Below are 288,358 nucleotides of genomic sequence, written 5' to 3'. Positions count from 1 at the left end.
AAATAGCAAAAATATAGAGTAGGGTTAATAATACGAAAAAAAAAAGGTGCAAAAAGTATTCTTAGCGTTAAATATGTACAGTTACGATGAAGTAAGTAAACAAAATGATACGATTATCTAGGCATAGGATAAGACAGATATAAAATAATTTATAGAATATATAGACATAGAATATATAGACTAAGATAAAACTAAGATTAAGTACTTAAGTTTAGATATATTTTTTATACAATTTCAAATTTTTTATTGGTAGTTGTAAATATTAAACTTTTGTACTGGAATGTGTTTATAAAGATCGCTGTAATGAGCTGTTTCTGGACCAAATTGGTTGGAAACTAATAAATAAATATATTAAAAGTTATATTTTAATAACCAAAAATTCTGTGCTGTACTATAATAGACCTTGGCAAAGCAAACTAGTGCCCTTTGTCATGTCTGTAAATTTATTCCTGTTAGGAGGTTTATAATATGACTACCGCCAAAATGTGTCTGAATAGCTGATTTCTCTTATGCATGACATTTATTACAAAATAAGAGATTTGTGACAGGATGTGAAAAGGAATAGCAAGTCGCCAACCCTTAAGAAAAATTCTGATGTAATATGCAATAGTTTTTATGCAATAAATGCTTTGAATTTCATTAGTTTCTTGTAATACTTGGCAATTTCAGTAAATCGCTGCTTGCGATTACAGGTATACTATTTAAAACGCAAATCAGAACAGCATTAATTGAATGTCATTTAATCAGTGTTGCTCTACGCGCCTTTTGCACGGTCACGTCACTGGCCCGGACGTCAACTCCCCAACTATCTTGATCGTGTCGGAGCACTTTCTTTTTTTTGGACTTCTCGGCTCCAGTACTTCGGCTGCAACGATGAAATGCCCAGACGACACATCCACTACCAGCACGACCGAGTCTGAGACTGTTTGCTTTCTCGTGCTGCATAGCTTTTTTGCAACAATATGAGACACTATACATTAGTTACATCCATGGTTTTTAAAATGATGAGTATTGAGAAAAGAAAATAAAAAAGAAAAAATTATTTTTCATATACAACGGCCCTGAGGCTCCACACGGCGCAACGCTCGTCGTAGCTCGTGCTGCACATTATCACCTCGGGCGCCGCGTATGGTATATCGTGAATCAGGACGTGTGCTTGCGCTGGCAGGCGTTCTTTAACTGTGCAGACCCGAATTCGATTTTCTGCTCGAAATTAAACAAATGTACCAAGTAACAGGAGGCTATAGAAATGTACCAAGTGAATAACCTATGGCATCTACAATTACCATAATAATAATGGATACACATAATAACAATAATAATAATAAGCGGGTGCGAGCAGCTCACTCACGGCTTTGACATACGCTCAACAGTTTCTGCCAATACTGGATATTAGGCATTATTTTAATGTCAAAGTCGATCTGTGTTTTACGATCCTGGCAGCACTGTCACACCAAGTAGGTTTCGTCGCCAAGCAGCTCGTTGTTCTCGAGCTCGTACTTTACGAAGAAACTCGACTCCTCGTAATGCATATAAGCTTCGAGGGCTAAGCGCCGGGGGTTCATGGATCACTGTGGCGACATCGGAGATTGGTTTGCAAGCCGAGGGTTTATCTCGTCCGGCATCATATTCTGAATGGTGACTGGTGACACGTAAGTGTATCCCTGTGGGAAAAAACTAATATTATTAGTTATTTGTTTAATCGTGTAATGCTTTAAATTAAATAACAAGTGAGGATAACACACCCTTTATGTATTCTGGAGGACTTTGCCCTCATACTCAACGAAGTTGATCTTGTTTAGTTCCTCCTAAAAATTACTCGTGTTAAGCTCGTGGCTGATTTTGGGGACCTTGGGCAGTGAGACTTCGCGCCACGCCAGCGCCTTTAAGTCAAAGTCAAAGCGACCAAACAACTTGTTTTCATTCGACCTCCATAGCGTCCTTGGGATCACTTCCCAGCTGCGAGCGTGGATTTTTATTAAGCAAGCTCTGATGAAGTTGCTGAAGTTTTGGCTCATTGAGTCCAGATAAGAGGGCTTGGATCTAAGGATGAGCTATGATATTGTCAAGCTGTCGGGTTTTTTTCTCTGCTCCAGGAAAAACGGTGGGATGTCGGTCATCAGCTCATAGATGAGGATTCTGATCCCCACCAATCCACTGCTTGTTACTAGTTTCGCAAGCATATGGAAGATCCAGAAGAGTTTGTTATAGGCACGTGTATATATATATCCCTATATTATATAGTTATTTATGTGGGGCATTCCACATATCTCCCCACAGCCCTCCCCCCCCACATATAAGCTGAAATTCGACCGTTTTCATGATTAATTTGACATTTTATAACTTTTTCCTTAGATCCCCACAGCCCCCCACACCATTTTTCTTGCCCCCCCCCCTCCACAGCCTCCCTCACCATTTTTCTTGTCCCCCCACAGACCCCCACAGACCCACCACGCTATTTTTTTTGTCTCCCAAAGCCTTTCCACACCATGTTTCTTGTCCCATGACAACTTTTTCTAATGAGTTTAAATTACTTCTACAAACAATAAATTTTAATTTTACTTAGTTTTAAAAATATTTATTTTTATCTACTTTTCCACACCACCAAGGAGGCAAATAGATGTACTTAATACACATAAATGCAACATAAAATTTATGTTCTATTATGTAATAATGTTAATAAATAATTTATTAAAAATTGCAATATAATAATCATCAAATTGTTAAAAGTCATTGATAAGTATAAAGTTCTTGGTGCATTCAACTTTCTTGTGTTACTATTATTTTAAAACAAAATAACATTTGTTCATTCTTATACGTACATATACGACATGATATAACTACACACACACACACACACACACACACACACACACATATATATATATATATATATATATGTATATATACATATATTTTTTTTTTAACACTCTTGTATAAGATTTAGTTAAAGAAGCTTAAAATATTAAAAATATGCACTCGGAGGAAAAAAAAAACGCGCACAGGGTCTTGTTTACGTAGACTGAGGTGAGAAAGAAAAAATTGTGAGTTGAAGTGCATTGGCTATAATTTAAAGGGGGTGTGTGTGCGCCTGACTAAAATTTTCTACAAGTAGAAGCGTGGCTTCATCTAACTTTGCAATTGGTGGGCTTTCATGGTTATTGATGGGCGTGTCATTATTGTATTAATGATGATGTGCAAAATTTCATTAATTTGTTCTACTCTTGTTAATGCTGAAAAGTTCTCACGCACGTCATGGTTTATGTGATAAAACAATGATGTTGCTGTGCATGCAGAGGACTAATAAGCAGTTTGAGACGAAAAAAAAACCTTATGGTTTTGAATCAAATGCAAGTGCATCTAAGAATAGACAAAATTTAATGTTAGAAAATTGATAAGATATGTAACAAAGAATATCTCATTGTTAACAAGAAATTCAATTCCAGGCATTCAGGATTTTTTTAACTGCCTCTTATTTTTCGAAAAATGTAACATTCAAATGACTTTTTTGGTTTTTCCTCAACTTTTGCTGTATCCTACGTACAATTCGTAACAACGAAAAAAATTAGTTTTTAAACATTTTCTATTCTATTTTAAGAGAAAGGAAGACGTGGAATTATTATTTTCAATGGACAAAAAACAATATTAAAATATATTTAGAATTAATACCATCTGAATTCCATAACAACAGAGGACTAACGATCAAAAATAGGAAGAGAAAATTTTGTTTGAAAGACAACAAATTATTAGTTTTTGTTTCCTGTTAAAAGTTACGTGCTTACCACTATTTGCGCTATTTTTATTTTATAAATCTTCAAGACTAATAAATGCGAGAAAAAAAGATTTAGTTAGCTTTTTACAAAAGTCGTAACATTTTTAGGGATATTTAAGAGTATCATTTACAAAAAAAAGGAACAGGAGCCCCCTTCGGCCTGCGCATCTTGGTCACCTTTTATCATGCACCCCTACTTGCTTCTCACAAACTCCGTATTTTGTAAATTACTTTTGTAATATTTCACTAACTTACGATTATCGAAATTACATTATAACATTACTTTAAAGTTAAATTACTAAATCTTACATTAGTAATTCATTCGTAGGTAATTTCTATTAGTATTTTTGCTTTTTTCAAAAATGTTTGTTTTGATATAATTGAAGTTTCGTTTATCACTGAAAAAAAAAATGGCCAGTATAGCTTGGCTGCACGGCTACTGTAGCCTGTTGTCCCAAGCAGCTACTTTCAGGCTAGGTTAGCCCGGGAGCCAAGCAGAATCTGCTTGGCAGCATACGCCAACATGCCGAAGTACACAGTGCTCATTTAGTGACCAGTCACATTTGCCTCGGCTGCCAAGCAGATTCTGCTTGGGTCGACAGGCTACAGTAGCCGTGCAGCCAAGCTATACTGGCCGTTCTTTTTTCAGTCATATGAAAAGCCTTATGTTAGAAGTAATGTATTCTAAATAGTGAAAAAATTGGTACAATTTCAGCATATTTTTTAGATTATCAAGGAAATTCAATATAATTTTTATTTCTGTATGTTATCACTTGTTCTACATCTTCTTAATTGCAGCTTATTGCAGCTTACAGTATAACCACATACTATAGAACAAGGCATGTGTGCATACCAATGCACAGGTATATCCTAAGATATAATATAAATAAGCAATTAGTATAAGATGTCTTTTACCGTGTTATGCAGAACTGCAATTATGAGTAAAAAACAACGATGATTCAGAAGAAGGGGAGGGTGGCTAAATCTTTCATAGTAAAATCGTCTTATAATATATGATAATAAGTATAAATAATGAAATGAATCCAAGTCGTCCATGTAAGTTGTTTGTTCGTTTGTATTTGATGGCTATGGGTACAAACTAGACTCTGGAACGCCACAATTCAGGCTGTTTTTATGGTTATTTACGAGGCGATTTTAACTACGATAGGGTCGCTCACCCTCCCCCATCGAGACACCGATGATTCTTACTGTTCTGACGGCACGATATTCATGACACCTCGAACCCAGGCGAGGTTGTTCTTCACTATGAGCACGGCACGGTAAGCATTACACCAGCTGCCTATAGGAGCTGTCACTGCAAATATTAGGACATGTGAAAAAAAACCACAGAGGTAAGTATCTGCGATGAAGTGACAGAACAGGATCTCGAACCCGAGCCCTCCAGGCGGAAAGCAAGCGCTTTACCACTAAGTCACTGAAAGCTCTCGTACGTAAATAAGTAAGTATGTATGTACTCACAGCCAATAAACAAAAACAGACAATGTATTGCAATGTTGGGATAGGATACTTATTTGGCAGTAAGTTTAAAATATATATCAAAGTTTCAATACCTCGAATACATCAAGATCCTATTATCCTAATCATAATTTTTGTGCGCCTTGAACGTAAAAACATTAATTTCAGCATCTAAAGTAAAATTAGTTAGAAATACATTTGTTATGGGCAATAAATTAAATAATTTTTAGTAAAAGTGTTAGTTATTACTTGTACCGTTCCAACGGTCTTCATAGTTGGTAAACACGCATTAGATTTTTATGATAAGCCAGCAGCGGTGGCGCCCCCATCTCGGCTTTGCTCGACACTCACTAAATGAAATGAAGTAGTGCGTTAACATGTACTGCGAAATGTTTTTAGTTAAAAATTCTTACGTGTATTCTTGACACTTCAAAAAAAAAAAATTCTTATTAAAAATATTCTTGTTCATCTTTTCATGCAGTTTATTTAGTCAAACAATAAGCCGTAAAAAGTAAAAAAAAAAAAATTTTGTTGAAAAGTACCGTGCGTTCCTTACGCAATAAAATAATTATTGGCCCTGAAAAGCTGTTGATTTGTACTTTCTTACGTTGTAATCAATCAATAGGGCTATTTGTTTAATGTGTAAAGATTTTAAACTGCCAAAAAATATATCATTAAAACAAAGTGTTTTCCAAACTCACAACTTTATTATCAGAGTATCAAATTCCTGGAGCTTAGTCTCTTCATTTTTTATCGCCACAATAAATACAACACACATATTCTACCTATTTAAAAATCTGAAAGATTTAAGTTATTGCTGGAAAGATTGTAATACAAAGCTGGTCTCTTACTTAATGGATTCTCAATACAACGATTTTGATGCTGCTGTTTCAATCTTGATGGATTGAAGTTTTCATTCCAATTCATCGTTTTGTGACTATAGGCATGGCATGATAAAAACTTTTGAGAGCCTTAGAAGCTTTTTTTTGTCAACTTTGTTAAGTTGTAATGTATTTGTTGGCAAGGTAATTCGACGTCCAATGGCCTTAAAAAGGACTGGTAAGCTTCTTAAGTAAACTCTTTCTTGGCTGAAGCAATAGCTTTACGTGAAATTGTTGACCATTATAAATTTAATGGTGATATATTATTAACTAGGAGAACTCCAATAGTGTAAAAAACCATTAACTTCTGCACTTACCAAGTTTGTTCACATTTGTTTGATTTGTTTCAATATTATTGACTTGTCAAGAATCATATTATTTTTTCCTTTTATTTTTGCACATACACGATTTACCAAGTTATGTTTTATTATAACACTATCGATTATATATATTGGAACAATGACGTCACATGCAATGCTCGTACAGGCACGTATGAATGTATTGGATCAGTACTAACGATGTCAGTTGGCTCTTAGACTTTTTCGAAGTATTGAGGCGCTAATTAAAATTGGATTAAAATTGCCAAGTTTACGCAAATGTATTTTAAAATAGTCTCTTTATGACAACCCTAATTATAAAGCGTATTACACTTGTAAACATGAGCCCGAGGACACAAGCAGTCCATCCGATACTTCCTGCACCTGCATGAAAAGGTATGATCTTTTATAAATGCGATTAATTTTTTTATTTTGTTTAGTTAGTTAAAATGTTGTGATATGCTTTTTTTTTAAAGAAAGCCAATGTGGAGCCGCTGAGTTACACGCAATTTACCTCAAGTGAAATTATTGTAAAAGTGAGTAGTGATTGTATTTTTCCATTTAATCATCACAAGTTATCGAAGTATGGTTGAATAAGTGTCATCCAAGTTTAATAATTAATTATGTCAAGTATACTAAAAAATCGCCAAATTAATAATGACTTGAAATTTTGGAACTTAAAAAAATTGCATTTTATTATTAAACATTATAATTTTTATAGGTTATTGGTCGGTACATTATAGTTAAGACAAAACAGGAAAAACAGTACGAGAGTGAAACTGGTCCTTCAAGCTTGTATAAGAAGTTAAATAATGTTTTTAACTCGTGCGATTTGGAAAAGGCCGAGGCATTGCTTGGTTTAGACAAAGTCTTAACTTTGTATGCTCCTCGAAAGGATAAAAAAGCAGTTGATAAAGAAAGTCCTAGCAACATTAAAGAAAGTGGCAAATCACTTATTAACGTAGAAAAGGAAATTTAAAAAATAAAAATTTATAAATGAGTGTTAAAAAATCATATGATTTACTGAAAATTAAAACAAAATTTTTTCAATCATGTGAAGTGTCTTTAGAAATTTTAATCGTCATTAAATGTACGTCACTTCCAACTGATATAAATTACTTATTAATTTATAAATTATCGTATGCTGTTGGTTTCAAACTGAGATAGATGTTTAATGCTATTCTAATGATAAGATTAACTTCATTGTATGAAAATCGCTCAATTTGTTTTATGTTAACCTATGCAAAACATTAAAGTAGTTAAATTCTATGCTTTAAATGAGTTGGTATTGAAAAAAATTTGTACAAGTTAAAATTTAAAAAATAATAAGTTTTTGTCAACCAGAAAAGCTTAAGACCTTCAACATTTATTTAATAGTATATTACGCCACTAGGGCGGAAAGCGCTTCTTCCCGCCCGCGGGCGCACTTTCCGCCCGTCGAGTACTTTCGGCCCAAGGGCGGAAAGAATATTCTCGCTCGAGGGCCGAAAGTACTTGAAGGGCGGAAAGTGCGCTTAAGGGCGGGAAGGCCTCCACCCAATCGCGTATCCTATTTTTCTCCTTAAGGGCGCAAAGTGAGAACGTATTTTGTCTGGTTAATGATCACTTTAATAGAAATTTAACTACAGGATTAAAAATAAAAAATATTTATTCAACGTCTATCTAATGTACACATAGCTCACTTTTTTAGATAAATGATGAGATAAATAATGTTTAGTATTCTAATACTTATAAGTTTTGTGAAAATAACTGATACTTACATCAAATTAGTGTTGAAAAACAAGAACAGTGCAAGTTAAGATTTTGTAAATAAAGGAATGCGCGCGCGGTCTGTATCAAGAGAACGGAGCAATTTCATTAGTACTGCAGTAGTGGCGCTGTAGCAAGAAATGGTTTTTTATAATGGAATGAGTTGATTAACAGCGGTAAATTTAAATGAATTCTAAGATATTGCAACCTCTGTTAAAAAATAACGGAGGTGTTCCGAATAGTGCATTGACTAGAATAGTTGAGTACGAACAAAAACTTAAAGCTGGTATGCTAGAATACTAAAGCCCTAAATGTAATACTCCCTTATTGCAATATTAGATTTTTTTTTAAAGAAATTATGTACAAAGTATACTTATAATAGAATTTCATAAAATAATCAAGTCTTGTTTTGAAGATGTATAAAGAAAGATATTTAATAGATGTCGCATATAACATATTGATAATGTACAGCACCAACTACATAATTTACTAATTTTTCTTATTTGCGGGTGGAAATGTACTTTCCGCCCTAGGGTAGGAATGTACTTTCCGCCCTAGGGCAGGAGGTTCCACTTTCCGCCCGTGAAACAGGCACTGAAAGTACTTTCGGCCCTCACTTTCCGCCCGAAAGGAGGAAAAATAATTAGGTTATGACATTCTAATGGGCAGCAACCTTTTGTTGCTTAAATGTGTAAGTTACTGTATTAATAAATGAAATAATAATTAAGAGTACAGGAATACTTTTATGCAACAGCACAAATTTTAAGACAAATGCAACATGATACAAATATTAATACATAGAGAGTAGTATTTGCTGATAGTATTAAAAGACTCTCAAAATCATTTTTGAACATGCATTGCCCATTATCATATCACTATTGCACACTTAACAGAAAATACTGGTGTGAAATGGTAGTTTTCCTACGAGTTTGAAAAGTCTCTGTTTGCGAACCGAGAGGTTTGCGGCCCGAGCCGAAGGCGAGGGACGTAACGAGGTTCGTAAAGGAGACTTTTCGAACGAGTTCCGGAAAACTGCTTTTTCGCCCAAGGAAGTACCAGCCTCCTAAAACCACCCGAGGGCGGAAAAGTACTTTACTTCAATGCAGATTGCTAATTTAAAGCTTCCTATGAGTAAATAACATTCAAATAAACAGTGTTAGACAAATTTTCATCACCAATTTGTACTCACAATAATAAAATTTTACTAACTCAAGGGAAAATTTGTTTGTTTGTTTGTTGTACGGCTTGTTTGGAGAACATAAATATTACTATCATTTTTTTTTTTTTTTTTTTTTTTTTTTAAATAACTTGGTTTCGCAATGAAAAATTTGAAAGATTAAAAACTTGTGAGGTGATAAGTTTAAGCTGTGTGATTGTTATTTCTACTAAATCTTCACTAATGTTTTTTATTTATTAGTTTAATAATTGTCTTTTACATAATTTGGGCTGACTGTTCATAATTTGTTACTGTTAGTTTGAAAACGAGCTAGAAACTGTTTTTTATGATAGTTAATAAAACTCCCGGTGCAACTTTCACTTTTGGCAGTCACCTTATACTTTTAGTTTAGTCAATGTTTAATGTATGAAGAAGGACTTTAGTCATATTTTTACATACTTTCGACACAACAAGGACTTATTGTATTTAATGTGAGGTTTGCATGAAGTTCCTGACTAAAGTCAATTTTATTTAGTTTGATTTTTTTAATGTTTGAGTACTAAACAGTATTATAATACGAGTGTCACATAAAATGTATATTGGGCAAAAAAACTCTATCGTTTTTATGTTTAGATTTCAGTACTTTTCAAGGCTACAGATGCATTTGGAAGATTACTATTCATTGCCAGCGTATAAAGGCTTCAGCCATTCCTTACAGTAAAATATTAACTTAATAACACATCAAACTTACCTAACCTTTTTGTTTTGTTACAAGATATTTTTAAGGGGATATCATAACATTTCAGGAAAAACTATTTTTTTTAATTTTTGTATTAAAAAACTTAATTATACTAGATATTGCTTATATTAGAAAGTACTGGATAGAAACGAAGTCCATACAAGATAGCTACGGTGATCTACAATAGATTTACTAAATTTCTACTTTAAGTAACTGTTAGCAGTACGGATGTATGGGTATGTGATCAGGCAATACAATGTTCAACACTATAAGTATGGTAAAATTAGTTTTTCGGCCCAAAAAAATCTGACAAACTCGAAAAAAAAGTAGTAATGGTTTAGAAACATAGTAAGAAATTGACATAGAATTTAATATATAAAATTGTCAGCAAAAGCCCCAAAAAATCGGCAAAAATAGCCAAAACATATTTTTCACGTCTAGAATGCAACCGAAAAATCGTACAAAAAAAGTAATCTGTAAGAATGATGCGCAATTTGAATACGAATAAAATAAGCTGCATTGAGTTTCAATTGTTTTGGCCATTTTTTCGCAAATCTCAAACAACTGCCATTTTGAGTCATTTTTTAAAAACTTAATAACTCACGTTCTGTATAATTTTAAGAGCTGAAATTTTAAGACAAGGTAGATATGATAACTCTTAATATACACACCGAGTTTTAGCTAGATTAGTTGCAAGCTTTCCGCGAAGCGCAGCAAAAACTGAAAAATGGTCCTTAGAAAAAATGTCTATAAATAGTTGTTAGCCAACATAGGTACATTTTCCAAACGTATCTCTCTTTATTTCTGTGTACTCTAAAAGTACCTAAAACGCCGTTTCTTTTTATCGATTAAAAGTATCTTACATATAGATCGCAAAAACGGTCTTTTTGCTCCCTGGCTAGTAGAATCGGTGGCTTGGCAAGACACCGCTGGAGGCCACGCCCACTTCACCCGATGTATGCTCCAGAGGTTTTGAGCGAGCGCGTTCAGAAAAAAGATGCATTAGTAAAAAGTATTGATATCTCGGTAACCAAATGAGATAAATGGATGATTTCTTTTTTTTTGGGGGGGAGGGGGCTTTGCTCGTAAAAACATTATGATTGCGCATATTTATTACTTCCTGCAAATAAAAAGAGGACCTATTAAATTGAAATTAATAGATTTCTATGATCCACCGTTTCTATTTTTCTTTTTTTGAACATGCCAATGTTGTTGCATATTGTTCAGAACAATTAAATATTACGTAAGTTACTAATCTTATTATTAGCACTAATAAAAGATGTAAGATATTGTGTAGGGTATTTTTCACGGTACGTATAGACTTAAGGTATCAAAAACTACTAATAACTAATTCATTACAGTTTTTATGAAAAAAGAGCTAACAACTTTGAGCGTCACATTTTTAAAACTTTTGCAACTTCCAAAGTTGTATTGTACAAGGATAAATAAAATATAAGTCTGGTGATTAATTTGAGAAGGGTGATCTTTAAATATGCAAGTCATTAAAATATTTGTTTGCCATAATTTTATAGATGTATCGTTATTGAAAAAAATCGAAGTATGATCTACTTTGTCCCAGATTATTTTCTAAGGTAAAAGCACTTGATGTGAAAAGGTAGAGGGTCAAAAGCTTTAAAATGAGAAATTTTATTTGATAATAATTTTCAGTAACATGATAACCAAGTTATTAATATAATTACTACTTTTTTCTTACACCTCCGCCGAAAGTTCGTTCCATCTGACCCGATTTTGAGCTAGAAAAAGCCTCATATCAGTCCTGCCATATATGCGCAGAACGAAGTGCGCAGATATATATAGTTATATATTCAGCACCGAGAAGCAGCAGTAGTTATACAATACATATATATATATATATATATATATATATACGGCTAACGGAGTTATAACATTTATAGTTTATACAACACAGAAAATCATTGGATATTTATTTACATAAATTATTGGATGTATATATATATATATTTTTTTTTGCACAATTTACATGTATATATAAATTTATTAATTTCACATGAACAGAGTACACAACACAAAATTAAAACTACCAAATTAATGTTTTTTGATCAGTTACTTTCACTTTAATGATTTATTTAGTATATAAATGTAGTATATACATGTCATATTACAAAAATAAACTATGAAATCTTTTATTTAATCGAACTATGCTTATCACAATTATAATAGTTATTGATAATAATCTGATTTATTTTGCACTTACGGATATAAACATTAGGATTTTTAAAATGATCTTTATAGGATCCATGATTCGAATTTAAACGGATTTCTCTTCCTCTCGTTTTGCCAGCAGGACCAACCTGCACAAATCCTCGGCCCAATTTGATTCTATATAATATACTACAGTCTCGGCGAGCGTATATATATAGATATACCTATACATATGTACACTCATCTACGTGCATTTAAGTGGTATTGTTCGAGCGACCGATCGATCAATAATAATGCATAATGCACTAAATCTTTGACTGGATCTTTAAACCATCATTTTTAACAAAACTAAAACCGTGGTGACGAACTTTCGGCGGAGGTGTAAGGAAAAAAAGTATACGTACCACGGCCAAAAAGTGGGGCTACATCTGACCGCGCATTACCGGCCTCGCCTTTGGCTCGGCCGATAATATAGCACGGTCAGTAATAGCCCCACTTTCTGGCCTAGGTACGTAATATACTATTTCCAACCTACAAAAATCATTTAAATAATTTAAAAAATATTTCTTTTGTTTGTAATAAGTAAGTAGCTCTTTTATTGTTGATAAGAAAATATTATTATTAACTAATTAAATTTCACCCCCAGGGTTATTTTGTTTAAGGGCTCAAGAGTATAGGGTTATGGGGTTTAAGCACTTGGGGGAAGGAGTCAGAAGCTTAAGAGATCAAGAGCAGAAGATTATGCTTGTTAGAATTTTTTTTAAATTTAATTATTAATAATTTTTTTCAACATAACAATACCATTTTATTGATTTAAAAGTTATTCATCTACAACATAGTAAGAATAAAAACGTCTCAGATCGCAGGCAATTGACACCAGAGGCAGAGCCGAGGGCAATAAGCATGCGATCTGAGGGATTCATTGTTTCCTTCTGTTCCAGATAGATCAAGCTTATATTTTTTAAGTGAAATATATGAAAATTTTTTTATTATGTATGTGTAGTAAAGTAAGAAAAATGTATTCGAATGAAAATGACGAGCGTTTCCATGTAAAAAAGATGTTATTGATTTTGGTTTGAAAAACGTTGAGATTGGCCTATCCTTCAAATTCGATAAGTTTCCAAAGATGTTTTTTTTTTACGCAAAGCTGATTTTGTCAGCTACATTTTGGTGCTGAAACCCAGAACTTATAGTTTTATCAGGAATTCACGTAAGAGAGATCATGGGTAATAAAAAAGCAAGCAGCTCCAGAAAACACTTGAAGAACACAGCACTGCAGCTACAATAACAGCACTGGCTGCAGCAGTGACCGTGACAGCGGATGCAACAGCATCGTCGGTGCAGAGGACGAGCCACCACCACCAACTCCTACGTGATCTCGTGCGTCAGTTCATAGTAACTAGACTAGACATGTCCTTTAAATAATTCTAAGAGATTTTTAGAGTATACTTTGAGTAACAAACACTACCCACTGCACAAGGGTAATCCTTTATCACTATGTATGCATACATGCCTTGCTATAATCTGAAATATGTTGAACTTGTATTAATGTTTTTACAATTTCTATACGTCACTTTTAACATTAGGGTCTATTAAATTAAATACCACAAAAGTAAGTTAGGAAGTATCGAGTTTGTGATAAGCAAAAAGGGATCTGCGATAAAAGTGACCAAGATGCACAGGACAAGGGGACTTTCTATCCTCTTCTTTCCAGATGATACTCCCGAATATCCTTAAAAATGTTATGACTTTTGGTTGAAGCTTATAACATTTTTGTCAGTATTAAATATTAAAAAAATCAAAAACAATACAAATAAAGGCTAGCATGTGACTTTTAACAACAAACAAAAACGAATAATTTTTTGTTCTTCGAGCAAAATTTTTTCTTTCTATTCTTTATTCTTAGTCCTCCGTTGTTATGTAATTCAGATGGTATTAATTATTAACGTATTTTAATTCGTTTTTTGCCCGTTGTAAGTCATAATACCACGTCTTCCTTTTTTTGGAAATAGAACAGAAAATATTTTAAAAATAATTTTGTCTTGTCATTACAAGTTTTACGTAGAATACAGCAAAAATTAAGAAAAAACACCGAAAAGTTATTTGAATGTTACAATTTTCGAAAAATAAGAGACAGTTAAAAAAAATTCTGAAAGCTTTGGCTTGAAATTTATGTTAACAATGAGATATTTTTCGTTACATATCTTATCAGTTTTTTCATTTAAGTTTTTGTCTAACCTTAGATGTACTTGTATTAAATTCAAAACCATAAAGGTTTTTTGGTAAACTGCTTGTTGGTCATCTCCATACAGTGACATCGTTTTTATGACATAATCCTTCATGAGCGTCAGGATTTTTTAGTAGCAACAAAAGTAGAACAAACTTATGAAATCTTGAACTTCGTCATCACAGTCATGGCACGCCCATTAATCACCATAGAAGCCCAACAATTGCAAAGCTGGACGAGGCCACGCATCTACTCGTAGCAAATACGAGCCCCATACACACACTTTATAAACATTATTGGCCAGGTGCAAGTGATGGTAGGGGATAGATGAGTCGACGCCAGCGTGCGTAGTGACGAAAACAGGAAACGTGGGGTACCAAATTACTGTCATTTTTGCTCAGTTTAGGAAAGAATAACAGTATTTCGTAAAATTTACAGATGTTATCGTCACGTATGCTAAAATGGTATTAATATTACGAAACTGCAGTTACACAAATGTAAAAAATTGAGCTATGCGGTGCCAAGAACGTTTGTGAAATGTTTGAATGTAACAATATACTAATAAAGCCTCGTTAGTTTTCGATCCAGAGCACACTCTCAGAAGCATATAGTAAAAAGAAAGATAATTATGCGGAATAAGACATGATCATTATGATTTCTATTATTTAAACGTTTATGAATTATAGGTGTAAGAAAGTGAAGTGTTGTTGAGTGTAACAGTAGCGCAAAGGCAGATGGAGTTAAATTACATAAATTTCGATGATTATCCAATTGTAAATATAGGTAATTTTTATGTGCATTGCAACTTAGACAATTTTCAAAATAATCTAAATTGAACGTACATGCAGGTTAACTTTGTAGGGAGCTGAGATAACCGAGGTCTGCCTCATTACGACGGCACTTGTCAAATTGCTAACTCCATCACTTTGAAATTCATGTAACATCGCACACATGACTACTTTCAACCAACTGTTTACCTTTTTTTAAGGCTTCCGAGTTAAAACAAAAACGAGTCAAGTGTGTTATATTCCCAAAGCCTGTTTTTATGACAACATTTATTATCAGATGAAAAAATACACTAATTTTTCTCTAATTAATTAATTATTCCTAAAAGTGTGCATCGGTGTATGCTGTTGACATGCAATGTTGGTACCAACGGTTGCACGATTTTGACACCAAGGGTGGTGCTGCATGACACGTACCTGGCCAAAAGCCAATCTACCTAAGCTCAAGCTTTTTTCTCCTTCCTTCTGCTCTACGTAAACAAATTCGTGCGTGCCTTCTTTCCCCTACGACCACAGATTTTAAACATTTTAAACTAAACACCTTATTTAAGAAAGTTCAAACTAATTTTAAGTTTTAATTTATGTATGGTACTAATTTCCTTAACACAAGACTTATACCCCATCTACTTTCATAACATTCCAGCTAGTATTGATTAACAAAATAAAAAGAAGTTGGGCAATTCAATACTTCAATACTTACAATTCTAAATTTATTTCAGTAAACCGAATAAAACTGTCTTAGAGATAAAAATTATGGTTATTCACTATTTAAAAAATGCAGAGAAAACGTGTTATTATTGTACACTTTTTTTTTGTTTTTTTTTGATTTCCAAGTGTTTATGTAAATCAGTTGTTACGTGGGTATTGTTTTTGGCCATGTACTAAATATACTGTATACTATTCATGCATCATCACCCTTCATGAGCGTAATTATGAAAAAAAGATAATCCCATACGCCAATTACCTGGATGTTCCTGATGAAATTGAATTCGCCAGACGTACATGTAATTGTCCAATATCGACAATCGATAGTTATTTTCACGATTATGTACTATTTCCAGGATGGTAAATAAGCATGGTACGACAAGGGCCAGGAAAATCAAGTAAGCCCAAATAGACTTGTTTAATACCTGTTACAAAAAAAAAAAAAAAAAATATTTCACAACAAATAAAATGAAACAACAAAAGATTACGACGATTAAACTTTGTTTACTTCAAAATATGCATTCCATAAAACTTCTGCATCGGAAATTTTGAATACCAACACATGTCTATGCTCGATAGTTGTGACTGTGACGTCAAAATTTTTAAGAGTTTTCTCAAGCGATCCTAAGCTATGAATAATATCGGAAGTCTCCAATGAGCCATTATAGTTTCTTAAAACTATATGCATGTATGATGCTGCCTCTTCGATTAGTTCAGCATGTTCTCGATTAATCTTTGCAACTTGTCCGAGCTGCAAACGATTTCATAAAAAAAGCTGTTTATTTGGATGCAAAAATATTTTCAAGACAAAAATTATTAATTAGACACACTTGTTACCTTAAAAGTGACTGTAAGTAAAACACCAGTTAGATTTTTTCTTCTCTGAATTAAGTTTTGATCGTTCTTGACTACTGATCCATTTTCCTCTCTCCACTCGAGGAATGGTAGTGTCAGCAATGCAGTCGTCGGTTCTACAGCATACCATTCTCTTATAATCGGATCATCACCACACTTAATAAGCACCTGACTTGCGAAGTTAATATTTAAATAATTCTTTTTTGGACTGTGACAGACATTCTGTGTATCCTGAGTCATATCTGACGAGAATAACAAAAGCCACACGTGAAAAGATAAGTCGTTCTGTTTTGCAAAGTCTACAAACTTTTCAAAGTCATAGTTGGTATTGACAAAAACAGCAAATAATGTTTGTAGGTAGGCTTTTATCTTAGGAAATTTTTCTGGTAAATCTAATAAGTTTACTGCAACGAAGTAGTGTGAAATATGAGATAAATCCCTTGTCATTATCATGACGGAGTGCTCATCTGTTAAATTGCAAACAAGACTATTAATTGATAAAAACAACAAATTTATGGATTAAGGCTATTAATTACTCACGTTTGAAGCTATTGTAAATGATTGCAGTATTACTGATGCTATAGAACTCTTTCGAGCCAGTTATTAATGTAACGTGACTTTTTTTACTGCTTGTGAAATAATTTTCCAAAACAAATGAAAAAACGAATAAAATTGCAAGTAAACAGGATATCTTCATTCTTCTAGCCTACAAAAAAAGAATTAGAAACCATTAGGATTTTATGACACAACTGCAAAGAGGATTATAATACATGCTTCATAAAAGTGAGTAAAAATGAAAATAGTACTTACGTATGAATCTGTTAAAATCACTTTTCGGTAAAATGTGCCTTTATAATGATTATAATGCGTTCACAAAACTCCTGTTTGTTTTACGGCCTAAAATAAAAAAAAGATAAAAATCATTAATAAAAATAAAATAATAGTTTTCGTAAGGGCTAGTACATGTTATCAGGGCCCAGATGGACTCCTTGTGCTTAACCTGATTAGATGATCACCAGGTGCCAACTCTTTTTTATTTACTGAGGTCACAGTGTAAGTACAGAAGTAAAAGTATCACGCAAAAATAAAAAAAAATTTTGTTTTTAGAAAATATGTATCACTTTGCGTCTTATTTTTTGTAATAAAAAAATTATATTCAGAAGTACTAAATAAATGTAGGTCTCATTGTAAATTATATTGCAGAGCAGGCGAAAAAATAGTTTTTACAGCTGGTAAAAAATCAAGTTAAAGTCATGATTTGAATTTCATGTAACGTATTTAGCATTCAACTATTTTTTGGCATGTACCCACCAACGGTTTGTATTTCTTGTACTTTTGCAACATCACTTACACTGTTTATATTAGGTGAAAGACAAACTTCTAAGCAAGCGTACGCACCTCAGCTGTCAAGTAAACTACTACCACTTGTGTGTCTTTGGCCGGCCTTACTTTCGGCTTAGAGGAGGCAAATTCGGTAGCGTCATCCTAGATACTTTCTCAGTCAGTTTTTTCTTAGAATCATGTTCATAAGACCTTACAGAATGAGAATATTTATGCTTCTAGCGTGCAACTTGGTCACAATTTTTTCAACCAGTTTGTTTACAAAAAAATTTTAGCAGCGTTAGTTTTTTTTATCTAAAAGCGATATTTTCATATTCTTTGGCACATTTGAAACAAATCTAATGGGTTGTACGTAGAAAAACCCCACGGCTTCCAATTAAAAAATTCTCAACGTTTTGAAAAAAGAATTTTTTTTAATTATGAGAGCTTTGGCAAAGTATGAAAACAACATTTTCACAATGGACACCATGTAAGGTGGTAACTTGCATAAATATATTTATTCTTTTCTTTTTCTATAATAAAAAATTCTTACCATGGGCCCAAAGTGCCACTGCCGCTTTGCGCCCTTGTAATCGCTTTGGGCCCACTGGCAGAAACGTTTTTTGCGTCCTTTGGGCCTAAAGTACTTCTCTGCTCTAGGGCCCAAAGTGATGTACTGGGCGCAAAGTGGGCCCACGGGCGCAAAATTGCACTTTGAGCCCTCGGTAAGAAAAACATTATACGCGACACGGACACCTACTGACGCAAGTGACGTAATGTACCATTTTACGTAATGATAGTTTGTAGCTTTTCACCGCTCATCGAGTGTGGACTTGATTAATTTTGCCTAGTGAGCCACTTGCATAGTTTTATTATACGTAGCCTGATATCGCTTTTATTAATATTGATATGTGTGTATATATACATGATGAAGACTTACTTTGGAGATTGAATTTTACTAAATTGTAACAACATGGCACATGATAAATAAATATTTGAATAAAAAGAAAGAGATATATGAATATCCACAATTTAAGAAGGAAAGAAAAATAAGGTTAACCAATTTAATGTACCTCATAACCTCTAAACGCACATAGTCCCTCTCATTTTTATTTTTCTAAACAAGTAAAGAACCGAATAGCTGCCTTATTATTGGGCCTTTAAACCTCTAGCGTTATTCGACATCCCTAACAAAAACTAATCGCATCTGTGGCCCCTTTCGCACACTAGCCTCATTCACGGGGTGCTATCAAAAACTGGCCTTATTTACTGAGTGCTGTCGAAAACGATCCTTATTCATAGACCACTATCAAAAACTAGCTTTCTTCACTGAGCATTTTTAAATCGTAGCGCTATCAGAATGCAAAAAACAGTAGTTTTTTTAAAGTAGTTAAATCCTTTTTCACAACTGCTTTAAGGTAGTTGTTTCCTAAATCAAAAGTATTTAAAACGGTATAAAATTTTTAGCAAAACTAATATAGGCGTTGAGGGATATGTGTAAAAAATTTGAGACCGATTTAAAACGTTGTTATTGAAATATCCTTATCAAAAAATCACCTTTTTAACATTTGAGCAATGGTGCAAACACTACATAGCCCCATTATTTGAAAAAGTGTAAGTAACCCCATATTTATATATAATTTAAAAAACTACTGAAAACTACCTAAGACAGCAAAGAAACACATACATTCTTTTTCGAGTTTTTTACCACATAGTTTTAAAGTAATAATAATAAAAAAGTGCTTTTCGTTTGATTTTGAAAGATAACCAAGTATTGCGTATAGGGCAACATCACGTTGTCACATGAGTACAAGTAGATAGATGTGTATGTTTATGTACGTATAAGTGTACGCAAAGGCATTCACATTTCTCTCTGATATTTCGAATACAGGATGATATTTGAACATAACCTTAGTATTATACATCTATATATACGATTGATCAATATATTGGGAAACAACTACCTTAAAAAATTTTTTATTCCATAGTTTTAATAATTTTTTTTGTTTTTTTCTTTGCTACAATGTAATCTTTTTAGAAAAATTATTGTTGAGTACTGTTTCAGACACAAGTTTATAAAAATTTTATAAATAAACATTATGTTAAATAAGTTTGGACTCAATTTCAACAATAACCTTCAAAGAAGATCTCACAAAAGACGTAAACAAAAATTAAAATCTCATTATAAATCGCAATCTAATACCTATTGTATCCCAGATATATTTAACATTTCTAAAATTTTCAAATCTTGTACGCGTTTAATTTAAAAAAATTTTTCTTTAATTAAACTAAAATGGATGAGTCATGCTTTAAATTTCAGTAATCTTATCAAAATACGAGACTACAAAATCGTATTCATAGCAATCATTTGAAGATTAAACAAACCATTTCAATTCTCATCTTTTAACGTAGCAGTAGTTAAAGTAGTAGTATTACATTCTAGTATATTCATGGCTTATACGACTGAAACGACAGAAGTAACTTGAGATTTAAATCTTACTTAAATAACAGCTTAAAGGGGTTGGGTTGCTAAGTGCCGTAATACTGACGAGTTGTAGCCCAGACCGCAAATGTAAGGAGGCCCTCGTATAAGAAACGTCTTTTCTATAGATACGGTACTGCTGACACACGCAGTCATATCTTGTCTCTGTGATTAAAATACATATGTGTCATAGCAATGCGGTGACAGTGTCTTACAATGCCACTTCAATTGCTGTCGAGGAGTTTCCAGCAGCTATCGAACAAATGTGCCACGAAATTTTCAATTGGTTCACCAATAGTTCAAAAAGAAAAGCCGAGTACAGCCCGAATAGAAATTGAGTTACGGTATATAGACGATTAAAGCATTAACCATCTATCTGGGTTTAAAACCAACAGCATACTATAACTTATCAATCAATTGATAATTTATATCATCTAAAAGTGACTGCATTTAGTGGCAATTAAAATTTCTAAGGACACTTCATATAATTTAAAAAATTCGTTTCAAATTTTCAGTAAATCTAACGATTTATTCACATTTTTTTATTAATTCTCTTTTTGAATTTCCTTTTCTACATTGATAAGTAATCTTCCACTTTCTTCGATGTTGCAAGAACTTTCTTCATCAACTGATTTTTTGTCCTTTCGAGGAGCATACAAAGTTAAGACTTTAACTAAACCAAGCAATGCCTCGACCTTTTCCAAATCGTATAAGTCAGAGACATTATGAAACGTCTTATACAAGCTTAAGGGACCATTTTCACCCTCATGATATTCTTTCTGTTCTGCCTTAACTATAATGTCTCGACCATTAACCTACAAAACTGATAAAGTTTATTTAAGAAATGCAATGTTTTTGGGTTATGAAATCTAATTAATTTGAAGATTTTTTAGATATACTTGACATAATTAATTATTAAACTTGGGCGACACTTATTCACTCATTTTTGAATAACCTCGTGCTAATCCAATGGAAAAGTAAAATCAGCTCTCACCCTTACAGTTATTTCACTTGAGGTGAATTGTGTGCAATCCAGGAAGTATCGAACGGACTGCTTTCGTCTGCAGGAAAAACCGTTGCTGGCGTAAACCCATAATTATCATCTTTCTGTTCCTGGCTATGGCTAGACATTATTTAAATATATCCACATAGGTTTGTCTATTTCAATCCCATTTTAATTAGTGTCTCAATGGTTCGAAAATGTCTCAAAAGCAACTGACGTCGTTTGCACTGATCCAATACGTTCGTACGTGATTGTACGTGCATTGCGTGTGACGTCATCGTTGGCGAATTTTCGTAACTCTGCTTTTTGTTGGATGAAAGTTTGCACTTGAGGACGTATTATTTACTTCTGCATATATACAGTTGACAAAACTACAGATACAAATACAATCATTGATTTTTATTGTATTTTCTTCTTTAACAATTTTTCCTTTGTGATTAAGGTAATTTTTTTGAGTTAAAAACGTTCATCACAGTTAGTGAGGGGAAAGTTCAGAGAGGTAGGAGGAGCGCAAATGTATTCAGCAAAGCTGGAAATTATTTTTTTAATATGGATGTCCCTACTTACGTACACGCTTTTACGCATACTTGACTCTTTCTTTCTTATGTTATCAAAAAAAAAAAACAACAAACTAGGGGGGATAAATGGGTCATGGGACCCACGGTAAGAACGAAGTTCTTTGAACATGACGAGTATAAAAACACAATTTCTCAGGTAACAAGGGGGTCGCCAGACCCATTAAAAGAACAAAGCTCTATAAACGTTAATACTGCATCCATGTAGTTCACTAAACAAATACTTGAAAAACGAATAAAAAAAAAAAATAAAAAAAATAGTTCAGTACTCACGATGGTTGCACTTCGTGAGTACTGTATTTATGCACAACGTTCTCATTTTTTTTTTTTTTTTTTTTTTTTTAGAATTGTAAAAGAAAAAAAAATTCAAACGGAAAGAAAAATTACTGTGGGGAAATAAAATTAAAATTTGTTAAAAAATTAATTGCTTGGGAGTGTGAGGGGGAATAGTGGGTAAAGGTGTGCAGAAGAGTAACACGGCACGGTTGACAAATGTACATATATAGTTAGGAGAGGGGAAGTGTGTAGAGAACACTTGGTGAGGGGCGACGGGGTGAGGGAAAAAACTTGAGAGGAAAAGATTTCTGATTCAAAAAAAAAAAAATCTGTCGGTTTTAAAATTCCAGCCCCCCGAGTAACGCGACATAAAGAACTTCGTTCTAAAAAAAAAAAATTTATAAATCAATTTTGAACATAAAACAGGTTTATCTAAAAATAATCTTTCATACAAACAAAAATTTGGAGTTTCATACAGATCTCATAAATGCAATTCTAAGTTGTTTTTCCACAAGGTTACAAGTTAAATTGCAAATGTTTTAAATTAAACATTTAAAAAAGGATACAGTCAAACGATCTGCAATTTTTCTTGGATATTTTTTACGTTATTTCAGTATACTTTTGATGCTTGAATGATATCTGTCAAAAAAACGTATGTGTGACTAACATCCTGAAGGAACGTTCACTGGCATGGGCATGTACTACTATTTTTTTAAAGAAAGCGGTATACCTGTAGTATACTACAGGGTGGATTGTATCAATTTTCTAGATACAATTTGATTTATGGTATTACGCATTTGGTATTGCAGTCTGGAGAAGGAATAATTGTGTGAGCGTACGTGACAGAAGTGAGCGTGACGTTAGAGATGTAATCAGCGTATAGGCGGTAAGAAGTTGTTTTGGAATCATCGGAAGATTTGATGAAGCTACGTAGTCTTATACTAGCCATCCTACGAAGCGTTTGTATTGCATTGAGTTATAATTTATTGCTTATAATTGTTCAGTTACAAAATATTAAAATATTTATTGAAACCACAGCCAATAAATGTATATATATATGTATATATATATATATATATATAGTCATTTCACTGATAATTTCACCATCTTCGTTCACAATACATGCGGTTTTGTAGTAGGTATAATTATATTCATTTATATTATCTGCCATATGATTTTATGGAAGTATAACTTCTTACTTAAGTATCCAAGCACCCATTGTCCACTGGTTTTTTCTTTAAATAGTTTTAAGTTTTAACTAATGTACAGTGCTGATTTTTCTAATATCTAAAAAAAAACGTATCTACTTTCATCAAATTTCAGCAAGTAATAATCACCAAGATGAAAAGAAATTTGGTAATTGAATACTTCCTATTTCAGAGAGCCATTGTCATCAAAAGTCATGGTGTAGATTTGTAGGATTAAAACGATGAAAAATCTATAAAATCTATAGAAATTTTTTTTTCTAGTGCTCTGTGTTCTGTTGAAATTTTAAAGTAAGTCGGATTGAAGTTTTTAGATAATTTAATAAAACTTTTGAAATAATTCAAAAAATTAACGCACATTTTAGAAAAATGCAGTAGGCTTTTTAGTGAAGTTTTCAAATCGTTCTAATAGTTCAAAAATTTATCATGTTTTCCAGTATACCTACATCATAATAAAATGGTTTAAAAATTTTTTAATTTTTTTTACAATTGTTAAAGCCCTAAGTTGATTGTAAAATATATAAGTTATGATTTGACGCATACAATTGAATAAATAAATATAATTTTTAAACGTTATTTAAAATTTAACTATTAATTGCAAGACTAAACAGGTTATGATATATTCAAAGGTAGCACACTACTGTCACGTGCTCCTTTCAATGGTCCAATCATTGTTTGAGGAAAAGGTAATGCAATATCCCCATTTATTTTATTATTTTTCTTTATACTTTGATGGTATCATAAAATATATAAAATGTTTGAACTAATTTAACCTTAAGGTAGTCATTATTAAGTCATGCATAGTTTCCTAATAAACTTAAACCACATCTATATATAAAAATATCCTAATTTTTTTTTACAAATATCACTTAAAAATAAAAAAAATGTACACTATAAGTATTCATAAGCAAAATTTTTAACTGTGTTTGAGAATTTCTCGAGTTAACCATTTTTTCAAAAATGATACTTTCAAGATCATATATCTACTCTTTTCATAACGAATCGTAAAAAAAGCTAGGAGGATTTATTTCAAGCAAAAATTATTTATGAGAATCCTTTGTGAATGTTGCTAAAGATTTTTTGTACGATGGATCACATTTTTTTTCACTCGCTTAAGTACATATTTTTCAATTAAGCTCATGATCACACGAAAACTTGAAAACATTTTACCTGAAGGAAATAATCCTTAACATTTATTTACGGAATACTCACAAACTCCAAAATACAAAATTTTTTACTGTAACTTTTGTCATACATATATGTATACGTATTTTTTTATTCAAAAACAAATTTTTTAAACTGAATTGAGTTTTTATTTTCTCCATTGATCAATTTACACGTTTACTGTAAGATTCAATGCAGGTAATTCAAAACATAAATTTGAGAAAAAATAAATAAACAGTACTTTCCAATGATTTTAATAAAGAACATTGTTTTTAAATATTTAGTTAAAACTTAAATTATTTCGTCTGATTTTTATACTTGATATTTATGAATAAAATGGTCAGCAAAAATTATAAAAACAATTCAAATAACCATTGATTGTTCGTCATCCAAGTTTTTATCTGATATAACATGACAACTCATACTTCAAATAATAAATATCATTAAAACGTCAGTAGAAATTCCTACAAATTTAACCATTATTTAAAAATAAATTAATGACAAAGATATAACTTCAACGTAAAATAAAATTCAATGATCATTTTAATAAAAAAATCTTTTTCGACGTGCTAAAAAATGACTAATTGTAATTAAAAAATAGTTAATTAAAAAATCCTGGGTATCAACAACGAAAAATAAGAAAAATTTTATAAATTTATTGTACTTATCAGCAAAAAATGTAGTAAATAGTGAAAAAAAGGATTTTTTCATTTATCCAACAAATGGATTTATACACTTTAAAGAAAGAGAGAGAAAAAAAAACCTTATATTTTTGCTCATGTTACTATATAGAATAAAGATACAAGACAAAAAATTAAGAAAATTATTATTACACCCATATTTCCTTATGCTCTACGATCAACAGATACAGATTAGAGTACCTACGTTTCGATAAGACCCATCTGTTTTCCAACGATTGTCGCATCACTTATAGATTTAATCTAAAGGAAAAAATTAGGTGTCCTCCAATACGTATATGTATGCTGCATACGAGGGGCATGACTGTCTAATTTGTCTTCCTTTATCCTCCAATTCACAGCTCGGCTTATACGTTTCGTGTTTGACGTATAATTACCCACACAAGCACATCTCTATTATGTACTATATCTGGCCCTTCGTCAAACCCATGTACGTCTTACGTATTTGGGGAAATGTGGCATGAGATGGCTACTTTTTGGTGCGTATGAATTCTACCATACCCTCGTAGAAACGATGCGACCCATCTGTCTTCCACCCATTGTCGCATCACTAATAGATTTAATCTAAAGGGAGAAATAAGTGTCCACTACATGTGTACCCCATACGGTACTCCAAAACGTATGTACACCGAATACGAGGTGCATGACTGTCCAATTTGTCTTCTTTTACCCTCCAATTTACAGCTCAGCTTATACTATTTGAGTTTGATATATAATTACCCACACAAGTACATCTCTATTATGGACTGTTTCCAGCAATTGATCGAACGTATGTGCATTTAACGTGCTTGGAGAAAAGCAGCACGAAACAGCTAATTTTTGGTGCATATGGATTTTTCCATACCCTCTCGCTGAAACAATTTTTTTTTAACGGCTGGAAAACTTTTCATTTGGGAAAAAACTAATTATTAATTCTTGAGATGCTTTTATTAACGACTTTTTATTGTAAATATAAATCTATACTATGATCTTATGAATCAGAAATAAATTAGGTCATGATAAAATTTTTATATTTTTTTAGCTATTTTTAACTGATAAAGTATTCGGTAGCTTTTTCTGAAAAGTGACCGGTTTTTTAGTAAAACATTTAACGTTTCTCCCATGCATATCCATTGCAAATCATCACAGCGTGTTAACAGTTGTACTTAAACTTTTTTCTTTTTTCTTCTATAGCTTGAAATATTTTTCAAACCTTTTACTTTACAATACTACGTTTATGTATAATAAAAATTATTACTATAAGGTATTGTTATTAACATAGTTTATGCTTTTTAAGTTATTATGATAAATACATGCTGTGAGGGTCTAATTCATATAGTAAGTAATTATTTGCTTATCACCAATTTGAGTTCAAGATACTATTCCTAAAACACTCGCTACCCGGTTGGCTAGAATGTAAATACGTAAGATAGATGAGACAAGCGCCTATAACGCGACTATACAAAACACTTATATGTATGCCGAAACAAACAATGATTGTGAATCGCGTCGAAATGTGCAAGTCATTCGAGCCGCCTAATCAAAGCCGCCGACGCCGCTGCGAATCTGGAGGGTATAAAAGGCCCATGCAAGCCCATGTTAATCACTTTTGCCATCAGCAACGAGTCCGGCGCTTTGACTAGGGAGCTCTGCTCTTCAAAGCACTGTTATAATATTATCGCAATAAACAGCGAATTTATATATATATATATATTTGATTATCATTTCTTATATTACAATATTCATTTTAAATAAGGCACTGGCTATAAGGGCGACGAAGAGGCTATTACAGTCTCCTAGTTTTCCCCTTACACCAGTTACTCCTCTTTTGTGTTCCTCGGGTAAGGAGCGGATCTCCGGGGCAATACGAACCGGAGCTATCCTCTAGGTAAAGAAGCTAATGAACTGGCGGACCTTCAGGGCAATACGAACTGAAGCAATCCCGGTTCCTAGGCGACTTACCGCACCCAACAGGAACTCAATAGAGTCCTATAAATTCTTATTAACTAATATATAAGATCCTCGGACGTGTGCACCACGGGTCAGGGGCATTGCGAATCTGACTACGTCCCTGCACGCATCCACTGAAGTATCTCGTGATACAAGTTGGGGGCAATACGAATCCAACATTGTACCCACGAGTACCCATGGTCCTCTATCCTTATTAAAAGCATATCCACTAATACTAACTTACATGAATATATCACGTCACATAAAAAAGAAAACCATCAAATAACACTTGAATTTATACTTAAAATATCTTTATATAATTACGAACCTTACAAATGGCGCTCGACGTGGTTAGTACGTAATATATTCATAAAAAAAAAAAAAAAAAAAAAAAAAAAAAAAAAAAAAAAAAAAAAATTTTTTTTTTTTTTGAGAGTTTGAAAAAAAAAAAAAAAAAAAAAAAAAAAAAAAAAATGTCAAGAAGAGCCACCATTTTTATAACAAAAATGGAGGAGAATAGCCAAGATGAAAATGATGAGAAACAAAAATTAGAATTAGAATGGAAAAAAATAATTGTAGAAGAACTGCAATCGGTAGAAGAAACACAAAATGAAAACATAAGCGAAATGGAAACTCTCAAAAAGGAAAACGAATCTTTACAAGTACAAATGAAAAGAATAAATGAAAATATAAAAAAAATCTTAGAAGAAAACAGAGACATACAAGAGCGTATTACAACCATAGAAAAAGAAAACGACCAATTGATTGATACAACATATAATTTGAAAACAAAATACGATGAAATCATACAAACTATCATTGTTACAGACGATCTTAAAGCTCTAAAAAAAACATGTTTTGATCAAATGAGTGAAAGCGCGAAAAGAATAGATGTTAAAATTAAATCTCTTGAACAAAAAATAAGAAATAAAATAAATATAAATCCATATATTGAATCTATCCCTAAATCATCAAATATTCCATTACCTAAATTTAAAGGTTACGACAGCGAAAGACCAATGAAATTTTTATCAAACTTAGAAAAATACCTTAAATTTCTACAACCGGACGATTATGAAATAAAAAATATTTTTTCGCAATGTTTAGAAGAATCGGCTCAAAATTGGTGGTACCTTCAGGAAGACTCGACGGATAATTTCGAATGTTTCTCAGAAAAATTCAAAAATCGGTACTGGAACAACAACACTCAAAAAAGAATAACTCGGAAAATAGAATCGGGAAAATATAATAATCAAGGAAAATTAAAACGCGTTGATTACGCAACAAACATTCTCGGCTTTGCAAAAGATTTAAAAATAAATTTTGCAAATTCCGATTTTATTAATTTGATAGCTAACCACTTTGACAATAATCTAAAATTAATCATAATAGCTCGAAACTTAAATAACATTGATGATTTGTTGAAAATCATATTAGACTATGACAATGAAGAAAACCAACTATACATTGAAAAAAATCCAACTAATAAAAATCAATACTCTCGCAACACAGCCACAAATAATACCCCTCCTAATACAAATAACCAAAACAGAAACACCACATCCTATAACAATCCTAATAGACCACATCAAAAATACCTTCAAAATAATGCCAATTGTAGAAACATTACAACTCATAATAGTCCAACAAGTGAAGAAAAGAATTCAATTGTCCATGAAAACCAAGAAGAGATTAAACTTAATCCTTTATTAGAATACGAAGAAACTAATTATGATATCAATTCAAAAACAAGATATTTCACAAATTCGGGAAACGAGCGATAGTTGCATTTAAAAATTCGGATTTTCTTAACAGTAAAAAAGATAAAGAAAAATTAAATGCAACTAAAATCAATTCAATATTAGAAGACACTAGAAAAGAACTAATACATGATATAGAAATAAAAGATAATATCCCTCAAATTTTAAAATGTCCAGAAATAACTATCGAATTAAAAGGAATCAAAACTAAAGCATTAATTGATACAGGGAGTGAAATAACTTGTTTATCTGAAGAATTTTATCGAAAACATATAAATACATTAAAATTCGTACCAACATTACCAATCACGGGAAAGTTCGTAAAAGGATTTATGGGAGAACGTTCTACACGACTAAAAACACAAGTTTTAATAAATACTAAAATAGGTAAACTAGAAGTAGAACTGATTTTTATCATAATACCAAAGTTAGTAAAAGATTGCATATTTGGATATGACTCATTAAAACAAATAAACTTAATATTAGATACTACTAAACAAGAAATAAATATAAGGAACAATCATTTATATGATGTAATACAATATGAAGATATAATACTCACAAATGAAGATTATGAGTCCATAAGAATAGAAGAAAAAAACGAACTTTTAAAATCAAAAAATTCTTTTTCTTTAGAAAATATACCTTTATTTACTGAGGATATTGAATATATAAACGATATCTCCAAAGAGGAGGTCGTAAACAAATTAAAAAGTTATAAAAATCTTAATGATCGACAAATGGATCAATTATTTAATTTAATATGGAAATATAAAAATATATTTGAAAAAAAACCAGGATTATTAACAAATTATGAACACAAACTGGTACTAAAAGATGAAAATCCGTTCTACTCAAAACCATATCCAATACCCTTAAAGTATAGAGAACAAGTAAAAAAAGAAATAGATAAGATGTTAAAATTTAACATAATAAGACGATCTACAAGTCCTTATATAAACCCTATTGCTATTACTATTAAAAAAGATGGAACAATAAGAATGTGCTTAGACGCTCGAAAATTAAACGAAAAATTAGTAGACGACTATGAAGCTCCACCAGGTATTGAAGAATTATTTCCAAGGTGTAAAGATGTAGAAATCATTTCAAATTTAGATTTCACAAGTAGCTATTGGCAAATCCCACTATGTGAAAAAAGTAGAAAATACACAGCTTTTATATGTGACAATAAAGTATATGAATTTAACGTGGTTGCTTTTGGCATTAAAACAAGCAGTGCCGCCCTATTAAGAGGCCTTCATCAAGTAATTCATAATTTGGAAGATTTTATTATAGCTTTTGTGGATGACTTGGCAATAATATCGAAAAATTTCCAAACCCATTTACAACACTTAGAAACTATTTTCAAAAGATTAGATAAATACAATTTAAAATTAAAATTTGAAAAATCCAACTTTGCTCAACAACAAGTATCTTTTTTAGGACATATATTAAGTAATAAAGGTTTAAAGCCAGACCCAGATAAAATAACTACAATAAAAAATTTCACACCACCAAAAAATATAAAACAATTACAAGCTTTCCTAGGTTTCATTAACTTTTATACTAAATTCGTGAAAAATTACTCCATGCATGCCTTTCCACTAGTAAACTTATTAAAAAAGAAAGTACCCTTTAAATGGGAAGAAAGTCACCAAAAAGCGTTTAATAAAATCAAGGAAATATTTAATACTGAAATAATTCTAAAATTCCCACGAATTCATGAACCCTACATATTAACTACGGACGCAAGTGATTTTGCCATAGCAGCTGTGCTTTCACAATTAAACAATAATAATGAAGAAGAAATCATAACTTGTATTAGTAGAACACTCAAAGGCAGTGAATTAAACTACAGTACAACTGAAAAAGAAATGCTAGCTATAGTTTGGTCCATACAAAGATTAAACATATATCTAAAAGGGGCCTCAAAAATTATTGTGAAAACTGATCATCAAGCACTTTCATTTTTAAAAACATGTAAATTTAAAAACTCTAGGTTACAAAGATGGGTGTTGGCATTGCAAGATTACAACCTACAGCCGGAATACCTTCCGGGTAATCAAAATTCGGTAGCTGACTATTTAAGCAGATATATTCATCCACATGATAAATCACCCACTGAGGTAATTGTTGCTTCACTGCTAGCAGACAAACTTAGTAAAGAATTAATAACATATCTCAAAAATTTAGCTGAACTTCAAAAACAAGACAAATACATTGAAAGTTTGAAAAATCATAAAAAATTTGGGACAGTATTTAAGTTGAATCAAGACAAATTATTATGTAAAATTCATGACGAAAATGAAAAAATAATAATTCCTCAAATCATAGTAGACATGCTAATAAAAGAAACACACATAGTATATGGTCATATGGGACCTAAAAAAATTATTAAAATATTAAAAGAAAATTTTTACATACCGAAACTAAAAGTACAGGCATACACATTATTACGAAAATGTATAATATGTCAAAAAAGTAAATATATGACTTATAAATTAAAGGAAAAAGCACAAGCAATCTTAGCTAACAAACCAAATGAAATCCTTGCTATTGATTTTTATGGACCATTACCAAGATCTGTAGGTGGAGTTCGTTACTTGCTTACTACTATGGATGTATTTTCGAAATTCGTTATTATGTACCCTGTAAAAAAAGCTAATACGAATATAGTAATAAATAAACTTTTTGATGACTATTTTAAAAAATATGGAAAACCTACAAAAATTATTACGGATCATGGTAGTCAATTTACAAACAAAAAATGGATAAAAAAATTAAAAGATCACAACATAACACCGGTATTTTCTTCAATAAGACACCCACAATCAAATCCAGTAGAAAGAATTCATAGAGAACTAGGTCGATTTTTTAGAACATTATTACAACAATGTAAACACACTAAATGGGCATCTTTCGTAGAAATCGTTCAAAATATTATGAACGAATCATACCATGACACCACCATGTTCACACCAATAGAACTTCACTTAAACAAAAAGCCTACTAGGATGTGGGAAAAATATTTTACAATAAAAAAAAATAACAATTTCGATATAAACACGAAAATACACTTAGCTAGAAACATTATGCATAAAAAGCTAAGAAAACGCATGAATAACAAAAACATAAACACAAAACATAAAACTTTTAATATAAATGATTTAGTGCTAGTAAAAGCTCTAAACGTATCAAGCAATGAAAACAAACAAATTGCCAAGTTTTTTGAAATATATGAAGGACCTTTTAAAGTAAAAGAAATATTGGGAACAGACACTTACTTATTGTGCAACAAAGACAATAATCGGGAACGAGGAAAATTTCATATATCAAACCTTAAGCCGTTCCACACTTAGAAAACACACATGAAAAAAAAAAAAAAAAAAAAAAAAAAAAAAAAAAAAAAAAAAAAAAATATGTGAATGTAGTCAGAGTTAACAGTTCGTACATTCACATAGAACAATTACATAACAATTTACTAAATATGTGAGAGTGGTCAGAGTTAACAGTTCGCACGTTCACATAAACACAAAAATATAATATCAATAACCATGGCTGTTTTCTGGTTGAATAACGGTAGACAAAACCATTGAAATAAATACATAATATTTAAAATCCTTATTGTTGTCTGAAATTGCGCAAAGAATAAGTAAAAATAGAAAGAAAGAGCACAGCAAGTTCAGTTGCTTCTGTAACGCCAAACCTTTAAGATGTGCGACCAGGGAACACAGTCAGAAAATTACCTGGGTATGTGCCATGCCTCCACGTTGGTAAATGAGGCACTATTAAAGAAATCGACATTAGCGATGCATTGGAGCAAGGTGCGAGGACAATGCCAAAAAATTATAATAGCACGATCAAGAGACATTAATGGCCAACAGGGCCAGATCTACAAGGAGTATCAAAGAGGAATTACCACGCAGACAGTCCCAAAGAAAACCAAATCGCAAAGGACTCAAACACCGAAAAGCGTACATATAGAGCTCCAAAAGATGAGCAAGAGAGCGCTGGAATTAAAAAAAATGCTAAACGAACCAGCAATAGAATATGATCCTGAGGATCCATCATTTAAAAAACCAACAACAACAGGAAGGATACACATGTTTAAAAATGATGAAGAAGTAGCCAAGATCATTGAAGTGATGCATATAATCAAACCGATGATCATGAAGCCTATCAACTGTGAGGATGAAGATATAATATAAATAGATATCTTTAGTTTATAGTAAAACATATAAATCATTTTTTTTTTATTAACTATATCATAAGAGACTTAAAAGTAATTTTTATACAATATTGTTATTGGCTAAACGTAGCCATACTCTTTATCTTTAAACAAAAATCTACCATGGCTTGTATAAATAGTAGCATGGATGGAATAATGATTTATTATGCTTATATATATTGTTAGGGGTTAAGCGCAACCACTTAGTTTTATAAATTTGTTTTGAGAACGAACTCCACCACATCTTGAATGCAAATTGGCTGGGGGAGATATGTGAGGGTCTAATTCATATAGTAAGTAATTATTTGCTTATCACCAATTTGAGTTCAAGATACTATTCCTAAAACACTCGCTACCCGGTTGGCTAGAATGTAAATACGTAAGATAGATGAGACAAGCGCCTATAACGCGACTATACAAAACACTTATATGTATGCCGAAACAAACAATGATTGTGAATCGCGTCGAAATGTGCAAGTCATTCGAGCCGCCTAATCAAAGCCGCCGACGCCGCTGCGAATCTGGAGGGTATAAAAGGCCCATGCAAGCCCATGTTAATCACTTTTGCCATCAGCAACGAGTCCGGCGCTTTGACTAGGGAGCTCTGCTCTTCAAAGCACTGTTATAATATTATCGCAATAAACAGCGAATTTATATATATATATATATTTGATTATCATTTCTTATATTACAATATTCATTTTAAATAAGGCACTGGCTATAAGGGCGACGAAGAGGCTATTACAGTCTCCTAGTTTTCCCCTTACACCAGTTACTCCTCTTTTGTGTTCCTCGGGTAAGGAGCGGATCTCCGGGGCAATACGAACCGGAGCTATCCTCTAGGTAAAGAAGCTAATGAACTGGCGGACCTTCAGGGCAATACGAACTGAAGCAATCCCGGTTCCTAGGCGACTTACCGCACCCAACAGGAACTCAATAGAGTCCTATAAATTCTTATTAACTAATATATAAGATCCTCGGACGTGTGCACCACGGGTCAGGGGCATTGCGAATCTGACTACGTCCCTGCACGCATCCACTGAAGTATCTCGTGATACAAGTTGGGGGCAATACGAATCCAACATTGTACCCACGAGTACCCATGGTCCTCTATCCTTATTAAAAGCATATCCACTAATACTAACTTACATGAATATATCACGTCACATAAAAAAGAAAACCATCAAATAACACTTGAATTTATACTTAAAATATCTTTATATAATTACGAACCTTACAATGCACAACTATTGTTTATAAAATATTATGCGAGTGATATGGCTTATTATTCCAATACGCAACTTACCATAAGATTCATGCTTGAAACCAGTTTGATTTTTTAATACTACTTAATGGATGAAAATAATAATCATCACTGTTATTATCACAATTGCTTGAAACCATTTAAGTACTGATATATATATGTATGTATATATAGATGTATTATACATATAGAAACGATCACAATTGTTATTTGTTTGGACGAACTGTTATAGTGATTGTAAGAGTCGCCATTTAATGTGTGTCGATACTTCCTAACGCCGTTGGTGTAACCCTCACTCATCAACCATTGTTTGGATTATTTAAAAATACTAACAACTGCTTGTATATAGGGATGCTCACGATACTTAAATGAATTCTGAATTACTTTGTATTTAATTGAGCGCAGTGACATCAGTTTCTTATTCCAGTTTTCGACACAATATTTTTGCTTTTAAGATTTGGTACATCTCATTGTCTTAGCTCTCACGCTTTTTTCACTTGCATTGCTGTTTTTTTTTTTTTTTTTTTTTTTTTTACTGTCAAATGTTAATAAGTTGGATTAGTTATTTAGAAGTAGTTAGCAGAGTGGCAGAAAATTTCATTTGTTACAATTCTTCCGTCTCTTATTTTCCTTATTATAGTGACTTCCCGGCCCACTTTTGTCGTTTAACCAGAAAAGACATCTCAATTACTTAAAGAGTATTGCTAATGTACTAGTAGTATAAATAAGCAATATATTAGAATGACAATGGAACTACATTGCCAAAGTATTGTAGGTACATTGGTAATGTGAACTTTTCCATCTTTCGCCATTATATTGCCAATAATAACCAGTGTATTATTTGTTGGCCTATTAAAAACATGCTGGAAATCTATTGGTAATATAGTGATGAATATGACTATTATAAAGTTGAAATAGGTATAAGCAAAAATTCATTTGTATATGTCGATAGTGATTCATTTAAATTCTAACGTATTGTTAGGGTCTGTTAAATAATCACGATAATTATTACGCACATGGTAACATACATTAATTAAATTTCTTACGTCAACTAATTAACCGAAGCGTTACGCCATTTTCAATATCTTTTATATAAAACTTCATAACATAGTACAAACTTTTCAAAGAATCAAAGATGGGACTTAGAAATATGTTTGGCAGATGTTTTTTTCGCCAAACGAAAGTGCAACTAAGTAATAGAATATTTTCGAGTTCGAATCGCTCTTTATAAGGAAGTTCTAAAATAACTAAGAAAAAAACTTCAAACATTTAGTTTTAATGATTTGAAAATGTGCACCCCGTCGGTGCACCACATAAACGAAATAAATATATTAAACGCAACAATTTTTGTGAAAAATCTCTGTGTATACTTCCTTCATAAATATCTTAAAAAATAGTTGACTTTTCATAAGCTGCTTTTTATTGTTTTTTAAAATTCATCATATTATGACATCCACGGTACTTAAGCATTCTAATTGAAACGTCAAAGGAATTTCTATAGAGTAATTCTTTTTACGCTTACATGATAGTCGTAGATACCTATTGCATCTATATATTCTTCATCATAAGAAATCTCATAATTGTTTACATACATACAATGTCCATCTAAAGGAAACAATTATTCTTCCAACTTAAACTTGTTGTAGATCTCGAAGAAATGTAATTTTTTTACCATTTAAATGCAAATGTAAATTCAGCTACCTTAGGGTGTAAAATAGACACGAAAAAAAAAAAAAAAAAAAAAAAAAAAAAAAATAGTTTGTAGCATGTACTCGAAAAAAATTAGAAATTCCTGTTAAGTACATCAAATAATAAATGTGCAGTCAAGCTGTTGAGCTAATTGAGAAAATCATGGATATGAGTAACTAAAAATAACGGAAATCATATAAAACGGTCACATTGATTTGCAAAAACATAATCAATAGTGAAAAATAGATTTTTTTAAATTTTATCCTCACCAAATGCTTGAAAAAGGCTTATATCTCTATGTGAAAAACAAAGGTAACACATGGAATGAGGAGACAACAAATAAAAAATTCTTATTCCACCCATATTTTTTTCTGATCTACGATCAACAGATATAGATAATAGAAGAATACCTACGTTTTGATGGGACCCATCTGTTTTACACCCATTGTCGCATCACTAATAGATTTAATCTAAAGGGAAAAATAAGTGTCCACTACATGTGTACTCCATACGGTACTCCAAAACGTATGTACACCGAATACGAGGTGCATGACTGTCCAATTTGTCTTCCGTTACTTTCCGATTTCCAGCTCAGCTTATACTATTTGAGTTTAATATATAATTACCCACACAAGCAGATCTCTATTATGGACTATATCTGGCCATTGATCAAACCCATGCACGTTTTACGTATTTGGGGAAAAGTAGCATGAGACGGCTACTTTTTGGTGCGTATGGATTCTACCATACCCTCGCCGAAAAAACTTTTTTTTTAACGGCTGGAAAACTGCTTGTACAAAACAAAACAGATAATTGATTCTTGGGACGCTTCAGTTAACAACTCTTCTTATATATAGAAATTCATACTATTTATACTATCTGATCTGATATATATAAATTTATATTATCTGATAAATCAGAAAGAAATTAGGTCATGATAAACTTGTCATATTTTTTAGCTATTTTAACTGATAAAGTATTCGGTAATTTTTTCAGAAAAAATTACCGGTTTTTTAGTGAAATATTAAATATTACTCACATGTATATTCGTTGCAAAATATTACAGTGTATATAATAGTTACAATCAAACTTTGTTTTTCCTGTATCTCAAAATATTTTTCAAACCACTCACTAAGCGACCCGCGTCAGCACGAAATTCACTTGCGAACGTACTTATTTGAATAGGTATACCTACTGCGCAGCGGCAACACGTAGCTATGCTCATGGGGGCATTGGAGCGTGGGGTCCGAAATAACGACAGTTCACTTCAATTTTGCAGTAAAGCTATGAATGTTTATTTCAGCGACGTGTATAAAATATAGAAATCTTTACTAAAAACAACTTATTTAATATTTTTTTATCACTAGAAAATGATGCGTTTTCAGTTGCATGAGATACTTCAATTAGTACTTTTTGTTGAATAGCTTTAAAACTTCTAGTGTCAAAGAATAAAGTATGAAACTGCCTCGTGATTTTTCTGGAAAATAGTCTAAATACGATTACGATATATTTTGACACGCAGGTAAGCTATTTATTCGGAATACCAGAGTTTTTATTCAATTTTTGTAATATTGTGATCGTTATTCCTGATTTTGGTGTAACTATCCATTACAAGAGTTTATTGGCACAATGTGTATCATTCTAGGCTCAACGCTAGATGCAACGCATGCGATTATTCACGCAACCTCTTAGGGAATGCCTGTTAAGTTGGTTTCATCAAAAATTCTAATTGTCAAAACAAAAGTCAAAAGATCATTGCGAAGTTCACTTTGTCTCATTTCGTGATAAGTTTTATCTTCACTAGTAGTCAAGGTAAACTCCGTCACATTGAGCGGTATGGGTGAGTAGAGTTGATCTGATTGCACCAAAGTCACCGGCAAAACCATACCCTCATTCTCTTTGCTTATTGGTATTTTCGTATCAACCAACAGTTTTGTCGGTCTGACGATTTTTTGTTTGGGTGTAAATAACTTACTACAGCTTTCGATCTTCTCATTTAAACAAGCGACTACTCCGCAAGTTTGGGCTTTTCCAGAACCCCGACCATTAAATGATACCATATCGTTATAAGAAACCAATCGATATCTAAAAAAAAAGTACGTGCTTTATAGGAGATCCGATTTTAATAACAGTTTGTGAAAATGTGTTATTGGCTTCATTTATTAAAGAATTATAACAAAATTTCACTTGCATACCTGTAGAAGACGCTCCCCGGTTCTACCGCGTTCTCGTCAAAATTGACCATCACCTTAAACTCGCAGCACATCCCTTTGTTACACAGAGTTCGGTTGTAGGTGTCGTTGGTGGCAGGCTCAATCAGTTCCGACGTGTAATCGGAAAGGTTCATGGGTATATAAACGTATTTGCCAGTGGGTTTGGCTTCAGAGTTGTGCGACGTAGAGATTTCCGTTTCATTGAACTCGTAAATGTAGAGATTTTTTTGACTGATGTTAAGCTGTCGTTTTCCCCTAATTTTTTTTGGAATGTCTGCTACTATAAGTTGGTTCTTTGGTAGGTCAGTCGATGTTACGTGCACGTGTCCTTGCTTTCCAATGAAAATTCCACTCCCTTAAACAAACGATAAGTACAGTTGGACAAATATCATAACGATGATCAACTTATGCGTATACGCATTGTGATTATAATCACAAGTACTTTAGCGAAAAGATGTCAAATCTTTATTAAGAGTTTTACTTTATTCTGAATAAGCCACACTGATGATAAAAACTCTGTCAATCTTAATTCATGTTCATTCGAATACAAACACAAAATACTTATTTGAATACAATAAATATTTAGATAAATTTATTAAATATTGCGTTATAAATAAACCATTTCTTGGATTTATTAGATTTGATTTGATTTATTTTATCTTATTATTATTAGATTTGAATAAATATTTATTTCACTGAAATAAACATTTTTTATTTGTATTCAACTCAACTTTTATAGAAATGGACAAAATTTTTTTTTCCAGTGCATGTAATATTTATATAGTAAGTATAAGCAACATTGTCTTTCAAGAAAATCATTTATGAGTCATTTATAATAATAGAAATACCCAAAGAAAAATTTGTTACCTCCACTTCCGGTGATCGGATTATTATGCCCGGAAGCAAGAAAATTAGTGTCAGTAGCGTAGGCCCATGCAGCCTGAAATTCGTTACTAAATGCATAAGGTAAAGTAGAAAACCAACGCATTGAATAAACTATATCAGTGATGCCATAATCTTGCACGAGATTGACAGCCGGAGATTTGAACGCTATGTCAAAGCAGATGAAATGACCAAATTTCACGCCAAAGTCAGTATCGAAGAATGCGAATTCGGGCTTCTCTGGTCTGTTGATCTCGGGTTCCACAAATAGGTTGTACTTTCGGTATCTCGAGATGATCTTGCCGTTACGATCGAATACTACATTGGTGTTGTAGATCAAAAGGCCATCAGCAGGGCAATTTCTATCTTGGGATTGGCAATCAACTTTTTCTCGATGGTTTATTACCACGTACATCCCGTTCTTCTGGGCAGCGCACGACAACTTTTCTAATGTCTGTAAGACAGTGAATGATATACAGGTGCATGCGTAGTTTAAATAGAGTTTCTGATAACTGAGATTTTTTTTTAGATCAACTAGATAACTTCAGCTTGTTCCAATTATGTTTACAGTACATTTAGCCAAAATTCTCTAGTTATTAAGCTCAAAACTCGCAAGTTTTCCAGTTTTATGAATTTTTTTTTAAACAACAATAACTTTACAAGAGAACATTCCTTCAGATCATTTGAATACATTTATGATAGATAAAAGTCGAAAGTTACCTTAAATCATGTAAAATTTAGTTAACGGTCTTTAATAGTATCATACAAACTAAAAAAAAGAGAAAAAGAGCAAAAAATTTCTTTTTGTTTTATTAATACCGTTTTTTACAATAAATTGTTACAGTTCCCATTAAAAACAGGAGAAACTCCAAATTTAATAACATCGAGGGTAAAGCTAAGGCTCCTGTTATATGAAAGTCCAAGTAGATATTTCATCCAGATCAATATCTAAAATTTTGTCATTGTTGTTAGCAGCGAAATTTAAAGGAATTCTTTGCTTTTTTTATAATTTCGGCTATTTCCAAATTCAGTTGGAGACTTTTAAAATGTAGGGTAATGCTGACATGAAATATTTTCACTGACCCATAATATAATGCAGAGTTATAGAGAGCTCGTATCTATAAGGATCTCAACACGATTGTAATACAAAAGTTAATCAATGATGACTCAGGTATGATCATAATACTAAGTGCTAGTTGCAAGTTATTATAATCTCTGAACTTTTCTTGGGAGAAATATTACAGACTTTTTTTCAAACCTCCCCAGGTTTTTCTCCTCGTCTAATTGTAGACATGACAAGTAATTAAAATGTTTGTGATATATAAACATACCCTTGCATATTTTTTCTCTTGATTTTGGCATGGAACGATGTTGTCTTTCGGGTCCGGAATATAAGATGTGGCTTCGCTTCGGGCTACCGACTCGTTTTTAGATGACGAGAGCGCTAGACTTGATTCAGGAAAAACTATAATATTGGCTGACTTTGGATAAAAACGAACAAAGAATAAATGTCTATGCTTTCTTTCTGTGGAGTCATAAGAATTAATACTGAATGTAAACTTACATTTTCGCGAGCTTTTTCAATGAATTTCAAATAATTGTCAGCGTTCACGTCTCCTGGTTTTTGGCCGTTTCTATCTTCAGTCACAGGTGTGTACTGTACAACTGCAGCTCTGTAAAAAGCTGATTGGGACCCAATCGAAAACTATACAAAACATAACGTTAATTACTTGTTTGAATAAGTTGTAGATTGTGTGTTTAATATGCAAATGATAAGTCAGTAACCTGATTGGTAAAAAAAGGACACAAAAGCAATACTCCAATTCTCCAAATTAGAGTCATCGTGGTTTTTGGTTTGTCTAGCTAGAGTAGAAAGAAAAAAAAATATTATTAAAACTGTTTAATCTTTTTTCTCTTCTATAAGCTATAAATACGTTGTACGATAATCCATAGAATATTTATTATTATAAAGAGTCCAAGAAGTCCCAGAAGTATCCGTATAAATTTAATAAGTGCTAAAATCATTTTACATTCACAACAGCAAAATAATCTGTAGCCAATCACTGCGGGAGATACAATTACTATACGGATGTTCAAATAAACCATAATTTTTTCCATTCTACATATTTTCCACTATTGTCTTCAGATGAGGAGACAGTTTCTTCGTTGAGTAAGGACTTACTAAATATCCAGCGAATGCAATTCTTACGCGTGAGCTTATGTTGCAATTTCACAGATAGAAAAAAAAAGACGAACATCGTATTCCCACCTAATATACAGAAAAAACGTTTCTTACAAGGGGAATAAATGAACACCCGCATGTACAAAGTACAGCACCCTCGACTTCGCGTCTTTTACATGTGTGTGCGGAAGTTTTATTTCACGGTCGTGATAAATTCTACTATTTTTAGCAATTTTCTAAATTAAAAAAATTTGTTATGTAATTAAGTGATTTGGACTGCAGACTCATTACCAGTGGTTCACGAGTCGTCACGAAATTAAGCATAGATTTTTGTTAATTTTAAATTTTTTTCTCTTTTATCTCTAAGGCACTACAGTAAGCGTATAATTTAGTAAATGCCTGGCGCCCTTGAACGAAGCACGAAAAAATTTTAAAGCCGAAAACTACAAAATTTTAAGTACGAAAAATATGAGATACCAATAACAAGGACAATAATATCTCTTATTAAGAAGTTCCTTTGAGCAACCTTCTAATTAAATACAATGTTTTTTGATTGTTGAGGAAATAAGAACACAAAAATTTTGGTCCTTGTAAGATTTGTCATAAATGTTTTCAAAGTGCGAATACTTCAAATTTTAAATAAGAAGACGTAATTTTTTTTTAATGGAACAATTTTTAACACATATTAAAAATAACACTAAAAAAATCAACGTTAGCTGTGATTGTTGTGACTAATTAGAAATAAACATAAGAAAAACGGATTATTATGATTTTCGTTAACGTTATTAAAGATTATGTCCCCTGTACAGTGGGATGAGATTATCAAAAAGTGGACAAAAATCTTGATTTAAGCAATTTTACTATACGTATAAGTTTTTGGGCTTAAATTAATCTTGATGTGATTTCTCAAAATACAGAATACCTATTTTTTCAGAGATGGATATTGGGTGATTACGTAAGAGAAGAAGGGTTAACATTTTATGAGTTTGACCTCATATGCGGAATCAGTGACTCAAAAAAACACAAAAGTAACATGTCACTTCATTAATACTTTAAATTCGGGTTAATTTATCTTTGGGGGTAACAAATAAGGGATATAGCATATGGTATTTGTGATTTTGAGCTCATATCCAAAATTCGTAGTCCAAAAAACTATGAAAATGACACGTAAATTCATTATTATGTTACATTTCCATAAATTTATCTATGAGATAGCAAATAAGGGATGAAGAAGATGGTATTCTGTGATTTTGACCTCATTTTAGAAATCGGTGATCTGAATAATCATGAAAACGACACATAACTTCGTCACGTGATAGTTGCCTAAATTTAGCGATGAGGTGAATAAGGAATGAAGGAGGTGTAATTTTGTCGTTATATTCAGAATAAGTGACCCAGACAACAAAAAAAATGACTTTGAAATTGTTTTTGATATTTAGTAATTATTAATACCACTAACACACATAAAATTTTAATAAAAGTATCAACATTTACCACGTGATGACGTGACGTCATTAATCTTTTTGAAAATGTCGGTACCCTATCTTTTAGGAAATCACGTCAGGATTAGTTTTAACCTAAAAATTTCTACATAGATGTAAAGTTAAATCAAATCAAAATTTTTTCCACTGTTTGATAATTTCAGTCTACTGTACCCCGTGTGGAAGATTATATTGGAAAATCAGAAATTTGTGTCCCTTTTTCTGGAGCAGATGTCGCTTCATTGGAACATATATATAATTTAAATAGGTTTTGGGTATTTCATAGGGACATAAAATGTTTCAAGTTATATGTTCTATTATGATCCGTCCGGATCAACTTTGTTCAGTGTTTTTTTTTTCTTTAACAATAATAAGACAAAATTAATTATTATTTTTATCGTTATAAGTAGTTTATATAAGAAATGTTATAGTTAATTTTTTTTAACGGCAAAAAAGGTCAAGAACTTGTTTACTACCTGTTATGTATTATCCAAGTTTATGTACACGTTCCACATGAAGGGGGCATGATTTTTAAACAGTTTGAAAGGGGCACTTTTATCTTATACAATAAAGTTTTAAAAGTTGTATCTTACTAAATTTTTACTTTGTGTAATTAGTAACCATTGTAATTTATAGTAAACATATTTTAAAAAAAATTAATTACAGTAGTAATTTTATGTGTATAATTGATTATCTTTACTTGTCATTTCTTTTTTAAATAATTAAAACATAAATGTCGTGTTTGTATTAGGTTAAAATAAATGATAAAAACAATAACCTTGTTCCTATTTTACTATCTACTTCACGTCTAAATTAATATTATAGTTTATCCCTGAGGACCAATAAAAAATTGCTAGAAAATTAAAGGCAAGAATGGAACTTTAGCTTGAAGTCTCTAATTTAAACGACCCACAGGTAAAATGAAGCATGCCAACAGAACAACTATGTAATAATGTTTATATATATTATATATATAACCTTATTGATGTGCTTTGAAAAAAAGACCTTAAAATCAAAAGTTTTATAAATTTTTTCATGTATTTTATATCCATCGAAGCATGCAATCATGCGTACAAACGGCTGAGCTCTTTGTATTATACTATTTTCCTGGTATGAAACCGTAAAAAAAGTATAAACTAATAGTCTCATAATTTTCCTGAGCAAACGCTCCTTGAAAGTTCATTGCATATTAACTGTAATACTTTTGTTAAACACATGAGTAAAATAGTCAAGATCGAAGTCAAGATAACTAACAACTTAAATTCAATGACAGCAACAAGCAAGTATATCTTATAAGAAATTTTCTTCATGAGGCTAATTTAAAATCGATTTTTCTATTTTGAAAACTGTCAAATTGTCCATATTTTTCAGAATCGATAAGTTTAAATACCCTTTACTAATCATATTTTTATATCGATTGCACACGTATGTTACTTCCTCTATTCCATTGAAGTCATTAGCCGTCCTTATTGCGTAAAGCTGAGAAATTTCCAAAAGTTAATTGTCGTTAATGGTAGTTTTTGTGTAATAGATTCAAAGCAAAGAAATTTCGCTCGAAGGGTTGGGTTTTTGTATATTTTTGTCCTAAAGTCTGAACAAAATTTTTCCCTCCAGACCCAAGAGTGCAAAGACCATGCAACCATGGTAAAATATAGTAATTCTCTTCATACAAATGAAAACTACTGTTACATTTTCATTCCATGCATCAAGTCACGATTAAAACTTTGAAAAAAAGCACTTGGAATTGCAGTAATTTTTATTTCTCAGTTTTCCTTTTTTAAATGTTTTAGGTAGACTTTTATTCCAATAGTAGTAAATAGTTCAAATTTAAAAGTCATTGTCAAGAGTGACAATAGTATTATTTTATTGTACATGAGTTAACTAGGAAACGCTTAACTGTGCTGCCTTCAGTTAAAATTTTACAGAATATCATATCTAAATACGTTAAAATATTCATATCATGCTGTCTCAAGAAAAAATGTATCTGTTTAAAGTCAATACCTGGTGCATTAGCAAGCAACTAATGATCGCTCTTCAATCGCCGTGAAGTACATTTTACCGTTTCAATTGTTCGGCAAGACCAATGTTTTAGAGCACCTTATGTTTTTGTCAGAGAAAAAAGTATAACCCTTTCAAATCATCTTTTTTAGATTTAAAACAAATTTTAAACCAAGTATAATTGTGATCTAAGTAAGTCACATGGTGTATAAGCGTAATCAAGTTTTTCGGCTAACTCAACAAATTGTTATCCAAATGGGCTCAAATTTTATAGTCAAAGATTCAGCAAATTTTGTCAGCATTTTTACTACAGCACTCTAATAATAAAAAAATAGATTTTTTGGCTCTAAGTCTTGACACATACAAGTTTGTGTTCAACGACAAAATTGTAGATCACAACAAAATACAGCTTATTTGTATTACACACTTTTTGGCTGTCACGCGATGTAAATAAGGATACTTGAGAAAAGAATTTTGAGTAATTAATTAGTTGCTTCAAACATTTTTTAATAAGTAAATTTATTTAATATAGTTCTTCAAAAAACTCTTTTACTAACACCAATAAATACAATGATTTCTCAAATATGGTACTTAACATTAAAAAAACAGTTGAAATATTGAAAATTATTAATGAGTGAAAATACAACTCTGGTTTTAATGAAGTCTGTAGAAGTATAAATGTAGTTTTTAGTGCAAACTGATGACGTGCCTCAGATTATTTATCAAACAATTGAAAATTTTTGTAAAAGTTGTGGATGACTGTTATAAATCCCTAAAACTGTATTAAGCAGTGTTTTCGTTCACTAAGATTCAAAATTAACAATGTAATTTATAGTAAACACAGTATTAATGTTAGTTATAACGATAAAAAATTACCTCGCAAACGTGCTGATATTGACCCAGCTTACACTTTACCTGCTGCTTTTACAATAATAAAGTATCCAATTTTGTTCAAGAACTTACAGCACTTTATCGAAATATTATGGCAACTAGTAAAACAGAGCCGATATGTGGGAGTCACTGAAGAAAGACTCCAGCCAATCCGGACTCAGAACCCTTGTTTGACGGCTGAGATTGGCTGGTAGCTATCTTCTCCCTAGCGCCCTCTGTCCTGAGCTCTTGCCAAGTTAGAACTGTTGGAAGCATAGAGATATTACTAATAGAGTCAGTAGAATGAGAGAGCAAATGAAGTGATCCTCCATGTATAGATATACTTCCAAAGTTTTCATGCATGTAGGTGGGGTGATGGAAGATCTCTTCATTCTCTGTTTTTCTCTTCCAACGAGACATTTACACTTATGCGTTAGGTACTCACTCCCCTACTCTGTTAGTAATATCTTTATGGTTGGAAGTCACCCAGAGTTGGCCGCGATAGGGGAAAGTTTGAGTGTCTTAACACATCCCGATAGGAAATCGTACCTTGGCTGTAACGGGGACCTAGCTAGTAGTGCATTATGCCTAGCTACGATGATTACGATGATGTTTCAAACACTTCTTATCTTTAAATACATTATACTTTAAAACGTTTCAATGACTACGATGAAATACTGAAAATCAGGATAATACAAATACTAGACTCAATTGTGAGAATTAAGATACCTTCTGAGTATTGTTCATTAATTTCCAGAAAAACTTATTTATTACCTTTATAATTTAAAGTATTCAAAATTATACCCTGAAAGAACACGTTTCGAAAAAATAAGAGAGTTCTGTTTTTTCGCAAAAACGGTAGGAATCAGAATGCATATGACTCATGTTACAAATTGTGTTAAAAACAAAAAAATTTTCTAGTTAAATAATGACCAACCGTATTAAACTGATTACTATTAAAAACATCAAGTTAAAATTGTAATGCATGAATAATATCAATATCAATGCATGAATTTGAAAAGTCTTTTGCGAGTACTGGTACTCCAGAACACGATCCATTTCGGTTCATTCAAAAACTTTATGCTAGTACTGTGCTGAATAGTTAATAAATATTATTTTTAAACTTAGTTATCAAAATTTTTGGAAAAATAAACGTTACGCGCATATTTTAGAGATAAATAAATACTTAACAATCTATTAAAACTATTTTTATTCGCTACAAACTCTTACTTTCTTTCAATAATTTTTTGAATTTTTGTGCTGTATTACTTTATTATCTCATTATATCATAAATAATATAAATCGCAATTATTTCATTACCCTATTATTCATACCATTCATAATCATTTCGCAGAAAGTTCCATACTTATATTCGTCAAGTAGACTGTCACGAATTAGATGTTGAAAAGGTTTTTATAATTTACTCTCATCTATATTGGGTCGAATAAGTTAGATATTTTGTAGAATAGTTCTACGGCCTACGATATTATCAAACAGTATACGTTAATTTTAACTTATTTATTCAAGAAAGTTTAAAAATCTTTCTACAATTTTGACAAAAAGGTACGGATCGTGTGATAGTATTTGAGTTTTAATAAAGTTTTTTTTTGATTTCAAGAGAAGTTATGATAAAGTCTAGTATGTTATGATGGTATAGGAATCATGACACCTATAGTAATAAAGATTTTTAAAAAATCGAAAAGTTGTAAAATCAATATGAATGATTGAATTAATTTATATTCAACGAGTTTCTATATACATACTCCATAACAGTTCTTTATAAGAAATATACGTATACCTCATGGTATTTTGCAATACATTAGAGCAGTTTGTAAATTTATCTTGAAATGTTATTAGTTTCAGTTAAGAAAACTTTCCAGAAATAAGCATAAATTGAATCATACTTACCTTACGGAAGTCAAGAGTCAGGATCAATTACTATTGTCATCAACAGTCATTTTTTAACTGAAGAAAGCTCTGTTTATGTTTAACTCGCTGATACTGAGGTATATTGGCTGAAAAGTATTCTGACCTTTATTATCTTCCATTACATAATTTTTTTGTGTCCATATAGTATAAATCTGATGCTTGAAATAATTTAAAATATCGTATAAATTTAAAAGATTAAGTGTTTTTATTTTTACATAATGAAATTAAGTAAAACCACATTTTGAAGCTCCTTAATAAAAACTTCCTGTTCCCACCCTTTTAGCGTAGTAACATGCCAAAATTAATTTTCTTACAATTTCTGAAAAATTTTGAGTACTTATGTTTTCAAAGGTGATATCTTTAAAGTGTCTTTACCAACTCATGAAAAATAATTTTTATCATTTGCAACGACATCAAATTTATAGTTGAACATACATTGCTATGAGGATGTACATACAAGGTTTTAGAGGTGGTTCTTAACCATAGCATTTTTAAAAAGTAATAAATCAAATTGGACTATGTAACAGTTCATCAGTATAATAACTGTGAGAGTGAAAAATATAGAGCTGCTTTCAAAGATGAGACCAATTAATTTTACGGTTTTGGAAATTAACTTGTCTACTATTGTAAATTATGACCCTTTCAATAATTAAGTAGATAGATTCTGATGAGTTTAGTTGGTGTGGTTATAAATTTTTAAAAGTAAAGAGCGTTGTTAAGATAAGGAGCTGACTAAACTCTGTTGTGACTTCGTCATAATTTATTACAATATGTATGTATGAACAAGGTATGCTAAACAGCCGTTTTTTTCTGCATTACAAGAAAATGAGAAGATATATTACTTCATTAAAGTATTGTTTCGTTCGACGATATACTGTCGGTCGGCCCCCCCTCCTAATCGTCTCGGTGCTTCATTACGCCGCTGCCGCTGGCATCGACGGCCTGTGCCGGGACCAGCTCAGTTCGTATCAGCTGGCCAGCTACAAGCCTCTACCAGCCAAGTCACACCAGCAGCAGCCAGCAAGCCGCTTGAGACAGCTAGTCCACCAACAATATCAGCAGAGCATAGTACGCAGACAGCACGCTATTCATTGTCGCCGGGTCCGCTTCCCTTGTACACAAAAAATAAAGAGATTCTCAAACAAGTATTATTTTCTATGGCATTATGTGACCATCAATTATTTATTTTTATAAATGACACGAAGGTGTGGATGAATTCTTCAAAATATTTTATTTATTAATATTATACAATATCAGTTAGAATAAGAAATTGCATTTTTTTATTTTTACAACGTAAAAACAAAAATAGTGAAGGTATTATTAATTATTCATATTTTTGAAAATCTGACAAAATAAATTTATAGTTAGTCATACGTCTAAAAGTCTTTGTTATACAATTTAACAATTTCCTATTTTTTACATCGTTAAACTTCGAGTCCTGCAGGAACCACATTGAGTAGCAAAATCTTCAATAATTATTTTAATTTTTGAAATAAAACGACGATTCATATGAGTATACAACTTTATGCTAACTTCCTGAAATCAATAGTAATATATTATTTATTTTATGGATTTCTCACGTGCACATAACAACTAATATTTCATACATCGTAGCTTAATAGAAAGCAAAAGTCGATATTTCCTCTAATATCGTGCGTACAATATTTTCCCTTACTTCTCTGAAAACATTTCGTTCATTCTACAATTTGCTTATCGAAAAACACTCCCACATGAATATTGCATGCACTCATGATTAGAAAATAATGTATTAAATATTTAAAAGTATTATATCAATTAAGAAATAAGAAATTCTGGGATAAGTTTACTCATGTGAAATGTTCTGTAAAAATACACATCTCAATTTCAATATTCTTACTCTTTCGTGCCATTTAGTATTTTTAATGCATTCATAATATTCAAAAAATACAAGATAATGATTACAGTAACAATCAATAAGAATTAATTTGTTATTTAAAAAAACTGTAAATTGATGACTAAGGAACAGTTTATAGTTTGCTTGTACCAGAAATACAAAGAAAATCACTTTTCTGTTATCATAAATCACATCAATTGAAAAGCAGGTATATAAATGTACATTCATAAGTTTTATTTCGTAGATACGCTCATTGTTTACGGGTATTTATTCAACAGTTTGAGTGTACTTTTGAAAACATCGATATCCGTTATACATGAGTCCAGGTACTTTTTTTCTTTACAGTCCTCGCAAGTTAGAAACTCTAAAAGATATTGTTTTATATCTTTATTTTCATCATCACAATTTTCTAAAAATAATTATAACAATTTTATATCTTTTAAAAATGATTAAGTTACGAAAAATATTAGAACACAGAGACACATACCCATACTCTTTCCGTCATCTAATGTATCAGCAGCTCCAACTACGTGAACACTAAGCTTCCTAAAATTATTTCCTGTACGTGAATGATCTGTAAACCAAAGCATCAATTCGCTTTTTTTGATGGAATTAATTGCACTAATTTCCTTGTCCAGTCTGTCAAAAATATACTTGTTGTGAGTTATTTCAGACCAATTTCTGGAGATCTCTTCTCCAATATTGATATCTATACATTTCTTGGAATCAACAAGCGACTTCTTATAACAATCGAACTCTACTTCAGACATATTTTTAAGAGTCTCAATCATGACCTGAACAAAATTTTCTATTCTTTCATCAATGTGATCTGTGGAAAATTTGTTTGCTTGAGTGCAAACTGTTATTGAAAAACCAATAACATCGTACGTATCTCTCATTGCGCAAAATACACTGTAGCCTAACTGCTCTTGAGTTCTAAGAATATTGAAAAGAGGCTCTTCTATGATCAACTGATTTCAAAATATTTTATTAATTAATGAAATCGTTAAATTTTTTCCTAGGTACAGAACTAATTTTTCCTAATAGAATTAAAAGAAATTCATAATCGACTTACCATTAGAAGCTCAATTATTACAGACAGATGGATAGAACCAATACCAGATTGATAATAATTGGTGACAATCGAATTTACATCCTTTGGTAAGAAATTTCTCACTTTACAACAATTTTCGCCGATTGGTACCTCATAAACCGAAATTGTGGGATATCCTTTAGAATCCAGTTTACTGAAATTTAATAATTCAGTGCATTCAAAAATGCATTTTAATAGATCCTCTTGAGTAATGTTTGCTTGAGCAAGGCACTGAATATACAAGTTGTCCGTTAGGTGCTCAGAAAACTGGAGATACTGTTCAAAATCTATTTCACAAAGTGCGTTATATTTATCTATTGCTGTTGAACAACCGTTAGTGAAAATAGATAATCGGACATTGCTAAAATACAGTTTTAATATTTATTAACAAATTTCACAAAATAATTTGTAAATTGTGTTTTGTAATGAACTATTAAAAAAATAGTGGTCTTGATATTCTTATTAATTTAAAGTGAGTAGTTCAGTGTTTCCACATTTTAAATTTTGAACGATGTAAATGTAAGGTATTCTTAATTTTAACTTTTATGAGAATAAAAGTGAAGAGACACCACTATATACAAACATTATATTTATTATACCTCATTTTTAATATGAAACTCTCTAACTATCTGTCAATATTTTTCAAATTCTAATGAGGGAATTCTTTATTGAATATCATGGGCAGTTAGATATTTATTTAAATAAAAAGTGCTTACTCGCACAGTCCATCGGGCTCGATGAAAGTGTTAAAATTTTCTTTACGCTGCTCATTCTTCATAGTATCAAATAATTTTTCCGTAGTTAGTTTGCAACAGGTGACCATATTTTCGAATATTGTTTTCAACAGCAGCTGTAAATAAATTTAATTGTTTGCTATAAAATATGCAAATTCTAGCCCATCTAATCATTTACTGACCGGCAACTTCTGATTAAAACCGGAAACATGGATAATAAAACCTTCATCGTGGGAAAAAATATTATAATTTAACCAAGCAGCTGATGCAGGGTACAAATATGGTACAACCAAGTGGTTTAACACGGATAGATATATGTCCAGCATGACAGAGCTGATTGTATTAGAAAATTGTAAATACATAAAAAAAAGGATAATCAGAGAAACGTAAGCCTGGTATATGTTATAACTTACGATTTCGGACTTTCTGTTGCAAAAGGAGTCTTAAACAAGAGGTAAATATAACACGATGGGAGACGAAATTTCGGGTCCATTCTGTACCAGACTTCAATTTTTTCATCATGATGAATTTTTGTGGGGTAACTTGGTACATCAGTTGGCAAATCTATCAAATGAAAGTCATCTGTAATGAATTCGTTGGGTTCAGGTAAATAAAATTCTATAAACGGTTCAATGTCAGTCCAACAAGAAATCCATTCTTCTGGAATTTTTTCACAGGAATACTTCGTCTGAAACCAAGGCTCCACTTTGTCGAACGTATTTTCATTGAATTTCTGGTCTACAATCATAATATTAACATTCTCTGGACTCAATGCTTCGATACATTGTTTCAAAGATTCGGGGTCAAAGTTGGAATACAAAATTCCACCACTTATATAGTCTGTTGACGGATATTGATGCATGGCTTGACACAAATATTTGACGTACATTGTAGGGTCGGGTTCACTCATAAATCTAAAAGCATTTTTCGAAGCATATAATAATGATGCGATTAATTTAAAATCTGTGATATTAAAAATAATTTAGTTAATGTAAATATTATCATTTAATACACCTATGAATGCTTATGTGGTTTCAATTTTTATCAATATATTTCTACACGAATGGTCTTTTTATGTATCTGTTGTAGAAGTTACATTTAAACATTAATTAAATTATATAAATACCTGAAATTTATGTCATGTACTTGTTTAATCTCGTCAAATATTCTCTTATTAGGTTCCACTTGACGTAAAAGATTGATGTACGAAAATACAGCTTCCAATACTTCTTTTAAGTGCTCACAACCATCATCAGTTAATATTAAAGTTATACTGAACAGAGCATACATTGAATTGTGCTCCAAGTCGCTTTCGCTGTTACCACTTAAAATGTAAATGCACCACAATTTTTTGCGAAGATAGTTTAACAGTGATCCCTCCCCTTCATGCCCAATAATCCATGCAAAAATTTGATGTGGTTTACTTTTGTACAAATGATGTAATGGATGCATTACCCACGTCATTTGAACCTTAGAAAATAATAACACCTGTTGTTGGTTTCTTACTACAAAAAAACTACATTGATTTGGATTTGTATAATTACGTGGCGAGTATCATGAATTGGCTTAATTTTGTAAATTTTACAAAAATCCATCTTATCGAAAGAATCGTTTTCTTTGAATTCGGAAAAATCATCAGCTAGCAAATGATTGACGGGCAACATAGAAAAGCAATCGATGACATATTTTTCCAATTTCTCCAACGATAATCCAGCCTACACATACAACACAATAATTTATGTGAAGTTTAAAGCAGTAAAAGTATTTGAATAGTTTTCTAATTCTATTAAAAAAAAAATAATAATAAACAAACTTTAACAGCCAAAGTCATTCGGTGAGCACTGTAATGTCTATCTTTAAACTTATGTAGTTCTGAATACAATACTTCTTCTTCTACATTATCTCGCAGCGTTGTTAGATTCCCCCAAGAAAATTTCATTGCAGGGTGATTATTTTTTGCACAGCTGCACAACAATTGGTTTTTTCTGCAAGAATCTGACACTAAGGCCATCTGAAATTCTGAAAAAAGTCAACAAAACACGAAAGATTATATCAAAGACATAATCCTAACTCCTCACATGGATGACTTGATAACTAACCACTCTCAATGGCTTCTCTTTCTCGAGCGATGGAATTTTTTTTCATGAGAGGGCTTATGAAAAATTGAGCAAAACGGTCCATGGCAGGAAGCAAATACTTTTCTTGTATTTCGAAATAAAATATTGTTTGCTCACAGTTTGTGGAAGCATTATCCATTCCACCTCTTTTTGTTACGAATTGGTTAAAGTCGTTTTCCTATCAAAACAGGGAGTTTTATTTTATACAGTTGTGTACGTACTCTGTTGAGTATAAATTACCTGGGGATATTTTTCGGAACCCATGAATACCATATGCTCAAGGAAATGAGCCATACCCTGTATTTCAAAAGGATCACTAAAACTTCCTACATTTACGGATAAGGCACATGCTGCCTACGATTTTTTTTTTTTTTTTTTTTTGACAATCATTATTTAAAGTAAAGTATATCAAACTGAAATTTTTGAAAAGCAAAAATAATATTACCATTTTTTTTTCTTTTTTGTAGGTTCTACCTTTGGCCCTTTTATTTTCATCTGTGCAATCATCGCTCTTACTTTCATCATCATCTTTCTCCTCTTTTTTTTCATCCTGTGAGTCATCGTCACTGTACTCTTCTCTACTTTGATTATTAAAAGCACAAGCTTTAAAACACAATCATGACTTTTAATAGTTTTATGTACAATATTTATGTATTACAAATGAAATTCAAAATTACCTGCGTCGTCTTTAGATTTATAGTCTGAAACTAATAATGCTGTCAAACCATTTGATAACTTTATAGCTCTAAAATATTGATACAATTTTAATTAGTTCTTTAATTAGTTATTTTCAACTTATTATTTGCTCTTCATTAATCGTTTAACTCAGAGTCAAGATGTTGTTTCAAAACAAATACTAGCATATGGGATAATTTCTTTTAAACACAATTGCTCTTCAGAAGAGCTCAATTGTAAGAGCTTAAAATGTAACCAAAATCGACTAATAAACTTAATATTCAAACTTCTAACCCAAATGCATTTGGCTGAGTATCTTTAAGTGGATATATATATATATTCGTGGGGTTTCACCCCCTGACGCGCTTCGCGTGCCAACTCCCCGATACTCCATTTCAAAAATAAATTGTATGATTGAAGTAAACAGTTTATTTTAAGGCTTAAATTATGACTCATGTGAATTCATACTTAAGAAAATAACGTGCATTGCATATGAATATTTTATATTACAACATACTACATAAAGCATTATATTTATTGTGAGAGATAAATTGATATAACTTAAGTATCCATTCGTTGATCCGTATACTCGATCTATCTCAGATATGTACACTAAGTATGGATACGAAATGTATCCATTAGTTATGCATCAAAAATATAATTTTAGCATTATTATTGACTTAATATATAGTATCATAATAATGTCAAAATTAAGCAGAAACTAAGGAAAATCATGAAAAAAGTTATTATAATTTTTAAAAAAGTTTCAAGACAATACAAACATCAAAATCTTTCAAAAATAACAAAAATTTGTTGTGTCTCAAATAGTAAAATAAGATTAAAAAATAGCAGTTCAGAAAAAAAATTATGTTAGATTTTGGAACTGCGCTTAAAGCGAATACACAAAAAATAAGAACTTATCAATACAAGCTGCATATTTTGTTCAGCAAAATTTTGACAAAGTAGAAGATAAAAATTTAATTGTTGTAAACATGAAATAAAATTTTTACTCACTTTTAGTCTGTATGATAATAAATTAGTGCAGTGATTGCCAATCGTTAGTGATTTTACGTATTTTGTTCAATATAACAATAATCTTTTCTCTTTTGGATCATTTAGTGCGAACCTCGTGAGTGCAGAAAGGCTATTCATAATTTAAAAAGTCAAGGTCAAGTTTGTCACATGACATCTAAATCTATCGTAAACAATTCTGATAATAATTCTCACAGTCAATTATATATATTTAGATATATATATATATATATATATATGTACACATGATGATGACTTCACTTCTGTAGAAAAACGTTTAAAATGAAATGTTTTAAGTTATCCAAGCAACATATTAAAATACTAACACAAATAATGAAGCGAAATAACAATAATGGTAATGATCATAAAATGTTGAGGATTTAATATTGCCAAGGTCTCATAGATCATATAATGCGTAATGCATCAAATAATTAAAAAATTTGAAAAATAGTAAAGTAGGGAATATTTTCATTTTACCTTTAACATTTATTCGTGGTGCAAAGTATATGCAAAAAAGTTACCAAAATGCAATAGCAATAGCGGAAATTCAGAAAACCTGATTTATTCATTACTAGTATGTATAACCCAAAATGGAAACAAATGAAGAAAGTTTTGAAAAATTTTTCTAAAGGTACCACTCCTAATGATGTACCGAATATTACTTTCAGATTATGTCATAATAAGACTAAAATCCATATGAGATGATGTAAGCAAGCAAAATATTTTCAGAAAAGTTATTTCATACACTCACATAACTGAATTATAAAGAGAGGCCTACAAGGCTCATAGTATTGTTACATTGCATCCTAACGATAAATCATTCACTAATACAGACATTGACAACTGTACTTCGGCAGAAATTTCACTTGACTCATACATGAACATTCAAAAAGAGTATCTATCACAAATCATACTTTCGTATGGAATATGTCATTATTAATAAAAATAGTCAAATAATTATTAACACCAGTGTAAATTTCTAGAATCAACACAAATGTATGACCTTAATAAAGTAATCACTTAAATGATAATTTGACTGTGTACTAATTGGTATTTTTTCATATAGTCATAAATTATGATTAATAATTTAGTAGTAACATAATATAAGATGTATGGATTTTATATATATACACAACAGAATTAAAAAACAAATCAAGTAGTTACATCTAATTAAGCTGAAATTTGTTCAAAATTGTATATTTCCACAGGGCAACCTTATTACTTAAATTCAAAGAGTTTTCATTAAAAGTAAGGAATTCTCAGTACTATCACTACTACTTTCGCTACTAAGCTTTGAAGAAAAACATTTATTAAAAAATCAAGTTTTCGAAGATTTTTCCTCATACAGTTATCATTTGTACCGTATCTTTTTGTCATTAAATAATATTCAAGAACAATAATAAACTTTACAAATACTGGGATGCTCATTGGCATTGCTAAGGTATTTTCCGTGCTTATACCAAGTTTGGAACGATAACGACCATAACTATTGGAGAAGTATAGGGTTTTTGTTTGTTTATTTTTAGAAATTGATCAGATTGTAAAATTGAGAATAAAAATTAAATAACAATTCTGATGCTTTACAAGATAGTTTTTTTCATCGAATCAAGGACTTTCAAAAATGTTTACCTTAATCACAAACTCAGATTCCGTTTTGACTGTTGAGTGGATTTTTCAATCCAGATTCTCAGTTAAAAACGAGGTATCAACTAAATAATTTATAGATTTTGAGATTAATTGATGAACAAAAAACTTGTTTCGAGGTTATGAACTTCTTTATAATATATTTTCAGATAAGTTAACAGCTATGGCTCTGCAATAAACGCAGCTGATGTATACATAATTGTATACTGGTACGTAGGATTCTCACTCAACTTAAAAAATAATTTTCAAACATACTGAATCGAATAAGTGGTGCTCAATTAATAACATAATATAAAAATAACCTGTAATTATTTTTATCGTTTTCCGATTTGACAGGAGATTCAAGGTATTCTACTTCGATTCCAAATGCTTTTTTTTCGCCGTTCGTCATGGCAACAGTTGATTCACCAAGATGATTGATTGACTTGACAGTTTTTTCCGATGCAGAAGTCTCTTTGATTTCAACATTTTGACAACAAAAAAATGAATGCATACAGAAATATTTAGTATTGGTCAATAATTATGAAAAATTTTTTTTTTTAATACACACTTTTTACGTAAATTTTCTGAAAAAATCACTTTCATAAAATCACTTGAAAAATCTACGTTGGACGTCTTATTCGTTTATTTGAAAAATCTGTTGAATTCGTCAGCAAACGCCATTTATACTAAAAAATCGGTAAAATTAATCTCATCACAGATTTTTCAACAAACAGTTATTAATATTTCAGGAGTACTTGATTAATTTATCATTAAAATTAAGATTTGCACTAATTTTTTCAGTTATTAGACCATAGTTCTTAAAGACCTAATTTTAACAACTTTTTTAGTGAAAATGTACGACCAATCAATAAATTTTACTAATTCAGTTGAAGAGAGTAGGTATCTATAAGTTTATATCATTTATGAATTTTATACAACGCTAATGTTTTATCTATTGCACAATTATTTATGTATGAAAGTATTTCAAATGACTATTTTAAATTTTTGACCTTTAACGAATCTGGAGTTCCATTACATTTTTTCATCAGTTGTTTTCAACAATGAGTAACTTTTCCTCTAATTTTTCAAAAAGTAACGTTATTTTACGAACCATTTATCGTGGAACTCTGGTCATACTAGTACTTACTTTAAACCACGCAATCCTCTGTTACCTATGGCAACACAATGTGGTCAACATTGGTAATTGGAGTAGCCTTCATATACAATTCGCAATGTGTGCCACAAGAAGATACGGATCTTTGTCACCGTGTTAGAAGTGACCCTCACTGAGAGCTTTTTTCCATATCGTTTTTAATATATTGATCTGAGAACTATAAATTTCCAGATTAGGTAGTAATTTCCGGATTAGGTATTTTATTTTTTGTTTAGAAACATATTTTACGAGTAATTACTAATTTTTGTCGAATCCAATGGCAAATAACGTATTTTTAGAAAGCTTATAAAATTTTTCAGATCAAAATTTTAAATTATTTATAAAGTTGTCTGCTTGTGACAAATTAACTTTTTTTCCCCAAGTTTTGAGCTGTACAATCATGATTCAGTATTCAGTTCAAATTTATCCCTAGATTATTACTAATGCTTTTGTTGTTTCATGCGAAAGCGAGAATCAGAGGCTAGGCAATCAGATGGGTGCCGCATAATACATGAAGTTAAAAGGTCGAAGTAAAGATTGTAAAAGTTAAAACTAAAAAATGTAGATTACATGAAGACTGTAGTTATTACTGTTCAATCAACGCGAGGTCTCGGATGCTATAGTCATTTAACAAAGAAGGAATAAAATTCCAAATAGTAAAATAGCTACGGAACCGAAATGGAAATGACGTGAAAGGTGGATATGATTAGATTTATGCCGTCGTAAGGTATAGTACAAAACACAAAGGATACAAAATTTTAAAAAAATGCTTACTTAGATTTACCGCAAAAGAAAAAAATTTTTTTAAATACCTTATTTCATAAATATTAAATTACCTGTTATAATACAAATCTGAGTGCAGTGCGTAAAGCAATGTGTGGCTTGTAATTTATTGTTTATTTAATAAAGCTTTCGAGCAAAAGTCTTACCATTGGTATCAATGGTGTAAGAATGGGCAAAAATAAATGCTTAATAACAGAAATTTATTTTCACTTTTTCGAGGAAAACCGATTATTACAAGCTTATTGTTCGAGATCGGCTTAGTAAATGTCCTTATAGAAAAGGCAGTATCAAAAAATTTCTTAATCAATGTCCAAATACTTTTTTTAATATCCTAACTGAATCACCACCAATATACTCAACGTACGATGCTTACCCCTTTACCTCCTAAAGCTTACGTCAGAGTAAGAGAAGGAGAGAGAGAGAGATTGTTATTAGTTGGCATTAGATGAATCGGCTTCCTATCTTTATGATTAATTGCTTTTACTTGCTGTAATTCATTTTTTTTGCTCATCATAGAACAATTCAACATTAATTTTAGTACAACCCATTGCAGTCTAAGAAAGAAAAGGCAAAAAATCAGATAATGTATTGTTTGCTTGACATCTGATTTTACGTCTTTCTCATCCAATTCTCAATGAATCTCACCAAGTCTGGACTTGAATTATTCTTATAAATGTCAAGAATATGCGTCAATTCCTCTTTTTTCTTATGATACGAAAACAATGAAAAAAATGTTTTTGGCCTGTTATGGAAATAAATTCAAATTTTACAACAAAATATGTAGTACAAAAGTTGTAGAGCTTATTTTGAAATGAAACTTTTTTCTCCATAAAGTGCCTTCATAACAATTTAATCGTCTGAATTCGTTTCAAAATTTCCGAAAAATCGTTTTACTCTATTTCGATTTTTTACATCACATTTTTAGACAAAATGTTCAATACAAAAGCTTCGCTTATACGTAATCTTCCGAACAACTTTCCGAGTCATTCCGATGCGTATGTAAGCTGATGTCATCACCACTCCGTTGAAGAAACAGAAGTATGTGTACTACTCGAGAAACGACGAACAGTCAAATTTCTTCGTAATTCAATAGGAAAACCAGAAACTCTCATGATCTGAGAGAGGGGATTCGATAAATAGAAACGTTATCATTGTGATGTAATTCAAAGAATAAAAGGAAATTCCATCGACGTCACTGATGCAACTCTCTTGAAATGAATATTAATAGCCAAGCTGTTACGTCCTAATACATAAATCATGAGATACTATTTCAAACGTATAACTAGACTTAATCAAAAATTTTAAAAGTATCAATTTTTTTTCAGTTACTTAAATTTTTATATATTTTAGGATTTTTGTAATACGAGTACGTAAAACTTTTAATTTAAGCATATGAATAAAACATTTAAATACTGCCTACCCATAGAAACTTCATGAAATTTTTATTAGTTAATAAATTCGAGAAGTTTCTGTAAAAGCGTAGTTCAACGGTGGCTCATTCGCGTTATCGTATAAGTACACAGTGATGTAACGTATACCACGCGTCCCTACTGCCAAGCACAGCCGTCCAGGCTCGTATACGCAATTTATCGCTCCCTTGACAACAAAGCAAATTTTTATGAACCTTTTCAGTAATAAAATACATCTATTCTGATTTGATGATGTATGGATTTTAAAAAATTAATATGAATTCAATCTTGCTTCGGAATCAACAAATATCTAGATATTTAATCATCTTCACTGCCCTCACACGAATATGTACTCGTGTATCCAACTTAATTAATTACCAAAATCCACGTATAATAATTGAAGCGTACATGAAGAAAAAAAAATATATAATAAACGGAGTAGTGATCCGTATAGTGGTCCATCAAATGAAAAAAAAATTATCTGAAGCAACGCAAAAGTGCCTGTAAGCAAAAACGACGATGGTGGATTACTACGACTCACGTCTTTGAATTTACAAAAAATGAAATCAAAGTGTTTCGAAAGAGGGTTGAGTACATGAAAATCAATAGAGAAAAAACAGGTAGTTACGCCCCTGGCTGTGTACAAAAGGAACCATCCCTGCCCAGAGAGGACGTAGAGCAATGCACACGGTACCACAGTAGCTTGTTCCAGGCGAGATACACACGCCACCAGCACTTTTTGCACACGAACGTATATCCCAGCCGTGGATAAATTCGGATGCTCAACGCTGGTACTGGCAGAATCGGCTCCAGTAGAGCAACGGAGGAATCTTATTTACCTACAAAGCATCCAATTTTCTGGGACTACAATGGCTGATTGTGAGTAACATATTATACTTTAATTGCTTTAAAAAATTTTTTTTGCGTCATTAATGTGTTATTTAAAATTAAAAAATTTTCTTGATTTAAAAATTATTTCAAAGTGTTTTTATTACACTTTTTGATTAAAATAATAATTTTTTCTTATTTTCATTACACACTTTTTTAAATTATATGTTGGAACTGATTGCATGAAAATTCTGTGATAGTTTCATCGCGATACCATATTGGAAAGCTCAACAGTTTTAAAGTTTCAATTCGTTTCAATGATTGTGCATACATATTCTCTTGCATTGATTCTGTCCACACAATTACAAACTATTCGTACTTTTAAACTTTGGCGCTTGTTCTGCACGCGATACTAAAATAAATATACGTACGTATGTTGCGAGCGGACGCACACATATCTACGCTTCGGGGAATACCATGATTATTATGATACTGCATTCAATGATTGGAATTTCCGACGTTCTTGGAGCAATACAATAGCCTTTTACTAGCTATTCTTGAATAAATTAACGTTAGTACCGTAATTCAAACCAGTTTTGTTGATTATTTGCAAAGAAAACGATTCATCTATATTACAACAATACTATTTATGCACTCAATTATCTTCAATTATTTTAAATTTGTTTTTAATACTTTGAGTCTTTTATTGACATCATACTTGACAATTTTTTAAATCTTAAATAATATTTTACGCTCTCTGTCGTGAGTGATATTCGTACAACAAATACTTCAAAAATGATGAAATAAGATGATAGATAAGAATTTGAACGTTTGAATGACACTTTTGTAATTTCAAGATCATATTATAGGAAGACAAGAAGATATTTTATGCTTCGTGTGTTATGTGCAAGATACATCGTTATCTCACGTAACGTTAACATCTATGATAATTTTATGACTGACAATAAAAGTATAGCGGAAACTCATATAATCACGAATACTAAATATATTTTGCTTACGGCAAAGAACGGAAATAGTTTTTTACACCTGTTATATAAATATTTTTCAAGATAAAAGTTTTTTAATTTTTGTTTTTCTAGACAAGACAAGCTGCTGCTCAACCACTGAGAAGTGTGACTGCACTGCACAGCAACAAGACTGCAAATGCTGCAATTCATGCCACGGTATAGCATATGAAATTTTCCTATTTCCAGTTTATCCCAATAATAAAGGAAAAAGTTTACAAGAGATAAGTGGACAAAATATTCGTTTTTTGCATTACAGATAAGACTCAAGCATGCAAATGTGGAGGCGATTGCAAGTGCTGCGACAGTTGTAGTAAGTCCGAGGCTGGATCAGCTTCAAAAAAAGCTTGCAACTGCACCGAAACTTGCAAGTGCTGCGCAGCTTGCAAAGGTAATACTGACGACTGAATTTTAATATTTTTGGTACCCTCCATCGATCCGTGAGTTCATGACTTATACATATGCTTTTTCAGATAAATCGGCCACCTGCAAGTGTGGTATTGACTGCAAGTGCTGTGGCGATTGCAAGTCCAAGGCCGGTGATTCGGAGAGGGCCAGCTGCTGCTGCGCCAAATCCGGAGATTGCAAGTGCTGCCCTGCTTGTGGAGGTGTGTATTAGTGAATTAAAAATCGTTTCAGCGTATGAAATGTCACTACAAAGATTAACGTATGACTTTTTTTTTTTTCGTCCAGATAAATCTACTGTCTGCAAGTGTGGGTCTGACTGCGAGTGCTGTAGCTGTTGCAGTCAATCAAAGTCCACCGCTCCAAAGAAATCTGACTGCTGCTCAAAATCTGTGAAATCTAAGTAATGAGCAGCATCTGGATTTTTCTGAGTGCAGCTTCCAAAACATCTGTTGTCGGCAGAAGCACGTTTTAAATTATTCTTAGCTAAGTCATGGGATGTAGGATATTGATAATAGAGCTTAATTTAATCCTTATAAAAGGCTTACTCTTGTAGTTGGTATATATCAGACAATAAAAAATAATTTTTCATGAAAAAACGTCTTTCAAGTTCTTTGAAGCATTTGATTCAACACTTTATGTATCATTGAAAAATTTTAAGTCAAAATACTTCAAACTTCTATCTGCTCCAGAAATTTTAAGCTCCTTTACCAGAGATTTAATTTTACAGTGAGTCGGTTCATACGAAAAGCCATTACACTGTAATCAGAAATGATACACTATATTTCCAAATATACTCGTTATTCAGTCACAAAACTAAAAGAAATCACAAGTTTTTCATCGGTATTAAAAATTTTTATTAAATTCAAGCTACCCGATGTATGACATGGAGGGCAATAACTGATTGCTTTCTCATAGAGGAAGCTTTGTGATAAACGAAAAATTACTTGTTGAGATAAACGTGATATAAATACGTTTTCTATAGTTCAGAAATAAAATAGAGTTCTCTGATAAACGTATCTGTAATTTCTATAAATTATGTAGCACAGAAAATTAAATGTTCAAGAAAATTAAAATATGCAAAGGAATTAAATGTAGCACATAGAATATAACAGGTACTGCAATTGCAATGTGGGCTTAACCGAATATGATTCTTAAATTGATACGTTTAGGAAAGAAATTTATGTTACGCTTCCGTATTAAGACAACTTTATGTAACAGTACTGCTTTGCTTCTCTATGAACGGCTTTTATTATTTTTTTTTACTTTGCCCTTTCGAGATCAATGTGCTCTACTTGGCATAATTCTAAATTCCAAATTACTTTTCAGTGCTTTCAAAACTTCGGATCAGAAAAAACTTCTAAATTCGCGTAAAGATATATCTCAGCTTAACTTCGACCTTACTGGAAGTTCCAGTACTCTGGCTTGCTCGTCCAGCATATCTAAGGCGTAGCAGCACAGCTTCAGTGCTCACTTGATCTGATTACCAATCCTTAAATTAATCAAATACGTACTTTTTTTTCTACAATATTTAAAAAATCCTCCAAATCATAATACTTTTTCCGTGACTTATGATATCTACTGTTACTTTTCAGTCACGATACAAGTTAATATATTTTACATTGACTTAAGAAAATAAAGACATCATGAAATGCTTCGGCCACAGACATTTCTTAAACTTTAGTCAGCAAAGATATCTCAACATTTCAATCAACTTCATCTCGTGTCATAGTAATAAGTGAAAAAAAGTAATAGTATGTTGTAGATAAAGTGAAGTTAACTAAGAAAGAAATTATTTATGTGGAGTATGTGGGTCGTAACAATAAGAAAATTAAAACTAAATTTAAAACAAAGATCTAAATCTATGCAGCCTCTCAAGTCTTGAATAATATAAACAAAGAAATACATAAAATACTATTGTACAAACGAAATCAATCTATCCATAAAAAATACTTTTTAAAATTAAAATTTTGACCAGTGGGATTTTAAAGTTTTGAACCTCTTGTTGAATCTCATGGGATTTTGCTAAAAACATTTTTTTTTTAACAATTCATGACTTGTGATTAGTCAGTTGAGTACTCAATAATTTACTCTAATAAAAACCAAATTTTGTGTTTCTTTAATAAAACTCTTTATACGGCGAATCTAACTCCATACCATAATGTGCTAATGGAAACGGTTCTATTTTACAATTAATTACTATTCTATTTTCGTTTGGTAGTGTATTGGGAAAAACGTATTCGAGAAAAAAAATTGACAGAAGATCCGAAAAAAACGAGAGTAACGAAGTTTATCAGACAAATAGCACGTTTTGTCTGGGCAGGTAGTAACCTATAAGGTACATCTGATAAGCTAAATAACCTTGCCTGGCTAGTATAAAAGGAATTTTAACTTTGTAATGATGATAATGCAGTAATCTCTCTAAAATAGTTCGTCCTTTATAAAGTATACAAATGTCTTGTAGAAAATACTGGTTCTATAAATCACCAAATAAAAAAAAAACTGAACTGAATTAAAATAAAACTGTTTGCATTAGATCCAATGTTTCATGCTGACAAATTTGGTACTAAGCTTCAGCGTTCGCGATTCTACCTAAAATCTAATCGTAGTCAGTAGGTAGTGATGTTAATTATGCATATGTATAGGTATCAATTATAAAACTGTCAATAAATAACAAGTAAATCAAGAAATAAGAGAATTACTTGTATTACATTTTAGCTATTATGTAGTGTATTATGTATATAGGCATAATAAGCCACCCTTGTAAAAGAGGTTGAGAAAGTCTGCATTTATTTGTCAACCGCCGTATATTCACAGACGTACTACCCTCAATCATCTGCATGAAAATATTTGAAAAAGATTGAATCATCAAGAATTATTTTATTACAATCTTAATAGTCTTATTTACTTCAACGTAATACATAAGATTATAGTACAAAATAAAAGAAACGAAAACACTAATATCAATTGTAGTATGAGCGTATTACATAAGTAGTTAAAACAATTGCGTCATTCGGGCCATCCTAAGTACAAATCCCTTTGGAAGCTGCAATTGAAAGCACGTATTAATAACGTATATGATGAAAATCTCTGATGTTAAATGCTTGTAGGAAAACGCACACATACCTTTACAAGCAGGGCAGCACTTGCAATTCCCGGATTTGGTGCAGCAGCAGCTGGACTTCCCCGAATGACCGGCCTTGGACTTGCAATCGCCGCAGCACTTGCAGTCAAACCCACAGTTACAAGCAGTGGATTTTCCTGGAAATAAGTATTTAAAAATCAATTCTGCGTTTAATGAAAATTCCCGGCATCAAGCTCGTTCACATTAATCCTCACGAACCTCCACAATCGGGGCAGCACTTGCAATTCCCGGATTTGGTGCAGCAGCAGCTAGACTTCCCCGAATCACTGGCCTTGGACTTGCAATCGCCGCAGCACTTGCAGTCAGACCCACACTTGCAAGCAGCGGATTTTTCTAGAAATAAATATTTAAAAATCAATTATTCGTTTAACAAAAATTTCTGACTTCAAGCTTTTCCAGATTAATATTCATGAACCTCCACAAGCGGGGCAGCACTCGCAATCCCCGGATTTGGTGCAGCAACAGCTGGATTTCCCCGAATGACCGGCCTTGGACTTGCAATCGCCGCAGCACTTGCAGTCAAACCCACAGTTACAAGCAGTGGATTTTCCTGGAAATAAGTATTTAAAAATCAATTATTCGTTTAATAAAAATTTCTGACTTCAAGCCTTTCCAGATTAATATTCATGAACCTCCACAAGCGGGGCAGCACTCGCAATCCCCGGATTTGGTGCAGCAACAGCTGGATTTCCCCGAATGACCGGCCTTGGACTTGCAATCGCCGCAGCACTTGCAGTCAGACCCACACTTGCAAGCAGTGGACTTATCTAGTTAAAAAAAAATTACCCATATAATGAATACAAAAAGTAAGGAAATAAATTAAAATGTGAGTTGCACTTTTTTTGTATGTCTATGATTTATCGATCAAAAGGTTTTAAGGGCAAGTATAAGAGAAAGTAAAGTAGATAATTCCTACAATTCACTATGCATATGTTATTATGTATGTACCGTGGGATGAATCGCAGCATTTGCAGTCTTGTTGTTTTGCAGTGCAGTCACTTTTTTTTTTGGTAGTCAAACAGCAACCACAGCTCTCTTTTTCTGAAATATAAGAAGATTATAATGTTTTCTTATGTGAATGATCTGTTTTATAATAGTATTGAAAGTACATAATGACTAATTATGTTGAATTTTATACATAACTGATATTATATATCGACTAACTATTGATGCAAGAACATAAATTTTTTAGTACAACCGTATTTTTAATTCTGCAATACTACATCCATGTACTTTCTGAATAATTAAGAACTGCGCTAAAATTTCATCGAATTTTAAATATTACTGTACATATAAATCTACAATAGGGTTTTATTTTTAGCTCTTAGATGAGTCTAAATCATTCTATCTTTTTTATATTCAACGAACATTTCGAATCCTATGTCAAATTTTTTAATATATTTTCCTACTTTGGGCGTTTCTCTACCATTGAACCTTTACTACACCCTTAATACGAAGAGTAGAGTTTGCATCTAACCAAGGCAAGAATAAAGAGTTCCTGGGGCTCGGTGTTTGTTCTGGTGACTTGCTCGCAGCGAATACTTAATTGCTACAGACTTAATTAATGTATAGAATTGAATGTAATTTTTATTTGGCAACATTTAGTTAACATAGGTGCCATAATACGGATTAATGTATGGCAGTGTTACACATAAGTAATGTTCTTTGCTCTCGAAAGGTGGCCCATCTAGTAGTAACCATCCAAAATTAACATGACTTATAAGTAACACAAAAAATCTATAAGACAGGCAGCCACTAGCCATGAGCTAGTTCAACCTCTTTGCCATAAAAATTTACTTATTTCTTTCTTAAAACGAAAAATGTCACGTATGACTTAAACCTTTTATTTGATACGTGATTGTCTTAGGATGATTCTAAGTAAGGAAATTCAAAAGTATAATTTGGAAGAAATCTTGTATTTCGTATGTTGAATAAAAATTAAAAATATCTGTTTAATTAAATTAAGACACTGAAATTTAATCATTACGTTTCGATTAAATAATTGTTAGAAGTATATATCATTAAAAGTTGACGTTGTCGCGCTGAGCGCCTTGTGACGTAATATACTATTTTATTTAACTCGAAAATTTCTTCTATTTAAGTAACTGCTTAAGTTTCTTTGATGTAATATATTTGTTTATTATGAAGTTGAACAACGTGCGTTATGAACAAATAAACCGTATAATACCATCCTGCTACTGTGAGTTTGTAAAATAGCATAACATCAAATCATTATACCGTTTGAAGAACATTCCTTGTATTTAAGTCACAGTCATTAACTATTAACAAATGTAGATTTAAATTGTGTACTCAATCGTTACCAGTTAGTGAATCAAGTATTAACATTTACAAAAAAAATTGATTATGACATCAAATACATGTTCATTAACTATAACCAACGGCATCTAAACTGTCAGCGAATACTTATTTCACGTAAATTCAAAGTCGTGAATCATAGTTAATGGACCATTCATCAACTACAAGAAATTCTTTCTATTAATGTAGCATTCCCTGGATTAGTAAGTATGCGTAGATAGATACGTTATGTGGGTACAACTTATTATTTTAGTACCGTGTGCAAAACAACCGCTTGATTCGAAAGTTAGTAATTTTACAAAAATTAAAATGAGAAAAAAAAAAAAAAATGTTTAAATTTTTTTTTTCAGCTATACCACTATTATAGTGATTAGCGTATAATTAAAATCGAAAACTGTATATTTTATGTGTACCAAAGTAATAAATGAATTACTCTGACATTCATTGAGAATAAAATATTCAGTCTGTAAGTACGAAAAAATTCTTCTTTAACGCTGAATATTTCAATGAATACACAATTTAAAAATTTAAAAAAAGTAAAACTCACTGTCAGCCATGGTATAGTTGGTAATCGGCGGAATTCTGACTCCTTGTAGGTAAGTAAGATTCCTCCGTTGCTCTACTGGAGCCGATTCTGCCAGTACCAGCGTTGAGCATCCGAATTTATCCACAGCTGGGATATACGTTCGTGTGCAAAAAGTGCTGGCAGTGCTCTCAGATGTGACTGGCAAACTTGCGGGAAATTCAAATTGGCTATATGGAGCAAGACGCAAAACCCCAGATAACTCGACAACATTTCATACACCATAACTTAATAAATTAATCCTAAGCTATTTAACCCAATAACCCAACGCGCCTAAAAGCAGTATCACAAGCTTTATTCATTAATAAATTACATTAAACAATAACGCAAGCACCAATCCCCACACAACCCGGAGCGCTTACTGGCCGCTTTGTTTATTAATTGAATAAATAAAATAACACAAGCGCCAATCACCACACAACCCGGGGCGCTTACTGGCCGCTTTGTATTTTAAAATAATAAATAAAATAACACAGGCGCCAATCACCACACAACCCGGGGCGCTTACTGGCCGCTTTGTTTTTTAAAATAATAAATAAAATAACACAAGCGCCAATCACCACACAACCCGGGGCGCTTACTGGCCGCTTTGTTTTTTAAAATAATAAATAAAATAACACAAGCGCCAATCACCACACAACCCGGGGCGCTTACTGGCCGCTTTGTTTTTTAAAATAATAAATAAAATAACACAAGCGCCAATCACCACACAACCCGGGGCGCTTACTGGCCGCTTTGTTTTTTAAAATAATAAATAAAATAACACAAGCGCCAATCACCACACAACCCGGGGCGCTTACTGGCCGCTTTGTTTATTAATTGAATAAATAAAATAACACAAGCGCCAATCCCCACACAACCCGGGGCGCTTACTGGCCGCTTTGTTTTTAATATAATAAATAAAATAACACAAGCGCCAATCACCACACAACCCGGGGCGCTTACTGGCCGCTTTGTTTATTAATTGAATAAATAAAATAACACAAGCGCCAATCCCCACACAACCCGGGGCGCTTACTGGCCGCTTTGTTTTTTAAAATAATAAATAAAATAACACAAGCGCCAATCACCACACAACCCGGGGCGCTTACTGGCCGCTTTGTTTATTAATTGAATAAATAAAATAACACAAGCGCCAATCCCCACACAACCCGGGGCGCTTACTGGCCGCTTTGTTTTTAATATAATAAATAAAATAACACAAGCGCCAATCACCACACAACCCGGGGCGCTTACTGGCCGCTTTGTTTTTTAATATAATAAATAAAATAACACAAGCGCCAATCACCACACAACCCGGGGCGCTTACTGGCCGCTTTGTTTTCTAATATGATAAATAAAATAACACAAGCGCCAATCACCACACAACCCGGGGCGCTTACTGGCCGCTTTGTTTTTTCAAATAATAAATAAAATAACACAAGCGCCAATCACCACACAACCCGGGGCGCTTACTGGCCGCTTTGTTTATTAATTGAATAAATAAAATAACACAAGCGCCAATCCCCACACAACCCGGGGCGCTTACTGGCCGCTTTGTTTTTAATATAATAAATAAAATAACACAAGCGCCAATCACCACACAACCCGGGGCGCTTACTGGCCGCTTTGTTTATTAATTGAATAAATAAAATAACACAAGCGCCAATCCCCACACAACCCGGGGCGCTTACTGGCCGCTTTGTTTTTAATATAATAAATAAAATAACACAAGCGCCAATCACCACACAACCCGGGGCGCTTACTGGCCGCTTTGTTTATTAATTTAATAAATAAAATAACACAAGCGCCAATCCCCACACAACCCGGGGCGCTTACTGGCCGCTTTGTTTTTTAATATGATAAATAAACTAACACAAGCGCCAATCACCACACAACCCGGGGCGCTTACTGCCCGCTTTGTTTTTTAATATGATAAATAAAATAACACAAGCGCCAATCACCACACAACCCGAAGCGCTTACTGGCCACTTTGTTTATTAATTGAATAAATAAAATAACACAAGCGCCAATCCCCACACAACCCGGGGCGCTTACTGGCTGCTTTGTTTTTTAATATGATAAATAAAATAACACAAGCGCCAATCACCACACAACCCGGGGCGCTTACTGGCCGCTTTGTTTTTAATATAATAAATAAAATAACACAAGCGCCAATCACCACACAACCCGGAGCGCTTACTGGCCGCTTTGTTTTTTAATATAATAAGTAAAATAACACAAGCGCCAATCACCACACAACCCGGGGCGCTTACTGGTTGCATTATTTGTTTGAAGAAAGCATCAAATGATAAAAAAAGTTTTACGCAACTAGAAAGTGCTCTTTATAGTTTGGTGATGGGCATTCGTGTTATGACTTTATAAATTTTATTAATTTTCAAAATCATCATCTAGCGCTCTGGAATGTGTGGTAATTGGCACTTGCGTTAATTATTTTTTTAATTAATAAACAGAGTGGCAAGTAAGCGGCCCGGGTTGTGTGGTGATTGGCGCTTGTGTTATTTTATTTATCATATTAAAAAACAAAGTGGCCAGTAAGTGCTCCGGGTTGTGTGGTGATTGGCGCTTGTGTTATTTTATTTATCATTTTAAAAAACAAAGCGGCCAGTAAGCGCCCCGGGTTGTGTGGTGATTGGCGCTTGTGTTATTTTATTTATCATATTAAAAAACAAAGCGGCCAGTAAGCGCCCCGGGTTGTATGGTGATTGGCGCTTGTGTTATTTTATTTATCATATTAAAAAACAAAGCGGCCAGTAAGCGCCCCGGGTTGTGTGGTGATTGGCGCTTGTGTTATTTTATTTATTATATTAAAAACAAAGCGGCCAGTAAGTGCTCCGGGTTGTGTGGTGATTGGCGCTTGTGTTATTTTATTTATCATTTTAAAAAACAAAGCGGCCAGTAAGCGCCCCGGGTTGTGTGGTGATTGGCGCTTGTGTTATTTTATTTATCATATTAAAAAACAAAGCGGCCAGTAAGCGCCCCGGGTTGTGTGGGGATTGGCGCTTGTGTTATTTTATTTATTCAATTAATAAACAAAGCGGCCAGTAAGCGCCCCGGGTTGTGTGGTGATTGGCGCTTGTGTTATTTTATTTATTATATTAAAAACAAAGCGGCCAGTAAGCGCCCCGGGTTGTGTGGGGATTGGCGCTTGTGTTATTTTATTTATTCAATTAATAAACAAAGCGGCCAGTAAGCGCCCCGGGTTGTGTGGTGATTGGCGCCTGTGTTATTTTATTTATTATATTAAAAAACAAAGCGGCCAGTAAGCGCCCTGGGTTGTGTGGTGATTGGCGCTTGTGTTATTTTATTTATCATATTAAAAAACAAAGAGGCCAGTAAGTGCTCCGGGTTGTGTGGTGATTGGCGCTTGTGTTATTTTATTTATTATTTTAAAAAACAAAGCGGCCAGTAAGCGCCCCGGGTTGTGTGGTGATTGGCGCTTGTGTTATTTTATTTATTCAATTAATAAACAAAGCGGCCAGTAAGCGCCCCGGGTTGTGTGGTGATTGGCGCCTGTGTTATTTTATTTATTATATTAAAAAACAAAGCGGCCAGTAAGCGCCCCGGGTTGTGTGGTGATTGGCGCTTGTGTTATTTTATTTATCATATTAAAAAACAAAGAGGCCAGTAAGTGCTCCGGGTTGTGTGGTGATTGGCGCTTGTGTTATTTTATTTATTATTTTAAAAAACAAAGCGGCCAGTAAGCGCCCCGGGTTGTGTGGTGATTGGCGCTTGTGTTATTTTATTTATCATTTTAAAAAACAAAGCGGCCAGTAAGCGCCCTGGGTTGTGTGGGGATTGGCGCTTGTGTTATTTTATTTATTCAATTAATAAACAAAGCGGCCAGTAAGCGCTCCGGGTTGTGTGGGGATTGGTGCTTGCGTTATTGTTTAATGTAATTTATTAATGAATAAAGCTTGTGATACTGCTTTTAGGCGCGTTGGGTTATTGGGTTAAATAGCTTAGGATTAATTTATCAAGTTATGGTGTATGAAATGTTGTCGAGTTATCTGGGGTTTTGCGTCTTGCTCCATATAGCCAATTTGAATTTCCCGCAAGTTTGCCAGTCACATCTGAGAGCACTGAGTGCTGGTGGCGTGTGCTTCTTGCATTACGATAGCTATAAGCTATAAGTACATTCTGTAGTACCGTGTGCAACTCTCTCTCTCTCTCTGTAGGGATACAGTTCCTTTTGTACATAGTCAGGAACGTAATAACTATCTGTTTTTCTTGTGCTTTAAGGGAGACAAAAAAACTTTTATTTTTTTTCCTGAATATATCTATCAACACTGCTTTGGAAAATTTTGTTAATTTTATTTATTCAAAAACAATTTATAATTTTTAGGATATTTTCTTGTAAAGTTGTAATTCTTAAAACAATTTGCGTGACTCTATGGATGTAAATTTCGTTACTTTAAATAATTGTTAACGATCAGATAAAACATTAAATAATCTTCTTGTTTTAGTCAACCGATACAGTGACTGTCTTATTAATCTACACATCAAAAATAATGAAAATAATTTTATAATAAATTAGATGGACATGTATTATTAGCTGTTGGCAAAACACTAGGCCAAATCAATGTTAAAAAATATATGTATTTTAATTTAAGGCCAAACTTGTATTTATCATTAATGATCAATAAAAATCATAAAGTTGATTTAAACGCAGTTTATATTCTGATACATGAGGCAAATATTTTTGGTTATTGTCAAGGGAGCCTCAAATCATGTGGACGAGCCTAAAACACGGCATTAAGCCTTAGAGCCGTGTGGTACATTTCATGTTGTATCATAACGCAATCGAAGAATGCGTCAACTTTTAACTACGCCTTTCTAGAACTTTCTGGAATACTTAAGTATAAGATGAATTTAACGTTTATCGTTGAATTCGCTGTACATGACAACAAGAAAAGTTCAAATCTTTTGAAATAGTAGAAAATTTCATTTTCAGTAGTAGAAAAATGGTAATCTTATAATCGTGTCCTCTTAGATTTTAACAAAATTTTTTAGTATCCCGCATCCTTATATTCTGCCTAAATTATGTACCGTACAAAATATGCGTAAACAACGTTGATAGGTTTTTTTATATTTTGAATAACATGATAACATCACAATGATAAAATTTCTTTCCTGCCAATTTCTTCTCATCAAAGATAAGAATCATTTCTGTTTTTCTGCCGTTATAAACAACGAGGCTCTTCTTCCCTGATAATGAATATTTTCGTTGTGACGCATTTATAAACAATTATTAATAGTTTAAAAAATGTGCTGATTGTTACACACAATCTGAGTTATTGCGGTAATATTATGTAATTTATCGATTTTTGAAAAAATGACTGTTTTTTTTTTCATTTTTCCAAACATCTCCTTTCCAGTGCATTTTTGGCCTTATGTGTGAATTTTTTTTTTTCATCCCCTTTTATATTTGTCAAAAAAATTGATACAGTATTGACATAGTATTAACACACGTGAGCTTGTTTATTAATAAATTGCTTTCAACGAAAAAAAAAAACTGAATTTATCTTATTAAATATGTCAGAAAAAAAAGAAATGGCTCAAAATGTTTAAAAAGTATTATTTACAATAATATATAAAACGGCTGTAAACTTAAGCGGGATCGGTTTTTAATTTAACGAATAATTATTTAACGATCATTTTTTTTCTCTCTTAACTAAAAAATGCACCAAAATTTACACTCTATCCACACACAATGCAGTGGACTACCTATTTTTTTAATAAAAAAAAATGGCTTAGGTGATTCAAATAATCTATTGAAATCGATGGTAAAAAAAAAAAATATTTTTCCAACATGTTTTTGTATCTACAATTCCATTAGGTTGTCCAGAGTCATTAGGAATAATTTTAAGCACGTTTCTTTAATGGCAAAGTTGAAGAAATGATTAAATAATACAAATGGTTTGAAGTTTTACTTAGGCTTTTGGGACCTGGAAGCTATTATCTGCCAAAAGAGCTAAAATAGAATTTGTTCAAACATTTAGTTTAATCTCGATTATTGTGATGTTGAATACTTTTTGCTAATTTCTGTTTTCATCGTATTCAATGGTAGAAAAATTTTTCATCTTATATTGGTGTCAGTGTGATTGTAGACTTAAATAGTAGAAATTGATAATTGTGAATATAAATTTAAATTAACATTTTACATTTCTTTTAATCAATCTACTTCATAGCCGATTTTTGCGTTTATTTCAACTGGCATCTCCAATAGTGATTTTCCTCAGTATGAGTATATCTATTTTATTAACGAATTCATTAAATATTTTTGCTTGTTTTTTTTTTCTTCTTGTTCTAAAGTATTCGAAAAATTAAATAAAAATGTCTGATAAAATCGATAAATTTACATCAAGACAAACGTATATAATAGTCAATTGAAGTGAATAAGAAAATTATTAAAGTTGATTGGCTTACCCTTTTTTCTACTTTGGAATCTAAGGTGGTGCTCATCAACTTTCTAACGTAAAAAAAAAGGGTAAGTGCACTTACGCTGTCTGCCTGGCACGATTTCCACGTACTTATCCTTTTTTTTATCGTTGACGAAAATTATTAGCAATTTTTCAAATTTTCATTCAATTATTACTAAATCCATTTTAAATTATTATATTATTACTACATCAATTATTATTAAATGCTATTGGATACAGAATTGTCTGACGAATCGATTGGTACAAATAACTCATTTTCGACAAAATTATCACTTACACCTTTTCTTCCGTTGGACGACAGCATCACGATCACTCAATCGGGCCACAGAAAACGAAATTTTGTCCTACAGAACTTTTGCTTGTTACGCAGAACCTCTAAATTTATTTGCTTAATTTATGTATGGAAAACTGGATATCTTATTAAATTTTAAGCACCCCAAATCTAATGTAAAGTGGGCACATCATTTTTAAAATCATTCGAAAATCCCAGCGTCAAATTATTTAATTAAGTATATGGGTAATGAAAGATTAAGGCAGTTACCGGTAAGTAATCGGAATCTGTCGAGACCTATGATTAGAAGTATTATTTTTCTTAATCGTCAAATCATTCGTTTTCGTGGTTTGGGATTTGCTAGGGATACTTGCATGAGCAAAATGGTACATAACTTATCCACTGATTATTGTGGTGAAAAAATTGTATACCAAATAATGAACTGTAATAATTTTATGTCATATTTAATGAAACGATGGACATTATGTTGGTCAACTATTATACTATATAATTTTGTAAAATTTGTCGCTTTTATTGATAAAGTTAGTGATTTCGGTATATATAAAGAAATTTTAATAAAAAATTAGGAGACTGGAGCGCATTTTGGGTCAATTGTTGTAAATACGTTGAAAAACTTACACTTAAACCCAAATTTTTATAGTGGTATGTATATTACAACTGACTTAACCTAGTTCTATTTTGTCCCCAAAGCACGTAGTATATCTTTTTTTTTTTTATATGGAATATGCGTTAACATAAAAAAATTGTACGTTAAAGTGAGTCGTATGGAAGAAAACAACACAATAGTAAAAATATTTAATTATTTATAATCAATTTTGTATAAGTAAAAAATATTTCGATTACAAGCGGTCGTTAAAGGATTCCTTTTACGAGGTCAATAATTTATAAAAATAAATTTCAGTTTTATTTTACATACTTTACGGTAAATTGTGAAAAAAATTTTATGACTTTCGTTGATAACTTTAAAAAAAGAGCTAATATGTCAATTAAAATTCCTAAGTAAATGTAATGAAATTTTAAACTTTGATTCTAATGACAGTGAACATGTAAAAATAAAATACTTGATATTTGAGGCATACTGTCAAATGTTTATTCTTGATCTCAAAATTATGTATAACGTTTCGGTTGTATATTAACAACTCTTTTTGAGCAAGAAAACTTTGTACATACTTTTGATCAAGTACAAACTTTTCGATAGTAAACCATGATCAATATCAAGTGTTTTATCATAATGCAATGTTTTTCTACATTTTCCGTTCAAAGCGATTTACTAACTGCGTGCAAGTCATACATATTGAAAAGGTGAGCCGATGCCATTTTTAAACCGAAACATACTTTCATGAAAAAGTCCGGCACCTGCAATGACATCAATAATGATCGCTTTAACCAATTGTACTCCAAGATATTTGACATGGTGAGTCCTGCAAACCAAATACAGCACGGAGCTTGCAGCGAATAAAAAAAATAAAATCGATGATTTGCACCAACTTAATTCTGGTACACTGTGACACTTATTTGAAACAAGTTATTTTATTTTTGTTAAAAAAAAAATCTCGAAAAAATTAAGTCTAGGTAACTATTTATTTACAACTTCAGTTACATAGTTTAAATGTTTACTTTATTTATACAGCGTTTTGATATAATCCCATGATGTGTAATTATCACTGATCAAAAATTTATTCGACAATAAACTATTCCTCATGGATTTCATAAAATGCGTGATATAAGATATTGCAGACCCTCAAATTTAAACGAAGAGTAAGTAAGTAGTTGTGATGCCTAATGACTTAGTTAATTGTACAAAATTTGAGCTATGTCGGAAACAACAGCAACTACATTCAGACCAGCTGTTTTTGAACGTCTGATACGTTCAAGAAAATTATCTCTTACTTTTTTGTTAAAAGATTGACTATGAATCAAATTGTATAACACTGGTTGTTTTCATGGGCTTTTAATCCTTCCTCACACATATATACCAGCCATAGCACTACCAGCAGGCTTAAATCTATTTTTACACCCTACATCTACTACTAGCAAAACGATATTTGCATATTTCTGTTAGCCTTTGGTTGAAAGTGATTTAAATTTAAGTAAACATTTGTGAATTCTATAAAGTATTTTTGGTCTCTTTTTATGTTACATACATCTCAGCCTTTATAAATTCTGCTGTTTGTCTAGAGACTGTATTATCACTCAACATATTTATCCAAGCGTTCTTTAATACGAAAGATTTCAAACCAGTAACACTAGTACGTTTTCTCGAGTTTTCGTGTGATTCTCTTTAATCTTTTCCTCGTGGCATTCAATTATTTCCTTAGTCTGATCTTTCTAGGAGTATTAATTGACAAATGACTGGAGGTCTGAGTGGCAACTGATTTTGTTTTTTTGGCCATCGCATTGGATTCTTTGAGATATATATATATGGATCTAAAACAAAAGAGAATTTTTATATACTTAATAAAAAGTCAAGAACAAAAAAGGATTTATTTCGGTATTTTAACATTAATTATTAATAAAGACAGAGTTGTGGTAATGGAACTGTGAGTGATTTTATTTCGTTATTTGTACAAATTACCTTTAGACGTTTCCAGCAAGGGATCAACCTGTTTTGGCTCAAAGTTTGATTGACTTTGGAGAGAAACATTTTCTTGTCCTTTCTAGCTAATGTTGTTAAGAGAAGGCAGAGATAAATATACTGGGATCATTTGAAGAAATATCGGGTGAACTACAATTATCTGCAATTCAAAAAAAGATTTAAGTTGAAGACAAATGTATGACTCCCAGAAAAAAAAATACAAAAATAACACCTTTTTGTACTGCAGACTGCTGGACTGGATTGACTTGCACAGCAACAAACAACGGCTTGTTTGGTGCTTGGGGACAAGCATGAGGCCGGAGCCTATTTTTTAGATCATTTAAAAAATGATAATTTGGGAAATGATTTTGACAAACCCTGTAATTTTTTTACAACTCATCCGGGGTTTTGGTACTTAAATCAGGACGACTGCAGGACTCGATCCATGAAGCACATCTATTACGAAAAATTAAATATATTTTTCTATTTCAGTAATAACTTCCAACAAATTTACCTTTGAGCATCTCGTGGAAATCTAAAAAAACTCGTGTTCGTGTATTGACTTCAGATGTTTTTACAATTAAAATAAGCACAACTATGTCCTCCTCCCTTTCTTTAGCCCATACTTACAACATCATCACTATTCACAAGAAATTTTAGGTCTAATTACTAACATCAAGTATACTCATTAAGTCTAATTACAAACAGTTGTTATTTGTTCATTTAAAAATTGTATACACACAAAATACGTTATACCTAACGTGACCATACGTCCTGTTTTGAACGGGACTATCTCGTTTTTGTGGGTACCGTCCCGGTGTCCCGGACGAAGACTTCGGGACGCTGAATTGTCCCGTTTTCACCATCGATGCTTTCGAAATGGCATAACTTACTAGCTCTGGTTTCGTAGACCGCGTCAAATGCGATGAGTGCGAAAGAGGAGAGAATTCTTTTGATGTTTAAAGACAAATTTAAACTATTATTGTCTTCTCTAGATTTCATTTTCCCTAAATTCAAACTTTTGACTTATATTTATACTGTTTTGAGTTCATAGATATTTATAGTATCGGCCTAAACTTTCTTTATCATGTCAACACGCAGACTTATACTTATGTATCTTTTGTTTTTTAAATATGATATAAACTTATTAAATTTATCGTACATCTTTTCTCTAGATTCTTTAAAGTTAATAAATAAAATATCTCCGTGTGTGGCAAGTGCTCGGTTCGATCAAACAGGAGATTGACAGTGTTTGTGGTATATTTTAAAAATGCCGAAGCGCAAGTGCACTTTTAATAATTATTTACAAGCAAAATACCCTTTTATAAAGCAACGAAGTGATCCCTCGGATGTTAGTTGCGAAAAATGTCGTACGGACTTTAGTGTTTCTCATGGCGGGGCTAGTGATATAGAACAGCATTTAAGATCGGAAAAACATAAAAATGCTGATCGTGCAGCTGCTTCCAGTTCGTCTATGTTAAATTTTTTTATGAAATCAGATGCACCAACTTCAAATGATTTGGATATTGCTGCGGCAGAAGGCGTCTGGGCCTATCACACGATACGAGAAAATCACAGTTTTCGTTCCAATGATTGTGCATCAAAGTTAATTCAAAAATGTTTTGAGCAAAAATTTGGTTGCAAACGCACAAAAACAAAAGCCATTGTTGTAAATGTTTTAGCATTTGCAGGGATAGAAGAATTAAAAAGCGATCTTGATAAATCTCACTTTATAACAATTTCAACCGATGCTTCTAACCACGGCAGCAAGAAGATTTTTCCTGTCTTAGTACGTTATTTTATACCATATGAAGAGGTACAAGTAAAAATTTTAGATCTCCATGATCAGCCCGGTAAAAGTTTGGATATTATTGTTGATTACTTGCTTCGAGTGTTGACAGACAATAAATTATCTATAAAAGTCGTGGCATTTTGTGGTGATAACACTAACTGTAATTTTGGTGGAGCAGCTAGGCGAGGAGTCAATAACGTATTTGCAAAATTAAAATTATCGTTTGAAAAACCGTTAATAGGAATAGGGTGCGGAGCCCATATAATTCACAACGCCATAAAATCAGATGCAGATAATTTACCTATAGACTTTGAATGTATAATTGTAAAAATTTATTCACTTTTTTATATTTACACAGTACGAGTAGAAGCACTGAAGGAGTTTTGCTGTGAAACAGATACTGAATATCAAAAAATGCTGGGTTATAGCAAGACCAGATGGCTTGCTCTTATGCCTGCCCTTGAAAGAATTTTAAAAATGCATCAGCCACTGAAAAACTATTTTTTGAGCATCGAAAAGTGTCCGAAAATATTAAAAACATTTTTCGAAGATCCCAGCTCAGAACTGTGGCTGTATTTTTTGCACGTTCAGTCAGCAAGCTTCCATCGATTTGTGTTAAATATCGAAGGCCAGAATATTTCAGCAGTTAAAGCTGCAAGTGAGATTAATATTCTAAAAGAAACTTTGATTCAAAAACAAAAAACTCAGTTCGTACTTTACTAAAAAAGGATGGTATTGGTATTGACGAAGAATCAGTCAAGATTATAGCCGTAGAGTTTTACAAAACGAGCTATGAATATATAAATCAATGGACTGCATCTTATAAAGAATTGGATACCTCTAGTTGGGCAAATTTAAAAAAAGAACTCGTGTGGGAAGACGTCCAAAAGTCAAAAGATGTTTTGATTCAAAAGGAACACATTAATAGTAATTAGGATCAAGTATTATTCGATGTATTCACATTAATATCTAACTACGTAACATCCCCAAAAGTAAGCAATTGGAATGATTTGAATGTTTCGACTAAATGTCGTTGGGTAGAAATATTAAAATACTTTCGCACTCACCAACCAAGTCATGGAAACTTTAGTATTTTAATAGAATATATTATGTGTCTGCCTGGAACAAATGCACCAGTAGAACGAGTTTTTTCTTTAATGAAAAAATTGTGGACATCTGAAAAAACTCAGCTTCAAGCGTCTGTTCTTGAAGCCATGTTTACAACAAAAGTAAATTTTAAAAAGACTTGTCAAGAATTTTATTGTTATTTAAAATCATCACCATCTTTATTAAAAAAAATGTGTTTGTCATAAAAATATAAAAGTATTTAGTTTGGTTCCTTATTCGATAAAATTGTTTGATATTATATTATTAGCTGTTATTATATATTATTTTAATAAACCTTGAAATTAGCCCCCTCAGAATAAAAAAACCTTTTTTTCATACTTCCCCTCCCTCCCACTCTTATCTCTTTATATGTATGAGTATGTGTGTGCGCACTACATATATTATATATATATAATGTCCCGTTTTAAGTAAAAAAAATGTGGTCACATTAGTTATACCACACTTACATTGATAAATAAAGTATACCTACTCTCCTACTAACACAATATAAATAAAATAGAACAAGTTAAAAAGGCCTACGCAGTCAAGTTGACATAAGGTGCACAGTGCACAGTGCACAAGAATAACATTGGTTGGTATGCCTATATGTATAATGCACAGCGCGTTGTGCACTGTGCAGGTTGTGCTTTACGTCTTTACATATATAGATATACCAACCAATGTTATTATAGTGCACTGTGCCTGTGCATATGCTTGTGTTTTTCACTGCGTAGGCCCTAAAAGTCCTGTTTCATTTGCACGCGTGTTGCCGCCCGGCATGTATTAGGGCCTTTACACACAAATCCGATACTTAAGAGAAAAGAACAAGGAAATAATGGAGCTATTCACATAGACATTTTTTGCTTATTTCATTGTGAACGTTCATGGGTGTTTTCCGCAATCGTCACCAGCAAGTAATTTAAGGTTGCGCTCTACGCTACCATCAGGTCAGTAAGTCAACTACCTTGAGTTAACTGGCGCTCTGTTCCGTAATCTGGCCAGTTAAAATAGCAGACGACAGTCAACAGCGACGAAATCTTCACTTTTTTCTCGACTTTCACATCGTCTGCTGTTTAAACTGCGCAGTTAATAGTTGACTTACTGACCTGACAGTAACGTAGAGCGCAAATTTAAATTACTTGCTGGTGACGACGATTGCGGAAAACACCCCAAGCGGCGTTACCACCACGACCTACGTAACTTTACAGCCTCTGATTTTATCATTCTAGTAAAGAGAGCACGGTGTAAGATGTACGTGAAGTTATGTGTAGTAATTAAAGAAATTACTACTAAGTAATGCCATATGGTCGATTTTATTAAACCATATGAATATCTCTATTTTTAGAGGTCGACTTTTGAGTAAAAAATAGATTGTAAACTTGCCGCAAACAGAAAAAACCACGTCAACTTTTTATTATTTATCTATAAGATTAGTTGCGGCTGGTTTATAATTATTAAAGTGACTTTGCTGTAAATAGCAATAGTTAATTGAATCAGCGCCATCTAGCGGTCTTAATTTTTTGGCCGAGAGTGGCTCCTAAAATTCTCAATCAGAGCATTCAGGATTAGAGCCATTTAGTCAATTATAAACCAGCCGCAACTCATGATGAAGCTATAAAATGAAAAAATAACATTTTTTTTCGGCGGCAAGTTAACAATTCATCTTATGCTTGCAAATTTATCTTCAAAAGTACAAACACATAGGAGGTCAATTTTTTGGTAGAAAATGAATTGTTAACTTGCCGCCTAAAACACATGTATTGTTATTTTTTCATTTTATAGCTTTATCATGAGTTGCGGCTGGTTTATAATTGACTAAATGGCTCTAATCCTGAATGCTCTGATTGAGAATTTTAGGAGCCACTCTCGGCCAAAAAATTAAGACCGCTAGATGGCGCTGATTCAATTAACTATTGCTATTTACAGCAAAGTCACTTTAATAATTATAAACCAGCCGCAACTAATCTTATAGATAAATAATAAAAAGTTGACGTGGTTTTTTCTGTTTGCGGCAAGTTTACAATCTATTTTTTACTCAAAAGTCGACCTCTAAAAATAGAGATATTCATATGGTTTAATAAAATCGACCATATGGCATTACTTAGTAGTAATTTCTTTAATTACTACACATAACTTCACGTACATCTTACACCGTGCTCTCTTTACCAGAATGATAAAATCAGAGGCTGTAAAGTTACGTAGGTCGTGGTGGTAACGCCGCTTGGGGTGTTTTCCGCAATCGTCGTCACCAGCAAGTAATTTAAATTTGCGCTCTACGTTACTATCAGGTCAGTAAGTCAACTACCTTGAATTAAACTGGCGCTATATATTCCGTAATCTGGCCATGGCCTTAACTGCAATTGTAAAATTTTTAAATTATTAGCATTAGAATTATCTGCATCAAAGCTACTTAATTGAATGCTTTTTCACTATTCCTAATAGAAAAATTGATATTATTGGAAGATTTTCGTAAAAAATAAACATCATTTTTTTCATTCTTTCATACTTGCGCGGCGCAGTTAAAACAGCAGACGATGTGAAAGTCGAGAAAAAAGTGAAGATTTCATCGCTGTTGACTGTCATCTGCTATTTTAACTGGCCAGATTACGGAACAGACCGCCAGTTAATTCAAGGTAGTTGACTTACCGACCTGATGGTAGCGTAGAACGCAACCTTAAATTACTTGCTGGTGACGATTGCGGAAAACAGCCCATGGGTGTAATCCTCAATCGCCGCCAGCAGTTACATATGTACGACGTGACAACGTTGCGTGGTTGGGGGCGCTACTGTTGATTTACTGGTGATGTGATCCGCAATCTCACCAGCAGTAAAGCAGACGACGTCGGTCTTCTTGCTCTTTTTCGTGACATTTTCTCATATATATATGTAAACAAAGCAAAGCAGATGATAGAATGTCGGAAAATGTCACGAAAAAGAGCAAGTAGACCGACGTCGTCTGCTTTACTGCTGGTGAGATTGCGGATCACATCACCAGTAAATCGACAGTAGCGCCCCCAACCACGCAACGTTGTCACGTCGTACATATGTACCCAGCAAACACTAAGTTCTTAAAGACATCTTTTACGATGTCTTTTACAAGATTTCTTTCAGAAACTTCGTAAAGTCATCTGAAAGATTTCTTATAGCCACTTTCTTAAGTCATCTTTTAAAAAGACATCTTCTAAGATGTCTTTAACAAGATTTCTTTAAGAAACTCTGTGAAGTCATCTAAAAGATTTCTTATAGCAACTTCCTGAAGTCATCGTTTAAAAAGACTTTTTTTAAGATGTCTTTTACAAGATTTCTTTAAGAAACTCTGTAAAGTCATCTAAAAGATTTCTTATAGCAACTTCCTGAAGTCATCGTTTACAAAGACTTCTTTTAAGATGTCTTTTACAAGATTTCTTTAAGAAATTTTGTAAAGTCATCTGAAAGATTGCTTATGGCAACCCACTAAAGTCATCGTTTATAAAGAAATCTTGCAAATTTCTTGAACAAGAAATTTGAATCCATATATATAACGTAATACATGTGTGCATATAAAAGAGATGTCATAAAATAGTATCTGCAGCATTTGTTGTCAATCCATTTTAAAGTCAATCCGTATCGGTACCCAGTGGAAAAATATCTTTTAACATCAACCAAAGTAAGAGTATTGAACCATATATTAATTTGTAGCACTTTTTGTTTTCATTAAGCTACCTATGTCCAAAGTACATTAATATAAGTTCGATAGGTTATGTTTAGCATGGTTGTCAATAAACGGGTTATTTTTGTCTTTTTTTTAAGTGAACAAGCTATGAAATTTTGTTATTTCAATTCTAATCATTATGCAAAAAAACCGTTTTATTCTTGATCAAACAAGCAAAAAAAAAAAGAGACGTTGAGCTGTCAGATTCAATGAAACTTTGAGTAAAATTATTAAAGATTCTAATGCAAAAAAAAATTGGTATTGAGCCAATAATTTCAGATTCTTACAATGTTGAACACTATGCGAACATCAATGTATGCTTATAGATATCTCTAATATGACAATTCAAAAGCCTATTCTTTTACAGATTAAAAAAATTAGTAACATCGGTGGTCATGACATGCCAAAAGAAGTGACAATAATAACGGAAAAATTATTACAGATCCACTTAGAGCAAACCAATGTCACATGGTCTTTCAACTTCCCAAAAATAATTGAAGATAAACAAGTTCCAGACATCCTGTAAGAAAATTACAAGTTCCATCAATTGATTGATAATATATTATATTTATTGATTATTATAATTTTTGAAAAATAAAAACAAGTGTTTGATTCGCAAATCAATGAAGTAAGTAGTAAAAAGACAGAGGTCACATTAAATTCAAGCTTATTAAATCTTATAACTTTATTATGTTGTCAGTATTCAAGTGCAGTTTGTGAAATATAAAGTATTAAAGTTATAAAAGATAATAAGCTTAAGTTTAATTTGGCCTTGGTCTTTTATTGCTTCATATACTATTTCTATACGCCTCTCAAAAGATATCTAAAAGCCTTCTTTGAGAATTTTCTGAAAGATATCGTAAAGACGTCTTTTAAGATTTCCTAAATAAGACTTTAAGATGGACATTAGAAATCTGCAAGATGTCTTTAGGTTTTCTTTTGGAAATTCTTGAAGAAATCTTTCATTTTAACAAGACGTCTTGTAGACATCTTTAAGGGGGCTCCAGCGGGAGGAGTTAGGAGGTCACAGGTAGCTTAATTGATAGATAAAAACACGCTGATTCCAACGGTATCCTGATTTACCCCTCTAACCCTGGAAAATTTTGAGATATTTGCTCTCAAAGTTCGTACATTATACATAGCCTCTCATAGAGCAACGTGAAAAACATCGGTATTTTCTAACAGTAATTGAGGAGTTACATGTGAGGACTGTAACTGTTTTATAGAAAAACATCTCAGCTTTCAGATGGTACCTTCAAAAATATAGGTAACCCTGGAAATATTTGAGATATTTTGTAAAGTATTGATCAAGTCATTGAATTAGCAGGGTCATGACGGTATGCCATCTTGTTGTTTGTAAGGCGCGTGCTTTTGAATATTTCAGAATTACACTGCAAGTACTTACATAAGTTTCATGTTTTTTTTTTTTTTTTTTTTTTTTTTTTTTATATTATAGTGCTCTACGTCCGGCTCCTTTTTAATAAGGGCACTACTATGGGCACTTAGCACTTGGGAGAAGGAAGGGAAGAAGGATGGGAGGCCTCCCATCACTGGGAGGGGGGTAGGGGGAATTAGGCAAATTTGCTGCGAGAAGGTCGCCTAAACCCTCCTCGAGGAGCATTGCGTGGTGAAAAAGCACATGTGAAAGACACAGAGGTACTTTGCCCGTAAAAGTCGCACTGGCCGGGAATTGAACCACGGTCTCCCGCGTGCCAATCCACGACCTAGCCGACCGAGCCACCGCGCGCTCATAAGTTTCATGTCATTTGTAACTCTTTTTTAATCGTGTTCTCCTATGGATTACTTACACATATTTTTTTTTTAAATAAAATAGAACATTGAAAAATTTTAACTGCAATTACTTTTTATTTCATCAAAAATTGCGTGAATAATTTTTTTTTTTGAAATAACTCTTACTTTATTATTTACACTCATAGATAATAATGAGGTGATGCCATTTGTAGGATCTTTTTTATATGCATCTACTAATACTTCTATTGATATCGATTCTTTGGCCATTTTATAAATTATCTTATCATTAATAATACATTTTAGTACAATTAATTTTTGTTTGTTATCATCAATTACTTTTTTATTTCTTTTTTGCTGTTGCAAAATCATTTCAGCATCCTGAAAGTCTTGATGACTCTTACAGTGATGTGTGATTTCTTTCATTTTTTATAACACAAAAAAACTAATTCTAAATAAAACGCTCTGTACGTGACAGAAGCTGCTGTTTGTTTACCATAGGTACGGACACATCATATATATAGATGATGGTGCTCGCTTATATATACACGTATATATAGATATATACTCACAGAAGTGATACCAACTAACCGAATAGTTTTCGGGTTGGTACCAGTGCTCGCTGGAGCCCCCTTAAGATTTCTTTGTGTTTGCTGGGTAACTGCTGGCGGCGATTGCGGATTACACCCCATATTGAAAAGGGGGTTCCACTGTTCCGCTAAACTCAAATTGAGTGAACAGACTGAACAGACCTATACTGTGTTCTCTGTCAGTCTTAGAGAATATATACAGCCAAGAGTAGTTTTTTAAATCTTATTATTAAAGTGTGAAATCTTATAAAATAAATTTATTTATAAAAAAACATAAAAATTATAAACAAACGAAACGTAATAAAACAAGTATTATGAAAATGTATACCTGAAAAAAAAAAAAAAAAACCATAGGTCAGATTCGAAGCCCAGAGCGCAAAAGCTAATCGCTCAAACTTGACCGCTCAGCTATCGAAGACAAACATTCCGACTGAGTCATTAGCCATACATGAACTGTTTAACCAGGTATAAGGGCTTTAATTAAAATTGGAAATTTTTATTTAAATTTTGTTGTTTTAATTATGTTGTAATGGAAGATTATTGTTTTAGTGTGTATTGCTCAGAATTCCGCTTTGGCCTTCTATACTTAAAGAGGATATATTCTATATTCTCTGGTAATGTATAAGTTTTTTTTGATCAGATCTTAGGTTACATATATCTGCTCTGTTCCCCCACGACCGCCACTCGTGGATACGGCTATACCTATATATACGGAAGGGGGCCAACCAATCAGAGGCGTGTAAGAGAGAGAAAGGTTGTACTGCTATTTGTCTTTTGTCTCTCTCATCTCGTCTCGCGGCCGGAGCACACAATGCTTCCTCCATGTATGAATTCTCTAAGGCGGGGATCTGGGATCCGGGGTTAAGGGGTCTGACCGGGGCATTCGATATCTCGCTTAAGTAAGCAGTTTTTTCGATAATCCCTAAACTACGCATGCGCATTATCGTTATTTTTGGTTTTTTTATAGGGATTATCGAAAAAAACTGCTTACTTAAGCGATATATCGAATGCCCCGATCAGACCCAAGCGTAGGTCATTCGATATCTCGCAAAAGTAAGCATTTTTGTCGATTATCGGCGATAATTCGATCTTATGTGACAACTTACCGACCATCGTCTTTGATGTATAAAAGTTGTAAACTGTTATTTTGCAAATTATATTACGAACACAATATATTGTAACAATGGTTTCTGACTCAAATGTCGATGAATAATTATTTTCTTAGTTAAACATATTATTTAGAGATTTTTAAAACCAAAGTAAATTTAAACTTCACCGGGGTCCTCTGTGTATGGTATTTCTCTCTAGCAAAGGGAGTACATTAGATTAAAGGGAGTACATTATTTGTTCAAAGGAAATTGAAAATATTGGAGTTGCTTATGTATGAAGTAATAGACAAACCAATCTCTTGAATATTAGCTCTTTTTGACTTTCCTCTTATTGATGTTGACACATTGCCTGATCAATAGTTTTTAGAAAAAAATAGAAAATGGACTTAGAATAAATTTGTAGGAAAAAATTGTTCAAGTACTTTGCTAAATAAGAAATTAACAAGTAAATTAAATTTTACTTAATTAAAAAAATATTTTAAAAAATGAACAAGAAAAAATAAAAAAATAAATAAATAAAAGGATGGGAAGTTTTAGTGAGCAAATAAACTGTAGGAATTTATTTTGTTAAAAATTTATTGAACGTAAGTCTCACTGTGAAATCCAAGTTACAATTTTGAATTGATTTATTTATACATTTTATTTTCACAAACAGAGATTCACTTGCATTTTATTACCTAAACATAAAAAGCATAACTAATATGTTTTCAATATAATCATAGTAATCTATTATTCTAAGAACAAGCCACCTTATAATGACAAATAAAAAAAACTAATGAAAACACCAAAATTAAGAAAAGAATGTATCACTAGAAATGTTTCAAAAAGTTATAATAAAATATCTGAAAAGTTTTAGATTTAATTTTTAGACAGTAAATTACAAATTGTTTGTTTTTATAATTGGGGCTAGTTCTAATTACATTATTAAAATCACGCTTAAATAAAAAAAAAAAAATCTATTTAGATAAGAAGTTATAGATATATCTCACATTATATACACGATGGTCATGATTGAATTATGTATAAAATTACATACTAAAGGCTTAAATTTGCTAAAATCAATTCAAATTTATTTTCATTTTTTTATTTGAACTTTACATCTCCTTAAAGCTCAAGATTGTCTGTATAAAACTTTTTTCAATCAATCGACGAATTTCTTTTTTTCAATTAAGGACAATGAAGTATGCTGTTTATTTTTTTATAGAACTGATTCCTTAACTATAAATGCCTTAGTAAGGTCCTATCGAAATTGACACATTTTGTACATATCTGGCCTAAGTTAATTCCGTATAGACATAAGCCATGTTGAATCCTAATATGTACGTTTTGGAGTAACTTTGCTGAGTAAAGAACTGTAAGGTCCTTCCGTACAAGGTTCAAGTTGTATTACCTCATTAAAAATACTTCTCAATCCTTCGATGCTGTCTACATTTCCTGACATGATTAGTTTATTTTTAACGAAAACTTTTACTTGTAAGTCAGAGTATATAACAATCTAAAAAGTAATACATACATGTATTTACTTACATACGTTCTTATGTAAAAAATTTTAACAAACTTTTCTAAATTAACCGTACCTGTTTAGTAAAATAAGGGATGTCGTCTCGATTTAATAACTTTCCAGGTTCATGAAAAATTATGAGATCTGGATCTGTTTGTTTAGAACATAACCATTTAGAGTTTACTTTCAAAGGCAAGTCCCCTTTAAATAATTTCACGAAAACTTTATGCTTAGAAACGTTGGAAAGATCATGTGGTATGCTTCCATTTATGCTAGCCTCATGATTTGGTGATGCAGCACCATTTTCTAAAATTACTGTAAGAAGTATTGAAAAAATACTACTCTATTTCTGTGCATATTTTACAAAATATACATACCATTGCTTTCACTTGTAGCTTTCATAACTCCTTCCGTTGTATCATCTGTTATGTCTGTTCTCAAATTGTTACAATTTTCTTTTTCAGAACTTAATGCGGTGTTATTTGAATCCAAACACTCAGCTGAGCTCACATCACTAATACGAATATTAGTTTCTTCACTGGAATTTGTATCATTTTCCAAGTGTTTGAATTGAAAGTCATCATCATCATCAATAACACTGAGTGACTTATCTGCTCTCACTAAAAATAATTTTACATTAAAATAACATGCTGTAACATGAATGATGTAACTAACTGATATAATAACAATAAACTGCTGCATAGTAAGTTATACAATGTAAAATCTGTTACATTATACCTGGTTTATTTTTTCCATTAATAGAAGCAACTGTTACCGTTGTTAGAGCTTTATATTTATTGGGTGTAATAATTTTATCACCAAATATCGAAGGAATAACATTTTTATTTAAAGTTCTTCTGCTTAATTTCCTCTGAAAATGGCATTTTGCAAATTTAGCAGAAATAACGTGTTTTTAATAAACTAAATATTATGTACAAGTTACTGTGGAATAAGGGATTAAATGGTTACTTTACTTGAAAAATAACTTTTCCAGTTACGTCTTTGATGATAGTTTCATCATGAATGTCTTTCTCGGTGAAATGTTTATCACAAATATAACTACTTTTTCGTAGAGCAACATCACAAGCCTTCAAAATAACTTTTCTCCACGATATAAACAGATTTTCGTCATATTTTGGTACACGAAATAATGTTGGGCCACCTTCACAGTCTTTCACACAACACTTTTTGCCCATTTTGATTAATTTATTTTCAATTTAAAATAAATTAATCAATACAAATGTCAATGTCATTTCACAATCACATTTATTTCTTTTGATTTTCCCTTTTAATTTACTTTCAAAGCATAGAAGTGTTTACTTGCTCGGTTTTCGACTCCTACGCGACACCAGAGAATCTCTGGCGACACTCGGTAGTTCTGAACGTCCTGGGGACCGTACCATGTAACTATTTTTCTGTACATCAGTCTATGTTATAACCATAGAGGTATAAGAACGACTGTGTTCACTGAGATTTCTCGTAAACGCTGTGAAATACTGTTGGCACGTATCATCGTTTTTTGTGAATCTTACGTATCTCGTATTTTCATTCGTTTGCACTATAAAATATAAAAAATTATGGGCTATTACGAATAAAATTCATAAAAATTCAATCACAAAAATTTATTTAAAAATACAAAATTATACGTTAACTTGAACACATACTTGAACAAAAAAATTCATATATAATCTTTCTGTTTTATGATCGACTAAACTCATGAATAACTATTCGGGCTCACTATACTTCACTAACTACGTCATTGCGTGTACGAGAAATCTCAGTGAACACAGTCGTTGGCACGAAAAATCCAAGTGAACATAGACGAGCGCGCAGTAGTAGGGTGCATGCATGAGGAATCTCAGTGAACACAGACGAGCGCGCAGTAGTAGGGTGCATGCACGAGAAATCTCAGTGTACGCTGGACATTCACTCTATTTCGTGAGGACAGCACGCCATCTGTAGGTGTACGAATTTCGTTTACTGTATACTTACAGAAAACCAACTCTCTGTGTGGGACAAGAAAGTGGATGACAAATAATACCCAATAACCCACACACACGAATTTCATCAACGTCCGCAATGGAAAGAGGACTGCGAATTGCGGATTGCGGATCCCTAAGACCCGGGACCTTTTCAATATTGAACGTTCACAATATAATAAGCAAAAAATGTCTATGTGAATAGCTCCATAAGTAGGAACATCACATATTGCAGGTTATGTTTCAAACTGTCCGTATTATGAAAACCAGATTTGTAATAATATATTTTTCAATACAGTAATGTTTGAAATTGTTGACTATTTTTGGTAATTTGATACGGTAGTATTATAGAGATTTTTCAGTATATTTTATTTTTATTATTAGAATTTTCATGATTATTTAATCTTGAGTTTTGATAATTCGAAGTGGTAAGCGACTAGTAGCGCTGCCCTGAGGGTTCGATTTGGAACTATATGCTTCCCCAAAGTATGCGTTCGAATCGTCGCGGTAGCGCCGGTAGCAACGACGTAGAAAATGAGTTTCTTTATTTCCTTAACCGATTTAATGGATTATGTGGGTCAAGCTTCACGCAAATACGTGTAAGGTGAAAATGTGGCCAACTCCAACCACATTTTTTACTGTGCTATCGAGGCACAATCGTCCAAAGAAGTAAAATTAGTATGTTTGTGTTTGAAGTCCACTAAAATATGATTTAAAAAATTAAAACTTATCAGTACTACCGTGACGATTTGAACGCATACTTTGGGGAAACATATAGTTCCAAATCGAACCCTCAGGGCGGCACTACTAGTCGCTTAAAACTTCGAATAGGGACATGTTTCGCGAATAGGTACTTTTACCTTACCTTACACCATAGCACCATAACATAACTGATCATGTACGGCGGTGTATGGGCCATGGGCACCGTACATCTCACGACGCATACAGGTTCCGAATTCGACTATTGAATGATTTGACATCACGTTATTTATACATATATATATATATATATCATAGTGCTCTACGTCCGGCTCCTTTTAACAAGGGAACTACTATGGGCACTTAGCACTTGGGAGAAGGAAGGGAAGAGGGATGGGAGGCCTCCCATTACTGGGAGGGGGGTAGGGGGAAATTAGGCAATCATGCTGCGAGGAGGTCGCCTTAATCCTCCTCGAGGAGCATTGCGTGGTGAAAAAGCACATGTGAAAAACTACAATGGAGCTATTCACATAGACATTTTTTGCTTATTTCATTGTGAACGTTCATATTGAAAAGAGGGTTCCACTGTTCCGCTAAACTCAAAGTGAGTGAACAGACTGAACAGACCTATGCTGTGTTCTCTGTCAGTCAACATAGTTGCGACCATAGGCTTGGTTGCCTGATGGAAAAAGAGGTATAGGTCTGTTCAGTCTGTTCACTAAATTTGAGTTTAGCGGAACAGTGGAACCCCCTTTTCAATATGAACGCTCACAATGAAATAAGCAAAAAATGTCTATGTAAATAGCTCCCTTATGTATCGAGAGAGATCGAAGAGCGTATTTCTCGCACACGCGCGTCACTTAAAAAAAAAAAAAAATAGAAATTTTTATTTTACACCATGATCAGAAGTGTGGTAAGTTGGTAACTACTTTACTGTGCAAATTGAATACCGAATTACCGAGTTCGAGATTGATCGTCACGACACCGGTGGGTGTGTTCCAGTAACGCCACCCAACAACCAACAATCCATGTAATCGCACCCTAAACAGTAAACAAACTGCCTGGATGCCCTGGATCATGAAAAGGGGCAACGTGACAAGACCCTGATCGCATCTTAACCTCAAAATTTCTGTAACAATATGTAACTTGTGTAAACTTGCAAATTTGGGTATACCGTATATATTTTTTAATCAAATTTTACGACTACGCTAGAGTTAGTGGTAGGGTAGCTTTATCAGGGCCTGATGTGGGACTGATTTGAGTTCTTAAAGGTACCACGGCATTAGGTTTAATTAGGTTTTATTAGTTTCAGAGCAGATTTCAGGTACTGTTCAGATTTATCTAATACACACACATTACTCAACAATATACATGCTGATATTGCTGACACTCATGTGATTGATGTGATTTTGCTTGATTTCAGAATTCAAGTATCCAAGGATTCATCAAGGGGTCATTTTTTTACATTATAAAATACTGGGCCAACAATTAATTATTCATTCAAAATGTCAAACACCATTAGAAAAATGTAAACACTTTTTGGAAACAGTTGGCCAAGTCTCTTGAGATATAAACTTATGTGTTCAGAACATTAACGTGCAGTTAATGAGTAAACAAGAATTGATATCGCAACAACGTAAACTAAATCTCAGTTCATTACGTGTTATTTACTTACATTGAACAGTATCGTTAATGAATATACATTTTTTAGATGGAAAGGAAATTCTACATTGTTCAAGTCACAAATTTCAGTGATTTGAAACGACCATTTATAGTTCCTGGTACTTTTATGTTGAAGGATAAAACAGGAGCGCATTACGTTTGCTACATGGCTCCTCCTTACTCGAAAGATAGTGCAGAAACTCTACGAGAGATTGTTCGCAATTATTCCAGCCCTGCATCTAGTTGGCCAATATACAGATGCCAAGTGTTAAGTACAAAAGGTAACTCATTTTCACAATCCCCTTTCAAGTTAAATAACCGTTTTCAATTTTAGCGACGTACGACGAAGCTTTACTTGAGTTGGACAAGATTAAAAGTGAAGATGTGGATAATGTTCATTATATCGAAAATACTAAAGTGCGTCGAAAGAGATTAGTAACAGGCTTTTTAAAACATGACACATCAAACATAGATGAAACTGAATCTCAATCCATATATGATATGTTATCCATTCCAGAGCTGCCAATATCAGCTACCAATAGTAAGTTGTAACTTTTGCTGCTATAAGACCGTAATTGACGTTCATACTTTGTTAATAGCACCTTCTGACCATTATAATTTTTAAATGGCAATTAAATAATGTTGAGCTGTTATGCTATAAATATATAGAAATTTCTTACTTTCAATTACAGAAAATCAGGAAAGAGAGTATAGTTACAACAAACAAGGTGACAATCGCATTAAAAAAGTAAAAATTTATAAAGAAATATCAATTCAGACTGAAAGTAGAGAAACTCCAAATTGTCCCCTCACGAAAGAAGTTTTAGAAGGTATAAAATTCATACCTATAAATTAAAAGTACTCTTTTTGTGATGAGTTTACGTACCAATCAAAATATTTACATTTTAGAAGTTTTAAAAAAAAATTTTGAAGAATTGAAAAATTATATTGACAGAAAGATAAGTCGTGAAATGGAAATTTTATATTTAAAAATCAAAGATAAAATGCTCAACATTGAAAAGAGACCTATATTAAATACCACGAATTTCATCACCTTTGATAGTTTCTCAAACAAATATTCTCAGCATGAATTTCCTTTAAAAACTGTGAATGAATACGATGACTTTTCAAAAGACTTGGAAAATGACGAAAGCAGTTTTAAAAGCGACTTAGTAAGTTTATTTGCTATTTTTTTTATATTTGCACAGTAATTAAAAATGATATTTATTTTAAAATGATATTGCAGAAACAATATTTCTTGTCCACCATTAATTTTACCCTTGACGTAACTGACAACTTGAAGATCATTTTGAAAAAACTTTTATCAAAAGATGTCCTCAAAGATTTTACACCCCAAGTACAAAAAAGTGGCAAATCAGTTTTCAAGGAAACAAAACTTTACTGTTTACTTGAAGGTAAAGTAGTTTTACTTAACGCAACTTATTATTTTTGATAGCTTTACTAGTTGCAGCTTTTTTTTCTTTTCAGAATCACTCATAGAAATTTTTAATGAAAACTTAACAAAGGATAAACACATAAATCAAAAAATCATATTGAAGTCTATAGGTACTATTTTTAATAATGCCAAAGACTGGGATGGGGGTCGAGCAGCTCGAGGGAAAAAAGATAAAGAAAAATCCAGTCAGGAACTTTTACTAAATGTGACAGAATAACAAGAGAATAGAGTGAAAAGTAAAATTATAAATGAAGGGTGAACGTGCTAAGTTAAAACAAAAAAAATGAACTAAGATTAGAGAGTGAATAGTTCATGAACCTACTTTAAGAGAGTTTAGGATTATACATCATTTGATATCACCACAATTTGGTCATCGTACCAAAGGAAGATATCCATTTTTACTTGATTGGCACTGAATGAGAGCAATATGTACATAAATGAGAATATTTTCTGCTGCCAATTCTCAAAAGTCTATCCAAGAATACTATTCTATGGAAGATCATGACAAGTAATGTGAAATGTCAAATATAAGTGCCCCCCCCCCTCTTGTGGTACAAGTAGGGTGTGTTTTGTGCTACTGTGTAACATCTGCAAATCATATTGTTAATGAACAATGTATAGAAAAGTTTTCCAAAGTACTTGTTACTCGTGTATGTTTTACAAAAAAGAATTGGAAATCGAAATTGCCAATGAATAGTGAGGGACCCCCTTAGTGAGGATCTCGCCTCTTACATATTTATTTAGTTACTCACAGTCACAACTAATTATCATTATAAGATATTTTTTATTACCTAGAGACAGCAAACTTGAAAATTTCAAACTTATGGAACAAGGTTTGTATGAAAGAATTTAAGCTTTAGTAATAAACCCTAAAATTTGTGACTGCAGAAGAGAATAACTGTTTTAACTTACACTTTTATGATACACTTTTTTTTCAAAACATTAATGTGTTCAAGTTTTTCTTGATTTCCAAGTGTTAGGTAGCCTAATGCAAAAACTATTGTTTCAATTACATAGAGGCAAACTACGCATAAACGTGCGAAAAATGATTGAAATGAGTTGTTAATAATCGTATTTTTTACTGTATATATGAAAAATATTAGATTTCTGGAATATTGAGCACTTTTATGCTGAGCAATTTTTCGTGTGTAAAAACAAGAATCGTAAGTGGTATTGTGTAAAGAAAAATTTAATTAAAAATTTTTGTCAATTTTTTCTACTGTTACTCCCAAATTATGTAATCCACTGGTATTGTAAATCATGATAGTAAACATAAAGGAGATAACGTATTTATGTAAAATCACAAATTTATTATAAATTGAAAATAGATCAATAAACTTTGATAAGAAAATTAATTTTTTTGTACCATCTTTCTTTAATAACATTAATTTAAATAGTGCTGTTACACAATAACTAAAAAAAAAGAAATCAGAATCATGAATATTAAAAAGATGTAATTGCTGATTATAATAGAGCAATGAATTTCATGCATGGTTAGAAGTACAATACATTTTATTTTAGTAAGGATTCTCAATGGTTGGTTTATTTAACTTTCCATTTATTCATTTTTATTTTACTAGCATCCTCATGTAGGACTTTTATACAAAATATTAATACAAAGTATAGGGATAGAGCTTAGTAACAATTATACAGTAATATATATTTATACAACATTTGAATACTGCAGTGAATTCAAATTTTTTACTGTCAAAAGAGTAAAATAATTTATATTGACAAATTTAACAAATAAAAAGGATAATGCAAACAATATAAACTTATAAGATAGTTTTGTAATTTTACGTTTTGGACGATAAATTGAAATAACGTTATTTAGTAGTATTGTCTAATAGAAATTGGATTAACTAATCCTCAGCGAATTCATCATCAATTCCGGAGCTTTGACGTCCCAAACGACTAGAAGGCCGTCGAGACTACTCGTACTAAACCTGGTCTTTGACAGTTTCCTGATGCAGGTAATGGTATTCTGGTGTATGCTATCCAGTGCACTGTCGTTGATCTCTGTCCTGGCTTGCCTATCCAACGATTGAAACTTTCTCATGGCAGTGAGACCGGCCGCCTCCTTCTTCTGGGTATTGTCGAGCTTAACTGCAAAGCTCAGCTTTCCAGACTCATCGAGCTTGTAGACCATGGGCATGCAGTCGTGGCCAGCAGCGACTATGTGACTGCTGTCGAGCCAGACGCACTGCAGGAAGGGCAGGTACTCGGTGAGCAGCCTCACAACCACGTTGGCCCTCAACGAGTCCGCAACGCAAATCGACGAGTTGTGGCCCACCCAGCAGAGCTTCGTCCCGTTGGGACAGAAGGCGACATCGTGGACCCAGCCACCCCCGTTCACCGAGTTGGAGAACTCGGCCAGAAGTGTTCCCAGACTCGAGCTGGCGCCCCAGGAGCTGTCGGAGTTGTCCTGGTCGATGTCCCGGACGTAGGCACTGAAGACCCGAGTCTTGTAGTCGGTCGATCCGGCGGCCAGGATCTTGTTGTCGGGGTGCCAGTCGATCGAGGTGACGGTGGAGCGCAGGGGCCTCTTTATGTGCTTGGACACCCACCAGTTGTTCTGGGAAGCGAAGTAGCAGACCGATATGATCCGGTCGCCAGAGCCAACGGCGAGCTTGTCCTCGTTGGGGGACCACTTGACGCAGGTTGCGGCTCTGTTGGTGCGCAGCAGGACCCAGGAAGGCGTCCACTTGCCGTCGTCGTTTTGCGTCCAGACGTACGCGTTCTTGTCAGCGGCGCAGGTGACTATACGGTTGGTCTTTGGAGCCCAATCGATCCCCATTATCCGCTGGTCGTGCTCCTGCAGGATTTCGGTGAGCTTCCAGCCCCCGCTGGATGCGCCCTGCTTGAATACGTGGACCTCATTGTTGTTGGGGCAAACGGCTATTTCCCTGCGGTTGTCGTTCCACACGTGACAGGTGACCGCCTCCAGGCCGAGGTTGTACACGTCAGTCATGTTTTTGGCTCGCGATGGTCGCCGCCCCCCGGGGACAACGGACGGATCTACAGAGCTCTAGGTGCACGTACTTGTGCTTTCTTTTATACGGGAGCTCCAAACAAAGCACGCACTATTTTTTTTCTGGCAGAGGATCCTGGATAATTATAATATACTTCTTATGAAATATTTTTCGGAGACGACGGAGATTCAGCGAACTTTGCAATTTTGCATGACGGATGATTGCGATGACGCACCGAGGTGCCAACTGTGAGGTTAGATTAGATCCAAATGAATTGACTCGATCCTTTATTTATTTATTCCTTCCTCATACATGATTCACTGTAGGTCCTGTACTTAGAACCTATGACGTAGTGATAGTAGTGATCTCAATATTACTGCGGATATATTTATACTTATTAGAGTGCTTATACTTAAGCCACAGACATCTCTGATAGATAAATCATCATATAATTATATCAGAGAATGTAGAATGTATATCTGTATATATGCGTATTTTATATTTCTCTGATAAATATACCTAAGAATTGAATCTTAATTACCATGTATATTTTATTCGAATAAAGTTATGATTATGACTCATAATAATTATGATTATAGTAATATCAGTAACAATAATAAAAATAAAAATAATAATAATAATAATATTAAGAATATAAAATGAGCTAACGGATAAGGCTGAATTAAGGTAACGAAAATACTGTAGTGTATTTTTTTTCTGTCTCTTCTAGTCGTAATTTGGTATCTTTTAGGCAACAACGTGATGTTCACATCAAATCTGCAATCAATTTTAACGCAATAATGACCGACAGTTTTTTTCTAAAAATAAACTGATTAGATATATTTAGCACATGACCATTTCAAATTCTACAATTTTATTGCGCTTATTTATAGTTCAAGTTTGTAGCTGGAGAGCGCGCGTCGGTCCACATACTGTCGGTATGGTAGTGCTACATCTTTTCTTCTTTCTGAAGTTGACGTGCTAAGTGTAGGTAGACAATTTTGCGATACTCTGTTTTTAATCCTTTTGTATCTCACAATTTTGATTATTATACTCAAAATTGGCTTTACAAGAAGTTTGCTCATGCGTTGATTGTGTTAACGGCAGTCGTCGTTTTCTTTTTTTTTTTTTTTTTACAGTGCAAGTGTTTGATTCTTCGTTTGTTGTGTTGCAGGTTCGACTCCCGTCGCAATCTACGCTCCGAATACACGATGGTGAGTTACTCTGTTGTTTATTTTGTATAATGTATGAAATGGTATTTTTTATGTATTGCCTCCATGTGAGCATATAAAACTTGTACTTATCGTTCCAAATTGTTTTTGTTCAATACGTAACTTCTGTACATAACCTCAAATCTAATGTTGATCGGTTCATTACCCACTTTCTTACTCTTGGAAGATAAATTAATGTTTTTATTCTATTGTCCCACATGTATACTTAGATGTAATTATTTGTAAACGTAGAAAAGTGGTTTAAATTCTAACGAGTGGATCATGTTGTGTTTTTCAGCCCAGAGAAATCAAGGAAATCAAGGACTTCCTCTTGAAGGCCCGGAGGAAAGATGCCAAATGTAAGCATGTGTATTTTTCTTTCTTAATGTGCTTTTGACATATATTTATCGTTTGTAAATTTTATTTACTAATCAAATATACTACGAAAATCCACAAAACAATTGCAACTTATTGTTCAATCTTACAACAATATTTCTTGTATGACTATGATTCACAGTTGCTTTTGTAACTGAAATTGATTTTAAGACCATTAAATATCTGTTAAACCATTCGACATTCGTTTATTATAGCTAACAAACTATTTATACTATTTTAACCGGTTTACGACTGTCATTTTTACAAGCAATGTAGTGTTGACTATTTTTTAAGCTACATTAGTTGATTTTACATTTTAGTTTTGTAATGTTTCAATTTCTTCCATATTACAGCGGTCAAAATAAAGAAAAATGCCGATAACGTAAAGTTCAAAGTTAGGTGCTCAAGGTTTTTGTACACACTTGTAATAACAGACAAGGAAAAGGCAGAGAAACTGAAGCAGTCCTTACCACCAGGTGAATAATATTTATAGATTAAACTTTTTTTTGTTTTTGTTTTCAATGGTGTACTTATAACTTGTCTTTCATTTCAGGTCTTCAAGTTAAAGAAGTTAAGAGGAGTGAGCGTACGAATAAGTAAATGAATAAAATATTTATATTGTGAATAACTTGCTTTTTTATTTAAACTCTCCATATGTTTTGACCAAGTAATTATCCACTTAATTTCATAGGCATGATTTTTCTAGTAATTATTGTCAGCATTTTTTTTTCTAACGAATCTTTGAGTTGGGGAAACTAGTTTCAAGCAGTCAAGTTATCAAATGGTCATGAATTTGTTTTTAGTAAATAATATTCGATTTAATAAAAATTTAGTACCTTAACTACAACAACATGAGGTTAAGTACACTTGATTCAGGTTTTTATTCATGACTTGAGACTAGTGCCAAATAACTAGTCACAATTCCTAGTCTAGAATATAAAAGGAAATTAATTTTGAAATATAGTGAAGCTACAGTGGACAATGGCTAGTATTTATTTCACGTAGCTTTTTTCGTTTCAACATAAGTTTGAAGTAGGGATGGAACCAAAAACTGATGAGAAAATTTTTTTTAACAAGTACAACATTAGCACTCGTAAAAATTTAAATTATTACACATTGAGTGAGATTCTTTACCATCAAAATATTTAAAGATTTCATGCTTTTTTGATACATGATTGATGAAAGCCATTTCCCATCGTACATATTTATATTCCCAGTGTAACTAGTATATTCGAGTTTTTGCACCATCTTTTCTCATTTGACAACACTGTTGGAACAACGTTTATTATTTTTTCTGTTAGTGGTGTAAATTAGCTTTAGGTAAGAACGTAATTCTTTGAAGAACTCATTTGCTCTTAATTATAGGTAAATTGTAGGTGCTGGTACCTGCCGATCAAATCGATCGGTACTCTTCGTTTTAATAAAAAAATTAATAATAAAACAGTTGGATGGATAGTACAGTAACTACGTCAATAACGTTTTGTAAAATACTTTTTATTCATAAATATGCAAATGACTTATACGAATAATATTACATGAGGGGTATTTCACAAACAGTGTACGTATAAGCTATCTTGAAGGAAATTCATTGTTTAAAAATCTTTACAAGTGATCAGTGCCTATACTTTCACGAACATCGACACATCATCAGCTGGGTTTGCACAATGCACGCAGTACTTAGGTATTTAAAAATAACCAACGTAAACGGAAAAAAATCTGACGTATACTTTATCTTGGATAAAATATATATTTTCGGGGGTACTGGATCATCCTTAAATAATATATTTACAGCAGTTCAAATATGTATATTTAGCTAACAAGAAGTTTACAGTGTTTGCCTTTATAAATATATTTTACATGCAGTCTCGCGGTGCAGGTATTTACTTACAAAAAAACATATTCGTGATCATCTCAAAACGTGGGAAAGAAAAAAATCTACGTAAAACGTAAATGCCATTAAACAGGCATACATAATCCGGTTTTTAAAAACTTTTATAATTTTCTTGCTCTTGCGTGTGTTACACTAATTAAAACAATGTACAGAGCTGAATATTACGTCTTGCGTTTGCTAATTTTTTTATATGTATATGTACTGTTTCAATGAAAAATGGGTCGGTGACAAATACTTATTATCGATAACCGCGTGATAGTTATTTTACATTGCGATTTCTTTCGTGAATCGAAATCGAAGAGATCCTTGATGAGGAGTTTTCACGCATCCCAACAAACACTAACACACACAGTCACATTGTGCAGTTGAAACATAGTATAACGTGGCTTAACTGCTCGTAAAGTCTACCGCTTGTCTTTAATTCATACCGCTATAGCCTTTCGAGTTATCGGTTAAAAACGTTTGTACAGTCATTACATGTGTGTATAATCGTTTAATTCTATAGCAATGTAATAAACATAAGAACACACGGTACTCTCACACGCGCGGTTGATGTGTATAAACAAATTAGACGACGCTACAAGCGCTTAAAAATCTAAACGCATACAAAAACAGCAGAAACAACACTTTGAAGTCACTGCACTGACTCTCCTTTCGAGTTAAAAAAAATAACAAAAAAAGTCTCAACGAAATACCGCAACTTTACACAAGTATACTTATAGTTGCTACATGATAACTTACTTAAAGTAAAACACTCGGTTGTCACACCCCTATATCGTAACATACGAACTTTCAAACCAAAGAACAATTCAGTTCAGGAAACGTCGTCGCTCTATACACCAATAGTAATTGGGGAGTGTACTTGCAAAGATCGGTATTTTTTTTTATTTCAACTTTGTAATATAACGTATTATGCGCGCAACGACATTGTTCTTCAATCGAAATTTCCATGACTAAGTTTGAAACTTCAATTGAACCGGAGCAGTCAAAAAGTACATGCATGTATATATATGTAGGTACACACGCGAGTCACTCGTCCCCGTTACACAGCGAGAGTCTCTCACGTGTCCAATGAACGCCGATCGCTCCTTTGGATTCACCGAAGAAAAAAACGAAGCACCGACACGTAAAAAAATATATGTACACAAAAGGGTCGGAACTCGCACGCGTTCCCGAGACGAGGCTCCACACACTTACGCAACGATGGGAGAGGAAACAAAGAAAAAAAAAGAAAAAAACATCCCTTACACGCGTCGACAGTCTCTTATATCACAGTGACGGAGCCGTCCGCGCCCCCGGCAGTCTTTTTGATGTCGATCTGCTCGTCGCTGCAGACATTCGTCGTCGCCGTGGTTACTGACTGCTGCTGGTGCTGATTGTCGAGGACTAGAGTGACACTGTTGGCGCAAGACTTGGGCACGAGCAGCGAGTCCTGGCCGATTGGCGCCGCCGCCTCCACGAGGTTCACCACCGACGCCGCCGCCTCCCCGCTGCGACCTGTCGTCCAACAATATAGCCGCTCTCGAGTCATACTCATCTCTCTTGTACATACAATGCACGAGCCAACAAAATAATAATTGTATACGTACAGTGACCGGTGTCGTGGTGGTGGAAGCTGCGGCGCAAGGTGTGCTGGGTGCGCGTGGTGCCGCGGCGGATGCTGCTCCTCAATAGGTTGGCCACTTCAGCGGCGGTGAGGTTCGAGGAGGAGGAGGAGGACGAGGGAGGGTTGTGGTGGTGGGGCCTGCGGTCGACCGTGTAGTGGCCTCGGTGGATGACGTGGGCCTCGCGGCCGATCGTCGAGACGCCGGGCCGGCAGCTGGTGGTTCGGCATATCGTGCTGCTGGACCTGTGGTGTTGGTGGGCGAGTCGCGAGCTGGGCTCGGCGAAACTCGGGGGCAGGGTGTGCCTCGTGTCCGCCACGTCGGGTCGCACCTGGAAATCAAGAGATAGTGAGATGGGGGAAGATGGTCAAAGTTTAATTAGCTTGCGATGGGTGCACATAATTTGCGAGTTGGAGGGAATCAGAGCTGCTTTGGAGGTATAATAGCAGCAGTGCACCTTATTGCTTATTCTATTTTTTATAGTGACCCCAATCAGTTCTGAATACAGTTACAATACGTTTTTCGTCCCATTGCCCCATGGTTCGTTGGCTTAAAAATAAAAATAATTTGTATGACTTAATGATGGAAAGAGCAAAAAATACAAACTATCAGAGGGGAAAAATAAAGTTGTGTCTTATTGAGGCACTTGAAAAGAAAAGCAGTAACAAGGAATTTTTTCCATTAAAAAAAAAAAAATTGATTCAAGTAACTTGACGTGTGGCCGTTACACCAAGGAAAGTGTTTAGACTACTTCTTAAATAAATATAGGCTGAAAAAAGAGGAGAGAAAACAAAATCGTATACGTCATGTAACATTGTGCTGGAGAATATCTACTCGCTCTCGGTAAAACTTTACCCAATATTGTCGGGAACAAATGATCGGGTGATCATGTTATACGGAAATTAATTTCGTTTCCGGAGAGATTTTAGTTACAATGAAAAATAAATGCAATCACAACAGTATAAAACCGCAGTCTTGGCAATTTCAAAACGGGTGGTGGGGATGTTAAACTCTCCGATCGAAAGAAAAAGCAAGTGGCCTTCCACGAGGCTTAGAACAGAAGTTGGTGCAACATACCGTTGTCACTCTTATCGGAAAAGGCATTGATTTTCTAGTCAGTGTGACCCAATTTGGCATATGGAACCAACAACGAACTCGAGTGTCGAAACTTATTTTTCGTACCGAGGGCTCAAAATGCCATTTTTCGCCCGTAGACACTTTGGACCCTGGGCCAGGAATAGCTGTTCAAATTGCGTGTGTACTACCAACCGAGGAGAACCCGAGGATTACTAACCCGAGATCAGAGCATTCTTTACTTCCGCTTGTGGTGTGTAAATAGCTATTACTTGTCCGCCTATGTGGGCACCCAAGTCGTGAGGTGAAAAAATTGTACGATAACTTTATTGAGGCCGACGGGCCTGGGATCCTCGTGAAGACCGCCATCGAGAATCAAACCTATTTAGCTGCTGGTTACCCTGTATCGTACGTATGGGGTAAGAGTTTTCCAACCCCAACTCTATCGTCTTAGTGTCTTTAGCATTAACGTTTTTCATTGCATCTCAAAGACAGTGGGATCGACAGTTCCGTGATCCTCGTAAGGACTTCACCACGAGGAGTTTAACATATACTTAATCATAAGTTTCGAATTTAATAAGCAAATAGTCATTTTGGATTAGAATTTAGGAACGAAACCTTTTTCGGAAAGAATTTCACTGTAAAGGGGAGAGAGAGACTTTTATTCCCAAAAAGTCCAAAATGGCACTTTTGGTATAACTTAAGTAACAAAGTACATAAAACACCGCGACGCACCTCAGCCACGTGAACGGCCACGTCCCCGGACGACACGCTCTGGTTCATCTCGACGAGAACGGCCGCGTAGTCGGGCGGCGGGGGCTGCTGCTGGAGGGTGGGCCGCTGCCTGGGGCCGCTCCCACCCTCGCCCAGGACGTTGGCTATCCGCCTGACGCTCCGCCGGAAGCTCTGCCGGAGCATCTTGGCGATGCGGGCGCCGGTGGCGGTGGTGTAGCTCGGCGGCGGCGTGTACTTGGGCGGCGGGTCCTCGAACGGTAGTTCCGTGGTGCTCGACACGAGCCCGTTACCCTGGAGCCCCGGCACCCCGGCTGCCCCGCCCACCTGGGTCTGGATGCCGTGTTGCGCGTCGTCGGGGTCGAGCGGCGGACGGTACAGCAGCTGGATGCGCTGCGGGGAAAATTTAGGATGATGGAAAATATACCAGAGGTACAGCTATTCACTTAATAAACGAAATGCGTGCAGATCTATGTACGTTGCAGTGGTGCTTTTCTACAATCATTACATTCTACGTCTACTTAATTAAGTATTCATTGGTCCTCACGCCAAATGGTGAATCGTGTGTTTGGGTGAATTTTACGTAAAATCCGTCATAGGTGTGTCAATACCCGAAATAAGAAGCATTGTTTTTTTTTCTTTTTCATTTCCAACAAAGAACATTTTGCCTTTATGGTTTCACTAAAATCTGATGTATCGTTTTTTGCTACATAGATTCATTATAAGTGGTAAACACTAGTGTTGCTTAAAGAAAATACAAAAAAAATGGTACATCATGTTTTTTGAAAGAAGATTTCGAAACAATGCTTAACAAACAAACAAACCGTCCGAATCACGTGCAGTCAACTAGCTTGTTGATAAAAGCATGGCGGAAAGTTTATCGTGTTTTACAACATTAAGCAATCAGGATTGAGAAAAAACTAATGTGCGACGAGTGAACATATACAAGTAATTAATTATGTTACAAGGAGCACTTACACCATTGCAATGATTGCAGTGACTTACATTCACCTCCACCTGATCGTTCTGATTTTTTTTTTTTTTTTTCACAAAAAAAGGACATGTTACAGTTAGTACTGTTAATTTTGTTATAACCACATCATTATATGAAAAACAAAGATAATTTTAAGATTTCTTAACAATTTTGTTCTTCCTACGGTTAGTATTTGAATTGTCAACGTTTCAACATCTACGCAGTAATCAAAGGATGTATCGCTACCTACGCCGGAAGAAACGAAAACCGATTCACTTACGTCGAATATGTCGGGTGGTCCGGTGTTCAAGTAGCGGCAGGTCTGTATGAGCGCCACGACTGGTATTATCAGCAAAGGTATCAGCTGTATCGAAGCGCCGAGTTGACGCGCCCAAATGGCCCAGTAGTCCTTGCTGGTCCGCCGATACGTGAACAGGTCTCGGTAGCCGGCGCTCTTGAAGATCGTTATGCTAAGTATCTGGAATTCCGCAGAACAATTTAATAAAATTAATAAAGTCATTGGCAAAATTCATTCATTTTCAATGGTTTCTCTCAAGAACGACTTTTCTAGAGCAGGTGATCCTAATCTTCGACCAACAGACTCAAGCCACTTTCTTTTTTCATTTCTCAGAATGTTTTTACTTACCCAATAGTGTATTAATACTAATAATAATATTTTAGTCAAAATTTTGCGGAATTATCCCTATAGCCGCATTTCAAGTTCAATGGCCCCCTTCCATTGGACCGATGGAAGCTCTTTTTTTTTAAATCAATTTTTTTCACCCTTTGGCTGGGTATAATTGTACGGCATTGCTGGATGTTGTAGAGCAACTCTCGATTAACAAAAACACGTTTGAAAAGTTGGTCTACGTTGGCCCAAAACTTTTTTTATGGCCATTTTTCGGAAGGACCTTTTTTCAGTTTTTTTAAAGTTTCTAAAATAGTATGACATCGATTTTGCTAAAATTTTGTATGAGTATTGAGGTCTATAAAATACTAAAACTACTAGATCGATCGAAGCTTAGCAGATTCGTATTTTTATTACGCGTTTTTTATTTTATTACACTTAATTTGTCAAATGCATAGTTTTTCCGTAAATTGCAAAAAAGTGACTTTGACGAATTTTACCATTTTTTAAAACCATCTTGCCCTATTGAGATCGGCGTTCAAACTTAGTATGTTATTTGTATAGTTATTATCTCACGAAAAAAATTTTAAAAGTGAAGTTCGCAATTTCAGGTACCGGATTTTCTAACTTTACCTACAAAACGAACCTCGTGGTATTTTTTAACCAATCACGCCAATAATAAGAAAGCTTTGGTCACGTGACGATCAGTCATTCGTAAAAGATATGAGTTTTTTCGCATCTCTGATAAATACTTTTTTTCGAAAAGAGTTCAGCGAACTAACGAGAAACGCGATAAAAATGAAAGAAAGTGGAACAAGTGAAATAAAAAAAAATATGGAAGATGCGTGATTATCTATTAAGTTATCTCCGTTAATTTGTCGATTAGTCCACGTGTGATGTAATGGTTAATTTTTTTTTATCGAGTCTGATCCCCATCGCTCGCACACTAGCTTCCGAAGCGAGTAAAAACCCGATTTTAAAAAACCGTTTTTGAGATATCAAATTCAATCTAATACATTTTATGATAATACGATTGTAGATAAACTCTAAGTGACCGCATACAAGGGCTCTAGAACCGTTTAAGTGATGTTAAAGTCATTTCTACAGTACCACAATTTTGCAAAAAATAAATATTTTTCCACGAAGCTTCATACATATGATTAAACTCCATTATTTAAGTCTCGAAACAACATGCCACGCCAATTACAATTTCTATAATGTTAAGTAAATGCTAAAAAGCAGTATTCCACGATTAATTTTTTTCAATTATTATTGATTCATTTTAATCATTCAAAGCTCACTAAGTATTTTCATGATAATTACTATTTTTTTTTTTTTTTTTTTTTCCAAGTGATATGACTTGTAACAAACTCCGTATTACATACGTGGAAAAGAAGTTTTCGACGTGTCTGTTTTTGTTTTTTTATTCACATTTTGATACGAAAAACAATTTCCTCCTGTTCCTGCCAAAAATGCCTGAAGCAGGAAATGGTACATTATGTCACTAAAGTACAAATTTAATATCTCAAGCAGAATGTTTTTGTGATTAAGTAACGAAAAAAAAATTACTAATAATAATATTTTATAAAGTTCAGGTTTGAGACTAAAATGAAGTTTAATGAGTGTTATTAGTTACTATATATTAATCGAAACATCAAAAAAAGTATAAACTAAAAAGAACTTTTATGGTTAATTATCACTATTTAATACTTGACTTTGAAGATCCATGAAAAACTCATAGCTATGAATAACTGTTAACAATGGATTATTTTTATTGTTATATATTTTATATCAGATAAAAAAAAATAATTATAATAATTTTTATGGTCATGGTTGTACCGTTCGATTTCGCGAACAAAAAAAAAAGAAAAAGCTAATAACGATATTTTATAGATTAGTCCAGATTTGAGAATGTAATAAAGTTTAATGAGTCTTGTTATTTTTTATATTATTGTTTTCTTTTTTTCGTCATAAATGTCATTATAGAAACATCGAAAAAAGTAGTAACTAGAAAGAACTATTGTGATTACTTATCCGAATAACGCCAAGAAAAACAAATATTTACCATGAGCGAGATGGGCAGTATGACGTTCCAGGTGAAGGACAGCAAGGGAGCGGCCCAGTACCGCAAGCACCTGCCGGTGGGCGGGAAGAGCTCGGTAACGACGGCATCGCCCGTATGTGGTCTGCCACGGACCGCGAACACTGCGCCCACCTGCACCAGGTACAACAGCATGATCCACCAGGCGCCGCCGACCGTGTAATCCAGATAGTACACCACGTAAATCCCCAGCTGCGTTTATTTCATTTATTCAATCTTTTTTTTTTTTTTTTTTTTTTTGTTTTTTTCATCTCCATCTCTCCGCTCAATTGGTTGAAAATGTATACATGCGTGTAGGTGGTTTTGTTTGGGTTTCTTGCTACTTTCTTGTGGTTTGACAATTAAAGCAGCTGGTACGAAATTATGATATGGTAATTTTATCTGTGTATACATTATATCGTGAGAAAACATTGCTGTTCGATGATGCTAAATCGTGAATAAATTGGATGATGCAAACCATCAATGATTTTTGATGGTTCTACATGTTCGCGATTAGATTAATGTGGACGATGATTATTTGTTTTCAGGTTCAATCTATTATCACTTTTGATAACATTTTCTTTTCCAATGTGTATCAGCAACATTTTCATGGCAAGTATCCTAATTGCGCTCTAATTGTTGTTTTTCATCGTAAATTCAATTTGACGTAACATATTAACCAGAAACATTTTTTATTAGTAAATAAGATAATCCAACTTTCATGCAAAAGATGTTTTCAAAGACATAGAAGACTACTTCTTATCTACGTGGATTTTTGGTACATACTTCAGTCACTGACATGGCCGTACTTGTTCACGTTAAACACGTATTGCCCCGTAGTTGTAAAGAATCAACTGTTGCCAAACATTTTATGCATCTCGAGAAAGAAGTCCTTTCGCCAGTGAGTCGATTAAAACTTTTCAAGCCAAGGACCCCGCTCTACCGTTCACACGACCCAAACCAGCAAACAAACACCGTGAGCCACCCCTCATTGTCCCCGAATCAACTTGAAACGAGATCACCAGTGACATCGTCGAAAGGACCAGCCGTGATGGCTATTTTCTCCGCCCAACCACCGGCAACACACCTACGAGCACCTCAGACCAGCGAAACAACGGGGCTGGCAAACTCCCGCTCCTCGACCCGAATGTCCAGAAACACGACATCCTCCAACGTGTAACCGGGGTGTTTCTCCAGGAGCGCGTGTGGTATGAACATGTGGACATCCGAGCAGCCGTTCAGGTCCTCCTCGAACCTCCCTCGTCTGACCGACCTCACCGACTCCAGGAAATCGTTGGCCGAGTCCACCTGGTCCTTCAACGCCACCCTGGCCTCCATGACGCACGGCCAACTGAGCAGCGGGTCCCACTTTCCATCGACGATCCTCAGGCAGCCCATCGCGCACCGACTACTCCTCCCTCCCTGGTTCAGGTAAAGATCCATCCTCAGCGAGTACCCAAACTCCCTGTCCAGGAACACCGGACTCCGGAGCGCGAGGTCGCCGTTGGCCCTCGCCTCGTCCAACTTCTCCCTGAACCGCTCGATACGCCAGACGAACCTCCCTCCCACAGAGGACCCCCCGCAGCCGCAGTCCCCACCACATCGAGCCAAAACCTCTGGCCCGGAACGCTTGACACCACCCAGCTCCTTGGCCAGGGCGTCCACCCTGTCGAAGAGCGCGTCGCACCTGGCGAGCAGCTCCTCGGACGACCGGCAGCGCATCTCGAGCTCGAGCCTCATGTCATTGACGTTCCTCTCCTGGAGCTGCCACAGCCGGTACAAAGTCGCGCTCTCGGCGGAAAAGTCGGCGTGCACCTCCTCGAGGGCCGCGCAGTAGCGCTCCCTCTCCGCGGTGACCCTGTACTGCTCGGCAACGGCTTCCTCGAGACGGGTCAACCTGGCGCCGAGCGAGCCCAGGGTCGCCCGGTTGTCGTGGAGCTCCTCGAGGATGTCCCGGCGCAGCGCCGTGTTGGTCACCTGGAGGCTCGAGATGAGGGTGTCCCGCAGGCGCTTGACCTCCAGCTCGCCCTCGTGGACGTAGCCCCGGAGGAGGGTGAGCGCCGAGACGACCTTGTTCTTCCAGGCGGACTCGCGGAGGGTGTTGATGCGCTCCTCCACGGAGGCGTTGGTCTTGAGGTGGGTTGTTTTGCCGCGGAGGCAGTGGACCCGGTGGCGCTGGAGGTCGGTCCGGGCCACGTAGGCGCCGCAGTGCTCCGGGCACTCCTCGAGGACGGCGACGCACTGGGCGACGTGCTTCGGGAGGTCCCGCGGGCTCATGGCCTCGTTGCAGAAGTAGCAGGCCGAGGTTGCTGATGGTGCTCCCTCGTCGCTCGGCCTTGGGGCGGCTCGACGCTCCGGGTGGCTCATGCTTGGGTTTTTTTTACGCGACGCGACCGCGCGACCTGCCGAGCCGGAGGCGATTGGTTGGCTTCCACCTGAGCGTCGGACCGGGTTTCACGCGTCTGGCCGAGTGATAAAAGGCGGCGACGATATCGGGGGCCGCGAGATAAGGCGAGGCGCTGTTTGTTCTTTGACGCGCTCGCTCCTCTCGATGTCGCAATTTGATCGTACATGTGTGGGATGAGTACAGCCTTATCGGTGACCTTTTTCTTTTTCTTTTTTTTTGACTTTTCGTGTTTACCAATGGGGATCGTGTGCAAGGGAACACCTTACGTTGTTGTTGTTGTTGTTGGTTTTCACGGATTTTTCTTCCGCAACAAGTTTGAATTCCCAAGCTGGAGATAAGAGCATCTCGAGTTACTTTTTGTAGCCGCTCTTATACATCCTCTATCTATGTGGGTCAAGTTTAATTTGCCATCGGTGTGTACCTGCGGCTATGTACGGATGATTTCCCAAAGTGTCGGTGCATACATTCGAGAGTATTGTTGGTGCTTGGGTGTTTTTGAGCAGAGAATATGGCGTTTATTGGTGATGGGCGCTACTTACCTCCGTTGTCATTGGGAGGCCCAAAACGTAGGCGCAAGCACAGCTGAAGAAGGTAATGGTCGTTTCCCAGAGCTTCATCATCTTAGTGTTTATAGCCATTATTCCAGTTATAACGCAATGCCAGATTGCCAACTGAAAGGAAAAAATCAACATCGTGGTTGGTTTAATTTTTTTGTCATGAAAAATAAATAAATATATGGGCACGTTTTGAAAAACCTTTTTGGCTCACTCTTTTTACACCCAGACATTGTGGACAAATTTTTCTCTCAACATCTTTTATGCTTGTTTTGCTCAATGACTCATTAATAATTTTTGTGATTGCACACGAAAAAATCATACAGCTAGAGTGATTCGTTATTTCCACCAGTCATTTGGAGTCAATGTTCATCTTCGCTCTGCCGTACCATAGAGTGCCTTTATTCGCTTCTACATGCAATATTTTTAATACGTCCAATCTAAATATTTGGTACTTCAACCCGTGCGATGTAAAGTGAAATACTGGACATCAAGACGCGTCGTAAGAAAGATAAGTCAAAATGGACTAGGCAAAGAAGAATTTTCAAGAGATAACATGATATCTTTGTAAACAGGTTTCGTAACTCGATTTCATCAAAAATTTTTGCCACTCTAAATGTCTTTTTTTAACAAGAAAAATTACAGTCCAAAGCTTGGTTCAAGTTTAGTGGGGCAGGAAAAATATAACAGATCCCCCTCCTAGGTGAACTTAATAGCCGAAAATAAAATTGACTACAAGGTAGGATGGGGCAATCGGAGTGGCTGGGTAATCAGGGCTTTTCTTAATATCTTTTTGTAAATTCATCCAATTGTAACAAAAAAATATTTACTTTACGGTTCTACACGTGTGGGTACTATAATATGCAGTAGACTATCATGTCACGCTACGAGTGTGGGATCCTATTGTAAAACACGTTTAATTACAAACATTGAAACCATGTGACAATAAAATTAATGTTACATTTTTGCAAAACTGTATCTTTTTAAATTAGCAAAAATACCAAACAATTTTCCATAATATCACGTGAAAAAAAAAAAGACATAATCAATGCTTGTGCTACAATAGGAGCAATCAATAACAGCAACCTCCAATATTTTATACTCTTGTTGTAAAATGTAAAGACGTATTTAAACAACATGTATGCACTGTAATAGGGACCCAGTTTACCGTCGTGTTTCATGATATTTTCTCATTCATCGTATCAACAAATGGTCTAAAAAATATATCAACATCTAAATCGAAATGAAAAATTTTTGTACTATTTGAAAGAATTTAGAGCGGCTCTTGATACCTTAACTTAATGGAATTTTTATTTAAAATAACAGTAAATTAATTTTTGTAAAAAATATTGTCTCAAATCGTGCCATCATAGGCCACTTCACCTTTCTGTTCCTTATTTACACATTTTTGATTTATCTTTGAAATCTGTAGAGTACTTATATGGATATTAAAACTTAAAACTCTACTTAACTGTAGATCATCGAACCAAAAAATACAGCTATCAGGTAAAAGTACTGATACCGGAACGCTCTTTTTATTTAGTTCTGTCGGAATGGTGGAACAGTCAATAACTAATGAACTTTTAAAAATTTTGTTATGAAAAAATTTATTTCAGACGGTAAAAGTGGTGTGTTATTATATCAGCAAAATTTATAATATATTTTCAATTGCATTACAATAAAATAATGACATTAGGTACAACGTTACGTAGTAAGTTTTTATTAATTTAAAATTATTTCTTGTGAAGATAAAATTAACCAAATTAATGTATGATAAGTAGGAAACAAAATTTATAAGTAACAATAACATTTTTACCGAAAATCGTTCCGGCAACGGTACCTTCACCTTATGAGCTACCTAAAAAATGATCACAATCCGAGCTTCCAGCAAAAAGAATATGATTTGGAATTTCCCACAAAATAGTGTAGCCCCGGTTGGATGGTGCTTATATTTCAAAGACTTTTTTTCCTACCGAGGACATAATAAACGTCCAAATGTCACGAAAAACGCCTCGAGGTAAAAAAAACGCATTTCATGGCATTTTCATAAAAAAGTGCGCTGTTGGGCACATTATTAAAAACTGCACAATCTTAATAATAAATTTTCCAAATCAAATAGTTTAATTATCTTCATCAGTTCATTCGCACATTTCAAGTATAAATTTACATATAAACATACATTTCTATGTATAATAGCAAGTCAATCATTTTTACCCAGTTGTGCGTGAACTGTGCTGTTACAGAGTAAGGCATTAAAAATAATATATAGCGTCTGACGTGGTAATTTTTTTCGTAAGAATCGTACATTTTTTTGTAAGGTACACACTACACATCGCCTACACATTTTCTAAATTTGGTGTGATCAAATGTACACTGTCCATAAATAAAATTATAAATCTGAATTCGATATTCTCAGGATTTTCAACCATTAAATTGTTCTTTGATCCGGATTCCATGAAAGATAAGTAAACTTACATGACCTGATTCCACGTGACTATATGACTTTATGTAAAAAAAAAAAAAAAAATTAAGAAATAGTATATTACGTATGAGTTTGCAAGGGCTTCGATTTACGAATCGAGAGGTTTACGGCGTAACGAGGTTCGTAAAGAAGCCTTTTCAAACGAGTTTCGTATACTATTTTTCCGCCTGAGAACCCAAAATCAAGCGGCGAAGATGCTACTTTGAGGTTAGAAGGCGGAAAAATCTTAATTCAGCGCCAAGTCTTCAATCGACGACAAATCCTTTATTCAATTCGTCTTACGGATTGGATAAAGATATAACATAATAATGTAATAATGATTAAACAGAGTCAAAGATTTTGAAGGCTTTCTATTAATTATGCAAGTTTTGAGGATGAAAAACACCCAACGAATCATTGGTAACCTCGAGGGTAACCTTGAGCGCGGTTAAGTAGCGTGTACCCACCCAGCCCAATGTAAATCAGCCTTTAGCCTCACCTGTTGCGCGATGCCAAAGAGGATGAGTATGAAGTAGAAGAGCACGGCGAAAAAGGGCGAGACCAGGTCGGGCCCCAGAACGGCCAGGGTCGCGGGCACGAGTTCGGTGGCGAGCCTCAGGGCCTGGTATCCGGACTCGTGGCTGAGATCGCTGCCGGGCCGCGTCACCCGCTGGCCCACCAGGAAGGACGCATGCGCCATGAAGCGCTCGGGCGTGCTGCTGTAGGCCACCGGCGCCGGCTGGTTCACCGACCGCAGGAAATTACAGGCCGGCATTCGCTCTGAAAATATATAGCAATGATCACTGCCGAGATAACCCCACCATCTTGTTATCCTTACTCCCCTGTACCACCCAACCCACACGCAATATGTGGATGATCCATGTTTATATTTTATCTATTTTTTCACTTTATTCTCTTTTTGCTCCGTAGAAGTATATAGACTTCAATTGCATTACATTAACGAACGTCTCCACGCACTACATATCCAAGACGTTGCGGAAACCTCGCCCGTTATTATTCCAGTCTGCATAATATGTTCAACTGTGCTTTATTTCCTAGAAAGCATTGCAATAGATGCATGCGTTTACAACAAAACTGTATACGCACTTACGTCGTATATAAAAGCACACCTAGTACATAGTATTCTGTTAACCGTCTTTATCTTCTATCAGATTGGAATACGAATCACCATCTAGCCAAATTATTCGTGATTTGGTTCACGTACTCGACTGATTATTAAAACCGCCGTCTTTGAATTGGCGGTGAATTTTAGATAAATCCTTTTTACGGCTATTTTTTGTTGGTTGATGATTTGAATAATCATTTTAACATAATGGTGTGCTTTTGATGTTGTGTTTATGATGATAGGTATGATATATATTAAGTGGTGAAGGTGGTTTTTTTACTGATGGAATCATTGTTGATTGAACTACCCTTCACTCTTCCTTAAAATGTCAGAGAATTAAGTAAGGCTTACAAACAAAGAGCCGAAAAAAAGGCTGTCAAAAGTTCAGGTGGTATAACATGAACTGAAAACAAAAACCATACGATTCTGAATCGCGCGACAACGCGATAAAAAATTTTGATTGAGAAGCAGACATATACGTTGTCGTTGCTTATGTGCACATACGTGTATTGGCATTATCATACTCCGATTACAACATTCTTGTATGATGTATGAGCGATCACATGAAAATTTTAGTGAGGAATTCACTATAATTTAACCAACTTTGATCCGAAAAAATTTCACATGCTGAATTCCATGTATAATTGACCTTTTTTGCCTCGATCTTAATCCTTGACACTATTTTGACCTGTTACACCCGTAAAAGTTGTAGATCAAGAAATAAGGGGTCAGGAATAATCCATATAACTGGATATGATAAAAATATTAGCAATAATAATAATAATGTTATGAGTGATTATGACATACCTACTTAGTTGTATGAGTGAAATAACACGTTTTGTTCTCTTTGACATTTGCTGCGCAAGCGCAGTGCATGTTAGTTAAAAGTCCTGCAGGTACTTTTTTGGTTATGTACATCATCATGTATAAAATTATAATCACTGAATATTTAAACCCTGGTCAAATATAACCGTATAAATTCCTTTTTTACTTATCTACAACTTTTACCAATAATGTTAGTCAGAATTATGCTTTGGCTTTAAGATTTTAGTGAAATGAGTAATACGGTTTTTGTCTACGTTATATACAGAGCTATTTATGACTTTCCAAAAGCACACCAGGTGAAATCACCAGAGGTCACTAGTAGACATTTACAAAGCGAAATAGAGTTTACGAAAAATTTATTGCTTTTTTTTAGTGTTCTTAAAGTTTTCTTAAAATTATATCAGAAAATTTTCATGCAGTAATATTTATACTGGTCATATTTCAGAATCTTTTCGACTTGAAGAATTTATTAGGTTTCGTGAATAAATTTTAATGATCCACGGTTTAAAATTTATACTATTTTTTACCGATGCATCGGTAGCATCGTAATGGCACAAAGTGCAATTTTGGGCTCGTGGGCACACTTTACGCCCAGTAAGTAACTTTGGGCGCAAAGCGACAGTTGCACTTTGTGCCCATGGTAATTCTACCAGGTACGAACTCTATTTTTTCTACTTGAGGGCGCAGTAAACGCCCAAAGGTTTAATAAAAGTGGGAAAAAAATTTAGGCTTTTTATTTTACCAAAGTTGTGCCCTACCATTCTTTCAATAGACTAAAAAATATTTAAATTGTTTGTTAAAATATATACAAACTTACTTACCAAACGAACTCGTGACGTAATAGTAGCCATGATTCCTGAGAATCTGCACGCAGGTGTTGGCGAGAAAAGCCGCCAGAAGCAAAACCATCAAAGTCAACACGATCACGAGACTCGTATCCCTCTGCAGCATGTGCTTGTGCTTGTTGTGCGCAGCTACCTGAAAAACGATTTACGATTTCTCGTTATCACTACGCTCATCGTCGATCCCCTTAAATCAGATTTCTCAACAACCACTCCCAAAACCGCGTCAACTGAACGCTAACGCGCGTCTCACCTGCATGGCAGCCGCGCCGAGTAGACCCCAGGTGAGAAAAACCTCGGACGCGGCAGCAGCCCACGAGCGCCCGTTGACAAAAAACTCGTTCCAAGCCGTGGCCGGGAACAACTGGTTGATGGAGCCCGTGGGCGTGACACCCAGTAAGTTGACGCACAGCAACAGCATACTGAACACCGGCAGGGCCGTGAACACGTACACGACCTTGCCGTAAGACCTCAGACCTTGTGGAGGGAACGGAATTTAATTATTTTTCAGCGCAATGTTGTCAAACGAGTGCACCTGTGTAACACAACATACCTTTGCTGAGCGAGACAAAGACGACCATCCAGACGACGGCAAGGTTGAAGGCCACTTGGAACTTGAGGGTGACGACGCCGGGGTCGGGGTCGTTGAGGTGGAGCCGTTGCAGGACGACGCCATTGAAGTAGTCGGGTACCGTCTCCGGGAGCTTGCCGTAGCCACCGACGGTGCTACCGGGAGTACCGCCACCGCTGCCACTGTGGTTGTGGGCCGTGTTGCCAGTGGCCCCGGAGCCGTTGCTCGACGCCGACGCCCTCGCGTCCTCGCGGTACAGCGGGAACGGCTCCGACCAACGGTACTTGTCCAGCTTCGTTATGAACGAGTCCCTGGAAATTTACACCACGATGCACCTTTCGTTTCGACTTTTGTTGCTTCGTTGAATACCGAGGAATTTTATTCATGGGTCACTGTAAACTGTTTAGTCGTCGATGGTTGATTTGAGTATTGCCCTGCTCACGACAATCAGGTGAGATCTCATGCCAAAAACTCACCCGAGATCTCATAAAAAGTATCCTTACTCAAAAAAAAATTAAAAATCCGTTTACGGTATTCAAAGCGGTTCCGTTGGGGATACCATTTGGATGGTACATCGAAAAACACATCTTTACAAATATTGTATGTCAATTTTTAAAAATTAAATATATTTTTTTAATTCTCAGGTGGGATCTCATCTGAAGTTTCGTTTGAAAAGGCACCTGATATCTCACCGAAGAATTTAAAAAATTTGTTTATTTTTAAAAATTGACATAAAATATTTGTAAAGATGTGTTTTTCGATGTACCATCCAAATTTTATTATCGACGGGGGCCGGCTATAAATACTGTAAAATTGATTTTTAATTTTTTTTTTTTTTTTATAAGTAAGGACACTTCCTAAGAAATCTCAGCTGAGATTGGCAAGTGAGTTTTTGGCATGAGACCTCACATGATGGTCGTAGACAAGGTAATAATGAACACATATGAAGAATTGTAAGCGTGAAGAGCAGCCGTGGAATAAAACTTTTTAAAAAGTAATGTTTCATGTAGAATGACAGAATATTATAATATTCCTTGAGGGCAAACGTTATCCATGTTATGTAGTGGTATTTTGGACGAGGTATATAGTGTGATTTCCAGTATTTTTTCAGGCTGAATTCAGTTGCTACGTTTTTATATTTTTATGTTTGTATTTTGTAATGTGATTATCAAAAATGATGACGTTTATTTTATTGAGGACTATAAAAACGAACTCAGTGGAAGTCTTAAGAATTTTAAGTTTTTCATTCGATTTACATTTTCCACTTTCTATTTTATCAATTAGTGTTAATTTACCACAGAATTCTCTAGAGGTTCAAACAATGCTACTAACATGAATCTTTTTTTTTATTTTCTTCGATAAATAACTCGTAAATAAGTAATAATTTAGTCACATTAACTGACAAGGCAAGTCAAGGTTTTTTTTACTCGCAAAAAAATTCTCCTAAATTTGCATGATGTTAGGCGTAAAGTCTGCACAGCCAATATTTATTATGTGTAGTGTAAAAAATAAGATCTGACTCAATCATTCCGACTGAAAATTAAGATTTAGCAATCCAAAGTACTTATTAGTTTACCAAAACAAAAAACTTTTTCAGTGAGGCTGCTATGACTTTAAAAAATGTTTCTTGAGAGAAATTTTAGATGCATAGATTAAAATATGCAAACAAGCCAGTTTTAACATGGAATCATTCTTATAGCACGAAATGATTTGATCCCGGATATGATGACCAATTTTTACATTTTTTTTTTCTTCCAATATTCGCTTCAGAACTACATTTTTGCATTTTATAAGAAATAAACATTAATTAGAATAATAAATAATTCACAATCATTAAGTAATTAACTGTCCATATTTTTGATCATCAACTAGATCTATAGAAATTAAACAATGAGCCATTATTTGTCAGATTTCTAGTTTTATGTGGAAAAAAAAACCTGCCAACAAGTTGATGTGTTTTTAATATTTTACAGGAACTCGTGTCAAATGGACTTGAATGTTCTCAAACACGTTAATTTTGTATCAAATTGTCAGGAAAGTTCGAAACGTTTACCTGAAGTAGACGAGCATCCAAGAGATCCCGACTATGCTGTAAATCCCGATGAAAGCTTGGGCGACGAGCAGAGCGATGCCCACGCCCTGGAAAAGGGGCGATATCTTCCACATGTCGACGACGCCCGCGGACAGCCTCTGGCCAAGGCAGACCTGCAGCGTCAGCAGGGGTATGCCTATTACCAGCGACAGGATCAGGAACTGCGTGATGAAGTTGGCTACGAACGTTTGCAATCCCCTTAGCTCGTGTTTTTCATTTTCAAGGGTGACTATCACAGGATGGAAAAAAAATAGAATACCCACCTCCAAACTGGATGCTGAGTATGGCGAATCGGCTGATGTTGAAGAGCCCGAGTGTGCAGCCGAGGCACGCAAACGCCGAGCTGAGGGCGTGCGGCCACTTGCCCAGCGAATTCTCGTCCTCGTCGTCGTCCTCGGCCCTCTCCTCATCCCTCTCGACATCTCTTTGGCCGCACAGTCTGGAATCAAACAATGTCGAGTTTGCGTTACTTACAACAATGCCCTTTTTTGTTGTACTCAATTTTTCATACTTTTTACAGCTCTTTTCGTTTACTGTATATACTTTCGTCTCAAAATATAATATACATTTTTCTTCACGATCTATTACTACACAGTACATATAAATATTTTGTCAACAACCACGACAATTGCCTACATTCTCTCGTTGATTACGTCACTTGGATTCTACTGTTTAAAAATTCACTAATTGGAATAGGCCACGGTTAATCAGTAAAGATGTAAATTTAATTTTCCAGGTCTACGAACATGTTTTTTCACCAATTCAGTTTAAGAAAATGTGTATTCCTGTTAGTTTAACACAGTAAAGTTGTTGAAATTCATCTAACAATTGAGTAAGCGATTGGAATTTCTCAAATTACTGAAGAAGTAATACACCGCTTCTGATGAATTTTATCAAAAGTAATTTTTACAACACATAAGTAAGTTCTAGTTAATTCAATTTGTTCTAAGAATGTCAAATAAAATTTTTAATGTATGAAGTCTGTTAAGGACCTCAATTTATTGTGAGTGACTTTGCAATGCTAAAGGAAAGGTAGCGTTTCCACAATTTGTAAATATTATTAAATACATGAAAATACTACCAAATTACAATACTCTATGCCTCTTTTTTATTTGTATTGGTAATTTCGTTGTTTTATCTGATTTTTTTGCTAGCTAAAATTTCCTTACTGATTTTAGTAAAGTCAATATTTCTTTTTTAATTTTTCCGAAACTTTTTCAATACCTACTGTCCATTTACGATATGTTTAGCATTTCCTTCTCTCAAATTTTACGAGTAGCTTTATTCAATTTTTTCTCATTTTTATTAAGTCTTTCTTTTTCTCTGCTTCTTTTCTTCAACTTTGTTTTAGCGTGGACAGCTCAGCGTGTCCATATTTAGCAACCCACCGTTTTTTTTACAGGCATAAGAATTTTTTTTGAAAAAAAAGACGCACACAGGATTTTTAAAATGTACCAGGACGAGGTATTTTTTATTTTTTTTTTTAATCAATAAAACACTTGATGTTTGTGCAAAGCATTAAAATCGTGGGTAAGTACTTAATAACCCCGTTTAACTATAAGCAACGCGCAATATATAATTTTACCCCTGCTGATTACGCCTCGATCCTCCTTACTCATTTTAACCAGCTAACATCATCATTTTGCTCATCACCCGCAAGCGTGCACCTACAATTATCCGCGTGATACAACCTCAGTACCTATATCTTCTAAACGGCAACTCAAAATGTAAAAAACGTGTTTGTTTCTCTTTGTTTTTTTTTTTATGCTCTGGCGCTGCACATAAAAAGCCCAACGACGGAAGAGATTGCCCGACGGATAATCGCGTTTATTAATAACTATGATACGGAAGCTCGAGTACTTCGTGCCGGTGTAATCGCGCGCAACACATATAAGCGTGTGCTTATCGTAGGAGCACAGCTCCGGCATCGCTAGATTGCCGCAAAAAGACGTCAACGCGAGTACAGGACACTCTCCGCGATGATGCGTGAGCGCTCCAACGCGCCGCTCGAGTGGAGCTTGTCGATGCTTAATTGCTCGCGAAGAATAATAGGCTCGGGGTATCCTGTTTGCGCGGCTGAAAATATTGAAAAACAACTAAGTAGCGGACGATTAGAGTAACGTTGGAATGGGCTGTTTGCGACGTGGCTGTACCAAGTGCGGGGAAAAAAGGATTTGCGACAAAGTAAGCCTATAGTCTCGGTGACGGAGTTTGGGGCCAAAGAAACTGACTTTGTTTCTCGAGAAAAATAAAAACGTAGCGTCTCTTACTTACATGATTACAATGTTAGTCCGAGAAGTTGCACTAGCTCTTATTTCTAGAGGCAAAAAAGATAAGTTGTCGGGTGATAAGTGATGAACCGTGAATGATGCACAGACCGCGGAAAGGTCTTGACGATTAATTGAAAAAATAAAACTCGGGTGGGTTTGATAAAAGAATTGATGAATGTTTTTGCGATCAAGTATAATTCTATTTAAAATTAGCTAATCTTTGAAAAAAACATGTAAAAACATTCGAGATTATTTTAATAAATGTTGACAGTTTTTACAATTGCATCATTACAAATATTTGTATTCTGCAACATTGAGAAATCGCAATACTATACATTTTTCATTAAACCGTGTTAAATCAAAGTATTTGTAACATTGTTCATAAATATTTATTTTTCAAGTAATACATGTTAAAAAAATTTAATCAATATTTTTATAGATTCGTCATATTAAATTAAATTGTTTGTAGTTATTTCGTAAAATATAAATACATTAATTACTAATTAATCAATATATAATTTACTAAAAACATACTATTTTTTATATTTTATTCATAATGTTGTGATAAAATTTTTTGTTTTTAAAATAAAATACTCTTATTTTTAGGCACGACTGATACTCAGCAGTGCTCTATATAGTTTTACCAGAGCAAAAAGCATAAGTATCCTTGAAACTTATTGTTTTTGCGTTTAAAAAAATTTAACTAACTCATTCAGTTTTTGTTGGATTGGGCTGAAATTTGACCGAAAGCTTCGTCTTTTATGTCTATAACGTGATGTTTTGACATCGGCAAGGTTTCCTGCTTTAGAAAAAAATGGCAGTCGTTTTAAGATGGTACTTGCAGTGAAAAAAAAAAAAAAAAAAAAAAAAACAGTTTTCGGCTATAAATTTGTTACGTGATATTTTTGAGGTTTGCTATGAAAGAAAAAATTGTAGATATGATTGAATTACAACTTTTTTGTACCGAACATTTTCGTCCAAGATATAACGTTCTGTGAGACAAAAACTGCTCAAAAAATGAAAAAAGTATAGTTTTTCGCTGTATAACTTATTTGTTTTACATTTTGGATTTAAAAAATTAAATTTAAAAGTTGTAAATCTTATAAAAATACAACTTTTTGTATAAAAAATGTTGACCTAGGATGTCACCCACACGTTTTATGAGCTAAAAAGTGCGCAAAAATCGCAAAAATTTAGTTTTTCCCCATCCAACTTTTTGTTTTGCATTTAAGAAAAGATATTAAATGTTAGAGTTGTAGATCTCGTCAAAATACAAGTTTTTTGTATTTAACGTGAGTTATGATGTCAAATTGGCGCTCTGAAACGAAAAAAATGTCGAAAAATCTTAAAATTATCTTTGTCCACATCTAACTCACTCATTTTACATTGTAGATAAAAAAGTTAATGTAAAACTCATAGATGTTTAAAAAATGTAACTTTTCTGTATCCAACACTTTGTTAGATAAAATGAACACTATAAATCGCAAAAAATGATAAAGTAATAGCTTATCCAGAAAACATACGATTGACGCACGAAGCAAAGCTGACGGCGATAATCATTGTATTTTAAGTTGTAATCATTGTAACAGTAATATATGTATATACTCTATCATATCAGTCGTGCCTTATAAGCAACAACTTCGTTTTTGTATAAATTTAGCCACTTATTTATTTTTGAAACAAATATTGAACTTTTATCCTTCGAATTTTTTACCTAAACTATTTTATTACTATGAAAATTCAGTTTAAATACGCTCTTAAACAATTAGTTCTAATAAAGTAATCGATAAATTATCCTACCTATATATTTAATTCGAATGAGGTAATCAAAGAATGAAATGAGTCTACATCTCAAATGAACGTCATTATCTGTGCTCGCGTACATGTCACCAGAATATGCTGAGCTCGCCATAAGGTATAACATAGCAAAATCGGACGCACCAAGACCAGTGTACCGTTAATGAAATTTGTCAATTAAAAAGGTACAAACAGGCCTCAAACCGCCCCGCTGAACACGAAACTAGTACACGTTACAATCATACGGAACATTTTTCTCTTGACTTTCAGCCGCGACTTCTCTCCCAAGCCTCGCTCGCTGCATCCGCGGACACGTCGCGCGCTAATCTCTCGTTCCCGTTTCTTCTCCCGTCATGTACCTGTTCGAAATGCCCCACGCCATGCATACCGGAGCCACTGGCTCGTTTGTATGCGCGGGAAATAATCGACTGTTGCGCTCGACAATTGTGCGTACACTGTTTTTTTTTCCTCCACAGTCCAGGTAGGTCCGCGTTTTCCAAGCCAACGATGCGCGCCGGTAACGAACGCGCTCTTTAGTGGACGCGCAAGTACTTACGTATGCGCACCTACGCGTGCATTTTGATGCGTTTTTTTTTCTTTTCTTTCTTTCCGTGCTTTCGGATGATTCGAAAATTTACGAGTGCAGATCGCGACGAGGTGCTTTTTATCTGATCGCCGTAGCGTTGTTCGCCGAAGCCACTTTTTGTGATGCAGTGATCGATGAGTCGGAAGAGTTGTAGAATGGTTTTTTTTTCTGTTATCCGACAAAGAAGAGTTGGATACGATATGAAAGAGGTGTTAAATTCGAAACTCCACTTACAACAGAGTATTGTTTGCTCACGCACATTGAATGCACTTGAAAACGCTGTACAACTACGATGAAGTACATCAAACTTGATTACCGATACAATGTTTTACAATTTGGTCAGCCTGAAATGGCAATTATTTGTTCAACGTATGCACATCTCAGTATGTACAAATACAAACAGAACGTGTGACACCCAAGAGATCGTTGTTCTCATTATGATTGCAGTGCATTCGTCTTTCAGATCTTTTTTAGCTATTCGTTTGGATAGAAGTTTATCTTGATCACCATCGAAACAGCATTTTGACTTGGCATGAAAAAAACATCCAGAAATTTATCTTCCAAGTCATGTATTTTCATGCGGCGAAGTGTTTTTTCTTCCACACGTTGTGGCTTTCACGAGAGTCGAGTATGAAACAATAATATATACCGTTTGATTACATGATACAATAGTAAACAGTTAGTTGTATATGCAAAGAGCTTTTAGTCATGAGAGTTGAATATTCAAAAAAAGAATCAGACCATAAATGATTCAGAAGTTTGTTATTTTTTTCAAGTAGATAAGAAGGATTTACTGCTTTTGCGATGGTCAAAAATCTGAATTTTTCTTTGCGCAAAGGCGAAAACACTCTGTTGTGATTGTTGTAAAAAATTTACTAAAAATTACCTGAACCATCAGTCTCACCTATGAAAATATGAGATCGGATTAGGCAATACTATGTGCGCGGAAAAGAAAGTGAAGTAGAAAAAACGTATATTTACTATGAAATTTCATTCTGTCCCAGTGGCTGCAATCGGTCGTTAAATGTTTAATACTCTTACCCCAAATTATATATTATACATTGGTAAAGTTTATTTTTAGTTTTACATTACCGACAAGCATACGTGTGGCAATTTCGTCTCTTTGTCAATTTTGGCAATTTTGTCTTAATAAATATTTCGAAAAACATAACCTTCAAACGATACATAACCTCCAAAATTTTGACATCAAGCTGGCACGCAAGGCAGACAAAATTTTATGTTTGTACGGAAAAACTCATGTAGAGTATTAGATTTTGCACTACTAAGTATAAAATAAATGTGCTTCTAATAAAGTTGCTAAAATTATGTATACATCCAACAGCAGCTCAATCAGGATTTATATGTTATTTAATTGAAACGGACTAAACAGTTTCTTTGGGATAAAACTTTTTTTTTGCAGTTTAAACTTTTCATAGTTTTTCTTGCATTCCAATAGCTATTTCGACCTGTTTTTGTATTATTTACTATAAAATGTGCAGAAATATTTATAGATAATATATAGAAGTAGTGGTATGAATTGTACATTTATACAACTACATCTCCACAAAACTATTCTTACGCATAATATAACAAAAACAATATTATAGATATTACAGATTTTATTTTACATATTGTAACGGCTCTTCATAGATTTCCATATTATTTTAAATCTGAATTTATTTGAATTGTTTACCATGTGGGATGGCTTAGTCTCAAAAGTTTGCTTTCACAGATCGAAATACATCGACACACGTGAATGACTCATCGTCCCGGAGTTCTGTACGATGCGAAATTGCGACTCTGCGGATACAGACCACTATATGCGACACGTGTATGGAGCGTTAAAAAAAATTTTTTAAAAACTGATTCGATAATGGCAGAACATGGAGCAAAAAATGATGACTCAGTGCTATAGTTTACGCTGTTGGATGCAAACAGACATTTAGTAGAGCTGTTGGCCCAAAACAGAGGCAGATGACTTACTTAGTTTTCGGGAATTTTGTTAACGGTTGCCAAATCTGCTGAAAATTTTTCTTATTTTGCATGAACTTGTAAAATAACTGATTAGCTCTGGTATAAATAAACTCTCGATTTGCTAAGAATATCCATCTTAAATAAAGTGTTAATTACTTTTTCAAGCACCACAAAAAGTATAAATTATTGGTACACTGCTCATGTGCATCCAAACAAAATCTCAACGATTTAAAAAAAAAAAAAAAAGGGAGGTAAAAAAAACAACAGAAAAAGAGGTGGAACCTGATTATAAATCTTATTGTCCGGTAATTCATGTGGAATGTTAATAAGCGGCAAAAAACGATATTATGCAAGTGTTATTCGTACATGTGGGTACGCGGGCGATATAAGGTAACGATTTTTCTTCACTGTAGCGTACAAAGTCCAGGTGTATAGAGGGCGCACATCGTTAGGCCTTGAACTTGAATAATTTAGCATCTTGTCACGGTATTTCCGTACTATTTGACGTAAGAATGCAAATTTTCCAGTAATAAATTAAGGGAAAACAATTAAAATTGATCAGTTAAGCAACAATGACGGAAATGATTGATGTTCTAGTGTAAATTTCATTCTCTCCAGATAATGGATTTCAACATAATTTCGTACGCTTACGAGAGCCAGGCGGTCACAAACTATTTCTCGTGTAACGATTAAAGTTGTCCGATAAGGTAATAACAAGGCAGATGAATTGAAGAGCATAAGGTACCTTTTTATAGTTAGAATTGGCAATGAAAGAGTCCCGTCTCGTGCGACTGTTAGCTATAACATGTATCCTACTTCTAGACTTCTTCTGGCATCTATTTTTCTCCGTTCTGTCACCACTTTATTGTGGGGATAGAGGAAGGTAAAAAAAGTACGGACGAGTACCTAGTCATGCTGTTGCACTTCAGAGAATCATCAATTGTAGTTATGCAAGACGCGTGTGATTATCGAAAACACATTAAAATTGCATCGATACTTGGACATCACCTTTATGTAACCGGACAAATTGATCATGAACTGCCAATAAAGTCTACCTGCGTTTGCATATTTTATTCGATCCCTGTTATTAACGCTATTAAAACCGTATTTTCACGCAATGGTTTATTGTTCAATTACTCTCTTGTTTCGAAAACTATGTAACACTCACGCAAATATTTTTTTATTGAGAGAGTCTTAATGGATTGATGCAATCAAGTTAATAGTAGCCAATACTAATGGTACACACTTTGGTGAAGATGGTATATAAGTATCACTTCTGATGTGTGGTAAACATCGAGACGTGACAACACTGCCTATTCTCGAATTTGTTCTACAATATGTTCTTGAGAATAACTTGAAAACACGAACAATTGTAAAGTCGCTTCTCGAAGCGTATAGATATTAAGGAGGTTTGGGAGACTAATGGGAGTATCATTCAGAGAGGCAAAGAACGGGGAGTCCCCCCTTCCCGCGCATCAGTCACCGAATCCAAACCATGAATAATATTATTTCTTGGAAAATAAAAAGAATTATTTCACGTAAAAGACTTTACTCTCCCTCTTTCTGTCCATACGTTACATCGTACACGTAGCACGACTTGGAATTCAGAGCATACCTAGTCACGCCATCACGAAAATCTCCACACGAGTAGGTGTACATGTACACAAGGAAACACTGACGTACACCAGTATAAGGGTACAGGAGTAGTTATAAAACGCAGTGGTAAAAAATATATCTCGCATCGAATCGCCGATTTATCGGCACGAAGTTGAAGGTCATCTCTGCAAGACGGAGGAAGGTGGACGGGCGTGTTGTGTTGTATTTTATTTACTTCGTGTCACCACTGTACGATATATTATGTTTGCAAGTGTGTTTTTCTCCACTACCTTCAATTCGGCATTTAAGGATCGTTTTTTCTAAGTGTAAATGGATACAACTAAGTTTATTTTAAAGTATAGTTAAATGCTTTTTCAAACTCAATTCAGTGCTATACTTGTTTGTCAAAAATGTTTATGCAAATATTAAATTTTTTCTACTCATAGAAAATGGCCAAGAGTTAAAGTTCCATTGCATTTCAGTTAACACAAAAAAGTATGTAGCGCCACAAAATCACATAATAGACATCTGTATTGACTTGTATGTCTTTCGAATGAAGTAAATAATGAATTTTACGTACTGTTGTCAATTTTTGCTTTATAGTATATAATTTTAAATAACAGAAGTAATTGAATAGCAAAAAAACAAGAGAATTGCGTTATTTTATTTCTTAAAATAGTATCTCTCTATTTTCCATTATACAATCCTAGCCGAGTGTAGCAGAAACTACAACTGTATTGATATATTTTTCCTGCATGTTAGAACATACCATTCACGATGATGATAAAGATCAGCGAAATCTTTATATTTTGTATACTATGGAATTCTTATCACCAATGAGCATAACCAGACTGGATTTTGTTTTACTAACATTAGTTGAAAGAAAAAATGTATTCTTTGGTTATTGCCACATATTATTCAATGTATAGAGAGTAAACCATCGAAATAATCATTGAATTTAAATCAACAATTGATATTGTTAAATATTCTACAAATCATATGTAAAAAACATAGGATTAAAAAAATGTAGAGTAGTTTAAAAAGTGGAAGTGCCGAACAGCCTGAATGGCCCATTCAAACGCAGGTTAGCAAATACATAAATTATGGCTGGGGCTTGATGAAAAAAAAAAAAATAAACCCACTGAAAATTGAAATACATTTGATACACGACAAATGAAATCTAAGGCTCGGAAAAAGACAACATAACTATTACGCGCAAATGTAAAATGTACATACACAGACCAAATCACTTCTGAAGAACAATTTTGCAAGTACACACGCGACGACACGCAATACCCTAACTATACCGGTAGGCAGTATTACAGCACGGAAATTGAAAAAAAAAAAAAAAAAAAAAAAATCTGCAAGGATACAGGAAGCGCAGCGACAAGAACGGGAAAAGAGGAAGGCATTAAAGTGATGCACCAGCTTGGTATAGTTGTGTCTCTTTAGTTGTAGCAGGTTTAATGTACCTTTGCAGGCCAAAGAACCCTTGGAGGTACGTGACACGCTCTACCGTAGACTCGCGCGAGAATGTAAAAAGTTCACTTATTACCTGGAATCCTGTACACAGAGATTATACAATGGGCTAATTGCTCTTACGTGAGATTTATAAATAATTTTAGATTTCAAGAAATGTGTGCGTGTGATTTTACAAACGATTCCATGAGGCTTTTACTGTCGGAGTAACACAATTTTCATCGTATTTTTATAGTTTTTATAACAGTTTTATAATAAATATTTTTCTGAACACTTTTGAACGGGAAAAATCAACATGGAAATGCTACAAAGTGCAAAGTTTGTAAAAGGGTGTTAAATATGCAACATAAATATTTTACTCTCTATAGTCTCTTGGCGTCAATTGTTAGAAAAAATTTATTTTATTTGGTTGATCTGGTGAAACAGCTGATGAAGCATCGATTTCTGATATGATTGTATTATTTATCTCAATTTACATACATACACACAAATATATACATAACACATATATAACACATGTACATCATATTTATAATTGGTCATCCAAAGTAACTACCCGATCAGAAATCTAAAGAGGCTATCTCAATAGCTCATGAGGGCCTCACGAGGCTGCCTCAGTAGTACCTCACGAGGTGCATCACGGGGCGCAGTGGAGGCCCTCGTGAGGTCACCCCAATAACCTAATTTTATCTTATGTAAACAGATTTTTTGGAGCTGTCAAACAGAAATAATATTGAAACTGAATTATTTCTATAAATTAGTAGTGACTAAAAAGTTTCCCTAAAAATGAGTGACAAAATAAAACGGTCAGTACTATTAAATAAAGAAAGGGCTAAAAAATATCGTGATGCGAAGCGTATTCGAGTAGATAATAATAGTGTGATTACATCAGATAGCTCAGACTTGATGGATATTTCCATACAAGATGAAAATAGAGTAGCTTATCCTCCACTAAATTATTTTATAAATGTTGATCAATTTGAAAGCGAACAACAAAATTTATTGGCCGATAGTGACGGAAAAAATAGTGAAAATCCTCATACAATTGTTGATGAACCTAAACAAGAATCTTCAGTAACAGAAGAGCGGAGGAATTGGACTGTAGAATGTAATATTACTCATTAAAATATTGATTCGTTGTTGAAGCGACTGAAAAAATTTCATCCGGAGCTGCCACTTACAGCTAAGACTTTATTAAAAAGAAATTATAAATTAAAAGATAAAATAAAAAAATTCAACGAAGATTATTTATTTTCTAATTAATATTACTTTAGGGCTGAAACACTTTCCAAGTTCTGAAAATAATCTTAAACGTTTTTTTTTGGTTATGTTTACATAGAGATATAGCTCTTATGGAGGGTACCTCAGGAGAGCCCCACGTCCCCCCCGTGATACAGCCTCACTAGGCCCTCCAGTGGTAAATGGGGTAACCTCGCGAGGTACTCATGAGTGCCCTACTAAGATTTCTGATCGGGTATTAGTAAGTAGGAGCTAATATTGAAAAAAAAAATTAGTGGCTCATTTCCTGGATTTATACACCCTCGTTCTGTACATGAGTTTAGCGTACAGTCAATACATCAGCTCAAAAACCAATTAAGATACCTGTAAAACGAACTTTAGTGTAAGCTTTGAAATCAACATTCTTTTTCCGAAGTGAGACAGAAATTTTAGTCTCAGATGTTTTTATTGGACAGTTTCCTAAATATTTCATAGCAACCTCACGATGCTTATATTTTCTGTACCAACTTTCTTCGTATGGAAACCTAAAACAACCTAAAAATCCCAAGCCAATCAAAGGTTTTATCGACACGAGTCCGATCATCATCGGTACACCAAAAGCGCGCAGCCTGTCGCAGGTAAATCCAGCATAAAGTCATTCCAGCGAAGACGCAAGTACTTACACATGCAGTCACAGAAATCGAGCGAGTGACGAGCGAAGAGAAAGAGACTAAAACTAATGTTCATGCCAGTCTCACGACTCGAGGGGGATGAGAGTGAGTTCGATCCATCCGCGCCTTCCGTTATACATGACCTGCAGGAGGAGAAGAAGAGGAGGTAACTAGACTCTTGATTGTGGACCGTGGGAACACCGCATCGGCGTATGAAAACGGAAAGCGCATCCAAGGAGTATAGGGTGATGGGTACAGTTTATGTGTACATGGTACAATGCAGTGTATGCAACTCGTAAAAAAAAGAGGCGACTGTCTTGCTGAGGGTGAAAGCAAGCTTGTACAAGTTAGTATTTTCCGATCGTGGTTTATTTTCGGTTGACGCGGAGAGTATGCAGCTTCTGAACGGTAGAGCTAGCTTGACTAAGCATTGATTGATTACAAGGAAATTTTCTCCCGTTGGATGTCAAAAGTTACGATGGTTTGACAACAAAAACGGAGTTTCAACATCCATAAAAATTCAAAAACTTCCAATTGAAATTGTGATGTTACCTTGGAAATACTATTTTACGGCGAAGCCAAAGTTTCAAACAACTATTTTTTATTAAAAAAGTTTATTGTGCATGTCATGAAAGCGTAAAAAAGTCTATAATCTTTTTTTTTATCGCCTACTTGCCCACTAGTTTGTAAAAACAGTCTTGTTTAATACACAACAATAAACAAATCGACATTGCACTATATATTAGTAAGACTTAAGAACTAAAAAATACTTTAAAGTGCAGTCTTCGACGCAATTAAAGAAATTTATTGCCATTCTTAAATATACCATGGAATTTCTGTCATTCTGTTTACCATTTTTTATCACTATAACGTATATTATTTATCTTACAATCTTCGTTAATCTTTGTCTATTTTTTTCCACAAACCACTTACTCCTAGGTTTAATGATTCTGATTATATGTATCTATCCCTCTCTTTCCAGATCTTTTACTTTTTGTGTATATTTTTTCTATTCTTTTTATCTATAAACTTGTATCTATATAAAAAGATTTGCATCTTTTTTGTTTTCTCTTATTTTCTTATATTTTTGTCAGTACTTTTTTTTCATGTATACAGTTATTCTATCTTCATCCGTGAGTACATATCTATATTCCAAAGGTATTCTTTTACATACGTTATTGTATTGTTTTTTAAAATCCCTTTGCCTTTTTTGGTCTATTTTTCTTTGTCTTTACATAAATATGTCTTTTTTTTATGTTTCAACTTTATTTCTTTAACTATGGCTCTTCGTATTTGTAACCAGGTTTCTATACTTAATCTTCATATTAATTTTTTTAACTCGATGCTTATGATCGAGTTATATATCATTTTTCAACGTTATTATTATTACTTTTGTTTCATATAGCTTTTTAATTGTATCAGAGTGTAAGATTAATCAAAATTATCTAAAAATTGCTTAGAATCGAATCAAATTGTAGGGTGTAGTAAAAAGATTTGGTATATTTAACACCTTTGAAACATTAAAATAATTACCCAACTTTCCTCCATTTTGTTACGGCTGTGGGTGTATGTAGGAAGTGAAAGATGGTTGTGGGCACATTCCACATAAATCTCTATGTAATACATGGATATAGCATACGAAAACTTCCCACGAGTGTCTAATTGTTTGTTTCCACCTGCTGCGGTACACAAAGGTTTTACTGTCATGGACTTACTACCCTTCAGCGAAATTATTTCGTGCAACAATTAAAGTTACATAATCGCGGGTATGAGATTAATAATCTGCGTCTTATAATTACGTGCCCATACTTCTAATGCTAACACTGGACTTATATAGTCTATTATCCAATGACTAGAAAATAAAATATCATGAGTTTACTAAAAGGTGTTCCAAACATCTTCCGTTTTCATAAGAATGCACATAGATAACATTGTATATCTTGTTTTAGGAATTGCATTACAATTCTTTCTAAATATTAAGATTTCAAGTATACTCTCTACTCGCTGTTTCAAATTATCATCTACCAATACAACATAGTTATGCAAGATTTTTGGCTTGCTGTGATGAAAATAGCCAGATTCGTAGCTTACATTGGTTTGATGATAATGCCCGATAATACCTTGTGATAAGCCCACATTCAATTAAATTGAACACAAGTGCCCCCATTGACAGTTAAAAGATTAGTTCGTTAAGCGTTGAGAAATATTAAATATTTATACTTAATCTGCAATGAAGGTGTTATACCGTAAAAGAATGAGGTGATAGATCAGCTGTTCGTTGTTGCAACGGTAAAGCAATAAGGAATTGATCTATTTGCAAACGATCAATTGCAAATAGATCGTTATCTCCTAATACATACTGTAACCTGTTTAAAAAAATCTAAAAAAATTGCAAGACTAAAAATTACATGATATCCAATTAGCAAGATGACCAAAGCCAAAATGACAACTAACCGCTCTAATACAATTAAGTCGCAATTGTAGCGTACAAATCAACTTGCGTTACGCGTACGTATTACCTACATCCATGATGCCTACTTTGTAATCAATCGTAAGTGCCGACTGGCTTGACCTTGATCTGCATTTAGAACTTTGTCGATGCGAGTGTTCGATTAACACGTGAGTGCGCACGGTAGCTGGAAAGCAAGTGTTCAATTTCCAGATTAATTGTCCCGAAGAAATTGCTTTTTCATGTTTTCGATCTGTCTCTACCAGGGTAATTGCTTGATCATTTTTTGATTAACTTTTCAGCTAGTGGTGAAACTTTATGTCAAACCCAGAAGCAGAAACATCCTCATGACTGTGCATAATTACAATGTTTGGTGTTTGATGAAATGTGATTATCATTCTATCGTTTTACTAATGACTTTTGTGAAAAACTGAACCCTAATGTTGAATGATAATTTTTATTGTTAAGTAAAAACGCAGTTCAGAGCATCGTAAGATTCTATTTTCGTACCAAACATCTACAAAATGTTCAACAATTTTAAAATGTGTCCTCACACAGCTCGAGACGTACGTGCTTTAATCTTAGCGATCCGTGTATTTCAAACTCGGAATCCTGATTCTAGCACTTTTGTGATTCATCCATCAGCCATGCTTATTTTACGATGTAAGTACATAGCGAAGCCAAACTTTTTATTACGCTTCGGTAGATGTACTGTACCAATTCGTGTTACGTAACGGTGGTAGGTACATTTTCCCCATCAATTTGAAGTTGCCTAGTTGTTAGGCATTAGAAATGAAAAATCTAACAATGTCCACTATTTTTTGTACTTTAAATCCAAACTTTTTGTTTGTAACCGGCATTTCTCGATATCCGATACAAGAGTCGTCCAATGAAATCCTTTAGATGAACATAGATTTGAAAGGTACAGAAAGTCATCGATCAAAGTGTGTTTTTGGTAGTACCCATGGGTAATTCAAAGTATCATGGGCAAATAAATCTCTAGTCACTAGGTTTGATATATCTATGTCACGTTTCGTATACTCGCAGACATGGATCCGTTCTAAGTATTGAATCAATCAACATGTGAAGTTACAAGTTAAAAAATGAATATGAGTCACATATTCTGACATCTTATGGATGTAACTTGATCAATTTATAAATAAAGCGTCTACTGACTACGTGTAATGAAAGCTCTCTAAACACCCTTTTTCCCTTCAAGTATAATTTCTTGAATCACTTTGAAAATACCATAGTATACGCATAAGAAAACTGAGAAGCACAAAGTACCGCACGGAAAAAAAAGAAAACGCGATTAAATTTGCAATTGTCGAGACAATTGATCGTAAAAAGTCGTATGAGATGAAAAAAGAAAGGCAGCGAGTATTGCTTGTATTTACAGCAGCGGAGAAAGAACAGGAGAAGTGGTTTTTAAAAGATTCGAATACCTGCAACGCACGGGTGTAGGCCCATAAAAAGAAGGAGCGTGGATAAAGAGGAGTTTAAGGGAGGCGCATAGCAGGCTTTCAGCTGAGCGTGACCTAATAGGCAGCGGAGCATTGCCGGCAGTCAGCCGCGGCCGTCGATGTACGAAGAAGATTCACTTTATACATCCATGGTAGGCAAGTTTTCATTTCCTTTCCGGCTATGTACATAACCCACCAGTGTCGAAGGATTCGCTTGCGCAACGGGTATCGGGTACCTGTTTATGTACATACCCGTGCCATGTCCCTTCTATTACGGCACCAGCTACAATCTAGCTATTCTTTGGTAGTCCGTTTTGTAAATTGCTTGGCGTCTACATTTTGTCGAGGGTGTTTGGCGGTTCTTGTGAATTGAATTGTTTTTTTCCCGAATATGTGTGATTTATTTCTTGCGCGAAGAAAATTAATATTTGTGTCTTCCAGTCTAGGTAAAGTTGGTATAAGCTGTAGCAGATTTTGAGTATGGCCGTATGTATGGGATATTTGTTATTGGATCAGTGTCTGTTGTCATTGTAGCTCTTATGCACGTTTATCGTACGAGTAATTCCTGTGCATTAGATGCAGGACTGGCAATTGTATACGTGAATACAGGAAACATTTTACAGAATTAACTCTACAGTTACTTTGCAAGACCGATCTTTACTTGCTGTCTTGGACTTTTACAAGTACGGGACTGGCCATTTGTGATTATTTTGGTTTCATCCAAATTCCATATTTTGGTGACATAAACTATGTTGTATCAGGTAAAATTTAGCTCTGAACGCAACCTCAGAAATTACTCGTGATAAATACGAACTGCAGTTCTCTTTGAAAAAGTATCCATTAAATTTTCCCGAGATTCAGGAGATTTTAAAAAGATGGTCATCAGTGTAGTAAATCATTTTTCCTCAGAACACAAAAAAATTGTCTCACTTCTTCGTTGACTTCAACATTGATTTTGAATAAGTTGCATGTAAGCCCAGTTGTTTAATTCCAGTATGAGAATTAAAATAAGAGCAAATAATTATTCATCGAGGTCCCTCTCAGGGCCATACCATTTAAGTTAAGCTTCTCTGATTTACAAGAAACAAAAGATTCTTAAGTTTAAAATAGTCTTAAGTAGATATACCAGTGATTGTAAAATAAGTATACTGAATTATATTATCCTAATATGAAATTGATTTGTCAACTTGTCATGATTAATGCAGATAAAGGTCCTGGTCTTACAAGCAGATTCACTGGGTGCAATAAGAATAATCTCCTGAGAATCACTGATCATATTAACCCTTTTTTGTCTTTCAATTTTTTATCAAGTCACTAACTCTTTAATGAAACTGATCAGTTTCTTATCAAAATATTTTGAGTAAAAGTACCTTAACTTTCAAATCCAGGCTTAAAGCCATCAACTATCACAACTGATTATATTTCAAAATAAATGATAATATACACTAAAATTTTGAGAGTAAGTTAATTTTAATTCAAATTATAACACACATCAAGCTTAGCACGTTAACTTGGTTTTCTTTTACGTAAAAACTACCATAACTTTAAATAAATTTCGTAAACTTTTAATAACCATGAGTGAGACGCTATCAAATATTTTTTTATTGCTAAATAAAAGTCTAGAACCGTTGTTAAGGCTACATTCATTAAGCTTACACAGTTATTTCCATGAGTGTGGTTGAATAGTTTGGCATAATACAAGTCTTGTTAAGATTTGTTAAATTAAAAAAAAAAAAAAAAAAAAGCAGAAAAAATATGGCAGCTAGGAAAAGCGTGTCATGGCCACAAAGTTTCTTGAACATCAGAAACACGTAACTAATGAGCGCCTATGGGTTCAATCGCATCAATTCTGCGTTATCACGCATCATACCAATAACAGCATTAGTAAGAAGAGAAAAAGTCTTCATGAAAAAAAAAGGAAAAAAAAAATTAACATAACTTCCTTCGATTGTTACCTAATACGCTGTCTCCTCTGGCTCCAATAGAAGTAGTGGCGACATATCGCCGTGTCGTCGTTCATCGTGACGACCGCATTTTTTTCGAAGCAGTGGCAGGCTCGCTCCACGCAGCGGTAGGACCTTCCAACGCGCGACCTTGACCTTTCCGAGCCGCCCAATTGTCTATCTTACCACAAGCGCACGTTCCTAAATTGTTCCGCGCGATTATTTACGATTTTAAGAACCTCCAAAAGTGCTTTTCGACCTTCCCATCGAAGAGAAAATTTATTTTCTCAGACGGAGGATCGATTGTCGATTCCTATGCGAGTTGAAACGAAAGTAAAAACTGTGAGCCAAAGTATGGTAATTTCTAAAATTTTACAGGAGAGGACGAGGACAATGAAAAAAACCTTGTGGTGTGCTCGTTTGTGCGTGGACTCGTAGCGGTCAGCTACTCTTGGCTCTGCGCACTATTTACGTAATGTCGTACTTGAGAATCAAAACTCTCGAGTCTGTTTTTCTTTCGATGGAACTGTTGGGTGCGTTTCACGGAATAGCAGTAACTTTCAAGGAGTCAGAAAATACAAAGTGGCACGTACATCTACACAGATTCATATACCATGGATATCGTTGCTACGTTGTATTTTCTACTTTTTTTTTTTTCACGAAACAAATCCCAAATTTAGGATGGCTCAATATCATGTAATTGCTATCCTACTGCGTAATTTTTATCGATGATTGTTCGTAAGGATCGTGGAAAATGAAGAGAGCGTTTAATGAGTCGAATTCCGAGTTTCAAGTATACCTACGGATCGATACGAATAAAGTGTTCAATTGAAAAATAGTTTTATGTTAATGACGTATCGTGAATTAACCTAAGCGAAAGCAGACCTATGATTAAACGTGACACAGGTGTCAATGTAAATGAGAGATACGTCTAATTTATGTGCAGCTGAATAACACGGGCATGCTACAAATACTATTTCGAAGGTTATTTTGAGGACCATGAAAAAAAAGAAACTATTGACTTTCAAACGTGCAATCTCGAAAAACACGGTTTTTTACGCGCAACTTGGAAGAAAAAATAAAGTTAGATGCGTTTCAGCTTCGTGGAGTGTGGTCAACAGTCTTTTTCTATGATTCCTCATAGTCCTAAATAATGCAAACAGGTTTTTTGTGATATGTTGACACTCTGACTAATACATGAAAAATACACAACATTTCCAAAAAATCACGAAAAACAAAACAGCTGTCTAATGCCAAGAAACTCCAACTCGTCAGTTACTTTTTCTTCGATTTTTTCCTAACAATCTCACTACGCTATTGGTCCTCTTAACAAAAATCACTTGGACATATGCTCACAAAGATAAGAACCCAATAAACTCAACCACATCCGTAACTCAGTCTTGTAAAAAAAAGGCCTCACCACAACACAGCACTCCATTTTCTCACTGTTTGTGTATCTGAAAAACGCCTCCGCAGAAATTCCCAAGCACAAAGTCACTGACATACCAACACATCCTCAGTGTGGTGACGTTCTCAGCTTGCGACACACGATCCACACACACACAAACCTAAGATGTACAATAGTTCTTAGCGATCTCTCCTTCCAGATCCTTCAGCTCAAAAGTATAGAGCACCGCGAGAGGTAGGACTCATACCCTACGTGCATGACACAAACGTGCACATAGACGCAGCGTCGTTCGAATTAAAATTACCCAATGGAACGAAATTTATAGGTCTCCCTGTTCCGATGTACTACATCCTCCAACCCCAGAAGAAGACAATAGGAGAGAACCAGAACTCTTTTTTCGAAATTCGCGTAGGAAGAGAGTTATGCATCACAGTCAGCCAACGAACGGGAAGTGCATCTACTTATGAGGAAGTTTGTCCACGCGATTTACTTCAATAAAAGTCGTGGTTCCAGAAATTACGTACCAACGTGGGAATTAATTGCACAGTAACTTGTCCATGCACTATACTCGAGTTATCAGTTCAAAAAATTCCATCGTTTCGTACGAACTGTACTGTGTGTCAATATACCGAGCTCGTGTGTTGACCATGTGCACTTGTTACACATAAAAGTGTACCGTGACCAAATCTACCCATCAATTCCGTTGTACTTTTGTTAGCTGTACTGAAAATAATATGAAGTACGTGTATAATTATCCACCACGTGCATACTCTGCGTTACGCGTTACAAGCATCAAAACACACACATGGGCAACGGCACGTGCGACCCGTTATCGTTTTCTCTTGGAGACCAAGTACGTCAAATGCCTCACTCGAAGGAGACCAAAATTCCAACGTTTGCCTAGTTTTTCAACTGAGCTCTCGTTTCTCAGAGGTCACGTGATTTTTGAATTTGATGACGCAACTCGAGTTGAGTAATTGATCCCATAGTTTATCGGATACTAATTACCATTAGGTTACTGTTTCTGTGATACATTATCTGCCAAGACCTAAGATCATTAAATAATAAGCGTTTTGTTCATCGATCAAAAAGCGAATGTTGATTGAAGTTTTTTTCAGAGATAAAAAAAGCAACAACGATGAGTATTAAAATATTCTTTTGAAACCGTAAAAAAATTTGTTATTGTCGTTGCGGAATGGCAATGCGATTTCGGTGTATAGACAAGAGATTTCTCATGCAACTAGTGAGGCTGAACAATCGTAACTGACGACACTGGGATACAATAGATCGGAAGATTTTAGATTGAAAGCGAGATATTGACTGTGGGAGAAGCTAACGCGAGACTGCAGGTTACAAAATTCGATTTGTTATCCCTATTCTGCGAGTTTTGTTGTGCAATTGAAAACAAATTTTGGTTTATTCTCGAATTCCTGATTCAAAATAAAAAGAATAAAATTCTTGGATGCTGTCGTATCTTCAATTAATTGTACTGAAAAAGATTTACTGAACCAAAAAAAGCAGTTTCACTGTTTTAGTGGTATACAAACTCGTGAACGTTGAAACTCAACACATAAATTTGCTGTTGTCAGTGCAATCGATGTACGCTGTGTCCGAAGAGTACAGCGTAAATCAATAACGGTGCTTTTAATTTTTTACGAGTTGCAGGGGATGTTAGGTAATGAATAGTACACTTTGCCTTTGTACACGGAAATGCGTGATTGCCGTATGAATCGTATGAAATTCGATCGGTGGCCAACAACTTAATGGAAAAGCTATGTATTTTTTGTACGAAAATCATCCTTGAAGTGAACAGTTTCTGTTGCTTGTCTTAATTATGAAATAGATACTTTGTTACACAGATCTTTAGTGGATATCTCATGGTTAGTGGAAAATAAGAAAAAATTTAATTATCATTTTACTTATTCGATTTTCACACGACCACTTGCCATATATCCAAGTGAGTTGAAAAAGAAAAAAAGCATTTGAAGCATTTAATGGAAATGGCTATATTTTTGTAAAAGTATTTATGATAATGGCATAAAAAGAGGTTTGGAGGCAACGAGATCGATGGTTTATGTATCATTTCTCCAGCTCTAATGTATTAAATAATTTAATTGTAAGCGATTGGAATAAGGAAGTTGTAGAGAGCAGAAAATTTTTTTTACGTATTTAACACTTTTATGTCAATCATAACAAATAAACGTGACAGGATGTATCACATCCTGTAACCTTCCTGTATCAACTTTGCCTATTCCAAATTGCTTAATTCACTAGAGCTCGTCAAAAAGTTGATACATCCATTTGATTATTTTTCTTATGTCCTTTCACATTTGTGTGATACAATTTATACGTGTATAGAAACCCAAACAATACTTCTGGATTAGTGATGCTGATCAAAGATTACTAGGAACAACTAGACAATCCTTTCGTCGAATTTTTTCGATTTCTTACGAAATACAATCTTGTTTCATGAGTACCAGTTAGAATACTGCAAAATTTACGTATACCTTTGGACATAAATAAAATGAGACTTCGAGAAAAGACTAAGAAATTAATGAGTAGGCGAGTAATTAAACGTTTAATTTAAATTCCGAAACCATGTCATTTTATTTTGAGTATCCTAGTAAAACTGTAGATGAAAAGAAATTTTAATCAATGTTTAATTGGAAAGAAAAAGACATTGTAATAAATGGTGGATTGGTCAAAAAATGTTATTCCAGGCCCTTTTGACGAGCCATCAAGTTATTCACTCTGGAATTTCATTCGCCTAAATAATAAGTGCACACTAACACCGGTGAGCCAATTAATCAGTCAAAACAGGACGCAGAGCCAATAAGGACGAGCCAGAGTCCACCCAGTACAAACAAAGTACCTAAGTTTTTACAAGTACCACATGCAAAACTAGTTGATATTACGCGAGAGCACGCACCACTGTAAGAGCCGAACGAAGAACAGAGCGCGCCTCCACGAGTACCCGAGTGTGACTGACAGGCAGTTGGCTCGTAGGCTCGGTTTATATTACTGTTCTCTCTCTCTCCTCTCCTCTCCTCGTGTACGACGACGGCGACGACCGACGACGTAATCCACCACCTCTTATAGTCCCGCCAACGTCGCGATCAAAGGTACGGAAGCTTGTAAAGGTCGATTCACACCGAGTGCTGAAAGCTCACCTGAGCTTGCTTGCTCGTATAGGAGAGTAGGGCTACTTTTTTCTACGAACCAAGAGAGTTAGACAAACGAATACAGAGGTTAGATTAGAAAAAGTACTGTAGAGCTTATTTTTTTTGTTCTTCAAGAGGTCTTTTCATTAACATGGCTTAGTCTATTAAATTAAAATTAAACTCTTTAAATGTTTCTTAGTAATTTTATTTGTATATCTTTGGTGTATTATCTAGACCAACTAATTTAATAATATATTACACCATAAGGTACGAAATTACGGCATTCCCTCCTAGGCGTGTCATTGCCTCCTGAGCCGAAAACGAGGGGGGCAAGCACCCAGTAGTCGATGCCTTACTTTTATCTCCTTAAGCGTATACGATTTTTCCCCTTCCTCCGTTAGAATATGACGTTTTTTCACGATTTTTGGGTAGAGAGCGCAACATAACCTCCAAAGTAAAACTCGCATTCTTTTCCTACTAAATGCTTTTCTAGTAGGCAGAGAGAGAGAGAGAGAATGCGATTTTTTATCTGGGAGGGATGTTGTACTTTCATCCCTGGAATCGGGGAAGAAACGTCATCTTTTAGCGGGGGTATGGTAAAAAAATATTGTACACGGTCTTTCTTTTAAAATATATACAGTTTATATCTTTAAAGTGACTTTTGCCACAATGACGCAGGTCCAGCTAAGTAATAACTACAACAGTACAACGCTTCTACCACAGCAGTAAAAATATCAACAAAATACTTTCTACAATCTTACTGTCTTAGAGTCCTAGTTGTGGAATTTGCAAAAAAATTTCAAGCTTCTATCATCAATTATTTTAGTATTTTTTACTTAAAATCTATTAATCAAGGGTTTTTTAGTATTTACAGACACGTGAGGAAAATAAATAATCTCTTGATTTCAGTAGTACTTTTTCCAACCTAATCGCTGTATTCGTATGATTAGCTGACTTTACTCGTGGCAAACAAGCAGCGCAGTTCTCGTACGAGCAAATAAGCGAGGTGTGCGTTCAGCACTCGGTGTGAGTTGACCTTTATAATGGGGCTTCCGTATAAACGTGAGGTAGCTAAGTACACCTACATAATACGGAGCTAGTTGAAGTCTCCTGTATCCTCCTTCGTCTCTTTCTCTCCTTTTCGCTGCACATATTATGGTATTAGTATCGCGGACCTTGAGCCGTGCGAAGAAGACATATACATTATACCAGCCTTTCTCCCTCTCTTCCTTTTTTCTTGTTCTCCTCTTCTCCATGCTCTTCCACTTGCGTATAACTGTTATCCGGCTGCTTTCCTGACCTCAGCTGCAAACAGCGCTAGCTTGCCAACTTGCGAATAGATGTATACACCGCATCTCGGTGAGCGTGCTGATCCTGATCGTGTGGGTACGACACAATCACCCACTATACGGAATACTAGTGCAAATCTTTTGAGGATAGTGTCTTTATCAAGTCGGAATAGTTCCATTGTAGTTAGACCGTTAAGTGTGTTTGGCGCATGTTTATAAATCATTCATACTCATGAACTAAGTTATCGGTGATGTTATGGTATTACATGAATTTTATTCGTTCATATTATTGCTACTATTGGTTTAAGAATACTTAAGGCAAAATGGTCTTGATCATACATTTGATTTTTATATTGCCAAATATATCACATCTATTTTACATTAGTTTCTCAACTTCCATTGTTATATAATTTTTGTTGTCGCTGGATTTTTCAAGCTAATTCAATGATTTTCATGTGTATTCTTTACAAATTTTGTGTGAATGATAATTATTATAAGCCCATCCTAATATTCGCTTTCTATTTTCCTGTATTCTTTATACTTTCACTCTCCCTAACTAACTTCAATACAAGGCCAACCATAAAAGTCGTAATAGGGCACTTCATAAGGAAGGGACCATCCTCACCCTTAAAAAAATCTTTTACAGAACCAGTAGTGGAGCTAAGTTAAACATCATATACGCATTAAGATTTAACCAATTTTCAAGATGACTAGACCAGAATTTGTACTTCAACCCCTAAATGAGAAGCCGTATGTCAAAATAGCTCAATGTCTAAGATCTGCGCTTAAATCAAGTGAGCTCCCACTACTCCTATCTATTAAGCTGATGATTTTGTTGTTTCCAGTCAATTAAACTACAGTCTATCGTATACTAGGGGAGGGTGGGGCGAACATCGTATTTTTCTTTAATAATGCATATTGCGATGTCATTTTTGTTGAAATAGGTTCTTAAATGCATTTACTTAAATCGTCTCAAAAATTTATACGAAAAAACTATTTTAACTTTTAATAAAATCAAATTGAAAATTTGAGCAAAAAATGATGTTCGGACAAATATTTTTCAGCACTGGCTGAATTAACAATTATAAGTTTACCTGTTTTCTATCATAGATGTTTGAAAGCTTGATTGCTGAACTTTCAAATCCATTTTTTTTTTTTTATGATGAGATAAATATTAACAAAGTTATTGCAAATTAAAGAAAAAGTGTAAACTGGGGCACAGTTCGTCAGTTGTGAAGGGGCACAGTTCGTCGCCAGCAAGCGCAGCAGTAGATACTTGTAGGTTAAGTTCTCGTTTTGTTTACTTTGGTGCGTAATTATAAATAAGTTGTATTCTCATGATTGGACCGATAAGGATATGAATTTAGCGATACAAAGTGTTCGTGATGGAAAATCGATCAAATCTACTGCTGCAGAGTTTGGAATCCCGAGGACAACTCTTCAGTATAAAGTGCAAAACACAAGCACAACTGAAGAGCAAACACGTAATTAGCTTAGTAGGTATTTATTAAAAGTATTTTTCAAAGTATTACTACAAGTGTTCATCAGTATAGTGATAAGTTTAAGTGAGACTAATTTATTTTATTAGTATTAAAAAACTTGACACTGTGATTGAGACTACAGAAAACAAATCTATTTATAAAAAAAAAGTAAATTTTTTCATTTTAATTCAATAAACCTTTCTCTATTTATCTGACGCACGCTCGCCTGAATTTTAAGAGCAATTGAACTCATTATTTGCATTTGAAAAATATTATTTAACAAGTAATTTCAATACAAATAATTGTTTATCACTTGGAATCATGGAAATAAGTGCACTGTACCTAACCTTACCGGCAGTCAGATCCGTGCCTAGCGAGAGTATGACGAACTCTGCCCCCCCCTTATGACGAACTATACCCCGCCATGACAAATTGGGCCCCGCTCGAAGATCGTTTAATTTTACTTAATAAAAATGATAATTGTATGATTTTTTTTTTTAAAGCGGAATTGCTTTCTTGAGATATTTACCTTTAAAATGCGTGTGTGTAAATAATCTCATCAACAATAAGTTCTCTCTAATTAACGAGAACAAAATGGGTGACGACAGTGCCCCACCCTCCCCTACTTGATATTAATACCATTTGAAAGTGAACACTGTAAATCCAAGTATGCTAAAACAACTCGTTCAAACTGTATAGTCGAAATTTATATTTTTTCATATATTACGTTGCAGTATTGTTAGTACATGAAGCTGAAACTAGCAGACAAATTCTGGCAGAGTAACCATAAAATTAAAAATTCTACTTTGGGTATCCTTAAAATAAGACAAGGTACCCTTTTAATTTACTATATTTGTCTGCTAGTTTCAGCTTCATTGTTAGTACGTGTTTGATACATAGTCATTACCATAACCTATTAATTAGTTTATTGGATCCTCTAAAATAAACCACTTCTTATCAACGGTTTGCACAAAATCTGTCGAGTGTCTAACCTTTCTGTTACATATTTAACTTGCTTTTAAGTGCGTTAAATATGTGATAGAATATTTGACGGCCTGTATCACTCTAGAATTGTTCCTTACTATCAAAAACCAAATGTTTCAATAACTAAATAATAGCTAGATGAGTAAACTAGATAATAATACAATACTTAGTATCATTGCCATCATTTGTCTTGCAAGCAAATCAAAATTTAAGTAACACAATTAGACTTGCAATGCAGTTATTTAAGTTAGTTTAATGTGTTGATTGATTCAATTGGTATGGATTAATTGATAGTTCATTTTTTTTTGTAGAGAAATATAAATATTCGGACTCCTTTAGATAGAATGACTCTATTAAATACTATTTAATAATGCTTCATTAAATTTAAAATCACTAAATTAAAACTGGTAATCAAATGTACTATTGGTCACTAACTATGCGTGATATTAAGATCCATAGATCTAATGTTTTTGAGAAAATCGAAGGGTTTCAAAATTCGTAAGGGATAACCGGTTAATTATAATTAAATATGTCATATTTTCATAGTCTTGCAAATATTTTAACAGTCAGATAAACTTACACCTATTAGTCCTTACGCCACAAAGAAAACCAGTTAACATAACTTTATTTCAGCTAAATCACATATCTACGATTCATGACGTAATCGAACTGTAGACAGCTTGGAGGATAATTTAAAAATGCTTACTAGAGCCCATTATCAAGGTAATTGGAAGTTGTTCACCTTAAAATATACTAAAGAAAAGCTGCATCTCAAATTTGCCCTTGGTGATCTACATACTTTCACAATCTAATAAGGCTGAAGAATGAACACTCTAATTTGGTAAAAAAATAAGTTATACCAAGTATTCTTGTAAATACCTTTCATATAAAATTATGTATTAATTTTTTGTTGACAAACTAAGCAACAATTAAATTGAAAAAAATTACTACAAAAGCTTTATTTTTATCATGTACATTTATAGAATCGTGGCATATGATTGGTTTATTATCTTTATTGATTGCTGCTATTTTATCTTCCACATTCTTTATTCGTGAAGACCGTAGTAGAGAAGTATTGAGACAACTAATGTTTTCAGAGTAACTTTATGATTAAGTATAAATATAATTATCGCTTCCAATCAATTGTACGCTGAGTACTGAACAATATATTTATATAGCTTTATTCTTTAGCAAAAATTTACTACTAAAATTACTGTTACAAATTAGCTTTGTATGATGTTAACTGTGGATACCTTAAACGCATAGAATTAATTTCACTGTAAAAAATTTTTCTATTCATGGGAGCACGAGCAAGGTACACAATTTAGGACTCTGGCTTACATATCCTGTTGAACAACCGTGATTTCCGCTCTCTTTACGATCTTAAATACAGTCAATATGCACAGTCTTTTTTTCTTAGATAAAACCTTTTTGAGAGCTTACTTGTTCAACTATTCGACTGTATGTTAGCTGCAATGTTAGTATTATTGCTTCTTCCATCATAAACGCGAAAATAGTTGCACCACGCCGTACATTGCTTTAGACATGTTGTGAGAGGCCAGACACCCTAAATATTTTCTAGGCATCTTTATGTGATAAATAATTAATCAATCAGCCAACTAACTAATTGGTAAATTAATTACATGAAGCAACTCGTTAGTTACTTTGATTATCTGCTACATAACTAAATGGTAAATTAATTAATCAACCAATAAGTTGACTAGCAAAAAATTGGCTAATTAACCAATGAATCTCGTAACGAATCAACTAGACAATCATCTATCAATCAAGTGATTAACTACATAATAAACCGATAAACTAATCAGCCAAACAATAAATTAACCAAGCAATCGATTATCCAGTCAACTATTTAATAATTTAGCCAATAAATTATCGGTTAGATTATTGTTCATTATAATCAATTTATTCATTTATTAGTTAATTAATTATCCAAATTATAATTTAATCAATCAACTAATTTACAAGCCCATAAATAAATAACGAAACAAAGAATACACTACTAAATAAACCAACTAGACTATGAAGCATTTAAACAATCGATCAATTAATTAAAAAATGTAACACTTACTGATAAGTTTATTCAAATAAGATTATTTTTGACACACCTAATTTAATTTAACTTTCAAAACGCTAGATGATAGCACATTAAAAAAAGGATAACTCTTGACCACTGCAGTACAATACCAATACTCTTTTTTTGTTATTAAAAAACTTGGTTCCGTATACAAGAACTGCCGAAACAAAACTTAGTTGTCATTTTAAATGTTACTGCATTAGAAAAGAAAAGCAACACTAACTTACTATTTGCCAAACTGTGTACAGTATTAAATTTTATGAAATCAAAAGCAGAAAACACCACGAGCGTAGTACCTATTATACCATCAAATAATAATCGAGAGAATGGAAAGAAATGTCACCATCAACGTTGCGATGATGATTGGTAGACACGATCTTAGATTGGACTTTCGCCGGCCCATCAATGATAGGACTGTTATTTATTGCAAAATTATAACGAGTGGCCTATAATTATCGCGTAATGCAGTTGCGAAGGGGATTAGTAATAATTTTTTGGACTGTAGATCGATATACGTACTTCTGTGTTTTCGTGTTTTGGATGCTGAATTTTCGAAACCTCGAATACATCGAAACGTGAGAAGATTATTATGTCTCCGTAAAATTAATTTTTGATGAATTCTTTTTGTAATTGTGTATCTTATCTCACAATTTTTAGATCACAATGACAATTACATAGTTAACTCGTTTCATAGTCGACTTTTTCGTTAAACTCAGTCATGATATTTCTAATACAAATATTCGTAATCATTGGAAACAGCAATACATTTAAATGCTATAAACCAAAACAATAGTGAAATTTCTTGTGTTTAATGTTTTTCTAAAATTCACTTAGGACCCAAGGGAAAAAATAAACATCATTATCACGTAGTATATAATATGTTTTCTTTTTTTTTGTAAGAATGAAATGAAGTTGATAGCAAATAAAATTTTTGTAAAACACGGTCGACTATACTTGCGAGAGATTTTTTTAATAATAAGATAGTGTTATGAGCAGCTCAATAAGTTTTTTAATAGAAAACACTTACTTTCATAGACGGTTTTATGAGAAAATAGCGAGAACTTAACGGACAGAGGTCATTGTTACTTTGCTCTTTCATTAGTCATCATGGAGCTGTATTGCATAAACTGTACGAGTGAAAATAGGTATGGTCTTGCACAATGCTATTTTAGAGTCTATTTCAAATCACGGTACAGAATAAGGTTCAAGATATCAATATTTTTTGACTTATTTAATTTTACGTGATCATTACAAGACGGAATCAAAGCTCATTCAAATGATGTTTTGGTATCACGTGTACCTTCCAGTGAGTCAGTACGATTTCCCATCCCGGATGAAACATACATCGCGTCTATAAAACAATAAGCTACCTACGAGGATAATCCAGAGAAGCTAAGCATCATGATAATCGTGTTATGGTCATAAAAAAGGTTAAAAACGCTGAGTCAGCAATCCACGTTCTCATGAGATGAAATGTCTTCGAAAGTACCTCCATTGAATCAAGCCCACTTTTCCGGACGTTACCCTCCGACAGGCCCCGACGGAGCCAAGATAGAAGGATCAGGGACCGTAAAAAGGAGAAAAACAGCTGGATGCGCCTGGAAAGCCGAGTGTCCTTCTCGTAACCCAAACTCATGGCAACGAAACGCTTATGGACACGTGATCAGAATGTGTAAGGCGAGCGTATGCGTCGAGCGGAGGAGGACCTGTGGCATCTGCCCCCCAAATTTACGAGCGTCGACCTCTCTGCTCGAGCTCTTGGATTCCGGTTGCGGTACGCGCTAAATACTCGGAGCCTTTGTGACTGCGGGGGACAAAGAAATCGGACTCGAGAGCGAGAAAATTGGGGGTTACTTATGAATCGACTTGAGCAGTCGTGAACGTTTTACCTCTGGGTTTTTGGGAAAGTAGATTTTGGATGTTCACTGAATTACATACCTTTTAATTGATTCATCTAGTTTTTTAAAGTTTTGAGCTATTTATCCACACAAATACGACTAATGATATTGTCAACGAAACGTTATATTAATCATAAAACAATAAAATTTAACGATGGACTTACAGTGAACATGCTGTACTCGTTTGAATTTTTAACACTTTGTTGATTATACATACCTGAAACACAATCAAGACAAAATTCATTAGTCCTTCATATTTTAAATCTATATTCTTTATATCATCTTAATTTCAACAATTGGTAGAGTAACAAATACAGAGCCACAAATAAAGTATGCCGCTCTTGTACATATTTATTTTTAGTCATGCGTTGTTAGTGGTCCATTGTTAATTTGTTCAAATTAATCATAAAATGGATTTCTAATAAAACTTGAGTTTAACAGGAAGTAAAAGTAACTAATATGAAGAGGTGAAACAGACCGACACTAACCTCATTTCACTTTCAATTTTAATGAAGTGAAACGTACTAGAAGTTTCGCAACGAAAGAACAAAACTATCGCCTGCAATTTGCACTTTAAAAAAACAGGTAAAAACTTTTATAAACACACCGAGGCTTCTTCCAATACAGACACTATGATAGGAAAAAGCTTTGAACTGAATGATTGTTTTCAACTGTTATTAAATGTGCTGACAACTGGAAATCTTTTAACTTTTTTCGGTAATGTCTGTTCATCAAACATACATCATGTCATTGAAAACAATAGGTGGCAGCTTCTTTGACTTTTGAGGTTGTCATAGCCGTGGATGCTTTTCTGCTGCTGTTCTTCCCGTCTTTGCTAGTTTTCTCGCAGCCGTTACTTATTTACGTGCAAGCTCTTCAAGGCAAAAGGAAAGCAAGACACGACAGACACAGCAAAAAGGGTGAGACACGAATATTAAAAAAAAAAAATCTGAGTTCACGAGTTAAAAATTTTTAGAACATCAGTTCTCACGAGAATTTGTGCTTGCACATTTCGTAAGGGTGACGGCCCGAATCAGAGCTTTTGGCTCAGCTGAAAATCCATGTTGGATCCACCTGGATTAAACGATCCATTTTTTCTTTATTAGACAAGAACACGAGTTTTATTTCAAAATACACGAGATTTTATATGAGCTTTCTCAGCGTTAATACTCTCACTTTCTTTGTTACCTTTTTTTTTTTTCTTCTTTTCATACACACACGCAACTGGACAATTATAAGATTCTCTTTCTTATTTTGCTGTGGTGATCCAGCACATATTTTTCATGGTAAATATTATACTGTAAAACTAAGTTGTTTGTTTTATCATTTATTTAGATATGTTATTTTGTAAAAAAAAAAGAGACTTGAATCCTAAGTTAATATTTAAAAATTAATTAGAGAAAAGCTATTAAAAAACTGATACGAAGAATTATCCAGGTTTTCTGAGAAGACGAGAAGTTGTGAATCAATAATTCAAACTGCATACATTTTAATCCTTCAGACCATTTTTTGGAGCTCCAAGCAGTAAACATACCAGGTGACAAGCAACTTCTTCGCCACGCTCACTTGTCACGGTACTTGATGGATTTTTTCTTACTAAAACTGATAGACGGGTGTTATGTCACTGAGCTCCTTTTTACAAGTTTGGATACAATGTTGACTGTAATACATGGTCATGTTATTGTTGTTTTGTTATTTAGTTGTTGCTACACCAAAGTACTTTTTTGGAAACAAACATTATTTCTTTTTCCTCGACGTATTCGTGTGAACAGAAATAGTCACGCAAAACAGGCCACAACGCGTCCAAACACACTTTGTTTCGCACACTCGTTTATGAATATTAAAAATAATCTGTGATTCGTACAATGGCGATTCCCCGAGTACCAAGTTCCTTTCGAGCCGAGGAAGAACCAGGTCAGCCATACGGTAACGAGCGCGGCATGTGAATCAGGGCGCGACTATTCAAACGTCGGATAATCTCTTCCGCCGATGGAGCTACCAGCCCCGCAGCTCGATCCTCTCGTTCCTTGGGAGAAGAAAGGGACAAAGTCCGCGAGGAGCCTGTCTTGCCACTCATTTTCCATTGGATTGCAAGCGCCAGCCGTAGACTTTTTTTCGTTGGTCTCCTCAATGCAAGCACTTTTTCTGGAGGCTATGTTTGATTGATGGAGAAATACAGGCGTTTGACCGAGAAACCCCGTGCATCGATGTACACACTCCAGTGAATTAAATACGGTTGGCTCGTTACTCTGACGCGACCGCGTGGGGTCGAAATGGTAGTTAACTGATTCTGGATTCCCAATGGCTAATCCACAATAGACGCTACAGTCGAACCTTAGCCGTTAATCTTATCGTGTGCATCTAAATAAATAGAGATTGATCGCTCGTACAACGTATGGGTTTCTCATTACCACGAGGGCTAAGAGTTTGTATGGAGAAAAGCTATTCGCGTAGAGGATAATTCTATGAATGTTATCGGTTTATCAAATATGGAAGTTTGACAACCTTTGGAACAATGAAAAAAAATATTGTTCATTGAGGATCGACCACAGTTAGATACATATCATTGAACCAGAAAGATGTTACTAATAAGCTGTTTGTTTTCTTTTATTGGTCCATGCTTCCAACTGGACCTACTAGAATTAATGATACACTTAGTTTCCTTGTACAATGCGGTGTCATAAAAACTTTTAGGGGCGGTTCTTCAAGATCAGCATATATTATGGTAGACGTTGACTCTGACAACATAAACGTGACCTTTTTGTTCTCCTTGTTCTTCTTAAACTAATCCTGTTTTCACCCGGGATGACCCAAAGTAAGTTCGACACTACATGGTAATGGACAATCTTTACGACGAGTAAAAAACTTGGTTAATTCCAGCCATAAGACCTCAGAAAAAAAACAAGACACGGGCAAAATTGGGCGAATCGGGTAAAGACAGTGGTAGTATAGAACTTACTGCCACACCGCGCGAACCCCTTGCCGCCTCGGGCAGTCATGTACATAGTAAACATTCCCGTTCTTCTCTTCGTAGTCTTAGCGTCCTGGCACACATAAATATTTTTCCCGCATATTCTTGTAAAAAAAGAGGCGGGCAAACGCATATTTGCAACGCTTACGGGGGATAGGACGCGAGTGGAGGGCAGGAAAAAAGGAACGCCGGCGAAACACATGGCTGTTCGTGGGAGCGACTTAATTGGCCGGCTAGCGAGCTCGAGGCGAAGAACTGCATACGTATATTGTACGATTGGCTGCAGGCAGAGCAACACATAGACAATTTCTCTGGCAACTTGCACTCGTAACTTTGACACGCGTGCTTGTATTGTTTCATTTGAGGGGTGCGTGCGATTGGACAGGAATACATTGTGTAGGAAAAATGTGCACCCGAGTATCCCCAGGAGTTGTTAACAAATGGCTTTTAGCAATCAGAGTTTCACATTTTTGATAATTGGAAAAGATTATGGGCAATAGAAGAGGTAAAACTCCAATCGAGTTCTTGCAGCTAAAAGTAAGGTTACTTAATGCGACTACTAGGTGTGTTTGGTACATTAGCTCCATCCAAGTATTATTAAACACAGAGTGTTTCGAAAATATTTCAAGAAAACCAAATTGAAACATTGAGCTAATCAAGGTAAACCAAAAATCTTTCTGCCAAGTTTTGATTCAAAGAGTACTCTGTAAGATACTACCAGGGACTTTTACATTAAAGAATTTTTTGAAACCCTTCTTTTTAGTTTTAATTAAAATGTCTAGAAAAATACATTCTAGTTTAAAATTGGTTAAAAAGACGTTTGATATTTCTTGATGAGCTGGTAAAGATGTCGGTAAAGGTAGTAATACACTACAAGAATCTGTACTGATGATATGTTGAATTTAACTCACATTCTCTACAGTTAAAGTATCGATGTCTAAATTTTTCAACTCATTCCGAAATAGTTTTATGGGACTAACTTGAATGTCCTCAATGGCCTCACGTGTAAGATCACCACGCAGTTTTTATCGAGTATTAACGGCCCATGAAGTTGTTTGAGCTCAAGGTGTTGTTATCAACGTGTAGGATAGTTTATCCCTTTTTACTTACAAATAATAATACTAGTACAAAGAGAAACTCTAGATGTCAAGTCAAATACTGCAATAAGAGCATAATTGATTTATAAACTGGTAAACGGAATAAAAAACAACACAGGAGGTAAACTTGTAGTAAAATTATTAGCATGGATGCTTGCTAGCACTTTTTCAACCGAGAGTCGAGTGTAATCAGCCGCAAGCTGCACGTTTCTGATATGCACGTACCAACAGCTGTTGTATACGTCCATAATATAATATATGTGATTTTGTTAGTTCAATGACCAATAGTTTTTCTCAAAAGTACAGGTTTATATTTTTACTTTACATTGAGTGAAGATTCAAAATTTCATTCAGGATTATGGTAGTGGTGAAAATGTATTTTAGTTATGAAAACATTTTATTGCAATAATTATTTTATATGACTACAATTTTTTCCCTTAATGTCACCAGAACAAATTTGACCATACAACTTGTTTGGAAAATTGGCTTTGAAACCTTTTTGGAAAACTCTGGATACCTATAATATAGACAGTTCAGTGGCAAAGGGGGCTCACGTTATAGGTTAACGATTTGTGTTTGTTGTACACATGTAACGATATAATTTGACATTGGATAAGCAGTGCTTTGGGTATTTTGATGCAAAGTATGTGGAAAAGGGTTTCACATGCTAGTAAGTATAAGTGTCTAGTATTCCAATACTAAAGACGTATTTCCTTAGAAAAATCCTTGCTTCGTTTCGCGTTTACTAATTACTAGATTTCCACCAACACAGATCATACATCTCACGCGTTCACCACCCAGCAGCCTCGTATGAAAAATATTCGTTGCAGGTGCAAGCCCGAGACCGGAAAAGAATTTGCTGTTCAATGCAATTCCATGGAAGGTTGTTCCGATACAGCCTCGATAAATACTTGATGGCGCGCATCTAGAAGCCGCGTAACGGAACCAACAAAAAGTGTGTCTGTATGCTTCACAGTCGCACGGCTCGCTTCAAACGAACGGTTCTGACAATTAGCGAGCATGATAGGCAATAAATCGCCGAGCCAATAAATCATCTCGCCTTGTACCACCGGCGAACGAACGGATCGAATATAGAAGGCGAGCGGCAGAGGCCCGCGAGCTAGATGCTCTGCTTTTCAACTGGCTTTCGGTAAAAACGCCGGGGATTGATTAGACTAGAGCCCCGAGGTGTATTGCTGATGGTTCGTATTCGTTTAACGAGTGCGAGGATGTGTATGTACGGGATCTATCGAACCGGAGATGTTCCACTGTTTGGCTGAATGCAAGGGATAAATAAAGAAAATTTGTTACCGGTTAACGGGCCTTTTTCTTAAGAAAGCAGTGTTATTGAGAAGCTTATCTCCTGGTACTTTACCGTTAACTATGAAAATTTATAAAATTTCATACAAAAATTTCGGTAAATGTAACAAAAAAAGGATTAAAGCATGGGTGCTTTGTGGAGTTTTTGTTTCTAACTTGGCATCCCAGGAGACTCCGAGACATTCTTCCTCGGGTGATGGCTAATAATTATTCAAATTTTCGGGGTTCTGAAGCCAAAGCTAACTATCAGTTTCGTTTGATGGAGGATAGACGTGGAAATAATACGCGGAACAAATTATATAGTGTAGCGGTTATTTGTGAATGTAAATTCGTGTTGTTGAGTCACGACATTTATATTTTTGTTTGGGTCTGTTTTAAAAATATTTTGTCCGTTGCACATAATAGGTATATTGTGAGTAAGTAGGTACTATTTATCCAAGATTTTTTTGAAACAAAATATGAGTTGATAAATTTCGAGGGTGTTTGTCCTCACACCATGAATTTCCAATAATCCTAGGAGAACTTTTGATCTCTAAAGTAGTTTTGCATATGCGACGATGAGCATTCTATAGAAAAAACATCTCATACTTTATGATCAAGGCCGGATTAAAACATGTTCTTGTAGAAAATTTTACAGTAGAACGGCACAATGGACCAACTTTGTCTTTTAAATTTTTACGAAATTCATGACAATATATTAATTTATTTTCATGCTATGCACATTACAAAAAAATGTAGTGTTTATGACACAAACATATAAATAACAAGCACTTATTTGATAAGTTATTTCTAATGATTTGATCAAGTACGAGAATATTGCTACATTAGGTTTTATGGCCTGCAGGTGTTCGAATATCATTATAGTACGACTCTTCTAAAGACTTTTAGAAAATGGGATTTCATCAAGATTGTCTCGGGTATTTCGAAAGCATAAAATTACAAAGTCACATTCATTGCTCTATGCATCAACATTAGGCAATATGACCGAAAAATAGATCTTTCGGTTGATTGAGTAATAACAATAATAATGATAACAATTATGATGACGAGTTTTGTAAAAAGCATATTAGGAGAAAGAAAAAATAATATTTTGCAAATTCCTCTTTCCAATTATTGTACCTCAGAGAGATAACAATAGCTACATGAGTATAGATATATTATAGATAACTATAGGTGTTAAGTAGTTCGAATAACAGAATGCACTTGCATCATGGCCGCGAAGAAATTTTGAATAACTGTTAGGATATTTTTCATAGAGCTATAAATTCATATGGTTGTAAATATGTAATACATACTTTAAGCGATTTTATGTGATTTTTCCTGAAACAGAATATCACTTCTAAATTCTGAATATTTCTAAGACTTTCGAATCTTTCGATACGTTATTCCTTGCTTCTACGTATAAATTAACAATATAAAACCCATATTCTTTATAGGCAAATTCTAGTTACCGTTAATATAAATGTAATACACTATTTGTGTTGAAAAAAAATTTTTTTTTAATACTATTCATAAGAGAGTGCAACAATGACAATGCATAACGGTGGGAAAGAAAAAACAATTAAGGAAAGTAAAAGAGTCAAAGCATTCGATAAAGATTGAAATACTTGACAGTAAACTTAAATATCTAAAAAGTATCGGGCTTATTGAAAAATAAAATTTCCTCTCAACATTGTTGTTAAAATATCCACAAAACAATTGTGCCCAAGTCCGAAAACACCGTTCGCGCGCACTCCAACTTTCGCTCAACGCACGCACCTAACGGATCAGCACCACGAGCCGCTAATTACCCTCACTCTCTGCGCAACACATATGTAAGTAAATATAGGCACTCAGGCCAGATCGGTTACTCAAGACCTTGAGGAGGGCCATTCGTGGGCAGGTGCGAATTTCCGCACAGTCCAAGGACGCCAGCAGACGCGTGCATGCCATTCTCGACTGACCGCAGGGAAAAATCGAAACAACGGCCGTCGAATTCAAATTATCGAACGGAGCTCTTTCGAACGACGCCAAACTCAGCTTGAACCAGAAAGTCAACGCCTCGTGCCTTTGACAATTTCATTCGTGCTGTTTATTTTTTTTTTTTTTTTTTGCGATAGCGACTCCAGATGACATTGTTAATCGCCAACATTATTCGTACCCCGCAGTAATGGCTTATTATCATCTTGTACAGTGCGTATATAAAATGTATCTCCGTCGCAGGAAACACCACCCAACGTAATTGAAAAATTTCGCTCGCTTACAAATGGGGATATGGTAATGTATGATACGTTTGTGGAAAAGTAGCGATATTCCATTACACGGGTTTGCGCAGATTAAACTCGAGATTATTATTATTATTATTATTATTATTATTATTATTATTTTCGTTTGAAAAAAAGCAGATTCGGTGTTGAGTTTCTCGGTGTGTTTTATACATGGAAGCGTACGAGGTGCAGGATGCGAGCGGACTGGTATACACGTATAAATCAGCGAGAGATAAGAACGAGGAAGTGAACATTATATGAACGAAGGTACGCGCGAGTAAGTTGGAGATGGGCCGTGGCCATTTTACTAAGCTGGGTAATTAGGAGCGGATGCACATTTGAACCTTTACATATTTTTTCGTGATGTATTTTTTATTGTAGGAGATGGCAAGATGCGATGTGAATTTTTTTAATAAATTGTTACCGACTATTCTGATCAGTGGAATAAACTGATGATGATTGTTGTGGAGGTTAACTTGAGGTAGAATGGTTTCTCAAGTATTTTTAATACCAAGCAAGATAACTGTAACAGTTGTTACAAGCTGTTTCATCATACTACATAAACAGGGAGAAAAAGAGTCATCGTAACAATTATAGTTTTCTTTAAACAATTAATGGACCTCATATCACTCCAAAATCGAGAACACATGTCATTCTAAGCTCTTTGACGTGGAATTAAAATAGAGCATTTTTTTACTAAGGTCATGTATGAATAATTTAAGCGTAGCTCACGAAACAACATGAGATTTATTTTTGCTTAATGGTAGATCGAATACAATTTTATAAGAGTCAACACCAAACAGCTGTTTTTAACTTCAAGAGAATATAATCTTGCAAATTATTGTGTCCATACCACCCCAAGTTTTTCCACCCCCAATGAGAGCAATTAACTCAAAGACACAGTAGGCGAACCTCATAATTGGTAAGAGTGCCATCATTGCAGTACAAACTGTTGATGACGCAAAACAGCGAACGAGACGGAAAGTCATGTGAAAGCGACAGCAGCAACGGTAGCCGTGACAAAGTCTTTCTTTCCTTCTACAAATGCGTCCACTTAGGATTTTACACATACGTATACGCGTAAACGAACGCAAAAGCAATTTGTGTAGTAAACGCCGTCACTTTCGCGGATGCGCTTTTGCTCAATTCGCTTTGCTTTTGCTTCTCGCGACGGGACATCAGTGAATTGAAATTATGATGGTACTGATGGTGAACGATGACAAAAGGATTCTTAACTTTTATGTGCGAGAGTGTATGAAAGCGAAGCTGCGGTCATGTTGTGGATATTAATATGGGAGAGAAATGTGACATTGAATATTTGTTATTTTTCGAGCTCGTTTTTGTTGTTTTGTTGCTTTTGGGAGTGTAAGACTGTAAATACAAGTACAAGAGTGAGGTTGGAAATCAAATGAATTTGTTTAATAGTATAATAAGATACATTATTGAAATTATGATAAACTAAGTAGGTAAAGTGCCTGAGTCTATTTTTATGAATTTGGGCTTTCAACATCAAATGTACAAATCAGCTACAATACATGAACACCATATCAGCATATCTCTTTGAATGACCGTTAGGTCGTACGTAGAAATAAGACCTTAATTTTTGCTCAATTTTTTGCTAAACCTTTGGTAATACCTTACTAATATACTTACGATACCCTAACTTCATATGTCTTCATGAAAGATTGACATTTTTTAAAGGGGTGGCTTAACTATGTTATTTTATAATGATAAAAGAAACCATTGTGAATTTCCCAAGATAAAACTACCAGGCTCAACCGTGTTATAATGTAAAACTAACGCATCTTAACTCTTCTATCCAAAACATAATTAGATGGTTGTAAAAAAAATAGTCCATTGGCTTAACAACCCCAACCTGTTCCTCCAGTTCTTGTGGGATAGCAGTGCAGTCATTGATTCGTCGTTATGAGAATTCTTCGCATGAGGAACAGGTTTACTTCTCAGACTAATGTATAAGGTCGAATAATATTGTACTTTTTGTCCTTCTATACTGATATCGATAACAAAATTCTTTAGAATAAATCGCACGCCAAAATTTCTCCATATACTATCTGCACCAAAGCAACTGCAAATAATTATACTTTTGTCTTTTAAACAGTCCGTAAATTAATGCGTACTATTGTAAGTAATCGTAATTTTGAAATCATAATTATTCTAGCTGCTAAGAATATAATAAAATACCGATAAAAAACTTGTAATTTTTTTCATTTGCACAACCTAAGGTAACACGTTTAAAAAAAAATCAAATTTTAATCCACGAGATCGATTCAATCTTTCTTAATTACAATGAGATAATATTGTCAAACAAACTGTCAAATCATTAACGTATTGAGGATCGCCAAACAAATTACAACAAATATTACTCACACCCTATAAGCGCTTTTCTCATGTAGTAATAAGCCTGTTTTGGCTATTGTTTTCAGATTCCTTAACGAGTTTAGTTCCATTGATCCACTGGCCATTCATGGTTTTTGCTTTGTATGGCTACTTTCACTCGTCAAGCTAAAGAACACTCGAGCCGCTCTCGCAACGTCCTGTCTATAGTATCCCTTTAACATTTTACAGCATCCTGTTTTTGGACTAGAAGTTTTTTTTTCGTCAGTATATAATCTTCTTGGCGTAGTTACTATTTTTAACCAACGCCTTTATTCATCAGGGTAATCTAAAACGATTAAGTTTATTTTTTTTGTATCCAAAATAAATGTTCTTTATTTAGTTGTTCTTTTAAAAAACAGTTTTTCTTTTTATTACATTATCATTAAATGACTTAGCATGAAATATTTTTGTAGATTATTGTCAAGCTCAAAGCTTTCATTATTTCAAAGGAAATAAGTCATTTGGTTGGTTACTTTCTCACTAATCGTCTGAGAATACCTGGGAAAAAAGATTCAGTTTTCACTAAAACGTCAGCAATACCTTAGTGAAACACGAACGTTCGAACAAACAAAGGCGTTTTTGGTAAATGCATTTCAGAAACAATTTCCAACGACCCAACTTTAAAACTTTTACGTAAAACAAATTGGTACAGCATATTTATATTGCACGCAATTTGCGCGCTCGACTACATGTACCTCAGCCGAGTCTTCCACGCCATTAACCGCAAGTATAATAGACAGAGGAAGCCAAGACCATGTGCGTGCCTGAGCCCACTTTGAAAAATCGAAAGAAAAATCGAGCCGGAAGGAAACTCCGAGACAAAGAGCACCTCGTCTATCTGCATTATGCGAGTACAACAGGTCCGCGTTTTTTCTTCCTCGTGCACGCACTCCGACTAGTTGGTGCATGTATACAAACACGTCTCTTTCTCCATACTTATGCTCTTTTTCCAGTTCTTCCTCCTCCTCCTCCTACTCTCTTTTGTACTTATTTTCCTCGAGACGCTAATAATTCACAATGGGAGTGGAGGAAAGTGGGTCGCGCGTATGGTGCTTGCTCGTGTGTACCCAGTTTGTACGCGAGCAACAAGTTGTTGGTTGTGTCACGCCTTGGCAGTGAAGTGCAACAGTATAGGAGAGATAAAGTGGAAGGGATCGAGGTTTGTACGAACAGGCGTATATACGCGGATGGAAGACGAAAGAGAGTTAGGGAGAGACGCGGTCTCGGGAGAAGCTGAACGGAGGCGATAAGAAGAATGGGACGAGAGAGTGTAAATGTTGGTGGTGCATGTGACGTGGAAGACATTAGAGACTACAGCTGAGCATATGATGGTACTTGAATTGCGCTCGTGGAGTCGTGAATGTCAAACGATGAGCGTTGAATGTAATTTCCTGTTCTCACAAAAGATACAAGTATGATGACAATATGAGAAACGTTACATTTCATTTGCTCTTTCGAATTGTTTCGTCAAATTTGTCGACCACGTGTGACACTGGAACTTTCGTTCTGCAATTTCCATTTATTGGGAGTTTTTGTTGAATCTTATATAGAAGTTTTGTAATTTATTAAATTTTTGTTTAAACGTACAAGAAACATTGCTCAGAATAAAATCCGTCTATGCATACGTATTTATAAGTACAACTTAGGGCCACATATTATGTTAAAAATATCATTATTTCACGTGACGGGTTTCTGAAAATTAATTTTGCAAAGAGTAAACATTTTTCCATAACTTTTAGTTTTTTTGAAGATTATGATTATGTTCTATTTATCACAGATATAGATTTTTTTTAGAGTATATTTATGTCAATTGGGAGTCTTTGCTAATAAAATTATTAAAAATATAAAGTTGATAAATTCTCTATGCTTTGGTACAATTTCGAGTTTCAAGACTCATAGGTTTTCAGGTAATCCTTTTTTTTATAACCAGCATAAGCTTGCAAAATTTTTTTAATTTTCCTGATCCATAAAAATGTTTATTGCTTACTAAAAAAATTTTTAACTTTTTTCCTCCTAGAAATGAAAAAAATTATACACCGATCACCTCAGATTATTACTATTTTATCGAAAAATATGACCATTAATTATGAGACGAGCGCATAAGATGATAAGTCTTAATATCCTTTATTGAAATTTGTAAGATTTCGAATTGATAAAAGACGCTTTGGTAAAAGAAAAATGTTGACTAAAAATTACAGGGAAGAAGTAGCGACTCTTGACAAGTACTTGGAAGGAAAAGAAGCTAACTGGGAGAGTGTTTTTCAAAATTTTTATTAGTTGCAGTACTGTACTAGTATTATTTTCATTGCTGAAATCGAGAAAATTCTTGTAGGCCTGAAAGATTACACTTGGTTGAAAAAAAAAAAAATTCACATCAGCAGCTTCATCCACTCAATAATCAAACCTAAATTCACCAAGCCACCGACGTACAATTGCAGAGAACAGAAAATTATCCGACAGTTTTCCCAGTCTAGACTCCACGGAAAGTTAAATTTACCGTAAACAGCCGAAACGCCCACAGCGAAAGCGAGAGAAAACATTCGAAACGCAGAGGCGCCATTTGTCAGATAAATCCCACGTGCACAAAGAATAATCTTCACGAGGAGAAGCGCGAGGGAATCGCGCGTATGATTTAGCGGCAAACAACGGTGTTCGTCATCGTGAAAACGTGGACGGATGGTTTTGCGAGTACGGGTTGTCCACCGCGCGATAAATTACGAAGCTTTTATGCGCAAAACTGGGTCAAGATCCCGACCTAAGCAAAAACACAGACTCCTCGGTGTCCGGTTTTATCACACGTGACTGATGTTCTTCGTAGACGACGAGACAGGAAATTCTTTGTTCGACGACCGTCACGACCAAGTCCTCTTGGGTCGTTACTATACACTCGATCCGATTCATCTTTTGCCTTATGTTTTGCGATTCTCCACTTTCCGTTTGACAATGAATGTGTGTGTGCGCGCTTGTATTGGAGTGATGCAAGATATATGGGGTGATTGTTGTGCAGTCGGTCAATGCACATGCTTCGATGCCCTCGGTGGCTTGCTACTTATACTTATTATTCTCAATCGTACTTTCCAGTTTTCGACTGGCTTATGGAAAAATATGCTTCGCTTGACTATAAAAAGTACAGTTTATCAAATCGTCGAGCGGTTGTTTTATAAAATGTACGTGTGGTATTTTTTTATGTACAAGGATGAAATTTGTTGTTTCCAGTACGTTGCATCTACCAAAATTTTTTTCAATGAGTAAATTTGATTTTGGATCGTTTCTTTTAAACCATAGCCAATCGATGAATTTCACTCTTCAATTATTTTTGGATGGAAGAACAATCCAGCTATAGTGATAAAATGAATAGTTTGTCAGTAAATGATAAAAGAGAAGCTTAGGAATATATATGTAAAATATGTTCACAACAGTTCGCGTTAAAGTCAATTAAAGTCGGATCTCTCTCCCCCACCCCCAATCATACACCGGAAAGAAGCATGATAATTTTTTCCATGCACTTGACAAAAAATACTTAAAATCACGTAGCAAATAAGTACTTTTAATGAAAACATCAATCTGATGTACCAGCAATCTAGATTTCATAAAAGCCCATGCAACGTAGACAAGCATTGAATTTAAGGTTGAAAATAAACAAACGAATCGCACGTTATCTTCTAGTTTGAAATGGTCAACATATATTTACACGCGTGTCAAACAATAAACGCGAACCGTGTGGTGTACGACAGAAGAGTGCAGTATATTAAGTATACAATGTACTATTTTCTTCGACGTGCAACTTTGGTAATTCTCACCACTTTAGGATCTCGAATTGTGTGCCAACAGTTCAACGGTTTCTCTCGCTCTCGCGCGGGCATCGGTCACGCTTTGAGGCTTTCCATTCTTACTTTGCGCCTGTTTCGATTCTCTCCTTCGCCCCTGCACAAGGTACTTACTTTTCTAAATTACCTCCAACGATGCCCCCAAAGTGCATTTTGGATCGCCAATTTTACTTGCGAAAGAAAATGACGTTGAGGGGTAAAAAAACACTGTCGTGACCGTTACAATGAGATGATGCGAATCGCTTGTATTTTTAAAGTTGTGATACCTACCTTACTTTCATCGAGGCGATAATTTATAAGATCATGAAAAAAATATTAAAATTTGGTGTTGGAGTACGTACATCCATCAATATGATAGTATATAACATCGCTGTTTCAATTTATTGGAGTAAAAAAATGCACTGTTAACTAACATTCAACGATACTTTCTCAAAATGTATGAATTATGTTATGACTACATGATAATTTACAAAAATCCATCTCTTTGAGTTTGATAATTTAGGTCTTTCTTAGGGATTATAAATAACAGTAGTACAATAATGATACACAGTTTACGATACTCGTATGTATATTCAATTTTTATGTATAATACATGTGTAAAATGGAAAAATTTTGGAAACATAGGAATTCAGTAAATATGACCGTGTAAGCGCTTGTATGCGCGTCGAACAATCGTTTCGTTGTTGTGCTATTTTCTGCGGTATTGAGCTGTTGGTTTGAGTAAATAAGGGCGCACAAGCCTAGCACTCGGTAATCTCTCATGACTAGCACAAGATTCCGGTACTCCTCTCTTCTACAAGTCGAACAATTTAACACTTCGCACAGCCAACAGGATAACATCAAAGCATTGACTTGCGAGCTCGCGCTGCTACACTGTAATTATTTGATGCATCTCGGTGCCCGAGGGTTTTTTTTGCTCAAACACTAACGTTTTCGAACAATTTTTTATGCTTATGTATACTCGTATGGACTAAAAACATAATTAGAACTTGTAAACGTTTGTCGTCAATATGCACACGTTGTGATATACTTTAGATTTCATAAAGAATGTCAACACTTTTCATCTCACAAAAAAGTAGGATGTTATACATGTTACAAAAAAAAAAAAAAAAAAAAAAACAACGCCAGCTCGCTGTTACTTACTTCCCAAGTTTTTTAATAAAACCCAAGTTTTTCTATAAACATCTTCGAGATGCAGTAAATTGTTTGAAACCAATTAAGTAACCAATAATGGAAGTTATTTACTCGTACTTCTTTAGATTGCATTCGTGAAAAATACTGTTCCCTGATTAGTACTCATTTTTATTATCATAAATCGGTTAATAGTTTTTTAAAAATTCTATGATACCTTAACTTCAGTCAAAAAATCACCAAACTATGTTTATGCCACTAATTTTGAAGTTAGAATACATTTTTAGTATCTCAGTTGACAAGAATACACGTCTATTGCTTCAATGCCTAAAAGCCACATTGTTTTACGCAGATTGATTTTTATACCCAATAGTAATCACAACAACCGCACTCGTGCTCATTCAGAACCGACTATATTTACATTAATCGTATTCTAAACTTCATGAATAATTTATCATTTGAACTAGTTTTTCAAACAACAGCAAAACTCGGTAAAAACAATATCTTGAAATTTCAGTTGTATCATTCGATTGAAAGTACCAATACCGATGGAAATGACGTAAGCCGAGCTGGGTACAAGTAAAGGGTTTCTTTCGTTATCTCCTCATACTCGGCACACTTCTCGAATACACACTGCTCTGTAACAGTATTCGAGTAGTTTTTTTTTTTTTTTTTTTTTTTTTTTAATTCAAATAACGCTCTAGTTTTTATCGTAGCGCAAAAAAGATGCGAATGCTTCGCTGATCACAATGATTCGCACAAGAACTCGCTCATAAAACGCATGAGATGTATACGCCTGCATCACGTGTTGTAAATAGCGTATGGACACACCGTTACGACGCCTTGCTGATAACAATGACGAATAAGTAGCTGAAAAGCGCAATTACACTGTAATTTCGTCGCATTTTTGTAACTCACGCGTCACATGTGAACTGATTCCGTTAATTAGGATTACGTCCGTTGTTACGGTAAACGCGGGATACGTCAGTAGAGGCACAGTTTGTTCTCAAAAAAATATATGTTTTTTTGTTACTTGCGCGATTGACAGGAGAAAACTAGCAACGTTTGAATGGATTATTAATAAAAAAAAAAGGTATCTCGTTGTGAAAATAGTTCAATAGACGTAAGATTTAGTACAATGCAGGCACGAGGGGCAGGAATTCAAAATCTTCGTAAGCACAAAATAAATACAGACGATGTTAATGAGCACGTATATCTACATTTGTCGACAATGTTTCGTTCAGGTTCCCTCCAAAACTCATTAGGTAGGCTGAAATTACAACCACAAGTATAATGTACATTGAATTACAATCAGGCAAACCGAAGCGATGTAGACGATTTTTTGTGTGCACACAATTCCAAAGATTGAATGGCTTGATGAAGAATTAATTTAAAAAAAGTTATTCAAGGTCATTGAAAATCCTTACTAAACTTACACTAGGGCGATAGTGGAAAGGAAACTGTACTGTAAGTCAATATAGCTGATACACAAAAGATGATAAGTAGAACGCGAGAGTGTAAACCGAGTATGTACACAATCAGTGCACGATTTATAAAAGTAAAAGAAAAATTGAGGTGCTTGTACATTTTTGAAATCTAAGCACACAAACTGGGTTTTTATATTGCCTAACTGATGAGGGTCGGGAAATCCAAACGCAACGTTGCCAACCAATATAGAGGATATGATCGTTAAGTTGTTTGCATTTATTTTGAAAAATTATGAAAATACTACATGTGTGAGTGAAACTGCATGGATAATTTTATAATAATATTACAATGAAAGTAGTTTTATTAATTAAACTTGTTAAAAGGATATAAATTTTGAAGGATTTTAAATTTGAATTCAGCCATGTCGTAAAAAGCAATCTTATAAGTCGCATCTTAGTAGTCTTACGGTTTAATTTCATAACTTTAGTTCATTTTGATAAAAAATCTTTACTTAGTATCCTAGTTAGGTACCTTTTAATTTACTGTACAACTCAATGAACGGCTCATGCTTTTTCAGGTGCCTTATATGAAATACTTGATTTAGTTTTAATTTTAAAGAATTTTTTGAATTTACGCAACAAAAAAACAAAGATATCCAAGAGAAATATGCTGGATTAGAAATAAAGTAGCTTATACATAAATCACCTGTAACATAGTTGTTTACCTAAGCTGGAAAAATCCTATAGAACAAAATGATTCTTAATATTAATGTAAAAAGACTATGATAAACAAAAACTATACTCATATCTTCATGCAGGGGTTAAAATGAAAATGTTTGATTATCGAATCGCTTAGAACACTTGGTTCTATGGGTCAGATAGTTTGTTCATTTTGATACATATTAATATTTTGGACGCACTCCAACCTTATCGTTAAGGCAGATACAAATGCCATCATTCGTACGAGCTCGTTTCCAACTAAATCAAACCACTGCAAGTAGAAAACATACAGTTAGATTCGGTTAGATTATTGTCGTTGGATTTCGCAATAGAACTTTTTCCTGCCCCGACATATCGTTCATGAAGTGACCGGTATTGTAATATTGCGTTACGTATTACATACCACAGGACATTTGATTTCTCACAATAAAATTCGAGTTATATATGATAACGGATTACCGGAGACTTTGTTTGAAACAAAGAAATTTCGGGAGAAATAAATGAATATGCAATAAGTTTTCACTTTTTTCATGATGATTCAAATACCAAGTATTTTTATCTTAGATAAAAAAAAATCATTTTTAATAGTACATAATGAAGTATTTCAATCATGAAAGATAAGAACAAGGGTAATAAGTAATTGACGGAATAAAGTTAACAGTGTATGGCATCGAAATTTAAATAATAGAAAGAAAAATATTAGTTTTAAAGTATAATGAATAGTAAAAATGTATAAAAAGAAAAAACCAAGTAAAAAAGAAATAATAAAATGATATTCAGAATTCGATGTGGTAGCACAATACTAGCAAACAAATACTGTAGATATGTGCATTGATGCGCACTCCATGTGAATAATGTAAAGGAGAAAACGATGCTGGGTTAACATTGTGTAGAGCACAACCGAAAACGTTTGTGTGAATACAGACAGTTTCGAGTTATTTCAAAGTATAAGACAAGATTGGGTAAGGAAATAAAAAATTTTTGTAAATCAAGTCTTCATCCAAGCCAATGAGCTGATGATAAACATAATACATTTCTTCTTTTAAAGTTTTAGTTTATTTTAACAGCATTTCATAGAATTTTTTCACAACTCATTTATTTTGTAGAAAAACTTACTGAAATGTTACTGAGTCTGTTGCTTATATGTAACATTTTTTCTTCTTCATAGCTTCATACTTTCAACTTTGTTCAGACTCACACCTTCTTTCACTAAAGTCTCCAAAAATATTAACTTGTTTAAATCTTTTTAGGAATGTGGAAATGCGTTAACAAAAAAGTAGTCACATTTGGTATATTTATAACTTTTTAGTGACGTAGAATTGATAGAAGTTAATAACTATCCAAATGTGTATGGATATTCAGAAAACTTTAAAGTTAAAGAAGAATAACGTCTTTTTTTAGTTACATATTAATTGACATATGTATGAACAAACGCAACGTGTAAAAAGCTTATAACGGATCAATACTTCAATAAGTCAATGATGTCTCGATGGTGGATATTTCTGACTAATATTCAAAAACCTGGTCTACTTATTCAAAGATAGTAAAATTTTTGGAATTTAAAGGAACTTTTATTTTCTTATACCCTACATTCACCCAGTGTCTCGCATCTGTGGAACTTCCTTTGAATAGATTTTTTTTTTCGTTGCAATGACAACGAATCAACTTCGATGGAAAAAAGAAGTGTTTGTGATATTTTGTTATCATAACAATATTATCTTCCAAAGGATAAATAGTGAAAGGTACTGACGTTAAAAATATTACAAGCGCATTTGAGTGTCCCCATAGTTCCCACACACCAGCGTGACCTCTATTTGCGCTGCATTAATTTTTCACTCACGATTAGCTACCAAAAAAGAAACACGCTAGGCTCCAGTAACGAAAACTATCTTTTGTCTCACAGCCAGTGGCTGCAGTCACAACATCGTTTGGATTCATTCCACGGATCCAGACCCTCGAGCCTTTCACCTACAACGTAAATGTGAGGCTCATGTGTGAGGAGAGTTTGTTCACAGAGGCTCTGAATCATCAAAAATTCGTTTGTGCCTGGTGAAAGAGTTGACGCACCTCGAAGAGAAGTGTACCGCACTCCCGTGCATTGCTCCCGAAGACCTTTGTTTTCTCAGAAACTGATTCACCCGTCGTTGTCCCGTACTCCCATGGATATATCGTTCTTCGATTGTATACTTGTTTTCGAGAAAGTGGTTATAAAAAACAAAGGAATGCTTGTGTTATTTTTCGACACTTCATGTATACAAGTATCATGTACTATATAATGGCGTGATATTTATTCTTTTGTCAAGAAATCAAAGAAATCGTCAATCCAAACACAGTCTTTGTAGAAATAATGATATTTCATACATTGTCAGAAGATTTAAAAATATCAAAGTACACCCTTCGTCTATCAGATAAAGTAGTATCGTTATCAATTTTTGTAAAGTAGTACAGACGGATGAGAATTTTCATCATGTATCGCTGAAAAATGTGTCTCAGATTTCTATGTGCTTCGTATAACGTAGTCGTAGCGTTCAACCCAGTAGAGTGACACTAATCTTGTGTTTCATCTATATTCTTGTGAGGTTTCGAAATCAATAGTGGATAAATTTGATTTCAGCTAAACTCTACTCACAAATTTTCTTTTGTTACAAATTTCTAGCCAGTATGTGATTTTGACGTTAAATATGTGGAACCATCCACTTAGCTTTTTGTTTGATTCCTTGATAATTGTGGAGTATCAATAACAATTTGATAGAAAAATCTTAAAACCGATAATGGTTTGTAATGACTTGAATCAAAGAAATAACTATTTATAAATATTGATAGTTGTAATTTTACAACAATAACAATGACAAATTGTTATTAGTTAATCTTAGTAATTTATGATAATTGTCGTTAGTATTGATGATGAACTATTTGTAGTTACATCGAGTGATTAGTGCTTGTAAACGGATGTTGGGAATTCGTATGATGATTTTAAAGGGTGTTTGTTAGAAAACATGTCGTGATAGCCGTTCAAAACTGCTTTATAAACTTTTACTTTAAATGTCATTAGATTATCTTTTATTGCACTCGCAAGATATTAAAACTCTGTTGTAACCACCTTACAGTTTGAAATAAGGACATCCACACAGAACACCAAAAAATTGATATAGTGTAGCAACAAGACGGATCATGTCTAACATCGTTAGATTTTTTTGATGCGAGTTACAAGTAGCCAAAGTTTTTTCAGTATCTCATTCGTATAGACGTGCTGTAACGAAATGTATCAACACAAGCTAACGAAAGTCAAAGGGGATAGTACTCAATTTCCACGCCAATACGTTGGCTTTATCATCGCTCATGACGGAAGAACCAGCAGCTGTATAATCATCATTTTCTTTCTCTCAGTGATCACTGAAGCTACGAGAGGTCTTTCAATCGTAGTTTGACGTTGTGCATGTGTTGTTCATGCATTGTTTTCAAGGGTGCACCAGTAACATGGCATTTTGCCAGAGTTAAGGTATTAAAGTATAATAGTATCACTCTCCGGTCTAGGATACCCTTGGATCGTTGAATCACGGGTATGCCTCGCGGATGCTCTTCTACGATGACCAAGCTCTGATTCGGTCATGCGGAAATTACTTTTGTAAGATCAACACGAGAATGCGTTGGTCGTGCGAGGAAGGCTGCTTTTTGCCCTCATACTTGTCTACGTCACAATAACATCGTTAGATCCTCCGGATCAGCAGATATGATTCAAGGATCCATTTTTATCACGACTCGATAGCAATTCCGCGAACTCGGTGTGTGTATACTCACGGAAAAACCCCGGAATTCCAATGGTACAACAGAGGCTTCAAAGTACCGATGAACAACCCAATCTCGAGAGCAGGATGTATTTTTGCACTTTTGGTGTACTCAAGTCGAATGAATGGGCAGCAACTCCCTGAACCCGCATCGCGTATCGAGTGCACACATCGAGACACCCTCGGGCTCAAAGTGGAGGAAGGGAGTAATACATAGCAGTATGGAGCACAGACAACGCACACGTGTCTATTACCAGTATATACCTGTGCTTCGTTGTACTACGTTTATACACTTGAACATATTATACTGTGTCCGCGACTACAGTATGAGAGAGGCATCAGAGAGAAAGAGAGCCAGTTTTTCCGCACCTGGCGTGAGCGTATACATCGCATCGGTCGAGTGTAATCGTATGTACCTATACTGGATGTAGGTACGCGGGTCAATGATCCACCGAGCGCCGGGACGTGCATTTGTGCCCGTGCACAACTATATTGTACACGTGTATGCTGCGGCGTGTTATAGGCAGCACGAGCTGTCTTATCTGCCGCTATGTTTGTGCGCCCAGAGTGATAGATGGATGAAACGTCTTCTGGATCATGTATTGTGGACATGCAATGAGATCCGTAAAAAATACTCTGCCTTAACTTTGAAAGTTTAATGAGACCATGGCAGACCTTTTAATCAGAGTCATTTTTGGATATTGAAAAGCGTTTTTGGGCACCAGATGCGTTCATCACTATCGAGGACACAAGGTTTTGTGGAGTTGTGGGTACAATTTTTCGGTTGAGGAAAGCATGTGAATGATCTTTAACCACGGCTAGTCGAGCTGCTAGTGTTTGATAAGACAAGAACGAGACTACAAGTCGGTTTTGTTTTGGTGTCTTGATCTTTTTGGAGGGAGATGAAATACTCATAACTTAAGTTTAATTGTCTGCGCCTCGGCGTCTCTATCAATCTCACTCAATATCAAGCCTTAGTTCGTTTGCAAAATGCAATTTAAAAAACATTATTTTTCTAGTATTGTATAAAAATTTTGCTCTGTTCAATATTATAACATTTAATAATAAAATGTATTACTTTGAAAAGAACTACATTCATTTTATTTCAATCGATTTTCAATTTAAATGACATGGTGTCCATGTATTTCGTAAGATATAATATTTTTTCGTATTTTTCTCAGGTTTGTCTTGGTTCCAAAGCAAAACCCTTCCAAAATCTTTATCTTGTTGGTAAGCACTAATTACGGCTCATCGAGAAAGGTGTTGTGAGTTTTTTCCTGAGCCTAAGTGATCTTTAGGACAAAATGAAATAATTACGATGACAAAGTTTATATATTATTGAGTTCATGTAATTAAACTCCATAGCTTGTATGAAATACCCAAGCTTCACTCACTGATATGCACCTGCAGTCTGGACAAAAATGCGTTTTGGAAGTTTCAAACGAAAATAGCAACGATTATTTTGCATACCATAGCTATGTTAGCACAGTGTAAGAATCTTAAACATAAAGAGAGAAGAATGCAATTAGATTTCGCGGGATTTCGACAAAGGCGATGGCTTTGAAAAACTGGAACTCGTTTTTAGAAAAAGTTTATTTGCTCCCAAGGCTTATTTTCATGACCATGGAAAAATTTATTATTTAAACAAATACATTTCTGAGTTTCAACCAGAGTTTATTTTTGCAAGCCTGAACTTGGAGGCATTCGAAGAAAACTGTTTTTGGACAGTCAATTTCAGTGTTTAAGTAACTTGGAACATCAATACATAATCCACAAATGGGGTGATTTACAAGTTATTTTCATAACTACGGGATTTAATTGTGTTCTTCCTTCTATTGGATTTGAAATAACATTGAATTAATTCCACGTGTATTAAAAACGTCGTATGGATGAGAGTTTGGTGTGTAAAATAAGTTTCGGTTTTTAAATGTCTTTCTGTTGGATTAAAAATTTGAAAAAAAATATTTTTACAAGATTTGCTTGAATAATTTTTTCACCTCGTAAGTTTATTTGAATTTTTGTGCAAACATTAATAATTTTACAGTGAAAAAAATTTCAAGATTTTTGTTAATGTCTAACAAACTTTCATCGTATGGAGTTTCCCAATAATGGTTGGAACTTTTTCTAAATACACAGTGAAAACTTACAATTTTAATGTATAAATAAAATGTTTTGAGGAGTTTTTTCAAGTTTAAAAAATAATCTTTCAACAAATAATTTTTATTTCAATAGCACAGAAAATATGGTTTTATCGATTCGACGCTGAAATAACTATTGATTGAAGTATGAGCTTTTTTCAATGCCATACGACTGTTGTAAATGCAGTGTCATTCATAAAAATCGATACATCTTTTTTTTTTACAGATATTTGAAAGATACGAGTCTATTTGGCCCCAAAATCAATATATGTTTACCATATGAGATGTAATAAGCTTTTTCGGTCATTTTTTTACAGTTAAGTATACTCAACTTTTGAAGGCAATAAACACAGACGTATTTTTCCTTCCATTTAACGGAGCAAAATATTTAATGAGTTTCCCTAAGGTACAGACTGAGGTGAACCGTGGCGAAAAGTCCTGCTCTTATTACGCTCAACATCGTCGCTCGGAGGGTGAAAATACTTCACGAAAGGGGGAAAAATTCGCGAAACAGCTGCAAAACGAACAGCAGTCTCTCGTGGCTAATTGCGACCATCTCGGCAAGCGTTTCAAGTGGCTTTTTCATACGATTGTTGTGTGTTTTCAACTGAAGGTCGGGCTTTTAAAGGGGAACTTTTTACTCGCATGCTCGGCTAATTAGACTTATACCGAACTCGGAAATATTTTTATAAAGTAATCGGATTGAGAAATCTATGATTGTTGTAGCACGTTATCTAGGATTATGATCTTGAAACACGTCAATTAGGTAATTCCGTACAACAGGCTCTTCGATAAGAAGGACAAATCGGGATTTTTCGTTCGCTATCATTAATTGCTTGGTGCGAAAGGAGTAAAACAGCATCAAATGAATGAGACCGAATGTCGAGGTAAACGTTTTTCTTATGCAGTGGATGAAATTATGGCTCGACTCTTTCGGTTGCAAGTACCTCGGTATGACACGATAATATGTATTTGAAAAGCAAACGAAAGCACTTCAAACAAGCACCAATGAAATTGAAGGTGTTGGTCAGGTTGTCACGTTTGGATGGTTCAACTGTGAGTTTGAAAACGAAAAGAAATATCCTGTTTTATTTTATGGTCGATTGAATCATTACGATACCTTTTTGGTTGATTAACGAGCGAATGTGCTCAAACGCTTTTCTAAGCTGGGTCAAGAAGCAGGAAAATCAAAATTTTCGTCCCATTTCAGTTAAACACGATTCAATACTCGACTGGTCAAAGAAATACTTATTTTATCCACACCGATCTAGAATCTACAATTCACTCAAATAATATTGATGTTGCCCAAAAAAGGATGTAAGGTTAACCTTCGTCACCCACGAAACTGTTATTCGGAAAAACTGTTGAACCGTCAACAACCACATAAAAATAAGCAACGCAATAATTTGTGAAAACTAAGCTCAATTAAGATACCATCGAATCCTTTAGATATTTGAGGACCACATTCAGCAGAAAAGGTATCGAGCCGAACTTGTAGTCATATCGGCCCTAGGTTTTCCACCATATTCCACTTCGGAGGGTAAATTCCCAATCACGGACCATATCGCAACCTTCCCCATTACCCCGGGGGTGTAATTGAACCACGGCTGCAGCTGTTTTTTTCATCCCTGCCACGCACGCACTCGATAATATACAATACACACGCCAGCAGGTATTACATGGAGGGGGGTGAGTTGCAAGGCCGACCAAAGGCTCCATCAGCAGTGTATACACCACCGAGTCTTGCCGTATATTCATGAACCTGTTGTTGCGTAACAACCAAAGCGCGCAGGAGTATACACCCGTAGAGTCCACGTATGTATATATACCGCGATCGATGAGGAACGCGAAGAAACTAGCCTCTGGCCGCACACATATACCAATCTAGCGCCTGTGGTCAGTCTGGGAGGTGGTTGTACGTACATTTAGACGTGGCGTGCACTCGCGGGCTAAGGCCAGCCCCGCACGCCAATGTCGTGACTGGCGACTCCCGTTGCTGCGCGGCGATCGGTATACATACGCACACGTACTCGCGACCCCTCGTGGGTGTCCTGTATCCAGGAAGTGCTGGTGGTGGTGGCGCAGAGATCGAAGAGTGTAGGTGTAGATTAATGCCCCTTGTGTCGACGGAGAAAGTTGTTACTTGGGTGAAAAAAAAAATTTTTTTTTTTCCTTTTCGACCTTCACGACCTCCAGAACGAGAAATTGTAAAAGAAAATCAATTCTGTTAAAGTGTGCACTAGTAAGTTTCTAACAGCGCACGCGCTGCAATTTTCCAAATTTTCGGTTGACGAAGAGCGATTTGGATTCGATTTTCCAATTTTACCCCTGATTCACGCAAAGGAGAAGCGGATGGGAAAAATTACACTTTATTTAAAAGTCAGTTTTTAAACGTAAAGAAAGTACATTGCGTTAGCATCGCTCCGATAATAAGTATCTTCACGGTTTTGCGCGATGATTTTTCACTTTCGCCGCTGACGTCGTACCTACTTATTCAATTGGCGTGTTATGTTTTTAATGGAAATTTTTGGAAAGCACTTTCGTGCACACAGACGCGAGTACACTGAAATTTACGAATCGAAAGCTAACGATATACCGTACTGCACGTGTGTCTTATGCAAATCAACATTAGATGCTATCACATGTAAATTAGGGACCAGGAATAAACTCAAGGACGCAACACCAAGTACGTTCAGGAGTGCAGGAGTGCACACATGTGTGTGTTTTGGTGATGAATTGGGTTGTGCCGTGATGCTTTTTCGTTTGGTTGCGCGATTTTTTTCATCGTCAAAAAATATTTAAACAGAAAATGTATACAAATCCTTTCTTGTTAAAAGCGACAGGGATTTTTCAAAAGAAAAAATTTTCTTTTAGCTCACTCACTTACAGATCGAGCAAATTATCTCTGGCAAGTAACACGCAACAACTCTGTTGAAAGATTAAACGAATTTGAAAATGTGAATTTTGATAAGTAAAAACTCACGGCTGCTAGTAAGTTTTCACTCGTTAAAAACCATACAGTTGTTAATTATTCATTATTTTTCACTCATGCGACTCGCAATGAAACACTCGTCAGTTCGAATCGAGTGCGTTTAAGAAAAATACACGTGTCAGAAGCGAATACAACGCCACACACGCGCGAGTACACACGAATAACTTGAAAGCTGCACCAGCTCTGCGCGACGTACATGCAGGGCATCATCCGAATCAGGGTCCATCCAAAAACTTTGTCATGATGTAGTAATGCACCAAAATGGCCATTAAGGTCAGGTTTTTACCCAAACCTACTTCCCGACGCCCCCTGAAAAAATCTCCTTTATCCACCGGGCGACAAAAATGCTCAACGAGCGACATCGGAGCTGTTTATTATCTTCGTCCGGGCGCCTAGTGAGGATAAGTTTATCGTGTACACCTACGTGCAAGTATATTGGTAAAAGGAAGGTGATGCGCGCTAGTCAAGCTCGAGCGTCTGTTGGTTGGCGCGTGGGCGGGTCGGGATAATTGCGTTATTGTTCGAAAGATGCCGGCAGTCGACGGAGGTGATGTTTGTAAGGGGGGTTTGCCGGAAATGCAGCTGAGAAAGCCCAACGAAAAAAGGAGAAATAAATAACCAATGTTCTCGCGTTTGACGAATTTTTTTTTTTCTTTCTTGTGCATGGTGTGGACGTTGGTTGTTGTTTGTGGTTTGCGTTGTGTGTACAAGCGGGCATATGGGTGTACCGTTATGTGCCGGGACAATATCGTGCGGCTAACGTATAATAGGGTCGGCCAAGATGCGAGAGCTGCGTTTCAGGCCGTAGGTACATGGATGAGGTACCTGTTGTGGGTGGCGGAAAAAGCTGAGTTCCACGACGATAGTCAGTGGTCACTGTTATCATCTTGATTAGTTTTCGAACGGTTATACAAAATAATGTTAAATTTTTTCGATGACAATAACGAGCAAAATTTAAACTTATTGCAATCACAAAGTTATGACGATTTTTTAATACTTTTTGAAGAAAGAAGATAACTTTTTTAGGTCTCAAAAAAAGTCTTGAATAAACCCGTAACGGAACTTTTGGATCTTGAGTCATGCCAATATTATCAAATTTACAATTTTTTTCGCCTTTTTTCGCATTTAACATCATACGTGCATGACGATGAATAAGTGCACAAATTGCCTACCCGTACGTAAAGTAATTATTTTTTTCGATATGAGTGGGAAAATTTCACACACGGAGTGTCAAAAATAGTATTTAACAATTTCAAGCTAATAAAACTTTCTGCCCTGTGCTTCATTTGTGAAAGTACCTCATTAGTAGCGCGAAAACTGCTATTTTTGAAGAAAGATGCATTGAATGCCCAAACTTCAAGAAAAATTTCCAAATTTAGAGAAAACGGTTCTTTATTTGTCAATTTAGAAAGTTAGCTCAATTAAAATCAATATCAACGTGAAATTCATAAATATTAACTGAACAAAAAAATTTTTTTCATATAGACTAATACGTCATGAAGAAATGCGTTCAAAAAATTTTATGATTTTCCTTCCACTTCCCTCTACAAGTAGAGCTCACTACACTTTTTTTTACTACAATTCAGAACCGATACATCACCTTGCGTATTTACTTGTCATGTTTGGATGGCGTGTGAGGGCGGAGCCCCACTAGTACATATATCACAGACAGCTGTTGCCTACAGCACCAGGTACTTGTATGCTCGTTTGCTTTCGCAGCCTTTTCACTCGTACACGTGTAATTGGACTTGCCGAGTATTCACATTCGACAACAGCGGCAAATGACGCGCGTATTCCACCCACAGCCTTGAAAATACTGTTTTCAAGTGCCCTCCTGTGCTATATATAACTGACTCTACGTATTGGCCCTTTTTTTATTCCACGTAGATACTGCCTGTCCTGGAAAAATGTATGTATGTATTTCTGGCCTGTTTCAGGGAAAGTGTTCTTGGACACGCGAAATTGGTATCGGCTAGAGTGAAAATAATAACGAGGCAAGTGGAAAATAGACGGAGAATTTCGTGTTTGTTTTTTTATTTCGGTATATTTATTGACTTTTGTGCTTTTTTTTGTCAGTATTTTGCTAAAATAGAACAATCCACTCTCGCTACGGAAGCGTAAAAAAGTTTTATTTGCTTCCAATTAAATTTTATTGTACAAAAAATACGTGTCCACATCTCGATTTTTATTTCCAATCCATTTGTTTTTTCAAGGTATCATTGTTTCCCTGATTCAGCTCTATTTTCCTTCGAGATCCAAATAAAACAAATGAAGAATCCGTGTCTTGCCAAAAAAACGCATTGAAAAAACACACGCATATTACCGAGAGCTTCTCGTCTTTAATGTTTTTTTTTTTTATTTATTTTTTTTAAACCCGGTAGGTTAAGTAGCTGAAGAGAAAAAGAGCAGCTTTTGAAGATAACATTTAGTTGGCAGCGACAAAAAGGATTTACGAATATTGTATGTTACAGCCAAAGGCTTTCGGAAAAAGCTCGATAAATATATGTTCAATGGCTCCTGTTTAGTCTACTGAAAACAGTGTACATCAGGTACCGATACAAAAAAGCCGACAAAAAATATTAACATATATGTACGTGTGTTAACAGTTGGTGTATCCAAATATACGATCAGTATAAGCGAGCATGAGACGCTAGAAAAATATTTTTTTTAAACATCACCGAGTTTCGACTAAAATAAATGTTACTTTTGCGCTGATAAGAAAAAGTAACAACAAATCACACATACACACACACGGGGCTAACAATCAATACTGCTTGCAATAACAGCGAAATTCTCGGCGATCGGCCAAACATTTCAACTTGAAACTTCCCTTGTTTTTCTTTTGTTGAAACAGTAAAAATTGTCTTTGTTTGAATTACTAAAAACACAATTTTTGGTGTAATCGATATTTTCTTATCCCAGCACACGACAAAATTCTACGTTTCAAGCTTTACTATTCCAATTTCGTGTACGGCTCAAATGGGAAGCGAGGGGAAGGTACGAAAAAAGAGGTAATCGCAACGGTGTGTGAAAGATACTTGGACACAGCATGAAATGCAATAGTGCATTTTAATGAGCCATCTTTCATCTAGCTGCACTCAAAATGAGATTTTTTCTAAACACTAGGAAAAGAAAAAATTTCCGTTTAGTCGATTCTTCCCAAGTACGAATTTTGCACGATCATGAAGATGCATTACGTGCACCAAGTTCTAGTTACAAACGCTCGGTGAGAAAATCCTTTGAAAACGACGCTAATAGCTTGTTTTGCTACTCTTTCTTAGCATGCACCTAGCAAAGCCATGTGCAATCGCGCGCACGGAGCTTGCCATACACGACTCACAGCCCAGAGTAACGAGACCATGAACTTTTCTCGCGTATATCCGAGCGCTTCGACAGCGTTAGAAACGAGGAAAAGGAGGAGAAAGTGCTTCTTACGCCGAGGGATGAAAGAAAATCCTCGTCAAGAGAAAAACAGCTGGCACCGCTAGCGTGAGAGGAATGTCGTGCTAAGGAGAAATCCACGAGCAAGGGCGTGAATTTGGTCGGAAAATCGATGCTCGAGTGGAGGAAAAGCTTGTCGCGAGATCAATAGATTGTCGAGAGGAAGGATCGGGAATTTCGCGGTAAAAGAGCAAGCACCTGAAGCAGTAGAGCGTAAAATTTGTGTCAAGCGTTGCACAAATACGCGCGAATGTGTTGCATGCAATACGTGTATTGCATATTCCGCTTGTTAGGAGCTGCGTACATTTCTAAACAGCCATTGTCTGCTCTGGTCGCAGTCACAGCGTTTGTATGAATACCCGTACACATATTTCCTCTCATCGTGGGGTTATTGTTTTCAAATAACACCCGTACCCGCTATCTTCACAATTATTGTATAATAATGTTAGTTGTTTGTTTTGATGAAAAATTGTTATCTTCTTTTTCATTAAATATGAATAAAATATTATAACAGCAAATTTCGATGGCTTAGTGGTTAGTGTACCAACCTCCTAGTCGCAGATACTCGAGGGGGATCGTGGGTTCAAATCCCGCCAAAATTTATCGAGATTTTTTTCGGTCTTTTTCGGCTGGATGATAACCCAGGATGCCAAAACACCACTTATCCAAATTTTAGAAAAAATAGCCAATTTTTCTGGCGATGTCTGGACGTCCAGAGGCTTCCTTTTCGAAGGAAAGCCAACACATGGCCAGCTCATCGGAGAAGTCACTGTTGGTTATAAAAAGTTTGATACAGCGAGTTAGATGGTTTATTGGAAAATATCTTTCCATTAAACTTGATAATAACTGGGGTATGCTTGAGACAATCACTGCACCCTGTAAATAATACCCAGTGGGATGGATGACCGAGTCGTCTGAGGGGAATTTTGCAAGGGGCCCGTACGAAAGACTCGCATACTTGAGGAAATAGGGGTTGGTATAATTACGGAAAAAAGAACAAGGAAGGTAGAGATTAGGGGCCATAGGACACGTAAAAACCCTGCAATGGGTATACGTTGGAATCTTAATACAATACAATACAATACAATATAATACATTATAATACAATACAATATTATAACAGCAGATTGGTGTCCAGTAGAATTAGGATAACCAATACTTTCAATCACTATCGTGATCTCTTAAATGCACGTATACTAAGTATTGTACTATCAATTATTAACGAGTGGGTGAAGAAATATATTTTCTGAGCGTGTAAATCAAGCTACCTTTCAAGTCGGTATCACGTGACCATGACTTAAGAACTTTTAAATTTTCAAAGGTTTATTGCCTTACAATAGCATGACATAAAACTTTGTCTTAAGATGTCATTTCTCTATTTTTGTATAAGCGTTGTCCGTAAAATGAAGCTGTTTACTAAATACTTTAGGAAAAAAAGTTCTCTTTGAAGTACAAAATTAATAATTTTTATGCAAAATTTGTTTTATACATCTTTTCAAATTCCAATATCTAACCGTGACGTTAGAAAAATCTTAAAGACATTCTTCACATTTGTATCTATTTATCGAAATTAACAGCATTACAGTAGAAATCAATTTTACAACTCCTTAAAATCAAGGATGGAACCAAAAAAACATCAGTCGTTAAATTACGATAAAGCACTGCTCCCAACTCTATCGACGATCATATTTTTCAGTCTCGAATCGCCACCAAGAATGTCGCTCGTGTACGAATGGAATTCAACAGCTCCAAAATTCGTATATGTATATTACACGAGGTAGAAACCAAGGAGCGACTTAAAATCCTCACGAATCCTCCACGCAGTCAATGAGTAACGTCCCACGCATAGTAACACAAACAACAATGGAATCTTAAAGGAGCCGGTCCGCACACACGGGCATCACCATCACCAACAACTCGTTCCTTCTCATCATCCGGTGACTCGTCCTACATTCGTCCTGTGTGTGCATATACACAATGTGCACTGTAGGTACAGCAGATGGAGAGTAGGGAGTGCAGTGCACACTTGTGTGCACTAGCGTCGGCCACCACCTCTTAAAGAGAGATGACCGCGAAGGCGTATGCCACTCGCTCGCGACTCTCGTGGATGAGTATATCCGACAAGTGCATATACCGTTATGAGCCGGCAGCCGAGCGCGCCGAGGAGAAACGAGGAAACGTGCTCCACAGCGATACGAATACTGCCTTCTTTTCTCGTGGTATACTGTGGATTTCATCGTAATTTTCGGATCATACCAGTACATTTTCAATCGTTGGAGTATCATGGCCCGATTAGAATTACTTCGTGTCCGGAATTGATTTGGCTAACGTGAATTCCAGAGCCCCAAGTACCAACAGAGGAGACGAGGTTCACGAGGCGTTTCATTAGTTCTATGGGATGGAAGGGAATGTTACTCTTAATGTCTTGGACAATTTCTGGCAAACGACAAGGAAGTGATGAGAATGGGGATTCGGAGAGAGGCTGATTTGGTTACGAAACAAAGCCCGACGTCAAATTTTCACTGGCCACAAAACGCAAACACGTGCCAGTAACCAACAATGACGAAGAAAAAAGAGAGAGAGCAATGACGTACCCTCATAGAGTTGTTGGACTCTTTGTGAGTTTTTTGTACTTTGTTAAATAAAAAGGAGGAAAGAAAGAAAGAGGAAAAAAGATTCATTCTGTATTTTCGCCACGGCACGATCCAACGTTTCAGCGCAGAGAGCACTTATTCCCGCACCCCGTCCGTGACCCCGTGGCAACTTGGGCTTTTCGCACGGCAGTCCGCGCCTCGTCGTCCCGCGAGCGCTAACGGCGCCCAATTATCAGGAGCATCTCGATAAAACCTCTTCCTTAGGAGTGGATTGCTTTCTCGTCACGAGCCGTATGCAGTGCTCAACGCGGTACGAGAGCGAAAGAGAGAGAGAGAGAGAGAGAGAGAGGGGGGTCAGGGATTAGCACGCGTCAACTAATAAGGTCCCGCGATAAAAAGGGGGCCACCTTACGAGTATAGTGGGTTTTTGGCTTCAGCTGATCGATCAAGGTGGCAGCTACCTTCCTTTCCCTTCTTTCTCACTCTCGATCTACGTGCATATGTATGCACGATGCCTTGCTCATGCACAGAAACGAGATCACAGTTCATTGGAAGAGATACAAGTATAGCTAAGTTGCCCCAGTGGTTGCGAGGCTACCTTTGTTTTATGCGCACCGGGAGTTCCTACTCTGGGATTGAATTTACTAGCTCAGTGGTCTGGTCGTTTCTTGGTAACAAAATCGTTGTGGAGACACGTTGCAGACGCCTCAAGATGATCTTGCTCCTAGGAGATTATAAACGACCAGCCAACAAAGCTAGTTAATTCGGTCTAAATACATGATTCTCTAAAACAACTTTAGGTACCAGCCTAGCTGCTGTAGGAACCAACTTGAAAACATGTCTTTTTTGTGAGGTATGAACCTATAATCCTGATTTTCTGAAGGGAGTTTAAACTTTCTCTCCCCAAAGGAAATCCATGTCCAATTCATTAAAGTGTAGAGATTCGATCAGATAATATTCCTACGTAATAACACGTTCAAGATGGAGAACCACAATGATTTGTATTTACTATAGAGAAGTTAATGTCAGTTTTAATTTTTTTAAATCGATGGATTATAACATTCTTTGTAACAATGGACTAGCCAACTTACTTGAAGTCTGATCAAAGAACAGTAACGGCTATCAATGCTTGGTCAAAATATATTAGCAACGGTTTCATTAAGTGATGCATTTTTACAATAGCCTCACTAAGATTGACAACATTATGATCCCTGTAAAGGTAACCATGGAGGGTACAACTAATTACTTATAGTCACTGGATTATCGGATATAATTGTTGTAGATGGTCTTCGTTAAAGTAATTCCAACACGTTCGGTATTTCCGTAAAAATTAACAAAGACAAGCAAATCATTTTAAGGTTTCCACGGTTTTCAGGTTGACGACAGTGTTGCAAGCTAAACATTTCGATACCCACTCTCGAAAAGAAGAAAGAAACGATATTTAAGCCAAAATGATGTACTCATATATCAGTGCCAAAATAATTAGGGGTTCTATTACTGTTGGGTGTAAAAATTTTAGAAAATTATTCAGGGCTTTCCTCTGATGGATTCAAGTCTATGTCTGTAGGGGTTCCTGATAATGTTTGAGCCATTGTACCCTTTAGCTGAAAACAGTGTGAGCTTTTTGGTTTATTATCCAGGTAGATATTATGCTCAGGAGACGTATGAACGAATACACGTCGAACCTGACGTGACAAACTTTAATGAGACAAACACGTGCACGTTCACAGAATTATTGGTATCAAGAATGTTAGTTCAGAAGTTAGACCTTTGCCTGTGCAGAGAAAAATTCTTAGGTTTTTAAAATCTCATAACTCTATGGAATAGATGAAAGAAAGTAGCCCTCTATTGATTCAAGCAATACAAGTGACCACCTCGGAAGCCACTAAGAAGAACAAGAGAAAGATTATCAAAAGGAACGGGCCGGCTGATGATCTGAATGCCGGTATGAACTAAAGGTCACGTAGGACAACTCACAGGTTTTTTTTTTCTGCAAAAGTCCTCAAGCGCGACGAGAGAACACTTGCATGGCCGGTCGTACGTTGACAGTAAACTCGTTTTTCATTCCCTTCTTCCCTATCGTCCGCAACTCTCGCCCCTAGCGGCTCCTCCGTTTTTCTGGTTCGTACGATAGTGCGCCACATGCTCGTTCATTATACAATGAGCACGCGATATCGAGCGCGTGCGCGTGTGTTACGCGGTATACCTGCTCGTGCCAACGTATACGCGAGCAGAGAGTTAGATGGAAACGCGAGACTTCGATTTTTTTCTAGGGTTGACGCGGTTGGCCGGAGACCGTACAGCTACATATATGCCGAGTGATTTTCATCGTCGCATGAGGAGTTTTATTTCAAAAGCGTAAGGTGTACACCCAACGCGTTCACATGCTTTCGAAAAGATCGGGTGTTTGAAAAATATGACGATAGCCATCTTGGTTGGGGTATACAATTGCTGTGCTTTTAAAGTTGCGAGTGGACTCTTATCAGCTGGGAACGGTAGCCAGTAGAAGGCGTTGTCGGAATCCTTCGAATCGACATCATCTCGAACGACATATTAGCTGGAGGAATATTACTCCCTCCACCCAGTTCATTGACATTTTCCAGTTTCATCGTGGCTCTCGAAGATCATGACGTTAGGGTCGAAGAAGATTTACCTGCCTTACGGTGAATCACAGAGCTTGAAACTCTGGGAATTTTCGTTATTTTGTACTTGATAAGATAAACGCTAGTTGGTAATTTGAACACGCATTCTAACCGACACAAGTGCTTGGGTGATTTTAATATTACTAGTTGGCCCACTGTCACGTTGACGGCTTCGTTGAAAAGAAGTACTGGCCTTACGAGATTCTTGATAAAATTTGGGAAAATGTATTACCCCTTACTGCGTTCTGTCGAATACTACGAACAGTCACTATCCTTTGAACTAGACTAACAACAATCGATATACTTATGAAGAGAACTATCAGCACTCCACTGGACTCTAAAAGAAAATATGAATCCTGGCGACACACCCAATGAAGCCTAGTTCAATTTATTACTCTTTAAAGTAGTTGCTTCCTAAACAAAAAATATCTAAAAAGTACGAAATTTTCAACAAAACTAATATAAGCGTCGAGAAATATGTGTAAAAATTTGAGACCGATTTACCACGTCGTTATTGAAATATCCTCGTCAAAAAAATCACTCCTTCAACGTTTGAGTAATGGTGCAAACACTACATAGCCCCATTATTTTAAAAAGTGTAACTTACCGCATATCTATAAATAATTAAAAAACTACTGAAAACCACTTTTAGACAGTAAAGAAACATACATTTTTTTGAGAATTTTTCACCACATAGTTTTAAAGTAATAGTAATCAAAAAAGTGCTCTTCGTTTGACTTTGGAAGATAACCAAGTATCGCGTATGGGGCAACGTCACATTGTCACATGAGTACAAGTAGATAGATGTGTATGTTTATGTACGTATAAGTGTACGCAAAGGCATTCACATTCCTCTCTGATATTTTAAATACGGGATGATAATATATGAACATAACCTTAGTATTGTATATCTATATATACGATTGACCAATATATTGGGAAACAACTACTTTAACCAACGCTAGAACCTCATTGAAGCTATTTTTAGCTTGAATGATACTTAATTTGGTGAGTAGTATAAAAATCATAAAAATTACTGTGCTAGAATAGTAATATAGTGCCACTCCGCCATCTAGGGACTTTATACTTTGGCCAACTTAATTTTTACAATTCAGGACAGTAATTTATATTGTATAAACAGTAAAAAGTCTCTAAATGGCGGAGTGACACTAGGTTACTATTCTAGCACAGTAATTTTCACTTATTTTCTCTCAGTGTGCTCTAATCCACAAATAGTATTGACTGTTCGATCATTAAATTTTTTCCACTTCGTAGTAGTAGTACGTCTAATTTTATCTTATTTAAAAAAAATACGGTGTAACGTACATAACCTGTACATAATATAGTGTGTTACTACCATCATTTATATATTTTATACTGTACTGTCTGTCTAAACAAAAAATAGTTCAATGACATTGTAATTTTAATAATATTTTGTAAAAACATAGAATAATTGTAGTAATGATTTACAAATTGTTTATTGTTACAACCAACGAATGTAATTTAAATCAAAACCACGTGATCTCAGCTTGAGCCAATCATGTAACAAACAATAGACTTAATTCAAAATTATTCTCCTTTTTAAGATAAGATTATAAGACTAACAATAGTTCTGGTTTTCTAACAAGAAGCTTTAGTACCAACCAAGTCCTTGCAATATTTCAAAGGATAAAAAATTTGCTGCTTCAATTATTCATCATTGAATTGAAATTAGTCTTCATCGGCTAGCTATCGCTAGGATTCATATTTCTCGTTGGAGTCCAGTTGAGTGTTTTCATCGGGAGAGTACTACCTAAGTATTGCTAGTCTTGCTCGCAAAGAGTTCATAGCATTTTTCAGAACGCATACCGCGTTGATATTTTTCGCCGAAAGTTTTGGCTGAGATTTCCCATAAATTTTTTTTCGTCAAAGCCGTCGACATTTAGGCGATGTCACTGTGAAAGTTTTTCAATGTAAAATCGGTAAAAACGTAAGTTTTTTTTAACTAATTCCGTCTTTTATGATTTCACACCAGCGTCACTTCGATTTAAGAAACTAAAGTGGATCCGAACTTATAAAATTATAAGAAAACGCTCTGCAATTTTCATCAAAAATTAATTTTCAAGGGTTATGTGTGGGTAACACCTTTAGTTTTTTGTGTTAGTATACAAGTTGCTTTGTAAATAAACAAGACGTATGCAACGCTTCGGCGTCGACGGCAAAACTTCTCGAAAGCACAGTACAGCAGGGGGAATGAAAGCGCTGTATATATGTGTGGACGTAAGTGTACGCCATATCACAAATTATTACGCGTTTACAAAGAATGTACACTGCATCGGACGTGGATGATGTTTGGGTTTCTTGATGACGCGCAAGTTTCGCCCAATAGGAAAACTGTCCGAAGTTGGAAAGGAGAACGGTACGTGAAAATTGACGAACGAGGCTACGTACGATTATACTTACCACTTCTTTGTGGCGTTAATTCAATAACGATTAGCCCTTCGATCCTTCTGGTGTTTGGCGTAGTGACTCGACGATCCTTTACCTCGAAAAATGGAAAAATATACACAAGGGAATACGTCCAAGGCGGTTGATCGCAGTGGTCTGTAGAGAAGGAATGGAAGAACGCGGCAGCAAACAAGAGAGCTCGGCGCAAGGACGAGCGGGAGAGCTCGATGAATCGACCGTGTAATACCGGACAGGGTGATTATACCTGGGCGCCACGGTCGGCCGGCTTCCGCTGGATGTGGCAACAAAAAGAAGTGCACAGAAAAAAGGACGAAAGTCCGGGTACCCAGCTCTTTCCTTCGTATATATACGAAGGTTGGTGTGGCAAAAGCACGGAAAGAAATTTGTGACGCGCGATTGGTTTTTCGGAGGGAAAAAAAACCAAAGCATGGTCTTGTACGCGGGAATAAACTTCGGCGCGGAAAAATAATTGCTGCTCGATGATCGACGCGTTCTCAAGGTAATATTGAATTAGTGTTTACTCCAATCGTGTGTACAAACAGGATGACAACAAAAAGACAAACTGTACATCGCCGTCGGAAAAATTGAAGGTATTACATATTATTTGTAGGATTGATTTTTTACTTTTAATGATAAACATTTGCATTTTTACAGATTTGACTGTGATCCTATTGGCTTTCAACTCAAACAAACATTATATTGGCGGAAGAAGGTTTTTGCAAAACAAAAGAGATAACGTCAAGGATGACTGCAGGAAAGAAGAAGCAGATGCCCACGGCGAAAAAATCGAAACAAAAGTGCGCATGAAAACACGCCATTGCAGTATTTTGATATTATAGAAAGAATTGAATAAGAGACGGAGGTAAGCTGATGTGTATGAGAATTTATTATAACATAAACACATCTGTCTTACTATCCATATATGTCATAGGATGTATAGCCTTTATTATATTCTATACTTATCATCAATGACACCCATATCTTATGTTTTTTCAGTTTTAGCAATATTTTCATTTCTTTTGGAGGTACTATTGTCTCATTGCTGTTGCAGTTCGAGTCTGATCAACAATGTGTAGTTGAAAATGATAAGTTATCATGTGTGTGGGAATCTTGGTCGTTTACCATTAATCAAAACAAAACACAACTATTCAAGTCCGAACGGATGAAAATATCAAAAATCTGTGACGAAAATCAAATATTTGAAAATTTTCTTTTGAAGTACACTTTAATTTACAGTACAATAAGTGGAAAACAATAGTTTTTAGATAACCTATATTTTTCATAAAAAATCTTTAGAAAACATAAGAATACCATAGTTTTTATTGCTTCATGATGTATAAATGTTTATTATTTAATAATTTTTATCAGTGTAATTTTTGTTAGCAAACTGTTTTTTAAATAAGTTTACTTTAACGCGTTGCTTAAAACTTGTATTCAAAAAGTGTTATACCCTTGTCGGTGAAAAGTCAGCACAAGGTACAAATAAGATCTAAAAATTCATGAGATATACACTTGCAAGCAGGAACCTCCACGTGAACAAATATCATCAGGCACATCTTTTCGGTTGTAAGCATCTTATTTGAATGGGGATATAGTTAAGGCGGAAGGGGGGCTTTTAAAATATTCTATGCACTTCTATGGCCCAAATAAACAGTTGGGGTACCCGAATTCTACGAAACTATAAAATAGGCGAGTGATAAGATTAAGAATAAGGCGTCTCGGTGACATCCTACCACGCTTCCTCCGTTTCCATTTGGGAGTGACATTCCTATGGGTTAGCATTTCTATTCGTAATTCGGAATTCTAGAATATTTTTTTCTAGACACAAGTAACGTCCTTAAAAGCTTATTACCATTCCTTTTGGTAAGATTTGTAGAAGGATAAAAGGGATGATGCTACAAAAAGCCGTGAATTGAACAAACAAAAAAAAAAAATCATTAACTTGACAGGCAATACTGTTTATTTTGTAAGTCAACTTACTAAATACATATAGTTTTTGAACAGCATTGCGCATCAAGTTAATTGTTTTTCGTACGTAGAAGGATATGACTTCATAAAAGAATATGTTATCGTAAGTTTATCGACACCATGAATCTTAATACCTAGCCTGAGACTACAAAAATTTAATGGAGTCCCTATTATAATATACATACATGTATGTATAAAGTTTGGTAGGAATTGTACAACTTTTTTTATTTAGAAAATAACTTACTTGAGTATCGCAAAGACTTAAGATTCATTCCTGACTCCTAAAGTAACTTGATGAAATTTTTGTTAATCATTTTTAGACACGACTGCTTTGTGTGAATCCCTTATATTTTTACTAGAGAAGAAAATGTAACTATACAAAAATTAGACCCTTTTTGAGTAAAAAAATTTCTTAGACTAATTCAAGTAACTTTTAGTTAATTTGGCTCAAATTTAGTTTATAACTTCTACAGAAGTGTCCCAAATTTGGAGTATCTTTCTGACACTGTTACGCATCATTGGTTAAAAATTTACGTACACTGCCCGTGTCGTTGTAAAAATATAAGAATCCAAAGTTACACATTTTATCACGTAAAGTATACGGGAATGGCATGAAAAATAAGTGTTATAATTGGTATTTAAAGAATCGTTAAACAAACTTTTTAATGTATGCATAACGAATAACATATTTTAATTTCGTATCTAGCCATGCCGTTTTTGAATGTTATTTTTATATGATCTATCATACTTTTCGTAAATCTATACGGAGATAAAGTCACCAAACTCTTTATGTAAACTAAATTTTTTTTTTCCAGTAAAACATTTTTAACATCCCAAAATGGTCAATTAACGAGTATTATATAACTACGCTATTACGGTATAATATGGTATAACTTCAATCAAAATAATTAACGAAGTTGTGAGCCTGTCAATTATGAAAGCTATTGGTATGTAAGTATACTTCTGTACCGCATTGTTTTCACAATGTAGTTTCAGTTCCTAATTCAAATTCCACTCTACTAACTATAACAGTGCGTTAACGATATCATGCACGAAGGGAATAACGAAAAAAGTCACGACTATAGGGTCTTATACTTTCGAAAAAACACATTACGCAACCCCGTTAATATACGCTTGAAAAATCACGCAATGATAAACTTTGGGCACGTACCTTCTGGGCGAGGACGCGGAGGAGTTGGTGGCGCCGGTCTGACGCAGAGGACTGCCAGGCGGACTGGAGGCGCCGCTCGAGACGGTGATGGTGGTGCCGGAGCTGCTATCGCAAGTCGTTGTCACCGAGTCCGTGGCCAAGTTTCCGGTCATCCTAGCTCCCGTGGCGGCTCCGGCCGGCTGTTGTCTACACCCCGACGCGACGCTCCTGCGCCCACGCCGAGGACTCACGGCACTCGAATCCGGACTTGCCGCCGATCGTCCCCGGGTGGGCGCGGGCGCGCTCGACGGCCTGAGGAGACCACCGGTAGTGTCGTTTGTCTGCGCGGCCAGGATTTCCGGGGCGATGAGGGCGATGTCCGGCAGGGAGTTGGGCGCCGAGACGCTCGCCGAGGAGCCGTCGGGCAGTCGCAACTGGCGCAGGCGGCGCATCGAGGCCCGCAACCATGGCAGAGTGCCGCTGGTACTCCTACAACGAGGATTTAGATTTTTTACTTTTTGGATGTTCGATAAATGACCAAAGGGCTGCGCACTTCGTAGTCTTTTGGAGACTTTCGAAGTCTTTGAAAGACTTGGAATGACTTATAAAGTTTTTTTTTAATGACTTCCAGCTACATGCACTTTTGAAGTCCCGGTAAAAAGTCTGAAGTCTTTGAAAGACTTGGAATGACTTATAAAGTTTTTTTAATGACTTCCAGCTACATGCACTTTTGAAGTCCCGGTAAAAACTCTGAAGTCTTTGAAAGACTTGGAATGACTTATGAAGTATTTTTTAATGACTTTAAGATACATACAACCTTGAAGTCCCGGTAAAAAGTCTCAAGTCTTCTGGAGACTTCTGAAGTCTTTGAAAGACTTAAAATGACTTGTGAAATCTTTTTTAATTACTTCAAGAGTGCGGAGCCCCTCGTAAATAACTCGATGGTTCGCAAGCAATTTTCTTCTTGAAATTTTTAGATGGGGGTACCGTGCAGGCGTTTTTAACGAAACGCTTTCAGCCCACTATGTCGATGTAGATAAAAAACATTTTCAAGATAGAAATGAAAAGTCGATCATTTTCTTTTTTAAGAATTAAGCAGGAATGAGAAAAATACCTTCCTCGGGTGTGGACGGAACATGCAACTTTCCGTTTACAAGATTTTTTATTTTTTGTTATATAAATTCGTAACTCGATAGAGTTTGCACATTGTTTGGGCTTCAGAAAGACAGTTTTTCTATTTATTTATTCGATGACTTCTTGGACTTTACGATTAGGTACTCAGTACTACTATGTCACTGGTGCCATTTCCAGCAAAAGCAGTGCTTTCGAGTATTTTTTACGTGTCTTGGGCGCATCATTTGTACAGTGGAGGCCGTTTAATTCGTTGAGCGGGAAATTCAAACATTTAATTCCCATTGGCTAATTCGATCACATAAGCTCTTTCATTGGTCAATTTTATACTTCCCGCTCAACGAATTAAACGGCCTCCACTGTACAAATGATAAATGATTCAATGAGCTTACGGAGGAAAAGATCATTTCACCTTCAGCGACCTTGAAATCTAGGCGCCGCGCCGTTACAATTTAGTAATTTACAGAGTAGCCACTGAACTTACGTGGGTAATTTGAATTTCAGAGGAACTAACGGTACAGTTTCGGAGAAATGACATCGCAAAGTTGGTGACTTCTACGCGGGTTTTTGTGATACTATCGTTGAAAATTAATTAGGAAGATTAAAAAAAAAAAAAATATCATTCCTAATCACAATTACCATGTGATATTAAAAATTGGGAAAGTCTAGCGTCACCGTTTTTTCAAACTATTGCAATTCAAAAGGTCACGAATAAGATATCGCACCAATTTAATTCTGGATCGTTGTTTTTTGGTACTTTTGCTAATTTGCAATACGCTTTACTATCATAGAAAACAGTTCACACAATTTTTTGAGACTAATCACATAAGTGGAATATTTTTTACTAAGATTGACTTTTTAGATGATCTACTATTACGGTGACAACCCTTTAAATATTAGGACAAAAGTATCATTGTATAGTCAGTATGGAGAAAAACTGGTGGGTTTAACAGCGGTAGATAATTCAATCACGTTAAGTTATTTGATTGCCTCATAAAAGTACTACCATGATTTTGCTTATATTGACAGCACGTACTTGCACCGGTTTTTTACTTAATTTTTGTTTAAATGCTGTTTTACATTATTCCATTGCATTCATGAGTTCGTGCTTAAGTTGCCGATTTTTGTTAGTGTATTTTTTTTTAATAAGTATGATTTATTTTATTTATAGAGCTGTAATAATATATACTCGAAATACAAAAGAGGCATGATATAAAAGTGTGGCAATTACTGTCAAAAATACATTGAAAATGATTGAAGCATGTTGTCACTTTCAGATAAAGCGTCAAAATTATGTCAATAAAAAAAATTCAGACGAAATCGTTGATACATACAAAAAGTTTTTTTTTTCAGATGGTTCAATGCAATAACTTTTGTCAATTGTTTAATTGAGATAAACATTAGAAATACATAAACCCTACACGTGAGATTGAAAGATGTGTCATTCAAAAGCGAAACTACTGTCAATCATTTTTTGTAGAATACATAACATAAATTGACTGATCAAGTTATTGACGAATAAATTTTAAAGCACAGATTGGTACAAACGTATATTTTTAATTTTATAAAAAAAGATTATACACTTTGCGATTTAGAAGAAAAAATATTAATATTAATTAACGTCAGCTGTAAAATTTCAGCTGCCCAAATATAAACTTAAATATTTTTTACCGAGCTGTAAGACTACATCATTGTATGGATATTAATTTTGAAAATAATTTACATTTTTTTAAAGTAATTGATTTTTGGATTAGGATAAGTTTATTGGTAAATAATTTTATAGTTTGCGAACCGGCTCAGTTTCACTTCTTCTTGTATATTTTTTGTTGAATTTCTAGTTTATTTACGCCTTAAAAAGTTTAAATAAGTTCAGCCGTCATTACAAAAAACATATGGACTATTTATTTATATAATTATTCAATAACTATTCAATGTTTGCACCGAAAACTTGGCCAAATTTCGATATCAGCATTTCGCATGAATTTTAATTGATCATGAATAAAAATAAGAAGTTTTTTAAACTTAAAATAAAGATTTTCAGAATCTTTTTAAAACATCATTTTAAGTATAAAAACAGTAAATTATTTGTACACTTATCACCGCAAACAAGTAATTAAAGCTGTATGAAGATGTATAAATTAATTTTTAATGCATAATTAAAAAAAAAGTTTTCTGTCAACGTGACCTCAAGAAAAAAAAAAAAAAAACGGATTATCCAATCCTGCTAACCCTTCGAAAACTCACATAAAGTTTTTTCACACACATAACAAAACTGTTTTTTAGAGAGAATAGTAAAAAAAAAAAAAAAAAAACAATAAATAAATAAACAAATACAAGTCTGGTTTAACCGCAATACGGGTTAATTGTTCCAAGCGAAAGTCTAACGAAGAATGAAACAATATTAAAGCACAAATGGTGTTCACGATCACCTCTACAACGGGAACAATCTGTACGGTGGAGGTATAAATTTGAGCTACGCATCATCAAGCCTCATTCGACCGGAATGCTAATCCCAGCCATTGTTCAAAGCCGCGCCTATTGTCCAAAGGACGAATGAAGGGATGATACAAATATCGAGCTGTGATGTTCGACCGGTACTTACAAGTCACCGAGCATAGCGCACGAAACATCCGTCAGGACAAAGAAACAGCGATAACGCGGAAAGGAAGAGTCGAAGCTTTGCAAAAAACAAGCATTATTTTCGAATCTAGACCTGCACTTGCTATATTCAAGTATGGAAAGCGAATTCAAGATGAAATCGTCAATTATCGGCGTGTAAATGTTTATGTGTCGCGCGTATGTCTGATGCGTGTCAAAAGTAGAAACGGTCGATTATGGCAAGACACGGCAGTAGAAAACACCAGGGAAGTACGCGTAATTCGAGGGTAGATACTTGGGTCGCTTTTTCTTTCTATCACACTACCTGCAGTTATCGTTCAACATATGCACCTATGATGATAGCAGCTTGTTACATGGTTTTAGTGAAAGGAACACACCATCACACCCGAAAGTACACCATCGTCTGTACGAGAATCGCTATGCACAACAAGTACACAAACGAAAAGTACAAATACAAAAAATAGTTAATAAAGAATTATAAAAACAAACAAAGCACAGAGAAATGATCAGCAACAAAAAAAAATACACAAGGAACGTACCCCTCGTTGAGAGCAGGTGCAGACACCCTGGCGACATCAGCGAGGGTCCCATTATGCTGGGGTCCTCCCTCCAAGTTGGAGGCACTCCTCAGTAGAGCAGCCTCAGCGTTGCCGGTCGTCGTCAATGCGTCCAAGTGTTGCTGGTGCTGCTGTACAACATGAATATCAAGCGCGTGCACCACGTCGGCGACAGGCGCGTCCGACTTTCCCGCCGCGGCGACGGACATCGCGACACTGGCACGGCTCTCCCTGCCGGCAGTCTCGGGGCCACGCATGCGTCCGCCCGTCTCGGTTAGCGCGGCTCCTGCTGCTGTCATCGCGGCTCCTTCACCGGCGGCGCGGGTGGGGGGGTCGAGGCGCCGTCGCCGCCGCTTGCAGGGCATTGGGCTCGGCGAGTCGTCGATCGGTGGCTGTTGTTGTTGCTGGTCGACGGTGGGCTCGACCTCCTCCACCCATGACCAGTCGACTTCGGAGCACGAGGATGACGATGAAGACGGGGGAGACGAGGATGAAGGACTCGTGCCACCACTGGTTACCGATCCCGAGGACGATGCCCTGGAATTTCGAGGAGATCGTTATTGGTTGCTGCTTTTCGGGCGGTTGGATTGAAGGATTCAGGGGTCCTTGGATATAGGACGAGTTTGAATTTTTCCAAGGACTTGGAATAATCATCGAAACACAATATCATCCTATGTTATTCTAATCAGCTTATCAATATTGTATTCTAGTTAGTGTTGGTTTGCAAGTATAATTTGTGCTCTGAAGTATATTTATCATGGGTGGATGAGAAATGAGTTCGGGAATACAAGTGTTGTCAAAAAAAAAAAAAAAAAAAAATATGTGGGGTTGAAAACGTCGACATTTTTTCGAGTCTTAAGTCCTGGCTCGGCGACTAGTGACAGCTAGAGACAATGTATTATTCTATCAATTAAGGAAAAGTCTAATTCAAAACAACAACTGAGAAATAAAAAAAAAAATTTTTTTTAGTACGCTGTTATTTATGTATTGGAAAGTAAAAAATAATTTTTTCCTACTTTTTCGTGTTTTTTTTAACCTTTGGATGTTTACTGCACCCTCAGTACAAAAAATAGAGTTCGCACCTAGCGCGAATCAAACCAGGATAATTACAAGGAGTCCCTTGGGTCCTGCTTTGTAGGTTCCTCAGGCCTGGTGCTTGCCCTGGCGACACTCACCACCAGGTATACAAAAACTACTATACATCATTTGTATGATTGGTAAAAGCGAAAGTCTCTGTGAACTATCAGCTCATGATACCAGTGGAGACCCCTGCTTTTCTCTATCATGGATGTAATAAAACATTTTTTTAATACGTAAGAAAAAGTAAGCTTTAAAATTTTTGCACATTTTTTCCCACTACTAATTTATTCTTTTACTATTAAACTGAACAGTCCATAATAATGCAGGCAAGTTAGTTTATTCGTAAAAAAAAACTTGTTTTACGGACCTTTTTAACGTGTTTTCACATACGTTCCGTGAAAATTTGCTTTCCAAAAATGTACTCCGCTATTTCTGCTATTTTTCTTATAATTATCCCGTAAAAAAAGGAGATAAAAGGTTTTTTTGAAAATATGGGGTCAAATCCGATAACTCACCTGTACTGTAATACGTTTGACTTATTATGTAAGAGTTTATCATCTATAAAATTAAGTAGAGACAGACGAGTACAAGGTAAGACAGCCACCGACGGATATGCCAATTACAGTAACCTATCATAATCTTAGGATTTTTTTTTTTAGGTTTTAAAATCTTCGTATCATACAGAATCATTCTATTACATTCTTATTGATAACAAACAAAATTCTATCAAAAAACTTTTTTTAGGTAATCTAATGTTCACTTAATAAATAATGCTTGATATTTAGCAAATCTTCTATTATCCATCTAATGTGTGCCATTCAAACCTGTCTAAGAGTATAGCCATACTTACACTTCATGACGAATTTTAAATTGTACACAATTTTAATAAAGGTGAAAAGTTATACTCGTGAAAAAGATTTGTTATTAATAAATGAAAAAAACTAAATAAAAAAATTGATAATAAAGGAATGATGTATAAGTACATAAAAATCGATTTTTAGATTCCGCTTAGCCCGCGATGGAGATCCAAATAGAGCGTGACCTTTATCTTTTTTTTGTTGTAAAAGTTTTACCAACAATACATAAGATAACTCAAGTACAACTAGTTAAATACAACTCAAAGTCCTAAGTCACGATAAATTAGATGGTGGAATATAATAGTCCCTGAACTTATAAGAATGTCTTCATTGTCAGTTTAAGAATATAAGTAGACAAATCAAAAAGATAGCTTCAAAGATTAAAAAATTAAAAAAAGAATAATACAATAAAAAATCTATACTGACTCTATACTAAACGCACAATTAATAAAAAGTAAAGACGCATGCTCATTTGTGTTTACAAATACTGTATAAGTTTATAAAATACCTGTACTTTGATTGTTCTCCATATTACTATTGACAATATTGTAGGTAAATGTTTTTGAGCCGACAAACGTTTTCTAAAGATTGTATAAGTGCATATCTATAATCTATTCCGACATTATAAATGTATTTATATAATCTAATTTAATTTACTTCTGTAAATCAAAGAATATGTTTGTAATTTTACTATGTTCTAGTCACAAAATTTATTGGAGTCTAGTATTTCAGTTTTTTGTTTGTTTTTAAAAATGCGAGCCAGATTAAGTTAACAAGGTATACGATATATCATTAATGAAATGATAAAAATGTGTCAACATAGAACCGGAGATACGATTTTGATATTCTTGCACGTACATATTTACACGTGCTAAAACAGTATATTGATACTTCAAATCACAACTCACAAGACATTAAGTACGAGATAATAACAATCACTTGACGTTCATATTTATGACACAATACAAATGTAAATGGTGTTAGCTCTGAACGTATATAATATATTGTGTTCCGGGACGGTAAACGCATGTGTCGTTTGCTCAATAGCGGGTACGTGTACACGCAATGCCATTGTCGTCACGTGCAAACGCGTAAACGCGTGTCGCGGAAACAATGCCACGCGAGCCTTTGGTACACATGTATTTTAAGGACGTTCGGTAGTGATTGAATTTTCCAACGAATTTTTCTGAAATTTTGACCAGACGTTTTTATTGTTGTTACAATAAACCAGTCAAAATTTAAAGAGGTTCCTCTGTTTCGTTTTCGAGATATTGAATTTCAAAGTTAAGGCATTTTAACACTGTCGCTTATGGGAGAACTGACTAAATCACAGTTTTAAGCAAATTGGGCCAGTGAATTTGGCCAATTTTTTTATATGTTACAGATAATGTTATTAATTTGATGTATACCAAGTTTTGCGACGATCGTCTGATTCGTTTATAAATAAAAAATTAAATAAAAGCTCGACCGAAACGCAACGGCAACGTCGCAAGTGGCGGGAAATTCAAAATGTTCCAGGATGTTGATCAGTAAATATCTCAATATTATTGTAGATATTTATGCATTCACGCATAAAATACAAGCTTACGTGTGTGCGTGAGTGTATGTACAGAACGCCCACCCCTTCCCATAAAAAACAATAAATGTTAATAACACGCTATTTATTTTTTTTTTTTTAATTTCAAATTTATTATTTCTTCTTAAGATACAATTTTTTTGCACATTACAAAATCACATGCTCATAGTTTGAATCACTCATCTTAGGCTTTGGGCATTCTTACGAATGAAATCTACAAATAGAAATACAATTGTTACAAGTCTTTCTAATTACTCATTTATTCATTTTCACTACACTTTTATAATAAATCAGTAACAAATACTTACAGCTTTATCACAAAAACATTGATACACGAACGCTGTCGTAACCGACGCAGCACGCAGCAGACGAGCAGACAGTGTAGAGTGTGCAGAGACACCTGATGCGTGTACATGAACACTCACACATTTAAGACCCGTACGACGTTGCCAAATCTTCATTCATCGCTGGTTTCCCCTCACCGCGCAAATGTTTCCCCCCGCTAACACTACCGAACGTCCTTAAAGCATAATGACACAGCTTCTCAATAGAGGAAGTGATATCCTCTGCCTTTGAACGTCAGTTCACGTTGAAGAAAGTGCCCTTAAGAGAGTTCACTCGCTAAGAGAATTAACGTCAAAATATTGATAATACTTTGAACAGAGATGAATTATTTAGTGTATGCTATGAAAAACCTTCGATTCAAATTTCAAGTTTATGGCTTATAAAGTGAGTTATTGATAATTTTATTATTGAACTTTTAACGTGCAGTCTTATGAGAATTAGTACTGTTCTGATACATAACCTGCAATATCTGGATAATCGACGTCAAGATTTGATTGTAAATTTTTTAGAAAATAGCTAAAAACTTGGTGATTACGTAACTATAGTTTCATCTTCATTCATGGCTTATGGAATGAGAAATAAATTAGTGAATAAAATAATTCTCCTTCAACAGCCACCGTTAGTATGTCGCGTTATATATGTATACATAGTCAAGCAGGTTACAATATCTTATGGGTCAAAAAGGTTAGGTACGAGTGAACTCCCTTAAATATAGATAGCCGTATATGCTACCGAAGCTGCGGGCTAGTGTAATCGACTATGTTGCAAAAAGTACAGCTTCCTGGGGGATGCGTCAGCAACGTGGCCATATCCTTATACTGATGCAGGAAATCTTTAGATCTTCAGAGCCACGCGCACTTTAGATCCTACATGCTCGAACTTCTAAAAACTCGAAGGTATATTAGGCCACGCTTCTGTGATCACGCATTGTTTTTTTTTTTTTTTTTTTTTTTTCTTTTACGCTTACGCACGTGCAGGCGCATAAACAGCGTAGACGAGGGAGGGGTGCCTTGTTCGTATGTTTGTATATTTATGTACGTGCACGCGCGCATTTCCGGTCAGTTGGTCGTAAGTACGGTTTTTTTGGACTCGGTGAGGGTATTTCGTAATTGATGCACGTGCCGTCTCCGTTCTAGCGATACATGTAAGAGGTGGAGATGAGAGTCGGGGGGAAAAAAGCGAGGAAGTGCTTACTGGACTGTGAACCCCCTTTGCTAGTACCTATCTTTTTTTTCTCCTCTTCCTCGTTTGTTTAGCGTCGGTATTGTTTGGTCGTACATAATAAGAGAATGTGAGTGGAATATGGGTACCTCGTTATTCAGAAAACGAACGAGTTAAGGGAAAAAAAAAAAGGATGGTAAGTGCACTCGGAGGCTAACTCGAGTTACCGAATAGGTTGGACGAGAAAGCAGATATTGTAATGGTTTCTTGTTCGTCGGTGGTTGGTAGGTTTCAATTGTGTCTGAATTCTGTAGTAATGAGTAGATAATAACTTAAAACTGTATCAAAATTTTATAAAAATGATGGATGAATGCTATTGAAATCTGGAAGATACCGGTGGTGATAGATTTTGCTTTCGGCTTGGTTTGGTTCATAAAAATGGCATATCAGAATATTTTTCATTTTCGGCCTAAATAAAGACACGAAATTAGATGTGGAAAGACGAGAAAATGGTATATTACGTCACTACGGCACAAAGTACAAATATGAGCGCCCGAAGGGCGCGATTGTTGTATGTTGGTGCCCGAGTCGCGTATAATGTTTTTCTTACCGAGGGCGCAAAGTGAAATTTTGCACCCGTAGGCATACTTTGCGCCCAGTAAATCACTTTGGGCCCTAGGGCAGAAAATTACTTTGGACCCGGAGGGCGCAAAAAACTTTTCTGCCCATGGGCCCAAAGTGATTACAAGGGCGCAAAGTGTGACCCGAGGGCGCAAAGCAGCAGTTGCACTTTGGGCCCATGGTAAGAAATGGTAGTTTCCCTACGAGTTTGAAAAGTCTCTGTTTGCGAACCGAGAGGTTTGCGGCCCGAGCCGAAGGCGAAAGACGTAACGAGGTTCGTAAAGGAGACTTTTCGAACGAGTTCCGGAAAACTGCTTTTTCGCCCGAGGAAGTACCAGCCTCCCAAAACCACCCGAGGGCGGAAATAGTAGTTTTCCTACGAGTTTGAAAAGTCTCTGTTTGCGAACCAAGAGGTTTGCGGCCCGAGCCGAAGGCGAGGTCCGTAACGAGGTTCGTAAAGGAGACTTTTCGAACGAGTTCCGGAAAACTGCTTTTTCGCCCGTGGAAGTACCAGCCTCCCAAAACCACCCGATGGCGGAAAAAAAGGATTTCTACTTTTGTCTGACAGATGATGAAGAAATTGAAAGTATATTAAACTGCGCAAGACCTTAAGTTCAGTTAGATAATAAAAAAATTAGAGGCCAATAGGTTACTTGGTTTATGTTTAAAAAATTGAAGGGAAATGAAAAAAAATTGATGTATACGTTCACTTTTGAAACGAAAGTAAGATGCCTTAAACACAATCGAGTTTGTTCCGTCTTAACAACTTGTAAAAGTTACCAAACCACATTTAAGGTTGCCAAACTATATTGGTAACAAAATAATTGCACGTACAGTACAACTTACACGTATTTAAAAAATTAATATATTATGAGTTATGGTAGTAGCTTCTGTTTGCAGATCCATGAGACTAGTTAAAAATAATCAGTAAAGGTTAACTTGTCAACTTTAATATACTATAGAAAGCTATCTTATAAATTCCAAGATCAAAACAACCAAATATATTTGAATTTCAATCGATGTCAAAAAAAAAGTTTTACAGATACAAAGGATACCGGAGTCACAAGCCAGAAACGTTCCATTATTGGCGTGAGAATGTAAAAAATAAAAGCAGAATCGGGAGAGGCAAAAAAGCTTGAAGAGAGAGAGAGAGCAACGAACTTTCAGCGTTAACGCTCTTTCTTTTTGCTTCTTTATCTTACGTTTACATAACCCAAAATTGGCATATCGCACTTGTTCACCACCAACACCTTGTCCTCCCGTCCAATCTCTCATTTCTTCTGATATTTTGTTATAAGTTTCGTGGTATATCTTCAAAAAAGCGCATTGATGCATACACACGTGTTTGCAGTACTTTACTGAAAAGTTTATACTAGTGAACGCAATGAGTCTAACTTGACAATAAACTTTTAAGATACTGAATAATGTCTAATACTCATTTTATTTTAATATTCTATACCGATAGTTACTATAGAAGAATAAATAGAATCACAATGTGGTGGATAATTAAGGCTTGTTTCATCTCTTGTCCATCTATTCGATATATACATTTTGTTGTCGATTTTTTGAATGATTTTAATATTGAAATTTTGCACACAGCTTTGGTTCCGATGATAGTAAAATAAATTTTACTAAACATTTCCGTTAATCTAATATGGCTGATACCTTCAAATGGCGGATTATCATTTTTTTACAACCACTTTTTGGTACGAGTATTAAATTAAAGAGTATGGCAAACAGAAAAGAGGTATGATTTCATTCAAAATTCAACATGGTGGTCGAAACAAAATGGTGAACCCCTTTGACATAGTTCTCAAATAAAAGGATTTGGGAGAAACATAATACTGTAATTGTAATCTTACAAGTATTTTCTTACAAGATCATTGTCTCGACAAGAAAATGCGTTTATCACAGCATACTGTAATGTTCGATGAAAACTCTTAGCATAACCCTTCGTTGCAAGTATATCATACAAAGCCAACTTGCTACTTAAGAACTTAACAACAACATAAAAGATTTCCAACTCACCTAATGGACGACGAAGACTTTCCTCTGCCAGTGAGCTTCTCTTTTCCCTCCAGTTTCTTCTCGTCGAAGCTGGCACTGCTGGTCCGTATCCTCCTGGCAATGGCCTCCCCGTCAGCCTTGTTCCTCCGTCGCGAGACCGAACCCTCGCTCCAGGACTTCCGGTAGTTGCAGTTCTTGGACCTCTTCCTCCAGGGCTCCGTGTCCAATCCAACCGAGGCGACCGAGCACGTGAACGACGACCTCAGTCTCTTGAACGAGTTCTTCGCCACTCTCAAACCGTCAAAGTCAAAGCTCAGCGAGGACTGCTTTTTCGCAGCTGAGTCGGCCCCCGGTGGCGAGGACTCGAACCCCTGGTTGTCGAACACAAAGTCCTGGCTGGCGAGCGTGGCTGCCTCGCGCCACTGGTCCTTCGAGTTCTTGATCAGGCAGGTCGGCTCCAAGGGGTAGCCACCGTGTGGCCTGCAAGGCACTTTCTCCTCTTCTTCATCTTCGTCGTTGTCCTCAAGCTCCGATAGGAAATTGAATGCATCGCTGATCTCGCGCGCCTCGTACGAGGCGTCTTCCTCGCAGGGGCCGATCGTTGGCTTAGGTTCAGCGGTGTGGTCCTCCTCTTCCAGCATACGTGGCCTGATCACAGGTTCTAGATTTTTGGTGATGTCGCGCACCCGTCTAATCGTGTCCGAGGAGACAACGTCGATTCTCTTCCTCACGGGGACCACCTGGTCGTGGCCCAGTGTGACAAGGACGCTGCCTGTGGGAACGCCGTCGTTGGACTCATCAGCACTGCTGAGGTGAAAGTCATGGCTTCGTCTCGTCAACGAGAGCTTCTGTTCGAGTTTGGGTGGGCACACGTCGAGCAAGTGCTCTTGCTCCTCGGGTGTAGCATCTGACGAGGGGGCTCGGCTGGCAATGTTACTGCTGCTGCAGGTCACTCCACTTTCCAGGTCGATCAGATCGACGTCGTGAACATCCGGGACGTCACGGGTACCGCCCCCTCCTGAAGCCATCTTGCGTCGCTTCGTGCCACCTTCTGCAATACAGAGATTTCGTTCGTGGAATAAATAATTTTGACTTTTGAATGGATTAACTTCCAACAATTGATGGATAGTTGCAACATTGATCGAAATAAATGTTTTAGCTTTTTCAAAAAAATAATATTTAAATGGTTAATAGGAGTTGTTTTACCGAATGTAATAACTAAAATACACGATCTCAAGAGAAGGTATCTTGATAAGAAAATCTAAAAGTTAAACGGAATTAGTCAATTTTTATGAAAATCATGTAATTTTAGATTATCAGGAGAACAATAGATTTATCTCTTAAGGTAATGCAGAATCGTAAAAACTGGACAAAAACTTAAGTATGAACTTTACTTCTTTTGAGATTTAGACTAAAATTAAGATGATTTAATGTTTGTTGAATGGATACATGAGTTAAAATTTTCAAAACACTATTAAATCAAAACTAAACTTTTTTAAGTTTTCATCTTCCAAAATAGATAGAATTTCCAAGTTCCAATGTAGAAGAAATGATAGTTAGAAAGTTTGACAAAAATCGTGCACAAATGATAAACGGAGAAATCATATCCTAATTAAATGAATACGTCAATATCATTATTTCCCGAGCAATAAGAAGAATTTAAGTTTCGTTTCATTTACTGCAAGATTTAGGTCTCTAAACAGTTGCAATTTTGACAGTGTTATCGTTAGTGTAGATATTAACTTCGTTTCTTCTATATTATGGTTTTTTCAAAAATGTTAACCCACACATGATGTAATCTAGCTCTTACTCGTATCGTGCAAGCTGTTGAAGAGAATGAGGAAAATTGAACAAAGTGTCCATGATGGAAATATTGTGCGTTGAAGACTCGGTGCTTTTGATACTTATTGGTAGAAAATTTTGTTTAGTCTTCAAGTTAAAAAATGTGAAAAAGATATGTGATTATAAAAAACTTTTGTTTTCACAGTTCTGCTTGTTTAAAAAAATACGAAGGAGAGAATGAAACATACGTCTACAGTAAGAAAAATAAAGTATGTGACCAATAATGTTCTCGATTTCACTTGAAACTACTCACTGTACTCACTTTTGTCATATTACTTTAATGACTGTATTTGTCTAGGTAAAATTTAACTATTACTTCTAACAGGGATAACAACTACGATAATTTAGTAACTTTAAGTGCTACCGATATCACACCCGGCAACGCAAATGATCTGTCATCTTGTATTATTCGCAAAACATAATGTATTAGGCGAATGATACAACGAGACACCAACAAACTTGCACGTCGTGCATTGAGAGAGTAAGTATGGCTAGTGTACGGTACTAAGAAATAAAATACATCCCTTTGTAAAAAATTATTCTAAATTCATACCCTACTTTATCGGTGCTCTCCAATTTATAGCTAATTGTTCACCCCAGGTGAACCCTTTTGATTAGGACCAAAAAAAGCTTTGTGAAAGATGTGACATATAACGAAACATAACATATCCCCGACTTTTCAAAACTACAGGCTCTAATCCTCTGCAATTGACTATTTTCAAGTTTCTACGTGTGTGGATGGCATAGTCACGAACGTGCTAGTGCGGCACATCAAGCGAGTATATCTTCGAATCTGACCCACATCTGGTTAACCTCTCGCGGAAGTGCAACGAGAGCAACAACCCATCGTATGTGGATGCACGAATTCGTGTGTACATATTACATAGGTGTACGATTCATTCTGCCGTGTGCCGCTCCTCTTTGACTCTTGGTATTCTTTTTTTTTTTTGGTTGCCCTCGATCGATCAGTATTATTTTAACATTATTTCTTATTGCCGAGCTGAAGAAAATGACAAGAATATTCCTGAGAATTATCTACAATTATCTACAGCCTTAAACCATGATACCTCAATCATTTCGTCGCGGGCACACGCCTTTCCTCATAATCTTCCTCTACTTCGTTTCTCTCTCTCTCTCTCTCTCAATCGTGATCGATTCTCCTGTGGTCGCAACATGGCTTGAAGAAACCATTACTTCGAGAGCTATAGGTTTTCGAGAGAATCGCGTACTACGTGTACGAAGTGATTGCCTCGCGGCTGTCACGATTTTCCGCGGGGCAATCGGGGATATGTGTGCCTACACGTGGAAACGTCAAAGTTCTTATCGACTTTACGATAAGCCAGTGAGAGTCGTGTGTTTATTTTTAAAGCTGCGTATAAAAACTTTGGGTGAAAAAACAATGTTGTTATTTTCATTGATAATAATATTCTTGAGCTTCCTAACGATAATATACTTTGATTGGATGATGCACTTCATTATTTTGTTTCATCAGGGCTACATGTGAACTCTACACCGTTGTGTCGTTGAAGAAAAGCTCAACTTAATTGACTTATTTTTGTTATTTTTATTGCCATTATCATCAGCGCTTTATTATTATTACAACTGTTATTACAAAAATAATTTCTTTCTTTTTTTTGGAAAAAAAGTCCTTACAATATGCTACTTTAACATCTGTTTGTGAATAATTTAAAACAATTTTTTTGACTTATAAAAATGTGAAGGTAGCAACAAGCAAAAGATTATACTGTGATTTTCTATTAAAAGAAGCAATTTGCATGATGACACTAATGATAATAATAATAATACTAATTATTATTATTATAATAAATATAAAATATAAATAATGATTATAATCGTGGTAAGAGACGGATGTAAAAAAAAACACTATTTAAAATATTAAACAAATGTTTTCATTAAACTCGACTTCAAACTTGAATTTTCATAAACAAAAAAAAAATTGTAAAAAGCAAAAGAAAAGCATCAGCTTGTTGCTGAAAATTGACGCTCCGTGACGACAGCTGCAATAGAAATGTGCCCGGGGATAATCTTGAGGACGAGAAGAAAAAGAGATAGGAAAGAGAAAAGTTAGAACGGAAAGAGTCTCTCGGGCTGAAAATGAGCGAAGAAGGAAAGGAGTGCCTTTCGTCCGGCCGCGCCGAGTCGCCGAGCAAATTGCACAATGATAGAATTATTGCCGGCTCGATGATTGACGTAACAAACTTTTTTTCCCTTCCCCTCACTCTCTCCCTCTGCCCACCGCGACGGGCTGTTTATGTTGTGTGGGTGTGCACGCGCGTAAATTCACAGGACTGACGGGGATAGAGCTAGGCTGTAGCGCTCCTCCATTAGAGACTCGCATTCGACATGCTTCTTTCTCTTTCACAATTTTCGGTCGTAAAACGTCCCTCCGACATCGATGACCCTCTTTTGCTTTGTTAATTTTATTTCGTACCCTAAACTTTTCTTGCTCTTGCAGTGCCTAGTCAATGAACTCGTAATTTCACGCAGGACGATGCCGTTAATGTGAAATAACGCGCTGTGGAGTCCACGTAACTGAACCTGTCGACTGACGGTGCTTTTAATTTTAATAGCATTGTCAATGCGTTTCCAGATTATTTGCAAAAATTTACTCTCATGCAAGTGCTTGTATTACTCTTATAAACTCCCTCTGGATCTAACATATTTCGCGGACAATAATGAAGGTAAAGTGTTATTCGAATCGAATTTGTTTTAACGAGAAATTATAAATGAAATAAATCTGACTTACGGATATCCGAACTGAACGAATGGGAACCTTAAATAGTTTTCTGCTATGCTGATTGCGAGTCGACAGTTAACGCTAATGATACAAAACTGTGGTCGATACTTCCAATGATCGCGGTGGTTGATAAGTGAAAAGTCGAGTTTAGAAACACAATGTCAACATCCCCACCCAATCTTCGACTTGGGCGTAATGTAGATCAGGTTACTCGATTATATTGTCTGGTTGCGTTGTGCCGTCACTTTATATGTTATGATATTTGGGATCGTGAAATTCGAGGAATCGCTAAGACTCTACGGCTGAAGGAAATGACTGAATGATTAACACTTATCCAAATATTAGGTACACCGGCTCATCAAAGTTTCAACATCTATAGACAAAACCGATCAAAGCAAAACCAATCACCCGCACGAAACTCACTTTTTCGCCGCAACGCTTGCAGAAAGTCACGAAAAATCGACGCCATGGTCCAACCGATTCCACCAGTCAGTTGCGAAGCTCCATTTTTAAAGTACGAAGAGTATCGGAACTCGGCGTAAGGAAAATAAAATACAAAAACGATTCGCAAGAAGCACGTCCAGCACTGTACGTGCCTCGCGCCGCCAAGCTCTCGCGCCCGACTTGTCAACTGCTCTTGGGCGGAGAGCAAAGTGCGTCGGGCGCGTGGTTAGGATCGATTAGCGGCTTGGCGATAAAGAGGCTCTTTCTCCCTCGCCCGCTCGCTCGACCACGTCATCGACGTCTTGCCGAGAGCGAGCGGCTCTATTGTGCGGGTATACCTACCACACGCCGGACGAAGGGAGGGACGCTTTTTATTCCTCGAGCTGTGCGTGCAGTCGCAAAGAGAGAGGTGACAGCTGTTCCGATAAATTGGACTGATGGTTGGTACTCGAGAGGGGCTGTGACGACGTGGGGCTGATTAGATTTTTAGAGGTTTTATTTGAATCTTACGATGGAGTTGTTTCATCAAATATTTTTCGTTGGAGATTAGTGAGTACAATTATTCGTATAGAAGACGAATTCGAGTAGCGTCTTTTTTTCCGTTCAGTATTTTGTTTCAGCTGACCTAATTTTTTTCGATAGCAAATACTGGTAGATAATGGTATTGATGATGTAAAATTATCAGCGTGATTTGTTGATCCATCATTTGGAGTGATACGTGTATCGGTAGTTGCGGGTAGCAGTTTCGGATTTTAGATTTAGCTTAGTTCTCGGGTGATGAGGTCTAGGTCAGGGGTATTTTTTTTCATTTTGTAGAGTGACTACTGCAGTTTTATTTGAAATGAAAAAAAAAAATTGAAGATATCAATGTTTGCTTGAATCTTATCTTAAGTCAACAATTATACAAAGCGTCACAAAAATTTCCCAATTTAATAAACGATTTTTAAACTTGAAAAGAGGTTTTCCTAACTAAATGTCAATAGTAACATGTCAATGTTAACTTTATTCTTCTTCGTTCACTTCGGATTTTGTGAGTTTTTTCAAAAACGACGTATATCTGGCTTTGCATGTCTGTAGTACAGAAGAGAGCTTGTGGGCTTAAAGTTGCGTCCAAGTCTATTATCAACAGTTGATAGACACACAAATTAAGAGGAAACTAGTATTGGGTTATTATACATAGCTGTGTGTTGAGATTCCAATGTATACCCATTCCTGGATTCTTACTCATCCTAATGTGCTTTTTTTTTTTTTTATTGATACCTACTAACCTAGTGTATTTGTTTTTTGATTTATTGTAAACGAGTTTCTATAGCCTTGGCAGTAAGGCACATTGTTACATTATATTTGTTACATATTACAAGTAAATGGTCTATATGTTACATTGTTGGTTACATTTTCACATTTATACGCAGTTGTAGTTCCGTTGGTACGTTGATGATGTCACATAGACCATCTTGAGAGCAAAGGATCTATGTGGTAGGCAATTTTTGCTGCGAGAAGGTCGCCCATCCCTTCTCGAGGAGCATTGCGTGGTGAAAAAGCACATGTGAAAATTCACAGAGGTACTTGCTCGGGAGAGTCGCACTGGCCGGGAAACGAACCCGCAGTCTCCCCGCGTGCCGTCCCACAAACCAGCCAACCAAGCCACCGCGCGCTCTCATAATATGCCTAATCTCTATCTTTTTTTCATAATTATCATCCCCTATTTCCTGAAGTATGCGAGTCTTTCGTGCGGGCCCCTTGCAAAGTTCCCCTCAGACGACTCGGTCATCCATTCTACTGGGTATTATTTACAGGGCGCAGTGATTGTCTCAAGCACACCCCAATTATTATCAAGTTTACTGGAAAGATCTTATCCAATAAGCAATCTAACTCGCTGTACCGAACTTTTCATAACCAACGTGACTTTTCTCCGATGAGCTGGCCATGTGTTGGCTTTCCTTCGGAAAGAAAGCCCCTGGAGGTCTAGACATTACCAGAAAAATATGGACTATTAGTTTTAAAATTCAGATAAGTAGTATTTTCGGCATCCTGGGTATACTACTCATCCCATCGAAAAAGACCGAGAAAAATCTCGACGATTTGCGACGAGATTTGAACCTATTACCCCCCTCGAGTATCTGCGACTAGGAGGTTAGCACATTAACCACTAAGCCATCAATGCTCTTATATAGCTTTGTATAAAAGAAATGACAAACGCCTGTGTCGCAAGATTATCCATCGAATGGATGAAAAACAAAAAAATAATAATAACAATAATAAAATAAAAAAAAGGGAAAGAACAAGTTAACGACATCGAGGAACTCGAAGAACAAAACTGAAAAAAAGAACGCATCGTCTCACTGCCGCTACTTACTGATGCCAGAGGATCATGCACACGCAGCGCGTAATGACGGTTTGTTGAACCTAAAAACAAGCCGACCTCTCCTAGAGTGCCCAAACTACTATTACGTTCTTTTTTCTCTGTCTCTCGACATGAAAGGAGGTACTTTTTTATTGTATCATCTACTGTGCTCGTTACGTTCGGGAGTACGTGTGTGGAGGTTTATTTTTCTCTTGTTTTGTGGAGAAGAGTAAAAAGAGGGTAAAGTACATCTCCCGAGGTAAACGAGAACGAGGATGAGGTGTAAGGCCAGATGAGATTTCGACGTGTGGAGGGCACCTTGAATTAAATTAAATTTTTTTTTTTTTGAGTTCCAACTGACTCCTGTACAGTAGGAATCAGAGCAGGTTTCACAAAAATTTACTACTGCTACAATTTATTTTTCGTTGTTCATAGATACACACAATTGTGGGCATGTGATCCTATTTCAAAAAATTAAGCCTTTTGATTCGTTATGTGATTGGTTCAAGCTGCAATCGCGTGATTATGATTTAATTGACATTCTCAGGTTGCTAAAACAAACCGGTTGTAGTAACCACTAGAATCATTATTTGTATTTACGAAACGCAATCAAACTATCTTAAGTTTCAATAAAAAAGTCAAATGTAAAATATAAATGACGGTTACAACTCTATAATGTGTAGGTGAAGTAGGTTACAAAATTGTTTTATTAAGAAAAATAAAAGTAAACGTATAAGTACGACGAAGTGGATAAAATTTAATAATCAAGCAGTTAGTACTAGTATCAACGTAATTTGGATATTTTTTCCTTCTCATCAAATATTCGTCCTTCTTCGCGGTCCACACTACCAAGTAGCTAATTTTCTTCGGCAGAGGCTTCATCGATACGATGACTTACGGAAGCATGTTGCACTTGTCGTGCATGCAGTCAGGTTGGTAGACATTCAGTCGACTCGAAGCGTATGTAACTTAAAAGTTTCTGCAAATTAACCCAAAAACATAATTCCCATCAACGTTTTACTGTATCTAAAAAATCAGAACAGAAAGAACAAGTAATAGCCGTAAAAGTAAAATTATTAAATTATTAGTCGTAACACTGCATCGTTTTAATCAGTAGTTTGATTACTGAACTATTCAGTCGTCTATAAGTTACATAAAGTAATCGACTGACTGAAAGTAGCATGCAACTGCTTATTCGTTTTGAGTTTTTTAATACCTATTCCAAATAATTTGTTTTAGATAAATAAAATATATGTGGTTTTCGGCGAGCAAATCATTAAACTTTCTTTGCACGCTGAAGGAGTTCTCAGCTTACAATCATTAAAGGAATATTTTCCTCAATCAAACGCTATTGATATATAAGGTCAATCGGCAAAACATCAGATTGCAAATGAAGGATGGAAATTTAGTTCCAAATTCACTTGTTGATACATACTACTACGTCCACGTTGCCAAAGGAAATGAAAAAGTATTAAATCCGAAAAAGAGTGAACAAATATATTTTTATAAAAACGCTCTTCTTAATTTAAATACAATTAAAGGGAAGCCAGAACTAATTCCCAAGAAAATAAAGGTAAAATTCTATAATATCATGTATCACTTGTGCATTTATCTTAACTAATCGGTGTTGACATATAAATGACAGGTTAAAGATTTCCGAAGCATGTCCAACTCGCAATTGAAAACGAAAACAATCCACCTAGGATGGAAACACATGCACTTATCAAAAAATAAGTATGTGCTGAAAAAATTCCCAATAGGAGGTAAAAAAAAGTTTCAGTTAGATGCCTCACAGTTCTATTCTGTTGATAATGTGGTAGAAGAAGGAAAAAAATTATTCACAAATGAAATAGCCATTCAAATTTTTGAAAAATCAGATGTGCAGCTTGGATTTTTTAGTAACACTATCATTGAAAGTTTTTCTTTGCTAAGTGGTCGTGCATGTGGTCTTTGGAAATATTATCAGCACTTTCAAATTCCATGTAATCATATGGATCTATATTTATTTACGGTTCTCAAAAGAACTTCTACAAAAGAAAATAGTCCTTGTGCTCCAGTTACAACTTCCAACACAAGTGATTAGAAAGATTAAGAAAACTTTCCTAATACAGGCATGAAGCCTAATAATGCCAAAGGAGGTGATTCCAAAGTGATTTTAACAGAGTCTGCCAAACCCGCCCACCGAATCAAAAATTGAACCAGCTAAAGCCACTGTCAACGAGTTTCCATTATAGAAAAATTCACATTCTTCATCAGAATTTGTAAGCCGAAAAATCTAAATCGATTACATTTTCAAACATAATACTTACATGAATTTTAATTGTAGAAAAACTATTTTGATTCTACAAGCAAATTAGCAAATTAGATTTTATACAGTATAGGCTTCAAACTGTACAAAAATATTTACCTACAGATCCAAAGCAATACAAAAAGCAAAAAACTAGTTAAAAGAAGCCGCCTACTTCGCTAGAAATTTTGCCTGAATAAATATAGCAGAACATGTGAGTATATAGGTATAGAGTAAACTTGAGCTGTTTTTTGAAAATTGTAAAATTAATTACGTAGATCGAATGGATGAATCGGAAATACCCAAGTGAAACGAACACAGCATCAATTTTCAATGTTTTGTAAAAAAAAACGTACGTTAATCGCAGAGAATGGGTATTATTACAAAATCCAACAATTCTGGAAATTTCAAACAAATGTGGATAATTAAAATATTTTTCCGGAGATTTGGAGATAATAATCATTCAATTGTATTCACTTCCACGATGTGTATAAATGTATAACAGTATTAATACGTTAGTTAAAAAAATTTACATTAGTACGCAAACATTACCATGTGTACGACGATGAACATCAATTTTATCAAGTGCGTTGTTGATTTCAGTATATTTGCTTGCGATTGATGAAGAATTCTACAACTGAATTTTCAACTTTTTACGCTCCTCGTATACTTAAGTACATATCGAGTTTTGCAAACCTCTTTGATCTTCGAAATATGAAGAAAATATTGGTGAGTAAATAGTTTTCACCCAGCTGATGGAATTAAAATTAAAGTTCAACAATACAGTTTTTCATTTTATTTTATAGAGACTTGAAGTATTTTACATGTTGATACATTTTCTTCCCGTTTCTAATGGTATTATGAATCGACAAAAAGATAAATCAGTTAAAACACAACAGAAAACGTCTACGAACTAAAATTAGGGAAACGATTTATTTAAAGTTGTAAAAGTAAGTTATTATGTTTAATACACGAATGTATAATACCAAAAAAAATACTTTTTCGTTTTAAGAAAATACAAATAGATATTTTTATCAAGGAAAAAATAAAAGTGAACTCAACTTTATATTTTATGCGTTGAAGGACCAAGCGGCATATCTTATTATATAATTGCTGATAATAAAGTGATTCAGAAGCAAAATGATAGCGATATTATTTTAAGCTTTGATCTTTTGTTTAAAGTGTATTATGTCTTTAATGTTGAGTACCCGGATGGATTAAAAAATTATTATGTCTTCCGGGATACTTACATTTACAAATGTAATAAAAAAACCAAGTATCTTGATAATTTCGCTACACACTAATTTAGCTGGTATATATCACTTTAAAATTATTATATAAAACATTTCAATGTGTAAGTTTACTTATACTATAGTATCAATAAATATAAAAAATAGTAATTAATTTTTTTATTATTTTAGATTACTTTTTGGTCAATTTTTAATACAATTATTTTTTATGGTCATTTTAACATTCACTAGTTTCATTTATTATGTAAGTAAAGAAGAGAACGATTCACTTTTTTCATAAGCGAACCAGGCACTTTTCTGACTATAGCGTATTCACTTATTTATCGAGTGCACATTCCACTTATTTTTACAGTAGATAAATCCACTATTTTAGTGAGTAAGCATTCACTTTTCTTACGTGAACTTCTTATAACTAGAGCAATAAGTGAATATACACTTATTTATATTTAGAGATACAATAAAATACAGATAATTATGAAGAAGATTTGGTCTTACGCTCGATAGCTTAATGCAAAAAACTATTTTAATTAAAAAGCTAATGAATAATAACGTTGTTGACGTTACTGTCACAGAAAAGGAAAAGTGAGTGAAAGAAATCGGGGAATATTCTTAAAGTGCTGGAAACCGAACAAATATCCATTACCTATAAGTATACCAGTCCTGCTGACGTATAAGCAAGAGCAAGAGCCAATGATAAGCGGGCGGGATGTATAAGTAGGATGGAAGAGAGGAAGGAAAAAGCGATCGAAGCCAACTATGGAATAGTGTGTAGACGCATCGAAGGTGGTTGTATGGTATAAGGAGGGGAGTCGCGACGGAGCGTCCTTCACACTGGAAACCAGCATTGTGGCTCCGGCTGTTGAACTCTCCGATGCTGTCCCGCTTGTTCGTGCTTTCGCTCGCTCACTTATATGCATAGTACGCCCGAGTGCACGAACGGCAGACTTTTTCCCCAAACAGTATTTTTGATTAATTTATTGTTTATTCATAGAAAAATGTTATATGTTGGCTATTCAGCGAAAATGTAACGCACATTTAATGTAGTGAACACGGGAATGAAAAAAGACAAATATATCTTTAATAATTTAGCTGGTTATTTCTTTAGTGTGAGGAAAGTTATTGTATAGCGGTTGATAAGTCACTAAAAGAAACAACTAAAAACCTTTTTATAGTTGTTCTGCTGATTAATGGACGGAATTTACTTTACATCACATTTTATTTATTTCAAAATCATGAACTTACGATGTATTGAAAATATTATACTTGAGTTGTGACATTAATGAAATGAAAAAAAAAGAAATAAAATTACATCTTATACTTATTACCTGGAACTAACAATTAAATAACAAAGCCAAGCCAAAAGATATGTTTATTATGTTTTTGGTTCAGTAGAAAATCTTTTTTAGTCGTAACTCAACCACTTGGTGGGTTTTCATCATGGTATATTATAAGAAATATTTTTCCCTTATCCGTTCGAAGTTTTATTTTACAAAGCTAGTATGAAGTTTATTTGAGGCACGTATATTCGCATGAAGTATTTTTTTTCAACTAGAAATTGTTGATTGTTATTTTTTTTTTCTAATGTTAACACTGCATTTAATTGGCATTTCTGGATTGCCTGTCGATTGTTTACTAGATGGAGTCATGCCTACACTTGGATAAAAAGTTATACTACTTGATTCAATAACTTTGGTTGCTGATAACTTGTTAGCCATTAGTACTTCATAAATAATTAAATTATATGGAAGTCTTAACACAACACATTAGTTAAATTATTAGAAATTATTTTTGCTGGCAAAAATTTTTTATCTACACCTATACAATCCATAATGTATATGATAAGTCATTTTGTAGGATTTCTTGGATCAACTTTTATAGATCAAACTATCCAGTTATTATTTTTGCTTGTAATAGCTCAAAAGTACAAATAGTTATAATTCGATTCAGCTCCCTTTGAGTCCTAAATCTGGCACTTCATCGGTATTATTGGCACAAATCGGTACTACAAACATTATTTTTCAAATCAGTAGTATAGATACTTATTTAATTTGTAATATAATATAATATAACAACATTTTGTACCTTTTTTTGGTTTTGAACTATTTTTTTTTCTTGGAAGTTAATAAACATATCTTGAAACGGATGAAATATTAATTTTTTTTGTCGTAACTTTTAGTGCTGAAATTTAAGGTCATTACAAAAATAAGAAGAGTTGTAGATTTTATGCCTATTGATGATATGATCAAATCAAGATTGTTAGACAAAGAAAATGAATATAATTTAGTTGGTTTAATTAAATTGAAACTTTTATTTCAATTATAAAATAAGGTTGAACGCCGACACCTACTTATTCTACTGACTCGTGAAGAAAAACTAACGAAACCAGTCGTGAGCTGAGAGTGTTAAACCTCGTCTCACCATCCTTCTCGAAGTTGCCCGTGTACATCTGACAATCGGTGAACGCTTTTATTTGATATCTTGGCAAAACGAATGACTATCTACTTATATGTTTATCGCATTCAACACCCAGTTAACTTCGTAACCTAGTTACTGACCTTACTTGGTCACTAAATCGGTTAATTTCATAAGCACAATTTGACATGATATGAAGTATCAATGAATAAAACCTAAAACTGTATTCAACGAGTTCATATTTACATTATTCTTCCTCGCAATATTATAAGATGATACGTTGTAATTATTTTAAGCAAACACCCACGGCTACGTTTGCACATCATTATGTGTCAGCTGGGCCTCAATCGCGTTGCAAAAACGGCGCCCTCCAACGAGAAATTTGATAACTATGTGGGCCTAGCATGATATCAGTATATCTGTATAACCGATTACAGTCAAGTTGGTCAGGCATATAGATATACTTACCGATACGCCAAGCAATCAACACATACACAAGTATCTCACTTACAGGCATTTTTTTATCTATACCAAACTAATGATTGAAATTTACTATTAAACAAGCCGGGCCGTAAGAGCTCAGTAGCTGCGTGGTTAAATGCGTATGAAAGCTTTAGCTATCAGATATTGAGTTGCCAGGAGGTCCGGGTTCGAGACCCAACCTTCGACGTAGTTTTAAGCGGTGTTGGGTAGAAATTAATTAATCTATTAGCCTTAGTCAGTAAGCAAATAGATTTTAATGTAGAATTAAAAATCGTAGATTTAAGGTAGAGTAGTAAGACTAGATGTAAGGTAGAACAATAAGAGTAGATCTTAAGGTAGAATAATTAGAATAATAATTAGAAATAACGTAGAATAAAAAAATAGGTGTAAGATAGAATAAGAAAAATAGAAATAAGGTAGAGTTAATACCTAGATCTAAGGTAGAATCATAAGTAGCACATTGAGGGGTTGTAGGGTCAGATAGAGAGTAGGATAGGGAAACTGAGCCAGGAGCCTTACTAGGGTGTTAGAAGATTGTAATAACAACTACTAGGGATGACAGGTCAGCTAATACCTGGCTCAAGCGCGGTTGTGCGCACCCAAATTTTTGCAATTTTTTTTTTTTCAATCCATACCACGTGCTTAATAAACTTATTGATACCATGAAAATCTATTTGGCGATGGTAAAAATATGTTTTAATCAGATAGAAGTCTTTAAATCAAGGGTAATGAAACAAAACTTTTAGTTAGCAACTGGATACATTTTTTTGACTTTAAAAAAATCTCTGAACAAAACATTTAATATTATTTAATTGTACATTTTAAAAAGGATCACCGAGATCGTTTTCAGGCATTATCAGTACACAGTGGCTTTTATTTAAAAATAAAAGTAGTTAGACGCATTACATTACTATTTGACGGGGTAAAAATAATTATTAGCATAAAAAGTCAAGTTTGTCTTGTGCTGCGTATGAAAGTGATTATATACTTGATCATTTGGTCCATAAGAAGAAAAACAGCTTTATTTGTATATTTGTACACAAGATAGTCCTTGAATTAAAATCTTTGGGCTCTGCAAGCATAAAAATATTTTATACATTGCGCTGTTACGTGTGATGATGGCCTTATAATTTATTATATATGACTTAAACATTTCGGTAAAACATACAAATTTATACTCGAGGAAGAACCATCATTTTTATGCATCCAGTTCATCTAATACATGCATGATTTGACAGACAATCATACTAGAATTATTTAATTATTTTCGTAATAATCACTGATCATTATTTAAAATATTTATATGCCACTAACGTTCTCTGATACTTCTTTTTCTAGATGAAAATTGATACTCCTGAATTGCAGAATACCTTGATCGTGCTGATGAATGACTCCGAAGAGATGAAACAGTTTCTTAAAGTTAGCATTATGTTAATTTTGGTTGTTTTGTTTTGATAAAAAATGTTTGTAGTCGTGAACTTGATTAAAGAAACAAGAAGCATTTTTCAGATTTCACGATCTGAAGATAGTTTTTGCTAAGCAATTTTTATTTATTTGTATACGTTTTTATACTACTTTTGTAATCACAGTAATTGAGTGTGCGATACGCTTTTAGGAAATATCCTTGTGGTTTGTAATGGACAACATTCAATGGATGATTTTTTTGAGTGAAAAAACAAAAGCTGATGAATTTTTCTCCAACAACTACATTCCTTTCAACTGCCTATTTCTCGTAGTGCAGAAAATTACGGGTATAAATGCTCGAGAGCTTAGCGAAGTTTATCAAATTGCAAGGGATCGAGAATTGATTAAAAGTCATTTTGGAACTTGGGATGAAAAGAAAGGATTAAGGGCAACTAATCTGGCTTTTGATCAGCGCAGAAATGATCTTCAAGGACAAATAATCCGAGTTGGTTGCTTCAAGGTATTTTACCATCATCAAGAGGTAGAAAATAATGAAATGTATTGTTTGACGAGAAATTCTTTAGTATACAAGTTATTGTCGATATCAATAAATGTGTGTTTGACCTTGTTGTGGAATTATGCATTTTATTTTTTACACCTTTAAATATGATTAAATGTAAAAGCGAGTAGTTGAAATATTAGAATAATTTAATTTGGACAATTTTCAACAGAATAGGATTTATATTTTATATGCAAGGTTGATTAAATTGGTATAATTTATACAATTAATACTGTACTTCAACGCAAATAAATAATTAAAATATGAAAGAGTTATACAACAGTAATATAGAGATCTAGACATGCTGTTTATCTTGTTCTCCCATTTATGCGTGTTATTAGTGAATACCTGGAGATAAGCTTGTCATGAAATAATCCTAATTGTTTTTTCTTGTCACGGATAAATTTTTCGTTGTCCGAGCGATAGAGTCCTGAGCGAGTATACAAACTATCTGTTTGACTTTGTTGCAGATTCCACACATTCTTGAAATATATACCGATGCCACTGGCAGGATAACCGTACGGAATATCTTTTTACGAGCAGTACTGGACAATTTTCAGAAAAACACAAATTGCTCATCAGTATATATTTGTCAATTGAAACTGCAGTTTGAATTTATTAAACAAAATATCTGATTATTTGTTGGAAAAATAATTTTAGTTTGACGTTCATCAAAAGAGATACCCTATCGGAGTGCACGAATAATTAAATCAATAAAATTAAATTAAATAATTAAATCAATAAAAGATTATTTTATTAATTAATCCAGTGAAAAACAGTTGGGTTTCTTATCGCCGATGCTCACTCACCTCAAAAATTAATTTTTTAATTAATTGTCAAATAATTAGTTGGGTTTCTAATCGCCGATGCTTACTCGTTTAAAAGATTATTTTATAAATAAATCCAGTGAAAAACAATTGGGTTTCTAATCACCGATGCTTACTCGTTTAAAAGATTATTTTATAAATAAATCCAGTGAAAAACAATTGGGTTTCTTATCGCCTATGCTTAATCGTTTAAAAGATTATTTTATTAATTAATCCAGTGAAAAACAGTTGGGTTTTTTATTGCCGATGCTTACTCTTTTAAAAGATTATTTTATTTATAAATCCAGTGAAAAACAATTGGGTTTCTAATCGCCGATGCTTACTCGTTTAAAAGATTATTTTATTAATAAATCTAGTGAAAAACAGTTGGGTTTCTAATCGCCGATGCTTACGCGCCTCAAAGATTATTTTTTTAATTAATTGTCAAATAAATAGTTGGGTTTCTAATCACCGATGCTTACTCGTTTAAAAGATTATTTTATTAATAAATCTAGTGAAAAACAGTTGGGTTTCTTATTGCCGATGCTTGATTGCTTAAACGGTTATTTAATTAAATTAAATTTTTTTTTTTGATTCAAGATTCAAATCCTAATTGAATCGTTATTATTTCTTGAATCTTTGAATCCCGTGGACAGCCCCTCGTATTCTTCAATACAAGTCGATAAAGAAACATTCTTAAATAAACGTATGTAAACTCATGTAAAAATCAAAAGTCAGAACAAATAATTAAATCCTCTACTTAGAACGTAGGCCAGTAGATCTGTCCGTAATAATTGCCAAACAAGTTAGACAAAAATAAAATAGGAAAATTAATTAAAACGCTTATGTTATCTGATTGGCCCGAGCGAATTGAAATTTTTTACATTAGTCTACGGTCACCTGGTCTAGACTAAAGTAGAAAATATAACTAGTAGTGTTTTAGTAAAGTGAGTATAGACAACTGTGAACCGAAGCAAGAAAATTCTGTGATTCTACATTTTGAAACATGACGTATCCATTGTACAGAAATACATCCTTAGGCAACATCCTACCTGATAGTTTGGTTAATTAGTGAGAGTAAGTTATAGTTCTTATTTCTCACTTTAACAAATGTTTTTTTTCATTTTTGTATTGTTTGATGTATGAATGTTAATTGTATTAATACATTATTTATATTTCTTGTTTATAGGATGGTAATATCTCACAAGAATTAGATGAGAAGGTTTTATTACAGTTCGATGAATCAATTACTCAGGCTTTAGCAACGAAAGTAAAGACCAAATTGAGTTTGAAGGTAAATTATCAATGTCATGAAATACTTATGTAGTATAAGTGCTATTCAACCTTTTAACTTAACTAAATATGAACCTAAAAAATATTACTTTTTGGATAAACTAAAAACTATGATAACTTGACATGTACAGATTTTGTGATAACGCATGGACATTTCAATCAACAGGATCGACAAGTCAATGGACAGGATCAAAGTGGTTGCATGTGATGGAAGATGTATTTATATGTTTTGCTTTACAATAAAAAATTAAAGTATTCATATCATTCGATGGTAATACAAGACGTTTGTTTTTCTCATTCTAGCTTTTAATGCATAGATGGCCATAAACTTTAATTTTTATCGTTCAACTTGGAATATGTTTAGTTTACAATAAGTGCTTTTATTTAAATCAAATACTTAAGACACTTTCTTTGTTTGAAATTATTTATATATTCATCAACTATGAATGGAAAAAATTTTTAATTAAATATTTAAGTAATGTAGTACTATTTTTACATTTTTTACAATATCAAAAAAAGCTTGAAGTTATCACAAACAGCAGACTGGATTCTTTTATAATGTGTACTGAGAAACTGAACATCACTATTTCGTCACTGACTATTATCAGTATATTGTAATTAAATCAATACTTACCTTTTCTTTTTTTTATTTATTTATTTTTTTTATCTAGACATATAATCTAGATAATAGGTAATAATAATGATAAATATATCTTTTTAAAGTTTTTTTTTTTTTTTTTAACTAATAGCACGAGAAAAAAAATTATTTACCTCATTTTGGTTAAAAAAATCATGTTAATCTACCAATACTTTTGTTTTAAGTATTCCTGAGGGTTCTCGAAATCACCAATATTGTCTTACTGACTGTCTTGGTCTTTCGAGGAGAAAAATAGGGTTCGCTCAATCGACTACAAATGTTTATTCATTATTTGTATTAAGTTTTCTATAAACTTCATCATCCATAGCCATTTTGGTGAAAATAGTGAAGAGAACACGTTTCTAAATTTCAACACTTCAACAAGTTTTTCGTAAGTTATATATTTTTTACTGAAATGGAAAATAATCTTGAGCAAATATACCTATTTTGCAGTAAGTAACCGCTTGTACCACAAAACATTATGAAGTCACGCGAGAGTAGCGCGACGAGATAAGTTTGAGAAAGCAGACGAAGCCTTAGCGACCACGCTACTGTTTAGTTCAGATTTGCATACTCAAACTATTAAATACCGAAAAATAAGTATTTTTGCCGGTATGCCTGGTTTTCGTACGCACTTTTGTAAGAAATAATTAGGAACAGCAACTACTGATTTCTTAACAGCCAATTCATTATTGTAATATCCAGCAGTAGCCATTGTTGCATCCAAGACGAGCAATAATATATGATGGACGCATAACCCAGGTACTCGATTCAACTTTAGCCAACGAGCAGGTGTTCTTTCACCACTTTTTAAAAGTGTAAATAAGTACTACATTATTAATCGTAAAAAGTTGCATTATAGAAAAAATCATACTTGCAAGTCATTCACCTAAACAGAACTTGCGTACATGGACGTAAAAAGGGACATAACAAGTGGCAAAACCTGTGTGCTAACATGCATGTCAGTCATCGGTATATTCTTGGTAATTAAGTCTATTGCATACGTATTTTCCATCTACAAGCGTTTATCGCCAAATATTATGTTTACGGATTTGGTTGTTTTTACTTTACTTGTGTTAAACATCATTTATTAATTAATTTAATAAATATTTTATTGGAAAAAAAAGTTGCCGCACATGTTTTTGACATTTCGAAGAATCAATCCACTCTAAATTAGGCTTCAAAAAGCTCCATTTTTACAGAATTTTACTTTTCGAATCCATCCTGTAACGAATTTTTTTTTCACTCCTTATCACCTGTGTGACACCTCTTAGTATCACGAAACGTCTATCTGCTAAGCATATCAAGTGCACCGATGAGCTATACAGTAAACAAGCGCTAGGGAGTCTGGAAGAAAGTGGCGGCAACAACAGTCCAGCGCGAGTGGATATAAACCGGTAACCGGACCTCCTATAGTCCTATCTCTATACCTCAGAGTGTATGCGTCTGCAGACTCGCGAAGACACACAAACACTCGCGCGTGCATAACTTGGTCGTGAATCAGAGCGCAAGTTGGCCAGATGGCCTATACCTAGTGCTCCCTCTCTCCTTTTTAACACGTATACGTACGGGAACTCTTTCTTCCTTTTTCCCCAACAAAACGTCAAGAGTTTGAGAAAGAGGTGAACGCCTCCCTCGTACGTGTCCTGCGGTACACGAGCACCGAATCTACGTCAACGTGTATTTTATGAGCTGTGACTATAGCGTTTTGCGTTTATTACGCGGGGAGTGATTCATAGGCGAGCGGGACTCGCTTAGACTTTTTTTTTTTTTTCATCTTGATCCGTAGCTTTCTTCGATGGTGGTTTTATAATGGATTTAAAACGGTTTCACGGGCCTTGCGCAAACGATGACTCACGGGCTCTAATTAGCGCGGTGGCACACGAGAGTGTGCAATGGAATATGGGAAGTAATGGATGCAGAAGAAGTAACTGTGTATACGAAAGAAAGAAAGATAAATCGGTAATCGGCTAACCAATGATGATATGACTCGGGATTTTCGACAACAACATATAATTATGAGTGGGAAAAAAAAAGAGATGTACACATAGTAAATAACGACAGCGTAGTGGCTCCAAACAATGAAACAAATTGAGAAGGATTGGTGTTAAATGCATGGCGCGTCGTTCGAGTTATTATTTCCTCTCATTGTGACTGCAGCGCGACGCATAATCGTATCGGATCGCGTTACGCCGACAATTGCCTCGGAATTCGCGCAATACGTGCCCAGCGGTGGGTCGACTTGTAATGTGCGTTTGAGTATCTCAGAAAGAGGGTAATTGTATGCAAGAGAAACGATTATTTTGTAAATAAAGGGATTCTGTCGCGATGATGGGTGGCGTAGCCGGAAGCTCGTTATTTTTTTTCTTTTTTCTCAGGAATCGAGAATGGAGGGAATGGCGAAAATTTGATTCGAGTCATCGAGTTGTATCAGCTCGGATTGCGGCACAATGTTTACTTCCATCAAATAAATGCGAGCAAAGCGGCCGATCGAGGTCAGTGGGATATCGCTTTTCAGTCATATTACGCGTCGCTTAAAGCCGTATGGACATACTTTGGTCTACTCAAATTTTTCAAGTTCAACTTTGTGTTCTCACCTTGATTGAATTTGCATTTGATCGAAAAATCGCGGAGTACACGCGTGTGCGGAAAAAAGCTCACTAAAATGTTTTTCGATCGAAATGAGCTTGAGCTCGCGCAACGCCTTTTGCCGACAGTGTGTTTCAGCAATTACGCTGGTGAATTTAGGTATGTTGTATGTACTTACACACGAACGCTCAGTGGACTCGAAATAGCCGACAAACTTGGCACGAGCGCAAGTCTTTGCGTGAGTATACGCGTATCATGTTGTCGCGGATAACTTTGATTATTGGCCGGACACGCGTGGCGACAGGCCATCCGGTTTTATTTTCGATGCGCTGGCCATGCCAGCAATTCGACTTTCACGCTCTGCTGATTTTTGAGCGAGTAATTTGAATTTCAAAAATCTGATGAATTTGAAAAATTTCGTACGAGTGATTTCACAAAAGAACTGCATTTGGAGGATATACCTTGTAAAAATTTTTTCTAGGCGTGCATTCGCCGCAAGGGTTTTTATACGACATAAATTTAAAAAGGAAACATTCGTGAATGCAAAATCATTTACTTGTAACAGGTTTTTCGACCCATCAAGTATTTTAATATATTTTCGGGCTGTAACCCAAAGATTACAAAATTTATTAATCATTTTTGGAAAAATAAGTAGAATATTTTTATATGCTGAGTACAAAGTTGTCTAGTAGAAAATTCGCAAATTTCGAAATATGCTACATTTGAGACTTGATATGGCGAAAATATCAAATTTAAAGTTACTTTAAAAACTTTTTTTTGTTTGGCACTGCACTGAAGATTATTGGTAGAATTATTGTCTAATACTTTTTGAATTTTTTAAGTCTAAAAAAAATTCTGTATGAAGATCGTTCATTAAATTTAATTAAAAATCCTATAAATATTGTATGTATTATATGGCAAGTTATTTAACTAATTTTTTAAAATGTACACTAATTTTTTACTCATAACAGGCTTTTTTTATTTGCGTATTGTTTTTTTTTTTTTTAGATTTCAAGTTACAGCAACTACAACTAGATTTGTTTGATAGACTTGAAAAAAAATAAAATTCACAAGTCTGAAAAATCTAAAAATAATACAAAGTATTTTCTACAAAACACATTGAATATTCATGAGGTAAGTAGGTGCTCTCATGCTCGAAAGTTTTCACGATAAGTAAAACCTCGTGTTCGTAGTTTCATCGACGGTGCTCGTGTAATATGTTTTCGACATTGACGCGCCGTGCCTTTTTTTTTCTTTGAATTTAATCCATTTTCTCCACAAATCAACAAAACCCTTTCCGACAATAGCGTTTCCTCGCAGCGCCACCGAGACATCCGATTATCGATAAACACACGAAAAGTCAACAAACACGATTTTGCAAGGAGTTGCACCAAACTCAATGAAATTTCCAGGTGACCTCAGAACTCTCGAAAACAATACATGTGTATTTCCAAGAATAGGTATGTGCACGCATGCTCGCATTGATTTGTTGGAAATCTGTGACTCGGAACATTTTTACAGACCCTGCGGAGCGTGTATTTGCGAAAAGGAAAACTTTCTCCAAGTTCACACACACGCACCTCTACGTGACGCATCAAAAGTGAGTGTTATTTACGATGAGAAAAAAAAAAAAATCCACCAACTCGCTGAGAAAATAAAAACTCGATTTTCAGCGCTTCTCGAATCGGTATGATTTTTACAACGGGATTCCGCCAGCACCACTAAAATATTTTAGCACTCGTAAAACCACGGGAAAGAAGGAAGCGGAGCAGTTGCGGGAGAGGCATCGCGCAGGAACTGAATCGTCCGAAATAAGAGCCGATTGAGGAAGAGGAAGCCAAGGCCGCGTGAGAAACTCCCTCGCTGGATGGTTTTCGAGTCACGCATTATAATTATGTGTATCACTCCGATCTATGGTGAAATAAAAATCACCACGAGTCTTTGTTCTCGTTATTTTCAGGTCCAATCGTAAGTATAACTGCGGAGAAGTAAGGCTCCAATCGGCGTATTAAGATACTTTTCAGGTGAAACACGTACGTACCTATGTAACACAGGTTATCGACGCCAGAGGTTCTTCCGAGAGTATAATACAGCGCGTTAGAAGCGCTCGACTTTCGCGACCGTGACTCATCCACGCGTTCCTTTCACCGGCAAATACTGGGTACACAGCGGACGGCAATTGCAAAAACAGCAGCCTTGCTGTAGGGGTGGGATGGAACGCAGCGTCATTGTCTGGGGGGATATCGTTCGAAAGAGCCCTAAGTCGACGTGAATCACTTGTTGACTTGTACTTTACTGCATTTGTGGGCAAAAGGTTATTCGCAGCCCCCCAAAGTATTGAATTCGCCAATGATGTGGAAGGAAGAAAAACTCCATGAATCACCTTGCAACCTGTGTGCTAGCTGTTGAAAATTTATTCACATCCACGTCGTATCTTATTAAATAGGATCGATACGTGCATGGGAGTAACTTTTATTCACACTTTTTTTTTCCTTCATATACATTAGCGTTCAAAGTAATTTTATGCTATGAAAATCTAAATATGACCGCAGAATCACTTTGTCACGTAAAAGTGTCAAAAAGCGAAATAACTAATGATCGGAATAATTTAAAGGAAATGTAACTACGAAATTTTATTTAGAGTGACAAAATTGATGAGAAGTAGTTAAGAAAAAATAAAAACCCTTTTTGCATAATCTACACAATTTATAAGTTATCCTGTATTTTTTATACAACTTTTCGTATTGTGCGTTGTAATGTATAGATACTCTAATGTCATCAAAAAAGTTTGAAAATAACCAGAAAAGTTTTTAGCCCACCATACGGAAGAAAATGAATTCTACAATAAAAAGTGACAGAAATAGAAGTGTTACACCTCTTCAAGAAAAAGTATTTTTTTTATATTTAAAACTGTTATCCTAACCTAGTAAATGCAAAAAATTGTTTTGAAACTGCCACTAAATGATTTCACAGCATCAGTTTTATTCATGTTCCATGAAAAAAATTTTGAACACAAAGGATTGGATGACAAAACGGTGTATGTTTTTCACAAATACTTTCATCTTTTGAAATGTACTTTCGTACTCTCTAAAAAGCGCGAAAATAGTTCTATATTATTGATAGCAAACAAAGTCTTAACAATTGGAATTTTAAAACGGTAGGCCAACTTATACATGTAACACGTGGTGTTTCGCGAGATAAGAGCGTCCACAGCCCAATCGCACCAGCAAACGCTTCGTCTTTCGGGCAAACTCGGCTGAAAATAGATCTCTCGCGCACAGCAAAAAACAACGTAGCCGGCCGCCGCATCGGACTGCGTAATAAGCACGGGTCAAGGAACGATACTGCGGGCCGCACCACGTGCAGCCGGCTTCGGCGTTGGCTCATTTAAATTTAAACTAGCCGCAGCGCGAAGTGAAAAAAAAAATCACGAAAGCGTTTCCGTCTCCTTTGTTCTAGAAGCTGCTTTTTTTCAACGATATATCTCTCTCTCTTTTTTTTTTATTTGCTCGATAAAAATATTGCACGCAAAACAGACGAGGAGAAGTTTCGGAGCACTCGTTCGTTAACGAGTGGCGTATACGATCAAGAGCACTGAAGACGACTCTCGTATCGACGCACTTGCTAAGGTATAATATAGAATAGGCAACAAGTCCAGAGTGTTATCTTGCAGAGCTTAGATTATACTGTACCGCAAGAGGGGAGTACGAATCGTACGATGGCGCGTGTTCGCGCTATCTTAGGCGACTTTGTAAACGAGTTCTCTCTTTGCTCGGCACTAACAGCAACGTTGGGCTTTGGAAAGTTGGTGTTCTCTGTTCTTTAGCGGTTGAGAGCCTCGGTGTGCATTTTTTATCGTTCGACTCGATTCGCTTGTGGCATAGGGTTGCCGTGTTTTTTAAGGATGAATCATCAGGTAGGCGCGCAAGAAAGAGCTTTTTCAGATTATGCGACAAAAGCCACAGTCTTTTTTAAATAATGTTTGTATTACGGCACTTGTGGGGTGAACACTTTTTTTCTCAACGAGGACGTCGTAAACGTAAGAATGTCACGAAAAACACGTCGAGGTAGGAAATTGAAGTTTTCGAACTCACCTATGAGGTCGAATTGATATGATACACTGAGAAAAGTGGCGTTAAAAAAAGTATTATAACTATACTAAAAATCATGATGGTAAAATTTTTGCTGTATACATGATAGTAAATTTTATTACAATCATTTTAAAATGTCTCACATTCTAAAGTAGAATTTGCTATATGACAGTAAAATTTTTCATTCCACTGCATTCCTATTCAGTATAGTAAAAATTACTATGTTCGAAAGTAATTTTATACGATGTTCATAGGTATACACGGCTATTGAGTCTCAAATTTAAGGTTATACTAATGTAATCATGACGAGAAATATATTTTTTGATTTATAAGAGTTAAACGTGCAGACAACTAATTTTGAATCGACTAAATATCCGTTGTTAAGTAACACTGGAGTCCACAGGAAACCCTTTGACTTTTAACTTTATTGTGTGTATCATACACTTTCCTACATATACTTTAACGATAATATAAAGTAATAATATAATAAAGTAATAATATAAAGTAAACATAACACACCGTGGTCTACAGGTTACGGAGATTGATTCGAAAGCCAAAGGACGGAGATTCAATTCCTGGTCGGAGCAGATCTTATTTAAGTAAAAATAATTATAAAACACATCTACATCCATGATCTTAAGAAAAAAAAAACTTTATCTTAATCTTCCATTAGCTACATATTTCCCTGCGCACAAATAATATGAATTATGAATAAATATATATTTTTTTCTTTCTTGAATATAAAAATTGTTTCTGAATAAAGGGACAATCACTATGTTCAATAGCAAATTTTAATATAATTGGGTTTTGGAAACACCAGGAGGGAATGCCGTACTTTCTTTCCTTTAAACATGGGTCAAGGTACCGTAGGGGCCCCTCATTAAATATATGCTATTTGACGGTTGATTTTCTAAAAAATACACTGCGTATAAAAAAAAAACTGTACACAAGATTAGGAAATTGACGTTAAAGTGCCGGCAAATGATAATTGTAAAAACTCATAGATTTTTTTGAGTCACCTAGTATTTTCTGCATTAACTCCAAAGTCTGTCAACCAATCGAGTCTCTCGAGATCTCTTGATTTCTAAAAAACAATACCCCCCGTACAAAAAATCACCTCTGCAGAAAACTCGCTCCCCCTCTTCAGTACCGATCCGTAGCCATATGCAACGACACTAATACAAAAGAAGGGCGAAAAACGAGCTCACTGCTCAACCCCCAGCGCTGAACACCTGTCGCACGCCCCCGTTCCGTACACTACAGGTAATACGTAAATGCAAGACTAATACGTAAGTACACTGTACACACATCGTGTCGAAATCGAAAAAGGATCCCCTGGCTCGGTGAGATATACCTACATGCACCAGTGCACGGTGTAACAGCGTCACCGGTCAGCAGGAGGGACGGCAAGTTAGCCCCGACTGGTCTGTTACCAAGATACAGGGCAAGCCACAACACAGTGGACACGCATGCATACACTACACACAGTACTACTGCAGAGAGCAGCTTTTTGACTCTCCAAAGGCGAAGATCGATAAACGTGCTGGTTTGCTTGATTGCATCTCGAAAAATCTCTTCTTCTGCGAACCGAATGTAGATCTATGTAAAAAAAAAGTGTTACATAGAATGCCACCGTTTCGGATGTAAAGAGTTTCATCAAAGTCACATTATTTGCCTATGTATTGTCAATACACGCGCATCCACGCACAAATTTAATAAGGTACCTGTCTGGCCAGCCAACGGAGTCATCCGTTCGCTCCCTTGTGTCTTGGCGCGTCGATGTGACCATCCATGTGTGGGTATTGTATTCTCCGTCTGGTCCGTCTCATCCTCATACGGATCGACCTCCCTCTTGGAGTTCCTCAAACTCGTTTCGGTCCTCTCCGGTATCCAGCTACTGACAAAGAATACAGCTGTTGTCCATATAGCTGTGCACGGGGTTTCGATGCGTCCAGGGGTTCTTTTTTCCATCGTGCTTATTCTCGATGAGTGTGTTGTTACTTGTGCTCACGTTGCAAGTCAGACAGAATCGAGCGACTGCAGAATTCTCTTTTTTTTTGCCGTTAGGATCGATTCATTCTCGAATAATGTGGATGACTATCGATTCATGGGTTACGGTGATAGGAGCTGATTCTTGATTTTGCCTATAGTCAAGGTATAAGACTGACAGGGATAGAGTATTGATCTAATGAAAATTGTTAACTGATGATACAACAGTTTTGGCGATTACGAAATCGTTTGGACTACGTAGCTTTCGGTATGTTATTCCGCGAGAATCGGTAGCGAGTTCATGTTACATACGCGGAAGCGTTGCTCCTTGAGCACATAACTGGCACTGGCTTTCCTTTTTCTGTACCATCGTTCATTAGTGATGTTTCAGCATAAAGTGTAGGGTTAAAATTCGGTCACCAGGTCGATCGTTCGCGTTTTTTTTATAGATTTCTTATTGCCATTCATACGTATACTACTGAACGACTACAATGTGACGTGAACTAATGACTGCGTGAAATCGGTGTATTGAGGTGAACTAAACAAACATTACACTTGATTTAAATTGTTGCGGGTTTATAAACATATAGGTGTATGTATAAGGATAGATACATTGTTATGCTTCTGATCTATGGAAGAGTGTATAAATGATTGTTAGACTCGGGTTGGAGCAATGGTCATAAATATTATCAGTTGAACGTTTGTATTGAAATATCGTTTAGATTGGGTATGTAACGTACCACAAGTAATATAATCTGATCGGAAAACAATGAAAAATGTTGAGAGTGCTCATTACTAATAAAGTATTGACTTGAAATAACACTTTCAGCGTAGTTACGACAGTTTTATACGACAGTTAAAAAGAGTTAGACAATCTTGTGAATAAAAATAACACAAGATTCGGGTAGGAAGTTTTTTTTTAATCGATCAATTTAAGGCAATTGTTGTTGCGAATACGAAGATAACCCAAGTCATAAACGATAACCCACGTGATAAAGACCAACATTCTTTCTCGATCAGATGAAAACACGTAGGTTCTAAGGTGGGCATATATATATTACGCATACGTATTAAAAATTACGCATTTCAAAACACGCTCTACTTCTCTTTTTTTTATAGATCAGATTTCTGTGGTGTATGCTATTTCTAAATATTATCCAAGTGACACTGACAACAATTTATTGCGCCTAAGATATATATGCATTTGGAATGCCTTCCAAACGATGATTATTGAAATAGTTTGGCCTCTTCTCGCTGCCAAAAAAAGCTTTCGATAAACGTACAGTTTTCAGATTAACAAAATAATTTTATCACACCACGTTTTAACTCCTAAGCTTGCTAGGGTTCTAACTTGAAGATAATGAGGTAGAATTAAACTATAAAAGTAAACCAATACTGATAGGTAAAAAAAATTTTCAACGCAGAAAGTTCAAGAACCTAGCGTTCAATTGGTAAATTTTGCATTCTCGATCGGACAACACCAATAAAAAATACAACTATTAAATATATTTAGCTGTTTGTAATTTTTTTCAACACATCAAATTATTGATAACTTAAAATGACCTCTACTTTACTGGTTTTCTAAAATTACAAAAATCTCGGTAAATACTAACCTCACTGTCGAGAAAAATTAGTAGCAGCCACAGCAGCAACAAAAATGTCGATGAGGTAAATCCAACAAAGCCGAGCCGCGGATGTTTCGCACATAACTTCTTCACCATGGGATGGTTTCAACACTGTAGCACAAGCTCGAACGATCGAGACATCAACACCGCCGATCCCGTGAACCAGGAAATTCCTTCCTCTAAGGCGGAGGTGAGCACTTTTATAAGTTAACTCTTGTGTATAAAGTTGGTGTAAATATCAAAGTACACCATGCAAGTGACTCTTTTTTTTAAATATCTACACCACACCCACCCATACTTACTTGTACGAATCCAGAGACTGTACTTATATGCAAACGCACAAATATTATATGTTTGTGCGATTCTCAGGTAGAGAAAGAGAGAGGAAAGTACGATTACAGGGTAGGGCCGTTCACTCCGACGACCTTACGGTGCCACTGGCATCAGGCAGGTATATAGCGTAGGCAGGCTAACTCTTGGCTCTCTGAGGCAGCAGGTTTTCTGGCGAACGTATATAGCAACGCTAAGGCAACCATCGACAAGTACCCGATTTTGGTGTTTCACCGTCGTGTGAATCGGTACTTTTTATTCAAAAAAAAGAAAGAACACACTCACTAAAGCACTGGGCGGTCGGACGTGTTTCAAGCTCACAGCTATTTGTGGCCATTCGCACTTCACTGGACAGTACAAAATTTATGAACAATGATGTTAACCATAAACAACAAGGAAAGACTGAACAAACTAATAGCAGACGTTGACAAAAAGCTGAGGCAAAAACTACTGGTGGTCGAGAGTATACCAATGACGGTGGGCAATGATTGCGAAAAAAGTCATAGAAAAAAAAGGTAAAACTTGGCCGATAGCTATTCGAGAACGAGAAAGTGCGTGCGCGCGCGTTGTATGGACCGAGCCGAGGCTTCGGTAGCACTGCCGAGCGAGTGAACGCTGCTCACCAAGCTAACAATCGGAGTTGGCGCAACTATAGCAGTCAGTCAGGCAGCAGTAGCGTATGTATAGGTAGGTATAGTGTGCGAAACCCTGTCTTTCTCTCTCTCTTTTCTCTTCGAAAGGAGCGACGAGAAAAGCCTGTCGTTGTTGTATCGTCCTCGTGTTCTTATACCTCCTCATGCCCACCCTAGTACTTGTAGTTGTCGGTCTTTCTCTCTTTCACCAAGAACGGCTTCTTGTACCGACAGCAGCTCGAATTGCAAATTTTTACGTGCAGATATTCTATACAGGCTTACTATTCCTACAGGCCGTTGTCTCTTTTTCTCTGTGGCACTATTTCAATTACTTCGAAGGGTAAGCAACGAGTATATATAGTCCAGACGCTCAAGGGGGTTGTGTATGAATTGTTATACATACCTTGATAAAAATAAAAAAATTAAATTTTCAATGTTTAAAGTATTGGAAAAAATGAAAAAAACAATACAGAATAAGAACTGTAACTTATAGAAAGAACTGTTGATTAAGGGTAATGATCTTTTTATGGTAATTTAAAAAAATATATTTTTATTTCACTTTTGACATTAAACTTTCCATATACTAGAATATTCGCAGACAAAATTTTAGTGAATGTATTATACACTGGGTCAGTATATTTTTCTCATATATTAAAAATATGGAGTAGAAAATTCCAAATAGTTGTAGATTCTGATAATTTTTTTGATAATATACACACACACACACACATACCTTCATGTTGTGTAGTTGTAAGGATTCGACTAGTAGCTATACCTCCTTGCCCCTCTTGCAACCCCCTGCAACCCCTTTCCATCCTTGCGAGACGCGAGTAATGTAATTTAACCCTTTTCTTGCCCTGTCCGCGTTCCTCTTTCTGACCCCAGTTCTCTATATAGACGTCCATTAGCTCCTCTTTTCCCCCCTTTAACCGATTAAGTATTTTTTGAGTTTCCATTAATCCTAACTTTCTTATAAAAGTAAATATTTTTTACAAACTTACCTAAACTATGTAATATTTTTTTTTATATTATAGTGCTATACGTCTGGCTCCTATAAATGTCACTGCTCTGAGCACTTAACACTTGGAAGAAGGATGGGAGGCCTCCCATAACTGGGAGAGGTAGGTAAAAATTAGGCAATTTTGCAGCGAGAAGGTCGCCCATTCTCTCCTCGAGGAACATTGCGTGGTAAAAAAGCACATGTGAGACTCACAGAGGTATTTGCTCGAAAAAGTTAAACTGACCGGGAATCAAACCACGGTCTCCGACGTGACGATCCACTACCTAGCCGACTAAGCCACCACTATAACCTCACGCCAGATGATGCAAGCATTCAACCAGCCCAACCAACAGCCGTCCCGGGGACGCTCATGAGGTAGGGCATAATCCTGTCAACGCGGACGCTCACCTTTTACAGTCCTTAATTAGTGCCAGTACCACCATCGTCATGGCGAAAACATCCTGCGCTGCATTCAGCATTGCACCTTTCACCGTGCAACCAACCATGGCCAAGAAAACGCCTAGAGTAACCTCCGTGCCAGGCAGCTGAGGTAAGCTCCATAATCAATGAAAATCACCTTTTGCTTAACGATCACCCCACAAACTTGCATTTCCTCGTCAACTCCAGTTCAGTAGTCTCTTTGATTCCAAGAGCAGCACTCTGAAGCAACTTCCAAGCCCAACAACCCACTCTAGAAGTACTTTTTGGCACCTCACTTCGGATTCCAGACGAATTTTTCATCACAGCATCCGAACAAGTACACCAAACTATCTTCATCCACAGTCTGCGCCAGCCTTTTAGAGCCATCCACCCAGTACCTGCGTCTAGATACACTGGACACCATCCATTTTTCTTCAAGGACCGCCACAGCTGCTCGCACATTTTCAGACGCATTGACAACGTAAAAAAGTCCCTTGAATCACCCTACACCGGCCCACATAGAGTCATACGGCACACTGCCAATTGCATTTATCTGGTAGAAGTCAATGGCGAAGAGAGGGTAATCTCAACCAATCAACTTAAACCCGCTTATCTGAAAGCAGCAGAGCCCACCCTACCAAAACAACCTATTATTGCACAGCCAACAACGCCTCAACCAGCTGCCAGTACACCTACAAACCCTTAGCCAAACCAACTCAAACCGCAACCAGCCCTACCAGCTCTCATCGTTCAACCAGTACCTTTTCCAGAGCGACGACTCACGTTTCCAATCGTGCCTAGACTGATCTCTGGAGGGAGAGTGGATGTGCCGCCACTAGCGCCACAAGCTAGCGTGCCAACAATACATCCTCGACGTAAACAGAAGCTTGAGCTAATAGAGCTCTTTTAGCTAAGGAATTCAAAACTCATTTACCCCTTTTTCTCACTGCCTAGGCCGACGCAGCTAAGGCGCCAGCAACGGTGTCGTTAGATTGCTCTCGCCTTCGTGCAGCCTATCTAGACACGCATGCTGTACTCTGGCTCACGTCGTGCTCAAAACCTATAAGTTACTCTAAATTACACCTTTTTTTCTTTTTTTTCGGGTTACCGCGACAGCCCTTAGGCCTGGTTACCGGGGCCTCCCACTCACCAGCTATGTGTGGAAGTGTATTGCAGCGCCCATTTCCAACCCCTTTACTGATATCATACCTAATCCATGCTTTCTGCACCAATCGTCCATCGGGTCCACTCGCCACTGTGTGGGCCTTTCCTCGGAGAGGACTCCTTGTTTCAGGACGTCCACTCCTCGCTGGTTAAGCCAGCGCTCTCTGCCGGAGCATCGGATCCAGGCTAATTAGCATTCCCGAAGAAGCCCCATGTTTCAGGGACTAGTCCTCGCCGGTAAGGCCAGCGATCCCTGCCTGGTGCATCGGATCCACTAATCTCTACCTATAGCTCTAACACTGTTTCGCATTTACCCAGGCCCGAAGACCTATGGGGCAAGGAAAAAATCCAGGGATTACTCTAAAAGAAAATTCCACAGAAAAATGTGGCCCGAAACAGCCAAGGTTACATAGGTTTGGCACGACAAAGAGACCAACATTAAAACCTAAAACTTCAATCAGCGTAGTTGTCATAATAGGTTATAAATTAATCCTTACTGGTACAAAACTGTTGATGATCAACTTCGGTAGAGCTTACATTTTTGAAGCGGAATCATCAACAGATACTTGACTTGCTCAAACTTTTTTGACGATTCAGTAAATCTTATCTTATGTTACTAATATATATATACCAAAGCCGCTAAAACCGTTGTAATCACTAACCGCGAAAACTACTAAACCGATTTTGCTAAAATTTCGCATACTGATTCTTGACACTTCCTGAATGGTTTTAGTATAGTTTTTATCTTGAAAAAATTATTAACAATAGCAGTTAATAAGCTCAAAAATTTGTAAAAATATCCTAGCTTTTTACTTCAGTTCAGTAGGATCCGCTAGGTGGTGTAGAAGTAAAATCGAAGCTGCCTTTAATAGAATTAAGTAAGTCTGGTTATTATATGCCCGAGCAAAGCACCGAATACCGCAGTCAATCACCGACAGCGTATGAATCATTGAGCAGGGACTGCAGGGAGTCGTGCAACTGGGTATTCCGACTACCAACAACTCTGTTCTGTAATGGACAAGCGACTTATACGTCAAACTCCATCCAGAACCACCAAGATTGATGTATGCCACCAATAACATGGTGTTCTAAATGCTAACGTCTCTGGCGAAATACAAAGAGACATGTCTAGTCAGAGCACAATCTGTTCTAGCATTTTGGGATTTCATAGCCATTCTCCCCACCGTCCTTGGGCTACTAGAGCAGATTTTGCTGTAACGGCAAGCCAGAGAAAACAACCCTGAGGAGTTTGGGCAGCCACAACAGCCTCTTTTTCAGTGATCGTCCCAACAGCATACCCACAGAGAAGATATTCTCCAGGCCCACTTTTCTGACTAACGATGAGAGGTTGGCTATCTGGGGAACGACCCAAAGACGAGATATTCTTTGATCAGCGGCTTACCTGCCTCCATCACGGTATCCGTACACAGAGACTCCAAGGATAAGAGTCAAGCTACCCGCAGCTGGCTCTCCATCATCAAGAATAATAATAAGGAATAGCTGAAAGTTTTACCACTGGCCCTTTTCAGAGCCATTATAAGTATTTACGTTCCATACTCAACCATCAATCTCATAGCTTCTTTTAAAGGCCACCTAAGGTTAAACTACCTTGTCAGCAAATACATTTTTAATACCATTTCTGGCAACAATTCGTCCACTAAAAACTTTATAAAGCCGGTCACTATTAAGCCAAGTCAGGCATTCACTGACAGACGTCACGAGCAGAGTTTTTCGTCGTAAGGCTGGGAACCCCGGTGACCGACAACCTTACTTTACTCTCTTGACTCTAAGAATTCAACCAGGAATCACCGATTCTCTCCGAGGTCTACGCTGGGAGAACCTAACAGCTATGAAGGAAAAATAAACTTAAGCGAACGGGACAGTCTCCAACTAGCAAGTATCATGAACCAATCCCTCCACCTTTGGACAACAACGTCTCCGGCGTAATACCAGGAGACGTTGGGAAAGAGCTATACAGCTAGCTTCAACGCTTCAGACGTTGTAGTTTTCCTCCCGATCAATTACTTAGATACGTTACAGATATCTGACACCAGTAGTTCCCCTCTATTTCGTCCAGTAAAAAGCACAACGGGCTCTGAAAAATTCGATTTTTCATCCTACGCAACGATATGCGATACAAAAATTGAAAAACAAGTTAGCATCTGATTTTTAATGCATTGAAATACTTATATAATAACTATTACATAGTCTGATAACTTATAACAAAAACATATATCCATTCCAGGGTGTTGAATATCCCGCCTGTCTTAAGATATTATACGAAAGACTTTTGTAAGTGCCGTAACTCGTGCTGCAGTCAGTATCGTAACGAGTGCCGTAGTAGGTATCGTAACAAGTGCTGTAGCAGGTATCATAACGAGTGCTGCAGTAAGCATCGTAACGAGTCTAGTAGCAAGTATCACAACAAATACTGTATTGGATATTATATTAAGAGCTTTTGTAAGTATCACAACAGGTGTTGCGGAAAGTGTCGTAACTAGATCCATAGTAGCCATCTATATGATTGAGATAGCAGCTTTTATATCGATTGTCTCGAGGGTATCGCAACAATTACTGTAGCAGATATCGTAACGAGTTTAGTAGTTGGAAGCGTAACGAATGATGTATAAGATATTGTACGAAATACTTTTGTAAGGATCTTAACCAGTGCTGTAGTAAGTGTCGTGACAAGTGTAGTAGCAAGTATTGTAACGAATACTGTTTTGGATATTATATCAAGAGCTTTTGTAAGTATCACAAAGGGTGTTGCAGTAAGCGTCGCAACTAGGTCCGTAGTAGCCATCTCTATAATTAAGGTAGCAGCTTTCATAAAGATTGTCTAGCGGGGATCGTAACAATTACTGTAGTAGACATCATAAGTGCTGGAGCAGGTATCATAACGAGTGCTGCAGTAAGTATCGTACAGAGTGTACTAGCAGGTATCATAATAACTCGTAAAGATAACTACGACAGTACTCTTAACGATAATTATGATAGCATTTAAATAAATATTATGATACCTGCTAGTACACTCTATACGATACTTACTGCAGCACTCGTTATGATACCTGCTCCAGCACTTATGATATCTACTACAGTAATTGTTACGATCCCCGCTAGACAATCTTTATGAAAGCTGCTAACTCAGTCATATAGATAGCTACTATGGATCTAGTTACGACACTTTCCGCAACACCTGTTGTGATACTTACAAAAGCTCTTGATATAATATCTAATACAGTATTTGTTATGATACTTGTTACTACACTTTATACGATACTTACTGCAGCACTCGTTATAATACCTGTTGCGGCACTTGTTACAATACCCGCTACGGCACTGGTTATGATACTTTTAAAAGTACTTTATACAATATTTTATACAGCATTCGTTACGGTACCTTCTACTAAACTCGTTACGATAGCGGCTACTGCACTCGTGGAGATACCTATTACAGCACTTGTTACAATATCTACTACAGTAATTGTTACGATACCCACCAGACACTCGTTATTATATCTTCTAATGCTTTCGTAAAAATACCTACTGCAGCACTTGTTACGATGTCTACTACAGTAATTGTTACGATAACCGTTAGACAATCGTTATGAAAGCTGCTACCTTAATCATAGAGACGGCTACTACGGACCTAGTTGCGATGCTTACTGCAACACAGGTTGTGATACTTACAAAAGCTCTTGATATAATATTCAATACAGTATTCGTTATAATACTTGCTACTACACTTGTCACGACACTTACTACAGCACTGGTTACGATCCTTACAAAAGTATTTCATACAATATCTTATACAGCATTTGTTATGGCACCTTCTACTAAACTCGTTACGATAGCGGCTACTGCACTCATGGAGATACCTATTGCAGCACTCGTTACAAAAAGATAAAAAAAGATTCGTGATAGATACATAATACTGTAAAACGCATAAGACTGTGATGACTAATCAAAAAAATTTTTAAATTAGTTTTGAAGAAAGAAAACTACGTTATATGGGCCATGATGTTATAATGGTTTAAATAAAATAAAATCTTCAAGTTCGTAAACTGCATTATTTATAAACTGACTAAAAATGCAGTATAATTTGTATAAGTAGCAATGTAAATAATTCTTTTATATTTTTGTACCAAACGATTAAAAGCCCACTAAGTTTTAGAATATTTATTTGTATTTTTGTGGCGATAAAAAATTTAGAGATTAAGCTTCAGGACTTTGTTGCTTTGGTAGTTAAGTTGTGAGATGAAAGAAAAAAATTTTTTAATTACATATTCTTTGATCTTAACAGCTTTAAAAAATAGCCCTTTTCGTAAATTATACGGGAGAAACTGAAAATCAACGGCTCCTTATGGGCAACGATTATTTTATGGCATAAGGAATGCACAGTACTTTTCAGCATAAGTATATTTTTTTTAATTTTTTTACAGCTTATTATTTGACCAAATAAACTGTATGGATTCCGAACAAATATGTTTTTAATAAGAAGATTTTTGTTGTAAGAAGTATAAGGAATAGATGTAATATTTTTAACTAAAAACGTTTTACATCACATGTCAACACACTACGGTGTTTCATTTAGTAAGTCTCTGGCAACGCCGAGACAGGGGATGCTAGTAGACAATCTTTTTTTAAACTTTTGAAAAATCATGTGTTGCTTCACTAGAAAACATGCAGTTATTCAGCCAGCTCAGTCGCCCAACTTATCATTACCTGACTTCTACCTTTGGGACTATTTGAACAATGTTGTCTATGAACAACAGTTAACGACCAGAGACAATGTGACTCGCCGTATACGATAAGCGTGCGATGATATTCCTCAATAATGATCTTTAATGTTGTACATTTTAATTAAGATTATTTGACTTTATAATTTTCTACCTTGGTATGATGTTCATTTAACAAATTTAATAAATTAAATTCTAAATTCTGGGCCTTTGTAAGACATAAATGCAAAAATTCGAGACAACTATTTATTTATCTATTATTTTCCGTATAGTGAAAATTCGTTATAAAAAAAAACTAGGTTCCCCTTGAATCTATGGAAACAATGGACTTAACAACAAAGTCTATCACACCCCAGGATTTGTGTGAACTACATGTATTTAATAAATAAGTTGAAGGCTAGAATAAAAAGTACAAGCAGAACGAGGCTCAAATAAATTTTTTTTGTCACTTACATAGATTTAGTTATTCATGGATACATGTTTTATACTAACTTTTTACTTTGTTACTGCCAGACTTTCTCTTAATTTTTATAACTATTTTCTTGTAAGAATTTCGGATTTTTATTTATAAAGAAAAAAAAAGTTTCAATACAATAAATATAAATCAAAATTTATAATACTATTAATGATATAAATAATCTGAAAAGATTGCAATGGAATGCTGAAAGTAAATATAAATAACAAGCTAGACCTACACAAAACTACAAAGATATTGATGTAATGGCGTCATGGTTCAAACCTAAGGATCGTTTTAACTTGACAAGCTTTGATACTATGAGGTACAACAGACAAACCAGCAAGATAGGAGGTGGGGTTCTTCGTCAGGAAAGGCCTTAGCTACAAAAGAACTAAACGTTGTCTACGAAAGCCTCGACATGGGCTCAGTCTTGATCGATATCAGCAAAGGCGACCTCTTTATTAAAGCCTGCTACAGATCACCCAAAAATAATAACAACTTAACTTAGTCTGAAATTACTACACCGATAGACAATATTAGTAACAATGATAACTGAAGGGTTAGAGACGACTCCTGGGGAAGTGACCACCTTTCTATAAAAATCAACCTAAATACCACTCCAGAATTTGACCACAACACTAAATGCAAGTATAACCTTGAGAATTTAGATAGAGTCAACTTCCTTAAAGCTTTAGATACTTACAAAGAACAGTTCCTAAGTTTAGATTTTCTTAATACTGAGCCGTTGACTGGATATCAGTTCTTTGTTGATATTATAGATAACACCGTTAGACACCACACAAAGAAAAAAAAAGGATCCAACACCTGGTGAATTAAAAACTGTGAAAAGGCCGTGCGTAGACGCAGATTCATGTTTAAATCTATGAGATACAGATGCGATCTGCCTTCCTATATATGAACTATAAGAAACTATGTATTGAAACAAGAACAATAAAATGAAAGCAAAGAAAAATTCTTTTAAGAGCTATGTGAGGCGGTTAATAAGCTAACACCCATATCACAAATCAGACTCATTTTTGTAAATACTTATTCACTTATGTAATTTAACCTTGTCACAATATACCTGATGTAAATTATGTTAAAGTATTACTACATGATTCATGGCCGTGTAAAATTATTTTTTTAAGACAATAAAAATATATATAAGAAAATCCATAAAAAAGATTCCGTTTCTGTCCCCCATTTTAATAAAAAAATTTTTTTTAAGGCATACCCTTAAAACCACGCTCATTTTACTCGTAGTGCTATGTACTATGAGGAAAAAATTTTGAACACGGCTTTCAGTGAGGGTGACACCGTTTTTCTGTAATTTACATGCTATTATCATGTCTGTATATATCATCTGTATAAATATAATTGTAACATATGAATCACGGAAAAAGCATGTCAACCCTTGCTGACACCCGCGTTCAAATTTTTTTTTTTTATAGTACATTTCATACATAATTTAGTTTTAAAAAAAAATTTAACTGAAGTTGCTCGTATATTACACACGCAAATATTTCTAAAAATTAGAACTGTACTTGACAAACTTGCAAATAACTCTGTAAGCTCTACTATATATGTACAGTAAATTATTGGATATCGTGCAGTGCATTTTGGGTGAATGTTTATTCAAACAGTATAAATTTAATCAGATTGGTTTCATAGGCTGAAACAATAAGGTTTTTCCACACACCGAAAAAAATTTTGCTACACACCAGAAATCTCTCAGAAAACGAATTAAGATACCGTCTGTGTGAAACTATCGTAACCCTATCCAGTGTAAGTTTCTACTCTCAAGTAAAATTCTTTCTTAATAATTTTTTTTTGATAATTACATTAAACTATATCATATTAAAATTTTAAAAAATTTCGTTGGGAACCACAATCCCATTGTGTTGGTGTGGGATCCTTTAACATAATTTTTTACAGTTGTAAAATTCTCTGAAAATGTTTTTGTTTAAATAATTCAAAGTTTACTTTTTAAAATGCTCTGTTTCTATATTTGAGGCATAAAAACACTTTTCCGCCCTCGGGTGGTTTTGGGAGGCTGGTACTTCCTTGGGCGAAAAAGCAGTTTTCCGGAACTCGTTCGAAAAGTCTCCTTTACGAACCTCGTTACATCCCTCGCCTTCGGCTCGGGCCGCAAACCTCTCGGTTCGCCAATAGAGACTTTTCAAACTACCATTCTTTTTTTTTTTTGGACGATCATTTGGTATTTTTGCAGTCGGAGGCTTTACCCCTCCCTTACCTCCTGGACCTCACACGACCTTTCTTGTGAATCATCAACATACTTACTATTTTTCTCACACTTATTGCGAAAAATGTTGTACGCAACTCATGCACAACGATTTTACACACTCGTGTGATAGACTCGCACTCGTGGCTGGTGACAGTAACTCTTACCTAGCGATCACACGAGTGCTACGCAACTGGCACTCGGACGCGAGTCAATTACGACTCGTGCGGGAAATCATTTTTTTCGCACATGTTACGTAAATAACTATTTTATACCTTTACAAGTTTCGTACATACTGGTACTGCGTCAGGCTGAGAAGTTTTCTTTTTTGCATTTCGTCCTTATATTAACTACGAAGTCCGACTGCATACTTAGAAACTTAGCAACCTATCAAAAACATTAATATTGTCTTTATATCTTAATGGGGAGTAAATCAGATGTTCTGTAGAGTTAGAAAAATTATTTTTCCTACCTCGGGCGTTTTTGAGAAGCTGGTGCGCCCTCGGTAGGAAAAATAGCATTCGCTTCATAAGTGCCATCGCTCTGTGGCTACCTTACGTCACTCGGGCTTTGCTTCGTAGGTCCCTTGGACCGCAAAATAGCCCCGGAGACGATGGCACTTATCCGACGAAAACTACTACTTCTTACCATGGGCCCAAAGTGCAACTGCCGCTTTGCACCCTCGGGTCACACTTTGCGCCCTTGTAATCACTTTGGGCCTACGGGCAGAAAGTGATTTACTGGGCACGAAATTGCATTTTGCGCCCTCGGTAAGAAAAATATTATACGCGACTCATGTTTGTACTTTGTGCTTTAGTGACGTAATGTACCATAATATAAGCCAATCCTCAAATGAAGGCACATTTCTTACGTACATGCATCAGCTGTAATACACACGTACACACACACGCGCGTACACACACACGCGCGTACACACACATATGCACACACCTCACAATCGATATAGGTATTCGAACATTTATAATTGGATTTGTGATGGGTGTATATTCATAAGAACAAAGACATTTATTTTACAAACTATTTTTCTAATAGTTTATTTAAAACCTAAATTTACTGATTTTCTAGATTTAGTTATAAAAGTTTATAAAAAATAAATAATTTTTTTAATGTGTGTCCATAAACTGAATCTCGCTGAGCAGCAATATGTGATTTGGCAGAGGTCTGGGTTGTGGACTGAGAATCGTGAAGGTTTGACGTTCCACATCGACATTCGTTCTTGAAAATAAAAATTTCAAATATATTTTTATGTATTTTTCTGTTAATGATAAACATATAACTACGTAATACTATGTTGAATCTTAGCAGCGTCATAAATAATTACTGAGCTCTGCTTTATTTTTCTCAAACATAAGGCCATACGACCTTAAACTTCTTAAATTGTGGCGCTCTAACCGAATATCATTATCCTCTCCCTTTCAAAAGAGGAACGAGAGAACGTGGAAAAATTAAAAATTCTGCACTTTTTAAGAGCTACGCTCTTAACAGTTTTTTTTCGTGATTTAATATCTTTTTCGTTTTTTTCCTTTTTTTTTAACTACAAGTTTTTTATCAAAAATTTATATGAGTAACGGTGACTAAAATGATTCACTGATATGACACCTAAATGTTAAGAAATCCCGTTGACATTATTAACTTTTGTTACTATTACGTTGAATATAGAAATTAATCAGAAGTTTGCTAAACGAAGTTATTTTAGAAACTGGAGTGCTGTAAAGTTAAAAACTATAGATTCTTGTTTAATTTTAAGGCTAAAAATTTGAAACAACGCCACCTGCAGGCGAAAATATATCGTTAGCGATACTAAGTTAGTGGTAGTGCACGAGCACGAACATCATATTATTGAAATAAACACTTGTAAAAGATTATTGTCCATAAAGAATACACAGCCCTTTATGCCCAATAATCTTTTACAAGTGTTTATTTCAACAATCAAATATCTTTTACAACCAAAGTAAGTTCATCCAGTCTCAAGTAGCGTATTAATAGTCAAAAAAGCTATTTTTTATTATTTTATTAAAAAAAGTAAACTTCTCGTATGAAATAGATCTATTGTATGAATGAGCATAATAATATTACTTTTTAATGTGCTGACTCAAAAGTACTCCACAAATAAATTGATATTCGAGGAAAACTGCAATACTCACTCCCAAAATACAAGTATTCTTTTATCAACGTACTGTTAAATAGGTATTTTCCAGCTCAGAAGCATGTTTATCACTTAAACAAATTACATAAATTGAGTAATATACATTATTGTTGAAATAAACGCTTGTAACAGATCATTGTCCATAAGAGGCTTTGTATTCTTAGAAGTTAGTATCGACATATTTTCCTTTGAAGATGGCGCTATTTCAAATTGCTGCACGAAGCGAACAGCGAATATACTTTTGTCTTCATAGATAACTACTTATATCGTTAGTACGAATTTATTAATGTTTTTTACGATTCACATACAATTACAGGTTAATTCAAAAAATATGTTTTAATAACTGACTTCGCTAACAAATAATTGTCACCATGACATATTTCGTGATTAATTTTTTCGCACCATGAGTCTACAGAGCCTATAAAATTACGAAGGGGCTCTCGCTTTGTGCAGTAATCTATTACAGCGCTACCTGAATGGCAAGATAAGGCGACTCTGGATAACATTAATACAAAGCCTCTTAAGTGATGTAAACTTTTTGAATTGTTTTTTGTAGTTTCAATGCATTTTTGAAACTTACAGTATCAATTTTCAGTGTAAAAAGTTTGTACTATTTTTTTCAAACAGAAAACAATTATTTGTTACTTTTGTATTTACACTTTGTTTATAAGTTGGATAAAGGCGTGAGTAAGATTCAAATAAGATACATAACAGTTACATTATTATTTTTTTTAAATATGAAGTAATAGCTATTATCTGTATAAAACAAATTGTTGACACTGAAAATCGATACTTTACAGTGTCAAAAATGCATTAAAACTATAAGAATCGATTAACAAAATTTGCAGTAGCCCATAACAGGCTATGTAATCGTGTTATCCAGCATTATCTCTTTTTGCCGTGCAGGTGGCGCTGTTTTAGAATACTGCATATAGCGAATATGGGGATGGCGACCTAGCAAACTAATCTCAGATGGCGAAACCGATAGTTAGAGTTTAGCCAATGAGATGTGAGAATAGTTTGTGCACGAAAGTGTGCATATGCACTGCAGACTACACATATAAACCGTTCTCATATCTCATTGGTTAGAGTCTTTGTACCGGTAGCGCCATCTGAGATTAGTTTGCTAGGTCGTCATCCCCATATTCCTTAATGGGTACGTTTTTTTTTGTGATCGGTCGGTCAGTTGGTCATTCTGATTCCTCGAGCGTGTATGTCTATGTACATAGTGAATAGAGATGTATACTTAGTTGAGGAACTGGACCGACCGACCAACCAATCGACCACCAAAAAAATTTACCCCAAGTCCCTCACAGCCTCTTACGACCAGTGATCCATGCAAAGAGTATAATGATATTAGCGCACAGAGTGTAACAGATAGAATGGTATAAAACAAGCGGATACGGCATAGCCCAATTCGAGGTGAGACGCGACTACTAGCGGCGAATAGCCTATACAAAAACAAATGAAGTAGCCAAAAGCCAAAGTTAAAATTAAAACATATCCTATTTGACTCGTTCAAAAAAAAGTGCACCAATTTAGCTCCGTTTTATAATTTGAAAAGCATCACGCGGCAATAATGCATACTGAAACCTGTCCTACGAGTATCACCTCGAATAAGCACGCCAAAATGCACCCCAAATCGATTTCGAACGGGCATAAACCACTTGGAAAATAATTAAAAAGTACTTTTTTTCTCAAAGCAATAGAGCTCCAACCTTAGAATTGTAGGTTTGAGCTTAGATTAAGTGTATTTTTGGTTTTATTTGGAATAAATTAGCAAGTTTTCATTAAAATTAAATTTTAAAAAATATGGTAGCTGAAGATTATTGGTATATATACATTACAATTTTTCACATTCTCTTGATACCAAACGTGACCTAAAAAAAATTACTAAAACCTTTCAAAAATTCTAGAAAAAAAACCAGTATATACTGAAATCCGGAAAAAATATCGTATTTTTTGTACCTAAACAATAGTAGTTTTTATCGGATAAGTGCCACCGTCTCTAAAGGGCTATTTTGCGGTTCGAGGGACCTGCGAAGCAAGGCCCGAGTGACGTAAGGTAGCCACGGAGCTATGGCGCTTATGTGGCGAATTCTATTTTTCCTACTGAGGGTACACCCGACCCTTAGAAACGTCCGAAGTCGGAAAATTTTTTTTAAGTCCTAATAAATGGTGGAACGCAGTAAAAAATAATCAAAATATTAAATAAAAATAAAAAAAATAATAAAAACCTATTTTCCAGCCAACTTTAGCCAGCGTCTGCAGGCTAGGGGCAAAGAATATATGTTAGACATTTTTTTTCAAGTTTCTTACTACCACGGACAGCACTCTAAGTTTTTTTACATTTATGAAAATGATTGTGCTTTAATAGCATCATTTTCGTTATTTGGATAAAAAATTGTTTTTATAGTATCATGTGTTTCACCTTTTTCGGTAAAAAAGGTACGATTGACTTGTAATGACAATAAATTATGAGTACTCCGAAAAAATACACAATACACTTTTCCTTCAAAATTTAATCGAAGTATATTTTGTACCCTTTAAGACGAGAATTATCATTTTTTTCTGGTTTACATACTTATCGTAAAGAAAAACGAACATAGTGTCGCAAAAAAAAAAATTGAGTTATTATGTTTGATTGGCAAATATTACTTGCTTTAACCCTTATTAAATGAGTAAAAAAACACGTTACTGTACATTAGTAAAAAATGCATTAAATTCAGTTGGTCCTATGATAAAAAAAAACAATGAATTTCTTTTTTTTTCTAGCTGTTAATAGTTTGTTTTCACATGAGAAGGCAAAGAGAATTTTCCTTTGTTCTTTTAAAAAAATAGTCAAAGATTACTATATGCGTCTCCACGCATGACATGCGCGCCTAAAATAAACAATTAATTTTTTTTTTATAAATTATAGGTTATTTTTGAAAATGCAACTCAACCCTCTTATAGCAAAACAAAGTTACTACAGTCTAACATCACGTATATCAAATACAACGTTCTCTATGTGTCTGTAACAATTGGGAAGAATTTACGACTATGTTCATGAAACCGGTTGTATTCGATGGGGAAAAAAGTTATTTTTCTTTTGTTCATTTATGCATCTAAGTTAACATTTATATTTGGAATGTGTTGATAAAAGCAGATCATAGATTTGTTCGGGATTTAGCTTGGAGCAGCTCCTTTTTTCTATAGTCAATTTATTGAAGTTATTACATTGACTATAGAAAAAAGGAGCGCTCCGAGCTGCTCCAAGCTAAATCCAGAACAAATCTAGTAAAGAGCTATCTAGATGCTGTCCATTAATTTGTTGCTCAAATCAAGAATTTAAAAAGCGAGTAAATATTAACTTTATAGTAAATAAAAAACCACTAAGTACTTACACACATACAAAGCCGGCAACGTTGGTTTGAACAACATCGTCTTCCGGAGAGTCTGCAAATGATACAGATAGCAAATGGTGCAAGAGACTTGGGCCTGGAGTTACTGCGACTAATTTCGTTAAATTATCCTCTGCCTTCATTCCCAAAGGCATGCAAGAAGAAGGTAAAATCGGAGCTCCAATCTTGAAAAGTTTTGCTTCGCTCCATTTCACTTCAAAACTGTGTGGATAAAGAGGTGTCCTTGAGCCATAGAAATATTCTCTTATGGATTGATCACGAGCTTCACACCTTTGTGTCTGAGTTCTTTCAACAACACCCCCACTTTTTGGTAACAAGACCACTTTAACAAAATCCGGCATGTCTCTCACTAGTTCATTAAAGAGTCGTTCTTGATCTAGCACTAGGATTGTGTCAACTTCAAACGCTTGTGCAGCATGCGTTAACATTTTATACCCACCAGCCTTAATCCAACCACAAGTGTTGATTATGATTCCAGAGTGTTTGGCTTTTTTATTGGCTTGTAGTCTTTCGGAACATACTTCAGCCAATCTTGTGACCAATAAATTGTAAAGAACCGAGTTGCCAGTAGGATTTTTCAGTCCAAAGTGAAAAACAAGAGGCGCTTGTTGGCTGAAACCATCAACAACGTTTGAAGGCCTCTCGACAAGCAAGGCACCTACTGTTCCTGGAATAGCTATGTGACCTTGACCAACATCTAAATCGACAAAAATAGGACGTCTACCCATCCTGACAGCATAATTCAACAGTAATCGACAAAGTGTTGACTTTCCTACGTCTGATGGCCCCACAACCATAACAATAGGACCTCTTTTGTCTTCTTTCTCAGCCACTTCCCTCATCTTTTCCATGGCTGCATGGCAATTCAAGTACATACTCATTGGAGTTTCTTTAGCAACATAGCTAACATCAGTTCTGCCAGTTAATTCTACTGTGCATCCTTGCCAGGTGAAAACAGCTACTTTAGCACCACATGTGAATTCATATTTTTTTCCTTTTACCAGCTCTGTGCCAAAAACTTCAGCAAGTCCACTCTTCAACTAAAAACAAAACAAATGGAAAGAGCTTACTATTAAAAAATACACAAATTACAAGATTATACCAACACTAATAAGAGTATGATAGATTCACTTTTTAATTCATCAATACACTTTTTTAATCAGATCATTCAGCATACAATGTAACATTATCACAGTATTTTTTTTTTTATCTTTCACAAGTGCATGAAAAGAGTAGGTACATCTATCAAAACTGAAGTTTAACAGCAACTCAAACGTGGTAGATAAGTGTAAGTAAAAAGACAGAACTCATGTCACAAATAAGTAGCCATTGAAAAAATAGTGTTAATAAAATATCAAAGCACATACTGTAAACTGAATATTGTAATAACAATCCAGGTGAACTTTTAATAAAAAAAAGCGTCTACATACAAGTTTGGTATACATATTTTCATGCAATTAAAAAAAGAGATATCAACATATTTTTTTGCTTTTACGTGAAAAGTAAATTCAAACAGTACAAATTACCTCCAGTGTAACCTTTTCGTTCTTCGTCTCCAATTCAAAACGTAGCTCGCAGTCAGGATCGAGCTTAAACTCCTGCACCTGTGCCCTTTCCTCCGCCATTGAATTTGACTAACGACCAGGTATAATGAATGACTTTGACCAGTCTGCTTTGACAATACTTTTATTTTTTTTTGCAAAATGCAATACCGGCGATACTATACTGCTTACTTCAACCCACTCTTTTCTCTCTCACCTCAGTCATCTCTGAATCTCTCTCATTCTCATCCGTGATCGATGCGTAAATATATATATATACAGTCTATTCGAACGGTAACAATAAACCTCTCATGATAACTTATGCATTGTAACCGACGTTCGACGTTACCCACCGCGCCTGACAACTCAACATACATACCTGCTTTACGGGTAAACAGATTACAGGGGACCATCAATTAAATTGCCGAGAGAATGTGAGAATTGTCATTTTGGCATCAAGAAAAACGGCAAATCTCTGGCCATTTACGTGTAAAGTCTACTGAAAACAATATTAGGAAATTGACAATTACCTTCCATGTGATTGTTGAAATGTTGATGAGTCAGTACGTATTCCTCCAATATTTGATTTCAATTTTTGACATATGCTATCCCTGTTGTTGCGGTCCAATAAAAACCAATAAAAAATTCATTGATTTTACAATGGGATTTTTCTATTAGTTTCTTATCGGTATTTGCACCCGTAAATCCAAATAAAATCCAAAATGGTCAAAAATAGATTTTCTATATCATTTATTATAACTAGGACATGATTGAACAAAAATAAATTGACAAATTCATGTCCTACCACCCGGATGGCAACACCAAAACGGGGGAACTAAAGTATTTTTTACAAAATTCTAATAAAAATTAATAACTAACTTTTCTTTCAATTTACATATAAAATACTCTAATCCCCCCGTTTTGATACAGCTCAGGCTACTACGAAAACAGACAATGCTCAAGGTATCTGACGAAAAAAGGCACAGTTTAATTACGGCGAGGAAGACATGTCTGTACAGACACGAATGAATGATTTCAGTCGAAGAAAGACACAGGTTATCGCACTGCTACGAAGACAGACACTCCCCACTAACCTTCGTCGAATAAAGGCACATAAAATTGTGTTGCGACGAAAACAGACCCTTGCCACTGACTTCCGATGAAAAAAGACACAGATCATCACGCTGCGATGAACAGAGACACTGCTCACTAATCTCCAACGAATAAAGGCACAGAACATCGCACTGCGGCAAAGAAAGTCACTCTCCATCAATTTCCAACGAATAAAGGCACACAATATTTCTTTGCGACGAAAATAGACACATCTTACTGACTTCTAACGAATAAAGACACATCATATTTAATTAATTAAATCCCTCTGACGAAAACAGACACTAACTACGAATAAAGACACATCACATCTTGCTACAACAAAAACTTTACTATTACGACGGGAAATTGATTTTTTTTTTTTAATACAAGAGGTGAGTAAGAATGTCTTTAAAAATATTTGGAAATATACTGATAAGGGTGTAACGTGTACTTTTTAAATTATAGGGATGGTCAGGAGTTATATAAAAATGCAAACATCACTATAAAACTGTAGGAACTAAATCTTTGAAGTGTCCCAAATTACCAAGAGTTTTTTTAGTATTTTTTATTGATAATTCTTTCAAATAAATCAATGTCAACGTTGAGCAGGAAGTTGATGTTACATAGAAGAGGGATAACTAAGGTATGTACATAATTTTTTCTGAGTTTTGCATATTGTATGGTCAGGTATTGTTACGTGACAATAAAACAATCTTAATGAAAATCTTAAAACTATGTGCTTCTTTTAATTTTAATTTTCATAACTTTTTCTTTTTAATAAAAATTTTTTTTTATAGTTCAAGAAGAAATTATTTAAAAAATACAACGTGTAGAAAGTTAGATACATGAAAACGTGATCATTCATTCGACTATGTCTCAACGTTTTCGTTTACATATGTTACCATCCAGGGCATTATTTCATTAATTATTGTATATTAAAATAATCATTTTTCTTAAATAAGATCGTTTCTACATAAATTTGAATTTTGAAATTTCGCGCGCAGCTCCGACTTCCAACTTAGTACTTGATAGTACCACCTATCGCTCGCCAGGTGGCGACCACTAGTCTTTAGGGAAAATTGCAAGTAAGAAAGCGACGTAAAAAATATAAGACGGACTGTGTGACGACTGATTAGGGTCGATCCGAGATTTGCAAATACGTGTAATGCATATCTTAAGCCACTCAATTGCCTTAAAGCAGTGGTAGATAATTACACATTCAATGAATATCCCTGTACTAATATAAGACTCTTATCTATATTTTCTTTACCCTCGAACCTTCCCTAGTCCTATTTTTAGATCTGGGTGCTCATGACCTCGCCCCCTTCAACTCAGGAGTGGAGACAGTTGACCCCAGGCCAACAGATAGATGACTATATCACCCAAAGGTACGCGGTAGTCACCTCCATAGAATTCCGACCAAGGAAGGTTACTCAAGACGTGGCTATCCAATCCCCTGAAGATTTTTTCGAAGGTATAACACAACCTTCCACTGGTCCCACTAGAAGTGATCCCACTCAGAGGGTACGGACCACCCCTTTAAAACCAAGTACCTTTGCCCCCCGACGGCCGCCTCCACCTACTACACCCTCTCCTGCTACGAGCCCAGAGGTGTTGGAGGCTCCCAAGCCGCTCATCCGGAGTTTAGTCCAGGTATTACCCCCACTTTAAGATCCCGAGACCTCTCGACGTCGTCACGCAGTCCGTCTTATATACTTTACGTCGCTTTCTTACTTGCGATTTTCGCTAAAGACTAGTGGTCGCCACCTGGCGAGCGATAGGTGGTACTATCAAGTACTAAGTTGGAAGTCGGAGCTGCACGCGAAATTTCAAAATTCAAATTTATGTAGAAACGATCTAATTTAAGAAAAATGATTATTTTAATATACAATAATTAATAAAATAATGCCCTAGATGGTAACAAACCCCCCTATTTTAAAGAGTTTATAACAAATTTGAGAAAGCAGTGGTAGAGCTACAGGAGTCGAAAAAGTTATCACTTTCGATATCAATGTTCGCGGTCATTCAGTCATCCATTTTCGATTGACAAAGGTCCGCGGTTTCAAGCCAAAAACTGGATATCTGATGGTAAGAGAGTCGGGCTCTCTGCTGCCTGGATGATCTTGTGACCAAGTTCGAGACAATACGGGTCCTGGAGCTGTGCATCTTTAACTTCATTCAGTAATGAAGGTGTTTTGACCACGCAACAGACAGGTATAGTTGGTGTTTCCCGAGAATTTGTTGAAGGCAGTACCCGGTCCACATCGTCTATGTTATCCGGCTCCTCTTCCACCGGATTCCGTGAGAGGAAGTCCTCCAGCTGGTTTTCTCGACCCAGACAGTGTTCGATGATGGGATTGTACTCCTGGAGTAGGATAGACCATCGCTTCAGTTTATCTCGAGTTTCCGTAGCCGTGCGTAGCCAAGTGAGGCCCTTGTTATCCGTTCGCAAGGTGAATGGTCGATCCTCCAGAAAGGGTCGATATTTTTTAATAGCCCAAACCATCGCTAAGCACTCTTGCTCATTGCTATGATATTTTGCTTCACATGGATTGAACTTGGCGCTAGCATAACTGATGATACTACGCTGTCCATCGGGTCTGATCTGATATAGGACGGCTCCCATTCCACGAGCGCTAGCGTCCGTCTGCAAGAAATATGGCCAACCCTCATGTGGTCGAGCTATTTGTAGAGGTTTCGAGAGTTCTTTTTTGAGCCGCTCCATGGCTTCTTGAGATTCTGGTATCCATTTGTATGGCCATTTTTTGCTAATGAGGTCCGAGAGAGGCGCTGTTATTTCGGAATATAGAGGCACGTATTCCCGGAGCCATCCACTTGTGCCAAGGAAGGACTGCAGCTGTTTTCGAGTTTTTGGTACTGGTAAACTGCATAGCTTCTCAACATGCTCGGGTAAGGCTTTGTTCCCCTCGGCAGTGACTTGATGTCCTAGGTATGTTAACTCCGACACCCCGAAGACACATTTTCCGATGGCTACTGTGAGTCTGTGGATTTGCAACCTCTCTAAGACAAGAGCGATATGTCTGAGGTGTCCTTCCTGTGTGTTGGAATAGACGATGATATCGTCCAGGTAGACAAGACAGAACTTTCCCAGGTATGCGGTAAGGACTTCCTGACTCATTAGCCTTTGGAAGGTTCCAGGTGCTCCTTTCAGCCTGAATGGCATTACTTGGGATTGGTAGCAACCACCGGTGTGTGTGGAGAAAGCTGTGTGTTGCATAGACTCGGGTGCCATCGCTATTTGCCAGTAGCCGCTTTTGAGATCCAACTTTGAGAACCAGGTAGCTCCACCTATGTCCTTTACGGCGTGATGTATGTGGGGTACCCGTTGAGAGGTGTCTTCGGTAATCGAATTCAGCCGACTATAATCCACACAGAATCGCATGGTGCCATCTTTTTTGGGTGTCAAGACGACAGGGGAGCTATATGATGAGAAGGATGGTTCGATGATGCCACCAACTAGCATCTCTTGAGCTTGCTTCTCGATGAGTTCCCTGCGCTTGTCTGAGCAAGGATATGGTGCTAACCGGAAAGGTTGGTGTGGTCTGACCTAGATCTCGTGTTGTATGGTGCGAGTTTGACGTAACTTTCCCGTCAAAGGTCCAAAGACTTCTGCGTGTCCTTGCAACAGTTTGAAGAGGCCAGTATGTTCTCCTCCAGTGAATCCATGTTGAACCTGATCTAAGTTTAGAGCTGTTTGCTGATTCTCCTGAGATGGGCGTGACACAAATGGGATAGTTATTCGTTGGCTACTTCCGAAGTATAGCACTCCCCTCGTCAAATCCAAGATAGATTTCTCCGTGTACAGTGTTGTTAGACCCAGGACCATTTAATGTCGTTGGTCTGGTGCTACGAGGAAGCTAAATTTGAATGACTTTTTCTGAATCCGTAGGTCAAGACAAACACTGCCGGAGGTCGTGAGAGTTGCATTACCACAGGCCAAGTCACACTGTTGAGTATAGGGTGTGATCTTCTCCTGTCCCAAAAGTAGTGAGGGATGTACAAAATTGTCGGTAAATGCTTGGTCGACCAGAGCAGCTATTTCTCGCTGACCCAGTCCAACCATAATTTTTTGTAGTGGTTGGCGGGGCATGCTGGTGACGTTTATTGCCAGCGTCCCTCCAGAGCGCCTGTTGTCGGCTTCCCTGACACTCCAGTTTTGTTTCCCGGGAGAGTTGAGGCTCGAGCAATTCGAATGGGATAGTCCTTGTGAAGGTGGTAATCGGGACAGAAGTGGCACTTGGGTGGCCAAGTGTTTGGGTTGGCTCCAGTAGAGGTAGTCACTGGGGTTTGATTGGCGTCCGTACCAGACTTCTTGCTCCCTGTCTTCGTGAGGTCTTCTTCGTCTTTTTTCAACTGGACTGCCATAGTGAAAAGATCCGTGTAGGTCTTGAATGTATGGTTTCGGAGAAACTGACAAATAGATGAACGAATGAGCTTGACGACCGTGGCGATTATTACTTCTTCCTCGGCTGCAGGACTGATTCTTTGAAACACAAGGTACTTCCCCTGCAGAAATGCTGCTACTGGTTCCTTCTCGGTTTGATGTTTGGAATATAGCTCGGAATGTAGTCTTCCCTGGATCGCTGGACTGTCGAAGCGTGCCCGAAGAAGCTCCCCAAATTGTTTAAAGGTGAAAGACAGATATTTATAAACCTGCCACCCTTTTCCGGCGTCGCCACGAAACCCCTTTGTTGCTACCAAAGTCTGTTGGGTATCCAGGGTGCGATGAGCCTTAAAATAGAGTTCACATTGGGAGAGAAAGACCTCCGGGTCTTCATGGTTGCAAGCTCCATATGTAGGTAGCTCGGGTAACCGCTCCTGAGCTCTTTGCAGAAGTTTAGCTAGTAGCTCCCCGAGGCCGGTAGTGTCTGTGGCAGGCATCGTATCGTGTGTTTTTTGCTTCTTTGTTTTTTTCTTTTCGAGCGCCACTAGGTGTTTCTTCCCACCTAGAAGGAGTTTTGCTTGATGGCGAGTTAGGCGTTTATCAGTCGGCGGCGCTGTTGGCTCGTGGGTACCCCCCAGCAGCAGCTGAGAGTTCTTGGGAGATGGCCCTACGTCGAGCGCCAAATTGTTAAAAGTGGCCGTTGGGGTTGGGCGACTTTGAGTGGGGAAGTACGGTTGGAAGAGATCAGAGTCACTCTTGAGTGGAAAAAAGAAATACAGTTATAGCTATGAATAAGCATCACTATGTCTCGAAAACCTTTGAATTTATAAATTCTGGTCATTTTCAAGAACTGAAAAAAGATCCTATACATAAATTCCAACAAGACGTTGTAAGTCTACAAAAAAACCTAACCATTCTATCAAATCTCCCGTACTATGCGATTGTCCAGATGAATTCCCAGCCACTATAGATAATTTAAAAAATCAACAACTACCCGAAAATTCGACTCTGATTTCATTTGATGTAAGAAATCTCTTTCCAAGCGTACCAGTATTAGAAGTAAGAAACATTATTAAAAATCTACTTAGTAGATCCACTACTAGCCAATTATTTTCAGAAAAAATTTTACACATTCTTGACGTCTGCTTGAAACAAAACTATTTTCAATTCCAAAACCGAATATTTTTAGCTAGAGATGGCCTTACAATGGGTGATCCCATAAGTCCACTCTTAGCAGAGATTTTTATGAATAACTTAGAAAATAAAATTATGGAACATGGTCTTAGTGAAAATTTGCTCTTTTGGTATCGGTACGTGGATGACGTAATTTGTTGTTGGACTGGTACAAAAAGGCAACTAAATTTATTTTTCAAACATATTAATACATTACATAAAAATATTGAATTCACTATGGAAAAAGAAACAATAGAATTAATTTTTTGGATTTAACAATACATAGAATTCACGATCAACTAGAGTATAGTATTTTTCATAAACCTACCCACACAGATTCTACAATACATAAAAATTCTATTTATCCATACTCGCATAAAATGTTGGCATTCAATAGTTATATTCACAGACTCCTTTCCATACCTTTAAACTCTGAGAACTATACTAAAGAATTACAAATAATTAAACAAATAGCTCACAATAATGGCTATGATTCCAACATTATCGACAAGTTAATTAAAAATATACAGTATAAGAAAGCTATAAGCAAAGTTTTTCCTCAGTCCGCAAGAGAAACTGCACCGTATCATGTAATTACTTACGTAGGCAATTTGTCAGAAAAGATTAAACAGCACTTGAAGAAGTACAATTTAAACATAGCTTTTAAATCAAATAAGACTTTACAAACTATCATCAAAAATAATAAAGATCAGACCGAAAAAGAAAACAAATCAGGCATTTACGAACTTAGTTGTGGTTCTTGTGATAAGAAATATAGAGGACAGACAGGTAGAGCTTTCAAGTTCAGACTCAAGGAGTACGGAAATGCCTACGAAAAACAACTAGATACTTCTAGTTATGCCAATCAGATTCTTAAATGTAATCATATTTACAATAACAATTTTAAGATTTTACACACATGTAACAAAGGATTAAAATTAGATGCATTAGAAGCACTAGAAATTAATAAATTAAAAGACTCTAATATCTTATAGAATGCCATGTTAAATTTGAATAATTCGCCTCTACTTAATTTAGCTTTGAAATGACCAGTATTATTGACTATATACGAAATGTATGCATTTGTGTGTGTACGTATGAATGTGTAAATGTATGTATGTGTATAGCCCCTGTTATCTGATTGTCGACTACGGCGCAGCGTGTATGTTCTTGATAGAACGCTGTATATTATTAAGTCTTGATGTACATCTGTCTGACGAAGGTACTGTGATACCGAAACAGCTGTAACACGTTTTTAACGAATAAAGTGAAGATTGACAGTACATAATAAGTCTACTTTTTCATTTAGTCTGATATGGATCTTCATCAAGTGACGACCGATAATATAGAATATTTTAATAATAATAACAACAAAATAAAAATACAGTAAATAAACAAAAAAAATTTTTAAATAATTTTTTTTTTATTTATTCTTAATACGCAGCTTATCCCATCACAATGTAGTGGTAGCGCTGACAACAGTAGGCTGCCGTTAACATAATCTTACCAGTAAATTTTTCTTCTAAGTTACAATTCAAAGTTATAACGTTGACAACAAGCAGAGTGAAAAGCTTTAATCTTGAAATCTAGAATGGATTAATTTAGCAGGAAAATACGGTCGTCTTCATCAGTGTTTTGACCTACATTTAGTATTTGGTAAACTTATTTTATTGAGTACTCATTATCACAGCAAAATCTAATTTAGTGTACATCATATTATTTTTAAAAACAATTTTTTTCAGTTTTTTGAAATAATTATGATTGTGTGCATGAGTGCGTACAGCTGTACACTTATAATCAATTATACTTCAGCATTTTCTAGACAGAATAGCATATACTAAGAACCATCCGACAGACTGATAGTATTGTACAATTAATTAATACTTTGGTTTGATTCTTAGATGTTTTTAATCGTCCTTTTAGCATATCTTACAACGTAATTCAGCACTAAATTATTATTATTATTATTATTATTAGTTTTTTTATTATTTTGGCTACATGTTTCTGGCAAGGTTAATTAGTAATAAAATATTCAAAGTAATAACGAGAGTTCATTGCATGGTATAAGAAAAATTAATAAATAGTTCCATCCATACATTTTTATGTAAAAAAATATTTTAACTAAAAGAAATATACATCGACGAAATTTACGCCTACATCACCGCTTAAAATGAAGAAAATCTGATTCTCGCTAAGAAAATTCCCGTTTCAAATTGTGCTAAAAAATTTCATTTCGGATTTATGCTATGTCAGGGCCTATTTACTATCTTGCAGCGATCGGCTGAAGTGCGCTTTTTCTTATGGAGCTCTGCCTCAATAGGCGCAAATTTGAAATGGACCTTTTTAGCGCAAAATCGAATGTGACCTTTCTTACCATGTATACGAAATGGGACTTTATTTCACCGAAGCGACAAAACTACATCTATCAGTCAAGCTACATTTTATTTTTACGTCTCATCATTTTTTTTATAATAATCAGTTTTCATCGCGATTTCCATCATGTTTTCTGTAACTTTAAAATGATCTCCGCCATTACTTCGAACTGCCTGTACTGCAAGTAACATTCCAGAGACCGTAGACAGTTTCATAGAGTTTTTTTTGTCTTAACATCATTTTTTAAACTAAATATACGCTCTGGGCCAGCATTAGCGTGCGGTGTACAGAGAACAAATAAACAAAAGTAACCGATTTTCTTCAAATATTCGTTACCACGTTTGTCCTTTAGTGTAGCCACGTAATACCAGAATTTGTCAACCCTTGCATCTTTACTCGTTAAAATCGAAGGAAAGGGTACATCAGATATTATTTGCCACTGCTCGCGCAAAATTTTTTTTTCTTTGTCATCGCACAGTTTGTCATAACAAGTTAGTAATCTTTCGAATGATTCCGGATGACTTTCTTGATACTTGCGAGATAAGGTATGACGTGGTTGTAAGCATTCAACGATTTTGAAAATGTTATTGTACGTATTTTTTAAGCACTCTTTCATTTCGGTAAACACGGTAAGTATGAAATTGAATGAGCTTTTACAAAAGTTCTTCATCTTGCGGGAATTTTCTCGCAGCATGTGTACAATTTCATCACCAAAATCAAAGTCAATATACATTAAATAATTTTTTTCATCGAATATGTTGATCGATTGATAACAGCGTTCAGTGACTCTTTCGTTGATGTCAACGATATCGTCGATAGCTTCTTTCTTTATCACACAAGATGCAATTTTTTTGAAAGTCGAATCGATCTCTTCTGCTGTATACAGAGTAACCGCGCTTTCGTATTGTAAAAAACGATTAAATAACATTTTGTGTCTACTAACATCATTGTTAAATACACTTCTTCACCTAATGCATCATCGTTTTCTGCTAGTTCCTTCGAAAAAATCAATATAACAGACCACTGCTGGATTATTCGTTGGAAGCACTTTTCGAGAGACAACCAACGTGTAGGACACATTTTGAACATTTTTTGAGTGAACGCATAAAGGTCTTTCTGAAGTTCTTCAAAATCATGCAGTGTATTTGCGCTACTAATCATCTTATACACGTTTTTTACCTAAGTTAATATGGTTTCAGGCAGCTCATTCATACTGTGTTGCATACACAGATGCGTTAAATGAACAGGGCATCCAACACACACGATTCCAGGAATCGCATTGGTCAGACGTGCCTTAAGGCCTGGTATCTCTCCAGTCATAGTTGAACAATTGCCAAAGCAACAAGAGAAGAAATTATTGAGAGATATTTGTTTACTTGAAAAAGATAATTCGATGCATGAAAAAAGTCGTTCTGCTGTTGCTTTGCCTTTTTTGCCAGCCTCAAATACTGGAACTAACTCCCACGTCTGAGCCACGATTTCTCCCGTACTTGACTCGCAATAACGGACCTGGATCGCTAAGCATTTTTGTTTACATTAATCTGTTGACTCATCAACGCATATGGAGAAAAACGTATCACGTAAAATTGCCGCCAAATTCGTTTGTTCGCTGACACTCAAAACATTTGCAGCAATACCTGTTGCTTTTGTTGCGAATATCTTGGTACGATGAAGAACGGATTTTGGATTTTCCACAACACTCTTCATATGATTTATTAATTTGGGGACGTTTTTCATCGGCATGTTGAGGTTTACAGCTGTCGCTACTATTCCTATCTCTGCTCTCACTTTCATTTGCTCTTCCCGGCTTGTAGTTTTTGGAGGAATAGTAAAGTCTGACATAGGGGGTGGCTCTTGCAGTCCAGCTGCATGACCATGATCATAACTACGGGCATGTGAAATTAACGTGTCAAATTTTGGCCGCATGATTTTTCCACAAGTTTTGCAACCGACTTCGTAAGGTCTAGAATAATCAAGCCGAATCCATTTTTTAAAACCTCTTACTTCCTTCCACACTGGACAAAATTTCCTCGGTAAAAAACTCTTTTTTTTTGGACTACATCAGGATGAACAGCAAGACTATCATCACTGTTTACCTGCGTTTGACAGTAAAATAATACTTAATACATTTGTTATTCATTTAAAAAACAAGAAGTAAATAGTACTTTGAATGCTTCTGATCAAATGACGGTTTTGTACTATGTTAATTCAAACCAAGGAGAAATTTTACTTAAAGTTTATATTTTTTTTTTAGTAAGCGGTTACGAATTGAAAAATTCCGAATATCCGTAATCGCCTCTTTAAAAAGGTGAACGTAGCAAAAATACGTATTCTCTATCTCACGTAAATTTGAACGCTTACTGCCAGCGCCTTTTTTGTTTTTTATTTAATTAACATCCCAAGCAGCTTAACCCAAAGGCTCGGCGCGCGTACAGCCAACGCACAAGATTTTTTTATTTTAAAATCCCGAGCAGCTCAACCCAATAACCCGGCGCGCGTACAGCCAACGCATATAATTTTTTTATTTCATTACAATCCCGAGCAGCTCAATTCGATAACCTGGCGCGATTACAGCCGAACAACTTGATTTTTCTAATTTAAAATCTCGAGCAGCTTCACTCAATGACCCGGCGCGCGCACAGCCAGCGGGATTGAGTTTATTTTTTTTTAAATCCCGAGCAGCTTAACCCAAAGACCCAGCGCGCGTACGGCCAGCGGGATTAATTTTTCTATTTTAAAATCCTGAGCAGCTTCATCCGATAATCCGGTGCGCTTACAGCCGAACAACTTGATTTTTTTAAATTAAAAATCCCAAGCAGCTTAACCCAAAGACCCTGCGCGCGTACAGCCAGCGGGATTAATTTTTTTTTTTTTAATTCCGACCAGCTCAATCCGATATGCCAGTGCGCTTACAGCCTGCGGGAATAATTTTTCTAATTTAAAATCCCAAGCAGCTTCATCCGATAACCCGGTGCGCTTACAGCCGAATAACATGATTTTTTTTATTCAAAAAATCCCGAGCAGCTTAACCCAATGACCCAGCGCACGTACAGCCAAAACACTTAATTTTTTTTTTTTAAATCCCCAGCAGCTTAACCCGATGACCCAGCGCACATACAGCCAACGCACTTGATTTTTTTTTTTTTAAATCCCCAGCAGCTTAACCCAAAGAGCACGGTTTTGCTGCCTATTAGCCTAGCGTCTCGGGGCTTCTCTTCTATGGTCCAGGTGTCGTTTTTGATGAGACTCTTGATTTCGTCGCACATCGCTAGAAGCCACTCCTGCTTGTCTGGACCGGTCAGTGCCCCTTCTATATCCACTTCGCTGGCGCTAATGGCACTCTCACCTCTTCGAGGGTCATTTGAGCGAAAAGTGACGTGCCCGTTCAACGTATCTGGACCGCTCGGATCCTCCAATGATACGGGGAAACCGCGGAAATCCTCCTCATCCGGATCCTCCTGGTCCAATTGGTTGCGTTTCCGAAAACCGTGGAACGGAGGTTCATCCCCCAAGCTCGAATTCATTCGATTTACGATGCGGTTCGGATCCTCGGTGTCGACCGGGACGTCCTCCGGAGCAGCGGTGACAGGCTCTCCTACTACGTCGACGACGTTCGTGTTGGTTGACTTGTCCAGCTCTCCCTCGTCGACCAGGTCCTCCGGTGTCGAGGAGATATCCGCAGTCTCGTTCATGAATTTCAAGTCTCTCGAACATACGACCTTCTTAGCGAGCGTAAGCCAGACACGATAAGCCTTTGGGTCATCGGAGTAGCCGAGGAAGACGCCCTCCAGTCCGCGATCGTCGAATTTTCCCTTAGTTGGGTCCTTATTTGAAATGAAGATCTTTTCATCGAAGGATCGCATGTGTGAGACGTCTGGCTTTCTCTCGGTCCACTTCTCGTAGGGAGTGCAACCGACGGTCTCCAAGAAACATCTGTTGCGAATATAATTGGCAGTTGCAATAGCCTCTGCCCAAAAGCAAGCGGGTAGGCCCGACTGAGCCAGCAAGCACCGTGCGGTATCGACGAGAGTGCGATTCTTTCGTTCGGCTAAACCGTTTTGTTGAGGCGTGTCACACGCCGCGTGTGTGGCACTGTGAATTGACGCTTGATCCTGGCGTCCTTGAGAATCTCGTCCTGCTTCCCGTTGTTATACTCCTTGCCACCGTCGGATTGAAATTCCTTGATCGAGCACCCGGTCTGATTTTCGACCATGCTCTTGAACTCAACGAACTTCTTGGTTACCTCACTTTTCTCTTTCATTGGATAAACGTCGCAAAAGCGAGAATACTCGTCGATGAAGGTCACGAACCACCTTGCGCCGCCCCTGGACCTGGTCTTCATCGGTCCGCATACATCCGAGTGCACGACTTCAAGGGGTTTGCTTGCGTGTCGTGATCGAGACTGAAAAGGTTTGCTGGTCATCTTCGCAACTGCGCACGTTTTACAGCTGTTCATGTCCTCGATCTTGACATCGTCAACGCCTTTCACGTGTCCCCCTTTTATCATTATTTTTAGGTCTTTTGCATTTAAGTGCCCGAGCTTGCCATGCCACTCGGTCATGTTGACTACGTTCTTGGCAAAAGTAGACACGTGGGAAGACTCGTCGGTCCCACGAATGTAGAATAAGTCGCCAACACGCTCGGCACGCGCGTGAACTTGACCGTCCTCGTCGAACACTAAGGCGCGTCGTCTGCTGAATTCGATGTTAAAACCTGCGTCGACTACCTTCGCGACTGAGACGAGATTCGTTCGGAGGTTAGGCACATACAGAGCGTTTTTAAGAGTTATGTTAAGCGTTTCGTCTTTCGACACGATGTTTACATCGCTCCTTGCACGCACGGCCGCCGTTGCGTTGCTTGCCAATTGTAGGCTGCCGTTGATGCTTGTTAAATTAATGAATGCGCTTTTGTCTCCGCACACATGTGACGTGCTGCCACTATCGAGGCACCAACTTTTCCCCGTCGTAGTACGGCAGCTACGGAAACACAAACCTGATGTCTCGTTTTTCGACTCTTCGGATTGGTTCTTTTTCTTAAAGCAGTCGGCCTCCTTGTGCCCTTTCTTCTTACAAAAACCGCATTTGTATTTGGGTTCCTGCTTTGTCTCCCGTGATGTGGCGCTGCCGGACTTTGATTGCGCAGTGGAGCCACCTTTTGCGCCTTTTGGCTTTTTGAGTCCTGTCCTGGTCTGGCAAACATGGCCGAACTTTCGAGGTCCTCCTTTCTCCTATGGCGGGAGTTATATTCTTCGAGAATCTTAATTTTTAAGATCTCAAGGTCAGGAAGGGTATCGCGTGATTCGATGGCGCATCGAAAGTTTTCGAATGTCGACGGAAGACTATGTAACAGCATGATTGCGAGCAAGTTGTCGTCCAGGTTCGCTCTTGTTGACTTTAATTTGTCGGATGCATCAAAAAAAACTTTTAGATGATCGACTACACTGTCACTTTCCGCCATCTTGTGCTGCGTCAGTCTCTTGTAGAGCGCGGCCTTCCTGGCCGGGATTTTGGAGGCGTACGTTGACTCCAACTTTTGCCGAACATCGTGGGATGTGATGCAATTTTTGATCTCCTTTAGTTCGGATGGTGCGATTGAGAGGATGAGATCGGATTTGGCCTTGCGGTCTTTCGCCAGCCACGTTTTATGGGTTGTCTCGGCTGCGGCCTGGGCAGAGGCGTCCGTCCCCTGCGCGCTTGGGGCTGGGATGGCGCCTGAGATGTAGTCCCAACCGTCGTTCTTGATGAGAAGAGCTTCTACTTGAATTCTCCAAGTATCGTAATTCTCTCTGGAGACTAATTCAAAACGCGGGGTGTGCGATACGTATTGGCTGTCCGCCATGATGGATGGACCGACACTACGCGAACGGTTAAAGGAAACCTTCACTCCCGGTTCTTTTTTCGTTGCAAACTTATTTACTCGTTTGAACGCGTTGTTATATGGTACCTCGCTTTCGGTTCTCTGTTGCGATTACCTGGGCGCATAACCTGATAAGAAAATTATGAAAACGAACGTACGAAATACAAATTATTTATTAGACATGCTCTCTCTAGCGAGGTACAAAAGAAGTGAGGTCTTGGTAAAAAAAAAAAAAAAATAGTAATACAATGAAATATATATATGTAGATGAAGGCAATCGCGACATCTAGCGAAATCGAGAATAATGTAGATTAACACATGAATTAGTAAACTGAACAAAAAAATACAAAAGTATAAAATTAAAAATGTTAATTTAATATAAAACAATTTTCAATGAAACGTAAAATAACGTTTTAAAAAAATTCAATATTTACAATTCCAAGTATGTATATTCGACTGTTAGAAAGTATTTTTCCCATTCACAATATCTCTTTCAATCGTTTTTTGAGCAATTCTTCATCCAACCTGTGCTTGCAAAGATATTGCCCTTCCAAAAATAAAACAGGTATTTCGTACCTGTATAATTGCTTTAAATGTTCACATCCAGGTGCCATGATATCGATTAATTCTAATTGATACTGTCCACTAAACTTCAGTTCGAGATCATTTTTCATGTGGTCGCACAACGTACACTGATCTTTTTTTGTATACATTGTTAATTTTGGTGGATTCGAATGAGCATGAGACCTGTGGCAGATGATGATATGAAGGATGCTTAAATAACTTTAGTTGCAGGTAAGAAAATAATTTTTCATAACATAGATGACTTTATTTGTCAATATAAAACATTTACCAGTCGTAGAAAAATAGTATATAACATTGTTATAAAATATAAATATAGTTTTAAAAAGTCTGCATGTATACATGTTGCAAGGATTAGTGGTATCACAAGTAAATGCACAATATGTTATAGAAAATTCTCGACAAGTATCCCAATAATCGAGACAGAGTTTTTAACAAGTTAGTTTTAAAAAAAAACTTACAGTTTCTGTATTAAAATTGACGACGCTCCACCACCTCCGTTGCAGATGGAAGCAACACCTTTCTCACCCGTTTTCAAAGCGTGCACCAAATGCACAATGATTCTCGCTCCGGACATTCTGGAACAATATTCAAAATATTGACAATGACACGCTATTAGATTTCATGCAGCGGAAGGTAAGTGTAGATCATATACATACCCAATTGGATGTCCCAATGACACAGCTCCGCCATGAGCGTTGACTTTGGCGGGATCAATGTCCAACAGCTTTTGATTGGCAACTGCGACCACACTGAACGCTTCATTGACTTCCCACAAGGCAATATCGTTTTTGTTAACACCAGCATTTTTCAACAGCTACGAAAAAACATTAGTCATTCTACGGGATCATACCAAAATGATAATTAGATCAGCAGTACTTACAGTAGGAATAGCTATGGCTGGAGCAATGGGGAAGTCAATGGGATCAGTGGCAGCGTCTTGGAAGCCAACGATTCTAGCTAATGGTTTGAGATTTAATTTTTGGGCGTTGTCAGCTGTAGTTAAAACAAGGGCTGCTGCTCCGTCGTTCAGCGTTGATGCGTTCCCAGCTGTCACCGTTCCATTCTCCTTCTGAAATTGTCAAGTTAAGCGGCTAATGTTACAAATCAAAAAATAGTTCTGATCAGTACCTGAAAGACCGTTGCTAATTTCTTGAACTTTTCAAAGTTGACTTTCTTGTACTCTTCATCGGCAAAAAAAACAACGTCTGGCTTTCCTCTTTTCTGAGGCACATTGACAGGCACTAATTCATCTTGAAAGATGCTTTGCTCGTAAGCTGCGGCACTCCTCTTGTAACTACTTATGGCATATTCATCCTGCTGCTCTCGAGTGATACCCAATTTCTTGGCCGTATTTTCCGCACAATTGCCCATGTGGAATTTATTGTAAACGTCGGTCAATCCGTCAAACACAATACCGTCCTACGAGAAATTATTTTACCGTGAATTTCGACTGGAAATAATCTTTGGCAGATTTGGATACCTCAAGTTTGACACCTCCGTATATGGTTTCTCCACGTTTCAGGTAAAATGGAACATTTGACATGGACTCCATGCCACCAGCAAGAATGACTTCTTGGTGTCCACACTGAAGGGCTTGAGCTCCTAACATTACACTTTTCATTCCACTTGCGCATACCTTGTTAATGGTCGTACAAATGGTGGATTTTGGAAGACCTAAGCCATAATTTACAAAACAAAGTTTTGACTTTTACCATACATTATTCTCTGCTCATACCATTAGAGAGAGAGAAAAGAACAACAACAAATACTGACCAGCAAATAAAGTTGCTTGCCTAGCTGGGGCTTGACCAAGGTATGCCTGACAGACATTGCCCATATAAACCTCTGTCACCTGCTCTTTGGCAATAGAAGCTCTTTCAATAGCAGCCTGTAAATTTCGTTTTAAGTAAATAAAGAATAATTGCTTTACCAAAAAACTATTGTGACTGTATGATAAGTTTTATTCACTTGTATGGCTACGGCTCCAAGTTTTGTAGCAGACAACGAGGACAGAGAACCCAGGAAAGATCCCATCGGAGTCCTAACAGCACTGACAATAACAACATCTTTCAAGTTCCCTTGGGAACTGTACAATCGTTTCTGCAACGCACCAACCTAAAATACAACTTTATATAAGCCAGACTGTACAAACTTTTTTTTTTATTTGAGTATAATTTTTCATTTAAAAATGCAACAAAAAAAGAACGTGAAAAAACGAAGTATGAAACAATGATATTATTTTTTTTATTTTATGCAACTACTTTGAAATATTGAAAAGTAAAACTTGTTAGTTTGAATTGCCTGTTGTTTCAACAGGTGGCCAAGAGTAAATGTATGTAAATGCATAAATAGGTACATACTGAATTGATTTTCTGTAACAACACTAGTGATCCAAACATCTTATAATAATCAATAAATATGTTTTGTGATATGTGCGTTAAAGCATGGGTTCAATTATATGTTTATTGTATGTACATCTGTGCCAAAAAAATGATGAGTTGTACAGCACAACAATTCAAATAGAAAATGAAGTTAAATTATTTCTAATCATACAAAGACTATAATAAGTTAACATGTATTAAATAAGCCATTTACATTTTGAAATTTTTATCAAGAAGTGCAAACAGGTTTTGCCAAATAAGCATCCGCTACAGAAACGAATGATTGATTAAGTTTACTTACTCTGCCAAAAGAAGACATTTTTGATGTATTTTACACAATTATGGTTTTTTCTCAAAGATACAATTATACAGGGTAACAGCTGTATAACGAGCAAAGCTGACTATGTCTTGTTCCACAATCAGCACTCAATGTTAATTCATTATCAGACATTCAAGGGTGGAGTTTGCATTTCAACCACAGAGGTATAAGAAGAGGTATTCTTATACTTCTATATGATATCAACTCTCGACAATATACTTGAACCGGTTGAACGAGCAAAGGAGTACTGGACACTGATAGTACTGATACATAATGTTGTGTGTATTCATATACAGGTAAGATTTAGATGTATTTGTGAGCCAGCGTTGCCAGAAAGCCAGAAGCCATAAGTAACTTGGATTGGAACACAGAATATATAAATATGTTGGAGCAGTTTTGGAGTTGGGAGATAACACAGACACGCATCGGACAAGATATAATATGCAACAACGATAAACATCGGGTAGATTGACTTTATTTTGCCTCGAATTCGAGGCTCTTACTGCAGTACGTTGAGATTAATTCAATTTATTTTGGGATAGTAAAAAATACTTGGAATTGTTATAGCTAGTTGGACGGCAAAAATTTTATTTTAGGGCCAGTGACGAAAAATATTACTTTTTTTTGTTAATTCTGCAAAACTAATAAGTTTAAATTTTCAATTTAAGAACATGTATTTTTTTTTTTAACATCATTCAGATTGAGAATTTTAATCATCACTTTCTTTAATTCCATATAGTTTATATTATATATTTTCTATGATACAAATTGAAAATTTAAATTGTAGAAATTTAAAATAGCTTCCAATGCTTGTCCAGTTAATATTATAAAATAGCATTATAATTAAATTCAAAAACTACAAAAATAATAAAATACAAGCCTGATGTTATCTCCTTTTCAATACTTGCAAGTGCCAACACTCTATGAGACAGTTTAAGGAATCGAATGAATTTAATTATGTATTTTTCTTCTTGGAAAAACTGTACGCATTCTCAAAGTGTTTAGTATTGTAAAGTTGCGTCCCCACCTTTTTTAAACTACAATAATTTTAAAAGAGGAATATTTTTTTCAAACCACATAACAAGTTTTTCTTGTTTCAAAGATGCTATTTATAAAACAAGAAAAATAAATTCTATAAACGATCAAAGCAGGTCTCAGCACTTTTTTTTGTTGCTATTTTTTATTAAATTCTGCAACTCTCTTCGCTATTTTTCACCGTAACCTTACCCTAAAAAATCCCAGAATATCTTTTAAAAAATTTATTGAATAAGGGCATGAAAAAATGCTTTAATTTTTTTTTTATGCCTTTAAAAGTTACGAGAGCACTTCAAACGCAAAAGTTTCGAAAATATTATTAAAAAAGTTAAATTATTAGAACAACCTTTTGACCATCTTTTAGGTCCAAACTTCCAAAAAAAAGCTTAGTTTTTCAAACTTGACTGAATTTTGTAATTCTTGATTCCTTATGTATTACAATTTTTTATGCTGCCAATATTTTATAACGTTAAAAAAAAAAAAAAAAAAACCATAGCTTACGTCAACAGCTTCATTTCACTTTTTTAAAAGAATGTTGCACGAAGTCTTCGAGCCTATAGTTACAGTTTAAAAAAAATAAAAAAAATCCTACCGATGCGCTGTTTTCCAATTTTTGTTACTACGTTGCTTGTAATTTTACACCACAAAGTCTTGTAGAGTCGCTTCGAAAAATAAAATAAAGCGCACAAAATGAGCTCCAATTGCCTTTTTCAATACGTTAAATGAGAATCGGCATAAAATAGTACCAGCACTTTAAAGCTTGAAAATTTATGTAATTAAGTTTAAAACTTCAGATTCTTCAGACTTTAAATCTTATAACTTTGAGTACTCAACCCTCACACAATATGTACCGGGAGATTTGTATGAAATCGGTATACGGGTTGTAAATTTCTGATAAAAAAAGTCGGTATTAAAATTAATTATCTCAATACCCGGTGGTACAATAAAGACGCGAGGCCAACACAAATTTTTTTTATACGATTATTTTTTTAACCATTTATTCTAATGGACTTGAATCGAATTGAACCAACTCTTGCATTTCAATCGACTTGAATCGGCATCCACATAAAAATTTGCCATTGGAACCGATTGAAATTTTCTGCAAAGAGTTTTATCGACCTTTTATAGCCTAAAAATTTTGTTAAACGATTAAAAATAATTTTTTTCTAAAGTTCCGACAGAAATTAGATGATAAAAGATATCAGATCCTAAAAGAAAGGGGCTACATTGGTATTACGGGCGCCAGACTTAGAAATTTTTACTTTTGACAACACCTGGAGGCCAACTACGGCTTTTTAATTTTTTTCACGCCCTAGAATCATGAACTCTTCAACGTAAGCATTGCTCTTTTCTCGCAATTTGAGGGACTTGAAAATTTTTCCCGAAATGAAACCCAAGAGTAAGTAGCCCGTGACGATTTTAAACGAAGTACATCTTCATGAAGAATCGAGTTATCGATTTGTACTGATGGGTATAATATAATTGGTAATCATGTGGATGATATGAGTGCAAGGGTGACATTTAATTTTTGTTTGGTGCGTGGGACTTGCGATTTCATGACGATGTCCTGAGAGACTAAATTCTTGTTAGGGCAGTTACAGTGGGCCCAAAAAATTATAACTGATTTTGGTCACAAACCATACCAAAAAAATATTAGAAAACTCATAAATCCATTTTTAGTCTTTGTACATTTCAGCCTTCAACATACAAGATTTTTCGCGTTTTTTTTTTTTTTTTTTTTTTTTTATTCATTTTGTGACATTTGGCTCATTTTTAATAAAAAAAAGATCTCTACTTTAAATTGAAATTAAATTTAAAAAATCCTAATCCAAGACGTAGAAAACTACACGGAAAAAACAATGATAGAGGATTTTTTGCAGAAACTAGAGAAGCATTTATTTTTAAAGAGATTTTCAGTCAAAAAATTAAAAAAAGAAAAAAAATCATATTATTGGATTTCTCTAAGTATACATGCACGTACGTGTATATTCATGAAGAGTCCGAAAAAACGAAGGAATTATCAAAAGTACTATAATTCGAATTTACCACACTCTCCTCTTGTAGCAACGACGAGTTGTATGACTTTGCCATGTGATACATTGCATCCTTAATTCCTTATCTACCTTACTGGTTTTCATATTTGCTTTTCTCTTGTGACACATTGTGCAGTGTGGTGATTATGATTTTGCAAAGGGACAGATGCAGGCTTTAGTGTATAAAAGCTTCAAGTTGACTTGAACTATATCTTACATAGAAGAGTTTACTTTACTGTAATATAATACGGTTGATTATTAAATTATGTTATTTAGTTGGTTAAATTATTTTACTTGGTTCACTTACAGCGACCAATTTCAGTTCTTATACAGCTTTTTCTTGATAAAAAATGTTGAGTGCCATGCCAAAAGAATATGGAGTGCACGTGATTGTGTATAATTCTTCCCCAATCAACAATTCCAGATTAATTTTTCTCAAATTATCCTAATGTGCTATACAGTGTACGATAAAATGTATATCCACTGCTTGCTAATTAAGCAAAAGCATAAGTTATGAGGATCTAAAAAATAAAACAGGACACAAGCCATGAAGAAAGTGAAATGTGTACACTTGTATTTTCAGGACATATTGAATATGAATACTCCATACTTTATTTACAAGTATTTATGTTGTACAGGTAAAAATAAAGAAAAATGGAAATTATATATACCATCGATGCTTGATTCATCAACTATATAAGTTGGAGTTTCCACAAGATGTATTGCTGATGATGTAAAAAGATAATGTATCATTTGGAGAAGTACCATCAAATTTGGATGAGGCAATAGATCTGATGAAGAGATGATTTACAATTGCAAAATCTGAAAGAAAGATAAGTACAAGGAAAATCCAAACAGAATAAGTAAAAGGGACTATTGGAACAGCAGTGTTTTATTTCCGGCTTAATCAGGTATTTTGTTGATAAAACGATAATAAACTTATGCAGCAGAACTAAATAAGTTAATGTGGGTAGATTATGTGGTTGGTACGTTTTTTATAAAAAATAAAATTCTAGGCATCGATGCAATGATTTAAACAAGTTTTCTGTAATTAACATAAGTAAGATATGCAAGTAGGTATACACTTGTCAGGCTCCAAAATGTGATAGCTCAAGCATGAAGATGGTCCTAACGTTTGACAGCTATGCTACAGTATCTGAAATATTTCTTAAAATTCTCCAAATGTTAATAAAAAGTCCCAACAAATATAAAAATATTAACATTTCTTCTGCACATGGCAATTGTCTATGAAAAGTAGAGATATGTCATTTGAAAGTTACTGGACACACGTTAGTATCCGAGCATTACACAAATATATTATGTATTAAAAATGATTACATAATATACTTACATTTAGGGTTAATAAGACTTTATTGTTGGAACTGTTGGAAATCGTCTAATTCGTTTATTCATTCGTTTTTTTATTTGATGAAACACATATACTTTGCAACTAACCAAAATCATCTAGATATCTGTTTTCCACTACTGTATACTTCATTGTTAGGATTTAGGACTACTAATCTCTGTTTATTGATGAGTATTGTGCTAAGTATACTTATTTGTCATAATCTAAGAAGTAAACAAATGCGAGAAAAAAAAAGTATATATAGGTATGTTCAAGTAATTCAAAAACTAGACCTAACTTCAACTGCATAATAAGTATTCGCGCGCGGGAAAGCCGCTCTCATTGTTTTTGTTTTGTTTCGTTACTTCTCTTCATTCGCAAGTTTGTTGTCACCTGTTACTCTCATTTGATAAGTACTTATTTGTATTAAATCATTTTATTCGTTCGCAAGTTTTTAGTTTATTTTAAACAATGGTTCGAACAAAAGCGGATGGTGCGTTGAGAGGTAAATGACAAGCACTTTATAAGATTGTTTTACTTTCGGCAATACTTAACCTCATTTACAGTATTTTCTCTTGCATTAAAAAAATTAGTAGCCACTTTTAATGTTTGGATGGGATGTTCTTGCATTCTACGTTGATAAACAATAATCAAATGATTGTGTATTTCAATGCATTACTTACAGTTGCTGTTGGAGGTAAGGCCCCAAAGAAAAGTTCCAATGTGCCTCGCAGTCCCTCTTCGAGTCCTAGTCCTACTGAAAAATGTGAGTTATATTTGGAAAAAAATGGACTAGATGTTTGAGCGATTGATCGAGATTCAACTTTTGTTCTTTTACAGCTGGTAAGGATTCCTTCCCGGTCAATAAATATTGTCCTAGAGAGATACCACTCTGGCAGAAAAAGATCACGTCGTTCATTAATGGCAAGCTAAGTGAGTCTGGAACATCAGACGAGTTATCAATTTTGACACCAGTTCTCGAAAAAGCTCGTAAAAATAAGACAAGAAAGTCAAAGAGAAGCTCTTCTGTACTGAACGAATCACAAGAAATGGACACAGAAGAAGGTGAAGTGGCTACCAAGAGATTCAAAGGCAATGGTCACTCGCAGGATGGTCCTGAAATAAACGTAAAATAATTTTTAAGGCTATTTACTACATGATTTTCTTGATTCAATGGTTTTTATAATTTTATATTTTCATACAGGAAAAGAATACAAATAACTTGATGGATACAGATGGGTAAACCATTGTGCAAGTTTTCTCAATATTGATGATTGTGATTTTTTGTATATTTAAGTAAGTCTTTATTTTATTATGCATATTTTACCACTAGTTTCCTTAAAATCGCCACCCTTTAAGATTGTTTTTTGAAATATCAGTGCACTGAGTGAAAATACTACAAATTTCTGAAAACTATTGAGAGTAGTATAGATAGAATTGTTCAAAAGTATAGGAATTGACGTGCCTGACTTCTTTAAGAGCATCAATGTTCTTTTTTTTCAAATTACTTGTATAAAAAATTTTATCAAAGTTAAAAAGTAATGTAAGTATTGAAAAGTGATATTAATATAGTTCAGCTTGCGGGCATAAATAGTTTACTGGTAAACTATCCAAGTAAACATCATTATAAAATGTTTCTACATTACATTGTAATATTTTTTTTTTATATGTATTGTGTAATAATTTTCCTTATAAGTAAGTGCATTTGATTCTAAAAAAAATGTTTTGTACATAAATTATTCTAATTAAAAATAAAGGTTCTTTCCAAGTAATTTTTTTTTATTCATCTTTCCATTTAATAGAGTAAAGCAGGATAACAAATTTGAAGTTTAAAGTGGATTTCACTATAATTATAACTGAACGTTTTATTTGATCTTTAAATAATACTAATGATGATAATAACAATAATAATAATAGTAATAACCATGATAGTAATAATAATAAATAATAAAGGCATCAAAGGCACTGGTATGAGAAAGCGATTAATGTGCAAATTCAGCCGTTAAGGACAGGCCGCCTGTCATGAGCAGCGCTCTAATATGTATACTTAGGGTGCCTGTACATGGGCGTCTTGCAGTCTGGAGACTGCCAGCCAAAGCTTCGGCGGGCGATTCAATTCAAATTGATAGAGATCAATATTTTTTTTTTCTTGCATTCCGTACAACAGACACCTTGTTTTCAATGAAACTAGACTCTGAAGTCGTATTTTGATTTTAGAAACTGGTTTTGGTAAAAAATTTCGAGTAAGTATAACAAATGACTAGTTTTTGCTGGCAGCCTGTTACTGCAATTTCCCTGTTTACCGACTAGTCGTTTGTTATACTGACTCCAAATTTTTTAAAACTTTTTACTAAAACCAGTTTCTAAAATCAAAATACGACTTCAGAGTCTAGTTTCATTGAAACCAAGGTGTCTGTTGTACGGAATGCAAGAAAAAAAAAATATTGATCTCTATCAATTTGAATTGAATCGCCCGCCGAAGCTTTGGCTGGCAGTCTCCAGACTGCAAGACGCCCATGTACAGGCACCCTTACTGGCGTTCTGATTTTAAGCCCGAAAAACTATACCACGATATAAAGCTCATCAAAAGCTCTCGAAAAGCTTTTTACAAAATTTGGATTCGATGAATAATTACTGAGATATTGTCGATTTAATAATCGATCAATTCCTCCAATCACAGAGCACTTAGCCTCAGGAGGCGGGGCCTAAGCATTGTGGAGGGGCGACGACACACACATAGCTAAACTCTTTTACGGAGAAGGTGGTAATAGGTATGCCAGGAGACAAGGTTACCGACTGCAGAGATTTGATCAGTTACCGTATATACCAGCGCAAAATTCAAATATAGCAAGGCCGAAGTATTTTAACCGGAGATCTGATTTTTGAGAAATGATTACGCACGTCCACTACGCTAATTCAGTGCATATTTTTTCTCAGTAAATTTCACAGAGAAACAATTCAATTCAAATTTTTCTAAACATGCATCGCCTGATAAAAAAAACCAGAATGTGAGAGGGTCTCATGCGTTGAGCTCGAATACTCAGTAAAACTCTTGATCTTTTAACGTTGAACTACTTGGAGATAAAATTTTAATTTTTGTATACTGTAGAAGAAGCTCATTTCACGCATTTACTTGGTCAAATTTTACTTGGACACTTTTGAAAATGACCCTCGAACATCAGTTCGTGCTGTCGGACGCCAGCTCTAGATTTAGAAGATTTTTGATAAATGAACAAGCTCGATGCGCGGAATTTTCTTGCTTTTTTTTCAAATAGTCATGTGATACTCCAGGGACCAAGAGGTTCAAGACCTATCGACACGTAGATGGAAAAATAAGCATTCTGATTCGCGCTGAGCCATCGCGCGCTGAAAGCGTGAGATTTTCTCTAGTTTCTTGATGTAGCTGTTATTTCTCAGACGATAAAGCTTCGTATGGATTAAATACTGATCCTTTTATAGTAAAATCTTACACGTTAGAGAGGTGTGCCCCATAAACGCACATGTCCTGCTTTATCGTAATTTCATTTGGTTTTTTTTATCAGGCGATGCATGTTTAGAACAATTTGAATTGAATTGTTTCTCTGTGAAATTTACTGAGAAAAAATATGCACTGAATTAGCGTAGTGGACGTGCGTAATCATTTCTCAAAAATCAGATCTCCGGTTAAAATACTTCGGCCTTGCTATATATTTGAATTTTGCGCTGGTACGGTAACTGATCAAATCTCTGCAGTCGGTAACCTTGTCTCCTGGCATACCTATTACCACCTTCTCCGTAAAAGAGTTTAGCTATGTGTGTGTAGTCGCCCCTCCACAATGCTTAGGCCCCGCCTCCTGAGGCTAAGTGCTCTGTGATTGGAGGAATTGATCGATTATTAAATCGACAATATCTCAGTAATTATTCATCGAATCCAAATTTTGTAAAAAGCTTTTCGAGAGCTTTTGATGAGCTTTATCTCGTGGTATAGTTTTCCGGGCTCAAAATCAGAACGCCCATAAATATAATATATTACGTCTGGATAGTGCAGCGCGGGGCCAAAAGCGACACTTGAGGACCCGGGTATGAAACCAATGTGCACATTTTACTCCAGCATATATGGAGGACACATTGCCATTATGCTAACAAGCGACTTAGAGCCGAAGCTTTCCGAGAAATACGGGAAATAGTTGTGCGTGCCATCCCAAACCTTCTACAAGAAGACGGTAACTATTAATTTATTAATTTTGTTAGTGTACCAGCATGACAAGTGACATCATTGTGAAAATTTCAGTTACGGTTGCTAAAGTACAGCGCATATACTTGTTGCTGAGAAAACAATACAGCAAGATCCAAAGGATGATACATAGCGGCAGGTGGACGATTAATTACCTGACTAATCGGAATAAAGATATTCTACAATACCTAAGCTTTTTACGTTTCATTGCACACCATGAAGATGGATGGCTTAATATTACAATACCATGAAAAAAGCCAACGTAATAAAAATAATAAAACAAACCAACAGTTACGTAAAATTTTGTAAAATCAACCACATTTTCTGTCTCCTTTCAGATTATACATCAAGTTAGTCAGCTGTCGACAATCAGATCCAGTAGTGTATCATCCCAAATGAAGTATCTCTAAAAAAGTGAACATTTACTATTATTAATATTTTTATTATCATTATTGTAATGTACTCTTGTTCCTATTGTATATTAGGATGTCTGAGTGTGCCATTTGTTTTTAGTTTATTTCAATATTATTGCCAGATGCAGCTATACAAAATATTGAAGTTACATACTTGTAAATATGTATTGTACAGTAGCATAGCTGTAAACAAACCAAATTTTAGTTCATTTCAATATTATTTTCTTTGTTTTCACTTAAATGTTTAAAATCAGTCAATTCAGGAGTACAAAATTTTTGAACTCAATAAATAACATTGAGAATATAAGTCGAATTAAATACATTAATATTCCAGAATTATTACCCAAAAAACAGCTCATAAATAGGACACATGTAAACCACAGTATCGAGAATCACCTTTTCACTTTTGGACTTAGTCGAAGCTTGTATACCCCACATGTCTCACTATTTCTTCACTAACATGGCATCTTGGACTTTGGTTGATTACGTATACTCTCTGGGGCAGCATGTATGGTAGTAACTTATGCAGATGAGTGATTGGAAGGTCAGCGTTACCATGATTATAATCCTGAATAAAGTAATCCCATAGTTTCATCTCTGGACAGCTAATTCAAATTCCATAATCGACTGAAATTTTCTCACTTTGAGGATCAGCTTGAAAACATTGATATCCTGCTAGTTAATAAAGTGTTGGTTCCTATAGAAAGCCAACTTTTTACAAAGAAATTTATCTTACACCAACAGTAATAATAGAAAAAAATATATTTCTTATACTTATCTGATGCTCCAGTTGACAATTACTGCTTCAACAACTCCACACTAAAACTGCCACTTCAAGAAAATAAATAGCTGCTTCTCTCACAAGTAACTTTTCTTACTTTAGTGAATGTAATTGAAAAATTAATAATAACTTATTAAATAGTAAACAAAACACAAGTAACTTTACTTAATTAAAAAATGGACAATAACTTATTTCAGGTTACAATGAAACATAAATACATGTTGCTGTGCACATAGTCTGCAGTAATAACAGTTGCCGTCGTTGTATAGCTTTACACTATTAATAGTTGTCTTTTACACAATCCCAAGTTTTGTTTTTTAAAATTAGGCATAAAAAATTAGTGACAGTAAGAGAGAAAACAAACAATCACCCTATTTTCTGCTCCAAAGCAGTACCAACCTTGTTTAGAAATCTGTTTTATCATATGAGGTAGGTATTCCACTATCTACTTTATCATACATCCAGGGGTGCTCAAAATTTTTTTAAAACTTTTTGAATTTCCCGCGGAACGAATTAAAGTACCCTTAGGGTACTTACAGGTATATTTGTAGGTATATACATACTGTGGCGTGCTACACTGAGAAGCCAGAGAAGCGCCAGTAAATTAAAGGTATATATAGTTGACTTTCCGATCTGACGGTAATGTAGAGCGCAACTTACCGAAAATTACTTGCTCTGGTAACGATTGCGGAAAACACCTCATCACACGCATGATGCACGTAGTATATTATACCACGTGTGATTGTCTTCCCCTGTGTGATAATGATTTGACAACAAATAGATAGACGGACAGCTCAACATACCGCTATCTCTTTTGCACTTGGTATAACGCTCGCCGCTCTCGCCGCCCTCGCTGGTGAAGTATTTAAAAACAATAAAACATATTTAATAAAGTAATGCATTGGAAATACCTAACTGGAAAAATGTTGAAGAAAAGCTATGATTGAATGCATTTTATTTTTTTTTACTAAAAAAATATTATTCAGTAGTGTGCGCAAATATCACGTTGTATACTAAAATACTAAAGGTATTGGATACATATACTTTTCGTCTTTACCGCCACTAATATGGTAGTCGAGCGTTGTGTAACAAATCCAGCTATTTGTTGTCACATCATTATCAACACATTATCAGGATAAGCTTTAATGATGTGACAACAAATAGGTGGACGACAACTTGTACACTTGTCGTCCACCTATTTGTTGTCAAGTCATTATCACACATTGTCAGAGTAAGCACAAGCACACATAATATAATAGTATATCGCGTGAAGTTGTGAAGAAAGTTATAGCATTCAGTTTTCATCAGCTTAAGTATAACGTTCGTTAGCAGTGTGATTCTACGTGGCAGTAAATCGTAATTGTTGAGTCGTGATCAAAGTTTGGAACTGTTTTTTTATCAACTAGTAAATTTGCCTTTTTTTTTATTAACACTCGTAAAATTTTTCAATAACATTTGCAAAACACGTTTGTGTAACTGTATTTCCGTCGCTTATTTCAAATTAGCCCTATTTCATTTTCGCGGGAAGCAACGTTTGTACCCTCGAAACTTGCTTAAAAATATTGACATTGACAAGTTATAAGGTTTTTTTGTGGTATAGAAATGAATCAACTTATAGAAACCAGCTGCGAGGTAAGTCGACTTCCATTCAAATGTTCGAGCATATTCCGGAAAAAACCGGCCGCATGATTTTTAACTTGAGAAGTAAAGAAATATTTACATATTGCAAAATAGATTAATTTTTGAACGCAACTTTATGTAGCTGTAGCTACTAGCTAATACCATGATGTAAAAATACGCGGTGCGGCGTTCCGACGTCTCATTTTCGTGCCGTTCTGCGCCTTCCATTGCGACGCCATATTTGAGGGAGACGTGGCTATATACTACAGCGGCGAAGAGCCTGTACAATGAAACGAAGCCGCTTAAGTTGAAACTAAAACTTATCCCATGCACGCATCTCACCTCGAATTGAGATATATATTTATATATTTGTACATATATACGTAAACTGATCATCGTTCACCTGTTTGTTCAGTTTTTTATGTGCAAATATTGCCGAATTGGGTGTTTGGTCACTATAATAACTGGAATGAAAGTATTGAAGCAAAAAATATACATTGTTTCACGAGTTTCTTAATGCTAATATATGTTTTATATTTTAAAAACTTTTGAAATCCGCAGACAGACATGGCGGCGCGGTGGAAGCCATGATGTAAGAAATATATATTTGCACATCCATTTTGATTGACCAATCAGGAACGCTTCCATTGCACCGCCATGTCTGTCTGCGAATTTCAATAGCTTTTAAAATATAAAGCGTATTAACATCAAGAAACTCCTGAAACAATATATATTTTTTATTTCAATATTTTCAATCCAGTTGTTTCAGTGACCAAACACCCAATTTGGCAATATTTGCACAGAAAAAACTGAATAAACAGGTAAACGATGATCAGTTTACGTATATATACACAAACATATAAATATATATATCTCAATTCGAGGTGAGATGCGTGCATGGGATAAGTTTTAGTTTCAACTTTAGCGGCTTCGTTCCATTGTACAGGCTCTTCGCCGCTGTAGTAGTCACATCTCCCTCCAATATGGCGTCGTGTTGAAAGGCGCAGAACGGCACGAAAATGAGACTTTGGAACGCCACACCTTTTATTCTTACATCATGGTGGAAGCATTGATCAATCAAAATGGATGCGCAACGCCGCGCGGGCCGCGCCTTGTATTTTTACATCGTGGCTAATACCATGTGTTTTTATATATATACATGTGCTTACACTGACATCGAATAGAAAGATGTTAAAGGAAATGGATGATTGTGTTCGCAATTTTCGATCCATAATGGGTCCATTTGGTATAAAGTACTGGATGATGACATCACATGAATACGTGAAACGCATATACCCGTTACATCTATATATGTGTTTATAGTAACATCGAATAGAAAGATGTTAAAGGAAATGGATGATTGTGTTCTCAGTTTTGGATACATATTGGATCCATTTGGTATAAAGCACTGCTGCACTGGACAGTGGTGGGTTTCCGACGCAACTCGGAGGTTAATGACACATACCTGTCAGAAATGTCAGAAACGTCAGTAATTAAAATACGCACTTAAATCTGAACCTAGTTATTTTGTTTATATTTTTATTCAGGATATAGTCTTTGCACAAAAGGTTTATTTCGTAAAATTAAATATTTTTCCACTTTTACTTTTTTAACGACGTAAACTACGAGTTGGTTGTAAGCTTAAGGAGCTACGAATTACTAAAATGGTTAGAATACCCGGATTTTCGCGCGAAAACTACTGTAATTGAAAAATTTTAAATAACAGAAACATCTTCAGGTATCTGAGATACCTGAGGTAACATACCTTAGGTAAGATACCTACCCACCACTGGTACTGGATGATGACATCACGTGAATACGTGATACGCATACACACACTATATCTATATCTACATGTGTGTTTAAACTGACATCGAATAGAAAGATGTTAAAGGGAATGGATGATTGAATCCAGACTTGATTCATTGTATTTATCAAGCCTGGATCCATTGTATTCGCAGTTTTGAATACATAATGGGTCCATTTGGTATAAAGTACTAGATGATGACATCACGTGAATACGTGATACGCATCACACACTGACACACACTACATAGGCTCCGTGCACAAAGACACCAGCGCCAACTTGTGGCTGGATGGAGAGTCAACGTGGTTACAAGAAAAAATCACTAAGTAGCATGGTTGCCTAAAGTCAATAATTTTTTTCATTAATATCAAGATCCTTTCTTACAATCCGATTATCTCAATTAGAATCTTTAACTCCTCAACTTTGCGATATTTTTTACAGCATGAGATTTTGCTTTAATAAGTTGTAAAAAATATTTATATCCCTTTGTTGCTTTTGCATGTGAGCTACATTGCGTGATTAGTAACTTAGTACTATTAAGTATGCTCTATATCTCTCACACACTTAACTGACACAGGCTGTTCAGCAAGCTGCAAACCAACTTTCAAAAATTTTGAAACGCTTTTCCTCCATTCGGAAATCAGCTGATTAATCAGGTGATTTCTCATGCCCTAAATTTTTTATGTATTTTTTAGTATTTCTAATTATTTTATGCGTATTTAAGAAAATTTTAAACTTCAATTTTTTTTCATACACTTAAACCTATAAAAAACGTCTTTTATTGACTTGAGACAATAAAAAAAAAGATTCAATATATTAAAAAGATTTAGGAATTTAATGTATCTATGCAATTTAACACTTAAAACTGTAAAAATGATAAGTTATGAGTTTTGTCAATTTTTTATTTGCTTACAACTTCTACTACCGATCTAGTTATGAATGGTTAAAAACAGCATCAACAAGTTTCGAATGGCTTAGAGCTTTTTTCCAACCAATTATAACATTTGTTAATGCGTGAGTGCAAGAGAAATGGTATACATTCAAAACATAAATAATGTATATAAATTATTTAATTATGATTGATGATTAAATTTTTTTTTTTTTTTTTATGTGTGAGGATATCGTTGTTACACGGATGCTATTAGGCATTGTGTGATTATTTTTTAATTTCTTTTTTAACTTGGCATTTTTCAATGTTTTTTGATATTATAAATCTAATTATTTTTCACAAGGCTCATGATGTCGTTAGTCAGAATGCGTGATTTTTCCAAAAATTGAACGATATATATACTACATTTTTGCGCTTTATAAATGTATCGTCATATTTTTTAACCTACTAAGTTTCTTTCTCTATGTTAGCAAGCCTGTAATGGGGCACTTTCCAAAGATATTTGCCGAGAAAGACGTAAAAATTGGCTTCATGGTTATAAATGACAGATGGTATCAGAATACCAACGCTGATGTACGTAAATGGGTCATTCTTTTAAAAACCGAGCACTTTTTGACCAACACATCTCAGAATTGGCTGAATTTTTTTTTACAGACTCTACTTTTAGCAAAAAACATAAAAGTTCGAGGTTTTTTTTTTTTTACGTATTTTGGATAATATAAGCGGTCGAAAATTCAATGAAAGCGAGTTTTTAACTTGAAGACTGATTTTCAAAAATTCATAATTCCGGTTCTATTGGAGCTGAAGATTTAATTTTTTTTTATTATAAAGGAAAAAACGTAAATTTTGAAAGAAAAATATGTAAAACAAATTTACAATCAATTTCATACTGATATAAACAATTTAAATGTTTCAATCAATTTTTAACAATGAAACTCACCACTTAGCGTGTTTTAAGTATGACCATCGTATTCTACATCCAATTTTTATTGAAAATGCTTTTTTTATAAATAGAGAAACTATTATTACTTTAGCTGAAAAATCAAACTGCAGTACCGGACGTCAGCGCCCCAAGCTGCAAAGTACCCCTCATATTCTCGCTTCTTACCATTGTTCTCTGTACTATATTACAAATAGTGCACATAGTATGTTTCACATTTTCAATTGAAGGATTTTATTTATTATTAATTAAAGTTTGATATAAAATTGAAGAAAAACAAATAAACAATTACATTACACTGAAAAAAAAATTTCGTCAATTGAAATAAATGTATTTATTCGAATTCAAATTATTTAAATCGAATGAATGTTTATTTGAATTACATTTTATTTATTAGCATTAATTAAATAAATAATTGGTGAGACAATACGATTTATTACATAGTCAAATATTTAAGTGAAATAATTTCATATTTAAAATAAGAAAATATTTATTTACTTTGACTAAACACTAAAAAACTTATTACTTGATTTGATTAAATATTTTTTTTGTAAGTATTCATCTTAATTGTTTGCATCCTTAATAAACAATTTATTTAGTCAACTAAGGGTGTATTCGAACTGATGAAATATTTATTTGTATAGATCCAAATAAATAATTATTTGATTCAAACACATCATTTTAAAGAATACAAACAAAGAAATTTTTTAGTTCGATCAAATAAGTACTGGTATTAAAAAAATCCGCATATTTAGTTGGTCAAAATAAATATTTATTTACTTTAACTAAACACTAAAAAACTTAATACTTGATTTGATTAAATATTTTTTTTGTAAGTATTCATCTTGATTGTTTGCATCCTTAATAAACAATTTATTTAGTCAACTAAGGGTGTATTCGAACTGATGAAATATTTATTTGTATAGATCCAAATAATTAATTATTTGATTCAAACACATCATTTTGGAAAATACAAACAATGAAATTTTTTAGTTCGATCAAATAAGTACTGGTATTGAAAAGATCCGCATATGTAGTTGGTCAAAATAAATATTTATATACTTTGACTAAACACTAAAAAACTTATTACTTGATTTGATTAAATATCTTTTTTGTAAGTTTTCATCTTGATTGTTTGCATCCTTAATAAACAATTTATTTAGTCAACTAAGGGTGTATTCAAACTGATGAAATATTTATTTGTATGGATCCAAATAAATAATTATTTGATTCAAACACATCATTTTGAAGAATACAAACAAAAAAATTTTTTAGTCTGATCAAATAAGTACTGGTATTGAAAAGATCCGCATATTTAGTTGGTCAAAATAAATATTTATTTACTTTGACTAATCACTAAAAATTTTAATACTTGATTTGATTGAATATTTTTTTTGTAAGTATTCATCTTGATTGTTTGCATCCTTAATAAACAATTTATTTGGTCAACTAAGGGTGTATCCGAACTGATGAAATATTTATTTGTATAGATCCAAATCAATAATTATTTGATTCAAACACATTATTTTGAATAATACAAACAAAGAAATTTTTTAGTTCGATCAAATAAGTACTGGTATTAATACCTTCCGCATATTTAGTTGGTCAAAATAAATATTTATTTACTTTGACTAAACACTAAAAAACTCAATACTTGATTTGATTGAATATTTTATTTGTAAGTATTCATCTTGATTGTTTGCATCCTTAATAAACAATTTATTTAGTCAACTAAGGGTGTATTCGAACTGATGAAATATTTATTTGTATAGATCCAAATAAATAATTATTTGATTTAAACACATCATTTTGAAGAATACAAACAAAGAAATTTTTTAAATCGATCAAAAAGTACTGGTATTAAAAAGATCCGCATATTTAGTTGGTCAAAATAAATATTTATTTACTTTAACTAAACACTAAAAAACTTATTACTTGATTTGATTAAATAATTTTTTTGTAAGTATTCATCTTGATTGTTTGCATCCTTAATCAACAATTTATTAAGTCAACTAAGGGTGTATTCAAACTGATGAAATGTTTATTTGTATAGATCCAAATAAATAATTATTTGATTCAAACACATCATTTTGGAGAATACAAACAAAGAAATTTTTTAGTTCGATCAAATAAGTACTGGTATTGAAAAAATCAGCATATTTAGTTGGTCAAAATAAATATTTATTTACTTTGACTAAAAACTAAAAAACTTAATACTTTATTTGATTAAAAATTTTTTTTGTAAGTATTCATCTTGATTGTTTGCATCCTTAATAAACAATTTATTTAGTCAACTAAGGGTGTATTCGAACTGATGAAATATTTATTTGTATGGATCTAAATAAATAATTATTTGATTCAAACACATCATTTTGAAAAATACAAACAAAGAAATTTTTTTGTTCGATCAAATTAGTACTGGTATTGAAAAGATCCGCATATTTAGTTGGTCAAAATAAATATTTATTTACTTTGACTAAACACTAAAAAACTTAATACTTGATTTGATTAAATATTTTTTTTGTCAGTATTCATCTTGATTGTTTGCATCCTTATCAAACAATTTATTTAGTCAACTAAGGGTGTATTCGAACTGATGAAATATTTATTTGTATGGATCCAAATAAATAATTATTTGATTCAAACACATCATTTTGAAGAATACAAACAAAGAAATTTTTGAGTTCGATCAAATTAGTACTGGTATTAAAAAGATCCGCATATTTAGTTGGTCAAAATAAATATTTATTTACTTTGACTAAACACTAAGAAACTTATTACTTAATTTGATTGAATATTTTTTTTGTAAGTATTCAACTTGATTATTTGCATCCTTAATAAACAATTTATTTAGTCAACTAAGGGTGTATTCAAACTGATGAAGAATTTATTTGTATGGATCCAAATAAATAATTATTTGATTTAAACACATCATTTTAAAGAATACAAACAAAGAAATTTTTTAGTTCGATCAATAAAGTACTGGTATTGAAAAGGTCCGCATATTTAGTTGATCAAAATAAATATTTATTTACTTTGACTAAACACTAAAAAACTTATAACTAGATTTGATTGAATATTTTTTCTGTAAGTATTCATCTTGATTGTTTGCATCCTTAATGAACAATTTATTTAAACAACTAAAGGTGTATTTGAACTGATAAAATATTTATTTGTATAGATCCAAATTAATAATTATTTGATTCAAACACATTATTTTGAAGAATACAAACAAAGAAATTTTTTAGTTCGATCAAATAAGTACTGGTATTGAAAAGATCCGCATATTTAGTTGGTCGAAATAAATATTAATTTACTTTTACTAAACACTAAAAAACTTATTAATTGATTTAATTAAATATTTTTTTCGTAAGTATTCATCTTGATTGATTGTATCCTTAATAAACAATTTATTTAGTCAACTAAAGGTGTATTTAAACTGATAAAATATTTATTTGTATAAATCCAAATAAATAATTATTTGATTCAAACACATCATTTTGAAGAATACAAACAAAGAAATTTTTTAGTTCGATCAAATAAGTACTGGTATTGAAAAGGTCCGCATATTTAGTTGGTCAAAATAAATATTTATTTACTTTGACTAAACACTAAAAAACTCATTACTTGATTTAATTAAATATTTTTTTTGTAAGTATTCGTCTTGATTGTTTGCATCCTTAATATCCAATTTTTTAAGTCAACTAAGGGTGGATTTGAACTGATAAAATATTTATTTGTATAGATCTGAATGAATAATTATTTAATTCAAACACATCATTTTAAAAAATACAAACAAAGAAATTTTTTAGTTCGATCAAATAAGTACTGGTATTAAAAAGATCCGCATATGTAGTTGGTCTAAATAAATATTTATATACTTCGACTAAACACTAAAAAATTATTTACTTGATTTGATTAAATATTTTTTTTGTAAGTTTTCATCTTGATTGTTTGCATCCTTAATCAACAATTTATTTAGTCAACTAAGGGTGTATTCGAACTGATGAAATGTTTATTTGTATGGATCCAAATAAATAATTATTTGATTCAAACACATCATTTTGAAGAATACAAACAAAGAAATTTTTTAATTCGATCAAATAAGTACTGGTATTGAAAAAATTCGCATATTTAGTTGGTCAAAATAAATATTTATTTACTTTGACTAAAAACTAAAAAACTTAATACTTTATTTGATTAAATATTTTTTTTGTAAGTATTCATCTTGATTGTTTGCATCCTTAATAAACAATTTATTTAGTCAACTAAGGGTGTATTCGAACTGATGAAATATTTATTTGTATGGATCTAAATAAATAATTATTTGATTCAAACACATCATTTTGAAAAATACAAACAAAGAAATTTTTTAGTTCGATCAAATTAGTACTGGTATTGAAAAGATCCGCATATTTAGTTGGTCAAAATAAATATTTATTTACTTTGACTAAACACTAAAAAACTTAATACTTGATTTGATTAAATATTTTTTTTGTCAGTATTCATCTTGATTGTTTGCATCCTTATCAAACAATTTATTTAGTCAACTAAGGGTGTATTCGAACTGATGAAATATTTATTTGTATGGATCCAAATGAATAATTATTTGATTCAAACACATCATTTTGAAGAATACAAACAAAAAAATTTTTTAGTTCGATCAAATTAGTACTGGTATTAAAAAGATCCGCATATTTAGTTGGTCAAAATAAATATTTATTTACTTTGACTAAACACTAAGAAACTTATTACTTAATTTGATTAAATATTTTTTTTGTAAGTATTCATCTTGATTGTTTGCATCCTTAATAAACAATTTATTGAGTCAACTAAGGGTGTATTCGAACTGATGGAATATTTATTTGTATGGATCCAAATAAATAATTATTTGATTCAAACACATCATTTTGAAGAATACAAACAAAGAAATTTTTTAGTCTGATCAAATAAGTACTGGTATTAAAAAGATCCGCATATTTAGGTGGTCAAAATAGATATTTATTTACTTTGACTAATCTCTAAAAAACTTAATACTTGATTTGATTAAATATTTTTTTTGTAAGTATTCATCTTGATTGTTTGCATCCTTAATAAACAATTTATTTGGTCAACTAAGGGTGTATTCGAACTGATGAAATATTTATTTGTATAGATCCAAATGAATAATTATTTGATTCAAACACATCATTTTGAATAATACAAACAAAGAAATTTTTTAGTTCGATCGAATAAGTACTGGTATTCATACCTTCCGCATATTTAATTGGTCAAAATAAATATTTATTTACTTTGACTAAACACTAAAAAACTCATTACTTAATTTGATTGAATATTTTTTTTGTAAGTATTCATCTTAATTGTTTGCATCCTTAATAAACAATTTATTAAGTCAACTAAGGGTGTATTCAAACTGATGAAATATTTATTTGTATGGATCCAAATAAATAATTATTTGATTCAAACACATCATTTTGAAGAATACAAACAAAGAAATTTTTTAGTTCGATCAAATAAGTACTGGTATTGAAAATATCCGCATATTTAGTTGGTCAAAATAAATATTTATCTACTTTGACTAAACACTAAGAAACTTAATACTTGATTTAATTAAATATTTTTTTTGTAAGTATTCATCTTGATTGTTAGCATCCTTAATAAACAATTTATTTAGTCAACTAAGGGTGTATTCGAACTGATGAAATATTTATTTGTATGGATCCAAATAAATAATTATTTGATTTAAACACATTATTTTGAAGATTACAAACAAAGAAATTTTTTAGTTCGATCAAATAAGTACTGGTATTGAAAAGGTCCGCATATTTAGTTGGTCAAAATAAATATTTATATACTTTGACTAAACACTAAAAAACTTATTACTTGATTTAATTAAATATTTTTTTTGTAAGTTTTCGTCTTGATTGTTTGCATCCTTAAAAAACAATTTACTTAGTCAACTAAGGGTGTATTCGAACTGATGAAATATTTATTTGTATGGATCCAAATAAATAATTATTTGATTTAAACACATCATTTTAAAGAATACAAACAAAGAAATTTTTTAGTTCGATCGAATAAGTACTGGTATTAATACCTTCCGCATATTTAGTTGGTCAAAATAAATATTTATTTACTTTGACTAAACACTAAAAAACTCATTACTTAATTTGATTGAATATTTTTTTTGTAAGTATTCATCTTGATTGTTTGCATCCTTAATAAACAATTTATTGAGTCAACTAAGGGTGTATTCAAACTAATGAAATATTTATTTGTATGGATCCAAATAAATAATTATTCGTTTTAAACACATTATTTTAAA

At 35.0% G+C, this 288,358-nt stretch overlaps 12 protein-coding genes across 14 annotated transcripts; 4 read left to right on the top strand and 8 right to left on the bottom strand.

The window, feature by feature from the left end:
• Positions 1–38,127: 38,127 nt before the first annotated feature.
• On the bottom strand, positions 38,128–46,133 carry LOC149375188 (vanin-like protein 1). The gene is made up of 7 exons (XM_089589976.1): positions 46,072–46,133; positions 41,320–41,397; positions 41,099–41,239; positions 40,866–41,015; positions 39,520–39,988; positions 38,635–39,007; positions 38,128–38,524 (listed from the first exon to the last, which is right to left on the bottom strand). Exons 2-7 carry the CDS (start codon positions 41,374–41,376, stop codon positions 38,128–38,130), a joined length of 1,587 nt encoding a protein of 528 aa, XP_089446102.1. The 5' UTR covers positions 41,377–41,397; positions 46,072–46,133.
• Positions 46,134–46,212: 79 nt separating this feature from the next.
• LOC106641340 (nardilysin) lies at positions 46,213–57,553 on the bottom strand. Its single transcript, XM_089589975.1, has 14 exons — positions 57,465–57,553; positions 54,489–54,556; positions 54,257–54,414; positions 54,052–54,165; positions 53,794–53,989; positions 53,508–53,713; positions 53,239–53,409; positions 52,821–53,164; positions 52,108–52,608; positions 51,877–52,027; positions 51,677–51,810; positions 50,943–51,321; positions 50,355–50,838; positions 46,213–46,328 (listed from the first exon to the last, which is right to left on the bottom strand). Exons 1-14 carry the CDS (start codon positions 57,551–57,553, stop codon positions 46,213–46,215), a joined length of 3,111 nt encoding a protein of 1,036 aa, XP_089446101.1.
• Positions 57,554–61,208: 3,655 nt separating this feature from the next.
• LOC106641349 (uncharacterized) lies at positions 61,209–63,311 on the top strand. Its single transcript, XM_014355757.2, has 5 exons — positions 61,209–61,368; positions 62,418–62,501; positions 62,602–62,733; positions 62,816–62,950; positions 63,036–63,311. The coding sequence occupies exons 1-5, from the start codon at positions 61,359–61,361 to the stop codon at positions 63,152–63,154; spliced, it is 480 nt and encodes a 159-aa protein (XP_014211243.2). The 5' UTR covers positions 61,209–61,358; the 3' UTR covers positions 63,155–63,311.
• Positions 63,312–89,131: 25,820 nt separating this feature from the next.
• LOC149375187 (uncharacterized) lies at positions 89,132–91,180 on the bottom strand. Of its 2 annotated transcripts, none has more exons than XM_089590049.1 (5): positions 90,615–91,180; positions 90,379–90,511; positions 90,018–90,260; positions 89,717–89,955; positions 89,132–89,634 (listed from the first exon to the last, which is right to left on the bottom strand). In XM_089590049.1, exons 1-5 carry the CDS (start codon positions 90,834–90,836, stop codon positions 89,452–89,454), a joined length of 1,020 nt encoding a protein of 339 aa, XP_089446175.1. In that variant the 5' UTR covers positions 90,837–91,180; the 3' UTR covers positions 89,132–89,451. The 2 variants fall into 2 exon arrangements, with proteins under 2 accessions (XP_089446175.1, XP_089446176.1); XM_089590050.1 differs by having other exon boundaries at positions 89,717–89,946.
• Positions 91,181–93,393: 2,213 nt separating this feature from the next.
• On the top strand, positions 93,394–96,711 carry LOC106641339 (uncharacterized). The gene is made up of 8 exons (XM_089590026.1): positions 93,394–93,642; positions 93,742–93,954; positions 94,030–94,261; positions 94,315–94,521; positions 94,673–94,810; positions 94,890–95,152; positions 95,227–95,395; positions 95,469–96,711. The coding sequence occupies exons 3-8, from the start codon at positions 94,030–94,032 to the stop codon at positions 95,651–95,653; spliced, it is 1,194 nt and encodes a 397-aa protein (XP_089446152.1). The 5' UTR covers positions 93,394–93,642; positions 93,742–93,954; the 3' UTR covers positions 95,654–96,711.
• A 266-nt stretch (positions 96,712–96,977) lies between these two features.
• On the bottom strand, positions 96,978–98,841 carry Arpc1 (Actin-related protein 2/3 complex, subunit 1A). The gene has a single exon (XM_089590077.1). The coding sequence runs from the start codon at positions 98,405–98,407 to the stop codon at positions 97,295–97,297; it is 1,113 nt and encodes a 370-aa protein (XP_089446203.1). The 5' UTR covers positions 98,408–98,841; the 3' UTR covers positions 96,978–97,294.
• Positions 98,842–99,363: 522 nt separating this feature from the next.
• On the top strand, positions 99,364–100,622 carry RpL38 (ribosomal protein L38). The gene is made up of 5 exons (XM_089590032.1): positions 99,364–99,395; positions 99,548–99,622; positions 99,918–99,978; positions 100,348–100,470; positions 100,548–100,622. Exons 2-5 carry the CDS (start codon positions 99,620–99,622, stop codon positions 100,592–100,594), a joined length of 234 nt encoding a protein of 77 aa, XP_089446158.1. The 5' UTR covers positions 99,364–99,395; positions 99,548–99,619; the 3' UTR covers positions 100,595–100,622.
• An 850-nt stretch (positions 100,623–101,472) lies between these two features.
• Positions 101,473–230,900, bottom strand: LOC106641351 (bedraggled). The gene is made up of 17 exons (XM_089590076.1): positions 230,666–230,900; positions 201,886–202,915; positions 194,200–194,754; positions 189,932–190,399; positions 120,118–120,293; positions 119,816–120,032; positions 117,745–118,073; positions 117,445–117,668; positions 117,171–117,327; positions 114,898–115,178; positions 111,923–112,054; positions 108,962–109,189; positions 106,549–106,746; positions 106,274–106,321; positions 105,299–105,688; positions 103,475–103,820; positions 101,473–103,382 (listed from the first exon to the last, which is right to left on the bottom strand). The coding sequence occupies exons 2-17, from the start codon at positions 202,890–202,892 to the stop codon at positions 103,150–103,152; spliced, it is 4,989 nt and encodes a 1,662-aa protein (XP_089446202.1). The 5' UTR covers positions 202,893–202,915; positions 230,666–230,900; the 3' UTR covers positions 101,473–103,149.
• On the bottom strand, positions 110,010–111,343 carry LOC149375185 (TNF receptor-associated factor 3-like). The gene has a single exon (XM_089590083.1). It carries the CDS (start codon positions 111,341–111,343, stop codon positions 110,075–110,077), a length of 1,269 nt encoding a protein of 422 aa, XP_089446209.1. The 3' UTR covers positions 110,010–110,074.
• Positions 230,901–242,746: 11,846 nt separating the features above from the next.
• LOC106641347 (protein CLP1 homolog) lies at positions 242,747–248,891 on the bottom strand. Its single transcript, XM_014355755.2, has 3 exons — positions 248,759–248,891; positions 247,215–248,272; positions 242,747–242,897 (listed from the first exon to the last, which is right to left on the bottom strand). The coding sequence occupies exons 1-3, from the start codon at positions 248,855–248,857 to the stop codon at positions 242,786–242,788; spliced, it is 1,269 nt and encodes a 422-aa protein (XP_014211241.2). The 5' UTR covers positions 248,858–248,891; the 3' UTR covers positions 242,747–242,785.
• Positions 248,892–264,518: 15,627 nt separating this feature from the next.
• Positions 264,519–270,196, bottom strand: Acat1 (Acetyl-CoA acetyltransferase 1). Of its 2 annotated transcripts, none has more exons than XM_089589964.1 (8): positions 270,039–270,196; positions 266,226–266,372; positions 266,031–266,145; positions 265,738–265,931; positions 265,386–265,676; positions 265,138–265,326; positions 264,914–265,071; positions 264,519–264,832 (listed from the first exon to the last, which is right to left on the bottom strand). In XM_089589964.1, exons 1-8 carry the CDS (start codon positions 270,090–270,092, stop codon positions 264,712–264,714), a joined length of 1,269 nt encoding a protein of 422 aa, XP_089446090.1. In that variant the 5' UTR covers positions 270,093–270,196; the 3' UTR covers positions 264,519–264,711. The 2 variants fall into 2 exon arrangements, with proteins under 2 accessions (XP_089446090.1, XP_014211238.2); XM_014355752.2 differs by lacking the exon at positions 270,039–270,196 and adding an exon at positions 266,940–267,181.
• Positions 270,197–271,702: 1,506 nt separating this feature from the next.
• On the top strand, positions 271,703–273,142 carry LOC106641348 (uncharacterized). Its single transcript, XM_014355756.3, has 4 exons — positions 271,703–271,875; positions 272,056–272,136; positions 272,211–272,497; positions 272,575–273,142. Exons 1-4 carry the CDS (start codon positions 271,842–271,844, stop codon positions 272,611–272,613), a joined length of 441 nt encoding a protein of 146 aa, XP_014211242.2. The 5' UTR covers positions 271,703–271,841; the 3' UTR covers positions 272,614–273,142.
• The last annotated feature ends 15,216 nt before the right edge of the window (positions 273,143–288,358 follow it).

This window comes from Copidosoma floridanum, unplaced genomic scaffold, assembly GCF_036245765.1.
Source record: "Copidosoma floridanum isolate Cflo_tuat_1 unplaced genomic scaffold, Cflo_Japanese_pri ptg000011l, whole genome shotgun sequence".
NCBI lineage: Eukaryota > Metazoa > Arthropoda > Insecta > Hymenoptera > Encyrtidae > Copidosoma > Copidosoma floridanum.
Note: the sequence above shows the minus strand (reverse complement) of the source record. Positions and strands in the feature narration are given on the sequence as shown.

Bases quoted from the DNA above. Each gene is read 5' to 3' on its own strand.
- LOC149375188 (XM_089589976.1), bottom strand. From the start codon at position 41,376: ATGACTCTAATTTGGAGAATTGGAGTATTGCTTTTGTGTCCTTTTTTT. The intron at 41,016-41,098 runs GTAAGTTTACAT...TTTTATCCAAAG, and splicing joins TTGAAAAAGCTCGCGAAAAT to TCAGCCAATATTATAGTTTT. The intron at 39,989-40,865 runs GTATGTTTATAT...ACTGTCTTACAG, and splicing joins AAGAGAAAAAATATGCAAGG to ACATTAGAAAAGTTGTCGTG.
- LOC106641340 (XM_089589975.1), bottom strand. From the start codon at position 57,553: ATGACGAACGGCGAAAAAAAAGCATTTGGAATCGAAGTAGAATACCTT. The intron at 54,415-54,488 runs GTAATTTTGAAT...TGTGTTTTAAAG, and splicing joins TAAATCTAAAGACGACGCAG to CTTGTGCTTTTAATAATCAA. The intron at 52,609-52,820 runs GTATTTATATAA...AAATGCTTTTAG, and splicing joins GTACATGACATAAATTTCAG to ATTTATGAGTGAACCCGACC.
- LOC106641349 (XM_014355757.2), top strand. The intron at 62,502-62,601 runs GTATAGCATATG...TTTGCATTACAG, and splicing joins ATGCTGCAATTCATGCCACG to ATAAGACTCAAGCATGCAAA. The intron at 62,734-62,815 runs GTAATACTGACG...ATGCTTTTTCAG, and splicing joins GTGCTGCGCAGCTTGCAAAG to ATAAATCGGCCACCTGCAAG.
- LOC149375187 (XM_089590049.1), bottom strand. From the start codon at position 90,836: ATGGGCAAAAAGTGTTGTGTGAAAGACTGTGAAGGTGGCCCAACATTA. The intron at 89,956-90,017 runs GTATGTATATTT...TACTTCTTACAG, and splicing joins AGCTACAAGTGAAAGCAATG to TAATTTTAGAAAATGGTGCT. The intron at 89,635-89,716 runs GTACGGTTAATT...ATTACTTTTTAG, and splicing joins TCCCTTATTTTACTAAACAG to ATTGTTATATACTCTGACTT.
- LOC106641339 (XM_089590026.1), top strand. From the start codon at position 94,030: ATGGAAAGGAAATTCTACATTGTTCAAGTCACAAATTTCAGTGATTTG. The intron at 94,811-94,889 runs GTATAAAATTCA...TTTACATTTTAG, and splicing joins CACGAAAGAAGTTTTAGAAG to AAGTTTTAAAAAAAAATTTT. The intron at 95,153-95,226 runs GTAAGTTTATTT...ATGATATTGCAG, and splicing joins GCAGTTTTAAAAGCGACTTA to AAACAATATTTCTTGTCCAC.
- Arpc1 (XM_089590077.1), bottom strand. From the start codon at position 98,407: ATGACTGACGTGTACAACCTCGGCCTGGAGGCGGTCACCTGTCACGTG.
- RpL38 (XM_089590032.1), top strand. The intron at 99,979-100,347 runs GTAAGCATGTGT...TCCATATTACAG, and splicing joins CCGGAGGAAAGATGCCAAAT to CGGTCAAAATAAAGAAAAAT. The intron at 100,471-100,547 runs GTGAATAATATT...CTTTCATTTCAG, and splicing joins GAAGCAGTCCTTACCACCAG to GTCTTCAAGTTAAAGAAGTT.
- LOC149375185 (XM_089590083.1), bottom strand. From the start codon at position 111,343: ATGAGCCACCCGGAGCGTCGAGCCGCCCCAAGGCCGAGCGACGAGGGA.
- LOC106641351 (XM_089590076.1), bottom strand. From the start codon at position 202,892: ATGGCTTCAGGAGGGGGCGGTACCCGTGACGTCCCGGATGTTCACGAC. The intron at 115,179-117,170 runs GTAAGTAAGTTT...ATATATTTTCAG, and splicing joins TTACGTCACGAGTTCGTTTG to AGCGAATGCCGGCCTGTAAT. The intron at 109,190-111,922 runs GTAAGTAGCGCC...AAATAAACGCAG, and splicing joins GCCTCCCAATGACAACGGAG to CTGGGGATTTACGTGGTGTA.
- LOC106641347 (XM_014355755.2), bottom strand. From the start codon at position 248,857: ATGGCGGAGGAAAGGGCACAGGTGCAGGAGTTTAAGCTCGATCCTGAC. The intron at 248,273-248,758 runs GTAATTTGTACT...TTTTGTTTTTAG, and splicing joins ACGAAAAGGTTACACTGGAG to TTGAAGAGTGGACTTGCTGA. The intron at 242,898-247,214 runs GTAAGTACTTAG...TTTATTTTCAAG, and splicing joins GTTGCCGGCTTTGTATGTGT to AACGAATGTCGATGTGGAAC.
- Acat1 (XM_089589964.1), bottom strand. From the start codon at position 270,092: ATGTATCACATGGCAAAGTCATACAACTCGTCGTTGCTACAAGAGGAG. The intron at 265,932-266,030 runs GTCAGTATTTGT...ATTATGGCTTAG, and splicing joins GCAAGCAACTTTATTTGCTG to GTCTTCCAAAATCCACCATT. The intron at 265,677-265,737 runs GTATCCAAATCT...AATTTCTCGTAG, and splicing joins ACGGAGGTGTCAAACTTGAG to GACGGTATTGTGTTTGACGG.
- LOC106641348 (XM_014355756.3), top strand. From the start codon at position 271,842: ATGGTTCGAACAAAAGCGGATGGTGCGTTGAGAG. The intron at 271,876-272,055 runs GTAAATGACAAG...CATTACTTACAG, and splicing joins AGCGGATGGTGCGTTGAGAG to TTGCTGTTGGAGGTAAGGCC. The intron at 272,137-272,210 runs GTGAGTTATATT...GTTCTTTTACAG, and splicing joins TCCTAGTCCTACTGAAAAAT to CTGGTAAGGATTCCTTCCCG.